This window comes from Anser cygnoides, chromosome 31 (genome assembly GCF_040182565.1).
Source record: "Anser cygnoides isolate HZ-2024a breed goose chromosome 31, Taihu_goose_T2T_genome, whole genome shotgun sequence".
Classification (NCBI taxonomy): Eukaryota; Metazoa; Chordata; class Aves; order Anseriformes; family Anatidae; genus Anser; species Anser cygnoides.
The window spans coordinates 3,177,624-3,386,118 of NC_089903.1; the positions used below are offsets into that span (position 1 = coordinate 3,177,624).

General features: G+C 63.6%; 11 protein-coding genes, 2 long non-coding RNA genes and 1 other non-coding gene across 20 annotated transcripts; 7 read left to right on the forward strand and 7 right to left on the reverse strand.

Moving 5' to 3' along the window:
• Positions 1 to 820: 820 nt before the first annotated feature.
• Positions 821 to 14,476, reverse strand: ZBTB4 (zinc finger and BTB domain containing 4). Its single transcript, XM_066985201.1, is given in 8 exon segments — positions 821 to 3,541; positions 3,543 to 3,685; positions 3,688 to 4,792; positions 4,794 to 5,156; positions 5,159 to 5,404; positions 9,526 to 9,590; positions 10,772 to 10,872; positions 14,341 to 14,476. Coding segments are annotated over 5 exon segments (2,958 nt in total). The 5' UTR covers positions 5,390 to 5,404; positions 9,526 to 9,590; positions 10,772 to 10,872; positions 14,341 to 14,476; the 3' UTR covers positions 821 to 2,425.
• A 2,502-nt stretch (positions 14,477 to 16,978) lies between these two features.
• On the forward strand, positions 16,979 to 58,109 carry POLR2A (RNA polymerase II subunit A). Its single transcript, XM_066985160.1, is given in 30 exon segments — positions 16,979 to 17,271; positions 18,043 to 18,175; positions 19,089 to 19,225; positions 20,799 to 20,972; positions 22,109 to 22,390; positions 23,293 to 23,454; positions 24,029 to 24,249; positions 25,303 to 25,435; positions 26,264 to 26,388; positions 28,103 to 28,313; positions 29,947 to 30,156; positions 31,321 to 31,489; positions 31,742 to 31,836; positions 32,393 to 32,596; positions 33,147 to 33,369; positions 34,129 to 34,312; positions 35,079 to 35,250; positions 36,081 to 36,186; positions 37,304 to 37,509; positions 38,043 to 38,267; positions 38,666 to 38,912; positions 51,527 to 51,627; positions 51,710 to 51,814; positions 52,852 to 53,034; positions 54,019 to 54,222; positions 55,064 to 55,250; positions 56,045 to 56,158; positions 56,560 to 56,709; positions 56,799 to 57,172; positions 57,174 to 58,109. Coding segments are annotated over 30 exon segments (5,910 nt in total). The 5' UTR covers positions 16,979 to 17,181; the 3' UTR covers positions 57,957 to 58,109.
• Positions 58,110 to 58,500: 391 nt separating this feature from the next.
• TRNAL-UAG (transfer RNA leucine (anticodon UAG)) lies at positions 58,501 to 58,582 on the reverse strand. Its single transcript has one exon. It is a non-coding gene; the product is annotated as a tRNA-Leu (tRNA).
• Positions 58,583 to 61,326: 2,744 nt separating this feature from the next.
• WRAP53 (WD repeat containing antisense to TP53) lies at positions 61,327 to 69,047 on the forward strand. The gene is made up of 11 exons (XM_066985154.1): positions 61,327 to 61,384; positions 61,493 to 61,581; positions 62,610 to 62,708; positions 62,806 to 62,914; positions 64,277 to 64,365; positions 64,914 to 65,004; positions 66,017 to 66,149; positions 66,715 to 66,919; positions 67,496 to 67,615; positions 67,718 to 67,858; positions 68,547 to 69,047. Exons 2-11 carry the CDS (start codon positions 61,568 to 61,570, stop codon positions 68,713 to 68,715), a joined length of 1,170 nt encoding a protein of 389 aa, XP_066841255.1. The 5' UTR covers positions 61,327 to 61,384; positions 61,493 to 61,567; the 3' UTR covers positions 68,716 to 69,047.
• EFNB3 (ephrin B3) lies at positions 68,750 to 77,113 on the forward strand. The gene is made up of 7 exons (XM_066985155.1): positions 68,750 to 68,813; positions 69,671 to 69,842; positions 73,628 to 73,908; positions 74,551 to 74,641; positions 74,962 to 75,029; positions 75,346 to 75,495; positions 77,106 to 77,113. The coding sequence occupies exons 1-7, from the start codon at positions 68,750 to 68,752 to the stop codon at positions 77,111 to 77,113; spliced, it is 834 nt and encodes a 277-aa protein (XP_066841256.1).
• Positions 77,114 to 81,659: 4,546 nt separating this feature from the next.
• LOC136787845 (uncharacterized) lies at positions 81,660 to 91,631 on the forward strand. Of its 2 annotated transcripts, none has more exons than XR_010826942.1 (5): positions 81,660 to 81,727; positions 89,120 to 89,211; positions 89,695 to 89,800; positions 90,418 to 90,544; positions 91,500 to 91,631. It is a non-coding gene; the product is annotated as an uncharacterized lncRNA (long non-coding RNA). The 2 variants fall into 2 exon arrangements; XR_010826943.1 differs by lacking the exon at positions 81,660 to 81,727 and adding an exon at positions 87,347 to 87,405.
• A 569-nt stretch (positions 91,632 to 92,200) lies between these two features.
• KDM6B (lysine demethylase 6B) lies at positions 92,201 to 110,902 on the forward strand. The gene is given in 18 exon segments (XM_066985156.1): positions 92,201 to 92,462; positions 92,545 to 92,810; positions 93,970 to 94,025; positions 94,027 to 94,060; positions 97,619 to 98,695; positions 98,737 to 98,897; positions 100,728 to 100,854; positions 101,730 to 101,835; positions 103,120 to 103,325; positions 103,847 to 103,908; positions 104,057 to 104,128; positions 105,596 to 105,744; positions 105,833 to 105,947; positions 106,138 to 106,325; positions 107,184 to 107,325; positions 107,473 to 107,599; positions 109,400 to 109,570; positions 110,444 to 110,902. Coding segments are annotated over 18 exon segments (3,345 nt in total). The 3' UTR covers positions 110,468 to 110,902.
• Positions 110,903 to 112,415: 1,513 nt separating this feature from the next.
• On the reverse strand, positions 112,416 to 115,969 carry NAA38 (N-alpha-acetyltransferase 38, NatC auxiliary subunit). The gene is made up of 3 exons (XM_066985103.1): positions 115,502 to 115,969; positions 113,293 to 113,463; positions 112,416 to 112,700 (listed from the first exon to the last, which is right to left on the reverse strand). The coding sequence occupies exons 1-3, from the start codon at positions 115,827 to 115,829 to the stop codon at positions 112,588 to 112,590; spliced, it is 612 nt and encodes a 203-aa protein (XP_066841204.1). The 5' UTR covers positions 115,830 to 115,969; the 3' UTR covers positions 112,416 to 112,587.
• Positions 115,970 to 121,097: 5,128 nt separating this feature from the next.
• CHD3 (chromodomain helicase DNA binding protein 3) lies at positions 121,098 to 168,111 on the forward strand. Of its 2 annotated transcripts, XM_066985099.1 has the most exons (42): positions 121,098 to 121,225; positions 121,873 to 122,111; positions 127,998 to 128,116; positions 128,243 to 128,416; positions 129,952 to 130,076; positions 130,924 to 131,162; positions 131,938 to 132,068; positions 132,745 to 132,880; positions 133,022 to 133,084; positions 134,087 to 134,265; positions 135,609 to 135,842; positions 136,282 to 136,479; positions 137,075 to 137,289; positions 139,265 to 139,396; positions 139,682 to 139,781; positions 141,589 to 141,780; positions 143,218 to 143,418; positions 144,138 to 144,275; positions 144,559 to 144,680; positions 145,264 to 145,437; positions 147,122 to 147,263; positions 147,685 to 147,816; positions 148,465 to 148,582; positions 149,045 to 149,169; positions 150,064 to 150,295; positions 152,361 to 152,527; positions 154,303 to 154,480; positions 155,230 to 155,295; positions 155,599 to 155,684; positions 156,605 to 156,738; positions 158,459 to 158,603; positions 158,872 to 159,034; positions 160,047 to 160,159; positions 160,574 to 160,709; positions 160,791 to 160,889; positions 161,163 to 161,276; positions 161,377 to 161,485; positions 163,593 to 163,725; positions 164,422 to 164,617; positions 166,487 to 166,650; positions 167,094 to 167,220; positions 167,622 to 168,111. In XM_066985099.1, exons 2-42 carry the CDS (start codon positions 121,880 to 121,882, stop codon positions 167,723 to 167,725), a joined length of 6,087 nt encoding a protein of 2,028 aa, XP_066841200.1. In that variant the 5' UTR covers positions 121,098 to 121,225; positions 121,873 to 121,879; the 3' UTR covers positions 167,726 to 168,111. The 2 variants fall into 2 exon arrangements, with proteins under 2 accessions (XP_066841200.1, XP_066841201.1); XM_066985100.1 differs by lacking the exons at positions 121,098 to 121,225; positions 133,022 to 133,084 and having other exon boundaries at positions 121,835 to 122,111.
• Positions 168,112 to 169,049: 938 nt separating this feature from the next.
• Positions 169,050 to 173,111, reverse strand: LOC136787780 (ADP-ribosylhydrolase ARH1-like). Of its 2 annotated transcripts, XM_066985101.1 has the most exons (7): positions 173,067 to 173,111; positions 172,756 to 172,979; positions 171,861 to 171,959; positions 171,675 to 171,780; positions 170,896 to 170,975; positions 170,625 to 170,808; positions 169,050 to 170,018 (listed from the first exon to the last, which is right to left on the reverse strand). In XM_066985101.1, exons 1-7 carry the CDS (start codon positions 173,075 to 173,077, stop codon positions 169,646 to 169,648), a joined length of 1,077 nt encoding a protein of 358 aa, XP_066841202.1. In that variant the 5' UTR covers positions 173,078 to 173,111; the 3' UTR covers positions 169,050 to 169,645. The 2 variants fall into 2 exon arrangements, with proteins under 2 accessions (XP_066841202.1, XP_066841203.1); XM_066985102.1 differs by lacking the exon at positions 171,861 to 171,959.
• A 686-nt stretch (positions 173,112 to 173,797) lies between these two features.
• Positions 173,798 to 185,271, forward strand: LOC106049689 (titin-like). 3 transcript variants are annotated; one of them, XR_007160370.2, is made up of 9 exons: positions 173,798 to 178,170; positions 178,386 to 178,447; positions 178,726 to 178,879; positions 179,087 to 179,343; positions 179,562 to 179,647; positions 179,927 to 180,033; positions 180,436 to 180,544; positions 180,720 to 181,428; positions 181,849 to 185,271. XR_007160370.2 is itself a non-coding variant. In XM_048056095.2 (8 exons), exons 1-8 carry the CDS (start codon positions 177,876 to 177,878, stop codon positions 181,372 to 181,374), a joined length of 1,728 nt encoding a protein of 575 aa, XP_047912052.2. In that variant the 5' UTR covers positions 173,798 to 177,875; the 3' UTR covers positions 181,375 to 181,504. The 3 variants fall into 3 exon arrangements, 1 of the variants encoding a protein (XP_047912052.2); XR_007160369.2 differs by having other exon boundaries at positions 173,799 to 178,170; positions 180,717 to 181,428; XM_048056095.2 differs by lacking the exon at positions 181,849 to 185,271 and having other exon boundaries at positions 180,717 to 181,504.
• On the reverse strand, positions 176,796 to 185,969 carry LOC136787877 (uncharacterized). The gene is made up of 2 exons (XR_010826956.1): positions 185,242 to 185,969; positions 176,796 to 183,542 (listed from the first exon to the last, which is right to left on the reverse strand). It is a non-coding gene; the product is annotated as an uncharacterized lncRNA (long non-coding RNA).
• Positions 185,970 to 193,303: 7,334 nt separating this feature from the next.
• KCNAB3 (potassium voltage-gated channel subfamily A regulatory beta subunit 3) lies at positions 193,304 to 199,155 on the reverse strand. The gene is made up of 15 exons (XM_066985279.1): positions 199,032 to 199,155; positions 198,398 to 198,441; positions 197,892 to 197,929; positions 197,718 to 197,791; positions 197,542 to 197,586; positions 197,286 to 197,330; positions 196,880 to 196,917; positions 196,671 to 196,757; positions 196,302 to 196,337; positions 196,039 to 196,124; positions 195,321 to 195,414; positions 194,801 to 194,880; positions 194,647 to 194,716; positions 193,864 to 193,952; positions 193,304 to 193,755 (listed from the first exon to the last, which is right to left on the reverse strand). Exons 1-15 carry the CDS (start codon positions 199,040 to 199,042, stop codon positions 193,693 to 193,695), a joined length of 900 nt encoding a protein of 299 aa, XP_066841380.1. The 5' UTR covers positions 199,043 to 199,155; the 3' UTR covers positions 193,304 to 193,692.
• A 1,063-nt stretch (positions 199,156 to 200,218) lies between these two features.
• TRAPPC1 (trafficking protein particle complex subunit 1) lies at positions 200,219 to 206,398 on the reverse strand. 2 transcript variants are annotated; one of them, XM_066985280.1, is made up of 5 exons: positions 206,267 to 206,398; positions 204,802 to 204,900; positions 204,020 to 204,090; positions 203,084 to 203,222; positions 200,219 to 200,500 (listed from the first exon to the last, which is right to left on the reverse strand). In XM_066985280.1, exons 2-5 carry the CDS (start codon positions 204,898 to 204,900, stop codon positions 200,372 to 200,374), a joined length of 438 nt encoding a protein of 145 aa, XP_066841381.1. In that variant the 5' UTR covers positions 206,267 to 206,398; the 3' UTR covers positions 200,219 to 200,371. The 2 variants fall into 2 exon arrangements, with proteins under 2 accessions (XP_066841381.1, XP_066841382.1); XM_066985281.1 differs by lacking the exon at positions 206,267 to 206,398 and adding an exon at positions 206,193 to 206,216.
• Positions 206,399 to 208,495: the final 2,097 nt, after the last annotated feature.

Here is a 208,495-nt window from a genome sequence, read left to right on the forward strand (position 1 = left end):
TGTCCCCCCGTGTCCCCATGACCACGTCCCCAAATGTCCCCATGTCCCCAACATCCCCCAAATACCCCCTTGTCCCCCGATGTCCCCCGTGTCCCCAATGTCCTCGGAGTCCCCCCCGTCCCCCAATGCCCCCATGTCCCTCAATGTCCCCATGCCCCCAGTGTCCCCATGACCCCCATGTCCCCTTGTCACCCCATGTCCCCCCATGTCCCCCCCCGTGCCCCCCGACGTCCCCGCGGCTCAGCTCTAGGTGTTTATTGGCGTCTAACACTCACTGATGCAGATAAATAGTGGACATTTGTCACCGCCGCCACCGACCGCCGCCGCGGGGACCCCGCCACGGGGCCCCCCCCCGGGACCCCCCCCCTTGGGGACCCCCCCTCGGGGACCCCCCGGGGACCCCCTGCTGGGGAGGGGGGGGAAGGGGGCGCGGGACACCCCACTGGGGACACCCGGGGGGGGGGCACCCATGGGTGGCGGCCCCCCCGGGCCCCCCCCCCTTGTCCCCACGCCCCCCCTCTCCTCCCCCCCCTTATTTTTGCCTCTTTTTTTTAATATTTTTTTTTTAACATTTTTTTTCCCGCTCTTCCCCTTTTTTTGCTTTGTTTCGCTTTTTTTTTTTTTTCCTTTTTTTTTTTTTTTCGGGCGGGTCCCCCCTAAAGTGCGGTCGGGTGGGGACGGGGACGGGGGGGGGGGGGGCGGGGGGGGGGGGGCACGGGGGGGGGGAGGGGCGGGGGGGGGGCAGTCAGTAGCAAATGCGGCCACGAAAGTGCAAACGGGGGGGGGGGGGGGGGGCCGCGGCCGGGGGTGCACGGGGGGGGGGCGGGCTCGCACGAGGAGGTGCCTTGCACGAGGGTGGGCCTTGCACGAGGAGGCGCCGTGCATGAGGATGAGCCTTGCACGAGGACGTTCCTTGCACGAGGATGAGCCTTGCACGAGGACATTCCTTGCACGAGGATGCACCTTGCACAAGGACACACACGTTGCATAAGGAATCCCCTTGCACAAGAGTGCACCTTGCACGAGGATGCACCTCGCACGAGGACACACCTTGCACAAGGACACACCTCGCACGAGGATTCACCTTGCACAACGATGGACCTTGCACGAGGACACACCTCGCACGAGGACACACCTCACACAAGGACACACCTTGCACGAGGCCCACCTCCGCCCACTGCGCCTTGCACAAGCGCCACCCTCGTGCACGGCCGCCCCTTGCGTGAGGCCGGGGGCGGTGTGAGAGGAGCCGGGCGCGGGCGTGCGCTGCACGAGCGGGGCCTTGCACGAGGGCGCATTGCATAAAGTGGGGCCGGGCGCGGGGCGTGGCGTGGCAGGAGGGCGGTGCTTGCACGGGCCTTGCACGAGGACACCTCGCACGGGGGCGGGAGGGGGGCGGGGGCACAGCCGTGCCTTGCACGAGGAAGCACTTTGCACGGCCACGCGTTGCACAAGGCCTGGCCGGGCCTTGCACAAGGACACGCCACCTGGCCATGCCTTGCACGAGGATGTGCCTTGCACGTGCATTGCACGAGGGCGCTGCACGAGGGCGCCCCTTGCACGCGTCACATGAAGACACGGGTGTGCGTTGCACAAGGCCGCCCCTTGCACGCCCGCGTGTCGCACGAGGCCGCCCCCCCCCCCGGCCCCTGGAATGTGGCTGCGATGCCGTTAAGGTGCAAAGGGTTTTGGGGGGGCCGGGGGGGCCCTGAATTATTGGGGGGGGGGCCCCGATCGGGGGGGGGGGCCGTGGGGGGGAGGGTGCAAAATCCTGCGGGGGGGGGGGGTGTCTACAAACGAGTGGGGTCCCTAAAATTCGGGGGGGGGGGGGGCCATATTGGAGGAGCCCCTTGTTGGGGGGGAAGACTGGGGGGGGGGGCATTACATTGGGGGGGGTCCCCAGAATGGGGGCTGATGGACTGGGGGGGTCCCCAGTGCCCCCCCCATTCCCAAACTGGTCCCTGTGGCACCCCCAGCTCCTGCCCCCCCCCCCCCCCCATATCGGGGTCCACCCTGGGGGGGGGTTGGGGGGGGCTTGTCCTGTGTCCTTGCGGGGGGGGGTCCCCACTATCCCCGGGGGGGGGGCTCCCATTGTCAGCCCCACATTGTCCCTATGGGCCCCCCATCTCCTATGCCCCTCCCCCCAATTTCCTAGGGGGCTGGAACCCCCCTCTTTGGGTGCCCCCCCCCAAAAAAATGCCCCCCCAAATGTCCTGTGCCCCCCCCCCCTCCGTGCGGGGCAGGACCCGCCCATCTTTAGCTCCAACCCCCCCATCCTTAGGGCCCCCCGTCTTCCTTGGGCCCCCCCACCATCTACAGGACCCCCCCCCCTACAGAGACCCCCCCCAGTCTCTCTGGGGGGTTCCCCCCCCCCCCATGGTGCCAGCTCCCCCCCACTTCCACCCCCTGACCCCCCCCCACCCCCTCAGGTCCCCCCCCCTTTACGGGGCCGCTCCCCAGCCCCCTCCCCACCAGGGAAACCAAAAGCCGGGGCGGGGGGGGGGGGGGCGCCCCCCCGGCCCCCCCCCCCAAGCCCGGCGCCCCCCCCGCCCCCCAAAAAGGCCTCGGCCTCGGGGAGCACCACGCTGAGCGCCAGGGGCAGGGGGAAGGGGTAGGGGTAGGTGGCCACCAGCCGGGGGGGGGCCCGTAGGGCAGGGAGAAGGCGGCAGGGGGCCGGGGGGGGGGCGGCGGTGGTGGTGGTGGCGGCCCCCCCCCGCTTGCCCCCCCCCAGCAGGGCCAGGGGGTGCTCCTGCGGCGGGACCTCCGGCTCCTGCCCCCCGCTGGGGCCCGGCGGCGGCGGCGTGGGGGGCTCGGGGGGGGGCGGCGGTGGGGGGCGCGGGGGGCTCGGGGGGGGCCGGGGTGGGGGGCGGCGGGGCCGGGGGGGGCGCGAGGCTCGGCCTCCTCCTTGATGGCGGCGGTGGCGGCGGTGGTGTAGGCGATGACGGTGGGCGGCGGCGGGGGCGACGGCGGTGCCGGGGGGGCCTGGTGGCGCTTGGCGTGCCGGCTCAGCGCCGCCGCCGTCTTGCACACCTTGGCGCAGTGCCCGCAGGCGAAGCGCAGCGAGGGCCGGCGGCCCACCCGGGGGGGCGCCGGTACCCGCCGCCGCCGCTGCCGGTACCGCCGCCGGCACCGCCGCCACCACCGGCACCGCCGGGCCCTCGTGGCTCCGCTCGTGCTTGCGCAGCTTCCGCAGGGCCGAGAAGGGCTTCCCGCACACCCCGCAGGCGTGCTTCCACTCCCCGCTGCCCGCCCGCGCCCGCGCCCCCGCCGCGGCCCCCGCCTCGGCCTCCTCGGCCTCGCCGCGCGGCGCCCAGCGCAGGGCCCGCAGCTTGCGGCGCCACCGCGCCTTCTTGGCCTTGGGCACGGCGCCGCCCGCCCCGCCGGCCTTGCGCTTGGGCTTGTAGGTGTAGTAGGGCCGCCAGAGCCGGTCCTCGGCGTCGCTCGCCTCGTCCTCGCCGCTGTCCCGCGGGCGGGCGGCGGGGCCGGGCCGGGGCCGCGCGGCGGGGGCCGGCGGCGGTTGGGTGACGGCGGCGGCGGCGGGGGGGCTGCAGCCGCAGGTCGGTCTCGGAGATGCGGCGCTTGACGATGGCCTCCTCGCCGATGCGCACGGTGATCTGGCAGAGCGGCGCCGCGCGGCCCTCGCTCGCCGTGCCCACGTAGGCCGGCTTGGCCACGTACGTCATGGTGCGGCCGCCGCTGGTACCGCTGCTGCCGCTGCCGCCGCTGCCGCCGCGTGCGGCGGGGGTCGGCGCTGGGTGCTGCTGCCTCCCCGGCGGCCCGCTGGGCCTCGATGTAATCCCGCAGCACCTGCTTCTTCATCGGCTTGGCCGGCGGCGTCGGCGGCGTCGGCATCGGGGGCCGGCGGGGCGGCCACCGCGCTGCCGTTGTAGGCGATGACGGAGGCGGCGGTGGCGGCGGGGCCGCTGTGCACGATGACGGACGCCGAGGGCCGCCCATAGGCGATGACCGACGCCGGCTCCGGCCGCGGCACGGGGAAGTCGGCGGCGGCGGGCGGCGGCGGCGGGGGCTCGGCGGGCGCCGGGGCGGGCAGGAGGAGGCCGTCGGGCACCAGCCCCTGGCTGTAGGTCTTGTAGGGCCGCTTGTGCGAGCGCATGGGCAGCAGGCGGTAGAGCTTGAGGGCGTTGAGCTTGGGCTTGTAGCCGCCGTTGGGCGTCTTCTCGGAGGAGATGAGGCCGGGGCTGATGCCGTGGAAGGCCTTCTGGTGCGTCTTGAGGTTGTAGTAGGTGACGAAGGTCTCCCAGCAGAAGATGCACTGGTAGCGGCGCTCGCCGGTGTGCCACACCTCGTGCTTGGTGCGGTACTCGGCCAGCGCGAAGACCTTGTCGCAGTAGCGGCACGGGTACTTGCGGCGCCACGAGTGGACGTTGGCGTGCCGCTTGAGGCTGGACAGCGTCATGTAGGAGCGCTGGCACACGGCGCACAGGTACACCACGTGCCCGTCCACCACCTTCACCACGTGCTCCTGCTCCGGCGACAGCTCCAGCGCCCGGTGCCGCAGCAGCAGCGCCTTCTTGCCGGGCGGCCGCGGCGCCACCGGTGGCGGCGGCGGCGGCGGCGGCGTGGCGGCGGCGGCGGCGGCGGCGCCATCGGTGCCGTCCTTGCAGAGCACCTCGTGGGTCTGCAGGCGCTTGATGTGGATGAAGCTCTTGCCGCAGTGGCGGCAGGCGAGGCCGCGGCGGCCGCGGTGCAGCTTGCTGTGCAGCCCCAGCGCCGCCGCCGTGCCGAAGGCCCGGCCGCACAGCCCGCAGCACAGCGCCGGCGACTGCGGCGGCGCCGGCGGCGGCGGCGGAGGAGGAGGAGGAGGAGGCGGAGGCGCCGCCACCACCGCCGTGGGTTCGAGCGAGGCCGCTTCGGCCGCCGCCGCCTCTCCCGGCCTCCCGGGGCACGTGAGATCCACCGGCGCCACCGGCGCCACCCGCGCCTCCGTGGCCTCGCCGGAGGCCGGGGGGCTCCAGGAGCCGTTCATGTCGCGGGGAGGGGGGCGGTGCGGGCGGCGGGGGGCCCCCGGCCTCCAGGCCCTGCAGGCAGGGGATGCCGAGGCGGCGCCCCACGGCGCCCAGCTCGCGGGCGGCGGCGGGCGAGGGCACGGCGAGGCGGGCGTTGTAGATGAAGTTGAGGACGTCGGCCAGGACCCCCCCGCCTGCACCCCCGGCAGCTCCAGCACCTGGGCGGGCGCCCGGGGGGCCTCGGCCAGCGCCTGCCTGAAGAAGGGGCTGGAGGCGGCCAGGACGTTCTGGTGGGCGCGGAACTTGGCGTCGCCGGCGATGATGGTCACGTCACAGAACTGCCCCCGCAGCCGCTGCTCGTTCAGCTCCAGCAGCAGCGCCCGGCTGTGCCCCGCGTCCGACACCTCCACGACCGGAGCCATCCCCGCGGCGCGCACCTGGGGGGGGGGGACACACGTCAGGGACCCCCCTGCTGGGGGGGGTCAGGTGTTGGGGAACACCTAAAAGGGGCTCAGAGGTTGGGGTCCCCCCTAAAAGGGCTCAGAGGTTGGGGAACCCCTAAAAGGGGCTCAGATGTTGGGGTCCCCCTTAAAAGGGAGCTCAGATGTTGGGGAACTCCTAAAAGGGGCTCAGAGGTTGGGGTCCCCCCTAAAAGGGGGCTCAGAGGTTGGGGAACCCCTAAAAGGGGCTCAGATGTTGGGGTTCCTTCTATTGGGGGCTCAGAGGTGGGGGTCCCCCCTAAAAGGGAGCTCAGATGTTGGGGAACCTCTCCACAGTTTAGGGGCCCATTAGCCCCCAAATGGGGGTCCCCAGCCCCACAGATCGGGGTTCCCCAGCCCCACAGTTTGGGGGATGCTCAGCCCCACAGATTGGGGTCCCCAGCGCCAGAATTTAGGCCCCCCCCCCCCCCCAGCCCCACAGACCTGGGTCCCTCAGCCCTACGGGTCGGGGTCCCTAGCCCCACACATCGGGCTCTCCCAGCCCCACATCCTGGGGTCCCCCAGCCCCCACACCTTGGGGTCCCCCAGCCCCACGGATCAGCCCCCCCCTTACCCCCGCTCACCCCCCGCCCCCCATCCCCGCCCCCCCCATGCCGTGGGTCAGGGTCTCCCCACGCCACGAGGTTGGGGGTCCCCGTGCCGTGGGGCAGGATCCCATCCTCCCCCCCCCCCGATGTGGGGCTGGCAGGCCCGGCCCCATAGCGCGTCCCGGCCCCACGGCGCGTCCCGGCCCCCCCGCTCCCCCCTCCCCTGCGGCACCAAGGAGCCATTTTGCGTCCGGGCCTTCCCCGGCCGGCGGCTAAAATGGCTGCGGAGCCGCCGCGCCTGCGACCCACGGCGCGCCCCACGGCGTCACCCCCGGCCCGACCCACGGCGCTGGGGCTGCCCCACGGCGCGCCCCACGGCGTCACCCACGGCCCGAGCGACGCTGCGACCCACAGCCTCGCTCGCGGCACCGGGGCTGCCCCACGGCCTGCCACATAGCCTGCCCCATGGCCTGCCCCATAGCCTGTCCCACGGCCTGCCCCACAGCTCGATCCACGGCGCGCCCCCCACGACGCAGCCGTCCCTGGGGCTGCCCCACGGTGCCCCCCACAGCACCTCCGTCCCCAGGGCTGCCCCCCAACGTGCCCCCCCCCCAGCCCCGCGTGCCCCCCCGCCTCCTGCCCCACACCCCGCAGAGCCTCCCGGGCCCCCCAGCTCTGCCCCCCCACTCCCGGCACGACCCCCGTCCTGCCCCCCAACCCGCCCCGCACCCCCCGGGGCCCCCGTCCCGCCCCCACCCCCCTGAGCCCCCCCCCTTCCTGCCCCACATCCACCCAGGACCCCCCCCACAGCCCCCCCAACCTGACCCCTACAGGCCCTGACCGCCCCCACCCCCCCGTGCCCCCCATCCGGCCCCCAACCTGCCCCACACCCCCCCCCCCCGGCTGCCCCCCCCTATCATCCCCTGCTCTGCCCCACGGCACAGCTGGGACCTGCTGGGCCCTGGGATCCCCCCGAGATCCCCCAAGATCCCCTGGGTTCCCCCCCAGGGTCGATGGGATCCCCAGCATCCCCCCCCAGCCCCGTGATCCCCACCCCCCCCCCCAAGTCCCGGACCCCAAAGCCACAGGGGTCCCTCCCCCCAGATCCCTGGATCCCAGTGGATCCCAAAGCACCAGCTGGGATCCGGCCCCGCTGCCCCTCCAGGATCCTGGCTGTGCTGCGGCCAGGGGCAGCCCCGCAGATCCCCGCAGATCCCCGCAGATCCCCCCAGATCCCTGCAGATCCCGACTCCCCTGAGTAGATCTCCAGCCCGAGGCAATCCCTCACGCATCCCCACAGACCCCAAGCCCCGGGGATCCCAGGAGATCCAGGATCCGCTCCCACCAAGGTCCAGCCCCACAGACCCCAGGAGATCCCAGATCCGCACCGGCAGCGAGCCAGCCCCACAGATCCCAGGGGATCCAGCACCTGCCCCACGCCAAAGCCCAAGCCCCATAGATCCCAGGAGATCCCCTCCCTGCTACGGGAAGGATCCAGCCCCATGGATCCCAGGAGATCCCAGAGGTGGGATCCAGCCCCACAGATCCCAGGGGATCCAGCACCCACCCCAGGCTAATGCCCCAGCCCCACAGAACCCAGGAGATCCCCACTTCGCTGTGGCAAGGATCCAGCCCCACGGATCCCCGTAGATCCCATACCTCAGATCCAGCCCCACAGATCCCAGGGGATCCAGCACCTGCCCCACACCAACGTCCGAGCCCCACAGATCCCGGGAGATCCCCTCTCTGCTGCCCCATGGATCCCAGCAGATCCTGTAGGTGGGATCCAGCCCTGCAGATCCCAGGGGATCCAGCACCCGCCCCACACCAATGCCCCAGCCCCACAGATCCCGGGAGATCCCCTCCCTGCAGCGGGGAGGATCCGGCCCCATGGGTCCCAGCACATCCCAGCGGTGGGATCCAGCCCTGCAGATCCCAGGGGATCCAGCACCCGCCCCACACCAACACCTGAGCCCCACGGATCCTGGGAGATCCCCTCCCGCTGCCCCACAGATCCCAGCAGATCCCAGCGGTGGGATCCAGCCCCGCAGATCCCAGGGGATCCCAGCTCCATCCCAGCTCTGCCCCAGCCCCGTGGATCCTGGGATCCACCCACCCCCAATCCCACCCCCGCCGCGATCTTTCCCTGGCCCAAGGGATCCCCGGGGATCCGGTGGGGGGAGGGGGAAGGGCGGAGGGCGGCCCTACCTGGTGCGGGGTGCGGCCCCCCCCGATCCCGGGAGATCCCGGACGTGCGCAGCGGCTGGATCCCGCCCCCCCCCCCCCCATGCCGACAGAGCCGGAGCCGCCTTGGCCGCTCACCCGCCTGGGCCTGGGGCCAGCGCCCGCCCGGGGCAGGATCCGGCCCCGCGCCCCCACGGCCCCGCGGGATCCGGGTCTGTGCCCCACAGAGCTGTGGGATCCAGTTCTGTGCCCTATAGCACCGCGGGATCCAGTTCCGTGCCCCATAGCGCTGTGGGATCCAGCCCCACGGCTTTATGGGATCTGGTCCCTGTGCCCCATAGTGCTGTGGGATCCAGGTCTGTGCCCCATGGAGCTGTGCGATATGGTCCCCATGCCCTATACTGCTATAGGATCCAGTTCTGTGCCCTATAGCACTATGGGATCCAGTTCCGTGCCCTATAGTAACGTGGGATCCGGTTCTGTGCCCCACAGAGCTGTGGGATCTGGTCCCCATACCCCATAGCGCTGCAGGATCCAGCCCTACAGGGTAGGCGTTACAGGCCTTGGTCCCTGTGCTCCGTAGCACTGTGGGATCTGCTCCCTGTGCCCCATGGCATTATGGGACCTGGTCCCCATACCCCATAGTGTTATGGGATCTGCTCCCTGTGCCCCATGGCGCTGTGGGATCTGGTCCCTATGCCCCATGGCGTTATGGGATCCGCTCCCTGTGCCCCATGGCGCTGTGGGATCTGGTCCCTATGCCCCATGGCGTTATGGGATCCGCTCCCTGTGCCCCATGGCGCTGTGGGATCTGGTCCCTATGCCCCACAGCGTTATGGGATCTGCTCCCCATCCCGCACAGCATTATGGGATCTTCTCCCCATGCCCCATAGCGCTGTGGGATCTGCTCCCTGTGCCCCATAGCGTTATGGGACCCGCTCCCCGTGCCCCATGGCGCTGTGGGGCTCCATCTCCCCGCCCCACATCCCCGCGGGACCCGCCCTCCCCGCCCCACAGCCCCCCAGGACCAGGTCCCTGCACCCCACGGTGCCGTGGGGCAGGATCGGGCCCTGCACACGTTGCCATGGAAACAGGACCATGGCATGTTGCCATGGCAACAGGGAGGTGTAGGTGCGGGTGTCATGGAGACGGGGGGGGCTGTCGCCGTGGTGATGGGGAACAGCTGGAGGGCAGGTTGCCATGGGGACGGGTTGCCATGGAAACGGGGGGCGACGTTGCCATGGGGATGGGGTTGCTATGGAGACGGGTTGCCATGGAGACGAGGGTGATGTTGCCATGGTGACGGGGGTGCGGTTGCCATGGTGATGGCCGGAAGGGGGGCCCTACCTGTGAGCGGAGGCCTCATGGACCGGGCGCTGCTGCTCCGGGGGGGTCACGGCCGGCACGGCGTGCTGCGGGGACACCGGGCGTCAGGGGGGGCGGCATTGGGGACACTGGGGGGGGGACATGGGGGGGCAGGGGGGGGGTGGGGACATGGGGGGGGGATGGGGGGACATGGGGGGGACATGGGGGGGGTGCATGCTGTCACCTGTAGGGGGAGGAGGGATGGGATTTGGAGGCCACCACTCAGGACCTGGTGGCCACCGGTTGTGCTCCAGCAGCCACCGGCCGGGACCCAGCAGCCCCAGTCCCGATTTGGTGGCCACTGGTCCTGATCTGGTGGCCACTGACCGCAAATCTGGCGGCCACCGCGCCGAGCACAACCGGCGGTGGCACGACCGGGGTGACGTCATAACCGGGGGTGACGTCACGACCGGGGGTGACATCACGACTGCAAGTGATGTCACGACCAAGAGTGACGTCACGACCAGGGGTGACGTCACAACTGGGGTGACATCATGACTGGGGGGTGACGTCACAACTGCAGGTGACATCACAACCAGGGTGACGTCACGACTGCAAGTGATGTCACGACCAGGAGTGACGTCACGACCAGGGGTGACGTCACGAGCAGGGGGTGACATCATGACCGGGAGTGATGTCACGACTGGGGGGGGGGGGGGTGACGTCATGCCCACAAGTGACGTCACGCTCAATGGTGACGTCATAACCCGCAGCGACGTCACAGCCCCAGCTGACACCACGGTCACCTGTGACGTCACAACTGTGGCCAACTGGAAGACCCGGGGAAGGGGGCGTGGCCGTGACGCAGTGACGTCACCAAATCAGAATGACGTCACACGGGGGGGAGGGGACATCGGGGGGGGGGACACGGGGGGGGAGGAGACAAGGGGGGGGGTGAGGAGGACCCGGCGCCCCCCGCCCCCCCCCAACCGGAAGCCGGAAGAGCCCCGCACGGAACCCACGGGGGGGGGAGGGGGGAGCAGCGGGGTTGCCATGGCGACCGCCCCCCTCCCCTCTCCCCCCCCCCGCCCCCCCCCACCTCCATCCGCGGCCGGGGGTCCCCGCGCGTCACCGCGGCAACGGCGCCTCCGGGGGGGCGGGGCCCTCCGTCACCATGGCGACGGCCCCGCCGCCAATCGGCGAGCGCGCGGCGGGCCCGGTCCCGCCCCCCCCCCGCCCCGCCCCGCCGCCCAATGAGGGAGCGCGAAGCGGGGCGCGGCGGGCTCACCTGGCTGCTCATTGGCCGGGCTGGGCGTGACGTCACGGGGCCCTTCCGAAGCTCCGCCCCCTCGGGCCGGTGGGGGGGGTCTTAAAGGGGCAGGCGGCGACCTGTGGAGGGGGAGGGGGCGTCACGGGGGGGGCACGCGCGGGCACGAGGACGCGCGGGCACGCGCGCGGGCACGCGCACGGGGACGCGGGCACGCGGAGAGCGGCGCGGGCCCGGCCCCGCCCCCGCCCCGCAGGCCTGGTGACGCAGCAGCGGCCGGGGGCACGCGCGTGTGCAAGGGGCGGGTGTGCGACACGCGGGGGGGCGGGGCGGGGCACGCGCGTGTGTGCGAGTGAGTGTGGGTGTGGGTGGGTGTGCACGGAGCGGGGGCACGCGCAGCACAACGGCCGGGGCACACCCACAGGGTGCACGCGCGCGTGCAACAGCCGCTGGTGCGCGTGCGTCGCACACCCACACCCACAGTGCACATATGCGGTGTGCACACCCACTGTGCACACGCACAGTGCACACACACCCGTAGTGCACACCCGTCGGGCACGCACACCCGCAGTGCACACCCACACAGTGCACACGCACCTACAGTGCACACTCACAGTGTGTGCACACCCGCAGGGCGCACCCGTAGTGCACACCCACCCGTAGGGCACACCCACAGTGCACACCCACAGTGCACGCACACCCATGTTGCACGCACACGCAACACCCCGAGCACACACAGTGTGCACACTCAGCACGCGCACACCCAACACCTGCAGCGCGCACACAGTGCACGCACACCCACGGTGCACACGCACCCGACACCCGAAGCACAGGCACAGTGCACACGCAGCACGTGCACGCACAACACCCACAGCGCACGCACGTTGCGCACGCTCATGAAGCACCCGCAGGACACACGCAGCGTGCACACGCAGCCCGGGCATGTGCAGCACCCCGAGTGTGCACACAGCACGTGCACGTACAGCACCCGGGGCGTGCACGCACAGTGCACACACGCTACACCAGCAGCACACACACACAGCGCGAGTGTGCACACAGTGCGTGTACATACGACACCCCCAGTGCATGCACACGGTGCTCACGCCCCCCCCCGTGCATACGGGCAGTGCACACCCACAGTGCACACGCATGTACACGCGCACACCACCCACAGCAGGCACAGCATGCCCAGACACAGGCACACACAGCGCACGCTCACGTGCAATGCACGCACACACACACACACCACCCGCAGCACACCCACAGCACACGGGGGTTGCACGGGGTGCGTACACACACACACACACCAGCCATTGCACACCCAAACACACGCTGCACACCCACACACGTGCACACGCCATGCACATGCACACGCAGTGCTCACGCACAGGTGCACAACCCCTGCACACACTCGTGCACGCTCACGGCTGCACGCTCACGCCCCTCCGACCAGCGTGCACAACCCCTGACCCCGAGCACCCACGGGTGCCCACGTGGCCACAGCTGGTTGTGGGCGTGCAAGCAAAGTCACGCTCACGCACAAGCGTGTGCACACGGGCTTAGGGCCTCGTGCAGAGTCACACAGGGGCACAACCACACGCAAATGTGTGCGCTGCCACACGCGTGTGCAGCAGATGCATACACGGGCACAATGCACACAAGCACACGTGACACACCCACACGCGGACGCACACCCACACACAGATGCACAACCACGAGACACACTTGCACGTGGGTGTACAAATGTACATGGATGCACAACTGCACCTAGGCATGGATATGCGACAATCGCACGTGGATGCACGCCCACACGGGACACAACCACATGTGGATGCACAACCACGCACAACTGCGTGCACACAGGATCACGCACAGCAGCTCGTTTGCACGCACACCTGCACGTGCAACTGCACGTAGGACCGCACACGACTGCCACACACAGATGCACGACTGCACACAGATGCACGGCACAAGCACCCGTGGGATTGCACGTAGGCGTGTGACAACCACACGTGGATGCACAACCACACCCAGACGTGCAACACAACCACGTGGGTGCACAACCGCACGGAGACGTGCACACTCAGCACAGTTGCACGTGAATGCACAAGCACGTGAGGATGCACAATCGCGTATGGACGTGTGACACACCCACACGCGGATGCACACCTGCACACACAGCCGCACACGGACGCACAACCACGAGGATGCACACCTGCACGCGGGTGCACACCTGCACGCAGACACACGCCAACAGCACACGGACGCGTGCCACAACCACGCACGGATGCACACCAAAGCTGCACACGGGCACACACCCACACAACCGCACCCTCCTCACACACACACACACGAATGCACAACCACACGGACACGCTACAACCGCACACGGACACACAACCGCACACGGACGCACACTTGCACACAGATTCACAACCACACGGACACACAACACAACCGCACGGACGCACACCCTTGCACACTCACACCCACACGGACACACAACACAACCGCACACAGATAGCTACACCCGGCCGCACACCTGCCCACACACCCGCACACGGATACACAACCACGGACACGCGACAACCACACACAGACATGCACACACCCCTTGCGCACAGCCACACAGACGCACAACCGCACGGACACGCGACACAACCGCACCCGGGCACACAACTACACCCGGACGCACACCTGCACACAAACCCGCACACAGACTCACAACACACCCGCACACAGACACACACCCACACCCCCCTGCACACAACCACACGGACGCACAACCGCATGGCCACACACCCGTGCATGGACACGCGACACAACCGCGCACGGACGCACAACCACACGGCCCCCCTTGCACACACACCCCCCCCACGGACACACACACACACAGAGCCCCTTGCACACACAGCCACACGGACGCACAACCGCGCGGACGTACGACACAACCGCACACGGACGCACAACTACACACGGACGCACACCTGCACGCACACCCCCACGGACGCACACCCCCGCACCCCCTTGCACACCCACCCACCTGCACGCACACCCCTTAAACACCTGCACACCTCTTGCACACCCCCACAGCCCCCTTGCACACCCCCACCCACCCCTGCACGCACCCCCCCCAGGGACGCACGCTCACCCCCTGCACACCCACACACCTGCACACCCCCCCTTGCACACCCGCACCCCCCCTTGCACACCCGCACCCCCCTTGCACGCACAACCACAGACGGACGCACACCTGCACGCACCCCCCCCCCACGGGCGCACGCCCACCCCTTGCACGCCCCCCCTTGCACACCCGCACCCCCCCTTGCACGCCCACCCCTTGCACGCCCCCCCCCAACGCCCCCCATCCACCCCCCCCCGCCCCGCCCCCTCCCCCTCCCCCCCCCCACCGGGGGGGTCCCGGGGGTCGCTGGGGGGGTCCCGGGGGGGGTCCCGGGCTCCCCGTGGGGGGGGGGGGGGGGAGGAGGGGGACGGGCGCGGAGGGGGGGGGGGGGCCGGGGCCGCGAGTCCCGGGGTCGGGGGGCGCGGGGGGAGGGGGTCCCGGGGTCGGGGGGCGGCGGCGCCGTTACCGTGGGTGGCGGCGGGGGGGTCCCGGAGGCCGGGGGGGCGCGGGGGGGGCCCGGGGCCGGTCCCCGTGGCGGCGGCGGCGGCGGCGCAAGATGGAGGCGGCGGCGCTGGGCCCGGGCGGGCGCCAGGACCCCCCCGCCCCGCTACGGGGGGGGCACGGGGGGACGGGGCCGGGGGCGGGGGCGGGACGGGAGGGGGGAGCCGAGCCCCGGTAACAGCGGGGGGGGCGGGGGGGGGCAGCTGGGAAAAACTGGGGGGGGACTGGGGGAACTGGGGGGGGGAACTGGGGAGAACTGGGGATAACTGGGGGGGAGAACTGGGAATAACTGGGGGGGGACAGCTGGGGATAACTGGGAATAATTGGGGGGGACAACTGGGGAAACCGGGAGCATAACTGGGGGGGAGAACTGGGAACAACTGGGGAGAACTGGGAATAATTGGGGGGGGACAACTGGGGGGGACAGCTGGGGATAACTGGGGTAACTGGGGGGGCACAACTGGGGATAACTGGGGACAACTGGGGGGGGACAGCTGGGGATAACTGGGAATAATTGGGGGGGTGCAACTGGGGATAATTGGGGTAACGGGATAATTGGGGGGGGTAACTAGGAACAACTGGAGACAACTGGGAATAATTGGGGGGGGACAACTGGGGATAACTGGGGGGGGCAACTGAGGATAACTGGGGACAACTGGGGGGGGCACAACTGGGAACACTGGGATAACTGGGAGCACAACTGGGAAGAACTGGGGGGGCGAGGGACAACTGGAGGCAACTGGGGATAACTGGGGGTGACAACTGGGGGGCGCAATTGAGTTTAACTGGGGACAACCGGGGGGGGGCAGCTGGGAACAACTGGGAAAACTGGGCAGGAGAGACACAGCTGGGGGCACAACTGGGGGGGGGCAACTGGGGCCAACTGGGGATAACTGGGGGCATAACTGGGGGGGCGAGGGACACAACTGGGGGCACAACTGGCCGGGCCAACTGGGGATAACTGGGGATAACTGGGGGCATGACTGGGGGGGACATCTGTGGATAACTGGGGGCAACTGGGGGGGACAGTTGGGAACAACTGGGGATAACTGGGAAGATAACTGGGGGTATAACTGGGGGGGACAAGGGGCACAACTGGGGACAACTGGGGGAGCGAGGGACACAACTGGGGGGGCCAGCAGGGGTGTGAGGGGACGCCACGGGAATGTCACCGTGGGCACAGGGGGCACAAACGGGGACACGAGGGGCCAGAAATGGGGACACGGGGGGGGGACGAGGGGACAGAACTGGGGGGGGGAGAACTGGGGACACCTTGGGGACACCGTGAGGGGCGCGCGGCCCCGCGGGGCCATGGCAGGACGGTGTCCCCGTGCTCGTCCCCGTGTGGTGTCCCCGTGTCCCACCGGGGACAGGGGGGTCGGGGCACGGACAGGCGGCGACAGAAACCCCACTGGGAACGGGGCAGGACGCCCCTAAATCCCCCCCAGCCCCCCCTCATCTCCCCCTAAATACCCCTGCTCTTCCCCTAAACACCCATTTCTCCCCAAATTCCTCCCATTTCTCCCAAAATCCTCCCCATTTCTCCCCAAATACCCCCTCTCTTCCTCTAAATCCCCCATTTCTCCTCAAATCCCCCCTGCTTCCCCTACCCCCCTCAGCCCTTCTGCCCTCCCCAACCCCGCTTCCTGCCCCAAAACCTTCCTGCTCCCCCTACCCCCTCCAACTGTCCCCCAAACCCTCCTGACACAAACCCCTCCTCCTGACCCCAAATCCCACCTCCTGACCCTAAAACCCTCCTCCTGGCCCTAAAACCCGCTCTCCCTGCCCCCAGCCCCTCCTGCTCTCCTCATAACCCTGCAATTACTCCTTGTTCCCCTAAACTGCCCCACTGCTCCCCTAAATCCCCCTCCTGACCCTAAATCCCCCTCCTGACCCTAAACACTCCTGTTCCCCTCGTAACCCTACAACTGCCCCCATTTTCCCCTAAACTGTACCCCTGTTCCCGTAACCCCCCCTCCTGCCCCTAAAATCACCCCTCCTGACCCTAAATTCCCCCTCTCCCTGCCCCTAAAACCCCCTTCCTGCTCCTAAACCCCCCCGACCCTAAATCCCTCTTCCTGCCCCCAAACCCCTCCTCCTGCCCCTAAATTCCCCTTTCTGACCCCAAATCCCCCCTCCCCCTCAAACACCCCCTACCCCCCCGAACACAACCCCCCCGGACTCCCCCCGCCGCCCCGTGTCCCCACCCCCCCGGGGCCGCTCCGGCCTAGGCCCGAAGCCGGGGCCTTTCCTGGCGGCGGCACCGGGCGGGGCGGGCCGGGGCCGGGCGGCGGCGCCACGCGAGGCCGGGGCTGCGCAGGCCCGGGGCGCGGAGCGCGGCTTCGGCAGTTTCCGGCAACTTCCGGCAGCCTTCGGCGTAAGGGGGCGGGGCCAAGCCCGTTCGGGCGCCTCCTGAATTATTCATCAGCCGCCCCCACCGCCGGGGAGAGGGGGGCCGCGCGCCCTCCCGCCGCCCTCCCAGCGCTCCTTTCGCCGCTGCCCCCCCCGCGCCGCGCCGCCGAGTGGAACGCGCCGGCCACGCCCCGTTCCCCCCAAGCCCCGCCCCGAGCGCGGGGCGAGGCTATATAAGACCGCGCTGCGCGTACCGACGTTCTGTCGCGCCGGGGAGCGCGGAGCGGCCGGAGCGGAGGCGGGGGGGTCCCGCTGGGGCGCTCGGGGCCGTGCGGGGGCGCCGCGGGGCCGGTGGCCTCGCCCCCATCCGCATCCCCGTGTCGGGGGTCGCGGCCGGCTCTCGGTGCGTAGCGGGGGCGGCTCGGGGCCGCGTCCCCCCCCCGAGGCCGGCGCCATGCACGGGGGGCCGCCGTCGGGCGACAGCGCCTGCCCGCTGCGCACCATCAAGCGCGTCCAGTTCGGGATCCTGAGCCCGGACGAGATGGTACCGGGGGGCCGGGGGCGGGGGGGGGGGCGCCGGGGGCACCGGGCCGGGAGCGGGGCAGGCCCCGGGGCACCGAGAGCGGAGGAGAGAGGGGCCCCGGCCGCGCGCAGGGCCCGGCGCCGGGCAGCGCCCCCAGGAGGCCGGGGGGGGAGCGGCGACGGGAAGGGGCGGGGGGGGCCTGGGGGGGTCCCGGCGGGGCCTAGAACCGCTCCGGGGTCCCTGGGGGGCCTTGGGGGGGGTCTTAAAGGGACGTTGGGGGGTCCCTGGGGGTCTGCGGAGGGGCCTGGGGGGTTCTGGAGCCTGGCTGGGGTCGCTGAGGGCAGTTTGGGGGCGACCTGGGGGTTATGGGGCCATGGGAGCACCTTGGGGTGCTCTGGGGGTGCCCGGGGGGGGTCCGAGAGGGGCTTGGGGTGCTTGGGGTCCCTTTGGGGGTCCCCAGCGGTGCTTTAGGGACACTTTGGGTTGCCCTGGGTGGTTTTGGGGTGCCGTGGGGGTTCCTTGGGGTCCCCGGGGTGCCCGCCCAGGGGCATTGGGGTCCCTGGGGGCCTTTTGGGGTGCCCCGGAGCTGTGTCAGGGTCCTGGGGTCCCCAGGGAGTTATTGGGGTGCTCGGGGGTCTTTGGGGGGGCTGGGGGCCCCCTTGGGGGCATTTTGGGGTGCCCAGGGGGGTCCCACAGGGTTTTGGGGGCATGGAGGAGGGTCCCACAGGGTTTTGGGGGGGATTTGGGGTTTTTGGGGCGTTTTGGGGTCTCTGACGCTCTCTCCCCCCACAGAAGCGGATGTCGGTGACCGAGGGGGGCATCCGGTACCCCGAGACCACCGAGGGGGGGCGGCCCAAGCTGGGGGGGCTGATGGACCCCCGGCAGGGCGTCATCGAGCGCACCGGGCGCTGCCAGACCTGCGCCGGTGAGGGGGGGGCCACGGGGCGGGGGGGGGCACCCCATTTTGGGGGAGGGAAACCCATTTGTTTGGGGGGGTTAACCCCATTTTTGGGGGGGAAGGGAACCCCATTTTGGGGGGGGAACCCTACTGGCGGGGGGGTTAACCCCATTTTTTGGGAGGGGACCCCATTTTTTGAGGGGGGAGCCCCATTATTTTGGGGGAGGGAACTCCATTTTTGGGGGGGGTGGGGAACACCTCTTCAGAGTTAACATTTTTGGCTGGAAAAGCTGCAAATCCCCAGTTTTCCCCCCAGAGTTGCATGATCCCCCACGGACCTGCCCTGCCTCCAATTTTAGGTTGGGAACCTAAAAGGGGGGGGGCCCCCACAGCCCCCCCAAACCCCATTTTTTGGGGAGGGGGGGGGACACTTTTGGAGTGAACATTTTTGGCAGGAAAAGCTGTAAATCCCCAGTGTTCCCCCCAAAGTTGCTTAATCCCCCCCAGATCTGCCGTGTGTCAAATTTTAGGCTGGGAACCTAAAAGGGGGGGCCCCCTGACCCCGTTCTTCCCCTCCCCAAAACCCCATTTTTTGGGGGGGAGGACACTTTTGGAGTGAACATTTTTGGCTGGAAAAGCTGCAAATCCCCAGTTTTCCCCCCAGAGTTGCCTGATCCCCCCCCAGAACTGCCCTGCCTCCAATTTTAGGCCGGGAACCTAAAAGGAGGGGCCCCCCAACCCCATTTTTCCCCTCCCCCAAACCCCATTTTTTGGGGGGACGGGACACTTTTGGAGTTAACATTTTTGGCTGGAAAAGCTGTAAATCCCCAGTTTTCCCCCCAAAGTTGCCTGATCCGCCCCAGAACTGCCCTGCCTCCAATTTTAGGCTGGGAACCTAAAAGGGGGGGGCCCCCCTGACCCCATTTTTGCCCCCCCCCAGGTAACATGACGGAGTGCCCGGGGCACTTCGGGCACATCGAGCTGGCCAAGCCCGTGTTCCACGTGGGCTTCCTGGGCAAGACGATGAAGATCCTGCGCTGCGTCTGCTTCTTCTGCTCCAAGCTGCTGGTGGACGCGGTGAGGGGGGGCGGGGGGTTTTGGGGCCAAATCCCGGGATTCGGGGAGTCGCGTCTGGGGATTGGGGGGGGCGAATCCTGGGGGGTTGGGGGCGAATCCTGGGGGGTTGGGGGGGGAAATCTTGGGATTCAGGGAGGGGAATCCTGGAACTAGGAGGGGAATCCTGGGTTTTGGGGGTGATATCTGCGAATTTTAGGGGCAAATCCTGGAGTTTTGGGGGAAAATCCTCGGGGTTTGGGGGGGGGGGGAATCTTGGGATTCGGGGAGGCGAATCCTGGAACTGGGAGGGGAATCCTGGGTTTTGGGGGTGATATATTGGAGTTTTGGGGGCAAATCCTGGAGTTTTGGGTGGGATCCTGGGATTTTGGGGGGAATCCTGGAATATTGGGGACAAAATCCTGAGTTTTGGGGATGATATCCTGGAGTTTTGGGGGGCAGATCCTGGGATTTTGGGGGTGCTATCCTGGGATTTGGGGGGCAAAATCTTGGGACTTGAGGGTGATACAGGGGAGTTTTGGGGGGATTCCTGAAGTTTTGGGGGGGGAATCTTGGGATTTGGGGAAGCAAATCCTGGAACTGGGAGGGGAATCCTGGATTTTGGGGGTGATATCTTGGAGTTATGGGGAAAAATTCTGGAGTTTTGGGTGGGATCCTGTGATTTTGGGGGGAATCCTGGAATATTGGGGACAAAATCCTGAGTTTTGGGGATGATATCCTGGAGTTTTGGGGGCAGATCTTGGGATTTTGGGGGTGATATCTTTGAATTTTAAGGGCAAATCCTGGAGTATTTGGGGGGGAAAATGCTGAAATTTTGGGAGCGAAATCCTGGGGTTTTGGGGATGATCTGGAGTTTGGGGGGGGGGGGGGGGAATCCTGGATTGTGGGGGTGAGATCCTGGGATTTTGGGGGCGAGTCCTGGAGACTTGGGGGGAAATCTTGGGATCTGGGGAGGCAAACCCTGAAACTGGGAGGGGAATCTTGGATTTGGAAACCTGGGATTTGGAGGTGATATCTTGGGATTTTAGGGGCAAACTCGGGAGTTTTGGGGGGGGGGGATCCTGGACTTTTGGGAGTGACATCCTGGATTTTGGGGGTGAGATCCTGGGATTTTGGGGGTGACATCTTGGAATTCTGGGGGCAAATTCTGGAGTTTTGGGGGTGATACCCTTGAATTTGGAGCAAATCCTGGAGTTTTGGGGGTAAATCCTGAAATTTTGGGGGCGATCCTGGGATTTGGGGGGGGAAATCCTGGAATTTGGGAGTGATACCTTGAAATTTTAGGGGCAGATCTGGAGTTTTTTGGGGGAAATCCTGGGATTTTGAGGGCAAAATTCTGGCATTTTGGGGGAAATGCTGGAATATTGGGGGCAAAATCCGGGATTTTGGGGGCAATCTTGGGAGTTTTGGGGTGAAATCCTGCAATTTGGGAGGGAATCCCGGTATTTGGGGACTCCATGGGGCTGAGCCGTTGCCTGGGCTCCACCTCCTCTTCGTCCCCAAACCTGTCCCCACGGAAGGGAGGCAGCAGGGGCGTTTGGGATCCCCCTGTGACCCCAGGGCTGTTCTCTGGCAGAACAACCCCAAAATCAAGGACATCCTGGGCAAGTCGAAGGGGCAGCCCAAGAAGCGGCTGACACACGTCTACGACCTGTGCAAGGGGAAGAACATCTGCGAGGGCGGCGAGGAGATGGACCACAAGTTCGGGGTCGAGCAGCCCGAGGGTGACGAGGACCTGACCAAGGAGAAGGTGCGGACCCCCCCCTTTTATCCCCCATTAACCCACCTGTACCCCCTTTATCCCCCCATTAGCCTCCTTGTATCCCCTTCATCCCTCCTGTACCCCTTTTAGCCCTCATTACCCCACCCCATTAACCCCCTTATCCCCCCATTAAGCCCTGTGCCCACTTTATCCCCTCCACGTGCCCCTTTATTGCTCCCGTTTCCCCCCCACTTCCTCTGTTAACCCCCACGTGCCCCCATTCTCTCCACTGACCCCTCTGTACCCCCTTTATCCCCCCATTAACCCCCTTAACGCTCCCATTAAACCCCCCGTACTCCCTTCATCCCCCATTAACCCCACGCACCCCCAGTTTCCCTCCATTAGCCTCTCTGCTCCCCCCATGTGCCCCCATTCCCCCCCACTTCCCCCTGTACCTCCTTTAACTCCCTTTTGCCCCCCATTCCCACTCATTAGCCCCTTTGTACCCATTTTATCCCCCATTAACCCCCCATACCCCTTTTATCCCCACATTTCCCCCATTAATGCCCCTGTACCCTTTTTACACCCCCATTAACCTCCCCATAACCCCCGTACCCCGTTATCCCCCCATCCCCCTCTGTACCTCATTCCCCCCCATTCCCCGCTGTACCCCATTATCCCCCCTTCCCCTCCCTGTACCCCCTTCCCCTCCCTGTACCCCCTTCCCCTCCCTGTACCCCATTATCCTCCCCTTCCCCCCGTTATCCCCCCCATTATCCCCCCTGTACCCCTTTAACTCCCCGTTATCCCCCCCTTCCCCCCATACCCCATTAACTCCCCATTATCCCTCCTGTACCCCTTTAACTCCCCATTGTCCCCCCTGTACCCCATTAACTCCCCATTATCCCCCCATTGTCCCCCCTGTACCCCTTTAACTCCCCGTTATCCCTCCCTTCCCCCACTGTCCCCCATTATCCCCCCCTTTCCCCCCCATACCCCATTAACTCCCCATTACCCCCCCTTCCCCTCTGTACCCCATTATCCCCCCCTGTACCCCATTATCTCTGTTTCTCCCCCTGTACCCCATTATCCCCTCATTCCCCTGTACCCCATTAACTCCCCATTATCCCCCTGTTCCCCCCGCCCTGTTACGCCCCCCCTAACCCCCCCGTGTCCCCCCCCAGGGCCACGGGGGCTGCGGGCGGTACCAGCCGCGCATCCGGCGCTCGGGGCTGGAGCTGTACGCCGAGTGGAAGCACGTCAACGAGGACTCGCAGGAGAAGAAGATCCTGCTGAGCCCCGAGCGCGTGCACGAGGTGCTGAAGCGCGTGTCGGACGAGGAGTGCTTCGTGCTGGGCATGGACCCCAAGTTCGCGCGCCCCGAGTGGATGGTGTGCACCGTGCTGCCCGTGCCGCCCCTCGCCGTGCGCCCCGCCGTCGTCATGCAGGGCTCGGCCCGCAACCAGGTGGGCTTGGGGTCGGGGGGTTTTGGGATCAGGAGCTTGGGGGTTTGGGGGTTTTGGGGTTTGGGATGTTCAGGGCCAGTTTGGGGGTGGGGGAGGGCTTCTGTGCCGCCCCTCGCCGTGCGCCCCGCAGCCGTCACGCAGGGCTCGGCCCGCAACCAGGTAGGGTTTGGGGGTCGGGGGTTTTGGGGTCAGGGGTTTTGGGGTTAGAGGGTTTGGGGCTTTGGGGTTTTGGGCTTTGGGGGTTAGAGGGGGGTGGGGTTTGGGGGTTAGAGGGGGGTGGGGTCTTTGGGGGGCTTTAGGGGGTTGGGGGGGCTTTGGGGGGCTTTAGGGGGTTGGGGGGGCTTTGGGGGGCTTTAGGGGGTTGGGGGGGCTTTAGGGGGTTGGGGGGCTTTGGGGGGCTTTAGGGGGTTGGGGGGGCTTTGGGGGGCTTTAGGGGGATTTGGGGTCAGGGACTGTGGGGCTGGGAGTTTCTGGGTTAGGGACTGTGGGGTGGAGGGCTTGGTTTTGGGGGGCACTTTGGGGCTTGGGGGAGCTTTGGGGTCAGGGGATGCCAGTCTTTGTGTTTTGGTTAGGGCACGCTTCATTTGGGGCTTTTTGGGGTTGGGGGGGGCATTTGGTGTGAGGTTTGGTTGGGGGAATGCCAGTGTTTGGGGTTTGGTTGGGGTTCAGTTGGGGGAGCACTTGGTTTGGGGTTCAGTTGGGGGGCCGCTTGGTTTGGGGTTCGGTTTGGGGGACGCCAGGTTTGGGGTTCGGCTGGAGGAACGCCAGCGTTTGGGGTTTGGGGGCCCCCTGGGTTTTGGGGCTGGGGGAGCACCCTGCTTTTGGGGCACCGTGGGGGAGCACCCCGGGCCCTTTTGGGGTCCCTTTTGGGGCGCTGACCCCCCCCCGCGTCCCCCCCCCAGGACGACCTGACGCACAAGCTGGCCGACATCGTGAAGATCAACAACCAGCTGCGGCGCAACGAGCAGAACGGGGCGGCCGCGCACGTCATCGCCGAGGACGTCAAGCTGCTGCAGTTCCACGTCGCCACCATGGTGGACAACGAGCTGCCCGGGCTGCCCCGCGTGAGCACGGGGGGGGCCCGGGGGGGGGACGCGGGGTGTGGGGCAGCTCCCTGAGCCCCCCACGTGGCCACCGACCCCCCCCAAGTGGCTACCGTGGTGGACAAGGAGCTGACGGGGGGCTCCTGGGGGTTTGGGGTAGGTCCCTGACCCCCTATATGGCCACCATAGTGGACAAGGAGCCACTGGGGTGGGCACGGGGTGTAGGGCAGCTCCCTGAGCCCCCCACGTGGCCACCGACCCCCCCCAAGTGGCTACCGTGGTGGACAATGAGCTGCCAAGGGGGTCCCAGGGGTGTGGGGCAGCTCCCTGACCCCCCTCATGTGGCCACTGACCCCTCCATGTGGCCACCATGTTGGACAAGGAGCTGATGGGGGGGTCCCGGGGGTGTGGGGCAGGTCCCTGACCCCCCCATGTGGCCACCGACCCACCCCACATGGCCACCAACCCCCCTGTGTGGCCACCGTGGCGGACAAGGAGCCGCCGGGGCTGCCCTGCGCGACCACGGGGTCCTTGGAGGAGGGTGCTCCGGGCCCCCCCTCATGCCCCTGACCCCCCCTCGTGCCCCCCCCCCCAGGCGATGCAGAAGTCGGGGCGCCCACTGAAGTCGCTGAAGCAGCGGCTGAAGGGCAAGGAGGGCCGCGTGCGGGGCAACCTGATGGGCAAGCGCGTGGACTTCTCGGCGCGCACCGTCATCACGCCCGACCCCAACCTGGCCATCGACCAGGTGGGCGTCCCCCGCTCCATCGCCGCCAACATGACCTTCGCCGAGATCGTCACCCCCTTCAACATCGACCGGTGCGCGGGGGGGGGGCACGGGGGGGCTGGGGGATGCAGGGGGGGGGTGTGGGGGACGTGCGGGGTGTGGGGGACGCGGGGGGGGACGGGGACATGGGGGTGGCGCGGGGGGGACGTGGGTGGGAGGCGTGTGGGGGACAGGGATGTGGGGGGGGCACAGGGGACATGGGGGGGCACGTGGGGGGGATGATGGGGGACGTGGGGGATGGGGGACATGGGGGGGACAGGGGCAGGACACGGTGGGGGACAGGGGGTGTGGGGGAGGACGGGATATGGGGGACAGGGATGGGGGGGACAGGACATGGGGGACATGGGATGGGGGACAGGGGGGGATGATGGGGACATGGGGGGGTGGGATTTGGGCTGGACAGGGGGATTGTGGGGGGGACGGAGGGGACATGGGGGGGATGGGGGATGCGTATGGGGGACCAGGAACATGGGGGACAGGGCACATATGGAGGGATGCGTATGGGGGAGGGGTATGGGGACAGGGATGTGGGGAGGACAGGGGGGTGCTTATGGGGACAGGGACGTGGGGGGACACGGGGAGGACGTGGGGGAGACGGGGAACGTGGGGAGGTGTGTGGGGGACGGGGGACAAGAGGGGACGGGGACAGGGTTGTGTATGGGGGACAGGGGCACGTATGGGGACAGGGACATGGGGGAGGATGGGGGGCGCGTATGGGGGATGGGACATGGGGTGACGTGGGGGAAGATGGGGTTGGGGGATGGGGGGGCATGGGGTGACACGTGTGGGACACGTGGATAGTGGGGGGGCACAAGTGGGACACGGGAGCACGGAGGGACATGGAGGGAGCGTTGGGGACACGGGGACGTCTGTGGGGTGTGCGGGGACAGGGATGGAGCGGGGGGGACATGGGGGGCGTTTATGGGACGTGGGGGGACACAGGAGGGTGGGGGGGGCGTGGGACGCGTACGAACGACGCGGGGACACGGGGGGACGTGCGGGGACACGGGACACACGGTGACAAGGGGACACGGGGCCGAGGAAGGGCCCTGGGGACATTTGGGGACCCCCCCGTGCCCCCCCAGGCTGCAGGAGCTGGTGCGCCGGGGGAACAGCCAGTACCCGGGGGCCAAGTACATCATCAGGGACAACGGGGACCGCATCGACCTGCGCTTCCACCCCAAGCCCAGCGACCTGCACCTGCAGACCGGCTACAAGGTGCCGCGGCCCTAAATCCCGCTGTGGGGTCGCCTGTGGGGTTTGGGGGGAGCCCCGGGGGCTTTTGGGGTCTGGGAGCCAGTTGTGGGGGGTTTTAAAGGTGGTGGGGTTTGGAGGGGAGCGTTGGGTTTGGGGTGTGGGGAGAGCTTCGCGTGGTTGGGGCCGCTCCTTGTGTTGTAGGGCCAGTCCCTTTGCTTTGCGGTTTTTAAAGGATTATGAGGATTTGGGGAGAAATGTTGGGTTTTAGGGTTTGCAAAGAGCTCTGGGTTCTAGGGCTCGATCTTTGGGTTTGGGAGGTCCCTGCTTTGGGGCTTCCTGAGAAGCAGTGAGCATTTGGGGTGTAATGGGGTTTGGGCTGTTGAAAAGCAGTGGTTTTTAGGGGGAAGCCACCCCAGTTTGGGGCCCCCTTTGGGGTTTGCAGAGAGCCCCCAGGGGCTTTTGGGGTCCGGGAGCCAGTTTTGGGGGGTTTTAAAGGTGGTGGCGGTTGGAGGGGAGCGTTGGGTTTGGGGCGTGGGGAGAGCTTCGTGTGGTTGGGGTCACTCATTCCCTTTGGGGTTTTTAAAGGGTTACAGGGATTTGGGGTGTAACATTGGGTTTTAGGGTCCCCAAAGAGCTCTGGGTTTTAGGGCTCGATCCTTGGGTTTGAGGGGGGAGCTTTGGGTTTGGGGCGTCCCTGGTTTGGGGCTCCTCGAGGAGCTGTGAGCATTTGGGGTGTAATGACGGGGTTTGGGGTGTCGAAAAGCAGCGGTTTCAGGGGGGAGCCTGCAGTTTTTAGGGGGACCCGCCCCGGGTTTGGGGTTTTTGGGGTGACGCGGGCTGTGTCCCCAGGTGGAGCGGCACATGTGTGACGGGGACATCGTCATCTTCAACCGGCAGCCCACGCTGCACAAGATGTCCATGATGGGGCACCGCGTGCGCATCCTGCCCTGGTCCACCTTCCGCCTCAACCTCAGGTACCTGCGCCGCCCCAAAACGGCCCCAAATGGCCCCAAAATGGCCCTGCGATCCCCAAAACGGCCCCAAACCCCCCAAAAAACATCCCCGTGACCCCCAAATGGCCCCACGGCCCCCCCCAAAACATCCCTGCAACCGCAAAATGGTCCCATAACCCCAAAACCAGCCCCAAAATGTCCCCACAATCCCCAAAATGGCCCCCAAACATCCCCATAACCCCGAAATGGCGCTGCGACCCACAAATGGCCCCACTGCGGTGCCCCAGGACCCCAAACCTGCTGCACGGTGGGTATGCGGTGTCCCTAAATTGTCACCGTGTCCCCAAACCTGCCCCGTGACGGGCTCCTGGTGTCCCCAAACCTGTCTTGGTGTCCCCAAACCTGCTATATGGCCAGTGTCCTATCCCTGTCCCCAAACTTGTTCCTAGACAAGTTGTAATTGTCCCTAAACCCTTTCCAGTGTCCCCAGACCCGCCCCCTGACGGGTACCATGCATACTGAAGCTGTCACAGCGTCCCCAAACCTGCCTCAGTGTCCCCAAACTGGCCCCACAGCAGGTTCCCAGTGTCCCCAAAGCTGCTCCAATGTCCCCAGACTTGTCCCTGTGCCCCAAACCCTCCCTGTGGCAGCTCCCCAGTGTCCCTAAAACTGCTCCAATGTCCTCAGACCCACCCTGTGACAGATCCCCGATGTCCCCAAAGTTTTCCCTGTGCCCCAAACCCTCCCTGTGACAGGTCCCCAATGTCCCCAAACATGTCCTAGGGCACCCAAACCCACCCCATGACAGGTCCCCAGTGTCCCCAAAGCTGCCCCAACATCCCCAAACTTGTCCCTGTGCCCCAAACCCACCCCTTGACAGGTCCCCAGTGTCCCTAAAACTGCTCCAACGTCCCCAAACTTGTCCCAGAGCCCCCAAACCCCCCTTGTGACAGGTCCCCAGTGTCCCTAAAGCTGCCCCAATGTATCCAAATTCATCCTAGGGCCCCAAACCCACCCCGTGACAGGTCCCCAGTGTCCCTAAATCTGCTCCAATGTCCCCAGAATTGTCCCAGAGCCCCCAAACCCCCCTTGTGACAGGTCCCCAGTGTCCCTAAAACTGCCCCAATGTCCCCAGAGTCGTCCCTGTGCCCCAGACCCACCTTGTGACAGGTCCCCAGTGTCCCTGAAGCTGCCCCCACGTCCCCAAATTTGTCTTTGTGCCCCCAAATCTGCCCCATGACAGGTCCCCAGTGTCCCTAAAACTGCTCCAATGTCCTCAGACCCACCCTGTGACAGATCTCCGATGTCCCCAAAGTTGTCCCTGTGCCCCAAACCCTCCCTGTGACAGGTCCCCAATGTCCCCAAACATGTCCTAGGGCCCCCAAACCCACCCCATGACAGGTCCCCAGTGTCCCTAAAACTGCTCCAACGTCCCCCAAACTTGTCCCAGAGCCCCCAAACCCACCCCGTGACAGGTCCCCAGTGTCCCTAAAACTGCTCCAATGTCCCCAGAATTGTCCCAGAGCCCCCAAACCCCCCTTGTGACAGGTCCCCAGTGTCCCCGTAGCTGCCCCCACCTCCCCAAATTTGTCTTTGTGCCCCCAAACCCACCCCGTGACAGGTCCCCAGTGTCCCTGAAGCTGCCCCCACATCCCCAAATTTGTCTTTGTGCCCCCAAACCCACCCCGTGACAGGTCCCCAGTGTCCCTAAAACTACCCCAATGCCCCCCCGCAGCGTCACCACCCCGTACAACGCGGACTTTGACGGGGACGAGATGAACCTGCACCTGCCGCAGTCGCTGGAGACGCGGGCGGAGATCCAGGAGCTGGCCATGGTGCCGCGCATGATCGTCACCCCGCAGTCCAACCGTCCCGTCATGGGCATCGTGCAGGACACGCTCACCGCCGTCCGCAAGTTCACCAAGCGCGACGTCTTCCTCGAGCGCGTGAGCACCCTCGGGGGCTTTGGGGTGGCCCCCAGGGGATTTGGGGTGGCCCTCGGTACCCCCTGAGGCTTTAGGGTGGCCCTCGAGGGGCTTTGGGGTGGCCCCTAGGGGCTTTAGGATGTCCACTGAGGATATAGGGTGGACCTCAGGGGATTTGGGGTAGCTGCCAGGGGGTTTGGGGTGGCCCTCAGGGGTTTTGGGGTGGACTCTGAGGTTTTGGGGTGCCCCCTGAGACTATAGAGGGGCCCTCAGGGGTTTTAGGGTGGCCCCTGAGGCTTGTAGGGTGGCCCTCGGGGGTTTTGGGGTGGACTCTGAGGTTTTGGGGTGCCCCCTGAGACTATAGAGTAGCCCTCGGGGGTTTTAAGGTGGCCCCTGAGGCTTGTAGGGTGGCCCTCGGGGCCTTTGGGGTGGACTCTGAGGTTTTGGGGTGCCCCCTGAGACTATAGAGGGGCCCTCAGGGGTTTTAGAGTGGCCCCTGAGGCTTATAGGGTGGCCCTTGGGGGTTTTGGGGTGGTTCTCAGAGGGTTTGGGGTGACTCTTGAGGCTATAGGGCAGCCCCCAGGGGCTTTTTGGTGGCCCTCAGGGGTTTTGGGATGGCTGCTGGGGGGTTCAGGGTGGCCTCTGAGTCTATAGGGTGGCCCTCAGGGGGCTTTGGGGTGGCCCTTGAGGCTTTAGGGTGGCCCTCAGGGGGCCTTGGGGTGGCTCTTGGAGTGTTTGGGGTGGCCTCTGAGGCTTTAGGGTGGCCACAGGGGGGCTTTGGGTTAACCCTTAAGGCTAAACAGTGGCCCTCAGAGGCTTTGGGGTGGCCCCTCAGGCTATAGGGTGGTCCTCAGAGGGTTTGGGGTGGCCCTTGGAGGCTATAGGGCAGCCCCCAGGGGCTTTGGGGTGGCTCCTGAGGCTATAGGGTGGCCCTCAGGGTTTTTGGGATGGCTGCTGGGGGGTTCGGGGTTGCCTGTGAGGCTTTGGGGTGGCCCCCGGGGGCTTCAGGGAGCATCTTTGTGGTGTGGCAGGTAGGATTTGGGGTTGTTGTGGGGCATCCCTGACCTGTAGGGTGAATTTAGGGCGTTTTGGGACCTCATTTGGCTATGGCAGGTAAGATTTGGAGTGCTTTTGGGGCATCCCTGACCTATAGGATATATTTAGGGCATTTGGGGAGCACCTTTGTGTTGTGGCAGGTAGGATTTGGGGTGGTTTGGGGGCATCCCTGACCTACAGGATTAATTTAGGACGTTTTGGGAGCATCCCTGATTTATAGGATGTATTTAGGGTATTTGGGGAATGCGGTTGTGTTGCGGCAGAAAGGATTTGGGGTTGTTGGGGAGCATCCCTGACCTATAGGCTGAATTTAGGGCATTTGGGGAGCACCTTTGTGTTGTGGCAGGTAGGATTTGGGGTGGTCTGGGGACATCCCTGATCTGTAGGACGAATTTAGGGCATTTTGGGAGCACACTTGGTTATGGCGGGTAGGATTTGGGGTGCTTTTGGGGCATCCCTGCCCCGTAAGAACGCTTCGGGACATCGCGGGCCTACCTGGGAGCTCCAGAGCGACCCCGTTAGGACCCTGGCGGGGCGTCGCCGCCCCTCGGGGGTTTTGGGGTGCCTTTTGGGGCCGCTGAGGGTGCCGTCCCTGCAGGGCGAGGTGATGAACCTGCTGATGTTCCTGTCGACGTGGGACGGGAAGGTGCCGCAGCCCGCCATCCTCAAGCCCCGGCCGCTGTGGACGGGGAAACAAATCTTCTCCCTCATCATCCCCGGGCACATCAACTGCATCCGCACCCACAGCACCCACCCCGACGACGAGGACAGCGGGCCCTACAAGCACATCTCCCCCGGGGACACCAAGGTGGGGGCTTGGGGGCACCCTTGGGTGCTCCGGGGGGGGTTGAGGGGGAGCTGCGAGGGGCTGGAGAGGCCCCGGGGGGGTTTTGGGGTGGGTGAAAGGAACCAGGGGGTTCTGGGGGGTTTTGGGGTGGGTGAAAGGAGCAGGGAGCTTCTGGGGACACCAAGGTGGGGGCTTGGGGGCACCCTTGGGTGCTCTGGGGCAGGTTGGGGGGGAGCTGCGGGGGGTTGGAGAGGCCCCCGGGTGGGGGTTGGGGTGGGTGAAAGGAACCAGGCGGTTTTGGGGTGGTTTTGGGGTGGTTTTGGGGTGGGTGAAAGGAGCAGGGAGCTTCTGGGGACACCAAGGTGGGGGCTTGGGGGCACCCTTGGGTGCTCTGGGGCAGGTTGAGGGGGGGCTGCAGGGGTTCCGAGAGCCCCTGGGGAGCTTTTGGTGTGGTTTTGGGATGGGTGAAAGGAGCAGGGGGCTTCTGTGGGGTTGTGGGTACGAAACTTGGGTGGGCGATGGGTGCTGTGGGGGGGCTGGGTGGGAGGTGGGGACAGTCTGGGGGGCTTTGGGGTGGTTGGGGGGATGTTCTGGGGGGACCTGGGGGTGGTCTGGGCGGATTGGGGGGATGTGGGGGTGGTCTGGGGAGCTTTGGGGTGATTCTGGGGTGGTTGAGGGGCATAGGAATGGTCTGGGGGGCTTTTGGGGCAGCTTTAGGGTGGCTGTGGGGACAGTCTGGGGGCTTTGGGGAGGCTATGGGGTTGTTGCAGGGACGTGGGGATGGTCTTGGGGGGCTTGGGGGTGGCTCTGGGGTGCTTTAGGGTGGTTGTGGGGACAGTATAGAGGGTTTGGGGTAGTTGGGGGGACGTGGGGAAGGTCTGGGGGGCTTTTGGGGTGGCTCTGGGGAGAGGTTGGGATTTGGGGTGGCTCTGGGGGGTTTTGGGGTTGTTGGGGGAACATGGGGAAGATCTGGAGGGCTTTTGGGGTGGCTCTGGGGGGAGGTTGTGGGCATTTGGGGTGGCTCTGGGGGGCTCCAGGTTTTCAGTAGGGAAGCGCTGGCCGGGCAAAGGGATCCGGAGGGGTTTGGGGGAAACGCAGAAGCACCTTTGGGTGGGTGCCAGGTGCCGGGTGCTGGGGGGAGGGGTCGTGTGCCCCCCCCCCTGAAGCCCCCCGCCCTCTTTGCAGGTGATCGTGGAGAACGGGGAGCTGATCATGGGCATCCTGTGCAAGAAGTCGCTGGGCACGTCGGCGGGCTCGCTGGTGCACATCTCCTACCTGGAGATGGGCCACGACACCACGCGCCTCTTCTACAGCAACATCCAGACCGTCATCAACAACTGGCTGCTCATCGAGGGTGCGTGGGGCGGGGGGCGCGGGGGGGTCACGTCCCCGTTTGGGGGGCAAAACGGGGTCCTGGGGGCACAGGGACCTCGTGGGAGCCGCGTTTCGCGGTGAAATTGGGGAGCTGGGGGGCTTCGGGGGCTGCTGGGTGCATTTCTGGGCATTGGGGGCTTTGTTTTTGCACCCTTATGGGGTCAGGAGTTAGGGGGGGTGCACTCCGGGGTGGGGAGCGCCCCCCCCGACCCCCTCTCGTTCCCACCGCCAGGCCACACCATCGGCATCGGGGACTCGATCGCGGACGCGAAGACGTACCAGGACATCCAGAACACCATCAAGAAGGCCAAGCAGGATGTCATCGAGGTGGGGGGCGTTTTTGGGGGGCTTCTGGGGCTGTAGGGTGGCCCTCAGGGGATTTGGGGTTGCCTCTGAGGCTATAGGGTGGCCCCCAGAGGGTTTTGGGGTGGCCCCTGAGGCTTTAGGATGGCCACGGGGGGGCTCTGGGGTGGCCCCTGCTACTTTTGGGGGGCTCCTAGGGCTTTTGGGAGGCTTTTAGGGAAGCTCCCGGGGCTTTTGGGGGCTGCTCCCCTGGGGTTTTGGGGGTGTTTTGGGGCTGCTCCCTAGGCATTTAGGGGGCCGCTCCCTGGGGCTTTGGGTGCAATTTTGGGGCTGCTCCCTGGGCATTTTGGGGGGCCGCGTCCTGGGGCTTTAGGGGTGTTTTGGGGGGCTGCTCCCTGGGGTTTTGGGGGCCACTCCCTGGGGTTTTGGGGGCGTTTTAGGGGTTGCTCTGTGGGGATTTAGGGATATTTTGGGGCCGCTCCCTGGGGGTTTTGGGGGTCGCTTCTTCGGGATTTGGGGGTGTTTTGGGGGCTGCTCCCCGGGGTTTTTGGGGTGCCCTGCTGACATTGTGGGGTCGCAGGTGATCGAGAAGGCGCACAACAATGAGCTGGAGCCCACGCCGGGCAACACGCTGCGGCAGACCTTCGAGAACCAGGTGAACCGCATCCTCAACGACGCCCGTGACAAGACGGGCTCCTCCGCCCAGAAATCCCTCTCCGAGTACAACAACTTCAAGTCCATGGTGGTGTCGGGCGCCAAGGGCTCCAAGATCAACATCTCCCAGGTACGGGGGGGGTGCTTCCGGGGGCTTTTATGGGGTCTGGAGGTGGGCAGGAGGATCTCAGTGGGGTTTGGGATGGTTCCTGGGGGCTTTTGTATGCCTCTTTGGGGTCTTTATGGGAGGTTGTGGTGGTGGTGGGCTCCAAGATCAACATTTCCCAGGTATGTGGGGGCTCTGTGGGGTCTCAGGGGGCTTCTGTGGCGTCTGGAGGTGGTCAGGAGGATCTCAGTGGGGTTTGTTGAGGGTTCCTGGGGGATTTGGGGCACCTCTGTGGGGTCTTTATGGGAGGTGGTGGTGGTGTTGGGTGCCAAAGGCTCCAAGATCAACATCTCCCAGGTACGGGGGCTTCTGTGGGGTCTCGAGGTGGGCAGGAGGACCTCTGTGGGGTTTTGCGGACCTCTGTGGGGTCTTTATGGGAAGCTTTATGGCGGTGGGCACCAGGAGCTTGTACAAAAGCACCTCCCAGGTACCTTTGGGACCCCTCCAGGCATCTCGGGGGTCTGGGAGCTCTTGTTTTGGACCCCCCTGACCGATCCCACCCTCCCCCCCGCAGGTCATCGCGGTGGTGGGGCAGCAGAACGTGGAGGGCAAGCGCATCCCCTTCGGCTTCAAGCACCGCACGCTGCCCCACTTCATCAAGGACGACTACGGCCCCGAGAGCCGCGGCTTCGTGGAGAACTCCTACCTGGCCGGCCTCACCCCAACCGAGTTCTTCTTCCACGCCATGGGCGGCCGCGAGGGGCTCATCGACACCGCCGTCAAGACGGCCGAGACCGGTCAGCGCCCCCCCGGGACACCCCTGAGCCCTCCCCAGGGGACCCCAGTGTCCTTCAGGGCCACCCAACTATCCCCAGATGTCCTGCAGAACCCTCAAACAATCCCCAAAATCCTTCGGGACCACCCAAACTATCCCCAGATATCCCCCAGGGGACCCCAGAGTCCTTCAGGCCCCCCAAACTATCCCCAGATGTCCCCCAGGACCCTCAAACAATCCCCAAAATCCTTCAGGACCACCCAAACAATCCCCAGATATCCCCCAGGGGACCCCAGAGTCCGTCAGGGCCCCCCAAACTATCCCCAGATGTCCTCCAGGACCCTCAAACCATCCCCAGATGTCCTCCAGGGACTGTCAGAGTAGCCCATTACCCCCAAATCCTCCCCAGATGTCCTTTAGGGACTCCTGAAGTCCCTTAAAGACCCCCAAGCCCTCCCCAGATCTTCATGGACCCCCAAAGTCCCCCAAGACCCCCACCAAACCTTCCCCATATACCCCTCAAGGGACCCCGAGCCCTCCTCAGATGTTCTCCAGAGACCCCCCAGGACCCCCAAACCCTCCCCAGATGCCCCTCAAGGACCCCCAAGCCCTCCACAAGTGTTCTTAGGGACCCTTAGAGTCCCTCAGGGACCCCCAAACTCTCCTCAGATGTCCTCTAGGAACCCCCAAACCCTCCCCAAACGCCCCTCAGGGACCCCCAAGCCCTCCCCCTGCCCCCCCCATCCCCCCCCAGGCCTGACGGTGCTCCGGCCCCCCGCAGGGTACATCCAGCGGCGCCTGATCAAGTCGATGGAGTCGGTGATGGTGAAGTACGACGCCACCGTGCGCAACTCCATCAACCAGGTGGTGCAGCTGCGCTACGGCGAGGACGGGCTGGCCGGGGAGAGCGTCGAGTTCCAGAACCTCGCCACCCTCAAGCCCTCCAACAAGGCCTTCGAGAAAAAGTGAGCTCTCACCCCAACTTCTGGGGTCTCAAATCTCCTCCTCTGTGCAGTTTTGGGTCCGTTTTGGGTCCCTAAGATGCTTCTCCCTTGAACCGGACGCATTTTGGGGTCCCAAAGATGTTCTTTTCTTGAGTTTGGCCCATTTTTGGGTTCCCAAGCTGCCCCTCTCTAGAGAAGAGCATGTTTTGGGGTCCAAAATCTCTTCTTCCCTGCAGTTGGGTCCGTTTTGGGGTCCCCGAGATGCTCTTCCACTGAGTTTGGCCCATTTTTGGGTTCCCAAGCTGCCCCTCCCCAGAGAAGGGCATGCTATGGGGTCCCAAATCTCTGCTTCCTTGCCACTGGGTCTGTTTTAGGGTCCCCAAGATGCTCCTCCCTGGAACTGGGCACATTTTGGGGTCCCAAATCTCCTGTTCCCCACAGTTGGGTCCATTTTGGGGTCCCCAAGATTCTCTTCCCTGGAACAGGGCACATTTTTGGGGTCCCAAAGCTGCCCTTCCCTAGAGTTGGGCACATTTTTGGGTTCCCAAGCTGCCCCTCCCCAGAGAAGGGCACGTTTTGGGGTCTCAAATCTCCTCCTCCTTGGAGTTGGGCCCATTTTGGGGTTCCCAAGCCATTCTTCCTCAGAGCAGGGCCAATTTTGGGGTTCCCAAGCCATTTTTCCTCAGAGCAGGGCACGTTTTGGGGTCCCCAAGCCTCTCCTTCCCCGGCTCAGGACCCCGGGGCGGGGGTGACCCCGCACCCTGAGGGCTCCCCGTCCCCGCACCAGGTTCAAGTTCGACTACACCAACGAGCGGGCGCTGCGGCGGACGCTGCAGGAGGAGCTGGTCAAGGACATCCTCAGCAACGCGCACATCCAGAACGAGCTCGAGCGCGAGTTCGAGAAGATGCGGGAGGACCGCGAGGTGCTGCGCGTCATCTTCCCCACGGGGGACAGCAAGGTCGGCACCCCATAACGCCCCATTGCACCCCACAGTGCCCCACGGCACCCCGTTATGCCCCACAGCACCCCACACGGCCCCCCAGCCCCGTGGTCCTGTCCTCACCCCTGCCACTGCCCCTTTTTGGGGCCGCTGCCTGCCTCTCAGGTTTTGGGGTGCTGCCCCTGCTCCTCGTCCCCTTTTTGGGGTTCAGCCGCAGGCCACAAGCTCTTTGTGCACTTTAAGCACCTGTTTCAGGGTGCTTGCCTCTTTCTGGGCACAGTCTGTGTGTTTTAGGGGCACCGGGGAGCCAGCACCTCTTATTTTGGGGTAAGGTGGAGCCTGACCCTCTCTGTGCCCCCCTGATTTGGGGTTACTGTTCCACCCCTGCTCCTCGTCCCCTTTTTGGGGTGCAGCCACAGTCCACGAACCCTTCATGCACTTTAAGCGCCCGTTTTAGGGTGCTCACCCCTTTTTGGGCACAATCTGCGTCTTTTAGGGGCACGGAGGAGCCAGCACCCCTTATTTTGGGGTAAGGGGAAGCCCCTGGTGGTGCTGACCCTCTCCATGCCCCCCAGATTTGGGGTTACTGTTCCAAAATTCCCCCAAACTGGGGGCATTGAGCTGCCAGTACCCAGATTTTGGGGTGCTCCTGCAGGGGGGAGCTTCGATGGAGCTGTCCCCTGGAATTGGGCTCCCCATTTCAGGGGGCTGGGCCCCACTTCTTGGGGTTCAGGCATCCCTGTGGCCCTGTTCTTCGGGAGGGGGAGCTGATACCTGGTTTTGGGGGGCACTGATACGGTTTTTGGGGTGCTGATGTCTGTTTTTGGGGGGCTGCCCCCCCATTTCAGGTGGTGCTCCCCTGTAACCTCCTGCGCATGATCTGGAACGCCCAGAAGATTTTCCACATCAACTCCCGCCTGCCCTCGGACCTGCACCCGGTCAAGGTGGTGGAGGGTGAGTGGGGGGGCCCTGAGCCCCCACGGGTGTGCTGGGGGGGTCTTGGGACCCCCACGGTCCCCAGGGAGGTGCTGGGGGATTCGGGGACCATCACAGGGAGCTTGGGGACCCCCAGGAGGAGGGTTTGGGGGCGCTTGAGGACACTCAGAAGGTGCTTGGGGACTCAGAGACTGCTAGGAAGCAGCTTGGAGACCCCTCAGGAAGTTTTTGGGGCACTTGGGGACCCCCAGGAAGTTGTCGGGGCATTTAGGGACACTGAGAAGGAGCTTGAGGACCCCCAGGAAGGTTTTTGGTTACTTGGAGACCCTGAGGAAACAGCCTGGGGACCCCTAGGGAGGTTTTGGGGCACCTGGGGACACAGAAGGAGCTTGAGGACCCCCAGGAAGGTTTGGGGGCATTTGGAGACCCCCAGGAATCGGCTTGGGGACACTCAGGAAGGTTTTGGGGGAATTTTGGGGCACACAGAAGGAGCTTGAGGACCCCCAGGAAGGTTTTTGGGAACTGAGGTGACCCCCAGGGAGGTTTTGGGGCACTTGGGGACCCCCAGGGAGGTTTTGGGGCACTTGGAGACCCCCAGGAATCAGCTTGGGGACGCTCAGGAAGGTTTTGGGGGAATTTTGGGACACACAGAAGGAGCTTGTGGGACCCCCAGGAAGGTTTTGGGACACTTTGGGATGCACATAAAGACCTTGAGGACCCCCAGAAAGATTTTGGGGTACTCAGAGACTACCAGGAAACAGCCTGGGGACCCCCAGGGAGGTCTTGGGGCACTTGGGGACACACAGAAAAGGCTTGAGGACCCCCAGGAAGGTTTTTGGGAACTGAGGTGACTCCCAGGAAACAGTCTGGGGACCCCCAGGAAGGTTTTGGGACACTTGGGGGACCCCCAGGAAGGTTGGGGGGCCTCAGGCCCCCACCAAAAAACAGCCTGGGGCCCTCCCAGCCCAGACACGGGGCACTTGAACCCCAACAACCCCCGGGAAGCTGCCAAGGGGAAGCCCCCAGCAGCTCTCCGGGCACCTGGGGACCCCCAAAAGGGTGCTGAGGACCTCGTGGCGGGGGGGTGGGTCCCCGGGCGGTGCCTCACACCCCGCTGCCCCCCGCTTTATGGCAGGGGTGAAGGAGCTGAGCCGCAAGCTGGTGATCGTGAACGGGGAGGACCCGCTGAGCCGGCAGGCGCAGGAGAACGCCACGCTGCTCTTCAACATCCACCTGCGCTCCACGCTCTGCAGCCGCCGCATGGTGGAGGAGTTCCGCCTGAGCGGGGAGGCCTTCGACTGGCTGCTGGGCGAGATCGAGTCCAAGTTCAACCAGGCCATCGTGAGTGGGGGGGTTTGGGGGGGGGGGTTTGGAGAGGTTTGGGGGTCTTTGGGGTGAGGACAGGGAGTTCTGGGAGGTCTTTGGGGAGTTCTGGCTCAGCGGGGAGGCCTTGGACTGGCTGCTGGGCAAAATCGAGTCCAAGTTCAACCAGGTTGGGGACCACACTGGGGACAGGACAGTCAGGGTGGTTTTGGGGTCCCCTGGTCCCCCACATGTCCCCAGGTGCGCCCCAAGAAGATTCTGGGGTTGGATCTTGGGGTTTCGGGACCAGACTGGGGAACAGATCAGGGACAGAGTGATTTTGGGGCCCCCTGTATTTCCCCAGGTGCACCTCAGGGAGATGGTGGGGTCAGATCAGGGGATTTGGGACCAGACTGGGGACAATCGGGGTGGTTTTGGGGTCCCGTGGTCGCCCGTATCTCCCCAGGGACATGTTGGGGTCAGACTGAGGGGTTTCGGGACCAGACTGGGGATGGGATCAGGGACCACGGGGGCGGCTTCGGGGTCCCCTGACGTGTGTGTCCCCCCTGCAGGCGCACCCCGGGGAGATGGTGGGGGCGCTGGCGGCGCAGTCTCTGGGCGAGCCGGCCACGCAGATGACCCTCAACACCTTCCACTACGCCGGCGTGTCGGCCAAGAACGTGACGCTGGGCGTGCCGCGCCTCAAGGAGCTCATCAACATCTCCAAGAAGCCCAAGACGCCCTCGCTCACTGTCTTCCTGCTGGGCCAGAGCGCCCGCGACGCCGAGCGCGCCAAGGTGGGGGTCCCACGGGGGGGCTGCACGGCCTCCTGGTGGCCCTGGGGCTTCGTGTCCTTGCGGTCCTGTGGTGGCCCCGGGGCTTCATGTCCCCGCTGTGTCCCTACAGCCTGTGGTGGCCCCGCAGTCCCACATCCTCCTCTCTTTGTACCGACCCGAGTCCTCGTGCTGTCCCTGTGTTCCCATCTTGTGCCATCCCTCGTGTCCCCCGGGCCGTCCCCATACCGTCCCTGTGCCATCCCTGTATCCCCGTACTGTCTTTGTGTCCCCATACCAGCCCCCCCAGGACATCCTGTGCCATCCCCATGTCCCCATCCTGTCCCCACGTCCCCATCCTGTCCCCGCACTGTCCCCGCGTCCCCGCACCGCCCCCCCACTGACTCCGTGTCCCCCCCCAGGACATCCTGTGCCGCCTGGAGCACACGACGCTGCGCAAGGTGACGGCCAACACGGCCATCTACTATGACCCCAACCCGCAGAGCACGGTGGTGGCCGAGGACCAGGAGTGGGTCAACGTCTACTACGAGATGCCCGACTTCGACGTCAGCCGCATCTCGCCCTGGCTGCTGCGCGTCGAGCTCGACCGCAAGCACATGACGGACCGCAAGCTCACCATGGAGCAGATTGCCGAGAAGATCAACGCCGGTGGGTGGGGGGCGGGGGGCGCGGGGGGGGGCTCTGAAGGGTCTGGGATCAGATTTTGGGGGGGGGTGGCGTCGGGGGGTCAGATTTTGGGGGGGCGACATCGGGGGGTCAGATTTTGGGGGGGGACGTATTTTGGAGGGGGCGCGTCGGGGAGGCGGATTTTGGGGGGGCGGATTTTGGGGGGAGCGTCGGGGAGGCAGATTTTGGGGGGGTGCGTTGGGGGGATGTATTTTGTGGCGGCAGATTCTGAGGGGCCGCGTCGGGGGGCGGATTTTGGGAGGGCGCGCGTCGCGGGGGCAGATTTCACAGGTCTTGGAACGGATTGGGGGAGGATTTGGGGGCGTGGGGGGTGTTGGGGATTTGGGGTAGCATTGGGGGGAACATGGGGGAGATTTTATAATTAGTGTGGGGGGAGATAGATGGTAATTAGTACGGGGGGAGATAATTAGCATGCGGTAGATAGATGATAATTAGTATGCGGGAACATACATGATAATTAGTATGGGGGGAGATGGGAGATAATTAGCATGGGGGGGAGATGGGAGATAATTAGCATGGGGGGAAGATGGGAGATAATTAGCCTGGGGGGAGATAGATGGTAATTAGCCTGGGGGGAGATAGATGGTAATTAGCCTGGGGGGAGATAGATGGTAATTAGCCTGGGGGGAGATAATTAGCCTGGGGGGAGATAATTAGCCTGGGGGGAGATAATTAGCCTGGGGGGAGATAATTAGCCTGGGGGGAGATAATTAGCCTGGGGGGAGATAATTAGCCTGGGGGGAGATAATTAGCCTGGGGGGAGATAGATGATAATTAGTATGGGGGGAGATAGATGATAATTAGTATGGGGGGAGATAGATGATAATTAGTATGGGGGGAGATAGATGATAATTAGTATGGGGGGAGATAATTAGTATGGGGGGAGATGGGAGATAATTAGTACGGGGGGAGATAATTAGTATGGGGGGAGATGGGAGATAATTAGTGTGGGGGGAGATGGGAGATAATTAGTAGGGGGGGAGATAGATGGTAATTAGTGGGGGGGGAGATAGATGGTAATTAGTAGGGGGGAGATAGATGGTAATTAGTCTGGGGGGAGATGGGAGATAATTAGTCTGGGGGGAGATAATTAGTCTGGGGGGAGATAGGAGATAATTAGCATGGGGGGAGATAATTAGTGTGGGGGGAGATGGGAGATAATTAGTGTGGGGGGAGATGGGAGATAATTAGTGTGGGGGGAGATAATTAGTATGGGGGGAGATAGATGGTAATTAGTACGGGGGGAGATAGATGATAATTAGTACGGGGGGAGATAGATGATAATTAGTACGGGGGGAGATAGATGATAATTAGTCTGGGGGGAGATAATTAGTCTGGGGGGAGATGGGAGATAATTAGTCTGGGGGGAGATGGGAGATAATTAGTCTGGGGGGAGATGGGAGATAATTAGTCCGAGGGGAGATGGGAGATAATTAGTATGGGGGGAGATAATTAGTATGGGGGGAGATGGGAGATAATTAGTATGGGGGGAGATGGGAGATAATTAGTATGGGGGGAGATGGGAGATAATTAGTATGGGGGGAGATGGGAGATAATTAGTATGGGGGGAGATGGGAGATAATTAGTGTGGGGGGAGATGGGAGATAATTAGTGTGGGGGGAGATAGATGGTAATTAGTACGGGGGGAGATAGATGATAATTAGTGTGGGGGGAGATAATTAGTACGGGGGGAGATAGATGGTAATTAGTACGGGGGGAGATAGATGGTAATTAGTACGGGGGGAGATAGATGGTAATTAGTACGGGGGGAGATAGATGGTAATTAGTACGGGGGGAGATAGATGGTAATTAGTACGGGGGGAGATAGATGGTAATTAGTACGGGGGGAGATAGATGGTAATTAGTACGGGGGGAGATAGATGGTAATTAGTACGGGGGGAGATAGATGGTAATTAGTACGGGGGGAGATAGATGGTAATTAGTACGGGGGGAGATAGATGGTAATTAGTACGGGGGGAGATAGATGGTAATTAGTACGGGGGGAGATAGATGGTAATTAGTACGGGGGGAGATAGATGGTAATTAGTACGGGGGGAGATAGATGGTAATTAGTACGGGGGGAGATAGATGGTAATTAGTACGGGGGGAGATAGATGGTAATTAGTACGGGGGGAGATAGATGGTAATTAGTACGGGGGGAGATAGATGGTAATTAGTACGGGGGGAGATAGATGGTAATTAGTACGGGGGGAGATAGATGGTAATTAGTACGGGGGGAGATAGATGGTAATTAGTACGGGGGGAGATAGATGGTAATTAGTACGGGGGGAGATAGATGGTAATTAGTACGGGGGGAGATAGATGGTAATTAGTACGGGGGGAGATAGATGGTAATTAGTACGGGGGGAGATAGATGGTAATTAGTACGGGGGGAGATAGATGGTAATTAGTACGGGGGGAGATAGATGGTAATTAGTACGGGGGGAGATAGATGGTAATTAGTACGGGGGGAGATAGATGGTAATTAGTACGGGGGGAGATAGATGGTAATTAGTACGGGGGGAGACAGATGGTAATTAGTACGGGGGGAGACAGATGGTAATTAGTACGGGGGGAGACAGATGGTAATTAGTACGGGGGGAGATAGATGGTAATTAGTACGGGGGGGGATGGGAGATAATTAGTCTGGGGGGAGATAATTAGCATGCGGTAGATAGATGATAATTAGTATGCGGGAACATACATGATAATTAGTATGCGGGAACATACATGATAATTAGTATGGGGGGAGATGGGAGATAATTAGTATGGGGGGAGATGGGAGATAATTAGCATGGGGGGGAGATGGGAGATAATTAGCATGGGGGGGAGATGGGAGATAATTAGCATGGGGGGAGATAGATGGTAATTAGCCTGGGGGGAGATAATTAGCCTGGGGGGAGATAATTAGCCTGGGGGGAGATAATTAGCCTGGGGGGAGATAATTAGCCTGGGGGGAGATAGATGATAATTAGTATGGGGGGAGATAGATGATAATTAGTGGGGGGAGATAGATGATAATTAGTATGGGGGGAGATAGATGATAATTAGTATGGGGGGAGATAGATGATAATTAGTATGGGGGGAGATAGATGATAATTAGTATGGGGGGAGATAGATGATAATTAGTATGGGGGGAGATAATTAGTATGGGGGGAGATGGGAGATAATTAGTACGGGGGGAGATAATTAGTATGGGGGGAGATGGGAGATAATTAGTATGGGGGGAGATAATTAGTGTGGGGGGAGATGGGAGATAATTAGTGTGGGGGGAGATGGGAGATAATTAGTAGGGGGAGATAGATGGTAATTAGTAGGGGGGGAGATAGATGGTAATTAGTAGGGGGGGAGATAGATGGTAATTAGTGGGGGGGGAGATAGATGGTAATTAGTAGGGGGGAGATAGATGGTAATTAGTAGGGGGGAGATAGATGGTAATTAGTAGGGGGGAGATAGATGGTAATTAGTAGGGGGGGAGATGGGAGGTAATTAGTCTGGGGGGAGATAATTAGTCTGGGGGGAGATAGGAGATAATTAGCATGGGGGGAGATAATTAGTGTGGGGGGAGATGGGAGATAATTAGTGTGGGGGGAGATGGGAGATAATTAGTGTGGGGGGAGATAATTAGTATGGGGGGAGCTAGATGGTAATTAGTACGGGGGGAGATAGATGATAATTAGTACGGGGGGAGATAGATGATAATTAGTACGGGGGGAGATAGATGATAATTAGTCTGGGGGGAGATAATTAGTCTGGGGGGAGATGGGAGATAATTAGTCTGGGGGGAGATGGGAGATAATTAGTCTGGGGGGAGATGGGAGATAATTAGTCTGGGGGGAGATGGGAGATAATTAGTATGGGGGGAGATAATTAGTATGGGGGGAGATAATTAGTATGGGGGGAGATGGGAGATAATTAGTATGGGGGGAGATGGGAGATAATTAGTATGGGGGGAGATGGGAGATAATTAGTGTGGGGGGAGATGGGAGATAATTAGTGTGGGGGGAGATAGATGGTAATTAGTACGGGGGGAGATAGATGATAATTAGTGTGGGGGGAGAGAATTAGTAGGGGGGGAGATGGGAGATAATTAGTGTGGGGGGAGATAGATGGTAATTAGTACGGGGGGAGATAGATGGTAATTAGTACGGGGGGAGATAGATGGTAATTAGTCTGGGGGGAGATGGGAGATAATTAGTCTGGGGGGAGATGGGAGATAATTAGCATGGGGGGAGATAATTAGCATGCGGGAGATAGATGATAATTAGTATGCGGGAACATACATGATAATTAGTATGGGGGGAGATAGATGATAATTAGTATGGGGGGAGATAGATGATAATTAGTCTGGGGGGAGATAATTAGTCTGGGGGGAGATGGGAGATAATTAGTCTGGGGGGAGATGGGAGATAATTAGTCTGGGGGGAGATGGGAGATAATTAGTCTGGGGGGAGATGGGAGATAATTAGTACGGGGGGAGATAATTAGTATGGGGGGAGATGGGAGATAATTAGTGTGGGGGGAGATGGGAGATAATTAGTATGGGGGGAGATAATTAGTGTGGGGGGAGATGGGAGATAATTAGTATGGGGGGAGATAATTAGTCTGGGGGGAGATGGGAGATAATTAGTATGGGGGGAGATAATATAGTCTGGGGGGAGATAGGAGATAATTAGCATGGGGGGAGATAATTAGCATGGGGGAGATGGGAGATAATTAGTGTGGGGGGAGATGCGAGATAATTAGTGTGGGGGGAGATAATTAGTACGGGGGGAGATAGATGGTAATTAGTACGGGGGGAGATAGATGGTAATTAGTACGGGGGGAGATAGATGATAATTAGTCTGGGGGGAGATAATTAGTCTGGGGGGAGATGGGAGATAATTAGTCTGGGGGGAGATGGGAGATAATTAGTCTGGGGGGAGATGGGAGATAATTAGTCTGGGGGGAGATGGGAGATAATTAGTCTGGGGGGAGATGGGAGATAATTAGTACGGGGGGAGATAATTAGTATGGGGGGAGATGGGAGATAATTAGTATGGGGGGAGATGGGAGATAATTAGTATGGGGGGAGATGGGAGATAATTAGTATGGGGGGAGATGGGAGATAATTAGTATGGGGGGAGATGGGAGATAATTAGTATGGGGGGAGATGGGAGATAATTAGTGTGGGGGGAGATGGGAGATAATTAGTGTGGGGGGAGATGGGAGATAATTAGTGTGGGGGGAGATAGATGGTAATTAGTGTGGGGGGAGATAGATGGTAATTAGTACGGGGGGAGATAGATGGTAATTAGTCTGGGGGGAGATGGGAGATAATTAGTCTGGGGGGAGATGGGAGATAATTAGCATGGGGGGAGATAATTAGCATGCGGGAGATAGATGATAATTAGTATGCGGGAACATACATGATAATTAGTATGGGGGGAGATAGATGATAATTAGTATGGGGGGAGATAGATGATAATTAGTATGCGGGAACATACATGATAATTAGTATGGGGGGAGATAGATGGTAATTAGTACGGGGGGAGATAGATGGTAATTAGTACGGGGGGAGATAGATGGTAATTAATACGGGGGGAGATAGATGGTAATTAGTACGGGGGGAGATGGGAGATACTTAGTCTGGGGGGAGATGGGAGATAATTAGCATTGGGGGAGATAATTAGCATGCGGGAGATAGATGATAATTAGTATGCGGGAACATACATGATAATTAGTATGGGGGGAGATAGATGATAATTAGTATGGGGGGAGATAGATGATAATTAGTATGGGGGGAGATAGATGATAATTAGTATTGGGGGGAGATGGGAGATAATTAGTATTGGGGGGAGATGGGAGATAATTAGTATTGGGGGGAGATGGGAGATAATTAGTATTCGGGGGGGATGGGAGATAATTAGCCTGGGGGGGAGATGGGAGATAATTAGCCTGGGGGGGAGATGGGAGATAATTAGCCTGGGGGGAGATAGATGGTAATTAGCCTGGGGGGAGATAATTAGCCTGGGGGGAGATAATTAGCCTGGGGGGAGATAATTAGCCTGGGGGGAGATAATTAGCCTGGGGGGAGATAATTAGCCTGGGGGGAGATAGATGATAATTAGTATGCGGGAACATACATGATAATTAGTATGGGGGGGAGATAGATGATAATTAGTATGGGGGGAGATAGATGATAATTAGTATGGGGGGAGATAGATGATAATTAGTATGGGGGGAGATAGATGATAATTAGTATGGGGGGAGATAGATGATAATTAGTGGGGGGAGATAGATGATAATTAGTGGGGGGAGATAGATGATAATTAGTAGGGGGAGATAGATGATAATTAGTAGGGGGAGATAGATGATAATTAGTAGGGGGAGATAGATGATAATTACTATGGGGAGAGATAGATGATAATTAGTATGGGGGGAGATAGATGATAATTAGTATGGGGGGAGATAGATGGTAATTAGTGGGGGGAGATAGATGGTAATTAGTAGGGGGAGATAGATGGTAATTAGTGGGGGGAGATAGATGATAATTAGTATGGGGGTAGATAGATGATAATTAGTATGGGGGGAGATAATTAGTATGGGGGGAGATAATTAGTATGGGGGGAGATGGGAGATAATTAGTACGGGGGGAGAGAATTAGTATGGGGGGAGATGGGAGATAATTAGTGTGGGGGGAGATAATTAGTGTGGGGGGAGATGGGAGATAATTAGTGTGGGGGGAGATGGGAGATAATTAGTGTGGGGGGAGATAGATGGTAATTAGTAGGGGGGAGATAGATGGTAATTAGTAGGGGGGGAGATGGGAGATAATTAGTCTGTGGGGAGATGGGAGATAATTAGTCTGGGGGGAGATGGGAGATAATTAGTCTGGGGGGAGATAATTAGTCTGGGGGGAGATAGGAGATAATTAGCATGGGGGGAGATAATTATTCTGGGGGGAGATAGGAGATAATTAGCATGGGGGGAGATAATTAGCATGGGGGAGATGGGAGATAATTAGTGTGGGGGGAGATGGGAGATAATTAGTGTGGGGGGAGATAATTAGTATGGGGGTAGATAGATGGTAATTAGTACGGGGGAGATAGATGATAATTAGTCTGGGGGGAGATAATTAGTCTGGGGGGAGATGGGAGATAATTAGTCTGGGGGGAGATAGATGATAATTAGTATGGGGGGAGATAGATGATAATTAGTATGGGGGGAGATAGATGGTAATTAGTGGGGGGAGATAGATGGTAATTAGTAGGGGGAGATAGCTGATAATTAGTACGGGGGGAGATAGATGATAATTAGTACAGGGGGAGATAGATGATAATTAGTCTGGGGGGAGATAATTAGTCTGGGGGGAGATGGGAGATAATTAGTCTGGGGGGAGATGGGAGATAATTAGTCTGGGGGGAGATGGGAGATAATTAGTACGGGGGGAGATAATTAGTATGGGGGGAGATGGGAGATAATTAGTATGGGGGGAGATGGGAGATAATTAGTCTGGGGGGAGATGGGAGATAATTAGTCTGGGGGGAGATGGCAGATAATTAGTATGGGGGGAGATGGGAGATAATTAGTGTGGGGGGAGATGGGAGATAATTAGTGTGGGGGGAGATGGGAGATAATTAGTGTGGGGGGAGATAGATGGTAATTAGTACGGGGGGAGATAGATGATAATTAGTGTGGGGGGAGAGAATTAGTGTGGGGGGAGATGGGAGATAATTAGTGTGGGGGGAGATAGATGGTAATTAGTACGGGGGGAGATAGATGGTAATTAGTACGGGGGGAGATAGATGGTAATTAGTACGGGGGGAGATAGATGGTAATTAGTACGGGGGGAGATAGATGGTAATTAGTACGGGGGGAGATAGATGGTAATTAGTACGGGGGGAGATAGATGGTAATTAGTACGGGGGGAGATAGATGGTAATTAGTAGGGGGGGAGATGGGAGATAATTAGTCTGGGGGGAGATGGGAGATAATTAGTCTGGGGGGAGATGGGAGATAATTAGTCTGGGGGGAGATGGGAGATAATTAGTCTGGGGGGAGATGGGAGATAATTAGCATTGGGGGAGATAATTAGCATGCGGGAGATAGATGATAATTAGTATGCAGGAACATACATGATAATTAGTATGGGGGGAGATAGATGGTAATTAGTATGGGGGGAGATAGATGATAATTAGTATTGGGGGGAGATGGGAGATAATTAGTATTGGGGGGAGATGGTAGATAATTAGTATTGGGGGGAGATGGGAGATAATTAGCATGGGGGGAGATAGATGGTAATTAGCCTGGGGGGAGATAATTAGCCTGGGGGGAGATAATTAGCCTGGGGGGAGATAATTAGCCTGGGGGGAGATAATTAGCCTGGGGGGAGATAATTAGCCTGGGGGGAGATAATTAGCCTGGGGGGAGATAATTAGCCTGGGGGGAGATAGATGATAATTAGTATGCGGGAACATACATGATAATTAGTATGGGGGGGAGATAGATGATAATTAGTATGGGGGGAGATAGATGATAATTAGTATGGGGGGAGATAGATGATAATTAGTATGGGGGGAGATAGATGATAATTAGTGGGGGGAGATAGATGATAATTAGTATGGGGGGAGATAGATGATAATTAGTATGGGGGGAGATAGATGATAATTAGCATGGGGGGAGATAGATGATAATTAGTATGGGGGGAGATAGATGATAATTAGCATGGGGGGAGATAATTAGCATGGGGGGAGATAATTAGCATGGGGGGAGATAATTAGCATGGGGGGAGATGGGAGGTAATTAGTACGGGGGGAGATGGGAGATGATTAGTACGGGGGGAGAGAATTAGTATGGGGGGAGATGGGAGATAATTAGTATGGGGGGAGATAATTAGTGTGGGGGGAGATGGGAGATAATTAGTGTGGGGGGAGATGGGAGATAATTAGTGTGGGGGGAGATGGGAGATAATTAGTGTGGGGGGAGATGGGAGATAATTAATGTGGGGGGAGATGGGAGATAATTAGTGTGGGGGGAGATAATTAGTATGGGGGAGATGGGAGATAATTAGTGTGGGGGGAGATGGGAGATAATTAGTATGGGGGGAGATGGGAGATAATTAGTATGGGGGGAGATGGGAGATAATTAGTCTGGGGGGAGATGGGAGATAATTAGTATGGGGGGAGATGGGAGATAATTAGTATGGGGGGAGATGGGAGATAATTAGTATGGGGGGAGATGGGAGATAATTAGTATTGGGGGGAGATGGGAGATAATTAGCATGGGGGGAGATAGATGGTAATTAGCCTGGGGGGAGATAATTAGCCTGGGGGGAGATAATTAGCCTGGGGGGAGATAATTAGCCTGGGGGGAGATAATTAGCCTGGGGGGAGATAATTAGCCTGGGGGGAGATAATTAGCCTGGGGGGAGATAATTAGCCTGGGGGGAGATAGATGATAATTAGTATGCGGGAACATACATGATAATTAGTATGGGGGGGAGATAGATGATAATTAGTATGGGGGGAGATAGATGATAATTAGTATGGGGGGAGATAGATGATAATTAGTATGGGGGGAGATAGATGATAATTAGTATGGGGGGAGATAGATGATAATTAGCATGGGAGGAGATAGATGATAATTAGTATGGGGGGAGATAGATGATAATTAGCATGGGGGGAGATAATTAGCATGGGGGGAGATAATTAGCATGGGGGGAGATAATTAGCATGGGGGGAGATAATTAGCATGGGGGGAGATGGGAGGTAATTAGTACGGGGGGAGATGGGAGATGATTAGTACGGGGGGAGAGAATTAGTGTGGGGGGAGATGGGAGATAATTAGTATGGGGGGAGATAATTAGTGTGGGGGGAGATGGGAGATAATTAGTGTGGGGGGAGATGGGAGATAATTAGTGTGGGGGGAGATGGGAGATAATTAGTGTGGGGGGAGATGGGAGATAATTAATGTGGGGGGAGATGGGAGATAATTAGTGTGGGGGGAGATAATTAGTATGGGGGAGATGGGAGATAATTAGTGTGGGGGGAGATGGGAGATAATTAGTATGGGGGGAGATGGGAGATAATTAGTATGGGGGGAGATGGGAGATAATTAGTCTGGGGGGAGATGGGAGATAATTAGTATGGGGGGAGATGGGAGATAATTAGTATGGGGGGAGATGGGAGATAATTAGTATGGGGGGAGATAATTAGTATGGGGGAGATGGGAGATAATTAGTATGGGGGGAGATGGGAGATAATTAGTACGGGGGGAGATGGGAGATAATTAGTATGGGGGGAGATGGGAGATAATTAGTACGGGGGGAGATAGATGGTAATTAGTACGGGGGGAGATAGATGGTAATTAGTACGGGGGGAGATAGATGGTAATTAGTACGGGGGGAGATAGATGGTAATTAGTACGGGGGGAGATAGATGGTAATTAGTACGGGGGGAGATAGATGGTAATTAGTACGGGGGGAGATAGATGGTAATTAGTACGGGGGGAGATAGATGGTAATTAGTCTGGGGGGAGATAGATGGTAATTAGTCTGGGGGGAGATGGGAGATAATTAGTCTGGGGGGAGATGGGAGATAATTAGTCTGGGGGGAGATGGGAGATAATTAGTTTGGGGGGAGATAATTAGTCTGGGGGGAGATGGGAGATAATTAGTTTGGGGGGAGATGGGAGATAATTAGTCTGGGGGGAGATAATTAGTTTGGGGGGAGATAGGAGATAATTAGCATGGGGGGAGATAATTAGCATCGAGGAGATGGGAGATAATTAGTGTGGGGGGAGATGGGAGATAATTAGTGTGGGGGGAGATAATTAGTATGGGGGGAGATGGGAGATAATTAGTATGGGGGGAGATAGATGGTAATTAGTACGGGGGAGATAGATGATAATTAGTACGGGGGAGATAGATGATAATTAGTACGGGGGGAGATAGATGATAATTAGTACGGGGGGAGATAGATGATAATTAGTCTGGGGGGAGATAATTAGTCTGGGGGAGATAATTAGTCTGGGGGGAGATGGGAGATAATTAGTCTGGGGGGAGATAATTAGTCTGGGGGGAGATAGGAGATAATTAGCATGGGGGGAGATAATTAGCATGGGGGGAGATAATTAGCATGGGGGGAGATAATTAGCATGGGGGGAGATAATTAGCATGGGGGAGATAGATGATAATTAGTATGCGGGAACATACATGATAATTAGTATGGGGGGAGATAGATGATAATTAGTATGGGGGGAGATAGATGGTAATTAGTATGGGGGGAGATGGGAGATAATTAGTATTGGGGGGAGATGGGAGATAATTAACATGGGGGGAGATAGATGGTAATTAGCATGGGGGGAGGTAATTAGCATGGGGGGAGGTAATTAGCATGGGGGAGGTAATTAGCATGGGGGAGGTAATTAGCATGGGGGGAGGTAATTAGCATGGGGGAGATAATTAGCATGGGGGAGATAATTAGCATGGGGGGAGGTAATTAGCATGGGGGGAGGTAATTAGCATGGGGGGAGGTAATTAGTCTGGGGGGAGGTAATTAGTCTGGGGGGAGATAATTAGTATGGGGGGAGATGGGAGATAATTAATATGGGGGGAGATAATTAGTATGGGGGGAGATGGGAGATAATTAGTCTGGGGGGAGATAATTAGTATGGGGGGAGATGGGAGATAATTAGTCTGGGGGGAGATAATTAGTATGGGGGGAGATGGGAGATAATTAGTATGGGGGGAGATAATTAGTAGGGGGGAGGTAGATGATAATTAGTAGGGGGGACATGGGGGTAGCGTTCGGGGAACGCTGGTGGAGGTTTGGGGCAGATGTGGGGGGCGTTGGGGGGGGTGGGTTCGCTTTGGGGTGCATTGGGGGAGGTTTGGGGAGGATTTGGGGGCGTGGGGGCGATGTGGGGGCCCTGGGGTGTTGTGGGTTTGGGGTAGCGTTGGGGGGACCTTTGGGGGAATTTAGGGGAGATTTGGGGGCATCGAGGAATATTAGGGAGGTTTGGGGGTCTTGGGGGTGACTTGGGGGAGGTTTGCGGTTGGTGGTGGTCATTGGGAGAGGTTTTGGGGGCATCAGGGCATATTTGGGGGAGATTTGGGGGTTTTGGGATTTGGGGGGGCGTTGGGAGGGAGTTGGGAGGCTTTGGGGGGGAGCCGAGGGGTGTTGGGGTGTTTGGGGGTGTTGGGAGAATTTTGGGGAGCTTTTGGGGGCCTTTGGGGGACTATTGGGGGGGGCTTGGGAGGCACGGAGGGCGTTGGGGTCCCGGGGGGAACACTCGGGGCACCTGGGGATGTTGGGGGGGCAGGGGGGGTGTCCAGAGGGTCTCGAGGGGCGTTGGGGGGTGTCCTGGATGCGCTCCGTGGGTGCTGGGGGGGATTTTGGGGGTCCGAGAGGTGCTGGGGCGGGGTCCTGCAGTGACCGCGGGGGGCACCAGGGAGTCCCAGGGGACACGAAGAGCACCACAGGGACCTCAGGGGCACCCAGGGGTGAGCCTGGAGGGCGCTGGGGGTACCCCGGAGGTCCTGTATGGGTGCTGGGGGGAACACCCTGGTGACCCCCCCCCCCCTATTTTTTAAGGTTTCGGGGACGACCTGAACTGCATCTTCAACGACGACAACGCCGAGAAGCTGGTGCTGCGCATCCGCATCATGAACAGCGACGAGAACAAGATGCAGGAGGTCAGGGCGGGGGTGGGGGCAGCACCCTTGGGTGCCGGGGGGGGGTTGCCGGGCAGGGCGTCACCCCCCCGCGTGTCCCCAGGAGGAGGAGGTGGTGGACAAGATGGACGACGACGTCTTCCTGCGCTGCATCGAGTCCAACATGCTGACCGACATGACGCTGCAGGGCATCGAGCAGATCAGCAAGGTGCGGGGCCGGGCAGCACCCATGGGTGCACCCCTCGTGTCCCTGGGGAGCCCCTGGGTGTCCCTCATGTCCCTGGGGGCGCCCCTGGGTGCCCCTCGTGTCCCTGGGGGTGCACGGAGGACCCCACGGGGTGGGTCCGGGAGGTTCAGGACATGCACCCGAGGGGGTGTGGGGGCGCAGGGTGCTGCTGCGGGTGGCTGGGGAGCACCCGTGGGCGCACAAAGCCTCTGTGGGTGTCTGGGGGTGCATAGGGGTCTCAAATGGAACCTTTAGGAGGTCGAGGGTGCTTGTGGGGGTGCCTGTGGGAACCCCACAGGGTGCTTGGGTGCCTGGGATGTTCCTCCAGGTACCAGGGAGCACCCATGGGTGCTTGTGGCGGTGCCTATAGGAACCCCACAGGGTGCTTGGGTGCCTGGGATGTTCTTCTGGGTACCTGGGAGCACCCATGGGTGCTTGTGGTGGTGCCTATAGGAACCCCACAAGGTTCTTGGGGGTCTGGGGTATTCCCTGGGTCCCCAGCAGCACCCATGGGTGCTCATGGTGGTGCTTATAGGAACCCTGTGAGGTGCTTGTGCACCTGGGGTGTTCCCTGGGTCCCCAGCAGCACCCATGGGTGCTTGTGGTGGTGCTTATAGGAACCCCAAAAGGTTCTTGGGTTCCTGGGGTGTTCCCTGGGTCCCCTGCAGCACCCATGGGTGCTCGTGGTGGTGCTTATAGGAACCCCAAAAGGTTCTTGGGTGCCTGGGATGTTCTGGGTTCCTGGGAGCACCCATGGGTGCTTGTGGCGGTGCCTATGGGAACCCAGTGAGGTGCTTTTGCACCTGGGGTGTTCCCCGGGTCCCCAGTAGCACCCATGGGTGCTCAGTGCATCCCGCTGCCCTTCCTGGATCCCAAGGAGCACCTGAAGGTCTCCACGCAGCAGCCCCAGCTCAGCCCCCCTGTATCCATCCACGAAGTCCCTGGGGTGCCCGGGGTGCCCCCCAACCCCCCCCAGAGGGCACCCATGGGTGCCGCTGACCCCCCTTTCCCCCCCCCAGGTGTACATGCACCTGCCGCAGACGGACAACAAGAAGAAGATCATCATCACGGAGGACGGCGAGTTCAAGGCGCTGCAGGAGTGGATCCTGGAGACCGACGGCGTCAGCCTCATGCGGGTGCTGAGCGAGAAGGACGTGGACCCCGTGCGCACCACCTCCAACGACATCGTGGAGATCTTCACCGTGAGTGGGGCGGCACCCATGGGTGCCCCCGCGGGCTCCGGGAGTTGGGGTGACACGAGCCTTTGGGGTGATTCAAGGCACCCATGGGTGCCCCGGTGGGGTCCTGGAGGGTGGGTGCCCCGCTGGTGCTGGGCACGGAGCTGGGAGCAGGGGGGGGGCTTTGGGGGTGACTGAGGGCACCCATGGGTGCCCCCGCAGGCTTCAGGAGTGGGGGTACTCCGAGCCTTTGGGGTGATTCGGGGCACCCATGGGTGCCCCAGTGGGCTCCTGGATTCGGGGTGCCCCCCTGGTGCTGGGCACGGAGCTAGGAGCGGGAGGGGGCTTTGGGGGTGACTCAGGGCACCCATGGGTGCCCCGGTGAGCTCCTGGAGTGTGGGTGGCCTGAGCCTTTGGGGTGGCTCAGCACCCATGGGTGTGGCAGGTGCTGGGCACTGAGGCGGTGCACGGGGGGGGGGGGGGGGTGCAGAGCCTTTGGAGTGACTCAGAGCACCCGTGGGTGCCCTGGAGGGCTCCTGGAGCATGGGTGCCCCGAGCCCTTGGGTAGCTCAGCACCCATCGGTGCCCTGCAGGTGCTGAGCATCGAGGCGGTGCACTGGGGAGTATAGGGCCTTTGGGGTGACTTGGAGCACCCATGGGTGCCCTGGTGGTGCACAGGGAGCTGTGAGCATGGGCACATAGAGCCTTGGGGGTGGCTCAGCACCCATGGGTGCCCTCAGGTGCTGGGTGGGAGCTGTGAGCGGGGGGATGCAGAGCCTTGGGGTGACTCAGAGCACCCATGGGTGGTGCCCTGGTGGGCTCCTGGAGCATGGGTGGCTGAGCACCCTTGGGTGCAGCGGGTGGTGGGCATCGAGGCAGTACACAGGGGGACTGTGGAGCCTTTGGGGTGACTTGGAACACCCATGGGTGCCCGAGGCGGTGTCTGGGAGCTGTGAGCAGGGGGATGCGGAGCCTCGGGGTGACTCGGAGCACCCCTGGGTGCCGCAGGTGCTGGGCATCGAGGCGGTGCGCAAGGCGCTGGAGCGCGAGCTGTACCACGTCATCTCCTTCGACGGCTCCTACGTCAACTACCGGCACCTGGCGCTGCTGTGCGACACCATGACGTCCCGCGGGCACCTCATGGCCATCACGCGCCACGGCGTCAACCGCCAGGACACCGGGCCCCTCATGAAGTGCTCCTTCGAGGAGACGGTGCGCGGGGCGGGCTGGGGGTCCTGCGGGGGGGGGTTGGGGGTCCTGCGGGGTGGGAGCGGGGCTGGGAATGGGATTGGGGAGGGTTCAGGGGTCCTACGGGGTGGGGATGGGGCTGGAGGGGAGGGATTTCGGGGTCCTACGGGGTGGGGAAGGGGCTGGAGGGGGGGGTTCGGGGGTCCTATGGAATGGGGAGGGGACTGGGAATGGGGCTGGGGAGAGGTTCAGGGTCCTAAGGTGTGGGGATGGGGCTGAGGGGGGGGGGGGTTGGGGGTCCTACGGGGTGAGAGCAGGGCTAGGGGCAGGATTTGGGGGGTCCTAGTGGGATGGGGATGGGGATGGGGGGGGATTCAGGGGTCCTACGGGGTGGGGATGGGGCTGGGGATGGGGGCTGCATTTGGGGGGCTGCAAGGTGGGAATGGGTCTGCAGGGGACTGGGAATGGGACTGGGGGGGCAAATGGGGCAGGAGGAGGGGCAGGGGTCCTATGGGGTGGGGATGGGGCTGGAGGGGGGGGTTCAGGGGTCTTGGAGCACCCCGGCCCCTTTGGGGCTGGATTTAAGGACCCCACCCCTTTCACCCCCCCGTTCCCTATGGGGGGGTTAGTTGAACTTGGGGGGCTCCTGGGCTGGATGTGGGGGCGCTGGGCTCGTTTTGGGGTCTCACCTTTACGTAACGGGATTTCAAACACCGCGGTGGTTTTGGGGCCGCCCCACTGGGAGCACCCCGGCCCCTTTGGGGCTGGATTTAAGGACCCCACCCCCTTCACCCCCCCGTTCCCTATATGAGGGTGCCCCCCGGGGTCTGATTTTCGGGGTCCCCCCCCCCCCCCCCCGTTTCAGGTGGACGTGCTGATGGAGGCGGCGGCGCACGGCGAGAGCGACCCCATGAAGGGGGTGTCGGAGAACATCATGCTGGGGCAGCTGGCGCCCGCCGGCACCGGCTGCTTCGACCTGCTGCTGGACGCCGAGAAGTGCAAGCACGGCATGGAGATCCCCAGCGCCATCCCCGGCCTCGGCGTGGGCGGCTGTGAGTGACCCCCCCGGGCGGGGTGGGGGTCCCCAAAAGGGTCCCCAAGGGGTCCCCCAAAGGGTCCCGGGGGGCTTTGGGGGATGGGGATGGGGCAGAGGGAGCGGGTGAGGGGGGCTTTGAGGTCGGTTTGGGTGGGGTCTGGGGTGCTTGGGGGTGGGGGGGCTGAAGCTGGGGTTGTGGGGGGGCAGATACTGGGGTCCCCAAGGGACCTGGACGGTGGGGTCCCCGTGTTTGGGAATGGGGTGACCTGGACATTGGGGTCCCAAGGGATCTGGATATCAAGGTCCCCTTTGTTGGGGTTGGAGGGGGCCTGGACATTGGGGTCCACAAGGGACCTGGATGTTGGGGTCCCCTTGGCAGGGATTGGGGTGGCCTGGACACCAGGGTCCCCAAGGGACCTGGACGTTGTGGACCCCTCGGTTGGGACTGGGGGAGCTGGACATTGGGGTCCCCAAGGGACCTGGATGTTGGGGTCCCCTTGGTTGGGATCAGGGTGACCTGGACACCAGGGTCTCCAAGGGGCCTGGATGTGGGGGGTCCTGGGGTTGGGGGGTCCTGGACAGGGGGGTCCCCAGGGTCAGGATTGGGGTGGCCTGGACATGGGGGTCCCCAAGGAACACGGACGTTGGGGTCCCCATGGTTGGGATGGGGGTGGCCCGGACATCTGGGTCCTTGCAGTGGGGTTGGGGTTGGCCCGAACGCTGGGGCCCCCCCAAACTCCGGGGTCCACGGGGTGTCCCCGTGCCCCCAAGGGGGGCGACACCCCCGTGCTGACGGCGCTCCCCCCGCAGCCACCGGCATGTTCTTCGGCTCGGCGCCCAGCCCCATGGGGGCCATGTCCCCCGCCATGACCCCGTGGAACCAGGGAGCCACCCCCGCCTACGGGGCCTGGTCCCCCAGTGTCGGTGGGTGCCCGGGACCCCGGGGGGGGGGGGGGGGGCTGGGGGGTGTTGGGGGGGGGCTGGGGGGCTTGGGCACAGCCCTTGGTGGCCATGGGGGTGGACTTGGGGGGCTCTTGGGGTCCCTGGGGCAGCTCTGGGGGGCTGCGAGGGGGCTTTGGGGTGGGTTCAGGGTCTGGGGGGGGGGGGGGTTATTGGGGGTCTCCAGGCCCTGCTGGGGGGCACTGGGGGTTAATGGGGGGGGAATTAACGGGTGGGGGCTCCATGGGCAGACAGGGTGCAAGGGGAGCGGGGCGCTTCAGGAACTCGTTGTGAGTCCCTGGGGTGTCTTGGGAGGGGGCACGGGGCTCTGCGCCCCCCCCCCCGGGTGCTCCCCCCGCGCTCACCCCTCTCTGTGCCCCCCCCAGGAAGCGGCATGACCCCCGGGGGGGCCGGCTTCTCCCCCAGCGCCGCCTCGGACGCCAGCGGCTTCAGCCCCGGCTACTCGCCCGCCTGGTCGCCCACCCCCGGCTCCCCGGGCTCCCCGGGGCCCTCCAGCCCCTACATCCCCTCCCCAGGTGAGTGCCCCCTGCCCCGGGGGGGCCATGGGACCCCCCCGTCCCCCCCGGGGTCTCCTCTTCTTCATCCTCTTCCTCCTCCTCCGCAGGCGGCGCCATGTCCCCCAGCTACAGCCCCACCTCGCCCGCCTACGAGCCCCGCTCGCCCGGGGGCTACACCCCGCAGAGCCCCAGCTACAGCCCCACCTCGCCCAGTTACAGCCCCACGTCCCCCAGCTACAGCCCCACCAGCCCCAACTACAGCCCGACTTCTCCCAGTTACAGCCCGACTTCTCCTAGCTACAGCCCCACCTCGCCCAGCTACAGCCCGACTTCTCCCAGTTACAGCCCCACTTCTCCCAGTTACAGCCCCACTTCTCCCAGTTACAGCCCGACCTCGCCCAGCTACAGCCCCACATCCCCCAGCTACAGCCCGACTTCTCCCAGCTACAGCCCGACATCCCCCAGCTACAGCCCGACATCCTCCCAGCTACAGCCCGACATCCCCCAGCTACAGCCCCACTTCTCCCAGTTACAGCCCAACCTCTCCCAGCTACAGCCCCACCTCGCCCAGCTACAGCCCAACCAGCCCCAACTACAGTCCCACCTCGCCCAACTACACCCCGACCAGCCCCAGTTACAGCCCCACCTCGCCCAGTTACAGCCCGACCAGCCCCAACTACACCCCGACTTCGCCCAACTACAGCCCCACGTCCCCCAGCTACAGCCCCACCTCTCCCAGTTACAGCCCCACCAGCCCCAGTTACTCCCCATCCAGCCCCCGCTACACCCCGCAGTCGCCCACCTACACCCCCAGCAGCCCCAGCTACAGCCCCAGCAGCCCCAGTTACAGCCCCACCAGCCCCAAGTACACCCCGACCAGCCCCAGCTACAGCCCCAGCTCCCCCGAGTACACCCCGACCAGCCCCAAGTACAGCCCCACCAGCCCCAAATACAGCCCCACCAGCCCCAAATACAGCCCCACGTCCCCCACCTACAGCCCCACCACCCCCAAGTACAGCCCCACCTCGCCCACCTACAGCCCCACCTCGCCCGTCTACACCCCCACCAGCCCCAAGTACAGCCCCACGTCCCCCACCTACAGCCCCACCAGCCCCAAGTACAGCCCCACCTCGCCCACCTACAGCCCCACCAGCCCCAAGGGCTCCACCTACAGCCCCACGTCCCCCGGCTACAGCCCCACGTCGCCCACCTACAGCCTCACCAGCCCCGCCATCAGCCCCGACGACAGCGACGAGGACAACTGAGCCGGGGGCCGCGGGCTGGGGGGCTGCCCCCCAAGTGGGGGGCGCGGGCAGGGGAGGCTTCCCCTGTCCCTGGGGGCCAGGGCTGTGGCCCCCCGTCCCCGTGGGGCCGCTGGTTCTGGGCCAGGTGTAATTTATGGGTGTTGGTAGTTAATTAGGGGGAATTAAGGGGGGGGGGAGGGATGTGGGAACCCCACGGTGGTGGCTTTGGGGGCAGGGGGGGTCCTTTACCCCCTCGCCCCCCTTCACTTCGGTTCTTTGATGTACTTGGGGAAAACGATTGTAACTTCACTTTTGGGAAAAATAAAGGTTTTACTAATTTTCAGCTTCGTCTGTGCCTGTTTTGGGGGGATCAGTGGGCTCGGGGTCCCCCCAGTCCTATTTCTCCCTGGCGTCCCACTGCCCCTTTTCCTCCTGGGCACCCCTGCCCCCCTTCCTCCCCGGGGTCCCCCCCTTTAGGGCAGCCCCATGCCCCCCCCAGGCCCCCTTCGTGCTTTGGGGGTCCCCTGGCCTCGGTGGGGGCCACAAAATGGGGGCGGCGCCCCGCTGGCAGCGGTGGGATTCGAACCCACGTCCCCGCGGGGACTGGAGCCTAAATCCAGCGCCTTGGACCGCTCGGCCACGCTACCGCGCGCCGGCCCAGCCCCGCCCGCGGGGGGTCGCCTCTGGGGGGGCGGGGCCAGCAGGGGGCGGGGCCGGAGGGGGCGGGGCCAGCGGGCGGGGAGGGGCGCCCGGGGCCGCGGGTTCGAGTCCCGCCGCCGCCCAAAGCGCCCCGGCCCCGCTGCTTTGCACACTCGGGTTGGCTTTGCACGCTGCCTTGCACGCTCCTGTTGGCTTTGTGCGAGAAAAATCTCAAATAATTTTCTTCAGACGGGATCTTCTGTGAAGCTATTTTATTCGCGATTGCAATGGCGGGCGCCCTGCCCATTGGGAGTGCGTTACAGTAAATATACCACAACCTTTTATTCCCTATTACCCGACACCTGATCTCCTCCCCTGTTTCCTCATTGGCTGAGTACTACAGGTTCACAAGCTACTCCACGCTCCTCTATACCATATTTGTACAATTCTTCTGGTTTTCAACCCTTTAATTTCTCCCTTTTCCCTTTTTTTTCCTCCTTTCTTATGTTTTGAGAACCTGTGAGCTTTGTTTTACTGTTCCCACACGGCTCATCCTGTTTTTCTCAAGCTTCTGCCTTATTTTGGAACAGCGAGGCCTTCTCCTGTCCACTTATCTACGTAGCATTTGTCCTTGTTATGACTACACAGCTACCTTAGAATACAGAATAGTTCTCTACTGCAAAAACACAACTTAGTTTCTCACATTTTGCACACTCGTGCTGGCTTCATTCACATGTTCCTTCGCTCCGTTGCCCACTCATGCTGGCATCACGCTCCGTGGCTGGCTTTGCACACTCCTCTACTCCCTTGCACGCTCCCCTGTTCTGTTGCATGCTCTCCTGCCTGCCCCCTTGCACACTCCCCTGCCCCCTTGCACACTCCCCTGTTCCATCGCACGCTCCCCTGCAGCTGCAGGGCCCGTGCAGCATCGCACTGCAAAGGGTGCACGGAATCCACCCGGAGGTCTTTTAATTAAAAAATTAATTATAGAGCTCTGCAGAGTCAGGTACTCAGCGATCTTTTTGCAAAGCCAGCACCCCTCTGACCCAAACCCGCGTCATTTACACCCAGCAAACTGGTGAAAAGTCTTTTGGGGCACTTTTGGTCGGCTGTTCCAGCTCACCTAACTCATCTCTACTGAGCTGGGGGGCGGGACACACAGATCCCACATTAGCATTTTGACGGGTGTGATTTTTAATACGTTAATGACCCTTAATGAGCAAAAGGCTCAGCCTGGAGCTGTTTTTCTCCTTGTTTTTTACTTTTTATCCCTTATTTTCCTTGCTTCTGCCAGCTCAAGGCTGCCCATCTCTTACTTTCAGCTAAAACCCCTCCAAGTTCTGTGCCACCAGTGAATTTACTCAAAACCCCTCTTAGTCCTGTGTCTAAATCACTTATTGAGGAGAACTGGCCCCAAAATGGGGCCCTGGGGGACCCCACTGATGACGGGCTCTGATGCGGCCCCGTTCACCACGACCCTTCGAGCCCTGCCCCTCAGCCAATTATTTACACATCAAATTATGATTTTTTAGCTCTATACTGGGCATTTTCTCCAGTAGGATCCTACAAGAAACTGTGTCGAAAGCTTTACTGAAATCCCCAAAAACAACATCGCCTGGTTTCCCTCGGTTCAAGGGCGCATCCTGTCCCCAACTTGTTTGGAGGGGTTTGGGGTGGTTTGGGGGTGTTTTCTGTGGGGTTTTGGGGTGTTTTTGTGTGGTTTGGGGGTGTCGGGGTACATTTCTGGGGTGGTTTTGTGTGTTTTTGGGATGTTTCTGTGTGATTTGGGATATGGTTTGGGGATTTGTCTGTGTTTTGGGGGTATTTTTGTGTGTTTGGGGTGTTGAGTTGTAGTTTAGGGGTGTTGGGTGTTTCAGAGGTGTTTTGGGAGTGTTTCTGTGTGTTTTGGCTGCATTGCGGTCCATTTTTGGGGTATATTTGTGTGTTTTTGGAACGTTTCTGTGTGATTTGGGATATGATTTTGGGATTTTTGTTTTGGGGCTCTTTTGTGTGTCTTTGGGATGCTGAGTTGTAGTTTGGGGGTGTTGGGCTATGTTTTGGAGGTGTTTTTGGGGTGTTTGGTTTGGCTGTGTTGGGGTACATTTTTGGGGTGTTTTTGCTTGTTTTGGTGGTTTCTGTGTGATTTGGGATACGGTTTTGGAGGGATTTGTGTGTGGTTTGGGGGTGTTTTATGTGTTTTTGCGGTGTTGAGATCTGGTTTGGGGGTGTTGGGCTATGTTCTAGAGGTGTTTTGGGGGCGTTTCTGTGTGATTTGGCTGCATTTGGGTACATTTTGGGGTGTTCTTGCGTGTTTTGGGGATGTTCATGATTTGGGATACGGTTTCGGGGGATTTGTGTGTGGTTTGGGGGTGATTTGTTTAGGGGTGTTTGGTTTTGGGGTGTTGTGGTCTGGGGGTGTTGGGCTATGTTTTGGAGGTGTTTTTGGGGTGTTTCTGTGTGGTTCTGGGGTGTTAGTGCTTTGGGGGTCTGGTTTTGAGGTACTTTTGTGGCGTTTGGGGTGTTTTTGGCGCTGCTCCCGGCCGGTTCCGCACTGATAATGCTGGGGGGGGGGGGGCTGTAATTAATTAGTAATTAAACACCGGTAACAAGCTGACGGAGCTGCAGCCGCCAGCGCAGCGCCCAGGCCTAAAATGGCGGCTGGGCTTCCTCGGAGCCAAGTCTCGCGAGAGCAGCGCGGAGGGTTGGGGCCGGGGTGGGGAGGGCTGGCGAAATCTCGCGCGAGTTGGGCGCCGCGGCGGAGCTCTCGCGAGATCTGCGCGGCGGTGTCATGGCGGCGCCCATGGGGGAAGGTGCTGGGGGGGCCCCGCCGGGATCCCCGGGGCTGGGGAGGGCGCGGGGGGGGGGGCCGGTGCTGACCCCCTCCCCCCTCCCCCCTCCCCCCCCCATGGCGACCCCAGTGCTCGGCCCCCTCCCTGCGGGCCCGGATCCCCCCCAGGAGGAGGGGGGGGGACAGGAGGAGGCCCCCCCCGGAGATGGAGGAGTTGTGGTGAGGGGGAGGGCGGGGCCGGGGGGGCACCGGGACCTGGGGAGGGGCTCCGGGACCTCCTGGGGGGGCTCCGGGACCCCTTGGGGGGCATCTGGGTGCGGGGGGGGGGCATAAGGCTGTAGGGGGGGGCACCAGGGTCCCGGGGGGAGGGGGCAAGGGTGTGTGGGGGGCCCTTGGACTTATGGGGGGGGGGGCACAAGGATGCGGGGGGGGCACCGGGACCCCCTAGGGAGGCACCTGGGTCCCGTGGGGGGGCATCCGGGTCCAGAGAGGGGGGGCACCTGGACACGGGGGGGGGGTGCTGGGTCCTGTGGGGGGCACTGGGAACTCCTGGGGGGGCTCCAGGATCCTTTGGGGGGCATTTGAGTGCTGGGGGGGGGGCACCTGGATGTGGGGGGGACCAGGGTCCCGGGGGGGGGAAACAAGGATGTGGGGGGGGAGTCCCTTGGACACATGGGGGGCACAAGGACACGGGGGGGGGGGGTCGGGACCCCCTGGGGGGGCACCTGGGTCCTGTGGGGGGTATCCAGGTCCAGCGGGGGGGGGCACCTGGATAGGTGGGAGGGCGCATTGGGAACCCCCTGGGGGGGCACCTGGGTGCGGGGGGGGGCACCTGGGTCCCGTGGAGGGGGCCCAAGGATGTGGGAGGGGGCACTTGGATGCATGGGGGGGCACTGGGACCCTCTGGGGGGGCACCTGGATGCAGGGGGGGGCACCTGGGTCCTGTGGGGGGGGTACCAGGACCCCTTGGGGGGGCTCCAGGACCCCTTGGGGGGCATCTGGGTGCTGGGGGGGGGGGGGGGCACAAAGATGTGGGGGGGTCCCTCGGATGCGTGGGGGGGGCACTGGGACATGGGGGGGGGGCACCTGGGTCTCAAGGTTGGGGGGCATCGGGACCCCCTGGGGGGGCACAAGGACATGGGGGGGGGCACTGGGACCCCCTGGGTGGGGTTCCAGGCACTTGGGTCCCCTACTTTTTTTTGGGGGGGGGGGCACCCGTGTCCCTGATTTTCTGACCCCCCCCCCAGGTTCCCCCCTTACGACCTGCAGCGCCCCCCCCTCCTGGTGGGGGGGGCCCAGGAGGAGTTCAGCCGCCGGCCCGAAAACTTCCTCAAGGGCTGCAAGTGGTGAGCCGTGGGGGGGGGGCACGGGGGGGGCAGGGGGGGGGGCTCTGGGTGGCCTCGACCCCCCCCAAAATAAATTTTGGGGTTTCCCCCCCCCCAGGGCCCCCGACGGGTCGTGCGTGCTGACGTGCAGCGACGACAACACGCTGCGCATCTTCAACCTGCCGCCCCCCCTCTGCGGCCCCCCCGCGGGGCCCCTGCCCGAAATGGTGAGGGGGGGGTTTGGGGGGGGGCTGGGGGGGATTTGGGGGTGTGGGGGGGATTGGGGGGGTTAGGGGGGATTTGGGGGGCTCTGGGGGAGTACAGGGGGGGTCTGGGGGGGATTTGGGGGTCTTGGGGGGGGAATTTGGGGGGGGTTACGGGGGGATTTGGGGGGGTCTGGGGGAGTTTAGGGGGGAATTTGGGGGCTTTGGGGGGGTTGGGAGGGTTTTGGGGGGGGGTTGGAGGGGTCTGGGGGGGTCTGGGGGTGTTTAGGGGGGAATTTTTTTGGGGGGGGATTTAGGGGGGTTTTGGGGGGTCCCAGCCCCTCCCTGACGTGGTGGGGGGGGATTTGGGGGGGTCTGGGGGGGGTTGGGGGGATTTAAGGGGTCCCACACCCTGCCCAAAAGGGTGAGGGGGGGGATTTGGGGTCCCACCGGGGGGATTTGGGGGGTGCTGGGGAGCCTGTGGGGGTCCCAAGGGGCATTTGGGGGTGCCGGGGGCATTTATTGGGGTCCGGGGGGTGTTTGGGGTCCCAGGGGGCGTTTGGGGGTCCCATGGGGTATTTGGGGGTGCTGGGGTTCATTATGGGGGTCCCTGGGGAGCTTTTGGGGGCTGCTGGAGGCGTTTATTGGGGTCCCGGGGGGTGTTTGGGGTTTCAGGGGGGCATTTGGGGTCCTGCATGGGTGTTTGGGGGTGCTGGGGGTGTTTATTGGGGTCCGAGGAGGGTATTTGGGGTCTCATGGGGCATTTATTGGGGTCCCAGGGGGATATTTAGGGGGGTCCCAAGGGGTATTTAAAGGGTCCCAGGGGGCATTTGGGGTCCCAGGGGGTATTTAGGGGCGCTAGGAATGGTTCTGGGGGTCCCCCGGGGTCAGTTTTGGGGTCCACCGGGGGAGGGTTGGGGTCCCTGGGGGCAGTTTTGGGGTTCCCAGGGGGCGGTTTTGGGGTTCCCAGGCATGGTTTTGGGGTTCCTGGGAGTGGTTTTGGGGTTCCCGAGGTCAGTTTTGGGGTCCCGGGGGGTTTGGGGGTTCCTGGGGGTGGTTTTGGGGTCCCCGGGGGGGTTTTGGGGTCCCTGGTGTCAGTTTTGGGGTCTGGGGGAGTTTTGTGTTCCCGGGGTGGTTTTGGGGTCCCTGGGGGGGGGGGGGGTCCTGGTGTCAGTTTTGGGGTCCCAGGGTCAGTTTTAGGGTCCCGGGGGGTTTTGGGGTCCTGCGGTCAGTTTTGGGGTCCCTGGGGTGGTTTTGGGGTCCCTGGGGGCAGTTTTGGGGTCCTGGTGTCAGTTTTGGGGTCCCTGGGGTGGTTTTGGGGTCCTGGGGTCCGTTTTGGGGTCCTGGTGTCAGTTTTGGGGTCCCGGGGGGTTTTGGGGTGCACAGGAGGCGGCGCTGCGGGTCCCCGAGGGTGACGCGGTGTACGACTACGCCTGGTTCCCGCTCCTGGACTCCAGCCTGCCCCACACCTGCCTGTGAGCCCGACTGGGGCAACTGGGAGCGGCTGGGGGGGGCTGGGGGGTTACTGGGAGGGGCTGGGGGGTTACTGGGGGAGGCTGGGGGGTACTGGGAGGCACTGGGAATGTAACAGAGGTCATTGGGAGGCGCTGGGGGGTTACTGGGAGGTGCTGGCGGTTACTGGGAGGCACTGGGAAGGGGCTGGGGGGTTACTGGGGGAGGCTGGGGGGGGTCTGGGGGGTTACTGGGAGGCACTGGGAACATAACAGAGGTCATTGGGAAGAACTGGGGGGTTACTGGGAGGCGCTATTGGGTTACTGGTCAGCACTGGGGGATAACTGGGAGGCGCTGGATGTTACTGGGAGGCGATGTTGGGTTACTGGGAGGCGCTGGATGTTACTGGGAGGTGCTGTTGGGTTACTGGGAGGCACTGGGGGATAACTGGCAGGCGCTGTTGTGTTGCTGGGAGGTGCTGGGGGATAACTGGGAGGCCACTGGGGGTTACTGGGAGGCCACTGGGGGTTACTGGGAGGCACTGGGCGTTACTGGGCGGTACTGGGCGCAGGGTGGCCAGCAGCAGCCGGGACAACCCCGTGCACCTCTGGGACGCCTTCGACGGGAGCCTGCGGGGCTCCTTCCGCGCCCACAACCACCTGGTGGGCACTGGGGGGCAACTGGGAGGCACTGGGAGGGAGTGGGGGGCACTGGGAGGGGCACTAGGGGGGGGCATTGGCAGGGGCTGGGGGCATTGGGAGGCACTGGGAGGGACTGGGGGCTCTGGGAGGGGCACTGGGAGGGACTGGGAGGCTCTGGGAGGGACTGGGGGGCACTGGGAGAGGCACTGGCGGTCACTGGGAGGGATTGGGGGCCACTGGGAGGGACTGGAGGGCATTGGGAGGGGTATTGGGGGGCATTGGGAGGCACTGGGAGGGCTACTGGGGGTGACTGGGGCTTACTGGTTTGTGACTGGGGGTGACTGGGGGTTACTGGTTGGTGCCTGGGGTTGACTGAGGGTTACTGGTCAGTGACTGGGACTTACTGTTGCATACTGGTGGGTGACTGGGGGTCACTGGGGGTTACTGGTTGGTGACCAGGGGTTATTGGTCAGTGATTGGGGGTGACTGGGAGTTACTGGTCAGTGACTGGTTGGTGACTGGGAATTACTGGTTGGTGACAGAAGGTTACTGGGGGTTACTGGGAGTTACCGGTCAGTGACCGGGAGTTACTGGGGACTACCGGTTGGTGACCAGGGGTGGCTGGGGATTAATGGGGGTTACTGGTCGGTGACCGGGGGTTACTGGGAGTTACTGGTTGGTGACCTGGGTTGGTTGGGGGTTACCAGTCAGTGACTGGTCAGTGACTGGGGGTATCCGGGAGTTACTGGTTGGTGACTGGGGGCCACTGGGGGTGACTGGTCGGTGACCAGGGGTGACTGGTCGGTGACCGGGGGTGACTGGTTGGTGACTGGGAGTTACTGGTTGGTGACTGGGAGTTACTGGGGGTTACTGGTCGGTGACCAGGGGTGACTGGGGGTTACTGGTCGGTGACTGGTCAGTGACGGGGGGTTACTGGTCGGTGACTGGGGGTTACTGGTCGGTGACCGGTCGGTGACTGGGGTTACTGGTGGGTGACTGGGGTTACTGGTGGGTGACCGGTGCGGTGCGGCAGGACGAGCCGGTGGCGCCGCACTCGCTGTGCTTCTCCCCCGACGGCTCGCGGCTGCTGGGCGGCTTCGAGGGCTCCGTGCGGCTCTTCCCCACCGCCCGCCCCGGGCGCCTGCACGACATCCGGCCCCTGCGCCGTGAGGGCGGGGCCGAGGGGGGCGGGGCCTGGGGGGAGGGCGGGGCCTGGGGGAGGGCGGGGCCTGGGGGAGGGCGGGGCCTAAGGGGGGTGAGGGGTGAGGCAATGGGAGCGGCCCTGGGGGGAGTCCCAAGGGGCTGGGGGCGGGGCTTGCGGGAAGGGGGCGGGGCATGTGGGAGGGGGTGTGGCCTACACGGAGGGGGCGGGGTCTATGTGGGAGGGGAGGGGTCATGGGGGTGTGGCCCGGGCTGGAGGGGCGGGGCTAGAGGGGGCAATGGGAGGGGCCCTGGGGGGGGTGTCCAAGGGATGGGGGCGGGGCTTGTGGGATGGGGGCGGGGCCTGTGGGAGGGGCGGGGCTTAGTGGAAGGGGAGGGGCTATGCAAAGGGGCGGGGCTTGGTGAGCAAGGGGAGGAGCTAGCAGAGTGGCTGTGAAGGGGGCGTGGCCTGTGGGCCCCGGGGGTGGGGGCGGAGCTGTCTGCTGGTGGGCGGGGCTCTGTGAGCCTGTGGGCGGGGCTAGGGGCAGAGGGGGCGGGGCCTGACCGCTGTGCTCTCCCCCGCCTACAGAGGGGGGCGTGGCCAGGGGGGCCTGATTGGCTGCCTGGCCTGTAGCCCCGCCCAGCCGGTGTTCGCCTGCGGCTCCTATGGGCGGAGCCTGGGGCTGTACGCGATGGAGGGGGGCGGGGCCCTGGCGCTGTGGCCCCGCCTCCCGGCCGCCCCCACCCACCTGCGCTTCAGCCCCGACGGCACCCTGCTCTTCGCGGGGGGCGCAAGGTGGGCGGGGCCTCGGGGGCGGGGCCAGGGTGTGGTGGGCGGGGCCAGGGTCGGCTGGGGCGGGGCTTATGGGGGGTGGGGGTTGATGGGGGCGGGGCCTCTTAGAGGTGGGGCTTTTAGGGTTGCGGATGGGATGTAGGAAGGGGTGGGGCTTTGGGGTGGGCGGGGCTTAAAGGATGGGGTGGGGTCATAGAGAGGATGAGTGGTGGGATGGGGCGGGGCTTTGGGTAGGGGCGGGGCTGGCAAAATTGAGGTGGGGTTTAAGGGGCGGGGCTATATGGACTGGGCGGGGCTTTGGGGTTGGGCAGGGGTTATGGTTGGGGCTGGTGGGATGGGGCGGGGCTTTTAGGAATGGGGCGGGGCTATAGACAGGGCAAGGGGCTATTGGGCGGGGCTTTGGGACAGGAGCCGTGCTCTTAGGTTTGGGGCGGGGCTGTGGGCAGGGGGCGGGGCCTGCAGCTGGGCAGAGACCTCCGTTACAGGTGGGCTCTGCTGGGGCACCGGGCGGGGCTGAGGGGTGGGGCCCGAGAGGGCGGGGCCGGAGGGGGGCGTGGCCTGATGTGGGCGTGTCCCGAGCCGGCCCCGCCCCCAGGCCCGCCACATCCTGTGCTGGGACCTGCGGCGCCCGGACCGCCTGCTGCTGGGGCTGGAGCGGCACGTGGGCACCAACCAGCGCGTCACCTTCGACCTCGACCCGTGAGTGGGGGGGGCCGGGGGGGGCACCCCGACACCCAGGGGACACCCGGGGGGGGCGCCCCAGCACCCACCTCCCGGTTACCCCTTCCCCCTCCCCCACAGCACGGGGCAGTTCCTGGTGAGCGGCGACACCGACGGCTTCGTCACCGTCTGGGACACGCTGCGGCCCCCCAGCCCGGGGACCCCCCTGGTGCCCCCCCAGCTGCGCTTCCAGGCCCTGCGCAACTGCGTCAACGGCACCAGGTGCGGCCCCCCCGCGGCCCCCCCCCGTCACCCGTCTCATCCCTTGTGCCCCCCCCCCCCCCACCCCCCCCCGACCCCCCCCAAACCTTCTCCCCCCCATCCCATGTCCCCCCCTTTCCTCCCGTCCCTTTCTCACCCTGTGTCCCCCCCCATGACCCCCCCCATCCCCTGCATCCCCCCCCAGTCCTCTGCATCCCCCCACCCCTCCCCCATCCCGTCCCCCCCCATTCCTTGTCCCCCCCATTCTTTATGCCCCCCATGACCCCCCCATCCTCTGTGTCCCCTCCACCCCCCAATCCCCTGCATCCCCCAACCCCACCCCCCCATCCTTTGTGGCCCCCCCATTCTCTGTGTCCCCCATCCCGTATGTCCCCCCTGGAATCCCCCCATCCCTCCCCCATCCCTCGTCCCCCCCACCCCCACAGTTCCTTGCATCCCCCCTGTGACCCCCCATCCCATGTCCCCCCCACCCAATTGCCTTCATACCAACCCCATCCCTCCTCCATCCCATGTCCCCTCAATGCCCCCCATTCCTTGTGTCCCCCCCAGTCACATATCCCCTCCCCCACCACGTGTCTCCCCCCAATCACATGCCCCCCTAATCTGTGCCCCCCATTCCCTGTGTCCCCCTCCCATTCCCTGTGCCCCCCCAATCACGTGTCCCCCCCCCCATCTCTGTGCCCCCCAGCCTGCACCCCTCCCTCCCGCTGCTGGCCACCTCCTCGGGGCAGCGGGTGTTCCCCACGCCGTGGGACAGCGACGAGGAGGGGGCGGCCGACAGCGACCCCCCCACGCGGGGTGACAACCGCCTGCAGCTCTGGTGGTGGGGGGGGGAAGCGACCCCCCGGCGACCCTGACCCCCTCGGGGACCCCGAGCCCTCTGACACCCCCATGGACCCCGACCCCCTCGGCGACCCCCCCACGGACTCTGACCCCCCAGGGACCCCGGCCCCCTGTGGACCCCAACGCCGACTCCCCCGAGGACCCCAACTCCGACCCCAATCCCCCCAGGGCTGCAGACACCCCCGGTGTCCCCCAGCCCCCCAGGGATGTGCGGCTGTGATATGGGGGGGGGGGGGGCATTTTAGGGTGGGGAGGGGACTTTTGGGGTGGTTGGGGGGTATTTTGGTGGGGGGGGTATTTTGGGGCCCTCCTTGTGCTGCTCTTTGTAAGAAGCGTTCTGATTGGCTGCTGCCTCCTGCCCCTCTTTGGCTGTGCTGTATTTTGGGGGGAGGGGGGTTTGGGGGGGGCTCTGTGTGCCAGGCGGGCCCCCCTGTGCCATGGTGGCGTTGCCCCTTTAAGATCTGACTCCCAGGGGGGCGGGGCCTGATTCCAGCAGCTTCATCTGTTACCATGGCAACGGTGGTGGTGATGTCATCGCGGGGAGGGGCCTGAAAGGGGGCAGGGGGCGGGGTCCTGGGGCATGGACCACGCCCCTTTGATGGTGACCACGCCCCCATCAATGACCACGCCCACCACGCTCATGCTCCAGGCTCCGCCCACACCCACAAGCCCCGCCCCTTATCCAGCATCACCCTCTAAGCCCCGCCCCCTAAGCCCCGCCCACCTCCCCGTCTCACCCAATCCCTGCTCTCCCTTCCCCCTGGGCCCCGCCCCCGCCTCCCTGAAGCCCCGCCCACCCTGGTAGGCCCCGCCCCTCTCCACCCTTACCCCTCCCAACCCCGCCCCTTGGCACACAAGCCCCGCCCACCACGCGAAGCCCCGCCCACCCTCAGCCACTCCCCACCCGGAGCCCCGCCCCCCGAGCCCCTCTAACCACGCCCACCCCGGAGCCCCCGCCCCCCGCTTAAGCCCCGCCCCCCGCCGTTGCCGGTCGCGGTCGGGTCCGGAGCCGCCGCCGCCGCCCATCCCCCCGTGCCCCCCCCCCCCGCCATGGCCCCCCGGGGCTGCTGCTGCTGGTGCTGGGCGCGGGGGCGGCGGCGCTGAGCCTGGAGCCGGTGGTGTGGCACACCCGGAACCGGCGGTGAGACGGGGGGGGGGTGGGAGTGGGAGTGGGAGGGAGTGGGGGGTGGATATGGGGGGTGGGGGGGGGTGAGTGTGAGAGTGGGGGAGATATTGGGGGGTGAGTGTGAGTGTGAGTGAGGGGAGATATGGGGGGTATGGGGGGGTGAGTGAGAGTGGGGGGAGATATTGGGGGGTGTGAGTGGGGGGAGATATGGGGGGCTGAGTGTGAGTGTGAGTGGGGGAGATATTGGGGGGTGAGTGTGAGAGTGGGGGAGATATTGGGGGGGTGAGTGTGAGTGGGGGTGGGAGATATTGGGGGGTGAGTGTGAGTGTGAGTGGGGGGAGATATGGGGGGCTGAGTGTGAGTGTGAGTGGGGGGAGATATTGGGGGGTGAGTGTGAGTGAGTGTGAGTGTGAGTGGGGGGAGATATTGGGGGTGAGTGTGAGTGTGGGGGGGGAGATATTGGGGGGTGAGTGTGAGTGTGAGTGAGTGGGGGAGATATTGGGGGGTGAGTGTGAGTGAGTGTGAGTGTGAGTGGGGGGAGATATTGGGGGGCTGAGTGTGAGTGTGAATGGGGGGTGGGAGATATTGGGGGGTATTGGGGGGTGAGTGTGAGAGTGAGTGTGAGTGAGTGGGGGGAGATATTGGGGTGAGTGTGAGTGGGGGAGAGATATTGGGGGTGAGTGTGAGTGAGAGTGGGGGGTGGGAGATATTGGGGGTGTGAGTGTGAGTGAGTGTGAGACTGGGACTGGCAGGGGGCTGGGGGTGCAGGGGGAGAGTGTGAGTGTGTGTGTGAGTGTGAGACTGAGTGTGAGACCGTGCATGTGTGAGTGTGAGACTGTGAGTGTGTGTGTGAGTGTGAGACAGCGTATGGGAGTGTGAGACTGTGTGTGAGTGTGACACTGTGTGAGAATGAGTGTGTGTGTGACACCGTGTGAGTGTGACACTGGGGTGTTGGGGGGAGGAGGGAGATGTTGGGGGGGCTGGAGGGGGTGAGTGTGAGTGAGTGTGAGACCGGGACCAGCAGGGGGCTGGGGGGGGAGTGAGTGTGAGACTGTGAGTGTGAGACCGTGCGTGTGAGAGTGTGTGATGCTGTGTGTGAGAATGGGTGTGCGAGTGTGAGTGTGACACCGTGTGAGAAGGGGTGTGCGTGAGTGTGACACCGTGTGTGCGTGACACTGGGATGTCGGGGGGGATGTTAGGGGGAGGCTGGAGGGGGTGAGTGTGAGTAAGTGTGAGACTGGGACCGGCAGGGGGCTGGGGGGGCAGGGGTGAGAGTGTGGGTGTGAGACTGTGAGTGTGTGTAAGTGTGTGACAGCGTGTGAGTGTGACACAGTGTGAGTGTGACACTGAGTGTGAGAATGTGTGAGTGTGACACTGTGTAAGTGTGTGAGACCATGAGTGAGTGTGAGAGAATGGGTGTGAGTGTGTGACACTGTTAGTGACACTGCGAGTGTGAGTCTGGGTGGGTGTGACTGAGTGTGAGACCGAGTGTGAGTCTTTGTGCCTCTGTGAGTGTGACCATGCATGTGTGAGTGTGACACTGTGTGACACTGAGAGCACATAAGTGTGAGACTGCGAGTGTGTGTGTGACATGAGTGTGCCACCGTGTGAGACTGTATGAGTGTGAGTGTGACCCCCCCCAAGGGTGAGTGTGATCCCCCCCCAAGCGTGTGACTGGCGCCGTGTGAGCGTGCGACGCCGGGAGCTGGCAGCGAGCCATGGGCTGGCGGGGGTGGGGCTTGGGTGGGTGTTTGTGAGTGTGACACGGTGCTGTGTGTGCACACGTGTGTGACAAACTGTGTGTGACAGTGCCCGGGGGGGGGGGGCAGGTTGCAGCGGCTGTGGCCTGAGCAACAACCGGGCGTGCAACAGGTGGGGGAGGGCTGTGTGCAAGGGGGGGAGGAGTGTGGGACTGAGTATGACCGTGTGTGTGCCACATGTGCATGAGTGTGACGTGTGTGTGTGTGTCACGAGGTGCGTGTGACATGCTCTGTGCATGTGCCCATTGTCCTTGCACACTTGTGATGCCGTGTGTCACACGCTGGGAGTGAGTGTGAGTGCAGCTGGGTGTGCCACGGGGGGGGGTGTGGTGGGTGCGTGTGACACTGCACACGTGTGTGCATGGGCGTGATGTGGTGAGTGTGACACATGGGGGGGGTCATTGTGTGTGTTTATGTGCAGGTCTTTGTGTGTCTCTGGCCTTACACACGTGTGTGGGCATGTACACATTTGTACCTCTGTGCTTGCATGTGCAGATGCACACCCATGTACGCGTACATCTGTGCGCACGTATCCATGTGTACACATACGTATGTATGCAGTGTGTGTGTGCATGGACATGTGCATATGTGCACACCTGCATGTCTATGCCCATGTACATCTGTGTACATGCATGTGTACATATATGTGCACATCTATGCCCATGTATGTGTACATGTGTGCACCATGTGTGTTTGTCTCTGTGTGTACACGTACACGTGTGCAAGCTGTGTGTGTGTGTGTGTGTACACCCCAAGCAGCACACCCCCCACGTGTGTACTTGTACACATGCAAGGTGCACATGCATGCCTGTGTAAACGTGTGTACACATATGTAAGCGTGCAAGGTGCACATGTACAACCATGCATGTGTATGTACATATGTGGATGTGTGTGCACGTGTACATGTACGTATGTGCAGCATGTGTGTACCTGTGTACAAATACGTATGTGTGCAAGCTGCTTGTGTACGTGCGTACATGTATGTAAGTGTGTAAGGTGCGCAAGTACACCGTGTATGTTTATGTACAAGTACGTATGTGGGTGTGTGTGCACATGTATGCCCATATATGTGTGTACATGTACATGTGTGCAGCACGTGTGTGTACGCATGTGAACACCTAAGTGTGCAAGATGCATGTATACACCCATGTACGTGTGTGTACATGTACTGCTGTGCACACACATGTGGATATACACATGTGTACTTGTGCGTGCATGCATGTATGTGCACACTCACCCCCGCACATGCGTGTGTCACGCGCCCCCCCCCCCCCCCCCGCCAATCTCAGAGCAGGTTCCTGGAGGCAGGGGGCATGTGCTGTATGTATGTGCACATGTATGCCCGTGTGTGTGTGTACACATATGTAATTGTGCAAGCTGTGTGTGTACATGTATGTAAGTGTGCAAGCTGCATGTGTGCACGTATGTGAGTGTGCAAGATGGACGTATCTGCCCATGTGTGTGCATGTATGCGTACGTAAGTGTCCAAGCTGAACGCATACGCCCATGTACACGTACTGCTGTGCACACACACATGTGGATATACACAAGTGTGCATGTGCCCGCTCACGCCCACACACCCGTGTGTCATGCCCCCCCCCCCCCCCCCCCCCCCCCCCCATCTCAGCGCAGGTTCGTGGTGGTGGTGGGGGGCTATGTGCAGTACATATGTGCACGTGCGCCCGTGTGTGTGTGTGTACATGTATGTAAGAGTGCAAGCTGCGTGTGTACACCTGTGTACGTGTGTGCACACGTATGTAAGTGTGCAAGCTGCGTGTGTACACCCATGTATGTGTGTACATGTGTGTAAGTGTGCAAGCTGTGTATGTACACCCATGTGTGTGTACACGTATGTAAGTGTGCAAGCTGCGTGTGTACACCCATGTATGTGTGTACATGTGTGTAAGTGTGCAAGATGCACTTATATGCCCGTGTGTGTATACACGTACTGCTGCGCACACACCTGTGGATTTACACACGCGTGCATGCGTGCACGTGCCCGCACACGCATGTGTCACGCCCCCCCCCCGGTGCCGGCAGGTTCCTGGCGGCGGGGGGCTACGTGCTGTACCCGCAGATCGGCGACCGGCTGGACGTGGTGTGCCCGGGGGCCGGGGGCGCAGGGGGGCTACGAGTACTACAAGCTCTACCTCGTGGGGGGCGCAGGGGGGCGCTGCCGCGCGCCCCCGCCCCCGCCCCCGCCCCACTGCTCACCTGCGACCGCCCCCAGCGCGAGCTGCGCGCCACCATCAAGTTCCAGGAGTTCAGCCCCAGCCTCTGGGGGCACGAGTTCCGCCGCCTGCGCGACTATTACATCATCAGTGAGCGCATGACGTCACGGGGGAGGGTGGGGGGAGGGTGGGAGGGGGAGGGGAGGGTGTGGGGGGAGGTGGGGAAGGGGGAGGGGGCAGGGGGAGGTGGGAGACAGGGAGGGAGGGAGGGGAGGGGGTGATGTCATTGGGGTGTGACATCATCGCGAGGAGGTGTGATGTCATCAGGGAGTGCGTGACATCAGGGGAGGGGTGGGTTTGAGGGGAAGGGGGAGGGGGTGAGGGGAGGTGGTAGACGGGAGGGAGGAGGAGGAGGGAGAGAGGGGGTGATGTCATCAGGGGTGTGACATCATCGCGAGGAGGTGTGATGTCATCAGTGTGTGTGATGTCATCAGGGGAGGGGGAGGGTGTGGGGAGGGAGGAAGGAGGAGGGAGGGAGGGAGGAGAGGGAGTGATGTCATCAGGTGGGGGTGTGTGACAGCATCGAGAGGCGGCTGTGGTGATGACATCATCATAATGGTGGTGATGTCATCACAAGGGCGGCGATGTCATCGATAAGGGACGCGCTGGGGGGCAGCACTGGGGGGGCGGGGTTATGCCGCTGGGGACCTGTGAGGTCAACCAGCCGCCCCCCCCCCCCCGTGACGTCATCATGGCGGCGGTGACGTCACCGGGTGACGTCACACCCCGCAGCCACCTCGGACGGGACCCCGGAGGGGCTGGAGAACCGCCAGGGGGGCCTGCGAGACACGGGCCATGCGGGTGACCCTGCGCGTCGGGCAGCGTGAGGGCGGGGGCGGGGCCACGGTGGGGGGCGGGGCCTCTGGGGGCGTGGTCTCGTGGGGGAGGGGCCGGGGGGGCGGGGTCAGGGAATGGGGTCAGGAGGGGACAGGGGTCAGGTGGGGACAGGGACACGGGGTGGGGTCACTGGGGGTCACGGGGAGGTGGGGCCACGGGGGCGGGGTCACGTGGAGGGAGGGGGCACCCAGGGGTGGGGGCCTGGGTCCCATGGGGGAGGGTTGGGCCCAAGGGGGGGGGGGGGGGAATGGGGGTGCCCATCCCCCACCCCTCCCTCCTCACCCCCCTTTTTTTCCTTCCCCCCAGGACCGGGGGCGGGGCCGGCACCGGAGGAGGAGGGGGAGGGGCAGCGACCGGCCAGGACAGGGGCGCAGGTATGGGGGGGGGGGCAGTGCGGGGAGGGAGAATGGGGGGGGCGGTCGGGATGGTTGCGGGGGAGGGACTGGGCGGGGGGGGAGGCTTCTGGAGAGGGGTCACTGGGTGGAATGGGGGTGTCTGGGGCACTGGGGAGGTCATGGGGGGGGCACTGGGGGGAGGGTTGGGGGGTGGGGTTACCTGGGGGGGGGGGGGTTGGTGTCCGAGGGGGGGCTGGGGAACATGGGGAGGGGTCCCATTGGGTCCTATGTGGTGGGGAGGGGGGGAGGGGTTCCCTACGCCCCCCCCCTTAATCCCCCCTCTTTATCCCCCCAGGGCCCTCGAACGGCACTGCCCCCCCCCCGCCCCCCGCCCCTCCCCCCTTTTTGCCGGGGGGGCCGCGGGGGGGGCGGCGCTGGCAGCGCTGGTGGGGGCGGGGGGGCGGCGCTCTGCTGGTGGCGGCGGCGCCGCCGGGGCCCCCCAAGGGCCCCCCCCCGCCCCCCCCCTGGGGCCGCCCCCCCCGGCCCCGCCGCCGCCGCCCGCCCCCCCCGGCTGCCCCCTGCGGGAGCTGCCCCTCCCCCCCCCCGCCCCTCCCCCGCCCCCCGCCCCCTACTACAAGGTGTGAGGGGGAGGGGTGCAGAGAGCCCCCCCCCCAGCCCCAAAAATGGGGGAAATGAGCCCAAAATGAGCCTCCCCCCCGGGGCCGGGCGGGAAGGAAAGGGTTAACCACGAGGGGCGGGGCCTCAGTGGGGGCGGGGCCTGACGCGGGGGCGTGGCCAGAGGCGAGGGGCGGAGCTTAGCCGAGGGGCGGGGCCTCCCACGGCGCTGAGGCCTGGGCCCGAGGGGGCGGAGCCTCGAGACCGGCGCCTCCTGATTGGCTGTGGGCTCGCCCACGTGACGGGAGACGTACGCCCCGCCCCGCTTGGACGTGACGTCACGCCGCGGATTGGACTTCCGGTTGCGGACTCTTGAACTTCCTGCCGGAGGAGGAAGGAAGGGGCGGGACTTCCTGGTTGAGGCCCGGTGAGGCGGGACTTCCGGAGGGCGGAGGAAGCGGCGTCCAGGACTTCCGGCGCAGGCCGGTGAAGAGGCGGGACTTCCGGTGCGAGCCCAGCTGAGGCCGACGGGCACTTCCGGTGCCTCGCCCCTCGTGTGGGGGCCGGACTTCCGGATGAGGGGGGCGGGGCTCGGTGACGTTTCCGGTGCGCACGAGCGGTGATTACAAAGCTCCTCCGCACCCGGCCCCGCCCCCGAGGTGTCAATCAGCGGGGGGGCTTACGGAGGGGCGGGGCTTGTACAAGGGGCGGGGCTTGAACGGGGCGGGGCCTGTTACCCCGGGGCCGGGCCCGCCGCCCGCCCCTGCCGCCGTTGCCATGGTGACAGCCGACGCGCCGCCGTTGCCATGGCGACCGCCAGCCGGGGCGCTCAGCCGCGCCGTTGCCATGGGGACACCGCCCCCCGCCGCCGTGGGAACGCCGCAGCCGCCGGGCCACGCCCACCCCGCCCCCGCCAGCCAATCGGCGGAGCCCGCCGCGCTCCCCGCGCCCTCATTGGCCGCCGCGGCGTTGCCGAGGGGACGCGCGGAGGGGCGTGGCCAGCGGGCAGCGACGGGGGCCGGGGGGACAAAATGGCGGCGGGGCAACGGAACGCGACGAAGTGCCCCAAAACCGAGGGGTTTTTGCCCAAACCGTTCTCTTTGACCAAATTATGTTTTTTTTTTCCATCACAACTGGTTTTGACCGACGCGTTTCTTTCCTGCCCCGATTCCTTTTCCCCCAAATTCACTTTTTCACTCAAATTAACCAAAACCTTCATTTTTCACCCCAATATTTCTTTTTTTTAACCAAACCGCTCGGTTTTTCACCCTTTGTCCCCAGTTTGGAGCCTTTTCTGGCAATTCGCAAACCAATCCATTTTCCACCAATGTTTTACGTTCCCATGAAGATCGAAAAAGGCGTTTATCACCAAAACCCACCTTTTTCCACTCAAAGCGACATTTTTCACCAAAACAGCTCTTTTTCACCCCAGAATTTCCCCAAAATCCTTGTTTCTCACCCAAATCTCCTTTCCCCCGAACTCCGTTTGTCCTCCCCCAGAATTTTAACTTTTTTCACCAAGTGTTTTTTTTCACTGAAATCTTTTTTATTTATTTTTTTCACCAAAATCGACGTTTTTTCACCCAATCCTCGTTTTTACCAAAACGTGGCTTTTTCACCAAAAAAGCACCGTGGGGGCTGCCCGGGGGCGGGAGGGGCGGGGCAAAGGGGGAGGCAGAAAGGAGAGTGGCAAATTGGGGGGGCAGAAGGGGGGGCTTTAATGGGGAGGAAGGGAAATGGGGGTCAAAGGCGGGGGCTCAAAGTGGGAGCCCCAAAATGGGGGGGGGGCAAAAAATGAGGGGGGGACCCTAAAAATGGGGGGGGGGGACAGAAAATGGGGGAGTCCCAGGTCATGGAGTGGGTCAAAATGGAGGGGGGGGGCAAAATTGGCCAGGGCTCGAAACAGGGGGGGCTCAAAAAGAGGGGGTTCGCCTAAAATTTGGGGGGGGCAAAAAATGGGGGATCCCCCAAAATTGGGGGAGCTCCCCAAGAACCCCCCCCGCCCATTCCCCCACCCACAACCCCTCCCTTTGCCCCCTCCCCATGCCCCCCCCCCCGCCCCTCCCCATCCGGGTGCGTGTAGGGGGTGGGGCCTCGATGAGGCCACGCCCACCCGGGCCCCACCCCCACACCAAGCCCCGCCCCGCCCCCCCCCCCCCCCGCAGCACCCGCAGGCCCTGGCCTCGCATGTCCTCGCGTGACCCCCCCCCCCATGTCCCCGCGTGCCCCCGTGTCCCCCCTGTCCCCAGAGACCCCCCCCGACCCCCCCAACCCCAGGGACCCCCGGGACCCCCAGGGCCCCCCCTACCCCCCCCGGGTCACTGGGGGCCCCCCCATCCCCCCCCCCGTGTCCCCACCTGACCCCCGTGTCCCCTCGTGTCCCTTGTCCCCAGGTGTCCCCCAGTGCCCCCCCCAAGTCCCCCTGTGCCCCCCGTGTCCCCAACACCCCCTGGTGTCCTCCAGTGTCCCCCAAGTGTCCCCAGGTGACCTCCCCATGACCCCCCGACACCAGGGACCCCCCCCAGACACCCAGGGCCCATCCCCACCCCCCCCGAGTCCCCCCTGGGACACCCCCATCCCCCCCCCCGTGTCCCCACCTGACCCCTGTGTCCCCTTGTGTCCCTTGTCCCCAGGTGTCCCCCAGTGCTCCCCACATGTCCCTTTGTGCCCCCCTCCCCATGTCCCCTGTGGCCCCCCCCCGTGTCCCCACCCCATCCCTGGTGCCCCCCCTGTGTGTCCCCCTCCCCAGTGTCCCCTGTCCCCAGGTGTCCCCCTGTGCCCCCCCATGTCCCCCCGGTGTCCCCCCTCCAGTGTCGCCACCCCCCCCATGTCCCTGTGTGCCCCCCCCCCCCCCGTATCGCCACCCAGTGTCCCCCCCCCCAGTGTCCCCCAGCGCCCCCAAGTGTCCCCAGGTGACCCCCGTGACCCCCCCCCATGTCCCCCCTGGTGTCCACCCAAGGTCCCCCCAGGTCCCCAGCTGCCCCCCTGTGTGCCTTGGGGTGGGGACATACATGGGGACAGGGGGACGTGGGGACACAGGGACCCGGGGTCACCCGGGGTCACATGGACACGGGGACAGGGGGACACGGGGACCGGGGGGGGGTCACACGGGGTCACACGGGGACACAGGGATGTGGGACAGGGCCGTGGGGACACACAGAGCTGGGGTCACCTGGGGACACGGGGATGGGGGACACGGGGTCACCTGGGGACATGGGGGAGGGGACATGGGACACACGGAGCTGGGGTCACCCGGGGTCACTTGGGGTCACCTGAGGACACCTGTGGGGGGGGGGTCACCCTGGGGGTCACCCTGGGTTCACTTGGGGTCACCCGGGGACACCCAGAGCTGGGGTCACCTGGGGTCACCCTAGGGGTCACCGGGAGGTCAGGTCCCCATGGGGTGGGGGTGGGGCCTGTGGGGGGGGGCGTGGCCTTTCAAGAGGGCGTGGCTCCGGGTGGGCGGGACTATGCCGACCACGGCTGCTCCAGCTGCACGCAAATGATGTGCGAATATGCAAATTATATATGCAAATTAGGGGTGATTTCGTCACGCGACCCCCTTGTGTGTCCCCCCCCCCGCGCTGCCCCACCGGGGGCGTGGCCTAAGAGGGGGCGGAGCCTCCCCGCTTCCCCGTCGCCATGGCAACAGCCTCCCCGGGCCCCTCCCCTGCCCGGGCCCGGCGGCTGCGTGACGTCACGGCGGCAGCAGCCAATCAGGGCGCGCCTCGCCGCTGTTGTTAGGGCCGGGAGGGGCGGAGGGAGGGAGAGGCGGGAGGGGGGCGGTCACGTGGGGCGGGGTCACGTGAGGCCACGAGCGGGGCGGCCCCGCCCCCTCCTCCTCCCTCCTCCGCCCCTCCCCTCCCGGGGCCGCTCCCGCGCACGTGCGGCCCCCCGGGCTCCGCCCCCTTTGGGCGGGACCTGGCCGCGCCACGCCCCCCGGCGGCGGCCGCGCGCTCCCATTGGCCGGCTCCCAGGCGGGGCGCTGCCATTGGCCGCAGCCCGGGGCGGCCATTGCGGACGTGCGGGGAGGCAGGGGGCGGCCGCGCCCCTCCCCCACCCGGCGCCACCCGGGCCCGGCCCCGCCCCCGCCTGGCGCGGGTCACGTGGGGGCAGCCGGGGGCACCCAGGGGTGGCCGGGGGCACCCAGGGGGCACCCAGGGGCACCCGGTGTCACCCGGTGTCACCCCGGTGTCACCCCCCAGTCCCGGTGGCACCCGGTCCCGGCCTGGTGGCATCCCGGGGACACCCCGGGGACACCTCAGTGGCACCCAAGGGTGTCTGGGGGCACCCAGGAGCACCCATCCCCCTCATGTCACCCCCTCTTGTCCCCGTGTCACCCCCGTGTCACATTGGTGTCACCCCTAATCCTGGTGTCACCCCAGAGTCACCCTGGCCTGGCTTGGTGGCACCCTGGGGACACCCTGGTGGCACCCAAGGGTGTCCGGGGGCACCCATCCCCCTCACTTCACCCCGTCTTGTCCCAGTGTCACCCCGGTGTCACCTCCCCAATCCCAGTGGCACCCCAGTGTCACCCAGTTCCGGCCTGGTGGCACCCTGGGGACACCTCGGTGGCACCCAAGGGTGGCCAGAGGCACCCAGGGGCACCCATCCCCCTCATGTTACCTCACCCTGCCCCCGTGTCACCCCAGTGTCACCCTGGCCTGGCCTGGTGGCAGCCTGGGGACACCCTGGGGACACCCTGGTGGCACCCAAGGGTGTCCGGGGGCACCCATTCCCCTTGTGTCACCCTGTCCGGTCCCGGTGTCACCCCCCTAATCCCGGTGGCACCCTGGTGTCACCCTGCCCTGGCCTGGTGGCACCCTAGGGACACCCCGGGGACACCCCGGGGGCACCCCCTCTTGCCCCAGTGGCACCCTGGTGTCACCTTGTCCCATCCCGATGGCACCCTGGTGGCACCCAGTGGCACCCTGCCCCACTGGTGTCACCCCCATCCTGTCCTGGTGTCACCGTGATGTCCCGTCCCCCCTCCCCCCGCTGTCACCCCATCCCGGTGTCACCCTGGTGTCACCTCCCCCCCCTTATCCCAGTGCCACCCCACCTGGTCCCTGTGTCACCCTGGTGCCACCCCCCCTTGTCCTGGTGTCCCCCCAGTGTCCCCCTGCTGTCACCCCGTCCTGTCCCAGTGTCACCCAACTGCCACCCTAATGTCACCCTGTCCTGTCCTGATATCCCCCCTGATGCGCCCCCCCCCTTGTCCCAGTGTCACCCCAGTGTCACCCCACCTGGTCCCTGTGTCACCCTGGTGCCACCCCTTGTCCTGGTGTCCCCCCGATGCCATCCCCTTGTCCCAGTGTCACCCCAGTGTCCCCCCACTGTCACCCTCTCCTGGTGTCGTCGTCCCCCCTCGTCCCCCCCCCCCAGCCTGGTGTCACCCCAGTGTCACCCAGTCCTGTCCCAGTGTCACCCCAGTGCCACCCCCCTCATCCCAGTGCCACCCAAGTGTACCCCCACTGTCACCCCCCCCTTGTCCCAGTGTCACCCAGTGTCACCCAGTGTCACCCTGTCCTGATGTCGCCTTGTCCTGGTGTCCCCTGATGCCCCAGTGTCCCCCAGTCCCGTCCCAGTGCCACCCCAGTGCTGTCACACCCCCCCCCCCCGGTGCCACCCAGTGTCACCCTGTCCCGGTGTCACCCTGATGTCCCCCAGCCCTGTCCCAGCCCCCCCCAGTGCCCCCCTCCCCTCCAGTGTCCCCCAGCCCTGTCCCAGTGTCCCCCAGTGCCCCCCCCCCCCCCCCCCCCGCACCCACCACCGGGGGCCGTGTCCAACACAAGGGGGCGGAGCCAAACCCCAGGGGCGGAGCCAACCCGTGGGGGGCGTGTCCTAGGGGCTGTGGGCGTGCCTTATATGGCTGTGGGCGTGTCCTAGAGGGCTGTGGGCGTGCCCTAGGGGGCGGTGGGCGTGTCCCGGTGCCGGTGGGCGGGGCCGGGGCGGGCGGGGCGGGGCGCGGCGCTGGGTCCTTTGTTCGAGCGCAGCCCGGAGCCGATCGCAGCCAGCGGCGGGGCCGAGGCCGAGACCCTGCGGGGCGCCCCCCCCCGCCGCCCCCCCCCCCGCCGCCCCCCCCCACCCGGCACCGCCTCCGGCACCGGCACCGCCCGCAGGTACCGGGTGGGGGAGGGGAATTGGGGGGGGGGGGGGGACACGCGATACGAGGGGGGGGGGGGGTGACACGAGGGGGGGCGCCGGACACGCGAGGGGGGGGGGGGGGGGGGGGGGTGGGGGAGGGGGGGCGCAGGACACGCGGTGGGGGCATAGGGGGGCATAGGGGGCAATGGGGGGGGTAGGGGGAGATTGGGGGGGGAAGGGGGAGTTTGGGGGGTAAGGGGGAGTTTGGGGGGACGGGGCAAAGTGGGGCCCGGGACACGCGTGGGGGGGCACGGGGGGGGGTACGGGGAGAGCAGGGCCCAGGACACGCGGGGGGGGGCATAGGGGGGTGTTTGGGGGGGTAAAGGGCAGATTGGGGGGGTAGGGGGGTATTTGAGGGGGGTAGGGGGCAAAGCGGGGCCCCGGACACGCGTGGGGGGGGCAAAGGGGGGGCATGGGGGGTGTAGGGGGGAGACAGGGGCCCAGGACACGCGGGGGGGGGCGTAGCGGGCATTTGGGGGGGCATAGGGGGGAGTTTGGTGGGGGGTTAGAGGGTAAAGGGGAGCTCAGGACACGCGTGGGGGGGCGATAGAGGGGAGTGGGGGGGAGTAGGGAGCAGGGCCCAGGACACGCGGGGGGGGGCTGTGAGGCATTGGGGGGGGGCAGGAGGCGAGTGGGGGGCTCAGGACATGCGGGGGGGGGGGGCCTAGGGGGCAGTATGGGGGGGGTATGGGGGAGTTTGGGGGGTAGGGGGCAAAGCGGGGCCCAGGACACGCGTGGGGGGGGCGTAGGGGGAGCATGGGGTGGGGGCATGGGGGAGAGCAGGGCCCGAGACACGCGTGGGGGGCCTGGGAGGCATTTGGGGGGCATAGGGGGGAGTTTGGGGAGGGTAGGGGAAGTTTGGGGGGTAGGGGGCAACGTGCGGCTCAGGACACGCGTGGGGGGGCCGTAGGGGGCATTTGGGGGGGCCGCGAGGCGAGCGGGGGGCTCAGGACACGCGTGGGGGGGGGCATGGGGGGGTTTAGGGGGTCCTAAGGAGGAGTGTGGGGTCCGGGACACGCGTGGGGGGCACAGGGAGGATTTGGGGGGGGGGTCCTTGGGGCGAGCGAGGGGCTCCGGACACGCGTGGGGGGGCCCCGTGGGAGTGGGGGGGCCCCGTGACACGCCGGGGGGTTTCCCCGGGGGTGGGGGAGGGGGGATTCCCCCGGCACGCGTGGGGGGGGCCGGAAGCCCCGTGACACGCGTGGGGTTTCCCCGTGACGTGCGTGGGGGGGTTCCCGTGACGTGGGGGTCCCGAGACACGAGGGGGGGGGGCACACGCCGGGGGGGGGGCGCAGGCTTTGTCCCCCACCTCCCCCTCCCCAATTTTCCCGTTTCTGACCCAAATTGGGGCTGGGGGAGGGGGGAATGGGGACACCCCCCCCCTTAAAGGGGCCGCACGGGGGGAGGGGCCTGGAGCCCCCCGGCTCCGTGGGGGGGGGGGGCAGCCCCGGGGGCACTTCCGGTGGGGGGAGGGGAGCAGCCAATCAGCGGCCGCCGTCCGCCCCCCCACCGGAAGTGCCCCCCCAGCACCCGTTGGAGGCTGCGGGGTGGGGGGCACTGGGAGCACTGGGAGGGGACTGGGAGCACCGGGACTGGCACTGGGAGCACTGGGGAAGGAACTGGGAGCACTGGGAGGGGTTACTGGGAGCACTGGGAGCACTGAGAAAGGAACTGGGAGCACTGGGAAGGGCACTGGGAGCACTGGGAGGGGTTACTGGGAGCACTGGGACCACTGGGAGCACTGGGAAGGGCACTGGGAGCACTGGGAGTGCCCTGCTGGGGCCTTACTGGGAATACTGGGAGGTGGCAGTGCTATATCCGGGTTGTACTGGGAGAACTGGGAGTGCCCTGTACTGGGAGCACTGGGAGTGCCCTCTCAGGGTCATACTGGGAGCACTGGGAGTGCCCTGTGGGGGTTGTACTGGGAGCACTGGGAGCAGGAGGGGCAGGTACTGGTCGTACTGGGGGATACTGGGAGCACTGGGAGCTAGCAGCAGCGGTCACTGGTGTCACTGGGGCCGGGGGTGATCGTACTGGTCTTACTGGGGGCTGGGGGTGGCAACTGCTGGGGGTGCCCAGTTGGGGCCATACTGGGAATACTGGGAGCACTGGGAGCGCCATATTGGGGCCATACTGGGAGCACTGGGATGTGGGGGCAGCGTGTGGGGGCTGGGGGGAGCACTGGTGGTGGTACTGGTGGTACTGGTGGTATTACTGGTGTTACTGGTGGCGTTAGTGGTGGTGGTACTGGTGGTACTGGTGGTGGTGCTGGTGTTACTGGTGCCAATGGTGGTGTTCGTGGGGGTACTGGTGTCACTGGTGGTGTCACTGGTGGCATTACTGGTTGCACTGGTATCGCTGGTAGTGCTACTGGTGTTACTGGTGGTGTTACTGGTGGCATTCCTGGTGTTACTGGTGTCACTGGTGTCACTGCTGGTGTTTTACTGGTGTTACTGGTGGTATTATTGTTGTTACTGGTGTTACCGGTGCAGTGTTACTGGCGCTACTGGTGTCACTGGTGGCGTTACTGGTGTCACTGGTGGTGTGTTACTGGTGTCACTGGTGGTGTCATGGGTGTTACTGGTGTCACTGGTAACGTGTTACTGATGCTGCTGGTGGTTACTGGTGTTACTGGTGGCGTGTCACTGGTGCCACTGGTGCCATTACCGGTGTTACTGGTGTTCCTGGTGCAGTGTTACTGGTGTCATTGGTGTTACTGGTGCTGCAGGCACGGAAGCGACCCCCTGACCCCGTGACCCTGTGACCCCCCGTGACCCCCCAGCCCCGTGCCCCCTTGCACACACGCGTGTCGCATACGTGCGCCCTCAGAGGCGTGTGCAAGGTGCCCGGGGACATGCGTGGCCGGGCCCCCACGCCTCGCACACGCATTGCATATGCTCACGTGTGCCTTGCACGCCCTCGCACACGCAGCCCGTGTGCTTGTATGTGCCCTACGTGTGTTTGCACACGCGTTCTGTCTGCTTGCGTGTGCCTTACAGGCTTTTGCACACGCATCCGTGTGCTCACACGTGCCTTACACGTGTTTGCACGCACCCCACACACGTTGCACACGCACCCCACACGCTTGCACACACGCCCCACATGCCTGTGTGTGCCCCACACGTGTCCGTGTGCACCCCGTGTGTTCACATGTGCCTTACACGCCTTTGCACGTGTGCCCCGTGTGCTTGTAGTGCCCTACACGTGGTTGCACCCCCCCCCACATGCTTGCACGCACACCCCACACCCTTGAACACGCACCCCCTGGGCTCCTATGGACCATACACACGTTGCACGCACACAGCACACATTGCACACGCACCACACACTCTTGCACACGCACCCCATATGCTCCTATGTGCCCTACACATGCTTACACAAACACCCTACACGTGTTGCCCACGCACCCCGTATGCTCACGTGCCCAACACATGTTGCACACACACCACGCGTGTTGCACACGTGCCCCATGTGCTCATATGTGCCCTACGTGTGTCCGTGTGCACCCCATGTGCTCCTATGTGCCCTACACGTGTTGCACACGCACCCCACACACGTTGCACACGCACCCCACACACTCACATGTGCCTTACACGCGCCTCCACGCGAGCCCTGTGTACTTGTACGTGCCCTACATGTGGCTGCATGCACACACGAGGCGTTGCACACGCGCCCCATGTGCTCGTATGTGCCTTACACACGGTTACGCGTGTGCCCTAGACAGGTTGCACACACCCTACACGTGTTGCACACGCACCGTGTGTGCTTGTGCATGCCTTGCACGTGGCCATATGTGCCCTACCCGTGGCCGTGTGCACCGCGTGTGCTTGTACGTGCCTTACACGTGGGTACACACCCTACACACATTGCACACCCACCCCATGTGCTCATGTGCGCCCTACACACGTTGCACACACCTTACACACGTTGTACACATCCCCTTGTGTGCCCTACACGTGTTGCACATGCCCTACATGTTGCACACACATCCCATGTGCCCACGTGTGCCCTACATGCATTGCACGCTCCCTACACGCATTGCACACGTACCCATGTGTGCCCTACACGTTGCACGCTCCCAACGTGCGTTACACACGCCCTACACACGTTGCAAAAGTGCCCGTGTGCACCCTATGCGTGTTGCACACACGTTGCACACACCCTACATGTGTTACACACACCCTACATGTGTTGCACACACCCCACACGCGTTGCACACGTGCTCATGCCCACGCTACATGCATTGCACATGCCCTGCATGCGTTACACATGTTACACGCTCTCTACACGCGTTGCACAAGCATTGCATGCTGCCCTGCATGCACTGCACGTGCCCACGTGTGTCCTACGCACTTTGCACGCTCCCTACACGTTGCATGCGCCCCACACGTTGCACACATGCCCATGTGTGCCCTACACGTGTTGCACACACATTACACATCACACACACCTTACACGCTCCCGACGTGTTATTTGCTCCCTACATGTGTTGCACACTCATTGCATGCTGCCTACATGTGTTGCACGTTATACTCACATTAGATGTTACACCCAGGTTGCACACACCCTCCACACATGTTACACGCACCTTACACAAACCTTACAGGCATAACATACACCCTACACACGTTACACACATCCTACACACATTACACACACCCTACGCACATTACACATGTTACACACGCCCTACACACACATTGCGTACACATTACACACGCCCTACACACAGGTTACGCACATTCTAAACAGAGGTTATGCGCACCCTACACAAATGTTGCAGCCATTACACACACGTTATGTACACTCTACACACATTACACATTATGCACCCATTGCACACACATTACACACACACTGCACACAGCTTACACGCTTACACGCATGTTACATACACATCACACACCCATTACATACACCCTACACACACGTTACATACAGGATACAGACACCTCCCACACACATTACACACACCCTACACATGGGTTACACACGTTACACACACCCTAAACATGTTACATAACCATTACACACATGTTACACACACACCCACACATTAGTGAACCGTTATACACTTGTTACACACTAGTTACACACACATTACACACAGGTTACACATTACATTATGCACACCCTACACAGATGTTACTCACACATCACACACCAATTACACACACGCTCCACACAAGTTACACACACATTGCACACAGGTTACACAACCGTCACACACCCATCACACAGACGTTACACAGGTTACACACACCTTACACAGGCACTACACACAGGTTACACACCCGTTACACACGTTACACAGGCATTGCACACACCTTACACACCCGTTACACACTCGTTACACAGTCCCCCCCCCCCGCCGTGCTCGCCCCCTTTGCACGCTCCCCTTCCGCCCTCTCCCACGTGACCCCCCACGCCAGCCCCACGTGACCTCACCCCCACGTGACCCCGCCCACGTGACCCACTCCTCCCCCCCACTCGTGCTCCTTCCCCCCGTGGGCGGTTCCGGGGGGCGGGGCCTCGCCGCTGACGTCAGCGCCCCCGGCCGGCGGGGGGAGGGGCGGGGGGGCCCACGCGGGACTGGGGGGGGAGGACACGGGGGGGCACGGACGGAGCCGGGACACGAGGAGGGAGCGGGACGGTGAGGGGGGGCGGGGGGCTGGGGGGGCTGGGGGGGGCTTGGGGGGCCGGGGGGGGTCGGGGGGGGGTGGAGGGGCTGGGGGGGTGTCTGGGGGGTCTGCGCCCACGCGTGTCCGTGGGTGTCCGTGGGGCCCCGTGTCCGTGTGTCGGTGCCCACGCGTGTCCGTGGGTCCCCACGTCCGTGTGTCCGTGCCCACACGTGGCTGCGTGTGTCCCTGTGGCGGTGCCCACGTGTGTCCGTGTGTTACCGTGTCCGTGTGTCCACACATGGCCGTGTCCACGTGCCCACGTGCGTCCGTGTGTCCCCGTGTGTCTGTGCCCACACGTGTCCGTGGGGGGCCACGTGTCTGTGGGTCTGCGTTCCCAGGTGTCCGTGTGTCCTTGTGTCGGTGCCCACGCGTGTCCGTGTGTGTCCGTGGGTCCCCATGTCCGTGCGCCCTGTGGCAGTGTGTCGGTGCCACACGTGTCCGTGTCCACATCCATGTGTGCGCCCGCGTGTCCGTGTGTGGCCGTGTCCCCGTGTGTCCCCATGTCCGTGTGTCCCCATGTCCGTGTCCCCGTGTCCGTGTGTCCCCGTGTCCGTGTCCCCATGTCCGTGTGTCCCCGTGTCTGTGTGACCCCATGTCCATGTGTCCCCATGTCCGTGTCCTCATGTCCGTGTGTCCCCACGTCCGTGTGTTCCCGTGTCCGTGTCCCCATGTCCGTGTGTCCCCGTGTCCGTGTGACCCCACGTCCGTGTGTCCCCATGTCCCCGTGTCCGTGTCCCCGTGTGTCCCCGTGTGGGTGCGGTGGGGCAGTGGTCGTGCACACGTGCGACACGCGTGGGGTGTGCGGCGTGCACTAGTGAGCAGGGCTGGCGTGTAACAGGCGTGTAAATGGTGTGTAATTGGTGTGTAAAGGGCGTGCAAAGGGCACGCACACGCTCGTGCCCCCCCCCCCCCGGCAGTGCACATGCGTGTGCGAGGGGTGGGGACGTGCTCACACACGCGTGTGCTTGGCGTGTGGGGCCGGCGTTGGCATGGAAACTGACCCGGGGGGGGGCTGTGGGGCGGCCGTGGGGTGGTTATGGGGTGCCTGTGGGGTGTCTGTGGGGCAGATCTGGGGTATCTGGGGGGCAGCTGTGGGGTACCCGTGGGACAGCCGTGGGGTGTCTATGGGGCAGCCACGGGGTGTCTGTGGGGTGTCTGTGGGGTGTCTATGGGGCAGCCATGGGGTGCCTGTGGGGCAGCCGTGGGGCAGGCTCCCGTCACTTCCCGCCCGCTGCCGCCTTCCCGCTCGCCGTGGCCTTTGTGGGGTTTCCCTCGGGGCCGCCCCCGCCCCACGGCTGCCCCACGGCTGCTGCCCCCCCCCCCCCCCCCCGGATTTCCTCCGCCCCCCGCTTCCTCCCTGCCCCACGTCACCGAAATTTCCCCGCGGGGGCGGCCGGGACCAGCACGGGGTGGGGGGGGGGGGGGCAGGGGGGTCTGCCCCATAGCGGGGCCTCGGCTGCCCCACGGCTGCCCCACGTTGTCCCATATCTGCCCCATATTGCCCCACGGCTGCCCCATATTGCCCCATGGCTGCCCCACATTGCCCCACATCGCCCCATATTGCCCCACGTCGCCCCACGGCTGCCCCACAAGTGCCCCCCCCCCAGCTCTGTCCCATAGGGGGCGGGGCCCTGCCCTCATTGGCCGCCACCGGCCTGAGCCCCCGCTCCCATTGGTCCCCCGCAGGCTGAGCTAGAAGAAGGACGGCAACGATGATTGGCTGCCAGGCGAGGGGCGCCCTGTGATTGGCCGGATTCCCGGAGAGCAGCGCCGGATAGGTGAGGGGGCGGGGCCTCAGGGGGAGGGGGCGGGGCCACCCGCAAACCCCGCCCACTCCCACGTGACCCCGAGGCACCGCCCATCTCCTCCCTCCCTTGTTCCTGCCCCCCCAGTGCCCCGCAGTGCCCCCAGTGCCCCCCAGTGACCCCAGTGCTCCCCAATTCCCCCCCAGTGCCCCTCTCCTGCCCCACGTCACCCCCCTGCAGCGCTGTGCCCCATGGCTGCCCCACAGCTCCCTGCCCCCACAGCGCCCCACGGCTGCCCCATAACTCCTGAGCCCCCCCATACCCCAATGCGCCCCACAGCTGCCCCATAGATCCTGAGCCCCCTACCCCCACGGCTGCCCCATAGCTCCTGCCCCCTCCTGTGCCCCCACGGCTGCCCCATAGCTCCCAGTCCCCATACCTCCCCAGCGCCCCACGGCTGCCCCATAGCTCCCGCCCCCCGGCTGCCCCCGGCCCCTGACCCCCCCGCGCCCCCAGGTGTATGCGGCACTGAGGGAGGGGCCGCGCCAGCCCAGCACCCGCCCCCGCCTCGCACCCCAAGGGGGGCCCGGGGGGGACCGAGGCCTCCAGCACCGCAGAAGTGGTGAGTGGGGGGCTCGGGGGGTGTATGGGGGCTATGGGGCTTTTAGGGGCTGGGGGGCCTGGGGGTTATGGGGTTGTAGGGGGCTATGGGGCTATAGGACTATGGGGGGCTTTGGGGGGGCTATGGGGCTTTTAGGGGCTGGGGGGGCTATGGGGCTGGGGGGGGCTGTGGGGGTTATGGGGGGCTGGGGGGTTATGGGTTTTTGGGGGCTGGGGGGGCTATTGGGGGCTATGCGGTTATAGGATTATGGGGGGCTATTGGGGGGTTATGGGGGACCCAGGGGCTGTGGGGGACTGTGGGGGTTATGGGGATATTGGGGGGCTATGGGAGGTTATGGGGTTACTGGGGGGCTTTGGGGGGCTATGGGGTTATAGAGCTATGGGGGGCTATGGGGATATTGGGGGCTCTGGGGGGTTATGGGGTTATGGCAGGGCTGGGGGGGGGGGCTGTGGGGTTATGGGGGCTTTATGGGGTTACGGGGGTCTGTGGGGGTCCCAGGGCTTTGGGGAGCTGTAGGGGGGCTACAGGGAAGGCTCTGGGGGGGCTCTGGGGCAGGGGGGTGGCTGTGGGGCTGAGCCATGGGGCTGAGCCGTGGGGCTGAGCGCGCTGTGGGGCAGGCTGGATGCATCGCGCCGTGGAGCCGCTGGGGGGCCGGGCCGGACGGGACCCCTTCGCCGTGGGGAGCCTGGGCTGCGGCGGGGCCTGGGCCCCCTGCCCCCCCCGCCCCTGGCTGCCCGGCACCAGGTACGCGGCCCCACGGGGACCCACGGGGACCCCACGGGGACCCCACAGGGACCCACACTGCCCCACGGGACCCCTTATGGCCCCACACTGACCCCTTGTGGCCCCACACGGCCCCATATTGCCCCATAGGGACCCACACTGACCTATTGGGATCCTATAGCGACCCCTTAGGGCCCCACACTGACCCCGTATTTGCCCACAGGGACCCACAGTGCCCCACGGGACCCCATATAGCCCCACACCGGCCCCATATTGCCCCATAGGCACCCACGCTGGCCTATTGGGATCCTATAGCAACCCCTTATGGCCCCACACTGACCCCTTATGGCCCCACACGGCCCCACACTGCCCCATGGGGATCCTGTAGGGACCCCATATGGCCCCACAGGGACCCCATGTGGCCCCACACTGCCCCATGGGGACCCCTTATGGCCCCATATGGCCCCACATGGCCCCACACTGCCCCATGGGGACCCCGCAGGGACCCCCGCTGACCCCACGCAGCCCCACATCGACCTATGGGGACCCGACAGTACCCCATGGGATCCTAAAGGGACCCTACACAGCCCCACACTGACCCACAGGGACCCCCCTGCCCCACAGGGCCCCCCACCCCCACCCCACACAGCCCCACGACCCCTTGGGCGCCCCACACCGGGGGTCCCCCGCCCCCAAACCTACCCCAGGGTGGGGGGGTCCCCAAATTTTGGGGGTGGATTCCCAGTTCCAAACGGGACCCCATATGTGGGGGGGGGGGGTGTCCCAAATCTGGGGGAGGGGGTCCCCAATTCCGGGGCGGGGTCCCCAAATATGGGGTGGGGTCCCAATTCTGGAGGGATCCCCAAATTGGGGGTGGGTTCCCCAATTCCAAGGGGTTCCCACATGTCGGGGGGGGGTCCCCACACCCGGGGTCCCGCGGGGCCCTGACACCCCCCCCCCCCCCCCCCCCCCCCAGGTGTTCCTCCAGCGTGGGCCAGGCGCAGCTGCCCCCCACCTCGTGCCGCCCCCCGGCAGCAATGGGGCCCACGCTCCCAAGCCCTACTTCACCCCGGGGTGAGTGCGGGCCTGGGGCTGGGACCCCCCCCGCGCCCCCGTGTCCCCCCCGTGTCCCCCCTGTCCCCATGTCCCCCCTGTGCCCCCCCTGCAGTTTGGGGGCTCCGGGTGGTGTTGGAGCTCTCCCTGCCCCATTGGGGTCTCCCCGCCCCATTGGGGTCTCCCCACCCCATAGGGTCCCCCCACCCCGTAGGTCTCCCCCGCCCCATAGGGATCTCCCCATAGACCTTCCCCGTGCCCCATAGACCTCCTCCCACCCTATAGACCTCCCCCCACCCCATAGATTTCCCCTGCCCTATAGATCTCCTCCCACCCCATAGACCTCCTTCTGCCCTATAAGCCTTCTCCCAACCCACAGATTTTGTCTCACCCCATAGACCCCCCATTCCCCCCAGCCCTCTCCCCCACAACCCCCCTAAACCCCCTAACCCCCCAACCCCCTACCCCATAGATCCCCCCAGACCCCCCAACCCCCCCAATGACCTCATATGCCACATATGGCCCATATACCTCAATGACCCCATACACCCCGTACATCCCAATGACCTCATATACGCCAATGACCCCATATGCCCCATACACTCCAAATACCCGAATGACCCCATGCACCCCAATGACCCCATATACCCCAATAACCCTAAATACCCCAATGACCCTGTACACCCCATACACCCCAAACCCCCCATACACATCAATGACCCCAAATACCCCAATGACCCCATGCACCCCAATGACCCCATAGACCCCAATGACCCTATACACGACATATACCCCGATGACCACATGCACCCCAATAACCCCAAATCCCCCCGTGACCCCATACACCCCAATGACCCCATACACCCCAATAACCCCCAAAACCCTAGTGACCCCAATGCCCCGAAGTCCCCAAATACCCCAATGCCCCCATACGCCCCAACGCCCCCTACCCTTATAATATCCCCTAGAAAAGCCCCCATACGTCCCCCCCGACCCCCTAACCCCCCCCCGTCCCCCCCCCCAGCCCCCCCGCGCCCCCCCCGGGCGCCTGGAGTCGCTGCAGGGCTGGGTGCGGGCGCTGCTGCGGGACCCGGGCCAGGCGGGGCCCTGGGAGCAGCTGGGGCAGCTCTACGAGGCCGAGCAGGACCCCGAGGAGGCGCTGCGCTGCTACCACTGCGCCGCCCGCTGCCAGCCCAGCGCCGAGCTGGGGGCGCGCATCGGCCGCCTGCAGCAGGTACAGGGCGGTTATAGGGTCAGGGGGCGTGTGGGGTCATTAGGGTGTATGGGGTCATTGCGGTGTCTGGGGTCATTGGGGTATATGGGTTATATGGGGTCATCGGGTTGTATAGGGGATATGGGGTCATTGGGGTGTATGGGCTCATGGAGTATTGGGGAGTTGGGGGCGCGCATCAGCAGGCTGCTGCAAGTATAGGGGGTGTATAGGGTTATGGTGTCATTGGGGTATATGGGGTCGTTGGGCGTATATGGGGTCATGGGGTATTGGGAGCTGGGGGTGCGCATCGGCCGCCTGCAGCAGGTGGGGGGTATTGAGGTCATGCAGGGTATATGGGGTCATGGGGGTATATGGGGTCTTGGGGTATTGGGGAGCTGGGGGTATGCATCGGGAGGCTGCAGCAGGTATGGGGTATATGGGGTATGGGGGGTATGGGGGTCCTTGGGGTACATGGGGTTTATGGAGTCAGTCGGGGTGTATGGGGTATGTGGGGTGTATGGGGTATATGGTGTCATTGGGGGTATATGGGGTCATGGGGTGTTGGGGAGGTGGGGGCGTGCATCAGCAGGCTGCAGCAGGTGGGGGCGTATGGGATATATGGGGTATAGGGGGCCATTGGGGTGTATGGGGTTATGCGGGTGTGGGTTATGGGGAGGTGGGGGCGAGCATCGGGAAACTGCAGCAGGTGAGGGGCATATGGGGGATATGGGGTCGTTGGGGGTATGGGGGGATATGGGGTCATTGGGGGTACAGGGGGTCATGGGGGTATATAGGGTCATGGGGGTATATGGGGTCATGATATATGGGGTCATGGTATATGGGGTCACGGGGGTATATGGGGTCATGGGGGCATATGGGGTTATGGTATATGGGGTCATGGGGTTATGGGGTCATTGGGGTATATGGGGGTATGTGGGGTCATGGGGCTATATGGGGTCACAGGGGTGTATGAGGTTATGGGGTCGGGGGGGTATTTGGGGTGATGGGGGCCCACATGGGGCTGCTGCAGCAGGTGGCGGCTGGGGGGCGTTGGGGCCGTGGGGCTGCATCGGGGGGGCCCGGTGCCAGCTGGGGGGGGACAGTCCCTGGGGGGCAGTCCACGGGGGGTGCAGTCCGGGGGGGACCTCCCGGCTCTGACCCGTGTTCCCTTCCCCCCCAGGCCCAGCTCTGGAGTTTCCACGGGGGCCCGGCCCCCCCCGGGCCAAGACGCTGCCCCCCTGCAGCAAGTGTGGAACCTGCTGCACCTGGAGGTGAGGGGGGGCACGGGGGGAGGGGGGTTGCCGGGGGGAGGACACCGGGGGGCAAGGGGACACGGGGGGGGGGCATGGGGGCATGGGGGGGGGCATGGGGGGGGGGGCATGGGGGAGGGGGATGGGGGGTTGGGGGGGATATGGGGGGGCGTGGGGGGGGGCATAAAGGGGGCATGGGGGGGCAGGGGGATATGGGGGGGCCATGGGGCCATGGGGGGTCATAAGGGGGACATGGGGGGGGGCATGGGGGGGACATTGCGTCACGGGGGGGCATTGGGGGGCCATAGGGATGGGGGGACCCAGAGGGGGTCACGTGGGGACACGATGGGGCGGGGGGGTCACGGGGGGGCCACGGGGCTGGGGATTCATCCCCGCCCCCCCCCCCCCCCAGAAGCGAACGTTCGCGGCCAAGCGCGGGGCCCAGCTGAAGCGCCCGGCCGCCCCCCGACCCCCCGCCCTGCAGCCGGCCCCCCGCGCTGCCCCCCGGCCCCCCCCGACGAGCGGCCCAGCGCCAAGAGGAGGAGGAGCGGCAGCCCCCAGCAGGTGGGGGGGGGCACTGAAATGGGGGGGCAGTGGGGGGGGGCGTTAATGGGGGGGCATTAATGGGGGCGAAATGGGGGGCATTGATTGGGGGGTGAAATGGGGGGGCATTGATGGGGGGCATTGAGTGGGGGTGAAATGGGGGGCAAAATGGGGGGCATTGATGGGGAGTGAAATGGGGGGCATTGATGGGGGCATTAAGGGGAGGGCATTGAAGGGGGGCATTAAGGGGGGTGAAATGGGGGGGCATTAATGGGAGGGCATTGATGGGGGGCATTAATGGGGGCATTAAGGGAGGGCAATAAAAGGGGGCATTCAATGGGGGGGGTCACTGAATGGGGTCGGGGGCATTAAAAGGGGCTTGGGGGGTGTTAAAGGGGGAGCACAGAAAGGGGGGGCACTGAATGGGGGGGCATTAAAGGGGGGGATCAGCATTGGGCTAGGGGGGCATTAGATGGGGTCAGGGGGCATTAAATGGGGTGGGGGGCACCAACGGGGCTGGGGGGGGCATTAAAGGGGGGCACTAAATGGGGTGGGGGGGCACTGAACGGGGCTGGGGGCGGCTGCCCTGAGCTGTGCCCCCCCCTGCCCCCCCAGCCCCCCCCGGGCCCCCCCACTTCCCCCCGCCCCAGCCGGGGCTGTGGAGCCCCTCGGGGACGCCTGGGCCCAGCGCAGGAGCGGGGCCGCCCCCGACCGGCAGGTAACGGCCCCCCCCAGCCCCCCGTGTCACCCCCCATGTCACCCCCCTGTGTCACTTGGCCCCCATCCCTCCACCCCCACCATGTCCCCATATCCCCCCCACGTCCCCCCGTGTCCCCCCAATGTCCCCATGCCCCCCCATGTGGCCCCCTTGCCCCCCATCCCCCAATGACCCCCCCATGTCCCCCCATGTCCCCCTACCCCCCCATAACCCCGCCATAATCCCCCCATATTCCCCCATGTCCCAATGCCCCCCCCATGTCCCCATACCCCCCCATGTCCCAATGTCCCCCCATGTCCCCCTACCCCCCATAACCCCCCCATGTCTTTCTATGTCCCCACACCCCCCACGTCCCCACATAACCCCCCATGTCCCCCCCATGTCCCCTACTCCCCCGTAACCCCCCGTATCCCCCAAAGCCCCCATATCCCCGTGTCCCCCCCTTACTCACCCCATGCCCCCCCACGTCCCCATGCCCCCATATCCCCCCATATCCCCCCATATCCCCCCCATGCCCCCCATGTCCCCATGCCCCCCTCCACCCCCCCATACCCCCATGTCCCCCTGCCCCCCCCCCCCCCCCCCCCTAACACCCCGTTGTCCCCCCCCTCAGGAGCAGCAGCGCAGCCTGGTGGCCCCCCGTACCCCTACCCCCCGGCCGCCTTCGGGGGGCAGCCGCCCCCCGCGCCCCCCGCGCGCCCCGGCCCCCCGGAAGTGACCTTAGGGACAGCAGAGCTGCCCGGGCGCGCGCCCCCCCCAGCCTGTCACCAGCAGCCACCGCCTGCGTGCCTTACGCCCCCCCGCGCCCCCTGCCGCCACCACCGCCACCAGCAGCACCCTGCCCCGGGGGGGACGGCCCCGGCGGCGTGAGTGGGGGGGGGGGGGGATTATGGGGGCTTGGGGGTTATGGGGGGGGTTATGGGGGGGTTATTGGGGGAATGGGGGGTTATGGGGGGGTTATGGGGTTGGGGGGGTTGTGGGGGGGGGTTATGGGGGGGTTGGGGGGACGGGGGGTTATGGGGGGTTATGGGGGAGTTATGGGGTTGGGGGAGGTTATGGGGGAATTATGGGGAGGTTATGGGGGGGTTATGGGGGGCTGGGGGGGTTGTAGGGGGTTATGGGGTTGGGGGGTTATGGGGGTTATGGGGGGGTTGTAGGGGGGGTTATGGGGGAGTTGGGGGGCTTATGGGAGGGTTATGGGGTTGGGGGGTTTATGGGGGGGGGTTATTGGGGGAATGGGGGGGTTATGGAGCAGGTTATGGGGTTGGGGGGTTATGGGTTTGGGGGGGTTATGGGGAGGTTATTGGGGGAATGGGGGAGTTGTAGGGGGGTTATGGGGGGGTTGGGGGCCTGAGGGGGGTTACAGGGGGTTATGGAGTTGGGGGGGTTGTAGGGGGGTTATGGGGGGGTTACGGGGGGTTGGGGGAGGTTGGGGTGGGGGAGTATATGGGGGAGTTAAGGGGGAGTTATGGGGGGTTATGGGGCTGAGGGGGAGGTTTGGGGAGGGAATGGGGGGGTTAAGGGGGGTTAAGGGGGGTTGTGGGGGGGTTATGGGAAGGTTATGGGGATATGGGGGGGTTAAGGGGGGTTGTGGGGGAGTTTTAGGGGGGTTATGGGGTTGTGGGGGGTTATGGGGGTTATGGGGGGGGTTGGGGGGGTTATGGGGGCATGGGGGGCTTGAGGGGATTATAGGGGCGTTGGGGGGTGGGGTTTTATGGGGGTTTGTGAGGGGCAGTTTTGGGGGTTATGGGGGGCATTTGGGGGGTTACGGAGGGGTTATGGGGTGGTTATGGGGGACTATGGGGTGTGTGGGGACAATGTGGGGAGGCACAAGATGGGGGGGGCCATACCAGACCCTCACCTCCCTGCCCCCCCACCCCCCCCCAAATTCTCCCGCAGGTTCCCGACCGCTACCAACCCCCGGAGCCGCCGGGGCCGGGGGGTCCAAGCGTGCCCCCCCCGCCCCCCCCCGTCCTCCCCTGCTGCCCCCCGGCCCCCGAGCCCCGGCCCCCCTGCCCTGGCTGAAGGACGCCGGGGGGCCGCCCCCCCCCCCCAGCCCCGCTGGACCCCTCCTTTTCGTGGGGGCGCCGCCGACCCCCCCCCCTTCCCCCAGCCCACCACCAGCAGGGGGCCCGGAGCCCCCGGCCGCCCCCCCACGCCCCCTCCCCCCCCCCATTCCTCCTCCTCGCCGCCCCCCCCAGCGTTTTGGCTGAGCACCCCCCCCCCACCTCCCCCCCCCCCCCCCGCCCGCCAGGGCCTCCCCGAAACCTCAGGAACCCCCCCCCCCAGCACTCCCCCGCCCCCCGGCACCCCCCCAGCCTCCCCAGCCCCCCCCGGGGGCCGCCCAGCCAAAGACTGAGCCCCCCCCCCGCGCCCCCCGCCCCCCCCGGGCGCCGCCAGCCCGGCCCCGGCCCCCCCCCCCCCCGGCGCCTGTTCGATTTCGGGGCCCCCTGGACGACCAACCCGAGGAGCCCCCCGAGTTCGCCAAGATCCTCCCCGACGGCCTCGCCACCATCATGCGGATGCTGGATGAGTCCATCCGGCAGGAGGAGGACGAGCGGGGGGGCCCTGCGACGCCCCCCCCTCCCCCGGCCCCCCCTGCCCTCCCCCCTCCCCCTCCTCCTGCCGCCCCCCTCCGCCGCCCCCAAGCCGCTGCCCCCCTCCCGCCCCTTTACCCGGCCCCCCCCGCTCGCCCGCCCCAAGGCGCCTGTTTTCGGGGCCCCCCCGGGCCGGACCCCCCGAACCGCCCCGGCTTTATCCCCTTCGGGCAAGCGGGACGAGCCCCCCCCGCGCCCCCCTTCCTCTTCTTCCTCCTCCTCCTCCTCCTCCTTGTCCTCCGGCCTCCTCCACTCGCTGGCCTCCGCCTTGGGGGGCCGAGCGGGGCCGAGCCGGGGGGGCCAAGGCGGTCACCACCCCCCCCCCCCTTCCCCTCGCCCCCGGCCCCCCAAGTCGCTACCTCACCGCCGGGTTGGGGCCGGGAAGGGGGGCCGCGCCGGGGGGCCTCCGCCACCGAGGTCGGAATCGGAGGCCCTGGAGGAGATCAGCCGGGCCTGCGAGACGCTGGCGGAGCAAGCGGGGCGCTCGGCGGCCTCCCCCGGCCTCCGTCCCCGGCCTCGTCCCCGGCCTCGTCCCCGGCCTCGTCCCCGCCGCCACCGACGCCCCGGCCTCCCCCGGCCTCGCCGGCCACCCCGCGAGCGGGAGGCTCGCCCCCGCCGCCGCCACCACCACCACCACCACCACCACCACCACCAGCACCACCAGCAGCGGCCTCCACGCAAGGTCCTGGCCTCCCTCGACCTCCAGAGCCCCGGCGAGGACGCTCCCGAGGCGGCCTCCACCTCGGCCTCGCCTCCGCCACCGCCTCCGCCGCCGCCACCGCCGCCACCGCCACCGCCGTCCCCGAGCCCGGCCGAGCTGCTGAAGCTGCGGGCGCTGAGCGAGGGCCCCCCGGGAGCTGAAGATCCGCCTGGTGAAGGTGGAGAGCGGCGGGGGCGCCCGCGACACCTTCGTGGCCTCCGAGGTGGAGGAGCCTCCGCGCCTCCCCCTGGCCCAGCTCACCATCAGCCACAGCGCCGCCGAGGTCGTGCGCGCCAGCAAGTCAGTGCGGGGCGGACGGGGGGACGACGGGGGGCTCTGGGGGATTTTGGGGGGCTGGGGAGGCTCTAGGGTGGCTCTAGAGGGCTCTAGGGAGGCTATTTGGGGGCTGGGGAGGTGCTAGGGGGCTTTATGGAGGCTCTGGGGGGCTGGGGAGGCTTTATGGGGGCTCTTTGGGGGCTGGGGAGGCTCTAGGGACGCTCTAGAGGAGTTTATGGAGGCTCTAGGAGGCTGGGGGGCTCTACAGAGGCTTTGTGGAGGCTCTAGAGGGTTCTAGAGGACTTTATGGAGGCTCTGGGGGGCTGGGGAGGCTCTAGGAGCCTTTACAGAGGTTCTTTGGGGGCTGGAGACGCTCTAGGGAGGCTCTTTGGGGGCTGGAGAGGCTCTATAGGGCTCTAGGGGCCTTTATGGAGGCTATTTGGGGGCTGGGGAGACTCTAGAGGGCTTTACGGAGGCTCCAGGGGGCTGGGGAGGCTCCAGGGAGGCTTCAGGGGGCTCTGCAGGGCTTTATGGAGGCTTTATGGGGGATCTGGGGGTCTGGGGAGGCTCTTTGGGGGCTTTGAGGGGCTGGGGAGGCTCTAGGGGGCTCTATGGAGGCTATTTGGGGGTTGGGGAGGCTCTAGGGAGGCTCTAGAGGGCTTTATGGAGGCTCCATGCAGGCTCTAGGAGGCCGAGGAGGCTCTACAGAGGCTTTCTGGAGGCTCTAGAGGGGTCTAGAGGGCTTTATGGAGGTTCTGGGGGGCTGGGGAGGCTCTGGGGAGGCTCCGGAAGGCTTTGTGGAGGCTCTTTGAGGGTTGGGGAGGCTTTAGGGGGCTTTATGGGGGCTCTGGGGGGCTTTATGGAGGCTCTGAAGGCTCTGGAGGCCCTAGGGAGGTTCTGTGGAGGCTCTTTTTGGGGTGGGGAGACTCTGGGGGTCTCTATGGGGTCTCCATGGGGTTTCTATGGAGGTTCTGTGGGGTCTCCGTGGGGACGTGGCCTCGCACATGGTGCGGGCCCCCCCCGCCCCCTGGGCCGTTGGGTGACCCTGTCCTTCTGTCCTTGTGTCCCCCCGTCCCCATCTTTCTGTCCCCGTGTGCCCCTGTCCCCATACCCCTGTCCCTATCCATGTCCCCGTGTCCCCATGTTCCCATCCTTCTGTCCCCATCCCTTTGTCCCTATCCATGTTGCCATGTCCCTATATCCCTGTGTCCCTATGTCCCTGTGTCCCCATCCCCGTGTCCCTACCCATGTCCCCATCCGTGTCCCTATATCCCTGTGTCCCCATGTCCCTCTGTCCCCATCCCCATGTCCCTGTCCCCATACCCCTGTGTCCCCATGTCCCCATCCATGTCCCTTGTCCCCATGTCCCCGTGTCCCTGTGTTCCCATGTTCCCATGTCCCTATGTCCCCATGTCCCTGTCCCGATATCCCTGTGTCCCCGTGTCCCCATTCCCGTGTCCCTATCCCTCTCCCCATGTCCCCATGTCCCTTGTCCCCGTGTCCCCATGTCCCCATCCATGTCCCCGTGTCCCCATCCCCATGTCCCTGTCCCTGTATCCCTGTGTCCCCATGTCCCATGTCCCTTGTCCCCATGTCCCTATCCGTGTCCCTGTGCCCCCATGTCCCCATTCCCATGTCCCTATCCCTGACCCCGTGTCCCGTGTCCTCACATCCCCACCTCCCCATGTCCCTGTGTCCCCGTGTCCCTTGTCCCCATGTCCCCGTGTCCCTGTGTCCCCATGTCCCTATCCATGTCCCGTGTCCCCGTGACCCCACCCATGACCCCACCCCATGACCACACCCACGACTCCCCCGTCCCCGCCCCCTTGGCCCCGCCCCCTGCCCCGCCCGCAGGCAGGCGCGCCTGCCGGGCCCGTTCCGGGAGTCGTACCTGTCCCCGGCGCAGTCGGTGAAGCCGCGCATCGACTCGCAGGAGAAGCTGCCCCGCGACAAGCTCAGCCCGCCCACGCCCAGCATCTACGTGAGTGACGATTGGCCGGCCCCGGGGCGCCCCGCCCTGATTGGGCCGCGGGGGACGATTCCCAGAGCATCCCCATCCTGATTGGTCAATGGGCGGGCGTGTCCCAGGGCATCCCCATCCTCATTGGGCCGCAGGTGTGCGTTGCCCAGGGCATCCTCATCCTGATTGGCTCGTGGGCAGGTGTTTCCAGGGTATTCCTGCCCTGATTGGTCCATGACTGGGTGTTTCCCAGGGCATCCCCGTCCTGATTGGTTAATGGATGTGCGTTTTCCAGACATCCCTGCCCTGATTGGTCCATAGCCAAGTGTTTCCCAGGGCATCCCCCTTTTGATTGGTCCATAGCCAGGTGTTTCCCAGGACATCCTTGCCCTGATTGGTCCATGATTGGGTGTTTCCCTGGGTGTCCCCATCGTGATTGGTCCATAGCCAGGTGTTTCTCAGGCCATCTTTGCCCTGATTGGTTCATAGCTGGGTATTTCCCAGGCATCCCCATCCTGATTGGCCCATGGCCAGGTGTTTCCCAGGGCATCTGTGCCCTGATTGGTCAATGGGTGGGCATTTCCCAGGGCATCCCCATTCTGATTGGTCCATGACTGGGCGTTTCCCAGGGAATCCCCATGCTGATTGGCCCACAGGTGGGCGTTTCCCAGGGAATCCCCGCTCTGATTGGCTCCCGTCTGGGTCCTCTCAGCCATCCCCGTGCCTATTGGCTGGCGGCCGGGCGTGTCCCCGGGCCCCTCCATCTGATCGGCCGCCGAGCGGGCAGGGGCATCGCGGGGCCCCTCCCTGGCGCTTCCCCATTGGCCGATGGTGTGGGCGTGGCAGCGGTGGCGGGCCGTGATTGGCCGCCCGGCGCTGACCGGCCCCGCCCACAGCTGGAGAGCAAGCGCGACGCCTTCTCGCCCGTCCTGCTGCAGTTCTGCACCGACCCCAAGAACCCCATCACCGTCATCCGCGGGCTGGCCGGCTCCCTGCGCCTCAGTGAGTGGCACCGGGGCACCGGGACGGGGACACGGGGACGCGGGGACACCGGCACGGGGACACTTTGCTTGAGGACAGTGGCACAGGGACAATTACGTAGGGACAATTACATGGGGATAGTGGCATGGGGACACGTTGCATGAGGACACTGCCATGGAGGCAGTGGCACGGGGACAGTGGAACGGGGACAGTGGAATGGGGACAGTGGCATGGGGACAATTGCACGGGGACAATTACACAAGGACAGTGACACGTGGACACTTTGCATGGGGACAGTGACACAGGGACACTTTGCACGGGGACACTTTGTCCCCGTGTCCCCATCCTGTCCCTATGTCCCCATCCTGTCCCTGTGTCCCCATCCTGTCCCTGTGTCCCCATGCCCTGCACACACGCTCTCCCATGTCCCTTGTCCTTGTCCTTGTTCTGTCCCCATGTCCCCGTCCCATGCATGTGCTTCCATGTCTCTTGTCCTCATGTCCCCATCCTGTCCCTATGTCCCCATCCCCTGCACGTACGTGCTCCCATGTCTCTTTGTTCCTGTGTCCCCATCCTCTCCCCTTGTTCCCTTGTCCCCGTGTCCCCTTGTCCCTATGTCCCCATGTCCCCACATCTCCATGTCCCCATGTCCCCATCCCATGCACGTACGTGTCTCCATGTCTCTTGTCTCCATGTCCCCATCTTGTCCTCATGTCCTTGTCCCCTGCATGCACATGTCCCAATGTCCCCATGTCCCTGTGTCCCCCTGCCCCTTGTCCCTTTGTCTCCATGTCCCTGTCTCCATGTCCCTGTGTCTCCATGTCCCTGTGTCTCTTATGTCCCCATGTCCCTTGTCCCCACGTCTCTTGTCCTTACGTCCCTGTGTCCCCATGTCACCATGTCCTTCATCCCAATGTCCTCATCTCCCTTGTCCCTCTCCCCCCATGTCCACTTGTCCCCATGTCCCTTGTCCCCATATCCCAATGTTTTCATGTCCTTCATCCCCATGTCCCCATGTCTCTCTCCATGTCCCTTGTCCTCATGTCTCCATGTCCCCATGTCCTTCATCCCAATGTCCCCATGTCCCTGTGTCCCCTTGTCCCTTGTGTCCATGCCCCTCATCCCAACGTCCCCATGTCCCTGTATCCCAATGTTCTCATACCCCCCATGTCCCTGTGTCCCCATGTCCCTCGTGTCCATTGCCTCCACGTCCCCCCAATCCCACCCCTTGCCCCCCATCCCCGCGGGTCCCCCCATTACCCCCGCTGCGGTGCGGGGTCCGAGTGGCAGCTGCTGTCCCTGCAGACCTGGGGCTGTTCAGCACCAAGACGCTGGTGGAGGCGAGCGGGGAGCACGCGGTGGAGGTGCGCACGCAGGTGCAGCAGCCCTCGGACGAGAACTGGGACCTGTCGGGGACGCGCCAGGTGTGGCCCTGCGAGAGCAGCCGCTCGCACACCACCATCGCCAAGTACGCGCAGTACCAGGCCTCCTCCTTCCAGGAGTCCCTGCAGGTCGGTGGGCGCGGGGGGCACGGGGGGGGGATATGGGGACATGGGGGGTGTGGGGGGACGTGGGGATGTGGGGGGATGTGTGGGGTATAGGGGGACATGGGGGGTATGAGGGGACATAGGTGGTACAGGGGGATATGGGGTTACGGGGCGACACGGAGGGTATGAGGGATATGGGGGGACATGGGGACATGGGGGGTACATGGGGACATCGGGGGGCATGGGGACATGGGGGGTACAGGGGGACATGGGGAGTATGGGGATATGGGGGTGCAAGGGGACATGGGGGGGCATGGGGACGGGGGGTACAGGGGGACATGGGGACACATGGCACAGGGGTACGTGGGGACACGAGGGGGGACGTGGGGACATGGGGTACAAGGGGATGTGGGGACACAAGGGGTACAGGGGAACATAGGGACACAGAAGGATGTGCACGGAGGGGGACGTGGGGGCGTGGAGGATGGGGGGGAATGTGTTGTCCCCCTGCCCCGTGTCCCCCCCTAACGAGACGTCCCCGCCAGGAGGACAAGGACAGCGAGGACGAGGAGGCGGAGGAGCCCGACAGCACCACGGAGACCCCCCCAGGTGGGGCCACCCGGGGGTCCCCCGACACCGAGGGCGGGCGCTGGCCCTGAGGCGTCCCCGGGGTGTCCCCAGGGCGTCCCCGGGTCGTCAGTGGGGGGACCCCGGCTCGGGGACATGCCGCGTCCCCCCGTAACCCCTGCGCCCCGCAGCAACCCCGACCAGAAGTCCCACCAGATCATCAAGTTCGGGACCAACATCGACCTCTCGGATGCTAAGAGGTGAGGGGGGCACCCATGGGTGACGGGGGAACCGTGCTGGGGGTGATGGGCACCTGTGGGTGACCGTTCCATGGGGGAGCATCCAATGGTTGATCATCCCAAGGGTGGCCATCCCAAGAGTGACTGTCTCATAGGTGATTGTCCAATGGGTGACCATCCCATGGTTGACTATCCAATAGTTGACCATCCCATGGGTGACCATCCAATAGGTGACCATCCTGTGGGTGACCATCCCATCCAATGGTTGACTGACCTGTGGGATGACCATCCAATAGTTGACCATCCCATGGTTGACCGTCTTATGGATGAACACCTCGTGGCTGACCATCCAATTGTTGACCATCCAATGGTTGACCGACCTGTGGGCTGGCCATGCAATAGTTGACCATCCCATGGTTGACCATCCCATAGGCAACCTTCACATGGCTGATCACCTAATGGTTGACCATCCCATAGTTAACCATCCCGTGGTTGACCGTCCCATAGTTGACCATCCCATAGGCAACCTTCACATGGCTGATCACCTAATGGTTGACCATCCCATAGTTAACCATCCCGTGGTTGACCGTCCCATAGTTGACCATCCCATAGGCAACCATCACATGGCTGATCATCCAATGGTTGACCATCCAATAATTGACCATCCCATGGTTGATCATCCCATGGCCAATCATCCAACAGTTGACCATCCCATCCCATCCCATGGCTGATCATCCAATAGTTGACCATCCCATAGTTAACCATCCCGTGGTTGACCGTCACATGGTTGACCATCCCATAGGCAACCATCCCATGGCTGATCATCCCATGGCTGACCATGCAGTGGTTGACGGTCCAGTGGTTGACCATCCCATGGTTGACCATCCCGTGGGTGACCAACCTGTGGGTGACCATCCCAATGGTTGACCGACCTGTGGGCTGACCATCCAATAGTTGACTACCCCATGGTTGACCACCTAATAGTTGACCCTCCAACGTTTGACTGTCCAATGGTTGACCATCCAATTGTTGACCATCCCACGGGTGACCACCTCATGGCTTATCATCCAGTAGTTGACCATCCAATGGTTGGCTGCCTGCTGATGACCGTCCTGTGGTTGTCCATCCCATGGTTGACCATCCCATATATGCTTTTAGTGGATGAACATCCAATGGCTGGCCATCCAATAGTTGACTGTTCCATGGTTGACCATCCCCTGGTTGACCATCCAATGGTTGACCGTCCAGTGGTTGACCATCCCATGGTTGACCATCCCATGGGCAACCATCTCATGGGTGACTGTCCCATGGCTGATCATCCCATAGTTGACCACCTGATGGTGGACAGGCCCATGGGTGACCACCTTATGGCTTATCATCCAATGGTTGACCATCCAATAGTTGGCCATCCAATGGTTGACTGTCCCATGGTTGACCATCCCAGGGTTGACCACCCCATGGGTGACCGTCCCATGTGTCCCCATCCAGGTGGAAGCCGCAGCTGCAGGAGCTGCTGAAGCTGCCGGCCTTCATGCGGGTCTCCTCCACGGGCAACATGCTGAGCCACGTGGGCCACACCATCCTGGGCATGAACACCGTCCAGCTCTACATGAAGGTGCCGGGCAGCCGCACACCCGGTGAGCAGGGCCGAGGGGCGGGGGGCACACAGGGGCTGTGTGGGCCGCGGTGGGGCTGACGTTGCCGGTGGTCCCGTGTCCTCCCCAGGCCACCAGGAGAACAACAACTTCTGCTCCGTCAACATCAACATCGGCCCCGGGGACTGCGAGTGGTTTGCGGTGCACGAGCACTACTGGGAGACCATCTCCGCCTTCTGCGACAAGTGAGGGCGGGGCTTTGGGGAGGGGGTGTGGCTTTGGGGAGGGGGCGGGGCTTGTGGGAGGGGCGGGGCTTGTGGGAGGGCAGAGCACAGCACTGCTGGTAGGTTGGCGACACCAAGGGGGAAGGTGGAGCGGTGGTGCCAGTGAAAGCAGTGACAGCAGTGGCATCGTGTGACCCTGTCTGTGTTGCAGGCACGGCGTGGACTACCTGACGGGCTCGTGGTGGCCCATCCTGGAGGACCTGTACCGCTCCAACATCCCCGTGTATCGCTTCATCCAGCGCCCCGGCGACCTGGTGTGGATCAACGCTGGCACCGTGCACTGGGTGCAGGCCACCGGCTGGTGCAACAACATCGCCTGGAACGTCGGGCCCCTCACCGGTACGAGGCACTGGGACCGGGGCGCTTCACTGGCACGGGGATGGAGGGGACGCAACGGAGACAGAGCAGGGACAGAATGGGGGAACAACGGGGGAATAATGGGGGAACAATGGGGATGCAATAGAGAAACAACGGTGACAGAGTGGGGACAGAATGGGGACACAACGTGGAAACAATGGGAACACAATGGGATTGCAATGGGGATGGAAGAGGGATGTAACAGAGAAATGTTGGGGACACAACAGGGGTACAATGGGGACACAATGGGGATACAACAGGGACAAAATGGGGGAACAATGGGGATGCAATAGAGAAATAATGGACAGAGCAGGGACAGAATGGGGACACAACAGGGATACAATGGGGATGCAATGGGGGTACAATGGGGACACAATGGGGTAACAATGGGGGTGCAATGACGATGGAAGGGAATGCAACAGAGAAATGATGGGGACAAAATGGGAGTACAATGGGGACACAATGACGGTGGAGTGGGGGACACAACGGGGGTGTGATGGGGACACGATGGGGATGCAATAGGGACACAAGAGGAACACGATGGGGACACAATGGGGGAGCAGTGGGAATGCAATAGAAAAACAATGGGGACAGAGCGGGGACAGAATGGGGACACAACAGGGACGCAATGGGGACGAAATGGGGACTTCACAACGGGGATACAACGAGGACACAATGGGGACACAATGGGGATGCAGCGGGGAAGCAATGGGGACACAGTGAGGGTGCAATGGGGACATGAGTGCCGTACCATGGGGGTGGGATATGGTTGGGAACACAGCCATATAGGTGACACGGTGTGGCCAGGAGACACCCGTGACGTCCTTGCTGTCCCCTTAGCCTACCAGTACCAGCTGGCACTGGAGCGCTATGAGTGGAACGAGGTGAAGAACGTCAAGTCCATCGTGCCCATGATCCATGTCTCCTGGAACGTCGCTCGCACCGTCAAGATCAGCGACCCCGACCTCTACAAGATGATCAAGTGAGCGGAGGGGCGCGGTGGGGCTGGGGCCACCCTGGGGACAAGGACGGGGCCACGCCAGGGCTGACACCGCCGCAGGACAGGGACGTCCCCCTCGCTGCGGGGCGGTGGCTGACGCGTGCGGCCGTGCGGTGCCGGCCGTTGCAGGTACTGCCTGATGCAGTCCATCAAGCACTGCCAGGTGCAGCGTGAGAGCTTGGTCCGCGCCGGCAAGAAGATCGCCTACCAGGGACGGGTGAAGGACGAGCCGGCGTACTACTGCAACGAGTGCGACGTGAGTGCTGGTGGGGGCCGGGGGGGCTGAGGGTGGCCGTGGTCTTGGTGTGGCCTTGGAGTGGTCTTGGTCACGGTCCTGTGCACAGTCGGGCCGTGGACTTGGCCATGGTTTTGGCTTGGTCTTGGCCATGCTTTTGATGTGGTCATGCCCATGGTGTTGGCTTGCACTTGGCCATGGTCTTGGTGTGGTCATGGCTGTGCCTTTGGCTTGGACTTGGCCGTGGTCTTGGCATAATCTTGGCATGGTCTTGGCTATGGTTTTGGCTTGGTCTTGGTCATAGTTTTGACATGGTCATGGTCATGGTATTGGCTTGGACTTGGCCATGGTCTCATTATAGTCATGGCCGTGGCTTTGGCTTGGTCTTGGCCATGGTCTTAGAATGGTCTTCGCATGGTCATGGCCATGGCTTTGGCTTGGTCTTGGTCATGATTTTGACAAGGACATGCCCATGGCATTGGTTTGGACTTGACTATGATCTTGGCATGATCATGGCCATGGCTTTGGCTTAGCCTTGGCCACGGTCTCCATATGGTCTTGGCGTGGTGATGGCTATGGTTTCGGTTTAGTCATGACCATCATCTTTGTCATCATGGCCATGCGATTGGCTTGGTATTAGCCACGGTCTTGGCATGGTGATGGCCATGGCAATGGCTTGGTCTTGGTCCTGGTCTTGGTCCTGGGATTGGCCATGGTCTTTACGTGGTCTTGGCATGGTGATGGCCATGGCGTTCTCTTTGTGTTAACCATGGTCTTGGTGTGGTCATGGCCATGCCACTGACTTAGACTTGACCATGGTCTCTGAGTTGTCTTGGCATGGCCATGGCCACGGTTTTGGTTTGGTCTTGACCATGGTCTTGACGAGGTCATGGCCCTGGCATCGGCTTGTGCTTAGCTGTGATCTTTACGTGGTCTCAGTGTGGGCATGGCCACAGCAACGGCTTGGTCTTGGTCATGGTCTTGGTCATGGTCTTGGCCATGGTCTTGGCCCTGGTCTTGGTCCTCGCCTTGGCCTTGGTCTTGGCCATGGTCTTGGCCAAGATCTTGGTCCTGGTCTTGGCCATGGTCTTGGCCCTGGTCTTGGTCCTCGCCTTGGCCTTGATCTTGGCCATGGTCTTGGCCATGGTCTTGGCCAAGATCTTGGTCCTGGTCTTGGCCATGGTCTTGGTGCTGGTCTTGGTCCTCGTCTTGGCCATGGTCTTGGCCATGGTCTTGGTCCTGTTCTTGGCCATGGTCTTGGTCTTTGTCCTGGCCTTGGTCCTGGCCTTGGTCCTGGCCTTGGTCCTGGTCTTGGTCCTGGTCTTGGCCATGGTCTTGGTCCTGGTCTTGGTCCTGGTCTTGGTCCTGGCCTTGGTCCTGGTCTTGGCCATGGTCTTGGTCCTGGTCTTGGTCCTGGTCTTGGTCCTGGTCTTGGTCCTGGTCTTGGCCATGGTCTTGGTCTTGGTCCTGGTCTTGGTCCTGGTCTTGGCCCTGGTCTTGGTCCTGGTCTTGGTCCTGGTCTTGGTCCTGGTCTTGGTCCTGGTCTTGGCCATGGTCTTGGTCCTGGTCTTGGCCATGGTCTTGGTCTTGGTCCTGGCCTTGGTCCTGGCCTTGGTCCTGGCCTTGGCCCTGGTCTTGGCCATGGTCTTGGCCATGGTCTTGGCCATGGTCTTGACGCGGTCACAGCCGTGGCATTGCCTTGGCCATGGCTTTTGCGTGGTCTCCTCGTGGGTGACGGGGACCGGCCCCGGGTGCAAACCGAAAGGCATCGGCGGGTGGGGGCTGCACCCGGGACCGCCGCCTCTGAGCCATGTGCCGCAGGTGGAGGTGTTCAACATCCTCTTCGTGACGAGTGAGACCGGCGGGCGCAACACCTACCTGGTGCATTGCGAGGGCTGCGCCCGGCGCCGCAGCGGGGCCCTGCACGGCGTCGTCGTCCTCGAGCAGTACAAGACCGAGGAGCTGATGCAGATCTACGACGGCTTCACCCTGGTGAGCGCGCGGGGACGGCCCCCGGGGTTAGGGGCACCTACACGCCCAACGTGGGGACACCCATGGGATCGCCAGCATGGGGACACCCTGCATGGGGACACCCAGCATGGGCATGACCAACTTGGGGACATCCAACTTGGGGACACCCATGGGATCACCCAGAACGGGGACACCCAACTTGGGGTCAGCCATGGGGATGCCCAAGACGGGGACAACCAAGGGATCGCCAGCATGGGGACACCCAACATAGGGATGACCAACCTGGGGACACCCATGGCGACACCAGCATGGGGACACCCTGCATGGGGACACCCAGCATGGGCATGACCAACTTGGGGACATCCAACTTGGGGACACCCATGGGATCACCCAGAACGGGGACACCCAACTTGGGGTCAGCCATGGGGATGCCCAAGACGGGGACAACCAAGGGATCGCCAGCATGGGGACACCCAACACAGGGCTGACCAACGTGGGGTCACCCATGGGGACACCCAACACAGGGGTGACCAACTGGGGGTCACCCATGGGACCACCAGCATGGGGACACCCAATCTGAGGGTCACCCAACATGGGGACACCCAAGGGACCACCAGCATGAGGTCACTCAACGTGGGGACACCCAACAAGGGTCACCCAGCATGGGGCCACCCAACCTAGGGCCACCCAGCAGGGATGAGGCCACCCAACTTGGGGCCACCCATGGGACCACCACTGCGGGGTCACCCAACACAGGGACACCCACGGGACCCCCCGCCCCCGGGACCGCCCCTTTCCCCATGTTCCCCCCCCCCTTTCCTCATGTCCCCAGGGGTGGTGGTGGTGGGGGGGGGTCCCCTTGGGGGTGCCCCCCTGACGCCGGGTCCCTTGCAGGTGGCGTCGCCCAGCTCCAGATGAGCCCTGCCCGGCCCAGGGGGTTCCTGGGCGCCCGTGACGGGGACGGGGACACGGGGACACCCCCCCCCACCCCGAACACTTTTTATTTATTCTGGGGGAAATCGCCCCAAAATTGGCCTCCCGCCCCCCACATCTTCTCGCCCCCCCCTCTGTACTCTGAAGAGCGGCGCCGGGCCGGGGGGGCCCGGACAGACGGACGGACAGACGCAGCAGAGACTCGGGGTGCTGGGGGGGGATTTTTTTGGGGGGGGGGGGACAGGCGCAAAACTTAATGTTTTTTACAGAAATATCGATTTATAAAAATGAACAATTCCCCCTCATAGGCTGGGGGGGTGGGGTGGGGCTTCTTTCACCCCCCTCCTGATTTGGGGGTCCCTGTGGGGTTCCCACTGCACCCCCCACACATTGGGGGGGGGGGTCTCCATGGGCCCCCCCATCTCATAGAAGGGGGGGGTCTCAATGCCCCCCCGTATCTCTCGGGGGGTCCCGGTGCCCCCCATAACCCAGGGGGGCCCTGGGAGGTGGGGCCCGTGCCCCCCCCCCAGCATTAAAGGGGTGCTGGGGGGCGCTTGGGGGGGCTTTGCTGGACCCTTCCCCAAATTTCAACCAAAAACTCGCCCCGGGGGCCCCCCCCAAACCAGCCACCCCCTCACTACGGGTCCGGGCCAGGGGGGGCCCCAAGGGGGGGGGGCATTTGGCCCCCCCCGCCCCCTGGGGGGCTCAGGTCCACAAGGGGGGGTGTCCCCCCCAGGGCTCCCCCAAACCATGGTGCAAAGGGGGGGGGCGCCTGTGCAACCCCTCCCCAAAAGGTGGGGAGGGGCAGCGGGACCCCCCCCGTGGGGGGGGCAACTTGGGGTGCGCCCCTTCCCGAAGCCTCTTTTTTTTTTCCCCCTTTTTTTGTAAATGACCTTTTTCTGTCTCTTTTTTAATTTATACGCGAAGTGTGTGTGTGGGGGGGGCGCTTTATTTATTGGGGGGGGGGGTCGGGCCCGGGGTCCCCGGGGGGAGGGAGGTGTGTGAGTGTGGGGGAGGGGCTGTGTCTTTTTTGGAGGGGACGGACGGGGGGGCTGCAGCGACCCAGTGTCTTGACTGGGGGGGGTCCCATCACATGCGCCCCTCCCTCCCCCCCCCATGACCTGGGTGCCCCCCCCCCACCCCCCCCACCATGGTGCTGGGCCCTGCGGCCACCCCGGACCCCCCCCCCCCACCCCGTGTCCCCCCCCCCCCCATCCTCCCATCCCCCCCCCTTCCCTCCCCTGTCCCCCGTCCCCCCCCCCCCCCCCACGGCCCCGGTGTTTTATTGAGGGTCGGGGGGGGGGGGGGGGGGGGTGCCCCCCGCCTTGCCCCCCCCCGCGGCCACAGAAGCTATTTTGTACCTGAGATTAAATTAACTCGCACAGCCCGGCCGGCTCCGATTTGGGGGGGGGGGGGGGGGGGGGGGGGCTTTTGAGGGGGGTGTCAGGGGCTGGAGGGGGGCACCGGGGGGGGTTGGGAATTTTGGGGGGGTCACAAGGACTTGAGGGCACAACCTCGGGGGCTTTAAGGGGGCTGCGGGACTCCCCCCATGGTCAATTTGGGGGGGGGGGTCACACATGGGGGGAGCTATCAGATTTGGGAGGGGTCTTTCAGATTTGGGGGGTCTGTTTTTTCGGGGGGGGGGGCTGTTAGGTGATGGGGGAGGCGTCCCTGACACATGGGGGGGGTCACTCACACGTGGGGGGGGGGTCCAACAGACGTTGGGGGTCTCCATCATGGTCTGGGGGGTCCATTATATTTTGGGGGGGTCCGTCAGGTGTTGGGGGGGGGTCTGTCATTTGGGGGGTGTCCATGAAGTGCTGGGGGGTCCATCACTCCCGGGGGGGTCCGTCACTCCTGGGCGGGCCATCACTTCTGTGGGGGCGTCGGCACACTCCAGGGGGTCTTTCAATCCGGGGGGGGGGTCCGTCACTCCGGGGGGGGGCGTCGGTCACTCCTGGGGGCGTCCATCACTCTTGGGGGGGTCCAACACACTCTGGCTGGGTCCATCAGTTGCTGGGGGGGTCCGTCACTCTGGGGGGGGGTCCGTCACTCCGGGGGGTCTGTCACGCCGCAGGGGGGTCGCTCACACTCCGGGGGGGCCGCTAGGGGTAGAGGGCGGCGGCGGCCCCCTCGCGCTCCACCTCGATGGACACGATGTGGTGGCCGGGGACCATGGCCAGGCCCAGGACGCGGGGCTCGCTGCCGGGGAACGAGTCTGGGGGGGCACACAGAGCAGGGGGGGTCAGGGTGGGAGCGGTAACAGGACCCCCCCCCCCCCAAAAAAAAAAAAAAAATTAGTTAAAAATTAAAGGGATGGGAGCACAGCAGCAAGGAGACGGGGACCCTGTGGTGTGTGTGTGCCCCCAACCCAAAAAAAAAAAAAAACCCAAATATTTTTTTTGGGGGGGGTGAGGGGACAGGGTGCCAACACTACCACCCCCCCCCCCCCCATTAAAAAAATAATTAAAAAATAAAGATTAAAGGGAAGGGAGCACGGCAGCGAGGAGAAGGGGACCCCATCCCATGTGTGTGGACCCCCCCCCCCCCCCCCCCAGATAAAAACCCCCCAATTTTTTTTTTGGGGGGGGGGGGGTCGTCAGGGGACGGGGTGCCAACACTACCACCCGCCCCCCCCCCCCGAATGAAAAAATTAATTAAAAATTAAAACTTAACAGGAGCGCAGCAGCCAGGAGAGGGCGACCCGTGGCGCATGCACGTGGGACACCCCCCACCCCCCCCCCGATGTAACCCCTCCCCAATATTTTTTTTTTGGGGGGGGGGGGGTGGTGGTGCCCCCTCCCCCTCACCGGAGGCCTTGAGGAACTCCTGCGCGGAGCCGAGGATGACGTTGGCGTCGCGGTCGGTGCAGAGGAAGGCGCCCACCAGCGTGCGCCCGTCCGACATGCGGATGCGCAGGCTGCGGTTCAGCAGCGCCTCCAGGCGCCGCCGCGCCCGCGGGTGGCCCCCCCGGGGGCCTGCTGGGGGGAGCGGGGGGGGGGGGGGGGGTGAGGGCCCTATGGGCACCTATAGGGCCCTATGCGTGCTTATGGGTCCCCTATGGGTGCCTATGGGTCCCTATGGATGCCCTATAGGTCCCTGTGGGTGCCTATGGGTCCCTACAGGTACCTATGGGCCCCTATGGGTGGCTATGGGTCTCCTATGGGCGCCTATGGGTGTCTGTGGGAGTTCTATGGGTGCCCTATAGGTCCCTGTGGGTACCTGTGGGTCTCTGTGGATGCCCTATGGGTCCTTACAGGTACCTATGGGCGCCTATGCATCCCTGTGGGTGCCCTATGGGTCCCTTATGGGTCCCTATGGATCCCTATGCATCCCCTATGGGTGCCCTATGGGCATCTATAGGTCCCTATGGGGGCCCTATGGGTGCCTAAGGGTGCCCTATAGGTCCCTGTGGGTGCCTATGGGCGCCTATGGGTCCCCTATGGGTGCCCTATGCATCCCCTATAGGTCCTTATGGGTCCCCTGTGGGCACCTATGGTGCCCTATAGGTCCCTATGGGTGCCCGGACGGCCCGCAGTCCCCACAGCCCCCCCCCTTAGCCCCCCTATGGATCCCAGAGTTGCCCGTAGCCCCCCAGGATCACCCATAGCCCCCTATAGATCCCACAGACCCCCCCCCATGGATCCCAGGATCGCCCGCAGCCCCCCATGGATCGATCCCACAGCCCCTCCCCCCCCCCCCAAACCCTCCCCTATGGATCCCAGAGATGCCTATAGCCCCCCATGGATCCCAGGACCACCTATAGCCCCCCCCATGGATCCCAGGATCACCCATAGCCCCCCCATGGATCCCACAGCCCCCCACAGCCCCCTTATTGATCCCAGGACCGCCTATAGCACCCCCATACCCCCTGTAGCTCCCAGGACCACCTATAGCCCCCCCATACCACCCCACAGCCCAGCCCCCGCAGCTCCTATGGGCTCTATAGCCCTCCTGTGCCCCCCTGCACCGCCCTGGTCCCCCCGCAGCCCCCCTATAGCCCCCCGGTCCCTTATGGCTCCCTGAGCCCCTATAGCCCCCCTGAGCCCCTTAAGATCCTCAGTCCCCTATAGCCCCCCAAGCCCCTATGGCCCCTCAAGCGCCTATAGCCCCCGGTTCATATAGCCCCCCATGTCCCCTATACCCCCCCAGTCCCCTATAGTTCCCTGGTCCCTGAGAGCTCCCTGAGCCCCCATAATTCCCGGACCCTTACAGCCCCCTCATCCCCTATACCTTCCCCAGTCCCCTATGGCTCCCGCCCCCTATACCCTCCCCCATCCCCTATAGCTCCTCAGTTCCCTATACCTCCCCGCTCCCCTACAGCCTCCCTGTCCCATATAGACTCCATGTCCCCTATAGCCCCCCAAGACCCAATAGATCCCTGGTCCCCTATAGATCCCCTGGACCCCTATAGCCCCCCTGGCCCTCTATAGACCCCTGGTTCCCTATAGCCCCCGGTCCCCTAGAGACCCCATGTCCCCTATAGATCCCCTGGTCCCCTATAGTTCCCCAGCCTCCTATAGACCCCCGGTCCCCTATAAGCTCCCCGGTCCCCCATGGCCCCCCGGCTCCCTATACCCCTGCAGTCCCCTATACCTCCCCAGCCCCCTATAGACCCCCGTCTCTACAGACCCCCAGTCCCCTATAGAGCCCCCGGTCCCCTACAGGTCCCTATAGCACCCATGTCCCCTGTAGCCCCCTGGCCCCCTATAGACGCCATGTCTCCTATACCTCCCCGATCCCCTATAGACACTCGGTCCCTTTAGACCCCATGTCCCCTATGGCCCCCCAGTCCCATATAACTCTTTGCGCCCCTATAGACCCCCAGTTCCCTATACCTCCCCCAGTCCCCTATAAGTCCCGCTGTTCCCTATAGACCCCTGGTCCCCTATAGATCCGTATAGCCCCCATGTCCCCTATAGATTCCCGGTCCCCTATAGGTCCCTATAGCCCCCATGTCCCCCATAGACCCCCCCCCCATGTCCCCTATAGCCCCCCATGCCCCCTCCCCCCGCTCACCGCCGGGCCCCGCCCCCTCCCGCCGCAGCCGTTCTCCCCCGCCGGTTCCGCCATGGCGCCGACGCTTCCCGGCAGCCCCCGCGCGGCGCCGCCGCCGGCGGCTACAGCAGACCCGGGGGGCGGGGACTACAACTCCCAGCATGCCCCGCGCGGCGCGGCTTCCGGCTTCCGCCGCGCCGTCGCCATGGCAGCGCGGCGCTGGGGGCGGGGCTTGGCGTAACGGCAGCGGAGAGGCGCTTTTTGGCGGCGTTGCCACGGAGACAACGCTTTCCGGCGGCGTTGCTACGGAGGGCGGCGGCGTTGCTACGGAGGGCGGCGGCGTTGCCATGGCGGCGGAGCGGCAGCCCCGTTACTTCACGGCGCGGGATGTAGCGCTGGCGGCCCAGGGCGGGCGGCTCTGGGTCAGCGCCCTCGGCCGCGTCTACGACCTGGGGCCGCTGCTGCGGGAGCACCGCGGTACGAGGGGGGCACCGGGACCACCCCCCCGCCATTTTGGGGGGGTTCCCGGGACCCCCCCCCGCCATTTTGGGGGGTTCCGGTAAGGCGGGGGGCAGGGGGGCCGGAGGTGATCGCCCCACCCCCCCAGGTGACATCAGCCTGCGGCCCCTCCTTGAGGCTGCTGGGAGTGACGTCAGCCACTGGTTCGACCCCCAGACCGGTGATGTGAGTGGGGGTCCCGGTATTTGGGGGCGGGGGGTGTCCCCAGTATGGGGGAGGGGGTCCCTAGTATGGGGGGGGGGGGCGTCCCAGTATGGAGGGGGGTCCCCAGGATGAAGGGAGGGGTCCCCAGTATGGGGGAGGGGGTCCCAGTGTGCGTGGGGGGTCCCCAGTATTGGGGGGTCCCATTATGGGGGAGGGGTTCTCAGTATGGGGGGTGTCCCCAGTATGGGGGAGGGGGTCCCCATTATGGGGTAGGAGGTCCTAGTGTGTGTGGGGGGTCCCAGTATGGGATGGGGGGGTCCTACGGGAGGGGATCCCAGTATGGGATTGCGATGGGTTCCAGTATGAGGGAGGGGGATCCCAGTGTGGGATGGGGGCGTCCTGGGTCTGGGGGGGGCATCCCAGTGGGGAGGGGGGGGGCAGTGTGGGATGGGGGGGTCCTGGGGGATGGGGGGGGGATTGTCTTTCTGGAGGGGAGGGGTCCCAGACGCGGGGGGGGTCCCAGGTCTGGGGGATCCCAGTATGGATGGGGGCAATCAGGTTTGGGGGTCCCAGTATATGGGGGGTCCCAGTATGGGGGGGGAGCATCCTGGGGCTGGGGGTTCTGGGGGGAGGATCTCAGTGTGGGGGGGTCCCAGGTCTGGGGGGGGGGTGTCTCAGATCTAGGGGGGTTCCCAGTATGGGGGGTGATCGATTTTGGGGGGTCCCAGTATGGGGGGCGTTCTGGGGCTGGGGGGCCTCCTATACCTGGAGGGGGGTCTCAGTGTGGGATGGGGGGGTCCTGGGGGTTGGGGGGGGATTGTCTCTCGGGGGGGGGCTCCCACTATGGGGGAGGGCTTCTGGTGTGGGTCGGGGGGGGGGTCACATGGTGTGGGGGGGTCGCACGGTGCGGGGGGGCCCCAGTCACCGACATGTCCCCCCCGCAGCCCCTGACCCGCGTGGACCCCCAGACCGGCTGCATCTCCTACCGCCTCCCAGGGGGGCCCTGGCCGGGGTCCCCCCCACAATGCCGCGCTCGGACTGGGCCCCCCTCGCGGGGGGGCGCTGCCGTGGTGGCGGGACCCCCGGCGGGTGGTGGGGCTCCTCTCGGCCGCCCCCGCCTGCTGCGGCTCCACAACACGCTCACAGGGCACCAGCAGCTCCTCGAGGTGGGGGGGGCGCGGGGGGGCCGGGGGGTCCTGCTGTCACGTTTGGGGGGGGGGCACCCCAAGGGTTGGCCCCGGTGTGGTTTTGGGGGGCTGGGGGGTTTGGGGGAGGGGGGCTGGGAGGGGGGTAGTGGGGGGGGTTGGGGGCCCGAAGTTTGTCCCGGACCCTTTTTGGGGGTCCCCAGGGTTGAGGGGGGGGGGTTGGGGGACCCCCAAGTTTGGCCCCAGCCCCTTTTTGGGGTCCCTGCTGCCCCCCGGGGGGGATTGGGGTTTTAGGGCCCCCCCGTATTTGCCCCCTTCCCCTCTCTGTACATCCCTGCCCCTCCCCGGGGGGCTCCGTCCACCTTTGGGGTCCCCCCTTTTATTTTGGGGGGGGTCCCCTCACCCCACGCCCCCCCCAGGTGTGCGGGGAGGAGGCGGTGGAGGCGGCGCAGGAGCGGGCGCTGCCCTGGAACGCGCACGGGGGGGGGGGCTACGCCTGGCGCTGCGGGGGGGGCCCCCCTGCGCCCCCTGACGCTGGAGCAGAACGGGGTCCCCGACGACACCCCCGAGCTGCTCGGCCTCGGCCTCGACCCCGCAGCCTTCGTCCCCAGCGTGCTGCTCCTCTTCAGCGACGACTTGAAAGAGCTCTAGAGCTGGTACGGCACCCCGAAACCGCCCCGGGGAGACCCCGGCCCCAAATCCCACCCCAAAACCGCCCCGGGAGCCCCCCAACCCCAAAACCCCCCGGGGAGCCCCGGACCCAAATCCCACCCCAAAAGCGCCCGGGGAGCCCCCCAACCCCAAACCCCCCCGGGGAGCCCCCGGACCCAAATCCCACCCCAAAAGCGCCCGGGGAGCCCCCCAACCCCGAAACCGCCCCGGGGAGACCCCGGCCCCAAATCCCACCCCGAAACCGCCCCGGGAGCCCCCCCAACCCCGAAACCGCCCGGGGAGCCCCCCAACCCCGAAACCGCCCCGGGGAGACCCCGGCCCCAAATCCCACCCCAAAACCACCCCGGGGAGCCCCCCAACCCCGAAACCGCCCCGGGAGCCCCCCAACCCCGAAACCGCCCCGGGGAGACCCCGGCCCCAAATCCCACCCCAAAAGCGCCCCGGGGAGCCCCCCAACCCCAAAACCGCCCCGGGAGCCCCCAGCCCCAAATCTAACCCCAAAAGTGCCCCAGGGAGCCCCCCAGCCCCAAAAGCACCCCGGGGAGCCCCATCCCCAAATCCCGTCCCAAGAGCGCCCCTGGGAGCCCCCCAGCACCAAAAGCGCCCCTGGGAGCCCCCCAACCCCGAAACCGCCCCGGGGAGCCCCAAGCCCCAAATCCTGCCCCAAAACTGCCCCTGGGAGCTCCCAGCCCCAAATCTCGCCCCCAAAAGTGCCCCTGGGAGCCCCCAACCCCAAAAGTGCCCCTGGGAGACCCCCCAGCCCCAAAACCAACCCGGGGAGCCCCAAATCCCACCCCAAAAGTGCCCCGGGGAGCCCCCGACCCCAAATCCCACCCCAAAACTGCTGGGACACCCCCCCCCCCAACCCCAAAATTGCCATTAGGACCTCCTCCCCCACCCAAATCCCACCCCAAAACTGCCCCTGGGGACCCCTCAACCCCAAAACTGCCACGGGACCCCCCCAACCCCAAATCACATCCCAAAACCACTGCTTGGACCCCCCCAAAATCCCCCCCAAAACTGCTCCTGGGAGCCCCCCAACCCCAAATTCAACCCCAAAACCACTGCTCGGACCCCCCCCCAATCCCAGCCCCCACCCTAAAACTGCCCCTTTTGATCCCCACCCCACCCCAGGACCCTCCCACCCCAAAACCAGCCCCTGGACCCCCGGACCCCCCCACCCCAAAAGCGTCCCCGTTTCTTCTTTTTCCAGCCCCCCAGGGACGCCGGATCCCCCCTGCCTCCCCCCAAGCATTGCCCCGGGAGCTGGGCGCGTTTTGAGGCCAATAAAGGCGATTTTGGTGAAAAACGTCTGCCGCCGAGTCGGGGGTTGGGGGAGCCCCCCCCCCCCAAATCCAGCCCTAAAACGGGGGGGGGGGCAGTGAGGGGGGCCGCCGGCTTCCGCTCCGTCCGTCCCACGGAACGGGGGCAGGAACGTGAAAAATAGTCAAAACGGGCCGAAACTCCCCAAAACGGGTGGGGGGGGGGGCGAAGAAGCCCCGCTGGGCGTTTTTGGGGGGCAAAAAGCAGCAAAACGCCCCAAAAATGGAGCGGCGCTGCCCGGGGTGTTCCGCACCGCGAGGTCAGCGCGGGGGGCCGGCGTTTGGGGCTTTTTGGGGCGTTTTAGGGCGTTTGGGAATTGTGATTTTTCGTTACGCCCTCCCCGCAGGGCAGCGGGGCCGTTGCCTGCCCCCAAACTCGCCAATTTTGGTGTTTTCGGAGGATTTCGGTGGAGGGCTGAGGGAGATGGGCCCTGAGCGCTCACAGGGCAGCGGGGAACTGGATCGTCGCTAACGAGATTTGGGGGAAAAAAGGAGGAAAAAAGGCAAAAGCAAGGCCAGACGCTCCTCAGCCCTGCGCGGCCCCGGTGCTTTGTCAATTCTTTGGGGGAAAAAACAGCGAAAAAAGGAAAATTGAAAGCCGGGGCCGGGCCGCGGTGCAGCGCCTGGCGGACAGGGTCGCAGCACTCTGCAGTTTTGGGGCTTTTTCTCCGTTTTTCACCGTTTTTGGTGGCGTTCCTGGCGGTGCCACCTGGGGCCTGACCCTGCCACCCCGGCTGGCTCCCGGGGCGGCGTTTTGGGGCAAAAAGGCCAAAAAAAAGAATCCTGGGAGAACCGAAGTGCTGCCAACGCCGCGGGCAGCTCAGGCCGGGCCCCGATCCCGCTCGCGGCCCCGCTTTGGGTGGATTTGCTGCTTTTTAGGATGTTTGCGGAGCAGGGGAGCGTTTCGGGCCCCGGGGGCGGATTTTCGTCCCCCGCTGCGACACCAAAGTCGCCGTTTTTCACCCCAATTTCCACACGGGTCTTCCCGGGGTCGGGAGCGTCGCGGAAACAATTTTCGAGGCCGTTTTCGTTTTTTTTTAAAGATTTTTTAAATTTCTTTCGAGGCCGTTTCTTTCCCTTTTTTTTGGATTTTTTTATGTAAGTTTTTTTTTTTTATCCCTTTCCGTGCATTTTTTTCCTCTTTTTTTTTTTTGTTCTTCTGCCCTGCAGCCTAAAGAAAGTAAGAAAAAAAAAACACAAAAAAAACCACCATAAAACCACTCCCTGCCGAAGTATTTAAAAGTAGGGAAGGGAGGGGTGAAAAAAAAAAGCACTATTTTCTTTTTTTATTATTTTTTTTTTGGGCGGGGGGGAGTGTTTTCAGCCCCCCCTCCCCGTTTTGGGTAGCCGAAACGGGGGAAAACGGGCAAAAAAAAGGCGGCTCGACTAGTATGGAACTAGTTAACCTTTAACAATTTATGCTGATGTCACACTGAGCATGAGTACTGATTAATCCGCGCCCCCCCCCGGCCGAAATATTTTTTATTGGGGGGGGGGGAAGTATAGGAGAAAGGAGGGGAAAAAAAAAAAAAAAGGCAATAATTTCCCGCAGCCATCTTTGTTTTCGGCAGAAATCTTCCTCTTTCGGGGCCCCCCTGCCCCCCCCCCCCGGAGCGCCGGGAATCCACGAATATCGCGCGCCGAAAGCCGGGGAGCCGCGGGGCTGAGGGGCACCAAAACCACGCGAACGAGCCCCAAAAAAGAGAGAGAGAAAAAAAAAAAAAAAAAGGCGATTTCTTACGAATCGCTTCGCCCAAAGCGCGGGGGGGGCGGGGGGGGAAGAATCCCCGAAAAGAAAAAAAAAGAGAAAAAAGAACAGGGGGGGGATTTTTTTTTTGCCTCGTTTTTTTTTTTTTTTTTTTTCCTCGAGGCTTTTTAAATTTTTTATTATTGTTTTTTTATATTTTTTCTGAAATTTCCCTTTTTTTTAAGCCTTCAGGAAGGTGTGTGGGGGAGTGTGCGTGTGGGGGGGGACAAAAAAAAACCAACAAAAACCCCAAAATCGAGGCAGTTTTGGGGGGGGTTGCGTTTTTTCCCCCTGGGGAGGGAGGGGGGGCGTTTTTTTTGAGGGGGGGGCTCTTTTTTTTTTTTTTTTTTAATTTTCGCTCTTTTTTCATCGTTTTTTCCTGGTCGTGAGGGGGGGGGGTGTGTGTCGGGGGGGGGGGCCGGTTTTAAAAATAAATTTCGGGGCGGCCATTTTCATTCCGCGCTCCCGTGGAAAATTATTATCGCGGGTGGCCCCCTCCGAGGCGGTCATTTTTGTGATTTTTTAACCTTTTTCGAGCCTTTTTTTGCGCCTTTTCGCCGCTTTCCCTCCCCCCTCCCCTCCCTCACGGCGAGGCCTGAGGAGAGGCAGGGGGGTTAAGCGCGGGGGGGCGCCACTTTTGGGGCAGTTTTCCCTCAGTTTTAACGTTTTTTTTTGTTTTTTTTTGTTTTTTTCTTGGGGGGGGGGGCTCCGCGGGTTTCACCTCAGCGCCGCGCGGGGCGGGGGGAGCGGGGAGCGCGCGGAGGGTCCCCCCCCCCCCCCCCCTCCTCCTCCCGCCTCCCGCCTCCCTCCTCACAGCCTCCCGCTCCCTCCCTGCCCCCCCAGCACCACCATGGCTTCCCCTCTGAGGGAGGACGAGGAAGAGGAGGAGGAGATGGCGGTGTCCGAGGCGGACGGCGACGAGGACGACGACGACGAGGACGACGACGACGACGACGCCGCCGCCGCCGCCGCCGCCCGCGGCCCCGCCGACATCTTCCTGCCGCCCGCCGCCGCCGCCCCGCCGCCCCCCGCGCCCGCCTCGCCCGCGCCCGCCGCCGCTGAGGCGACTGCGGCGCCGCCAGGTAAGCGGCCCCCCCCCGCCCCCCCCCCCGTCCCCATCCCCGTTCCCGCCTCGCCGCTTCCCGCCGAGGCCTTCCCGCCAACGGGGCCGTGAGGGGACGGGGACGGAGGGGGGGGGTAACGGGGGGGGGGGTGGGGGGGGCCGCGCTGTTTGTAAACAAGCCGCCCGACGGCCGCGCTGCCCGCCGCGGGGGGGGCGGTCACTAAGAGCCCCCCCCCCCCGTTAAGGTCCCCCCCACACCCTCCCCTTTCCGGGAGCGGGAGGGGGGCGGTCACCAGGCCGCCCCCTTCGGTGTCACCCCCCCCCTTCAATGCCCCCCCTCAGTGTCGCCCCCCCCCAGTGTCCCCCCCTTCAGTGTCCCCCCCTTCAGTGTCCCCCCTTTTCAATGCCCCCCCCCTTTTGAATGTCCCCCCCTTTCAGTGTCCCCCCTTCAGTGTCCCCCCTCCCTGGAAATTGGGGGGGGGGGCGCTTTCAAGCCCCCTCCCCATCCATTTCCCCCCCCTCCATCCCTGAAGGGGGCGGTCACCAGCCACTTAGGTTCCCCCCCCAACTTGTCTGTGAGGGCTGGGGGCTTTATGCAGCCCCCCCCCGCCAAATTGTGAGGGGGGCACTTTGCAGCCCCCTCCCATCCATTTTTACCCCCCCCTCCCACCGAATCGTGAGGGGGGGGCACTTTGCAGGTCCCTCCCCATCCATTCCCCCCCTTGCCCTGAAGCATGAGGGGGGGGCAGTTTACAGGCCCCCTCCCATCCATTTTTACCTCCCCCCATCCTGCACCGTGAGGGGGGGTCGCTTTGCAGCCCCCTCCCCATCCATTTTTACCCCCCCCCCCACCCTGGACCATGGGGGGGGCAGTTTGACCCCCCCCCACTTAAATTCCCCCCCCTCCAGCCCTAAAGCCTGAGGGGGGGCGGTTTGCAGCCCCCCCCTCAAGTCACCGCCTCATGTCTGTGCCGGGGGGGGGGCACACAGATGCTTGGCCTTCATCCCCTCACACCCCCCCCATCATCCTCAGCCTGAGGGGCCGTAACGCCCCCTCCCGCCCTGTGTGTGTGGGGGGGGGATTTATAACGCCCCCCCCAAATTTAACTCCCCCCCCCCCCCCCGTGGTGGGCTCTGTGTGAGGGGGGGCTCAGCCTTCATCCCCCCACACCCTCCTCCTCCTCCTCCTCCTCAGCATCCCCCGCACTCTGTTCCGTGTCCCCCCCCCTCCAAAACCGTGCCCCCAGCCATGTGCCCCCCCCATTTGGCCTTCATCCCCCCCCTCCTCCTCCTCGTGCCCCTTTGGGAGGGGGCAGTGAGGGGGGGCCGCGACCCCCCCCCCAGACGTGGCCGTGGGGCCGGCGTCGCGCCGGGTTGCGCCGTTGGGCGCCCGTCGCTTTGCCCCGTTTTCTCTCGTTTTTACCTCAGTTTTTCTCCCTTTACCTCATTTTCTCTCGCTTCACCTCACCCCCTGTCGCTCTGCCTCATCTCTTTTCTCGTTTTGACTCATTTTCGCCCGATTTTACCTCATTTTCGCCCACCTCCTCGTCTCGTTTCGCTCCTTCCACGCCACTTCCCGGCCTCCTCGGCCGGGGGGGGCCCTGGCCACCGACCCCCCCCCCCCTCCCCGCGCCCCCTCGCAGCTCCGTCCCCTCCCGCGTGGGCATCCGAAAACGGGCAAAAACACGGAAAAAGCCGATTTTGAGTGGCAAACGCCCCGGTTTCCGCCGCGGGGACGCCCTGCGGGTCCCTCGGGGCCTGAATTTGCCGCCGCGGGGTCAGTTTGGGGCTGGCGGCGCCGTTTCCGACGGTTTTCCCTGAGCCGCTGACCTAAAATCGGGCCGTTTGTGTGGAAATCGCTCGCTTTCCTTCCGCCCGTTTTGGTTTTGGCTTCGCTTTTCTCGGGTTTTACCTCACGCTTGGGGGGGGGGGGGAAGGCATCTTTTAGCCCAAAGCGGCCCAAACGGGTTGGATTAAAAAGAGCCGCTTCGGGGCTCTTTTTCCTCATTTTACAACAAACGCCCCCGTTTCAGAAATGGGTGAATTTGGGGTTTGGTACCTCATCGCCTCCAGAAACGCTCAGAAATGGGCGAGTTAAGATTTAAAAGCCCCTTCTTTTTTTTTTTCCAGAAGCACTCAGAAATGGGTAACCCTGGTTTTCAGAAGCCCTCCGTTGCCCAAAACGCTCGGAAACGGGCAAATTTTCTCGGCCTCCCTGGGAAGGCGCCGCTTCTCCTCCGCGGCCTCCTTTGGGCTCATTTCTCCGCTTTTTGGGCAAACCCCGTCGTTATTCTTTCTCGGCGGACGCCCCACGTGCAGCTGCCCGGGCGCCCCCGGAGCAGCCCCCCGAACGCCCGTTTTTTAACTTTTCTCTCCCCAGGGGACCGTAAAACGCGTTTCTCTTCGTTTTTTGAACTTTTCCTGCCCCGGGGCGGCGGTAACCCGTCATTTTTTGTAACCTTTCTCTCCCCAGAGCAGCAGAATCACACTTTTTTAACGTTTCTCCCCGGAGCGGCGGGAGGCCGGCGTCCGCCTGTCCGGCCCCGACGGGCGCTCGCCTGAGGCTCCGCGGATTTGAGGTGAAACGGGCGCTTTTCACAACTTTCCCGGCAGCCTCGCGGGGACGTCCCAGAGGCTGGTTTTTTTTTTCCTGTTTTTCCCCCATTTTTGCTGTTTCCAACCCATTTCAGCCGAGAACAATGCCTGGGGGGGGGGGGGGGGGGTGGACCGAGCACCGAAAGCGGCTCGGGTGGGGGGGGGGTGAGTGCTTACAAACGGCTCCAAAGAAGCAAAAGCGACGGTTTTCAAAAAAAAATATCAAAATTTGGGCAAAAAGAAGCGAGTCGGCTCTCCCACGAAGTTGGGGGGGGGTCGGTCTGAGGGAGGAAAAGGGTGAACCCCCCCCCCCCCAAAAAAAACAGAGCTTTTCCGCTACGGGAAAACCACGCTTCGCTCATCTCCCCTTCCGGGCCATTGTTCGCCCCTCGCTTTGGGTGGTTTTCTCCCGTTTTGGAGAACCGGCGGCCTCCTCCTTTGTTCACCCCCCCCCCCCCCCCCCCCTGCCTCTTTTGGGCAGCGCCTTCCCTTTTCCCCCAGCCCCGTTTTCGGCCCTTTTTGGGGCTCTTTCACCTCGTGTTTTCTTTTTTTTTTTTTTTTGGCTAAAATCGCCCTTTTTCGCCCCGTTTCCTCCTTGGGGGGGGGGGGCTTTGTGTCTCAAGGTGCCGGGGGGGGGGGGGGGAAGCGTCACGTGTGTGGAAAATTCTCGTTGATCGCCTGCCAACGCGCCCGGCGGGCTGCGCATGCCCGCCCCTATCGCGACCGATGTTTAGGGGGGTGGGGGGGGGGCACAAAAATTTAAAAAAAAAAAAAACACCAAAAAATCCCCCCCCGCCCCCCGAAAATAGAATAAAAAATAAAAATATGGCAGGATGCGGCCCCGGCCTGGCGAGCGGCTGCGCCCCGGGGGCAGCACCCAAAGGTGACGGCGGGGGGGGCAGATGGATGGGGGGGGTGTGACATACGAATGGGGGGGGGGCAGTGGAAAATGGGGAGAAATGGGGAGAAAAAAGGGGAAGCCGGGGGCGTGGATCCCCCAGCCGCGTGGCAAGGGAAAAGAAGCAGAAAAAAAAACACGTTTTTTGGGTGGTTTTTGGTTTATCTTTTTGGCACGCGCCAGGCGGGGGGGGCATTGTTTTGGTTCCCAACCCCCCCGCCCCCCCCCCGGGCTCGCCGGCGGCGCTCTGGCCGCGCGCGGTGCCAGGGGATTAGGCGGGAGCGTGACCCCGGCGGCGGCACCGCGCTGCGGCCAGCGCCCGCGCCAGGACCCCCCCGCGGCCCCCCCACGGCCTCGCCGACCTCCGCCGGCCTCCGGCCTCTGATTTACCCAGGGGGGGTCCCCAATTGACCCCCCCCGGCCCGGCCTCGCTGGCCTCTGGCCTCCTCCAGGCGCTGATTTACCCGGGGGGGTCCCCAGTTGACCCCCCAGCCCAGCCTCTCCAGCCTCCGATTTACCCAGGGGGGGTCCCTAGTTGACCCCCCCCAGCTCGGCCTCGCTGGCCTCTGGCCTCCTCCGGGCACTGATTTACCCGGGGGGGTCCCAAATTGACCTCCCCCGGCACGGCCTCGCCGGCCTCCGGCCTCCAATTTACCCGGGGGGGGGGGTCCCAAATTGACCCCCCCCAGCCTGTCCTCGCTGGCCTCCGCCAGCCTCCAGCCTCCGATTTACCCGGAGGGGTCCCCAGTTGACCCCCCCCCAGCCTCTTTTGGGGTACCCGGAGCCTCGGGGGGGGGGGGGGGTTGAGCTCGGCCGCTGTTTTGGGGACAAAAAGGGGAAAATGCGCCGCGGGACGGAGCGGTTGGGAAACCCGTCGCCGGCGGGAGGTGTTGTGCAAAGCGTTCGTTGCGTTTTGGGGTGAAAGCCGGGGGAAATGGGGCTGGCTGCGGTTGGAAACGGCGGGGTTGGTTTCGCGCCCGTTTTTTGGGGCTGAAACCCGTCATTGGGGCGTTTCCGGGAGGATTTCGGGGTGCGGCTCCCCCCCGAGGCCACATCCCCCCCCATTCCATCCCTTTTTGGGGCCGCTAACGATGCTGGATTCGGGCAAAAATCCCCCAAATCCCCTCTCCCCAAATAGGGAGGCCGTTGCATTTCCCCCTGACCGCCCCCCCCAGAAATCACTCCAGATAACCCCAAATCCTGCAATTTTCACCCCAAAACCGGCCGGGCTCCAGCAAAGCCCCAGAATACCCCATAAATGGTGTTTTTTGTTGTTGTCTGGGACTTGGTGCCCTCCGGTGCCGTAAATAAAAGCGAAAAACCCTCGGAAAGCCGTTTTCCAGGCTTTCCGCAAGCACATGGCCGCACCGCTCTCCAAAAGCCGCTTTTTCGCCCCAATTTACGCAGGGCTGGGATGGAGGCAGGTGACCAGTGTTTGCTGGGCGAAACCCACGGGGTTTCGGCCTCTTTTTGGGGTAAAAAAGCCAAAAAGCCTTCCAGGTTTCCAAGAAATGGGGGAAATGCTCCCAAAATGATGTTTCTGGTGCTTTTTTACCCTTTTTTTGCGTGCCAGCAGCGGAGGAGACCCCGGCTGCGGCCGCTTGGTTTTATTTTTGCGAGTTTTGTCCCCAAAAAGTTGGGGTTTGGTGCTTTTTACTCCCCTCGGCTTCCCTGCCCCAAAGGTGCCGTGTGAGGTGGTTGGTTTTGGGTTAAGAACCGGCATAAAAAGGAAAAGTGGCGCAGCCGAGCCATGCTGCATGGGTGTACAGCCCATTTTTCACCCAAAAAAGGGACAAAGTGGGGAAAAAAAAAGCACCGAAGCTCATTCCTGATGGTGGGTGCTGGCGCATCCCCATCCGTGGGGCTTTTTGGGGTGCACTGGGGGCAACTGGAGGCACCTTAGGGTGCTGTGGGGCCCTGTGGGGTGCTTTGGGGGCTGGTGAGGGCACCTCGGGGTGCTTTTGGGCCCCTCAGGGTGCTGTGGGTGCAACTGATGGCACCTTGGGGTGCTCTGGGGCACCTTGGGGTACCGTGGGGGCAATTCAAGGCACCTTGGGATGCTTTGGGACTTCCCAAGGACCCCTCGGGATGCTCTGGGGCACCTTGGGGTGCTGTGGCGCAATTTAAGGCCCCTCAGGGTGCTTTGGGGGCAATTCAAGGCACCTTGGGGTGCTTTCGGGGCACCTTTGGGTGCTATGGTGGCTTTTTAAGGCCCCTTGGGGTGCTGTGTGACTTCCCAAGGACCCCTTGGGGTTCTTTGGAACCCCTCAGGGTGCTTTGGGGCCCCTCGGGATGCTTTGGGGGCCCTTGGGGTGCTTCAGGTCCCCATAGGGTGCTCTGGGGGCCCCTCGGGGTGCTGCAGGGGCACCTTTGGGTGCCGTCCCCGCCCCTCAGGCAGCCGTGTCCCCGCAGACGGAGACGAGGAGCTGCTGCGGGGCCTCGAGGGGGCCCTGGGGGTGAAGAAGAAGAAGCGGGGCCCCCGCAAGCAGAAGGAGAACAAACCCGGGAAGCCGCGGAAACGGAAAAAATTGGTGAGGCCCGGGCTTTTGGGGGGGGTCCCGGCGTTTTTGGGGGGGGTCCTGGGATTTGGGGGGTTGTTCTGGGATTTGGGGGGGGTCTGGGCGTGACCGGCTCTCGGGGGGGGTCTCGGGGCGCAGGTGAGCGAGGATGAGTTCGAGTCGGAGCGCGACGAGTACCGGGAGAAGTCAGAGAGCGGCGGCAGCGACTACGGCGGCGTGGCCAAGAAGAAGCGGCGGAAGCACCGCGAGAAGAAGGAGAAGAAGACGAAGCGGCGGAAAAAGATGGACGAGGAGGGGGGGCAGAAGGTGAAGGTATGGCCGGGGGGGGGGGCGCGCTGGGGGCCCTGGGGTGCCCCCCAACCCCTTTGGATCCCGTTGGGGTCCCGGTGACCGTTTTGGGGCCCATGGGGTCCCTGCACCCACTGTGGATCCTGTTGGGCCATGGCTTTCCCCCCAACCATTTGGATCCCATTGGGGTCCCCATGACCATTTTGGGGCCCTTGGGGGTCCTGGTGCCCATTTTGGGACCCATGGGGTCCCCCCCAACCCCTTTGGATCCCATTGGGGTCCCGCTGACCATTCTGGGAGCCTATGGGGTCCCTGCACCCATGGTGGATCCCGTTGGGGTCCCCTTGGGCCATGGGTTTCCCCCCACCCGTTTGGATCCCGTTGGGGTCCCGGTGCCCGTTTTGGGGCTCATGGGGGTCCTGGTGCCCATTTTGAGACCCGTCGGGTTCCCCCACCTGTTTGGATTCCATTGGGGTCCTGCTGACCATTTCGGAGTCCATGGGGTCCCTGCACCCATGGTGGATCCCGTTGGGGTCCTGTTGGGCCATGGGTTTCCCCCAGCCCTTTGGATCCTGTTGGGGTCCCACGGACCGTTTTGGGGCCCATGGGGGTCCTGGTGCCCATTTTGGGACCCATCAGGTCCCCCCCAACCTGTTTGGATCCCATTGGGGTCCCGGTGACTATCTTGGGGCCCATGGGTTTCCCCCCACCCATTTGGAACCCATTGGGCTCTCACTGACCATTTTAGGGCCTGTAGGGGTCCTGGTGCCCATGTTGGGGTCCATGGGTCCCTGCACCCATGGTGGATCCCATTGGGGTCCCGGTGACCATTTCATGGCCCATGGGGTCCCCGCACCCATTTGGATCCTGTTGGGGTCCCAAAGACCATTTTGGAGCCCATGGCGTCCTCCCCACCCACTGGGGAACCCACTGGGGTCCTGGGGACCCTTTTGGGACCCATGGGTTTCCCCTCACCCATTTTGGGGCCCATGGGGGTCCTGGTACCCATTTCGGGGCCCTTGGGGGTCCTGGTGACCATTTTGGGGCCCACAGGGTCCCTGCACCCATGGTGGATCCAACTGGGGTCTTGGTGACCGTTTTGGGACCCATGGGTTTCCCCCCACCCATTTGGATCCCGTTGGGTTCCCAATGACCATTTTGGGGCCCATGGGGGTCCCAGCGCCCATTTTGGGGCCCATCGGGGTTCCTGCACCCATGGTGGATCCTGTTGGGTTCCCAGCACCCATGGTGGGTCTCATGGGGTTTCTGGTGCCCCTTTCAGACCCCATGGGGTCCCCCCACCCATGTGGATCCCGTTGGGGTCCCGCTGCCCCTTTCAGACCCCACGGGGTCCCCCACCCTCATTACACCCCATGGGGTCCCGCTGCCCCTGCCCTTCCTGTCCCCACCCCCTGTCCTTGTCCCCGTGCCCGTTTCTGACTCGCTCCCCTTCTCTCGCTCTCGCTCTGTTTGTGCCACCCCCTGTCCCCGTCCCTGTCCCCTTCCCCGTCCCCATCCCCGTCCCCGTCCCGTCCCCGTCCCTTCCCCGCCGGGCGCAGCCGGTGGAGCAGAAGTCGTCGGCGCAGCTGCTGGGCGCCTGGGGGCTGGAGGACGTGGACCACATCTTCACCGAGGAGGACTACCACACGCTCACCAACTACAAGGCCTTCAGCCAGTTCATGAGGTGGGTGCTGGGGGGGCGCCTCGGGGTGCTGGGGGGCGCAGGGGAGGGCTCCTCGGGGGGTTTTGGGGCACCTCGGGGTGCTGCAGGGGGACCTCAGGGGGGTTTGGGGGCAATTGAAGGCACCTCGGGGTGCTGTCGGGCCACCTTGGGGTGCTTTGAGGGTCATTGAAGGCACCTTGGGGTGCTGCTGGGCCACCTTGGGGTGCTTTGGGGGCTGTTGAAGGCATCTTAGGGTGCTGCTGGGATGCCTTGAGGTGCTGGGGGGGCACCTTGGGGTGCTTTGGGGGCAATTGAAGGCACCTCAGGGTGTTTTGGGGCACCTTGAGGTGCTGGGGGCACTTTAGGGTGTTTTAGGGGCAATTGAAGGCACCTTGGGGTGCTGTTGGGCCACCTTGGGGTGCTCTGGGGGCTGTTGAAGGCACCTTGAGGGGCTTTGGGGCACCTTGGGGTACTTTGGGAGCTCCCACGGGCCCTTTGGGGTGCTTTGGGGGCAGTTGAAGTTACCTGGGGTGTTTTGGGGCACCTCGGGGTGGTGTAGGGGCAGTTGAAGGCTTCATGGGGTGCTGCTGGGGCACCTTGGGGTGCTTTGGGGGCCGTTGAAGGCACCTCAGGGTGTTTTGGGGCACCTCGGGGTGCTGTGGGGCTTCTTGAGGACCCCTTGGGGTGTTTTGGGGCGATTTGGGATGCTTTGGGTGCCGCCGCGGTCCCCTTGGGGAGCCGTCGAGCCCTGCGGGGCGCTGCGGGGCCATCCGGGTGCACCCCGGGGTGCTCTTTTGGGGGGGGGGGGAGGGGTTCTCCACTGGCAGCCCCCGGTGGGGTTCCCAGCCCCGCTGCCGCTCGCTCGCAGGCCCCTGATTGCCAAGAAGAACCCCAAAATCCCCATGTCCAAGATGATGACCATCCTGGGGGCCAAGTGGAGGGAGTTCAGCGCCAACAACCCCTTCAAGGGCTCCGCCGCCGCTGTGGCCGCCGCCGCCGCCGCCGCCGCCGCCGCCGTGGCCGAGCAGGTGTCGGCCGCCGTCGCCGCCGTGGCCCCCGAGGCGCCGCTGCCGCCCCTGCGCAAGGCCAAGACCAAGGAGGGGAAAGGTGAGCGGCACCCCCGGGGACCCTCGGCGCTGGGGACAAGGTGTCGGGACCCTCGGGGACCCTTCGTGTTGGGGACAAGGTGCTGGGACCCTTGGGTTCCCTTCTTCTTGGGGACAAGGCGCCAGGACCCTTGGGGACCCTCCGTGTTGGGGACAAGGTGCTGGGACCCCCAGGGACCCTCCCTACTGGGGACGAGGTGTCAGGACCCCAGGGTCACCTCCCATTTGGGGACAAGGTGAAGGGACCACAGGGTCCCCTCCCTTTTGGGGACAAGGTGCTGGGACCCTTGGGGACCCTCCATGCTGGGGACAAGGTGAAGGGACCACAGGGTCACCTCCCTGTTGGGGACAAGGTGTCAGGACCCTCGGGGACCCTTCGTGTTGGGGACGAGGTGCTAGGACCCCTGGGGACCCTCTGCGCTGGGGACAAGGTGCTGGGACCCATTGGTCCCCTACATGTTGGGGACAAGGTGCCGGGACCCCTGGGTCAGCTCCCAGTTGGGGACAAAGATGCCAGGATCCCCAGGGTCCCCTCTGTGTTGGGGACAAGGTGAAGGGACCCCTGGGTCACCTCCATGCTGGGGACAAGGTGCCGGGATCCCCGGGGACCCTCCACGTTGGGGACAAGGCGCCAGGACCCCTGGGTCCCCCTCCCCGTTGGGGACAATGTTCCAAGACCCCAAGGTCCCCTCCCAGCTGGGGACAAGGCTCCAGGTCCACCACCCCCCCCCCCGTTGGGGACCCGAGCCCTCGGGGACAGCCGCGTCCCCCGGCAGGGCCCGGGCACAAGAAGCGCAGCAAGAGCCCGCGGGTGCCGGAGCTGAAGCGGAAGCTGAAGGGCAAGAAGATGGCGCCGCTCAAGATCAAGCTGGGCGTCATCGGCGGCAAGCGCAAGAAGAGCAGCTCGGTACGGCCGCCGCGTGGCCCTGCTGTCCCCTGCTGTCCCCAGGTGGCGGCACCCGGCCCCGTGGGTGGCACCCAGAGGTGTCCCCCAGCCCCTCCTCACCTTCTGGTGTCACCCAGAGGTATCCCCACATCCCCTCCTCACCTTCTGGTGTCACCCAGAGGTGACCCCACATCTCCTCCTCAACCTCTTGGTATCGCCCAAAGGTGTCCCCGCGTCTCCTCCTCACCTTCTGGTGTCACCCGGAGGTGTCCTCATGTCCCCTCCTCACCTTCTGGTGTCCCCACGTGGTGGCACCTAACCCCTTGGGTGTCACCCAGAGGTGTCCCCACGTCCCCTCCTTGCTCTTGGGTGGCACCCAGAAGTGTCCCTGAGCCCCTCCTCATGCTCTTGGTGTCCCCAGGTGGTGGCACCCAGCCCCACGTCTCCTCCTCACCTTCTGGTGTCACCCAGAGGTGTCCTCATGTCCCCTCCTCACCCTCTGGTGTCCCCACGTGGTGGCACCCAGTCCCTCAGGTGTCACCCAGAGGTGTCCCCCACCCCCTGCCATCCCCCCGCGGTGTCCCCCAGCCCCATCTCCCCTCACTACCCGCCTCAGCCCCGTGTCCCCCCATGCCCCCCAGTGCCCCCCAGTGTCCCCCAGTGTCCCCAGCGTCCCCCTGTCCCCGTCCCGTTGCAGAGCGAGGACGCGGGGGAGGCGGAGGAGGAGTCGGACGCCGAGAGCTCGAGCGTGCACAGCGCCTCGGCGCGCTCCGACCCCGCCGCCCGCATCAAGAAGCTCAAGCGGGGCCGCCCCGGCCGCAAGAAGAAGAAGGGTGAGTGGCCTTTGTCCCCGAGCGCCACCGCCCCCCCCCCCAGCCCCGTCCCCTTGTCCCCCCCTTTTGCCCTCCCCCCCTCCCCGTGTCCCCTCCCCACACCGGGGCCGCGGGTGACGCCGCCGCCGTCTCTCCTTGCAGCCCCCTGCACCGTCCTCAACAGGGAGCGCGGCCCCGCGGGGACGGGCGCTGTGCCCGCACACGGTGAGAGCCCCCTCAGCTGTCCCCAGGTTGTCCCCAGGTTGTCCCCCGAGGCCAAGGGGTCACCCCGGAGCACGGGGCGCCCCTCCCCACCTCTCCTGGGTTTGGGGCTGGGGGTCCCCCGGGGGTGTCGCTGTCCCTGGGTGCCCCTCTCCACCATCTGGCCGGCCGGGGGCTCTCCCTCATCCGTGTCCCCGTGTCCCCATCGTCCCCGTGTCCTGACGTCCGATTGTCCCCAGGTGTCCCCAGCATCTGTCCCCGTTGTCCCCATCCCCACTGCCCCTGCCCCCTGCTGTCCCCCTGCCCCCATCCCCACTGCCCCTCGTGTCCTGATGTCCCCATCCCCCTTGTCCCCACTGTCCCCGTGTCCCTCTGTCCTTGTCCCCCCCATCTCTCCCTGGTGTCCCTGTGTCCCCCTGGAGGCGTCCTGGTGTCCCCCTGTCCCTTGTGTCCCAAAATCTGACCTTACCCCTGGATGCTCCTGTCCCCAGGTGTCCCCCAGTGCCCGTGGTGGCCCCACTGACCCCTGTCCCCGTCCCCATCTCCATCCTGTCCCTGTCCCGATCCTGTTCCTGTCCCCATCCTCTCCCCATCCCTGTCCCCATTCCCTGTCCCCGTCCTTGTCCCCATCCCAGTCCCAACCCTGTCCCCACCCTGTCCTTGTCCCCATCCCCATCCTGTCCCTGTCCCCATCCTCTCCCCATCCCTGTCCCCATCCCTGTCCCCTGTCCCCATCCCCATCCCGCCCCCATCCCAACCCCATTCCCCATCCCCAGTGCTCCCACTGCCCCGTCCCCCCGCTGTCCCCAGTGTCCCCATCCCGATGTCCCCACATCCCCATCCCCATCCCCACACCCCCATCCCTGATGTCCCCATCCCGATGTCCCCATCCCGATGTCCCCATCCCCCTGCCCCCATCCCGCCCCCCCCAATCCCCGCTGTCCCCACGTCCCCCCCCCCGTCCCCGAGGGCGCGCGGTGGCAGCGGGCGGTGCTGTCCCCGCAGGCCCGGGGCCGGAGGAGGACGGGGACGGCTACGAGACGGACCACCAGGACTACTGCGAGGTGTGCCAGCAGGGGGGGGAGATCATCCTGTGCGACACCTGCCCCCGCGCCTACCACCTCGTCTGCCTCGACCCCGAGCTCGACCGCGCGCCCGAGGGGCGCTGGAGCTGCCCCCACTGCGTGAGCGGCCACGGCAGGGGGACGGGGGGCACGGGGGGGGGGGGGCCTGTGAGGGGTTGGGGGTGGTCTGGGGGCATCCAGGGGGGCCCTGAGGGAGTTTGAGGGTCCCTGGGGGTGGTTTAGGGGTCCCTGGGGGGGTCTCTGTGTTGGTTTGGGGGCTCTGGGGCTGGTCTGGGGGCATCCAGGGGGGCCTTGAGGGAGTTTGGGGGTCCCCTGGGGGGTTCTGTGTTGGGTTGGGGGTGGTTTGGGGGGGTCCCTGAGGCAGTTTGGGGGTCTCTGGAGGAGTTTCAGGGGCCCTGGGGGAGTCTCTGAGGCAGTTTGGGGGTCCCTGGGAGGGTCTCTGTGTTGGGTTGGGGGTGTCCAGGGGGTCCCTGAGGGAGTTTGAGGGTCCCTGGGGGTGGTTTAGGGGTCCCTGAGGGAGTTTGGAGGGTCCTGGGGGTGGTTTAAGGGTCTCTGAGGGAGTCTGGGGAGCCCTGGGGGTGGTTTAGGGGTCCCTGAGGGAGTCTGGGGGGCCCTGGGGGTGGTTTAAGGGTCTCTGAGGGAGTTTGGGGGGTCCTGGGGGTGGTTTAGGGGTCCCTGAGGGAGTCTGGGGGGCCCTGGGGGTGGTTTAGGGGTCCCTGGGGGTCTCTGTGTTGGGTTGGGGGCGCCTGGGAGTGGTCTGGGGGCATCCGGGGGAGGGGCTGAAGGAGTTTGGGAGGCCCTGGGAGGGTTTCTGTGTTGGGTTGGGGGTGTTCAGGGGGTCCCTGAGGGAGTTTGAGGGTCCCTGGGGGTGGTTTAGGGGTCCCTGGAGGGGTCTCTGTGTTGGGTTGGGGGCGCCTGGCAATGGTCTGGGGTTCCCTGAGGGAATTTGGGGGGCCCTCGGGGGGTCTCTGAGGCAGTTCGGGGGTCCCTGGGGGGGCCTCTGCTTTGGGCTGGTGGCTGTGGGGGTGTCCAGGGGGTCCCTGGGGGAGTTTGGGGGGCCCTGGGGGGTCTCTGCATTGGGTTGGGGGTGTTGGGGGTCTCTGGGGGTGTCCAGGTGACCCTTGGGGGCGTTTGGGGATACTTGGGGGGGTCCCATGGGAAGTTTGAGGATCCCTGGGGGGGGGTCTCTGCATCATCCGATGGGGACTGAGAGACCCTGGGGGGGCTCAGGGGTCCCTGGGGCGGGGAGGTCCCTTGGGGGGGTCACCGAGGGTCCCTGGGGGGTCCCTGGGGGAGCTCAGAGGGGCCGGGGGGGGTCCCCTGGAGGTCGGGTGCCCCTCAGGACGTCCCCAGCGGGCTCGGGGTCTCCGGGAGCGGTCTGGGGGCTGCGGGGGGCGAGGGGGGGGGGGTGTTTCCCTGACGCCCCCCTCGGCGCCCCCCAGGAGAAGGAGGGGGTGCAGTGGGAGGCGAAGGAGGAGGAGGAGGAGTACGAGGAGGAGCTGGAGGAGGAAGGCGAGAAGGAGGAGGAGGACGACCACATGGAGTACTGCCGCGTCTGCAAGGACGGCGGCGAGCTGCTGTGCTGCGACGCCTGCATCTCCTCCTACCACATCCACTGCCTCAACCCCCCCCTGCCCGAGGTCCCCAACGGCGAGTGGCTCTGCCCCCGCTGCACGGTACGGGGGGGGCACGGGGGGGGCAGGGGGACGGGACGGGGACGGGATGGGGACAGGATGGGATGGGATGGGATGGGATGGGGATGGGGCAGGATGGGGATGGGATGGGGACAGGGACATGGATGGGACAAGGATGGGGACAGGGACAGGGAGGGGATGGGACAAGGATGGGGACAGGGACAGGGAGGGGATGGGACAAGGACAGGACAGGATGGGGATGGGGACAGGGACCCGATGGGGACAGGCGAGGGACAGACATGGCGATGGTTTGGGGTTGGGGACAGGGCCAGGGACCTGCTGGGGACAGGATGGGGACAGGGACCGGGACAGGATGGGGACGGGGACCTGGTGGGGACAGGGACGGGGCTGGAGCCAGGATGGGGACGCAGTGGGGACAGGGGGTGACGTCCCCTGCGCCCCAACGCCGCTGTCCCCGCAGTGCCCCGTGCTGAAGGGGCGGGTGCAGAAGATCCTGTACTGGCGGTGGGGGGAGCCGCCCCCCCCCGTGGCCGTGCCCCCCCCCGAGGGGCCCCCCGAGGGCCCCCCCAAGGTGCTGCAGGGCCGCTCCGAGCGCGAGTTCTTCGTCAAGTGGGTCGGGCTGTCCTACTGGCACTGCTCCTGGATCAAGGAGCTGCAGGTACCGGGCGCGGGGTGTCCCGGGGGACGTGGGGACACCCCCGGGGGGGTGCCTGGGGGACATGGGGACACCCCCCAAGTGACCTGGGGGACATGGGGACACCCCCGGGGGGGGCCTGGGGGACATGGGGACACCCCTGGGAGTGGCTGAGGGGGACAAGGACACCCCCTGAGTGGCCTGGGGGGGCACGGTGACACTCCTGGGGGTGGCCTGGGGGGACAGGGACACCCCCCACGTGGTCTGGGGGACACCCCTGGGAGTGGCGGAGGGGGACAGGGACACCCCCTGAGTGGCCTGGGGCACATGGGGACACCCCTGGGGGTGTCCTGGGGGACACGGGGACACCCCTGTGCCCACCGTAGGGGATAAGGACCACCCCTGTGCCCACCCTGGGGGGCGACACGGGACAGGGCCCTCCCCGGGGACACACTGGGACCGAGGACACCCCCAGCACCCACCCCGTAAACCCCTCGGGAGCGATCAGGGACGCCCAGAGGGGCCACCCACCTTGCGGGGTGCCACCGGCGTGCCCCGGGGGGTGTCCCCCCGCGCCCCCAAAACTAACCGGGGGGTGTCCCCGTGTCCCCCCCCCCAGCTGGAGATCTTCCACCTGGTGATGTACCGCAACTACCAGCGCAAGAACGACATGGACGAGCCGCCCCCCCTGGACTACGGCTCCGGGGACGACGACGCCAAGAGCGACAAGCGGGGCCGCAGCCAGGACCCGCTCTACGGCGGCATGGAGGAGCGCTTCTACCGCTACGGCATCAAGCCCGAGTGGATGACGGTGCACCGCATCATCAACCACAGGTGGGGGGGTCTCGGGGGGGGGGGGGTTGGGGGGGAGTTTGGGGGGTTTTAGGGGGGTTTAGGGGGGTTTAGGGGGTTTTAGGGGGGTTGGGGGCTATAGCGGGGTTGGGGATAAGGGGACACTTTGGGGACTGGTGGATGCTGATGGAGGTTTGGGGGATAACTTCAGGGGCTGCTGGGCAGCCCTAGTGCCTGGGGGTGATTCCCAGCACCCTTGGGTGCCCTCCTACACCCGTGGGTGCTCCCACCCCAAATTGGAGGCTTGGGGTGACATCAGGGGATACGGGGGATTTGGGGACACATCTGGAGGCTTTGGGGACAAGGGGAAACTTCAGGGCCTACTGGACACCCTTGGTGCCTGGGGGTGACCCCCAGCACCCGTGGGGGCTCCCCTGCATCTATTGGTGCTCCCACCCCAAAAGGGGGGCCTGGGGACACTGCTGGAGGCTTTGGGGACAAGGGGGAACTTTGGGGGCTGCTGGATGTTGATGGAGGTTTTGGGGATAACGGGGAAGTTTGGGGGTTGCTGGGCACCTTTAGTGCCTGGCGGTGATCCCCAGCACCCATGGGTGCCCCCCTAAACCCGCAGGTGCCCCCCTACGCCTGTGGGTGCTCCCACCCCAAAAGGGGGGCTTGGGGTGACATCGGCATGGGGCTTCTGGGGTTTGGGGACGCTGCTGGTGCCTTTGGGGACAATGGGCAACTTCGGGGGCTCCTGGACACCCTCAGCACCCATGGGTGACCCCCAGCACCTGGGGGTGCCCCCTCCCCAAATCCGAACAGGGTTTGGGGACACCCCTGGGGACACCCCTGGGGACACCTCTGGCACCCTTGGGTGCCCCCCAGCTGTCCCTGGGCAGCCCCAAAATCCTGAGTGTCCCCGTCCCCGGTGTCCCGGACCCCAGTTCCCCTCTGGGTGTCCCCTCTGGGTGCCCCCCCATGTCCCCATGTCCCCTCGGGGTGTCCCCGTGTCCCCCCTGGGTGTCCCAGCCCGCTGGCCGCGTGTCCTCAGGTGACCCCGTGTCCCCAGATGCCCTCTGCTGCCTGCCTGTGGCCTTGTCCCCGTGGCCTTGTCCCCGTGTGACCCCTCTGTCACCGCCTGTCCCCGGGCGACCCCGGCGCTGGGTGTCACCCGGCTGTCACCCGGCGTGTCCCCGCTGGCAGCGGTGGCAGCAGGTGACCCCTGGTGGCCCTGCGGCGCCCGCCACCTGTCCCCGGGGCCTGGCTGACGCCCGCGTCACAGTGGCACGGGGGGATCCCCGCTGTCCCCCGTGGGTGCCCAGGCCCCCGTGGGTGCCTCGTGTCCCCCGTGGGTGCCCACTGTCCCCATGGGTGCCTGCTGTCACTTGTGGTGCGTCATTCTCCCCATGGGTGCCCCATTGTCCCTGTAGGTGCTTGCTGTCACCCATGGGTGCTCATTGTCCCCTTGGGTACCTGCTGTCACCTGTGGTACCTTCTTGTCCCCATGGCTGCCCCATTGTCCCCACAGGTGCTTTGTTGTCCCTATGGGTGCCCCATTGTCCCCGTGGGTACCCCATTGTCCTTATGGTTGCCTACTGTCACCCATGGGTGCTCATTGTCCCCTTGGGTACCTGCTGTCACCTGCAGTACCTTCTTGTCACCGTGGCTGCCCTGTTGTCCCCACAGTTGTCCCATTGTCCCCACAGGTGCCTTATTGTCCCTGTAGGTGCCCGTTGTCCCCGTGGGTGCTCGCTGTCACCCCCAGGTGCTCACCATCCCCGTGGCTACCTGCTGCCACCTGTGCTGTCCCCATGGGTGCCCGTTGTCCCCAAGGGTCCCTCCTGTCACCCCTGGTGCCTGACACCACCCTGGTGCCCGATCCGCCCCCCTGGGTGCCCGCTGTCCCCTGGGTGCCCGGGGTCCCCCGGGTGCTCGCTGTCCCCCATGGGAGCCCAGTGCCCCCCCCGGGTGCCCGGTGTCCCCCGGGTGCCCGTGGTGACGGCGTGCCGCGCAGCGTGGACCGGAAGGGGCAGTACCACTACCTGGTGAAGTGGCGCGACCTGCCCTACGACCAGGCCACCTGGGAGGAGGACGAGATGCCCATCCCCGACTACGACCTCCACAAGCTGGCCTACTGGAAGCACCGGTGAGCCTGGGGACACCGGGGGGGGGGGGCACACCGGGAGGGGGGGACACCGGGATGGGGGGACACCGAGGAGGTGGGGGGGGACACCAGGGGACGTGCCACAGGGGGACACACGGCAGGGGGACGCGACACGGCGTCGGGAACGGGGGACGCGGGCGAGCCCCTGGGGGGACCAGAGCCACCGGGCCACGGTGTCACCGTGTCCCCCCCCCTCTGACATGTCCCCTGTTGTCCCCCCCCTTTTGTTCCCCCCCCTCCCCACTGTCCCCTCCCCGATGTCCCCAGGGAGGTGTTCATGGGGGAGGACCCGGCGCAGCCCCGGCGCTACAAGAAGAAGAAGAAGGAGACGCCGGGGGAGGGCCCCCCCGACTCCCCCACCAACGACGTGAGTGTGGGGCACCTCGTGTCCCCCCCGTTGTCACCTGCGTGTCCCCCCCGTTGTCACCTGCACGTGTGCCCCCCCAGTCATCTGCATGTCCCCCCCGTTGTCACCTGGATGTCCCCTGTCACCTAGGTCCCCCCCGGGTTGCCTGGGTCCCCCCACTCCCTTGGGTTCCTTCCCTGTCCCCCGTGTCCCCCTCCAAGTCCCCTGTGTCCCCCCCATGTCCCCCAAAGTCCCCCGTGTGTCCCCCCAAGTGTTTTGTGCCCCCCATGTCCCCCAAAGTCCCCTGTGTCCCCTCCAACCCCATGTCCCCCCAGCTCCCACTCCCCACACCCCCTTCCACCCCCTCCCCAGTGGTGGTGTCCCCCCATGGTGACGTCCCCACAGTGACATGCCACCAGGGTGACGTGTCCCCAAGGTGAGGTGCCCCACTGTGATGTGCCCCATGGGGACATGTCCCCCACATTGAGGTATCCCTGCGGTGGCACCTCCCCATGTTGAGGTGCCCCACAGTGACACGTCCCCACGTGGAGGTGCCCCACATTGACCTGTCCCCACGTTGACCCATCCCCACGTCAACATGCACCACATTGACGTGTCCCCACGTCACCATGCTCCACGGTGACGCGCCCCCACATTGACCCATCCCCACGTTGATGTTCTCCGCGTTGACGTGTCCTCGTGGTGACGTTCCCCACGGTGATGTTCTCCGTGTTGACCCATCCCCACACTGACATTCCTCGTGGTGACGCGTCCCCACGTTGAGTTGCCCCTCATTGATCTATCCCCACGTTGACCCATCCCCACATTGACCCATCCCCACGTTGACGTGTACCCACGTTGACATTTCCCACGTTGACCCATCCCCACGTTGACTCATCGCCGCGTTGACGTTCCTCACATTGACCCATCTCCATGTTGACCCATACTCATGTTGATGTTCCCTACGTCGACGTGTCCCCATATTGACCCATCCCTACTTTGATGTTCCCCACGTTGATGTTCCCCATGTTGTCGTTCCCCACATTGACATGCCCCATGTTGACGTGCCCCGCGGTGACGTGCCCCATGTTGATGTATCTCCATGTTGACGTTCCCCACATTGACGCATCCCCACGTTGACCCATCCCCACATTAACCCATCCCCATGTTGACATTCCCCACGTTGACGTGTCCCCACGGTGACATTCCCCACGTTGACCTGTCCCCACACTGACGTGTCCCCATGTTGACACGTCCCCACGCTGATGTGCCCCACGTTGACCCATCCACACATTGACGTTCCCCACGGTGACGTGTCACCACATTGAGCTGCCCCTCATTGAGATGCCCCACGTTGATCCATCCCCACATTGACACGTCCCCACATTGATGTTCCCCACGCTGATGTTCCCCACGTTGACCCATCCTCACGTTCACATTCCCCATGGTGACCCATCCCCACGTTGACGTTACCCACGTTGATCCATCCCCACATTGACACATCCCCACCATGATGTTCCCCACGTTGACATTCCCCACGTCGATGTCCCCCGCACTGACGTTCTCCATGTTGACCCATCCCCACCTTGACGTTCCCCATGTTGACCCGTCCCCATGTTGACATTCCCCACATTGACATTCCCCACGTTGACCCATCCCCATGTTGACGTTCCCCACGTTGACGTTCCCCATGTTGACCCATCCCCACATTGACGCGTCCGCACCGTGATGTTCCCCACGGTGACAAGTCCCCACGTTGACGTTCCTCATGTTGACCCATCCCCCCGTTGACGTTCCCCACGGTGACGCGTCCCCGTCCCGTCCCCAGCCGACGGTGAAGTACGAGTCGCAGCCGCGCTTCATCTCGGCCACCGGCGGCACGCTGCACCTCTACCAGCTGGAGGGCCTCAACTGGCTGCGCTTCTCCTGGGCGCAGAGCACCGACACCATCCTGGCCGACGAGATGGGGCTGGGCAAGACCATCCAGACCATCGTCTTCCTCTACTCGCTCTACAAGGAGGTGGGTGGGCGCCACCACGGGGTGTCCTCGCGCTCCCGTCTGCGGCCCCGTGGCCCTGCCTGTGGCCATACGGCCCCCATAGGGTGGCCCCGTGGTCCTACTGGTGGTCCCATGGTCCTGCTGGTGGTCCCATGGTCCTGCTGGTAGTCCCATGATCCTAAGGGTGACCCCATAGTCCTGCCTATGGTCCCATGGCCACCATGGGGTGTCCTCATGGCCCTGTTTGTGTCCCCATGGCCCTGCCTGTGTCTATATGGTCCCCATAGGGTGACACCAAGGTTCTGTTGGTGACCCCAAGGTCCTACTGCTGGCCCCATGGCCCTTCCTGTGTTTATATGGCCTCCATAGGGTGACACCAAGGTCCTGCTGGTGGCCCCATAGTCCTACCGGTGGTCCCATGACCACCATGGGGTGTCCTCATGGTCCTATCTGCGTCCCCATGGCCCTGCCTGTGTCCATATGGCCCCCATAGGGTGACACCAGGGTCCTACTGGTGGTCCCAGGGTCCTGATGGTGTCCCCAAGTCCCTGCCAGTGTCCCCATGGCCACCATGGGGTGTCCTCACGGCCCTGTTCGTGTCCCTGTGGCCCTCCTTGTGTCCCCACGGCCACCTTCAGGTGGCCACAGGGTCCTGCTGGTGTCCCCATGGCCACCCCAGTACTCTCACAGCCACCCCACGGCGTCCCCACGTCCCTGCCGGTGTCCCCACGGCCACCCTGGGGTGACCCCGTGTCCTCCCGTGATCCCGCCGCCGCTCTGGGCTGTCCCCAGGGCCCTTGGCTGTGTCCCTGCTGCCACCCTGTGGTGACACTTGCCAATGTCCCCGGGATGTCCCCGTGTCACTTCATTCGCTCTTGCTGTCTCCATGTGCCTCCCCGTGTCCACATGGCCACCCTGGGGTGTCACCAGGGTCCCGCCGGTGTCCCCATGCTGTGCCAGTGGCTCCGTGGGTGCCCCACGGCCACCCCGGGGCGTCCCTGCCAGTGTCCCCATGGCCCTGCCTGTGTCCCCACTGCCACACGAGGTGTCCCCATGGCCACCCTGGGGTGTGCCCATGTCCCTGTGGCCACCCTGGGGTGTCACAGTGTCCCCATGGCCACCCTGGGGTGTCCCTGTGGCCACAGTGGGATGTCACAGTGTCCCCGTAGCCACCCTGGGGTGTCTCCATGGCCACCCTGGGATGTCACCATGTCCCTATGGCCACCCTGGGGTGTCACCGTGTCCCTGCCTGCGTCCCCCTGGGGGCATTTTCGTGTCCCTGTGGCCACACCAAGCCACCCCCTGCTCCGTGTGTCACACTGTCCCCATGTCCCCACGGCCCCACGGCCCCGTCCCGCCGCACCCCGCCCCCTGTGTCACACTGTCCCCACGTCCCCAAGGGCCCGTCCCGCGCCGCCGCCCCGTCCCCGTGTCCCCGTGTGACGCGCTGTCCCCCAGGGCCACACCAAGGGCCCGTTCCTCGTCAGCGCCCCGCTCTCCACCATCATCAACTGGGAGCGCGAGTTCCAGATGTGGGCGCCCGCCTTCTACGTCGTCACCTACACCGGGGACAAGGACAGCCGCGCCATCATCCGCGAGAACGAGTTCTCCTTCGACGACAACGCCATGAAGGGTGGCAAGAAGGCCTTCAAGATGAAGGTGAGGGGCGCGGGGGGCATTGGGGACGGGGTGATGGGGTTCCTTGGGGTGCTGGGGGCCTTCAGGGTGCTGGGTGACCTGGTGGCCAAGTCCTTGGGGTGCTGGGTGACCTGGTGGTGGGCTCCCAGGGGTGATGGGTGACCTGGTGGCCAAGTCCTTGGGGTGCTGGGCGACCTGGTGGCCGGGTGCTTGGGGTGCTGGGGGTCCTTAGGGTGCTGGGTGACCTGGTGGCTGGGTCCTTGGGGTGCTGGGTGACCTGGTGGTGGGGTCCCTGGGGTGATGGGTGACCTGGTGGCCAGGTCCTTGGGGTGCTGGGGGTCCTTGGGATGATGGGGTGACCTGGTGGCCAGGTCCTTGGGGTGCTGGGCGACCTGGTGGCCGGGTGCTTGGGGTGCTGGGGGTCCTTAGGGTGCTGGGTGACCTGGTGGACGGGTCCTTGGGGTGCTGGGGTCTTCAGGGTGCTGGGTGACCTGCCTGGGGGCTGGGTCCTTGGGGTGCTGGGTGCCCTGGTGGCCATATCCTTTGGGGCTGGGTCCTTGGGGTGCTGGGGATCCCTGGGGTGCTGGGTGCCCTGGTGGCCATATCCTTGGGGGGCCGGGTCCTTCGGGCGCTGGGTGCCCAGGTGGCAGGGTCCTCGGGGCGATGGGGTCCCTGGGGGGCTTTGGGGGTCCCCGGGGTGCCAGGTCGTCCCGGCGGCCGGGCGCTGACGGCCGCGGCAGCGGGAGGCGCAGGTGAAGTTCCACGTGCTGCTCACCTCCTACGAGCTGATCACCATCGACCAGGCGGCGCTGGGCTCCATCCGCTGGGCCTGCCTGGTGGTGGACGAGGCCCACCGCCTCAAGAACAACCAGAGCAAGGTGGGCATGGCCGGGGGGGGGCAGCCGGGACCCCCGGGGGGGCGCCCGGGCCCTTGGGGGGGCACCCGGACCCCTGGGGAGCCCCCCCGGGGTGCCTCGGGGGGACGTTTGGGCGCCTCGGCCCCTTGAGTCGGGGACGCCTCTGGTGTCTGCGCCCCTTGGGGAGGGGACACGGGGGCACCACGGGGGTCCCGTGGGGAGGGGGTGTCCCCTTCCGTAGGGTGACGTGGGTGATGTGACCCCCCCCCATTGTCGCCCCCCCCCCCCCCCCCCCCCCCCGCAGTTCTTTCGGGTGCTCAACGGGTACAAGATTGAGCACAAGCTGCTGCTGACGGGGACCCCGCTGCAGAACAACCTGGAGGAGCTCTTCCACCTCCTCAACTTCCTCACGCCCGAGCGCTTCAAGTACGGCCCCCGGCGTCCCCCCCGGCCCCACTGTCCCCTCCTGGCCCCACTGTCCCCTCCTGGCCCCCCACATCCCCGGGTCCACCCTCACGTCCTCCCACATCCCCCTGTGTCACCGCTGTTCCCAAATCCCCGTGTGACAGATGTCCCCTTGCGATGGCTGTCCCCACGTCCTGGCCGTCCCCGTGTCCCCATGTCTTCGCTGTCCCCGTGTCCCCACATCCTGGCCGTCCCCCGTGTCCCCACGTCCCTGTGTGTCCACGTGTCCCCGTGTCCCCATGTCCTGTCCATCCCCGTGTCCCCACGTCCTGGCCGTCCCCGTGTCCCCACATCCCCTTGTCCCCACCTCCTGGCTGTCCCCATGTGTCCCCACGTGTCCCCGTGTCCCCATGTCCTGTCCATCCCCACGTCTCCACCTCGTGGCCGTCCCCACATCCCCCCCACCTCCCCCAGCCCCTCATGTCCCCACGTCCCCTCGCGTCCCCGCGTCCCCCCCTTGTCACAGCTGTCCCCGCGCCCCCCCCCCCAGTCCCGGCCGCCCCCTGGCCCCCTCCTCACGCCCCCCTCCCCCCCCCCCCCGCAGCAACCTGGAGGGCTTCCTGGAGGAGTTCGCCGACATCTCCAAGGAGGACCAGATCAAGAAGCTCCACGACCTGCTGGGCCCCCACATGCTGCGGCGCCTCAAGGCCGACGTCTTCAAGAACATGCCGGCCAAGACCGAGCTCATCGTGCGCGTCGAGCTCAGCCCCATGCAGAAGTACGGGCACAGCGCCGCGGGCAGGATGGGGCCCCGCGAGGCCCGGCAGTCCCAGGGGGTACCCACGGCCCGCCCGCACGCAGCGGGGGGGGGGGGTCTCAGCGCCCCGCTGCCAGGTCCCAGGAGCCTTGGGGGTCCCAGAACCCCAATATCTGATCCCTGCTGGCCTTGGGGAGGGTCTCAGCACCCCAATACCGGGTTCTACCCACCTTGGGGGTCCCAGCACCCCAATACCAGGTCTCAGCACCCCAATACCAGGTCCCATCCACCTTGGGGGGGTCTCAGCACCCCAATTCCCAGATCGCACCGACCTTGGGGGTCTCAGCACCCCACCACCAGATCCCAGCTGCCCTGGGGGGTCTCAGCACCCCAATACCAGGTCCCAAGAGCCTTGGGGGGGGGTCTCAGCACCCCAGTTCCAGGTCCTATCCACCCTGGGGGTTCCAGCACCCCAATACCTGATCCCACTAGCATTGGGGAGGGTCTCAGCACCCCAATTGCAGGTCCCACCTACTTTGGGGGTCTCAGAACCCCAATACCAGGTCCCAGCACCCCAATACCAGGTCCCAGCACCCCAATACCAGGTCCCACACACCCACAAAGGGTCTCAGCACCCCAATTCCAGGTCCCATCCACCTTAGGAGGGGTCTCAGCGCCCTGCTGCCAGGTCTCAGGAGCCTTGGGGGTCCCAGAACCCCAATATCTGATCCCACTGGCCTTGGGGAGGGTCTCAGCACCCCAATACCATGTCCCACCCACTTTAGGGGGGGGCCTCAGCACCCCGACACCCAGAGCCCAGTGGCTTTGGGGGTCTTGGCACCCCAATACCAGGTCCCACCCACCTTAGGGGGGGTGCTCAGCACCCCAATTCCCACCAACCTTGGGGGTCTCAGCACCCCAATACCTGATCCCACTAGTCTTGGGGAGGGTCTCAGCACCGCAGTTCCAGGTCTCAGCACCCCAATACCAGGTCCCACCCGCTTTAGGGGGTCTCAGCACCCCCACACCAGATCCCACCAGCTTTGGGGGTCTCAGCACCCCAATACCAGGTCCCATCCACCTTAGGGGGGGTCTCAGCACCCCAGTTCCCAGATTCCACCCACCTTGGGGGTCCCAACACCCCAATTACCTGATCCCACTAGCCTTGGGGGAGGGTCTCAGCACCCCAATACCAGCTCCCAGCACCCCACAAGGGGTCTCAGCACCCCAATGCCAGGTCCCATCCACCTTGGGGGTCCCAGAACCCCAGTACCAGACCCCAGCAGTCTTGGGGGGGTGGCAGCACCCAAATTCCCAGATCCCACCACCTTTGGGGGTCCCAGCACCCCAACACCAGATCCCACCCACCTTGGGGGGGATTCCTGATGCTCCAGACCCCTGTGCCCTCTGTGCCCGTGGGGTCCCAGCCCCTCAGTGCTGGGGTCCCTGCTGCCCTCAGGGGGTCCCAGCCCCCCCTCCCTAAATCCCCCCACCCTGGGGGGGGTCCCAGCTCCCCAAACACCCAGACCCCAAAGACCTTGGGGTGCGCGGGGGGGGTCCCAGTGCCCCGATCCCTTGCCTCCCACCGACGTGGGGAGATCCCAGCCCCCAAACCGGGGTTCCTGCGGGGTGAGGGGGGGTCCCACCAGCCGGGGGGGGGGTCTGCCCCCCCCCCCGAGCCGGGTCCCAGCCCCCCGCCCCGCAGGAAGTACTACAAGTACATCCTGACGCGCAACTTCGAGGCGCTGAACTCGCGGGGCGGAGGGAACCAGGTGTCGCTGCTCAACATCATGATGGACCTGAAGAAGTGCTGCAACCACCCCTACCTCTTCCCCGTGGCCGCCATGGTGAGTGTGGGGGGGGTCTTGGGGGTCGGGGGGGGCTGGGGGGGCACGGGGGGGGTGGGGGGAGATGGGGAGATACGGGGGGATGTGGGGGGACAAGGACGTGGGGTGGGGGGAGATGGGGAGATACGGGGGGACATGGGGGGGACACGGAGGGCATGGGGGGGACAAGAGGGATGTGGGGTGGTGGGACATGAGCTTCAGAGGGACATGGGGGCATGGGGGGGACATGGGATGGGACAGAGGGACACGGCGAGGGGACATGGGCGCTACAGGGGGACACGGGAGGGACAGAAGGACAGGGAGGGGACAAGAGGACCGTGGGGGGACACGGGGGGAGCTCCACGGGGACACCTGGGGGGGACGCGGAGCTGTGGGGACACGCCCCCGTCCCTGTCCCCAACCTGTCCCCAACCCGTCCCAGGAGTCCCCGAAGCTGCCGAGCGGCGCCTACGAGGGGGGGGCCCTGATCAAGGCCTCGGGGAAGCTGCTGCTGCTGCAGAAGATGCTGCGCAAGCTGAAGGAGCAGAACCACCGCGTGCTCATCTTCTCCCAGGTCGGTGGGGGGGGGACTGACCCCCCCGGGCACCCCCTGGGCCCCCAGCACCCCACCCAGCACCCTTAGGTGCCCCCATTGTAACCGGTGCAAGTCCCAGCACTTCTGAGTGCTCCCAGTCTAACCAGTGCCCATCCCAGCATCCTCTGTGCCCCCAGTCTAACCAGCACCTAGCAACCTGCGTGCTCCCAATCTAACCAGTACACGTCCCCGCACCCCTGGGTGCCCCCAGCACCCCTGTGGGTATCCCCAGTCTAACCAGTGCCCATCCCAGCACCCCTGGGTGCTACCAGTCTACCCTAGCACCAGCACCAGGTGCACCTGTGGGTGCCCCCAGTGTAACGAGTGCCCATCCCAGTACCTCTCAGTGCTCCCAGTCTAACCAGTGCCTGTCCCAGCACTCTGGCTGCTCCCAGTCTAACCAGCACCAGGTGCCCCCCAGCCCCCTGAGTGCTCCCAGTGTAACCAGTGCCCATCCCAGCAGCCCTGGGTGCCTCCAGTCTAACCAGTGCCCATCCCAGCACCCCTGGGTGCTCCCAGTGCCTCTGGGTGCCCCCAGTCTAACCAGTGCCCGTCCCAGCCCCCCCATTGTAACCAGTGACACCCCCCAGCCCCCCCAGTGCTCCCAGTCTAACCAGTGCCCCGCAGATGACGAAGATGCTGGACCTGCTGGAGGACTTCCTGGACTACGAGGGCTACAAGTACGAGCGCATCGACGGGGGCATCACGGGGGCGCTGCGCCAGGAGGCCATCGACCGCTTCAACGGTAGGCCCGGGGGGGGCTGGGGGGGGTCACAGGGGACTAGGGGGGACCCAGGGGACGTGGAGGGGCCCAGGGGACTGGGGGGGGGCAGAGGGGACTGGGGGGGGACCAAGGAACTGAGCAGGGGGGCACCAAGGGACCAAGGGGATGCAGGCATTTGGGGTGACACCCAGGCAGGATGGGGCCCCCCAGGAAGGATGGAGTCCCCCCAGGTAGTTTGGAGGGGGGGGGGACAGGGACTTTTAGGGTCTTTTATTTGGGGTGGGGGGCCTGACCCCATCCATGATGGGTTCCTGGGGGGGGTTCAGGGTGCCTGTGTGCCCACCGCTGGGTGCTGGAGGGCGAGAGGATTTTTAGGGGGGGTTCTGGCAGCCCTGGGGTCCCTGATGATGCTGGGGGGGGTGTGGGGGGGCTGTGGGCTTTGCCGGGGGGCCGTCACCCCCCGTGCTGATGCCGGGGGGGCAGCGCCGGGGGCACAGCAGTTCTGCTTCCTGCTGTCAACGCGGGCCGGGGGCCTCGGCATCAACCTGGCGACCGCCGACACCGTCGTCATCTTCGACTCCGACTGGAACCCCCACAACGACATCCAGGTGCGTGCCCCCCCCACGTCCTCTGCGGCCCCCTCCCCACCTCCTCTGCCCTGTCCCCTTGGCCTTTCCACCTCCCTGTCCCCAGCTGTCACCTCATGCCACCACGGCCCCCTCCCCGGCCGCTGCTACGCCGCGATGGGTCCCACCACGGCCCCGGCCACACTCGGGTTCCTCAACGCGTCCCCATCACCACGTCCCCGCCACCGTGTCCTCCGTGACCATGACCTCCACAGCCATGTCCCCACCACCATGTCCTCCATCACCGTGTCCTCCGTGACCATGTCTCCACTGCGTCCTCCACCACCACGTCCCCACCACCGCGTCTCTATCACCGTGTCCTCCATGACCACGTCACCACCACCATGTTCTCCACCACCGCGTCCCCACCGCCACGTCCCTACCACCGTGTCCTCCGCTACTGTGTTCTTCATGACCATGTCCCCACCACCGTGTCCTCCACCACCACATCTCCACCACATCATCCACGACCATGCCTCCACCACCGTGTCCTCCACAACTGCATCCTCCACCACCACGTCCCCACCACCGTGTCCCCACCACCACATCCTCCAGCACCACATCCTCCACCACCACGTCCCCACCACCAAGTCCTTCACAACCACATCCCCACCAACACGTCTTCCACCACTACGTCTTCCACCACCGTGTCCCCACCACCATGTCCTCCACGACCGCGTCCCCACCACCGCATCCTCCACCACTGCATCCTCACCACCACGTCCCTGCTCCAACACTCCCCTCACCTCCCCCCTTACCACGATGTCCTTACTGACATCCCCAATCTGTCCCCTTCCCCCATGGCACTGCTCGACGCGTCCTCCACCTCCGTGTCCCTGCTCCGACACGTCCCCTGCTGCGTCCCCGTCCCTGCAGGCCTTCAGCCGGGCGCACCGCATCGGCCAGGCCAACAAGGTGATGATCTACCGGTTCGTGACACGGGCGTCGGTGGAGGAACGCATCACGCAGGTGGCCAAGCGCAAGATGATGCTGACGCACCTGGTGGTGCGCCCAGGGCTGGGCTCCAAGGCCGGCTCCATGTCCAAGCAGGAGCTTGATGACATCCTCAAGTTTGGCACTGAGGAGCTCTTCAAGGACGAGAACGAGGGTCAGCGCCCGCCGGGGCTGGGGTGTGACGGGCCATGGGGGGGATACAGGGGGATGTGGGGGGATGTGGTGGGATGTAGGAGGCTGTGGTGGGATGTGGGAGGTCATGGTAGGACATGGGAGGCCGTGGTGGGATGTAGGAGGCCATGGTAGGATATAGGAGGTCATGGTGGGACATGGGAGGCTGTGGTTGGATGTAGGAGGCCATGGTAGGATGTAGGAGGCCATGGTAGGATGTAGGAGGCCATGGTAGGATGTAGGAGGCCACAGTGGGACATGGGAAGCTGTGGTTGGATGTAGGAGGCCATGGAAGGACATAGGAGGCCGTGGTGGGACACAACAGCTGATGCAAAGCTGCGGTGGGATGTGCTAGGCCTTGGCGGGATGTTTGAGGCAAGGCAGTGACAGGACACGTAAGGCCATGCTAGGGCCATGTTGGGACATGCAAAGGCACGGTGGGACGTGTGAGGCCGTGGTGGGACGTGTGAGGCCATGATGAGAAGTGCAAGGCCGCGATGGGTCATGCAAAGTGAGAACGGAACATGCAAAGCCACGGTAAGGCCGTGGTGGGATGTGCAGATCCATGACGGGATGCATGAAGTCATGGTCGGGCTGTAAGAGGGCACACAAGGACGTGAGGGGGCCATGATGGGACCCGTGAGGCCATGATGGGACATGGGAGGCTGTGAACTGGGTCACAGCAGGTCATGCAAGGCCATGGTGGGGCGTCATGTTGGGTTGTTCAAGGCCGGGTGGAGGCATGCCAGGCTGTGTTGGACCATACTGGGCTGTACTGGGCCATGTTGGGCTGTGTTGGACTGTACTGGGCCATGTTGGGCTGTGTTGGACCATGTTGGACCATATTAGACCATCATGAACTGTGTTGGACCATAGCGGGCCGTGTTGGGCTGTGTCAGGCCATGTTGGGCTATGTCGGGCCATACCTGGACATACTGAGCTATGTTGGACCATACTGGACCATACTGGGCTGTGTTGGACCATAGCGGGTCATGCTGAGCTGTATCAGGCCACGTTGGGCTGTATTGGACCATATTGGGCCATACTGGGACATGCTGAGCTATGTTGGACCATCCTGGGCCATACTGGGCTGTGTTGGACGGTGTCAGGCCATATTGAGCTGTGTTGGGCCATGTTGAGCTGTGACAGGCTATACTGGGCTGTGTTGGAACATACTGGTCCATGCTGGGCTGTGTCAGGCCATGTTGGGCTATACCTTGACATGCTGAGCTATGTTGGACCATATTGGGTCATACTGGGCTGTGTTGGACCTTACTGGGTCATGATGCGTTGTGTCAGGTCATACTGGGCCATACTGGGCCGTGTTGAGCTGTGACAGGCCACGTTGTGCTGTGACAGGCCTTATTGGGCTGTGTTGGAGCATACTGGGTCATGTTGAGTTGTGTTGGGGTGCGTTGGGCCATGTAGACCTGTATCGGGCCATGTTGGGCTGTGTCAGGCCATGTTGGACCATGCTGAGTTGTGTCAGGCCATGTTGAGTTGTATCGGGCCATGCTGGGCCCTGCTGAGCTGCGTCGGGCCATGTTGAGTTGTGCTGGGCCATGTTGAGTTGTGTCAGGCCACGTTGGGCCACGCTGGGCTGTGTTGGGCCACACTGGGCTGTGTCAGGCCATGTTGGGCTGTGTTGGGCCATGTTGGGCTGTGTTGAGCTGTGTCAGGTTATTTGGGGCCTTGTTGAGTTGTGTCAGGCCACGATGGTCCATGTTGGGCTATATTGGGCCATGTTGGGCTGTGTTGAGCTGTGTCAGGCCACGCTGGGCTGTGTTGGGCCATGTTGGACTATGTTAGGCCATGTTGAGCTGTGTCAGGCCACGTTGGATCATGTTGGGCTGTACTGGGCCATGTTGGGCCGTGTCGGGCCACGCTGAACCGTGTTGGGCTGTATCAGAGCATGCTGGGCTGTGTTCGACCGTGCTGGGCCACGCTGGACCGTGTTGGGCCACGCTGGGCCGCGCTGGGCCACGCTGGGCCGTCCTGGACCAAGTCAGGCCACGCCAGGCCGTGTCAGCGGCGTGTCACCGGCGCAGGGGAGAACAAGGAGGAGGACAGCAGCGTCATCCACTACGACAACGAGGCCATCGCCCGGCTGCTCGATCGCAACCAGGACGCCACCGACGACGCCGACGTGCAGAACATGAACGAGTACCTCAGCTCCTTCAAGGTGGCGCAGTACGTCGTGCGCGAGGAGGACAAGGTGCGCCCGGGGACGGGGACGGGGGGGGCACAAGGCGGGGACGAGGGAGGTGACGGAGGTGATGGGGATGATGGGGACATTGGAGATGGTGGGGTGAGATGTGGTGGGGATGATGGAGGTGGGGACGATGGAGGTGGGAACAGTGGAGATGACGGAGATAAAGATGATGAGGATGGTAGGGATGATGGGGGTAGGTGTGATGGGGATGATGGAGGTGGGGACAATGGAGATGATGGAGATAAAGACAATGGGGATGGGGACAATGGGGATGATGGGGACATTGGAGATGGTGGGGTGAGATGTGGCGGGGATGATGGAGGTGGGAACGGTGGAGATGATGGAGATGAAGATGATGGGGGTGGGGACAGTGGGGACGGTGGAGATGGTGGGGACAATGGGAGCGGGGGCGATGGAGATGATGTGGGTAGAGATGATGGAGGCAGGGATGATGACAATGGGGATGGAGACGATGGAGATGGAGACAATGGAAATGGGGATGACGGAGATGTAGGTGATGAAGACGTTGGGGATGTGAGTGGGGGAGATGGGGACGATGAAGATGGAGATGATGGGGGTGATGGAATGGGAATGGTGGAAATGGGAACGAGTGGAACGGAGTCGGAGATGATGGGGGTGATGGAGACATGGAGATGGGGACGGGATGAAGGAGGTGGAGGTGAGGATGGGGATGATGGAGGAGGAAAAAATGGGGACCATGGGAATGGGAACCATGGAAACAGTGGAGATGGGGACAGTGGGGATGATGAAGCTGGGGACAATGGGGACGGAGATGATGGAGGTGATGGGGACAGTAGAGGTGGAGGTGATGGAGATGATGGGAATGGAGATGGAGATGATGGAGATCGTGGGGATGGAGAGGACGGGGACAGTAGGGATAAAGATAATGGAGATGATGGGGATGAAGATGATGGAGATGGTGAGGACAGTGGAGGTGGAGGTGATGGAGATGGGGATGCAGAAGATGGGGACAATGGAGATGAAGAGGATGGAGATCATGGGGATGAAGGTGATGGAGATCATGGGGAAGGAGATGATGAGGACAGTGAAGGTAGGGGTGATGGCGACAACGGAGATGGAGATGATGGAAATCATGGGTGGGGTGGAGATCTTTGGGGCGGTGGGGACAATGCAGATGAAGGTAATGGAGATGCTGGGGACAACGGAGGTGTTGGAGTTGATAAGGATGATGGGGATGGGGACGGTGGAGATGATGGAGGTGGGGACAACAAGGGTGGGGATGACAGAGGTGATGGGAACAGTGGAGGTGGGGGTGGTGGAAATGATGGGGATGGAGATGAGGACAGTGGAGGTGGATGGGGATGATGAGGACAGTGGAGGTGGAGGTGATAGGGACAGGGGAGGTGATGGGGATGATGGGGATGGAGATGAAGACAGTAGAGATGGAGGTGATGGGGACAGTGGAGATGATGGAGGTGATGGAGATGATGGGGATGGAGATGATGGGGATGGAGATGATGGGGGATGATGGAGATGATGAGGGCAGTGGAGGTGGAGATGTTGGGATGATGGGGACAGGGATGATAGGGATAAAGAAGATGGAGATGATGATGGGGATGGAGATGATGGGGAGCAGACAACGGAGGTGGAGGTGATGGGAACAGTGGAGATGGAGATAATGGAGACCATGGGGATGGAGGTGATGGGGACCATGGGGACAGAGAAGGTGGGGACCATGGGGACGGAGATGATGGGGACCATGGGGACGATCCAACCCACGGCGCCTCCTCTGGCAGATCGAGGAGATCGAGCGGGAGATCATCAAGCAGGAGGAGAACGTCGACCCTGACTACTGGGAGAAGCTGCTGCGGCACCACTACGAGCAGCAGCAGGAGGACCTGGCGCGCAACCTGGGCAAGGGCAAGCGGGTGCGCAAGCAGGTCAACTACAACGACGCTGCCCAGGAGGACCAAGGTGGGCACTGGGAGGGAACTGGGAGGGAACTGGGAAGCATTGGGAGGGAACTGGGAGGCACTGGGAAGCAGCAGGAGGACCTGGCGCACAACCTGGGCAAGGGCAGGTGAGTGCACAAGCAGGTCAGCTATGATGATGCTGCCCAGGAGGACCAAGGTGGGCACTGGGAGGGAACTGGGAGGCACTGGGAGGGAACTGGGAGGGACTGGAAGGCACTGGAAGGGAACTGGGAGGCACTGGGAAGCACTGGGGAGGAGCTGATGCACAAGCTGCTCAAGGACAAGCAGGTCAGCTACAACAACGGTGCCCAGGTGGGCACGGGGAAGCACTGGGAGGAAACTGGGAGGCACTGGGAGGGTGCTGGAACATACTGGGAGCTACTGGGAGGAGTCCAGGTATGCTGGGCACACCCAAGCTTAGAGAACCAAGGTGGGTGCAGGGCAACTGGGAGCACTGGGAGGCATTGGTGTGTGCCTTAGGAAGCACCAGAAAGGACTGGGAGGATACTGGGAAGCACTGGGACAGACTGGGAGGCACTGGGAGGGCTCTGAGCCAGGCTGCGGAACATGCGGGGGGCATTTGGGGTAGGGGGGCTTTTAGGGGACATTTGGGTGGGCATCTGGGGGGCCCGGGGGGGCACCTGGGTACTGGGGGTCCTGGGGGGCGATTTGGGGTCCTGGGGGGTGGGGGAGGCAATATTGGGGTGCACAGGGGGGGTCCTGGGGGTGCTGATCCCCGCCCCCCCCCAGACAACCAGTCCGAGTACTCGGTGGGCTCTGAGGAGGAGGACGAGGACTTCGATGAGAGGCCGGAGGGTGAGTGCCCCCCCTGCCCCCCTGTGTCCCCCCCACGTCCCTCTTCCCCCCCCCATGTCACTCTGCCCCGCCCATGTCCCTCTGTTCCCCCCCCCCCCCCCCCGTAATGTCCCCAACTGTCCTCGGTGTCCTCCCCAGGCCCCCCCTTTCTGGGGTGGGCTCCTGCCTTCCCCTGGGGGGGGGGGGGGGGGACACCTTGGGGAGTCCCGGGGGGCACAGGGGGCGTCCGGGGGGGCCTCCTGGGTGGCCTGGGGGGGTCATGGGGGGTGTCACAGGGGGGGTGACAGCGATGTCCCCGTCCAGGCCGGCGCCAGTCCAAGCGGCAGCTCCGGAACGAGAAGGACAAACCGCTGCCCCCGCTGCTGGCCCGGGTGGGGGGCAACATCGAGGTGAGGACCCCCGGGGGGGCACCTCGGGGTGGGGGGGTCCCCTGGGTCCTCCCTGCGTCCCCCCTGGGTCCTCCCTGGGTCCCCCTTGTGTCCCCTTGTGTCACCCGGGGGGGCATCGGGTCCCTTTTTGTCACCCGGGGGGGCATCGGGTCCCCTTGTGTCACCCGGGGGGGCATCGGGTCCCCTTGTGTCCCTTATCCCACCCTGGGTGCCTGGGGGTGCCCCCCTGAGACCTGAGGGGTCCCTCTGACCCCTGGGGGGGTCACCTGGGTGTCCCCCTCCCCAGCCACCAGCGTCCCCCCTCCTCCTGTCACCTTTCTGGTCCCCTGGGTCCCCCCCCAGTGTCCCCAGCACCACCCCCCCCTCGTATCTTCCCTTCCTGTGCAAGCCTCGGGGTGTCCCCGTCCCCTCGGGGTGTCCCCGTCCCCCTGGGTGTCGCCCCAGGTGTCCCCCTGGGTGTCCCCATCCCTTGGGGTGTCCCTGTCCCTTGGGGTGTCCCCGTCCCTTGGGGTGTCCCCCTCCCCCCAGATGTCCCCATCCCCTCGGGGTGTCCCCATCCCTTGGGGTGTCCCTGTCCCTTGGGGTCTCCCCACCCCCCCAGATGTCCCCATCCCCTGGTGTCCTTGTCCCTCAGGGTGTCTCTGTCCCCACGGGGTGTCCCTGTCCCTTGGGGTGTCTCTATCCCCTAGATGTCCCCATCCCTTGGGGTGTCCCCCCGCCCCTGGTGTCCCCATCCCTTGGGGCATCCCTGTCCCTCGGGGTGCCCCCACCCCCCTGGGGGTACCCGTCCCCTCCACGTATCCCCACCCCCCAGATGTCCCCCTCCCCCGGATGTCCCCCTCCCCCGGGTGTCCCCATCCCCCCGGGGTGTCCCCCCGCCCCCCCGGTGTCCCCGTGACCCCCCCCCCCCCATGCCGCAGGTGCTGGGCTTCAACACGCGGCAGCGCAAGGCGTTCCTCAACGCCGTCATGCGCTGGGGGATGCCCCCCCAGGACGCCTTCACCTCCCAGTGGCTCGTGCGCGACCTCCGCGGCAAGAGCGAGAAGGAGTTCAAGTAGGTGGCACCGCGGGGACGCCTCGGGGACGCCTCGGGGACACCGTGGGGACACCGCGAGGACAGCGGGTGGTGGCCGCGGGCGTCCCCAGGGCTGTCCCTGGGGTGGGGGTGAAGGGACGGGGGGGGAGGCTGAGGTGGGGTCGTGTGTCCCCGTCTCTCTGTCCCTGGGGGGCTGCTGGTGTCCCCACGGTGTCCCCATGGTGTCCCAATGGTGTCCCCATGTGTCCCCATGGCCCCGTGTTCCCATGTGTCCCCATATCCCCATACGTGTCCCTGTGTCCCCATGTGTATCCCTGTGTTCCTGCGTGTCCCCATGTCCCCACTGTGTCCCCATGTGTCCCCATGTCCCTGCGTGTCCCCATGTGTCCCCACATCCACATCTCCATTGTCCCATGTCCCTGTGCCATGTCCCCATATGTTCCCATGTCTGTGTCCCCTCCGTGTCCCTCTGTGTCCCCCATGTCCCTGTCCCTGATGTCCCTGCATGTCCCCATGTCCCCTCCTTGCCCCTGTGTCCCCGCCATGTCCCTGTACTCCTCTATTGTCCTGTGTCCCTATGTCCCAGCATGTCCCCGTGTCCTTGTCCCCTCCATGTCCCTCATGTCCCTGTCCCCTGGTGTCCATGCATGTCCCCATCTCCGTGTCCCCATCCGTGTCCCCATCTGTCCCTCTCTGTCCTCCATGTCCCCTCACGTCCCTGCATGTCCCCACCTTCCCATGTCCATGTCCCGATACGTCTCCATGTCCCGACATGTCCCTGCATGTCCCCAAGTCTTCCCACGTGCCCCGTGTCCCCAAGTGTCCCCGAGTGTCCCCAGGTGTCCCCGTGCCGCGTGATGAGCCCTTACTCAGCCGAGCGCCGCCGCCGTCAGCTTTCCTGGGGAGCGGGCGAGCGCCGTGTCCCCCTCGCACCGACGCACAGCCACCCCCGTGGGGACCGGGGTGTCCCCCATGTCCCTGTGTCCCCAAGGGGGGCCGGGCAGGGCCCAGGGGATGCCAGAGAGGTGGCAGGACCCGGCCACGGCCGGCACAGGCCTGGGACGGGCGCTGTGACGAGGGGACGGCTGATGGCGCGGGGACGTCCGGGACACTGGGGACATCTGGGACATTAGGGACGTTGGGGACATCGGGGATGCTGGGGACATTGGGGATGTTGGGGACATCAGGGACACTGGGGGCACTGGGGACATTGGGGACCTCAGGGACATCGGGGACGTTGGGGACATCGGGGACGTTGGCGGGGGGATCCTGGGAGAGGGGACAAGGACCCTGGGGACAAGGACAATGGGACATGGGGGGACATGGGGACGTTGGGGACATCAGGGACAGTGGGTTGGGGATCCCGGGAGTGGGGACAAGGACAATGGTGACGAGGACCCCACGACGTGAGGGGACACTGGTGGAAGGGACCTTGGGGACAGGGATGGGGACGGAGCCCTGGGGACTATGGAGACAGGGACACGGGATGGGGACATCCCCACAGATGAGGAGAGGGGACCCTGGGGACAGGGACCCTGGGGATGGGGACAACAGGGACGGGGTCTGTAGGGACAAAGCACCTCGGGGACAGGGACAATCGGGACGGGAGCCCCTCGGGACGGGGACGCAGGGGACGGTGATGCCGGGGATGGGGCTGTGGGGACGAGGGGACCCTGGGGATGAGGGGCCACCGGGGGGGTGGCGGTGGCGGTGTCCCCAAGGGCTGGCGTGTCCCCAGGGCCTACGTGTCCCTCTTCATGCGCCACCTCTGCGAGCCGGGCGCCGACGGCTCCGAGACCTTCGCCGACGGGGTCCCGCGGGAGGGGCTCTCGCGGCAGCAGGTGCTGACCCGCATCGGTGTCATGTCCCTCGTCAAGAAGAAGGTACGCGGGTCCCCCCGTCACCTCTGTCACCCCTGTCCCCTCCCTGTCACCCCGTCCCCTCCCTGTCACCCCCGTCCCCTCCCTGTCACCTCCGTCCCCTCCGTGTCCCCTGGGCCCCCACCTGAACCCCGGGGTCTCCTCGGTCCCCTGCCTCCCTCCATGTCCCCTGGGTGTCCCCCCTGGCTCCCCCCCATCCCCTAGGTTTGCCCGTGTCCCCTGGTGTCCCCCTCCCGTCCCCAGCATCTCCAGTGTCCCCGCCGCCCCCCAGGTGCAGGAATTCGAGCACATCAACGGGCGCTGGAGCCTCCCCGAGCTGGTCCCGGAGCCCAGCGCTGACTCCAAGCGTTCGTCGCGCGCCTCGTCCCCCGCCAAGACCTGCAGCACCGACCCCGAGCAGAGCCGCACGCCCACCCCCTGCACCTCCAAACCCGGTACGGGCACGGGGACGGGGGCACGGGGACACGGGGGCGGGGGCATGGGGGTGTGGGGACACGGGGATGGGGACACGGGGACATGGGGACACAGGGATGGGGACACGGGGACGTGGGGACACGGGGACGGGGACACGGGGGTGTGGGACGGGGGATGGGGATATGGGGGTGTGGGGACACGGGGATGGGGATATGGGGACACAGGGACATGGGGACACGGGGATGGGGACACGGGGACGTGGGGACAGGGGGATGGGGACACGGGGACGTGGGGACACGAATATAGGGACAGAGACACTGGGACATGGGGACACAGGGACGCAGGGATGGGGACATGGGGACACAGGGATGTGCAGACAGGGATATGGGGACAAGGGGACATGGGGACACGGGGACAAGGGGACACGGGGACATGGGGACACGGGGACACAGGGATATAGGGACAGGGACATGGGGACACAGGGACAGGGAGACAGGGGTGTGGGGACATGGGGATGTGAGGACATGGATATAGGGACAGGGACATGGGGACACAGGGACATGGAGATGGGGACGCAGGGATGTGGGGACAGGGGATGAGGATCGGGACGTGGGGACATGGGGGACAGGGAGTGGGGACGTAGGGACATAGGGATATGGGGACAGGGGATGGGGACACAGTAACGTGGTGGCAGGTTGGGGACAGGGACACCAGGGACGGGATGAGGGCACGGGAACAGGATGTGGGAACTGTGACGTGGGGCACAGGGGGGACAGAGGATGGGGACAGGGACACCAGGGTCGGGATGAGGGCACGGGAACAGGATGTCGGAACTGTGACGTGGGGGACAGGGGGGACAGAGGATGGTGACAGGGCCACCAGGGACATGGGGGACAAGGGATGGGGACAGGGACACGGGACAGCGGCCACGGGGGACAGGGGATGGGGACATGGGGGACACAGGAGCGTCACCGGGGTGCTCAGGGCCCCCGCGTCCCCGTGTCCCCACGGCTCAATGTCCCCTGTCCCCAGCCACGCCAGCACCCAGCGAGCGCGGGGACGGGATGGGGCCGCCCCCGGACAGGGACGACGGTGACACCCGGGACGAGAAGGAGCCCAAAGGTCCCGAGAAGATGGAGACGGAGGTGGGTGACGGCGCTGTCCCCGCCCCTGTCCCCAACCCTGTCCTTGTCCCCAAGGCTGTCCTCACCTTCCTGTCCTCATCCCTGTCCCCAACCCTGTCCTTGTCCCTGTCCCCAACCCCATCCCTGTCCCCAACCCTGTCCCTGTCCCCAACGCTGTCCTCACCTTGTCCCTGTCCCAGCTGTGTGTCCTCTGTCCCTGTCACCACCTCTGTCCCTGTTCCTGTCCCATGTCCCCATCCCTGCCCTCCTCCCTGTCGCTGTCCCCTTCGTCCTCATCCTCATCTTCATCCCCTCCATCCCCTCCCTGCTGTTGTCCCCACGTCCCCCGTTCCCCCCCAGCCCCCCCCCTCACCCCCTGGGCTGTGTGGGGACACCGGGGGTGACGCCACCTCCATGTCCCCGTTGTCCCCGCAGGCTCCCGTCCCCGAGGCGCCGCCGTCCCCGGGCGATGGCAGCGAGACCGAGGGGCCGAGGAAGGGCGAGGAGGAGGAGGGCCCCGGCGGCGAGCGGGAGCCCGAGGCCGAAGGGCCCCTGGCCCGCGACGAGCGTGGTGAGCGCCCGGTGTCCCCGTGTCCCCCCCTAATGTCCCCAAGGACCCAGGTCCCTGAGTCCCCCCTGCCCCCCCCCGCAGGCACCGAGGTCGAGAAGCCCCCCAGGGGGGAGAAGGGCGACGAGAAACCCCCCGAGGAGGAGCCCAAGGAGCGGCCGGGAGACCCGGACCCCAAACGAGGTACCTGGGGGCGGGGCTTGGCTGTGGGGGCGGGGCCTGGAAGGGTGATAACCCACCCGGGGGTGTGGCCAAGCCAAATAGGGGGTGAGGCTTAACCCAAAAGCCCCGCCTGCAGCGTTCCGTTGGTACTTGTGCTGCGTTCACTCTGAAGCCTACTGATGGCCGGGAGCCGCTCCCTGCTTGCCGGGGGGGGCTGCGGGTGGGCTGGGGAAGCCGGATGGGGGGCACGATGTGGTGCTGAGCCCCTCCCCCTCCCCGCGCCCCCCCTCGCAGAGGAGGTGAAGGCCGAGAAGGAGCCCAAGCTGGAGCCGCGTGCCAACGGCCGGCGGGAAGACAAAGCCGAGAAGCCGCGGTTCATGTTCAACATCGCCGACGGCGGCTTCACGGGTGAGCCACGGGGGGGTCCCCGGGGTTTTTGGGGTGCGGGTTGGGGGGCATGCGGCGGGGTCCCCACGCTACTGACGCCCCCCCCCCCCCGGCCCCGCAGAGCTGCACACGCTGTGGCAGAACGAGGAGCGCGCTGCCGTCTCCTCGGGGAAGCTCAACGAGATCTGGCACCGGCGCCACGACTACTGGCTGCTGGCCGGCATCGTCCTGTATCCTTCCAACGCCCGCAGCACCCTGGGGTGTCCCCAGCACCCCCAGGTCCCGCCCACAGCACCCTGGGGTGCCCCCAGCATGCCCAGGTCCCTCCAGCAGCACCCTTGGGTGCTCCTGATACCCCCAGCACACCTAGGTCCCCACCCCCCAGCACCCTGGAGTGCCCCCAGCACACCCAGGTTCGTCCTGCAGCACCCTGGGGTGCCCCCAGCAGCACCCCAAGTCCCCAGCAGCACCCTAGGGTGCCCCTGATACCCCCCAGCATGACCAGGTCCCATCCCCCCTACCCCCATCACTCCTTAAACTCTCCCAGCACCCTTGGGTGCCCCCCAGTACCTCTCAGGTCCCCCCCAGCACCCACACGTGCTCCCCAGTACTTTGTGGGTGCCCCCAGCACCCCCGGGTGCCCCCCAGGTGCCACCATTCTCCACGGGGATGGTGGCAGTGGGACAGTGGCAGCAGGGTGACACCTTGGGGGGGGCGGTGCAGGGGCAGGTAATGTGGGGACAGCGGTGACACGGAGACAGTGGTGATGTGGGGACAGTGGTGGCAGTGATGGTGACACTGGGGACAGCCCTTAGGGCACAGCCTGGGGGGTGACGTGGGAGCAGAAGGAGGTGTTGGGGACAGAATGACACCGTGACAGGGTGACATGGTGACATGGTGACACAGTGACTTGGTGACACGGTGACACAGTGACTTGGTGACATAGTGACATAGTGATTTGGTGACATGGTGACACTGTGACAGTGAGTTGGGGCACAGTGGCATGGTGACACCGTGACTTGGTGACATGGTGACACAGTGACTTGGTGACATAGTGAAATGGTGACACCATGACATGGTGACTTGGTGACACAGTGACTCGGTGACATGGTGGCACCATGACATGGTGACTTGGTGACATGGTGACACAGTGACTTGGTGACGTACTAACATGGTGACACCATGACATGGTGAGTTGGTGACACAGTGACTTAGTGACATGGCGACACCATGACATGGTGACAAGGTGACTTGGTGACATGGTGACACCATGAGACAGTGACTTGGTGACATAGTGACATTGTGACTTGGTGACATGGTGACACACTGCCTTGGTGACACAGTGACACAGTGACACGGTGACACGGTGGCTGTCCTTACCACACAGCTCTGGCTCCACGTGCTGGACGTGGGATGGTCGGGGGGTACGAGGGGGATGTTGGGGACACGGTGACAGTGACAGGGTTGTGGTGACACGGTGGTAGTGATGCAGTGACAGTGACATGGTGACGCGGTGATGCAGGGACGTGGTGATGCGGTGACACGGTGTTGCAGTGACAGTGACCTGGTGATGTGGTGATCTGGTGACATGGTGATGCGGTGACATGGTGACACTGTGACACAGTGACATTGTGACAGGGTGACATGGTAACACAGCGACACAGTGACATGGCGACACGGTGACACAGTGATGTCGTGGTGCTGTGATCTGGTGACATGGTGACATTGTGACACAGTGACATTGTGACACAGTGACATGGTGACACAGCGACACAGTGACGCAGTGACACAGTGATGTGGTGGTGCTGTGATCTGGTGACATGGTGACACAGTGACATGGTGACACAGTGACATGGTGACACGGTAGCACCTTGACATGGTGACATGGTGATGTGGTGACATGGTGATGCGGTGACATGGTGACACGGTGACATAGTGACGTATTGATCTGGTGACACGGTGATCTGGTGACGTGATCTGGTGATCATGGTGACATGGTGACATGGTGACACAGCAATATGGTGATGCGGTGACACAATGATGTGACACAGCGATGTGGTGGTGCGGTGATTGGTGACATGGTGACGCGGTGACACAGTGACATGGTGAAGCGGTGACATGGTGACAAAGTGACAAGGTGACAGTGACAGTCCCTAGCATGCAGCCACTGCTCCGTGCGCCAGATGGGGAACAACCCGGGGGGGGGAAGAGGTTGACATGGTGACGCAGTGACATGGTGACATAGTGACACAGTGACGCAGTGACACGGTGACACGGTGACATAGTGACATGGTGACGCGGTGACACGGTGACGCGGTGACAGTCCTTAGCGCGCAGCCACGGCTACGCGCGCTGGACGGACATCCAGAACGACGGCGCCTTCGGGGTCATCAACGAGCCCTTCAAGGGCGAAGCCTCGAAGGGAAACTTCCTGGAGATGAAGAACAAGTTCCTCGCACGCCGCTTCAAGGTGAGCGCACGGGGGCCTTGCACGAGGGCCTTGCACGAGGGCTTTGCACGGGGGCCTTGCACCCGCACAGGGGTCTTGAACGAAGGTTGGCCTTGCACGGGGGCTGCTCTGGGGACACGGCTTGTGGGGCTGGCGCACAGGGGCCATGTTTGCACGCTTGTGCGAGCTTTTTGCACGAGGGCCTCCCTGCACAAGTGCCAGGCTCGCACGAGGGGCTGGGCACAGCGAGCGTGCACCCAGGCGGTGCTCACATGTGGGCCACACACGAGTGCAGAGAGGGCTTGCACGGGAACAGGGCACAAGAGGCAGAGCCCCCACGGGGGGACACGGAGGCCACCATGGGTGCATGGAGACCACCGGGCGGATGCAGAGGCCACCGGGGTGGTGAGGCCAGTGACGAGGCCACCAGGGGGCCACGGAGGCCACCAGGGGGTCGCAGAGGACACCGGGGTGGCATGGAGGCCACTGGAGGTGCCTGGAGGCCACCGGGGGGACATGGAGGCCACCAGGGATGCGCGGAAGCCACTGGGGGTGCCCGGAGGCCACCAGGGATGCGCAGAGGCCACTGGGGGTGCCCAGAGGCCACCAGGGATGCGTGAAGGCCACCGGGGTGGCGAGGCCGGTGGCGAGGCCGCCTCCCCCCTCCCCCTTTTTTCCCCTTTTCCCCCCCTTTTTTCCTCCCCCCGCCTCCCGCAGCTCCTGGAGCAGGCGCTGGTGATCGAGGAGCAGCTGCGCCGCGCCGCCTACCTGAACATGACGCAGGACCCCAGCCACCCCGCCATGGCCCTCAACACCCGCTTCGCCGAGGTCGAGTGCCTGGCCGAGAGCCACCAGCACTTGTCCAAGGAGTCGCTGGCGGGCAACAAGCCCGCGAACGCCGTCCTGCACAAGGGTAAGAGGCGGGCGGGCCGGCGCGCCCGGCGCGGACGCCCCGTGTAGCGCCTCGCACCTCTCTGTACCCGCGCTCTCAATCATTAAAGTGGGGTTCTCCTCCCAACCGGCTCCCGGTGTATCCTTGCTCTGCGCGTGCTTTCTGGCGGCCGGGGAGGGCGCGGGGGGGCGGCGGGGCAGCTGCTGGAAGGCCCCCGAGGGGTTTCCGGGGTGTGAGTAAACCTTGAGTAAGCTCGGAGTAAGGCGGGGCGCGGACGCAGGGCGGCCCGAGGGGCTCTGGGGTGCGCGAGGAGGAGCAGCCGGGTGCTTCTGTTGCATACCGCGGGGCTTTGCGCTAAGATGTATCTGCTTAGTAACTGTAGTGTAAGTCTGGAGGATGCAAGTAGTATGTGCCGTGTACTTCGGGAGTATGTAATGCATTTACCCAGTGTATCGCTTGCTGGGGTATGGAATGAGTATATTCTGAGTAACCCTTGCAGTGGCCAAAGTATCCCTGGTGCATGTAACGAGTAAGTCCAGAGTAATTCTGGTGTATAGAGTGGGAGTACCCAGACGGTTCCTGCTTGCATGTAATGCGTAAGCCCAGAGTATCTCTGCAGCATGTACAGGCTTCACCCAGAGTGCCCCTGGTGCATTTAGTGAGTAAGCGTGGAGTACTCTTGGGGCATGTGCTGAGTATGCCCAGAGCATCTCTGGTGTATTTAAGGTCTTTGCCAGCAGTATCACTGGAGTAAGCCATGAGTATCATTGGTGTAGGCTGCTGTAGCTATGGAGAGGTTCTTAGGGGGATCTGATGAGTATTCCCTGAGTATTCCTTCCCTAAGGGTCCATTAGCAATGTGCCCTGAGGATCTCGTGGCTGAGTCATGAGTATCGGTGATGTAGCTGCAGGCCATCCCGTGAGCCCCTTGGCCTTAGGAGTATGCAAGGAGGATGCCCAGAGTATCTCTGGTAGAAGTAGAATGTATCTGGAGTATCTCTGGTCTATCTTAGGAGTATACCTGGAGTATCTTTGGTGTGCCTAAGCCATTAACCCAGAGTATCTCTGCAGCATTTAAAGAGAATATCCAGAGTGGCTAAGGAGTATACCCTGAGTATCTGTGGTGTATCTAAGGAATATGCCCAGAGTGACAAAGTAGCATACGCTACCTCAGGTGTCGCTAAACATTATACCTGGAGTAGCTCTGGTGTGTCTAGGGAGGATACCTGCAGTGTCTGAAGAGTATGTATGGAGTATCTCCAGTGTAGCTAGAGCATGTGCCCCCAGGTGCCTGAGCAGTGTGCCTGGAGTATCTCTGGTGTCTCTAAAAAGTTTACACAGAGTATCTCCAGTGTGTCTAAGGTGTATGCCTGGAGTATGCAAGGAGCACAGCCAGAGCAACTCTGGTGTATTTAGAGTAAACCCAGAGTGGCTAAAGAGTAAACCTGGCGTGTCCCAGTGTGTCTAGAGAGTATATCCAGAGTAAGTAGCATAATTAGAGCATCTCCAGTGTGACTAAGGAGCATACCTGGAGTATGTACACCCAGAGTACCTCTGGCGTACCCATACCCAGTGTACCTCTGAGTCCTCCCACCCTGGAGCACGCCCCCACTTCCCGCTGGTGCATCCCCCGAGTATCCCTTGAGTAGCTCCCCACCTTCCCCTCCCTCTCCCCACCCCCCTCCTTGCTCTCACGTGAGTATCTCCACCCCCGCTCCCCAAAATAACCTGTGACTATGCTGTGATTAACCTATGAGTAATCTGCAAGTAACCTACGAGTAACCTATGAGTAAGCTGTGAGTAGGCGTGGGGTGGCCCCCCGGCGCTGACGGGCCGCCCCCCGCCCCTCTTTCTCTCTCTCTCCCGCCCCGTTTCGCCCCCCCGGCGCCAGTGCTGAACCAGCTGGAGGAGCTGCTGAGCGACATGAAGGCGGACGTCACCCGCCTCCCCGCCACCCTCTCCCGCATCCCCCCCATCGCCGCCCGCCTCCAGATGTCGGAGCGCAGCATCCTCAGCCGCCTCGCCAGCAAGGGCACCGAGAGCCACCCCCCGCCCGTAAGTCACCGCGCGTCCCCCCCCCCCCCGGGGATGTCTCCCCCTCCCCCTCTCCGCTCCCCCCGTGGGGGTGTCCTCCCTTCCTCGGGGTTGTTCCCCCCTTCCCTGGGGTCGTTCCCCTACACACACCCTGACCTCGGGGCCTTGGGGACATCCCTTGGGTGCTGACACCCCCTGCCTTGGGGGGCACCCTGGGGACACTCCCTCGCCTTGGGGATATCACTGGCATGGGGACACCCTGATCCCTTGGGGACCCCCTCACCCCTTGGATCCCTTGGGGACACCCTGACCCCCCCTCTTGGGGACACCCACCCCACCCCACCCCCGGGACACCTTCATCCCCTGGGGACACCCTGGGGTGCCCATCCCATGGGGACACCCACCTCGGGGATCCCCAGAGGCAGCAGGGTGGGGGGGTGACAGCGTTGTCCCCGTGTCCCCAGACCTTCCCGCCGGGGCCCTACGCCACCCCCCAGAGCTATGGGGGCACCTTTGGGACCCCCCCGGCCGGAGCTCTCCCCCCTGGGGGGGCCAACTACAGTCAGATGCCGCCCGGCTCCTTCATCACTGGTGAGCACCCGGACCCCTGGGGTCCTTTTTTCTGGGGGGGGGGCACCCACATACCTGGGGGGGGCACCCACATACCTGGGTCCTTTTAGGGGGGGGGATCTGGAGCCCTGGGTCCTTTTTTTTTTTGGGGGGGAGGCATCTGGACCCCTGGGTCCTCCTGGGGGGAGCACACAGACCTCTGGGTCCTTTCTTTTTGGGAGGGGGGGGGGGCACCCACATACCTGGGTTCTCCAGGGGGGGCACCCAGGCCCCTGGGAAGGGGGATGGGACCCCTTGGTCCTTCTGGGGGGGCACCTAGATGCTTGGGTCTGGGAGAGCGGGGAGAGAAGGGGGTATTATTGGGGGGGGGCAGTGTGTGGGGCCCCTCCTTGAATTATGTCCCACCCCCCAACTCCGTGCAGCCGCTGCCAACGGCCCCCCGGTGCTGGTGAAACGGGAGCGCGAGGCCGAAGGGCCGGAGAAGAAGGAGCCGCGCGGGGGCGAAGTCATCTGCATCGACGACTGAGGGGGGGGCTGGTGGGGCCCCCCCTCCCCCCCCAGCCCTCCCCCCCCCCCACCCGGGCCGCCCCCTCCCCCCCCTTGGCGACGGCGGGGGCGGGAGGGGGAGGGGGGGAGAGACACTGCCGGAATCGCCTCGTTTCACCCCAAAAGCTGGGGCAGGGCAGCACCCGGCGTGGGGGCGTTTTGGGGGGGGGGGGGTGACAAGGACCACTGCAACTATAAATATGAATATATATATATATCCCCGGTGGCGGGGGGGGCCCCGGCGTCCGGGTTGGCCCCAGTGTCCCCCCCGAGGTTCCCCGGTGTCCCCAGGGCCCCCCCCCCCCCCCGGGGCTTGGGCACTTGTTTAACCGCAGCAGAATAAAACCCGGTTCCTTGGCTACGGCACCCGGCTCCGCTCGCTGCTCGGGACCGCACCGCGGGGCCACCGGCGTGGCCGTGGGGATGGCCACGGTCATGGTCATGGGGATGGGCCACCAGCGTGGTCATGGGGCTGGCCATGGCCATCGTCATGGGGACAGCCGTGGGGGTGGCCACCAGTATGGTCATGGGGATGGCCATGGTTATGGCTACAGGGACGGCCACCAACATGGTCATGGGGACAGCCATGGTCATGGTCATGGGGACAGCAATGGAGACGGCCACTGGCATGGTCATGGGGCTGGCCACCAGTAGGGTCATGGGTACAGGCCACCGGCGTGGTCATGGGGATGGCCATGGCCATAGTCATGGTCATGGGGATGGCCACCAGTACAGTTATGGGGACAGCCACCAGTACGGTCACGGGGTGGCTACCAGTAATGGTCATGGGGATGGCCACAGTCATGGGGACAGCCACGGGGATGACCACCAGCATGGTCGTGGGGATGGCCACCAGTACAGTCATGGGGACAGCCACCAACATGGTCATGGGGATGGCCACCAGGATGGTCAGAGAGATGGCCACCAGCATGGTCAAGGTCAGTGGCCATGGCCACCAACATGGTCATGTTGGTGGGAACAACATGGGAACAGCCACCAGCGTGGTCATGGGGATGGCCACAGTCATGGTCAGGGCCACTGGCCATGGCCACCAACATGGTCTTGGGGACAGCCACCAGCCGTGGCCACCAGTGCTAGCAGGGGGCTGGCCACCAGCCACGCCCACCCGTGCTGCCATGGAAGCGCCGCGTGGTGGCCACAGCCACCGGTGTCACCCTGGGGGCCCAACGCCCTCTGCATGGGGGGGGCGGTGGCCACCGAAGTGACCGGGCCATGGCCACGGTGGCCTCGCGTGGCCCCAGCCCTGTGGTGGCCGCAGTGACACAAAACAAGACACGGGGGGGTGGCAGGGGACACGTTTTTACTGGGGGGGGGTGGGGGGGGGGGGGGGGTAGGGGGGACCAAGGCTTTGCAGGGAGCTTTGGGGTGGGGGAGGGGTGTCTCCATCCTTGGAGGGAGTGAAGGCCACTGGGACGTGGCTCTGGTGGCCCCCCGGGGACCCTCCTCAGCCTCCCCTGGACCCCAGGCAGGTCCTTGCAGTCCCAATGGACCCTCCTCAGCCCCCCGGGGACCCTCCTCAGCCCCCCCCTGGACCCCAGGAAGGTCCCTGCAGTCCCCAGAGACCCTCCTGAGCCCCCCCAGGACCCTCCAAATCCCCCCCCCAGGACCCTCCTGAGACCCCCAGGACCCCATGCAGGTCCCTGCTGACCCCCACGACCCTCCTGAGCCCCTCCTCCCCCAGACCCCATCCAGGTCCCTGCTCTCCCCAGGGACCTTCCTGAGCCCCCCCAGGACCCTCGAGGACGCTCGAGAGCCCACCAGGACCCCACGCAGGTTCCCAGTACCCCCCAGGTCTGCCCCCCCCCCGATATTTCCTGCTGGGACAAGTGGGTGACACCGAGGACCCAGGGTTTTGGGGGGGTGGGGGGGTCAGGGGGGTTCAGGCCCCCCCCCAGGCCAACTCGTGGAGGCGCCGGGCGGCGGCGCTCAGGCGCCCGCGGTACTCGAGGCCGCGGTGCAGCCCAGGGGGCACCGCCGCCAGCCCCCCCAGCAGCCCCCAGCAGCCAGCGGCGATGGTGCCGGTGGAGTCGTTGTCCCCCCCGTGCAGCACCCCGCGGTGACACAGGGTGGCCCAGCACCCACCGGCCGCCAGCAGCGCCTCCAGGGCCACCATGGGGGCATCGTGGCCGCTGCGCCCCGGCCACCCCCCCAGCGCCCAGCCCAGGTACTCGGCGTCCCGCTCGGCCGGGGACGGCAGCGCCGGCAGCCGCGGGGGGCCCGAGCCCTCCAGAAGCCCCCGGGACTCCAGGTACCTGCGGGGACAGCGGGGGCAGAGGGGACAGCGGGGGTCAGAAGGGACACTGGGGTCAGTGGGGACACTGGGGTCAGTGGGGTCACAAGGACGCTGGGGTCAGTGGGGACATTGGGGTCAGTGGGGTCAGGGTGGTCAGGGGGGTCACAGGGACACTGGGGTCGGTGGGGACATTGGGGTCAGTGAGGTCACAAGGACACTGGGGTCAGTGGGGACATTGGGGTCAGTGGGGTCGGGGGGGTTTGTTGGGTCACAGGGACACCGGGGTCATTGGGGACATTGGGGTCAGTGGGCTCATGGGGACACTGGGGTCACTGGGGACACGAGGGACATTGGGGTCACCAGGCCATGGATGTCCCTAAGCACTCCCAGTATCCCCAGTAACATCTCCCAACACTCCCAGTGCCCCCTTACTAGTGCCACGTGTCCCTGAAGAAGGACCAGTCCACACCATCATCCCCCATGGCCACCCCAGTGCCCTCCCAGTGCTCCCAGTAACCCCTCCCAATGCTCCCAGTGCCCCCTCCCAGTGCTCCCAGTTTTCCCCCTCAGCGCTCCCAGTGCCCCCTCCCAGTTTCCCCTCCCAGTGCTCCCAGTGCCCCCTCACCGGCGCCAGGCGTCCCCGAAGAAGGGCCAGGCGGCGGCGTTGTCCCCGACGGCCACCCCGGTGCTCTCCACGTAGTCCCATGCCTGGGGCAGGACCCGCAGCAGCTCGGCCCCCCACTTCTCGGGAGGCTCCCCCCGTGCCCCTAGCGCCCCAAAAAGGGCCACAGCCAGCGCCCCCAGGTACCCTGCGGGGATGGGGGGGGCGGGTCAGGGGGTGGGAGAGGTCCCTGGGGGGTCCCTGGGGGGCCCCCGCGCCCCGGGGTGGCACCCACCGGTGGGGTGGTGGTGTGTCATGCGCCCGCTCTCCACGCTCACCCGGATCAGCGTCGGCAGCTCCCGGGCATGGGGGTACCTGCGGTGGCCCCGGCCCTGTCCTTGTCCCTATCCCCCATGTCCCCAACCCTGTCACCTCCCCTCCCCATGTCCCTGTCTTTGTCACCCCCCCCCCACCATGTCCTGTCACCCCCTTCCCCAAATCCCACATCCTCATCCCCATCCCTGTCCCCCCACGTCCCTTTCCCTCACCCCCCCCATGTTCCCATCCTTAATGTCCCATGTCCCCATCCTTGTCACCCCATGTCCACATCCCTGTCACCCCCCCATGTTCATGTCCCTGTCCCCCCTCCCATAACCCATGTCCCTGAACCCCCCCCCCATGTCCCTTTTCTTCTGTCACCCCCATGGCCCTGTCCCAGACCCTTCCCCATGTCCCATGTCCCTGACCCCCCCCCCCCCATGTCCCCATCCCTGTCACCCCCATGGCCCTGTCCCTGACCCCCCCGCCCCCGCATGGCCCCACCCCTGTCCCCATGCCCCCCACCATGCCCCTCATGTCCCCATCTCTGACCCCCCCCCTCCCCAATATCCCCATCCCTGTCCCATGTCCTCATCCCTGTCACCCCATGTCCCATGTCCCTGACCCCACCCCCCCCATATCCCCCCCATGTTCCTCCCCGTCCCCATCCCTGTCCTCCCATGTCCCAGACCCGCCCCCCCATGCCCCCCGTCACCCCCACGTCCCATGTCCCTGCCCCCCCCCATGCCCCCCCACCTGAGGCCAATGGCCAGGCTGCGCATGGCGGCCCCGCAGCCGGTGCCGGTGGGGTTGAAGGGGATGCGATACCCCTGGGGCTCCCCAGGCCGCAGCTGCGAGGTGCCTGGGGAGGGGGGGATTTGGGGTGAGCCCCCCCCCCCCCCCAACACCTCCCCCCCCACTCCAATAACCCCCCCCACACACCCAGGATGCTGGTGGGCCCCGGCTTGCGCCCCTCCATGTCCCCCATGGCGGCCACGTAGCGGCGAGCCAGCTCCTGCAGGAGGGGCTCCCCCTCCAGTCCTATGGGGGGGGGACAGTGGGGACCACCCCCCCCCCCCAAAATGGGGGAACGGAGATCACCCCCTAAAGACACCCCCCCCCCCCCAAAATGGGGGAAGGGAGATCACCCCCAAAGACCCCCCCCCCCAAAAAAAAAAATTGGAGGGGAAGGTGGATACCCCCCCCCCAGCAACCCCAAAATGAGAGGGGACTCGCCTGGGCACCCCAAATTGGAGGGGGGGGGGGAATTGAGGATGCCCCTAAAATAAAGGGAAAAGGATTGCCCCCCCCACCCCCCCCGCCATGAGTATATTAGGGAACCTCCCCCCCCCCCCCCCCCACCCTTACACCCCTCCCAAGGACCTCCCCGCACCAGATGGGTCTGGGGTACACAGGGGACATTCCCCCCACCCCCCCCCCCCCCCACCCCCCCAGGAACCCCCCCAGTGTGGGTCTGGGGTACAAAAGAGACCCCTCTGCCCCCAAAATGGGTCTGGGGTAAAATGGGGAGCCCCACAACCCCCCCACTCCCCACCCCCCCCATGAGGCTCTGGGGTACAGAAGGGACCACACTTACCCACCCCCCCCTCTGTTACTCCCCCCAAAATGGGTCTGGGGGGTACACAGTGACCCCCCCTTATCCCCAGCCCCCCCCCAAATGTTTCTGGGGTACAAAAAGGACCCCCTTACCCCCTAGACACCCCCCCAAAAATGGCTCTGGGTTACAAAGGGACCCCCCCCTTCACCCCCCCAAAATGAGTCTGGGGGTCCCCACGCCCCCTCCCCCCCCCCCCCCCCCCCCCCCCCCCCCCGTTACCGGTGGCCAGCCCCTCGGCCGTGGCGAGGTGCAGGACGGTGTCGTCGCTGACAGGCCACTCGGGGGGCTCGAGGACGATGGCGCCGAGCCCCCCCAGCTGGGCCAGCTCGGCGTGGATCTGGGGCCCTGAGGTGCAGTACTCCCAGCGGGACCCCCGGTACCCCAGCGCGTCCCCCACCCCGCTCAGCACCAGGGCGGCCTCGTACGCCTCCACCGAGGGCACCCTAAGGGGTTTTTTTTTGGGGGGGGGGGCATGGGTGTTGTCACAAAGGGACTTTGGGACCCCCCCAAGCCCCCCGGGGGACACTCACGTCTCCGCCATGGTGGTGGCAGCTGGGGACGCCTGTCACGGGGGGGGGACGGGGACAGAGCTGGCTGGGGGCCCTTAAGGGGGACGGGGATTTTGGGGGAGGGGGGGGTCTGGGGGGGGCATAATGTGGGGGTGACTGAATGGGGAAAGGGTCCAGGGAGTCCTGAAGGGGGGGGGGATATGGGGGGGGGGGGGGTTGTCATTCAAAGGGGCCTGAAAATGGGGAAGGGGGGGTTAATGGGGGCTGGGGGGGGGGCAGCTGGGGGAGGCAGAGAGGGAAATGGGGGGGGGGGGGGTTCCAGAGGGCACTGGGGGTACCCAAAGGGATTTGGGGGCACTCAAAGGAACCCAGGGGGCACCCAAAGGGATATTAAGGGACTTGGGGGGGCCCCCAAAGGGACACGGGGGCCCCCCGAAGGGATTTGGGGGACACCCAAAGGGATTTGGGGGGGGCCCCCAGAGGGATTTGGGGGGGGGGGGGCACCCAGAGGGATTTGGGGGGCACCCAAAGGGATTTGGGGGGGGGGGGGGGGGGGGGGCACCCAAAGGGACATGAAGGCAGCAACACAGAGGGGGGGAAAAAGAAAATTAAAAAAAAAGGCATTTCCAAGAAAAAAACAAAAACAACTATTTCTGCCAAATATTTTTTTTTCCCACTGGGATAGGGCAAAAAAAATAATTCCCCCCCCCCCCCCCCCCCCCCCCTCCACAGACCCCGAGCCACATTTTGGGGCAAGATCACCATTTCTCACCCAAGTGGGTCCCACCAGGATGGGGCTGATAACCAGGGTCTCAGCCGACCTAAAAATGCTATTTTTTGAATTAAAAAATTAGTAATAATAAATACAATTAGTGGTTGGTGGCGGCCAGCAAGGAGTTAAAAGCTCGTCCCTAATTTTCAGCAGCTTAATTAAAAGTCCATTGGTGAAACCCAAGTGCTGGACCCCTGCCACGCTCTGGGTTTTTGTCTTTTTCTTATTTTTTTTTTTTGGCCAAAATTGCACCAAATGGCCACAATTCTTTGGTTTTTATTCAGTGTAAACTTGGAAAAATAAATTTAAAAAAAAAGGAAAAATTGAAATTAAGTAATTAAATTATTAAAAAAGAACCCCCCAAAAACCTTAAACTGAGTCTTTGGAGCCTGAAATAAGGACTTGAATCCTAAAAATGCACCTTTGGGCAGTAAAAATGAGGCTTTGGACCATAAAAAATAAAGGTGTGGACCTCAAAAGGAGGTTTAGGATTGTAAAAAGAAGTTTTGGGGACCTAAAAATGAGGGTTTAGCCTCTCAAAATGATGGGTTTTGTCCCCAGAGAGGAAGCTTTGGATCCCAAAATGAGGCTTTGGGCCCTAAAAACGATGCTTTGGACCCTGTAAGTACAATTTGGACACACAAAAATAGGATTTGGACACTGAAAATCTGACCCCGAGACTCAGAAATGACTGTTTGAAACCCAGAAATGGGGGAATTGGACCCTAAAAGACTTTGGACCTTAAAAATAAAGCTTTGGGCCCAAAAAGGGGGAGTTAGACACCTCAAAATGAGGATCTGAGCCCTAAAAATGGGCGCTTGGATCTTAGGAGAAGGCTTTGGGATCTAAAAATGAGGTTTTGGGCAATAAAAAGAAGAGTTAGGATTCTAAAAATGGGATCTTTGGACCCTAAAATGAGGCTTTAGTTCCTAAAACTGTGGGTGTGGAACCTAAAAAGAGGGTTTCATCCCTAAAAGGAAAGTTGGGATGCCAGAAATGAGGCTCCAGGTCCTGAACGTGACTTAGGAACCCAAAAACGAGCTGTTGGCACTCAAAATGAGGGTTTGAGGCCTAAAGAGGTCGCGTTGGACACAAAACCTCTGCCCATGGCATGCTGGGAGTTGTAGTCCTGCACTACATTGCATGCTGGGAGCTGCAGGCCTGCACCCCACAGCATGATGGGAGTTGTAGTCCCCCCTCCCCACCATGCTGGCAACTGAAGTACTGCACCCCATGGCATGCTGGGAGCTGTAGGCCTCTGCCCCTATGGCATGATGGGAATTGTAGTCACAGTCCTTCACCCCATGGCATGCTGGGAGCTGCAGTCCTTCGCCAGGTGTGTGCTGGGAGCTGCAGGCCTCCCCCCACATGGGATGATGGGAGTTGTAGTCACAACCATTTGCCCCATGGCATTCTGGGAGCTGTAGTCCTGTATCCTGCTGAGAGCTATTGGCCTCTGCCCCCATGGCACCTTGGGAGTTGTAGTCACAGTCCTTTGCCCTGCAGCATGCTGGGAGTTGTAGTCCCTGACCCCAAGGCATGCTGGGAGCTGTAGTCCCTCACTACACAGCATGCTGGGAGCTGCAGTCCCTCACCCCTAGGCATGCTGGGAGCTGTAGTCCCTCACCTCACAGCACACTGGGAGCTGCAGTCCCTCACCCCAAGGCATGCTGGCAGCTGTAGTCCCTCACCCCCAAGGTGTGCTGGGAGCTGTAGTCCCTCACCCCCAAGGCATGCTGGGAGCTGTAGTCCCTCACCCCACAGCGCACTGGGAGCTGCAGTCCCTCACCCCACAGCACACTGGGAGCTGTAGTCCCTCACCCCACAGCACGCTGGGAGCTGCAGTCCCTCCCCCCACAGCTGGTTGCCGTGACCCAACCCCTGGCCCCCTCCTGAGCCCCCAGGGACGGGCAACGCTGTGTCAGGACGCACACCGAGAAATCGCTGTCCATGTGCCAGAGGGCTGGGGCAGGAAGAAATGGGGAAGAGATGAACCCCACCGACCTGAAGAGAGCCCCCTGGCCTGGGGCAGAGTGAAGAGCAAAGGACGTGCGGACCTGCAGGGCTGTGGACCCCAAGGTGACATGCAATTGCCAGCACCCCTTCCTCCTGAGGCCCCAGGTGTCAGCTCACACTTCCCTGCATCACTGGTCAGGGGCCAAACCTCTACCTCGGCCATGCTCTGGGTCTGGTTGTGCATTAGAATTAGATTAAAATGGAAGACAAAGACAACGAAAATGGAAGACAAAGACAACGAAGATGGAAGATGAAGACGACGAAGATGAAGAAGATGAAAGAAGAAGACGAATATGACAAAGACAGAAGATGACGAAGGAAGAATATGAAGACAAAGATGGAAGACAAAGAAGATGATGACGACAAAGGAAGAAGTAGTGTAAGAAGAAGATGAAGTATGCACAGCCAGGCATGGGGCATCAACCACCTCTCCTGGAAGCGTGTTCCGGCATCCGACCCCCCTCACGATGAAGAAATTTGTCCTCGTGTCCCATCTGAACCTCCCCTGGTGTTGCTTTGTGCCATTCCCATGTCCTACCATTGGTTCCTGTGAAAGGCCAGCAGAAACAGGGACCTCCAGGCTTTCTTCTTCATCTCATTCATTCATCTTCTTCATCTCCCGCGGTACCACACCGTGATCCCTACCGCACACGGACAACTCTGTGGTGCAAAGGGAGATGCTCCAGAGCTGGCCTCCTTCCTCTTCGTACAAGCCATTGCAAGGAGGGCCTTCATCCTGAAGGCTGTGTCGCCATCCTGCTGGGCCTCCACAACCACATTCTTCTCACCTGTACGATACATCAAACGGCCGTTTGGTGGAGGACCACCACAGCCAAAACACGGGGAGCTCCAGGGGGCTCTGGTTGCTCTGGAGGCTGTGCAGAGGCTGTGCACAGCCGATGTCGGCTCCTGCCCCCTCTTCAAAACCTCCCTCTTCCCCCCAGGAAGAACGACAGTGGAAATGCTAATTACAAGTTTATTGAGACAAGAGTTAGAGCAGATTGTACTGCACGTAGATATTCATGGGATTACTGGCTCCAAATGCATCCAACACATCCCAGAAGGGAAAAGGAAGCAGGGAGAAAGAGGGGCGGTGATGTTGAGGAAACGACCTCCAAATGAAAACCAACCACCAAATGCGTCAAAAAACGTTAACAAAAGAAAACCAACCATCAAACGGGTCCAAAAACATTACCAAAAGAAAAACGACCACTGAACAGGTCCAAAAACATCAACAGAAAGAAAACCAATGACTAAATAGGTCCAAAAACATTACTGAAAGACATTCCAGAGCCCCAATCTCAGTTTGGGCCAGTTGTCCCAGCAGAGTCCTCTCCCAGCTTCTCGCCCCAAGGCCTCGACGCAGTTCAAGCCCCGTTGTGCCATGGCCAAACCAAGAGCAGTGAGCATTTCTCTCACTTCTACGATGCTACGATTCTGTGACTTCTACGATTTCTACAATTCTGGGATTCTATGATGCTACAGTTCTAATATTTCTTTTCTGATTTCTACAATTCTATAATTTCTGCAATTCTAAGATTTTCTGATTTCTACATTTCTGTGATTCTATTTCTACGATTTCTATCGGTTCTCTAACTATTACTCTATTTCTGATTCTATGATTTCTACTATTCTATGATTCTATTTCTATGATTTCTACAAGTTGATTCTACGATTTCGATGATTTGATTATCCAGTTCTGCGATTTCTACGATTCTTTTCTGGTTTCTGTGTTACAATGATTCTAATTTCTACGATCCCTACGGTACCACGGTCCTTTCGGTTCCATCGCTGATTTCTGTAACTCTACTATTCTGCGATTTCTACTATTCTGTGATTCTTTTCTGATCTCTGCAATTCTGCGATTCCGTTTCTACGATTCCTGCAATTTGGTTCTATGATCTCCACGATCCCTATGATGCCATTTCCACGATTCTTTTCTGATTTCTACAATTCTATGATTCTAATTTCTACAATTCTACGATTCCAGTTTCTACAGTTCTTACAATTCTACAGTTTCTACGATTACCCACAACTCTTTGATGTCCTCCTCCCAGCACAGAGGCGCTTGGGCTGTCGGTGCCGGCGTCGCCGCGGGCAGCAGCCAGCGCTGGCCGTGTCATCGTGATGTCACAGATGTCACTGTGACACGAGCATATAAAAGAGGCTGCGCGATGGGTCCTGCGACAGAGGTACGGAGACGTTGGGGCAGGATGAGCTCCCAGGTGGCTGCTGCCAGCAAGGAGCAACCTGCTCGCACGAGGCGTACCACGTTAGGCTTCCCGGAGAGCAGTGCGATGGAGCACATCTCCGCCATGCCAGGCGTCACTGACCAAGGTACGGGAACCACCAGCACCGCAGGAGTGTGGCTGACCCACATTTGGGGCTTTCCGTGGGGGGGACCCGGCTCTGCGGTCACCACCGGGGGGTCTCCGTTTGGGGCCGGAGGTGTGATGGCTCTCTTCATCTGCCACCAAAACGCAGGGCTGGGGGCGCTGGGAGGGTGGCAGCCACCAGAAGCAGCACGTAACCTGATTTTCTTTGCCTTACAGAGCGATCATCTGTCTGGGATGCAGTGTCAGCCTACATCCAAGAGCACCTCCGGCTGCGCCAGGTGGGTTGGCACCCACATCACCCTTGTTCCCCTCAAAAGCAGGAAACTCACCCCAAAAGGCCCCACCCAGGAACCAATAGGTATCACAAGTGCGGTGTTGCTTGTGGTGGGCGGTGTGGTATCTCAGGGCTGATCCCAGTCGCTTGAAGCCCCTGGATCCCCTCAGCTGGGCTCCCAACAGCGGGAAGGGCACAGCAGGACCTGAAGCACCGTCTCTGGATGAGGCCACCTCCAGCTGATCCTTAACCTTCGGCCCTTCCGTTCTCTTCCACATGCAGGGTGTCCGAGTTCCCACTCTTGGCTGCTTTGATGTTGTTCCCAAACGGGTTGAGGATGGGAACAAGTCCCTGACGGTGCAGTGGCCCACGTTTCGTCTGGCCAGGAACCTCGTCGTTGCACACAACCTCACGAACGACAAGGAGTACCTGCCAGGTAAGAGGGTGCTTGAATCCCTTGCTGCATGGCTGATCCCCTCCCTGGATCTCAGATGCTTCCCAAAAAAAAAGCAAAGCGTCCCCTGCACGGAGCAGGTCCCAAACCGAAGCCTTTCTGGGTGATCACTGCAATGAGCAGCACCTGGGGAACACGCGGGGAAGGGCCGCGGGTGACCGACTCCATCCCTCTCGTTTGGTTTTCCAGGCCACAAGGAGCTGGAACCCCTCAAATTTGCTGAGGTGGCTGCTGCTGCCTCCGTGTCCTGGAAGAAGGTGGAGGGCTGCATCCGAGGCACCACGTCCCTCATCTCTCGCTGCCTGGGGAAGGGGGAGAACATCGCCCTCGTCCTGAAGAACATGGGGGTGCTCCTCATTGAAGGCACGACGGTGGAGATCAGGTTCTATTATGACTTCCTGGAGAGCCTGTCACCAAAGGAGAACCTTCAGAAGGCTGTTTTCAAGGTGAGGGTTTTGTTTTCCCCACGGCCTGGGCAGCCTCACAAGGGGGCAGCAATGCCTGCCCTTGGCCCAACAAGACCTCTGGGGTTGGAGCTCTTGGTCAGCCTCTTGGGGTGGCCAAGAGCTGCAGTCCTGCCGGCTCCCGCTGCCCTGGGCTCCTCCAGGACTGAGTGGAGGCCAGGCAGAGGACATTTGCCATCTGCATGCTCCTTCCATTGCAGGTCCCCCAGCTGATGGAGATGGTGGTGTCCCCGGTGTCAGCCGTGGCCTCCCTGACCTTCTCGGGCCGTGTCATCGTCTTTCCCGAGTGAGTATGTTTGCAGCTGTGGCCGCTGCTCCTGTTCGGTAGCGTTTGCTCCTTGCACCCATGGGTGCCCAGCCAGTGAGGTGGATGTGACCGGACAGATGGAGGAACTGAGGCAACGTCTGCTTCCCATCGAGGCCTGGGCTTCTTTGCGGGGCGACCCCACTTCCCAGCACAGTCCTGGGGGATGGGGCCTTTACGGCAACGCGAAAATGTCTCCGTGAGCGGGTGATCGTGGGGAGTGGTGGTGCCCTGGGTCACGCCGATCTCTTCTTTTGCCAGCTTTAAAATGGACAAAGCGCCCCAACTGTCACCCAGGGAGCGTCTCAAGGCCCGCAGGGACGACAGGCAGGAGAAGGAACGGGCTGTGTCGTCGTCTCCCAGCCAAGGTAAGAGATGCAAAGCGGCTGCTGCCTCCTCTTGTGCCACAGCTTCACGCCAGCTCAGCACAGCCTCTTGTCTCCGCGCCTCCAGAATGGAGCCCCCGCGTGCGATGTGCCCAAGGTGCTCGGCCCTGGGTGCTGCAGGAGGTCGGGGATCTGAAACACCCCCTAACATTGGCTGTACCCAGCTCCTCTGTCCCAGAACTTGGCCCCAAAACCCCATCATGGCCTAAAAATGAGCCGCGTGAGGCTGGTGCCAAAGAGGGCCGAGGCCCCTGGAGATGGAGGCTGTGAGGGGAGCGCAGCGGCCTCCTGGACGCCACAGGAGGAGGCCTCAGCACCCGGTGTGTCCCGGGTACAGCAGAATCGTGGAAATGTTCTTCTGACAGCTCTCCTTCCCGATTCCAGGGAAACTTCCAGAACTGCCACCCTTCCCGGGCACCTTGAGCATCATTTTTAAAGAAACAGCGCAACCCTGGAAGAGGAGGGCCGAGCAGAAGAAGAAGCCTTTGTTCAGGTGAGGCCGGAGGCTCCGGGAGGGGGGGATGAGGCCACCGGGAGCCCCCCACTTCTCAGGGCTGGCCCCTCTGTTTGGGGTCTGCAGCCACGGGCGCTGCATGGGGGGGTACGGGATGGGGCCCCAAAGATGTGGTGCAGGCGGGTGAATTCTTTTCTCTTTGTCCTTTCAGCAGGCTGCCAGTGATCCCCGAGCTGCCTGATGCCGAAAACGAGCCTTCGAGCAACCAACTGCAGGAAGACACAGCGCCCAAAAGAGAGCCCAAAACAACACCCAAGAAGGAGCCCAGAACACCCAAAAAAGAGCCTAAAAAAGAGCGCAAAACAACACCCAAAGACCAGGCGCAAGACCGGGACCGGGCAAAGGCTGTGAAATCTGCAAAAGCTCAGAAGAGCAAAGGCCAAAAAACAGCAAAAGCCCCTCCTGAAGTCAGGAAGCTCTCCATCCTGGAAGCCCTGCCAGAGACGGAGCGAGTGAAGCGCCCTGAACCTCAGAAAGCCCCAGGCCCGCTAACAACACCCATCATTTCCATGCTGTCCGTGTCCAACTCAGAGGGCAGCAGGGTTCAGGAGCGCAGCGACGACAGAGGCGGATTCCAGCCGGGGAGGTCCAGCTCCCAAAGACTGGCGAAGTTACGGGCTGAGAAGTTCTGGTCCGTGCTTCCAGACCGTCCGAAGATGGAAGCATCTAATTCCAAGGCCAGCCCGCCCAAGGAGCCCAGCTCCCCCTCTGGTTTTGGGCCACTGACGCACAGGGGGGCCAGCTCTATGCAGCTTCAACCGCCAAAGCTCGTTCCCAGGCGCCCTACGCCATGGCCCAGTCCATGGTGACCCGAGCTTTGATTGCCCGGAGTTGCAAGAACGCCGTCAGAGGTGGCAAAACAGGTGCGTGATCCACATCCGTGTTCTTTGGGGGGCTCAAGCCTTGGAGGAAAGTAGTTACGGGGACAGCGGGGCCTCTCCAAAGAGATCTCAGTTTTGAGCTGTGCGTTGGCTCAATCCAGCCCAAACCTTGGCTCCTCCATCGCTAGACTCAAGTCCCTCAATTTCTCCAGAGAGGAGAGGGTGTGTTTGCAGCTGGGTGCTGGTTTCCAGGCCTGCTGGGAAGAGAGGGGCTTTTTGGGTGGGCCTGGCAGAGCTGAACCCTGCTGCTGGCCGGGGTCTGGCGATGGGGTAAACAGAGGGAGGGAAATGGCGGCGTTGCCCTCGGTGTCGGGACCTGAAGCCATCCACGGGGTCCGCACGTGGGCAAAGAGCCCCAAAAACCTGTAGCATTTTTTGCTCAGAGTCTCGCTTGTTTTACAGAAATCCATCTGACAGCGGAGCGCGAGATATTGGAGAAAAACATAAACTCTTGCCAAAGACAACCAATCAGCCCAAACTTCTGCTGGGAGCGGGACCATCACGGGGATGTTTCCAGCTGAAGGACCTTCCTCGTGGCCTCCGTGGCAAGGAACCGCCCCTTGCTGGGACAAGAGATGGGAAGCGGGCCCTCAGAGCAACGTGGAGAAAACCTGCACATCCCTGGAGGGGAAAGGAGAGGACGCGCCGGCAGCCGGGGAGAAAGGAGAGCACCATTTCCATCCTGCTGGATTACGTTTTCACAATGGAACCTGCAAATTAAAATGATTTTTAAAATGTTTCTTCTTGTAAAGTAAAATTCTGTACAGAAATTGCACCACTTAGGACTGATTTTGGTTTTGAGGGTGATTCTATTGATCAAGAATTTCAACTTTGGATGGTTAGCATTGTTTGGATCAATGCTCATCGGTGGCTTTTGATGGCAAATTGCACGTTCTGATGGTCAGCTTAGTCCAAGTACTGAATGCTTCTGCCCCGGAGCCCCGCATCTGAAACACCCAGCAAAGAATCAGATAAAGTTTGCCAGTAACACTCTAACCTTGCTTACGTCTTCCCTCGAGATTTCGCTCTGTGTTTTTTTTTCCTGGACGTTCTCGTTTTTCTTTTTGCTCTTTCTCTTTCTTGACTGTGTTTTCGCAGGCCTCTTCACCCTTTCTGTGTGGTTTTTACTCATCAACCACGACAGAACGGGCAGAGTTGAGGGCACAAATTTTTTCTGCGCCTATTTCCAGGGTGCTGCCAACCCACGGCACCAGTCTGCTCGGTGGTCGCTCACGCCACGCGCCCCAGTGGCTTTATTAACGATCCCCCTGAGGCCTACTGCCATCGTTTTGCCTCGACTCCCCCAAAATCCTCATCCCAGTGCTGGAAGGCTCTCTCAGCCACCTCTTGTTGCAGGGGAGGAGGAGTAGCGGCTGTTGGAGGAGCTCTGTTTCTCCCACCTCAGTTCTCCTAGCAAAGCTCTCTCTCTGTGCTGGTTTCTCCCCTTCTGCCGTGGCAGTGCCCACTCCTGCCTCGTCCTGGTGTTCTCTGCTCTGAGAGATGGAGCAAGGATGTTCTCCCGAGCTGCTGCCACTGCCGTTTCCCTTGCGGTGGCGAGGGCTCTTTGTTCTTCAGCGTCTCCTACTCCTCACTGTCCAAGCAAGCTCCCTTCCTGCTGTAGTGCTGAGGGGAGAGTTCGGAGAGCCGCGTGGTTTATGATGTCTCCCCTGCATCTTTTCTTCACATCCTCAATCTCTCAGTCCCTGGATGCCTCCAGAAAACGGACTCCTCAGCACTACGCACAGCTTCGTCACTGGAAAGCTCTCTGTGTCCTGGGATTCAGCACCTTCACGAGGCCAAACCACCGTGCCTGGAGAAACAACGGTCAGAGTGGAGTTCCTGCAACCTCCTCCTGGCGTCAGTCCCCTTCTGGCACTTTCTAGGAGCACTTTGCAGGACGAGCGGAAGACTCTACCAGCGCTACACGCTGGAAATGAGATCCCGGTCCTCCTGCCCTGGCCGCTCCTGTTGGAGCAGAAGCTCAGCTTTACACCCTCTCAGACCTCCGTAACTCCTCTTCTCACTGCTGGCCAGGTCGGGAGAGCAGACCGGGAGCAATTTACTCAGACACCACGCGACGGGAGAGAATAAAGGACCTGCAAATCACAGAGAGGACAGGATTAATTAATTAGATAAGCAGTCACTTTCTCCCAGGACAGAAAGCAAAACACTGCAGAGACCAAGGTCAGCAGCAGGAGAGGGGCGTATGCTGCACACCACCTACTCCTTGTTACCTGACCCAGAAGAGGAAACAGGCTCTGTCTATAGGAAAGAGGAAATGGGTGTTTAGAGCTGGGTTACCTGAGACATTGCTGAAGGACCAGAGCCCGGCCTCTTGCCCTCCACATGCTGCTGCATCAGCATTCCAATTCTCCAATATTTAAAGGACAATTTCTCTTTATTATTAAGATCTTTTAACAGGACCAGATTGATAACATTAGAGTGAATCCTCTCTTCTTTGCCAACGAACCACCTCGGTGCAAGGCTTGCTATGACCACCAGGAGCACAAACCACCTCCTGATCGCACTCACCCTACATCCAACGAGACAGCATTCCAAGACCACTCCTCACTATGGCAGTGGGAATTTATCATTTATTATTAATTTATTATTTATTCTTTAACCCGCTATTTCCCATTTACGTCCCGTTAAGTATGGGAACAGAGGCGTACTTTGAGGCAAAAGCAGCACACACAGCTCCTGGGGCTTTCCACGAGGCACCTGACTTTACCAATCGGCAATACCCTGCCATGATGCAGACCCGTCAGTGAGCAGGGCACGATGCTTCTCGTTTTCTGCTAATTTCTTGTATATTGGGGCCCCTTCAGCGTGCGTCACCTCCTCCTCTGGTGAGGATATTCCCAAATCTTGGTCTTTTGGTCGCTCCACGATCACTTCCAAGATTCCTAGGAGGACTGGTGTTTCTTATTTGAGCCTGCTGTGCTATCAGTGTGACCCATTTACTCCACCCAACACCACTGCATGTGCAGGGGGGACCTTTCCCTCGAACATCCAGCTCAGCACCTGCAGCCGGGGTGCCAGGAGGAGCTGTGCTGCAGCACCAACCGCTCCCGAAGCAGCTCGGGCCCCTTCATAGGCTGCCAATATCTTTTTTTTGGTTGGTTGGTTTCAGATCCTCTTCATCCCAGACTCCAAAATCCTTGGGGTTGACCTCAAATCTCCCCCGGTGCTTTCTGCCAGAGGCTCCAGGTGGGGCCATTCTCCCTGCCCCTGGTGTGAAGCACATTTTTGATTTTTTTTAAACCTTCTGTCCTACCTGAACTAGCCCAAGGGCTACTGCACGAACGATCTCCTGCTTAACTCGCTCAAAGGCTTCTCATTGCTCGGGTTCCTGATTGGAATTGTTCTTCTGGGTCACTTGGTAGAGAGGGCTACGAATCGCACCACAATTTAGATTAGAGGTGAGGAAGAAATTCTTCACTCAGAGGGTGGTGAGGCACTGGGACAGGTTGCCCAGAGAGGCTGTGGATGCCCCATCCCTGGAGGTGTTCAGGGCCACGCTGGACGAGGCCCTGGGCAGCCTGATCTTGGTGGCGGCATCCCTGCCTACGGCAGGGGTTGGAAATCTTTGAGGTCCCTTCCAACCCAAGCCATTCTATGATTCTGTGATTGACTCAGTACGGAGAAACAAGAGCCCCGCCTGTCCTGTCTGATAACGGGGCAGAAAAGCGATTCTCGTGCCCAGCTCTTTTGTTCTTCTCTGAAAGAAGAAACCACGCCGCTGGGAAGAAGCATGTCTCCCCAGCCGAGGGAGGCTGTTGCACCGGGGATTACCTGTTTGTTGTCGGCTTGTTTCCCTGCAGGCTCCTTCTGGAGCCCCACGGACATCTCGAGGGGCAGAGAAAGCAATCCCGAGCCAGAGGGAAGCCGCAGCGCTGCACAGATGAGCGGCTCCTCCGCATGCCGGGGCTGGGGGCTCTGCCTGCAGGGGACACAGGCAGAGGAGATAAAAGAGAGGGGTTAAGGGAAGAGGAGACGTTGCATCTCTCGACGTGGTAGGTCTGTGGCAGCAGAGCAGGGCACGAGTATCCCGCAGCGCAGACGGGAAAAGTTTTGTGTTTCTTTGTGGTGGAGAAGGGCACGGTCCAGAGCAGCATCGGAGGGGTCGGCTGAAAAGCGAGATTTTTCAGAGTCTCCTAAAAAAGCCAGGCAGCTCTCCTCGCACCTTTGCCTCTCAGGACCCACAGAATTTCACGCGGAGTGCGCAATGCCAGGATTTCTGCCTGAAAATCCTCCCCAGCTGAGGTGGGGGGCAACCAGAAGAGAACACTACAGAAAACAACAACAAAAAACAACGCAGGGCTGCTCTGCAGTCGGCTGGAGTGGGAGCAACCACGCTGGGAAGCAATTTGGTGCCAGGATCTAACCCAAGAGCACCCCGCCTTCCTATTCACCCATGGCTCTAGGGCAGGGCCAGCTCCTCCACCACCGCGTCCCCCGGTCTAAGTGGGATTCCTGGAAGGAACCATCCAGAAATCATGAAAGGGACCTGCTGGAGGTCTTCTGAAACGGGGAGAGGTAGCCCGGGCTGGTTCTTCTAGTGGGTTTTGCTCCCAGAGGTGTTTTCTACCTTTCTGCTGTCGTTCTGTCTTTGGGCAGGTTGCCGTGCCCAGAAGCAGATGGCAGTTCTTCTGCAGTTCTTCTGGCAGTTCTTCTGCCAGATCCCCCAGATCCTCCAGCTCTCCTGCTCCAACTCCTACCTCAGGGAGGTCGGGCTTCTCGGGGTCGGGCTCTCTTTTGCCTTTGGTGTTGTATTTTTCCTTCTAGTGAGGAACGGGGCTGCTCTCTCCTGAAACCCCTCTAAGTGGACACGTCCCCCGGGTCTGCGCGGGCTCTCAGAGCTTTCTGGAACAAAACAATCTCCCCATTTTACCTGCAGTGCCCGAAGACTCTCCTGTTCTTTGAAAGGTGATAACACAGGCGCAAGCAGCTTTTCCAGGAGCAAAGCGCTCTACTACGGCACCTTGGGACCTGCTGGAGACCCAGGGATGCATTTGGGACTGACCACCAGGCTCCAATGCCCCTGGAGATGGAGAATGGTCCCTGCATTACGGACCCGGGCTGCCCCCACGGACGGAATCCTTAGACAGGGGCCGCAGACCCTCGCAGCGCCCGCAGGAGCCCCGGGACGCGGGCTCTCAGCCCTCCCTCGCAGGCAGGATTCTCGTGCACCTCCACAGAATCCCAGAAGCGCTGGAAGGGAGCTCTGGAAATCATCCGGACCGCCACCACCAAGCGGGGTCGCCCAGAGCACGCTGCGCAGGATCGCACCCAGCTGGGTTTATGAGGATCTCCAGAGAAGGAGACACCACAGCCTCTCTGGGCAGTGCGTGCCAGCGCCCCGTCACCCTCACGGTACAGAAATGTTCCCTCATATCCTGCTAGAGCTCCCGCTAAAGGGCTTCCCTGTCCCTTCAGTGAGGTGGTGGATGAAGGAGTTGAACAAAAGGGGGACACCACCACCGAACCAGCCCTCGATCCACCCCGCTGCCCGCTCCTCCATCCCCAAGCTTCATCGCAAGGATTTTATGGGAGGCAGAAGGCTTTCAGGCTCGTTAGCCACGATTTCCCCTCGCTGGAGCCACGCTGAGCACTCCTGATCGCCTCCATGCGCTGTGAGAGGACACCCAAGACGAGCTGCCCCCAAAACCTTCCCAGGGATGGAGGCGAGGCTCCTGGGTCCTGCTTCTTGCCCCTTTTTTGGAGGCTGGGCTGATGCTGCCTTTATTCCAGTCCTCTCCCTTTCTCCGCGATGATGGAGAGTGGCCAACAAAACTCCTCCTGGTTTCCTACTGCCCCCAACCTCCTCAGGATGCCCTCGGTGCCACCATCCAGGAAGCGTTCAACACAGAGGCCAATTTTCCTACTCGTGTTTCGGGCTGTGCCCCCAGAGGTTGCCATCCACGTCCCTTGCTTCACCTCCCGCTTTCTTTGCCCTCCTTCCTCACTCCCAAATCCCCCCGATCTCCCGCAGACGCCCCACCTCTCGAGGTGGTTTGGTTAGAGGACTGGAACACCTGGTAAACGAGGACAGGCTGAGGGAACTGGGCCTGTTGAGCCTGGAAAAGAGAAGACAGAGAGAAGAGACTGAGAAGGTCTCACCGGTGTGTATAAATATCTGAGGGAAGGCGTCAAGAGAACGGAGCAGGTTTCTTTTCAGTTGTGCCCAGTGACAGGACGGGAGGCACTGGGCACAAACTGAAGCCCAGGGGGTTCTGGCTCAATGTGAGGGGGCACTTCTGTACTGGGAGGGTGACAGAGCACCGGGACAGGCTGCCCAGAGGGGTTGTGGAGTCTCCTTCTCCGGCAATCTTCAAAACCCGCCCGGGTGCCATCCCGTGAAATGTGCTCTAGGTGATCCTGCTGGGCAGGGGGGTTGGACTGGGTGATCCTCAGAGCTCCCTTCCAACCTCGGACAATTCTGTGACACGCAGAGGAAGAAAGAGCCCTGAAAGGGCAGCACCGCGGTGAAACTGGTCAGCTGTGGTGCGAGGGGCCTCGAGCGGAGGCCGGGATCTCACCCCCAAGGCACAGGATTGCTCTGTAACACCCAGCAAGGCTTCAGCCAGCACCAGAGCCCCCTGCGCTTCGCTTACCTATGGTCACAGCTGGCAATTACCTGCACTAACGAGACCACGGGGAATCGGTCCCAGTGCTGGGCCTCATTAAGCCTTCAGTAACATTCAGAGCCACTTCTGACTTCTCTGTGCAGCCTCCTCTCGGCACCAAACACACCACGGGGATCGTTACAGCGCAGAACGCTCGCGTCTGCCTTGTCCCTCCACATAATTTTCTTTAAGACCAGGTAATTAATCCCAGTAAAGCAAAACTACTACGAGGGGAGAGGATTAACTCGGTACGTGGCACCAGTCCAGGCTTTTCCTGCGGGCGGTTTGCTCAGTTTCCGTCGTTGACCAGTCTCCTTGTTACTTGATAGTCACAGGAGAATATCTTAATCTGATTTGTTTCTACCTGCAGACGCCAGTTCTGCATTCTCCAACTCTGCGCAAGCACTCGGATTTACCATCTGCACCCAACATGCCCCAAACCGGAGCAAAGTGACTACACCACCTTCATTGCTCAAGCCTGCAGCTCCCACGCCGACGGGTGTTTCGCATCCTGCCTGTGTTTAACTTCGGTTTGCAGCAAGAGCAGAGGCTCCTCTGCACCCTCGCCTCTCCGCTGCTCACCCCTTGCCTGTTCCTCGTGGGAGCGTCAAGGCGGAGCAGGCCCCTGGGGGTCAAACTCTGACATTTGGTGCTGCAGCCACGCCAGTTCGCACCCAGCAAGCTCTTGTAGAGAAAGCTCCGCTTGGAGACGCGCAGGAAGGTTCAAGAAGGCGTCGTGGTTTCACTCCAAAGCTCTGCAGAAGGAGAAGGGATTCCCAAAACTCAACACATTTCCAGTTGCGGAGATCCTCAAGCAGTATCGAATCCCCATTTTAAACTCCATCAGCAGACAACACATAGCGAGTCGCTGCCTACTGGCAGCCGAACCAAACCACCTGTTAGCGTGTACATGTGGAACGTGAAGATGCTCCCAAAGAACAAGATTCTAATTAAAGACGTGTTAATTGTAACAAGAAGAAGAGAAATGGAGCAGATGCTGTACATTCCTCGTGGGTAGTTATGTTTTTGTGTGATGGTAGTGGAGATGAGTATCTGTGAGCAGAATCAGTGCGTAATTTAGGTTGGAAAGGCTTTTTGGGGTCCTCTCTTGACTCTAAACCAAAGCCCTTCAAAGCCCCTTAGCCGGGGCTGGCTACAGTCAGCTCACGTTGGTGAAGACAAGGAACACTTTAGGTTAATGAAAAGTTACCTGAAATAAAAGATGAAAAAGTATTGCCACGTATATTTTGCTGTAACCGGAATAAGTAATATTCATTGCTTTGATCAAACGGAACAAATTTAACGTTATTTTTACAGAACCCATGTTTTATGGCACCTCCATAAACACAAAGGAAGGAGCAGGTTGGACCCGATGATCCTTGTGGGTCCCTTCCAATCCAGAATATTCTGTGATTCTATGAAGGGGCTCCAGTGGCTGAAAAATGGACGTCTGAGCCCTTGGGTGGCTTTATGGCCAAGAGCACAAATGACCCTGCCAGGAGAACATCCCCTGTCCTCATGCGAGGCTCACGCAGCCCTTGATTTCTTATTCCCAAACCCTGCAAATAATCCAGCAACCTCCTGTCTGCCTTTTATGATACCGACAAAGTCAGGACCGGGAAAACAAGAGCGTTTCCCAGCCAGACGCAAGGACCCGACAAAAGGCTCCAAAAAGCAATTCTGTGGTGCACTGGAGCAGCCACGGACAAACCCAGGCGCTGCAGGGCGGTTTCGTTCTGTGAGAGGTGTAGGTTCATAAATATGGGAAGGGACTGGGCGAGGCAGAACTACTCCAAGGCATCGTGGTGTGAGAAATACCCCATCCACAGCCGGCATAGCTTGGCAAGGCTTGAGACAACAGAGAAATAGCTGATAGAGCTCAGGAGACCTGAAGCGTGGTTTCTCTGACCCCAGAGTCTGACCTGCGTGAGGAACCAGCACCCACACGGTGAGCAGGATGAGCACCCATCTGTCCCAGCTGTCCTGTGATAAGCAGATTTCTTTTTTCTCTTTGTCCTTCTGATGCTGTTACCGGGGTAATCTCAGCCTGAAATATTACAGACGTGGCTCCATGCCTGCTGTTGGCCTTCTGAAGCTGGTTTGGTTAGAGAGAGTGTTAAAGTTTGGGTTGGAGTTTCAGGAGCTCATCCCCCTCCTCCAAGTCTTGCTTTAATACATAATACTATAATACATCAGGTTTTTCGCCACTCAATTCCCCGTTCGTTAAGGATCTACTCGGTCAGACCCCGTTTCTGTGCTGTACCAATTTAGCAGTGATTCTCTTCAAACCAGCGCTCACAAATCTCTCCCCCCTTCATCAGACCCTCTTGTCCTCGGATTTCAATCTTCTCTACACGTGTATGGGAAAACACTGGGGCCAGCAGAACACGAGATGCCGCAAGGAATTCGGCCACTGTCCTCACTCATTGCCCCCCTTGCACGTTTCAAGCAGCCAAACCGATTCTTGCTTGGCCGAAGGTGAAGCTCACGCCATGCCCTCCATTTTCTGTTCCTTATATGAGCTCACCCCTCATATTTCGTTATTAACTGTCACAGTCCCTACCTTTCCTCAACCCTACCTGCTAACCCAAACCCCAAACTGAAAGTAACAACCCCAAATCCAAACCACATCCCTAAACCCAAACCATAAACCTTAACCACCAACAGTAAACCCTATCTATAATCTCAACCAAAAACCCAATCCTACACCCTCTAACCCCTAGCCCTAATGATATCTCCCACCCCTAAATGCCAAAACATAACTCTAGCCTTTAACCCTAACCCTAAACCTTAACCCTGTGCATAAACCCCAAACTTAACCAGTATTCTTAAACTAGAACTCTAAATCCTAAAGTAATAATCACAAACCACAATACCCAACCCATAACTTTGGCCCTCAACCCCCTTTCCCAAACCACTATCCCTAGCACTAACCTCTTACCCTAACCCTAAACCCTAACCCTAACCCAGGGACCACCAGGCTGGGAGGTGTCTGGGAGCACAGCTGAGGTGGGACCAGCGCCTGGTGACACTGGTGATGCTGTCACCCTGCCTGGCCACAGCAGAGCTGTGTCACCCACCCCAACGGCTCCATCAACCACAGCTTCCCCCAGCACCTCCCACTTGGGTGACCCCAAACTGGCGACACAGGAGGGCAGTGCAGCCATCAAGGGACCCAGGTGGGCTGGGACACAAGGGACAGGGACCTCAGGACACTCACCGATGGTCTGGGGCAGGAACGGACCCAGAATTAGGGGCAGACACCGTGTCTGGAGGTGCCAGCCTGCCACAAACACCCAGGGGTCCTGCTGTCCCCAGGGACCCCCAGGACCCAGAGGAGGTCCCCACTGCCAGCAGGGAGCCGATCAGCATCACTGAAGCCGGACCCAGCCACATGCTGGGCTTTCTGTAATTTTTTCCCCCTAACTTACACAACACAGCGCAAATCTGTCACCTGCTCCGGTTCTTCAACATTATTTTTAAACCCCAGCGTCACTGCACCAACCCAGGCACAAAGACACCGACGTCACCAGCAGCACATTGAAATCTCCCCCCCCCCCCCATCCCTCTTAGGTAAAACGTTTGCACATCCTAACATTTCTCTACGTATTCCTATTGCCAAGCAAAGCCCTGTTCAGCAGAAGCAAAATGGGTCAATAAAGGGCTTTTCCACTCATTGCTGACTTGGAAAACCTACAGAATAGTTGGTGCTGGGTATAGACATGGAGAGCTGCAAATGGCAGAGCCAGTTTGTGTGTTGGTTTTTTTTTTCCCTCCCCCAAAATCACAACTTTTGGCTCCCCAAGGCTGGCTCTGCCCTGCATGGGGAGGAGCAGCTGGGGCAGCCGGCAAACGCAGCCAGAAATAACCCAGAACAAGCAAAAGGGAAGAAAACCACCCTAAGCAGAAGGTGACCTCCTTTCTCATCCTCTCCCTCTTTGCCTTTCTCAGCATTTCACTCACAAAAATGACAAATGTGGCTCAGCTAGGCGCCACAGCCTGGGGGTCAGGACCAAACCCAGCACATTTGGGTCTTCAAAGGGTTTTAATTCCCCAGGTGGTGGCTTTTTCACACATTTTAGCGCGGTGATTGGCTGAGAGCTGCCGCCTCAGCGAGGGCAAGAAGCGTGAGGCGCCTCCAGTGTGTGGGGACCCCAAAAAGGTACCCCCCAAACACCCCCAGGGGCCCCCAAAACTCCCCAAGGGACCCCCCAAAAATACAGGCACTCCCTCCAAAAACCCCTCAGGGTCCCCCCCAGACACCCCCCAGGCCTCCCCCCCAAAAAAGAGGGTTCTCCCAAACACCTCTCAGAAGCCCACCAGGGCCCCCACAAACACCGTCCTGGTCCCCGCCCGGCTCTCCTCAAACACCCTCAGGACCCCCCTAAAATCCCCTTCATGCCCCCCCAAATCCCCCCCCAGCCCCCCCCCCAAGGACTTCCCCCAAAAAGCAGGGTCCCCCCAAGCCCCTCAGGGCCCCACAAAGCCCCTCAGGGTCCCCCCCCAAATCTACCGGGGCTACCCCAAAACCCTCCAGGGCTCCCCCCAAACACTCCCCCCCACCCCCACCCAAACATCCCCAGGGTCCGCCCCCAAAACCCTCAGGGCCCCCACCCAAACACTCCAAGGGTCCCCCAAAACACCCCCCGGCTACCCTCAAACACCCCCAGTCCCCCCCAACCCTCCCCCAGGGCCTCCAACCCCCCCCATACGCCCCTGAACACCCCCCAGAGTCCCTCACTCCCCCCAAACTCCCCCCAGAAGCCCCCCAGGGCCCCCTCAGCCCCTCCCAAAACATCCAGCTGCCCCCCCAAACCTCTCAGGGACCCCCAAGCATCCTCAGGACCCCTCCCCAAAGCCCCCACAGCCCCTCCAAACCCCCCCCCATAGACCCCTAGACCCCCCCCCCCCAAATACCCCCAGGACTCACCCAGTCCCCTCCCCCAGCCCCCCCCCCCAGAGCCCCCTCAGCACCCCTAAAACACGTAGCCCCCCCCCCAACCTCTCAGGGACTCCTGAACACCCTCAGGACCCCCCCAAACATCCTCAGGACCCCTCCAAACTCCCGAAGAGCCCCCAGATACCCCCCGAACACCCCCAGGGCCCCCCCAACCCCACCCCCCAGAACACCCAAAACCCCTCCCAACCTCTCAGGACCCCCCCCCCCAACATCATCAGGACCCCCCAGATGCCCCCCCCCTCCCCCCAACAACATGGCCACCCCCCCCTTGGGAAAAGCCACTTTATTGCCACCCCCCTTCTCGGGGGCCAAGAGGGAGGAGCCAACCGGGGCCCCTCCCCTGACTGGAAGCGCTGCGATTGGTGGGGAGTGGGGAGAAGGGGCGGGGCTTGTGCTTCGAGGCCCGCCCCCCACGCGCCGTGCAGGGGCGGGGCTGGATTATTGCTATGGTCACCATGGCTCCCGGAAGTGGGCGGGGCTACGCCCGGTGGCTCCGCCCCCCACGCGTCACTCCGGGGCTGGGATTGGTTGCGGCGCTGAGCCACGCCCCCCTCCAGCTGAGGGGGGGGAGCCCCGCGGCGGGGGGCGTGGCCCAGCCCCACGAGGAGGGGCGGGGCTCATGCAGGATTGGACCAATCAGGTGAGAGGGGGCGTGGCCTACGCGGCCCCTAGGAGGCCCTGCAGCTCCTGCAGGAGGGAGGGGGAGAGCAGGGGCAGCACCTGGGGGGGGGAGGATAATGAAGGGGGGTTAATTAGGAGGGGGTAATGAGGAGGGCGTTAATGAGGGGGGGGATAATGAGAGGGGGGCCGCCCCCCCCCCAGCCTCACCTGCAGGGCCCGCAGCTGCTCGCGGAGGAGCTCGGGGCTGGCGGCCCCCAGCAGCACCGCGCTGACCCCCTCGGCGCGCAGGCACCAGGCTGGGGGGGACATCGTGAGAAACCCCCAGTGTCCCCGTGTGACGTCATGAGCCCCCCATGTTCCCCCCCCGTGTCCCCATGTGACATTTTGACTCCCCTGTGTCCCCGTGTGACATCGTGACCCCCCCCGTGTCCCCCCCCACTGTCCCCGTGTAACATCATGAGCCCCCCATGTCCCCCCCGGTGTCCTCATGTGTCCCTCCCAGTGTCCCCATGTGACATTTTGACCCATCCGTGTCCCCATGTGACATCATGACTCCCCCCATGTCCCCCAATCCCCCTGTTCCATGTCCCCCCCATGTCCCCAATGTCTCCCCCACGTCTCCAGTGTCCCATTGTGGCCCCCCCATGTCCCCAATGTCCCCCCAGTGCCCCATCATGACCCTCCCCATGTCCCCAGTGTTCCCATTTTTCCACCCAGTGTCCCCCCATGTCACTGCATCCCCTCCCATATCCCCACATCCCCTTGTGGCACCACATCTCCATGTCCCCCCCATGTCCCCATGTCCCCTCATGTCCCCAGCGCGTCCCCATGTCGCCCCCCACACCCCCATGTCCCCCCCCATGTCTCCCCCATGTCCCCCCACAGCCCCCTGTGTCCCCAGTGTCCCCATATCCCTACATCCCCCCTACACCCCTCCCATGTCCCCCCCATGTCCCCAGTGTCCCCATGTCCCCCCCCGTGCCCCCCCACCTATGGCCAGCTGTGGCACAGAGCACCCCAGGCGCTGGGCCAGCGGCTGCAGCTCCTCCACCTGGCGGCCCTGGGGACACGGGGGTGACACTGGGGACACGGGGGGGACACTGGGGACATGGGGGGGACATGGGGGACACGGGGGGGCCCTTACCTTGCCTGGGGGGGTGCCGTGGGGCAGCAGCTCCTCATCCGGGCTGGGGGCCACTGGGGACCAGGTCACGGCTCCCAGGCCTGGGGCACACGGGATGAGCCCGGACCCCAAACCCACGGCCCCAAACCCCCAGACCCCCACCCAGGAACCCCCATGTGCCCCCACCCCATAGAACTCCTCCCCATGGACCCCCCCGTGCGCCCCCACCCCATAGAGTTCCCTATGCACCCCCACCCCACAGAAACCCCCTCCCCAACCCCCCCATATACCGCTGACCCCATAGACCTCCCACCCCATAGGCCTCCCTGTGCACCCCCCACCCCATAGAACCCCCCCCCGGGTGTCCCCCACCCCACAGACCCCCCATGTGCCCCTGACCCCACAGACCCCCCACCCTATAGACCCCCTATGGGTGCCCCCACCCCATAGAACCCCCTCATCCCACAGACCCCCCACCCCATAGACCCCGCCACGGGTGCCCCCCCCACGGGTGCCCCCCCTATGGGTGCCCCCCCCCCACCGATCTGCCGGAAGAGGCGGGGCTCCGGCGGTAGCTCCGCCCACTGGCACACCGGGGCCACCAGGTTGCACTGCCGGGCCACTGCGTACGCCTCCTGGGGGGGCAGTCACCGCCTGACCCCCCCCGCACCCAGAGACCCCCCCCATGGCCTCCCCATGGCCCCATATGGCCCCAGGGCCCCCCATCCCATATGGCCCCAGGGCCCCCTATGTCCCACGTCCCCCCCAATGGCCTCCCATGCACCCCCCAGTCCCATGTGTCCCCATGTCCCCCCCATCCCAATGTCCCCCCTTGTCCCCCCCAGTGTTCCCCCATGCTCTCCAGTCCCGTGTCCCCGTGTCCCCCCCATGTTCCCCCTGTCCCATACGTCCCCATAATGCCCCCCATGTCCCCCCGTGTCCCCCAAGTCCCATATGTCCCCATAGTGTTCCCTGTCCCCCCCAGTGTCCCCATGTCCCCCCATGTCCCCATTCCCCCCCCACCCTCCTGTGTCCCTGTCCCCTCCGTGTCCCCATCTCCCCCCCCAAGTCTCCCTACCCCACCACGTCCCCGTGTCCCCACACCCCCCCATGTCCCCATGTCCCCCCAGTCCCATATGTCCCCCACGTCCCCGCATCCCCCCCCACCCCCATGTCCCCCTCATGTCCCCCATCTCCCACGCCCCCCCAAATGTCCCCATGTCCCCCCCCATGTCCCCGTGCCCCCCCCCGCGGCCCACCATGACGTCGGCGGGCCCCCAGCCCGCGGTGCCCCAGTAGAGGGCCAGCCCCTGCTCCACGGTGTCGCTCAGCGCCCGCACGGCCTCTGGGGGGACACGGCCCCGGGGCGTTCACTCTGGAGCCTACTGAGGGCTGCGCCCCGTCGGGGGGGGGTTGGGGGGGGGCTGGGGGGGGGCCCTGGGTGCTACGGGGTCAGGAGGGGGCCTGTGGGTGCTAACGGGGCCCGGGGGGGCTATGGGGGTCCCAGTCCTCCCCCCGGTACCTTCCAGCCGCAGGAGGCGCAGGGTCGGGTCGGGCCCTGTGGGGCGAAGAGAGAGAGGTGAGGGGCGGGGCCCGAGGGGGTGGGGCTTAAAGGGGTGGGGCCTAAAGGGGGTGGGGCCTAAATGGGTGGGGCCTAAAGGGGGTGGGGCCTAAAGGGGGGCTAAAGGGGTGGGGCCTAAAGGGGTGGGGCCTAAAGGGGGGCCTAAAGGGGGGACTTGGGGGGCGGGGCCTGAGCTTTGGGAACCCGTGGGGACAGGGGAGGGGTGAGGGAGGGTCCTGGGGGTGGGGCCTATGGGTGGGTGAGGGGCGGGGCTGAACGAAGTGGGAGGAGCCTAAGCGGGTGTGGCCCGCAGGTGGGGGCGTGGCCTACCTTCAGTGTGGGCGGGGCCCGGGCGGGGCCCGGCGAAGACGACGTCGACGTAGTCGAGCTGCAGCCGCTGGAGGGAGCCCCGGAGGCCTGGGGGGTCGGGCGGACGGACAGGGGGACAGGGGGACAGGTGGACAGGCTGCCCCACGGCGCTGCCCCACGGCGCCGCCCCACGGCGCCGCCCCACGGCGCCATCCTGCCCCACAGCTCACCCTCCAGGACGTGTTTCCGTGAGAGCCCGCGGTTGGCCCTGGGAGATACGGGGGGGAGACGGCGTCACCCCACGGCTGCCCCACACCGACCCCTCCTGCCCCATAGCCCCCCTCCTGCCCCATAGCCACTCACACCTGCCCCGTAAACACCCACTTGTGCCCCACAGGCCCCCCACCCCACCCCATAGCCAACCTCCTGCCCCATAGCCCCCCCCGTGCCCCATAGACGCTCCCACCTGCCCCATATGCCCCCCCTCGTGCCCCATAGGCCCCCCTCCTGCCCCACAGCCCCGCCTTAAGCCCCATCCTCCCTCCCTACACCCCACCCCCTGCCCCATAACTACCCCCACAGCCCCCCCCCCATGCCCCATATCCCCCCCCCCCCCAGTGCATTATGGGTACTCACTGCCCCCCCCAGCAGATCCTGGTGGTGATGACGTAGCTGGAGCGCCTGGGGGGGGGGGGAGATAAGTGTATGGGGGGGTCAGCACCCACAGACCCCCCCCAGCCCCATAGCAACCCCCCTGGACCCTAAACCTTGCCCCACAGCACCCTGGGGACACCCCCCCTCACCCCCAGCGCCCCCCCAGCAGCCCCCCCAAGCCGAACCCCTGTTGCCAACTGCAGCCCCCCCCCCCAAATAAACTGTGCTCCCCCCTCACCTCCACCCTTTGCTCTTGAGGACGGTGCCCAGCATCTGCTCTGCCCTGGGGGGGGGAGAAAATTGGGGGGTTGGGTCCTGTGGTCCCCCCCCAAAATTGGGTCCTGGGGGGGGCTCCCCAACGGGGGGGTCCCCAATATGGGGGGGGGACCCAATATGGGGGGGTCCCGGCCGTACCTGCCCGAGGCGCCAGTGGTGTCAAACAAATTCACGCCGGCCTCGAAGGCGGCGCTCAGCACCTGCTCTGCTGCCTGGGGGGGGGGGGGGGCGATAATTTGGGGAGAGGGCGTAATTTGGGGAGGGGGCGTAATTTGGGGAGGGGGTACAATTTAGGGAGGGGGGGGGGCTCACCTCATCACAGATCTGGGCCCCAAACGTGCCCCGGGTACCTTGGGGGGCAGAAGGGGGGGGTCAGAGCTGGGAATACCCCCCCCAAAAAAACCTGCCCCTCCCCCAAAAAACTGCCCCCCCATTGCCCCCCCCCCCGCAGTTGCCCCCATTGGCCTCAGCCCCATTTTCCAGACCCCCCCCCACTGCCCCTTGTCCCCCCCCTTGCCCTTGTCCCCCCCCTTGTCCCACCCCGTCCTTGTCCCCCCCCTTGTCCTTGTCCCCCCCCGTCCTTGTCCCCCTCCCCTTGACCCTGTCCTGCCCCATATTTCCTTGCCCCCCCCTTGTCCCTTGTCCCTCCCTTGTCCCTTGTCCCCCCCCCATTCTTGTCCCCCTCCCCTTGACCCTGTCCCCCCCCATATTTCCTTGCCCCCCCCTTGTCCCTTCTTCCCTCCCTTGTCCTTGTCCCCCTCCCCTTGACCCTGTCCCCCTCCATTTTCCTTGCCCCCCCCTCCGGTGTCCCCCCTCACCCAGGCCGAGGCAGGATACCCGCAGCCCTGACTTCCCCAGGTTCCTGCAGGGGATGGGGGGGGGACATGGGGGGGGGGGGACATGGGGGGGGGTCACCTGGGCCCCCCCCTTCACCCCCCAGCTTGGTGGGGGGAGGGGGCAGACCTGGGTGTCCCCATTGACCCCCCCAGGGAACTGAGCCCCCCTCCCCAGGGGACCTGGACCCCCCAGGCCCCCCCCAGACCCAGTGTCCCCATTGTTGCCCCCAGGGCCCTGAACCCCCCCCATTAACCCCCCTATTACCCCCCCATGCCCCCCTCGGGCCCTAAGCCCCCCCATTACACCCCCATTGCCCCCCCAGGGCTCTGAGCCCCCCCATTACCCCCCCCCGTGCCCCAACCCCCCCCAATCACCCCCCCATTGCCCCCCCAGGGTCCTGCCACCCCCCCCATTACCCCCCCGTGCCCCCAACCCCACCAATTACCCCCCCAAGGCCCCAAACCCCCCCAGTCATCCCCCCCATGCCCCCGCCATGCCCCCCCCCGGCCCTGACCCCCCCCAATTACCCCCTCATTGCCACCCCCCCCGTGCCCCAAACCCCCCCCAATCACCCCCCCTCCCCCAATTGCCCACCCCCAGTTGCCCCCCCCGTACCGATATTTCATTCCAGCCCCTCCGGGGGGGTGTCCCGGCCCCCCCCTTCGCGGCTCCGCCGCCGCCCCCCCCCCGGCGGGTCCCTTCGCTCCTCCCCCCTTCCCCCCCCCCCTCCCTCCCGGCCCCCCCCCCCGGGCCGGGGCCGGTGCCCCCCCCTCCCCCCCCCCCAATTCGGGGTGCCCCCCCCCCGGCCCCCCCCGCTCCTCCTCCCTCGGCGCTGCGGCTCCGCAGGCTCTGCTCGGTGCAGGCGATGGAGACCTGCATGGGGGGGGGGGGGGGGGGCACAATTTGGGGGGGGGGTCCCCGAATTAAAGGGGGGGGCTCCGGGGTGGGAGGGGGGGGCCGGAGGGCGAGGGGAGGGGGGGGGTCGCGGAGGAGGGGGGGTGCGGAGAGGCAGCGGCGGTGCGCGGGGATCCCTGCGGGGCGATTTGCATACAGGCCACGCCCCCTGCGGCTGGCCACGCCCCCTGGGGGTGGGCGGGGCCGCCTGGTGCTGACGTCACGGGGGGGCCCCCCTTCCCCAGGGAGCTGGGGGGGGGCACCGGGGGGGGGGGGCGGGGATCCCCCGGGTTCCCTCCATGTCCCTGTGTCCCCACGGCCCCCCCGATGTCCCCATGTCCCCCCCGATGTCCCCATGTCCCCCCCCCAGTGTCCCCCCCATGTCCCCCCATTCTTGCCCCGTGGCCACCGCCCCACTGCCACCGCCGTGCCCCCACGTCCCCGCCCCCCCCCATCTTGGTCCCCGTGTCCCTGTCCCCCCAGCACCGTCCCCCCCCGCTGCCGCCCCCCTCCCTGTCCCCATGTGTCCCCCCCCCGGCCCATGTCCCCCTGCCACCCCCCAGTCCCCCTGTCCCCCTGTGTCCCCCCCACTGCCACCCCCCTTTCCCCGTGTGTCCCCCCCGTCCCCCCATCCCCCCCCACTGTCCCCACGTGTCCCCCTGCCACCCCCTGTCCCCCCCCATGCACCCCCCCCACTGTCCCCATGTCACCTCCCTGTCCCCATGCGCCCCCCCCACTGCCACCCCCCATATTCCCAACGCCCCCCCACTGTCCCCCTCCCTGTCCCCATGTGTCCCCCCCACTATCCCCATGCGTCCCCCTCCCAACCCCCTCCCTGTCCCCACGTGTCCCCCCCCCCCGTCCCCAAGTGTCCCCCCCGCCCCCCCAATCACACCCGACTCAGCCAAGAGCCCCAAACCCTCCTTTATTCCCCCCAAACCCCACCACGCAGGGCTGCGCCCCCCCAAAACCCCCACCGGGGGGGGCGACGACACCTCCCCGTCCCTTCGGGGGGGGGTCCCAGTGTCCCTTAAAGTGGGGGGGCCCCGGGGGGGGGCCCCTCAGGCGGGGCGGGGGGCGAAGAAGGGCAGGCTGCGCACGAAGGCGTCGAGGCGGCTGCGGAAGAGCTCGCTCTGCACCGGCTGCCGGGGGGGGCACAGGGGGTTCTTCACCACCAGCTCCACGAAGAGCTGCGGGGGGGGATATATTTTATGGGGGGGGGGGGGCAAGTGGGGACCCCCCCCCTCAAAGAGCGGGGAGCCCCTGAGCCGCCTCTGCCACCCCGCAGCCCCAAAGGGATGCGGGGATTGGGAGCCCCAACGCCCCCCCACCCAACCCCCCCCCCATGGGACCCCCAACATCTCCCTGAGACCCCAAAACACCCCCGGGACTTCCACCCCAAGCTCCCCCCCCAGGACCCCTACTCCCCCCCAGGACCCTTAAATGCCCCCCCCGCCCCCTCCAGACCCCCAACCCACCCCCCAGGACCCTTAAATGCCCCCCCCGCCCCCCCTCCCCCCCCAGACCCCCAACCCACCCCCCAGGACCCCTAAACCCCCCCCAACACCCCAAAACCTCCCCCAGGATCCCCCAACCCCCCAGGGACCCCCCAACCCCCAAGAAAACCCAAATCCCCCTGGGACCCCCCCCATTCCCCCAGGTATTTGGGGGGGGATTTCGGGGGGTTATTTGGGGGGGGGCATTTGGGGGTAACTTTGGAGGGGTATTTGGGGGGGGAGTATTTTGGGGTATTTGGGGGGGACTTGGGGTGGTATTTTAGGGGGGGTATTTGGGGGGGATTTTTTTGGGGGTGTATTTTGGGAACGGTGTGTTTTGGGGGGGTATTCTTGGGGTATTTGGGGGAAATATGGGGGGGTATTTTGGGGGTGATATTTTGGGGGGTATTTTTGGGGAGGAGTATTTGGGGGGGTATTTTTGGGGGGCGCATACAGGGCGGTGAATTGGGGATATTTTGAGGGGTATTTTTGGGGAGGATTATTTGTGGGGGTGTTTTGGGGGATATATTTTTTGGGGGGTATTTGTAGAAGAGTATTTGGGGGGGGGATTTCAGGGGATGTGTTTTGGAGGAATATTTGGGGGGGTAGTTTTAGGAGGGTATTTTGGGGGCAGGGTAGTTTTAAGGGTATTTTATGGGAGGATTATTTGGGGGGGTGTTTTGGGGGGGTTATTTTGGGGGAGTATTTGGGGGGCTGTATTTGGGGGGGGCTGTATTTCGTGGGGTATTTTGGGGGGGGTATTTTTAAGAGGGTATTTGGTGGGGGGGTATTTTTAGGAGGGTATTTCAGGGGGCTGTATTTTGGGGGTAGTTTTAAGACAGTATTTTGGCGGGATATTCCTAGAAGGGTATTTTAGGGGGTTGTATTTGGGGGGTCTATTTGGGGGAGTATTTTTAGGAGGGTATTTTTTGGGGCTGTATTTGGGGGGTATTTTTTTGGAGGGTATTTGGGGTATTTTGGGGGGGGAGTATATTTAGAAGGGTATTTGGGGGGGCTGTATTTGGGGGGTATTTTTTTAGGGTATTTTTTGGGAGGTGTAATTGGGGGCTATATTTTGGGGGGATGTATTTTGGGGGGTATATTTTGGGGCGTATATTTAGGAGGGTATTTTGTGGGATATTTTTAGGAGGGTATTTTGGGGGGGGCTGCATTTTGGGGGATATTTTTAGAAGGGGATTTTGGGGTGCTGTTTTTTGGGGGGGTATATTTTTGGGGGGGTGTCCTGGTTCCAGTTAGGACAGAGTTAAGTAGCTCATAGTAGCTGGTAGGGTGCTATGTTTTGGATTAGGATGAGAAGAGCGCTGATAACATGCTGATGTTTTAATTGTTGCAGAGCAGTGTTTACACCAGGCCAAGGACTTTCCAGCTTCTCTTTCTGTCCTGCCAGTGGGCAGGCTGGGGGTGCAGCAGGAGCTGGGAGGGGACAGACCCAGGACAGCTGACCCAAACTGGCCAAAGGGGTATTCCATACCATCTGACGTCATGCTAAACAATATATAGGGGTGGCTGGTCGGGGTGGGGGGGCCGGCTGCTCGGGGATAGGCTGGGCATCGGTCAGCGGGTGGTGAGCAATTGCATTGTGCATCACTTGTTTTCTTACACATTATTATTGTTAATACTATTACCATTATCACTATTATTATTATTATTGTTATTATTATTTTCCTGTCTTAATAAACTGTCTTTATCTCAACTCACAGGCTTCACTTTCCCGTTTCTCTCCCCCATCCCAGAGAGGGAGGGGGGAGGGTGAGCGAACGGCTGTGTGGTGTTTAGCTGCCAGCCGGGTTAAACCACAACAGGGGGTATTCTGGGGGGCTGAATTTGGGGTTATATTTTGGGGGCTGTATTTAGGCGGTATATTTGGGGGGGTATTTTTGGGGCGGTCTATTGAAGGTATATTTGGGGGAGTATTTTTTAAAGGGTATTTAAGGGGCTATGTTTTGGGAGCTGTATTTTGGGGGGCTATATTTTGGGGGGGTATTTTTAGGAGGTATATTTGGGGGGGTATTTTGGGGGGCTGTATTTTGGGGGGTATTTTTAGGAGGAGTATATTTGGGGGGGTATTTTAAGGCGGGTATTTTGGGGGGGTTATTTTCAGAAGGGTATTTTGGGGGTATTTTTAAAAGGGTATTTTACCGGGCTGTATTCGGGGGGTATATTTCGGGGGCTGTATTTGGGAGAGGTATTTTTCGGAAGGTATTTCAGGAGGATATCTTTTTTGGGGGGGTATTTTGGGGGCCCCCCCCGGCTCACGTTGCTGTAGATGTGGTGCAGCGCCTCGCGGGCGCTGGCCACGCTCAGGTCGGTGTTGAGCACCAGCCGCAGCCCCGTGGGGGTCTCGTAGTAGTGCAGCCGGTACTTGCTGGTGTGGAACGACAGGAAGCCGTCCCGCCTGCGCGCTAAGGACCCCCGTGCCGTACAGGGGCCCCCCACAGCCCTAAAGGTACCCCCCAAGTCCCTAAAAGCCCCCCCCCCAAACCCCAAAGGTTCCACCCAAAACCCCAAAGGTTCCCCCAAAAGTCCCCCATGTCCCCAAAATTTCCCCTTCCCATCCCCAGCTGTCTCCCTACGTTATTTTGGGGGGATCCCCTATATTTCTGGGGTCCCCCACCCCATGTTGGGGTCCCCCATCCCTGAAGGTCCCCCCATATCCTTAAAGGTCCCCCCATATCCCCAAAGGTTCCCCTTCCCATCCCCAGCTGTTATCCTATGCTTTTTGGGGGGGCTCCCCTATATTTTTGGGGTCCCCCACCCCATTTTGGGGTCCCCCCATACTCCTAAAGGTTTCCTCATCCTTGTTGGAGTCCCTCTCACCCTTTTGGGGTCCCCCTCACCCTTTTTGGGGTCTTCTCACCCTTTTTGGGGTCCCCCCACCTCTTTTGGGGTCCTCTCACCCTTTCGGGGTCTCCCTCACCCTTATGGGGTCTTCTCACCCTTTTTGGGGTCCCCCCCACCTCTTTTGGAGTCCCCCCACCCTTTCGGGGTCCCCCATGCCCCACCCCACCCCGGGGGGCTTCCCCAACACCCTCTTTCCCCTCTCTACCCCTTAACCCCCCCCCCCCCCCCCATTTAGGGCCCCCCACGGGAGTTTGGCGACCCCTCCCCCCAAAACACCCAAGCCCCCAGACCCACGGGGCCCCCCCAGATGACCGGGGGCCCCCCCAAATTTTGGGGGCCCCCCCAGGATACATGTCGGTGGGGCTCATCTTGCCCACGAAGGAGCGCAGGGAGAAGAGCATCCCGAACATCAGCTTGAACTCCTGGGGGGGGGGGACACGAAATATGGGGGGGGGGGGGACATGGGGGGGGAGCGCGCTGGCACCCCACTGCTGCCCACACAGCCCCCATCCAGCCCCAGGACCCCCCCAAAGCCCCCCGTTTCCAGCCCCAGGACCCCCATTTCCAGTCCTGGACCCCCCCCAGCCCCCCACTTCCAGCCCTAGGACCCTCATCCCCCCTCCCAGCCCCCCAATTCCCCCACCAAACCCCATTTCCAGCCCCAAGACCCCCCCCAGGACCCCCACTTCCAGCTCGTGAACCCCCCCCCCCCAACACCTCCAGCCCCTCGTTTCCAGCCCCAGGACCCCCGCCCCAGCCCCCCAATTCCCCCCCGACCCCCATTTCTAACCCCCAGCTACCACATTAACCCCCCGCCATCCCCAGTGCCCCCCTCAGCCCCCCAGTTCCAGCCCCAGGACCCCCCCCATCCCCAATCCCCCCCCAGCCCCCCAATTCCCGCTCCAGGACCCCGCCCCCATCCCCAATTCCCCCCCCCAGCCCCCCAATTCCAGCCCCAGGACCCCATTCCCCCACAGATCCCCCCCAACCCCCCACTTCCAGCCCCAAGACCCCCTCCCAGCCCCCCGTTCCCCCCGATCCCCCCCCCCAGCCCCCCAATTCCAGCCCCAAGACCCCCATTTCCCATCCCGGCCCCCCCCCCCCCCCCCACAAAATCCCCCCCCCGCCCCCACCTCCTCCTTGGGGATGCCGGCCTGGCGCCGCCGGTGCCACTCGCTGTAGTGCAGGCAGGCGCCCGAGCGGTCGAAGATGTACAGGTTGTGCACCGTCATCTGGGGGGGGGGCGCGGGGTCAGGGCCCCCCCGGCACGGGGAGGGGGCGAGGGACCCCCCCACTACGAGGGGAGGGGGCAAGGGGCCCCCCCCTCAGCATGGGGAGGGGGCGAGGGGCCCAGGGACACCCCCCCCCCTCCCCCCCAGCACCACGGGGGGGCCTCGATGCCACCGGGGGGTCGCAGCCCAAATCCGGGGGGGGGGAGGGGGGGGGGAAATCCCCCCCCCAGAGCTCCCAGTAACTCCCAGTGACCCCCCAGTAACTCCCAGTGACCCCCAGTGCCCCCCCCAGTAACTCCCAGTGACCCCCCAGTAACTCCCAGTGCCCCCCCCAGTGCCCCCCCCAGTAACTCCCAGTGACCCCCAGTGCCCCCTCCAGTAACTCCCAGTGACCCCCCAGTGCCCCCCTCAGTGACCTCCACTGACCCCCTGTGCCCCCCCAGTAACGCCCAGTGCCCCCCAGTGGCACCCCCAGTAACTCCCACTGATCTCCAGTGCCCCCCCAGTAACTCCCAGTGCCCCCCCCAGTAACTCCCACTGACACCCAGTGCCTCCCCCAGTAACTCCCAGTGCCCCACCCAGTAACTCCCACTGACCCCCAGTGCCCCCCAGTGCCCTCCCCAGTAACTCCCAGTGTCCCCCAGTAACTCCCACTGACCCCACATCCCATGTTACGTTCAGCATGCCCCAGTGCTCCCAGTAACACCCAGTATCCCCCAGTCCCGTTACTCTCAGTATCCCCCAGAACCTCCCAGCATCCTCAATGCTCCCAGTATCCCCCAGTCCCCCCAGTCCTGTTGCTCCCAGTATCCCCCAGTATCCCCCAGTACCATTACCCTCAGTATTCTCCAGCGCTCCCAGTAACTCCCAGTGCTACCCAGCTCCATTACTCCCAGTAACTCCCAGTATCCCCAGTGCCCCCAGTGCTTTCCAGTCCCTTACCCCACTACCTCTCAGAGCTCCCAGTACATCCCAGTACCTCCCATTGCTTCCAGTATGCCCCAGTACCTCCCAGTATCCCCCAGTGCCACCACTATCCCCAGTGTCTCCCAGACCCGTTACTCCCACTATGCCCCAGTGCCACCAGTATCCCCCAGTGCTCCCAGTAACCCTAATGCTCCCCAGTCCCATCACCTCCAGTAACCCCCAGTGCCACCAGTATCCTCCAGTGCCTCACAGTCCCGTTACTCCCAGAAACTCCCAGTAACTCCCAGTACCCCCAGTGCTCCCAGTCCCAGCATTCTCCGCATTTCCCAGCACCTCCCAGTGCTCCCAGTCCCTCCCGCCGACACCTTGCAGCCTCCCAGTGCTCCCAGTGCTCCCAGTGCCCGCTCCCAGTGCTCCCAGTGCTCCCAGTCCCGCTCACCCCGGCGCCGCCCGGCCTCGGCTTGGAGCCGCTTCCGCCCTCACTCCTGCCCGGCCCCTGCGGCGCCACCTCCAACTTCCGCTTCCGCCCTCACCCAAAATGGCGGCGCGGAGGACCGAGAGAGGGGCGGGGCCTAACCAAGCAGTGGGCGGGATGGGGGCGTGGCTAGGACGTGATTGGCAGCTCGCCGCCTGCTTGCGGCTGAATCGAGGCGGGGGGGGGGGGGGGGCAGCGTGCGCGACTGCGTTTTGGGTTGAAAACCGGCGGGTTTGGGTCCGGGGAGCGCTTCTGGGGGGCAGCGCCACCCCAGGGCCGCCCCCCGGCTCCGCCCTGCCCAGCCCGGAGCCGTGCTGCCTGTGGGGGGGTGGGGGGGGACACACGGGATGGGGCCAATTTTGGGGCAAAACCCACCACTTTTGGGGCCCCACGACCCCCTCCCCCCCCGTTTGCACCCCCTCGCGGCCCCCCCTTCCCCGTGCCCCCCCCCCCGTCTCCACGCCGTCACCCCCCCGGATTTCCCAGCACGCACCGGACCCCCCCGCCCCCCCCCCCCCATTAAGCCGCTTACACCCAGGAGCCGGGGGGGGGGCGGGGGGGGGGCAGAGGAGGCGGGGGGCGGATTAGGGCCCCCCCCCCCCACCGCGGCCGCACACGGGCACCCTGGGGGCAGCCGCCGCACGGGCACCCAGGCGCCTGGGGGGGCATTGGCCCCCCCCCCACCCGGCAGCACCCACCCAGGGGGGGCCTGGGAACAGGTAGGGACCCCCCCGCCCAGACCCCGCTCACCGATGACCCCCCCCCAGCAACTGGGACCCCCCCCAATAACACCTAGAACCCCCCCACATAACACCTAGAACCCCCCCCCCATAACACCTGGGACCCCCCCCATAATACCTGGGACCCCCCCCCAAACACCCTGGACCCACCCCCCAACACCTGAGACCCCTCCCAAATATTTTGCCGACCCCCCCCAATATTCCCCCCTCAGTTGGACTCCCCCAATATTTTGACCCCCCCCAGACATGTGGGACTGGCCCCCTCTGGACATCTGGGTCCTCCCCCCCTTCACTTGCCCCCCCCCCCCCAACACCCAATTCCCCCCCAGCACCTGCCCCCCCCCCGGACACCCGGCTTCCTCCTCCCACCCCCCCCCCAAAACCTGGGACCTCCCCCTTAAACCTGGCCCCCCCCTCAAAATCTGTGACCCCCCCCTTCAAAACCTGGGACCCCCCCAAAACCTGGGACCCACCCCCTAAAATCTGTGACCCCCCCCAAAATCTGGGACCCTACCTAAAACCTGTGACCCTCCCTCCAAAACCTGACCCCCCCCCAAGAGCTGTGACCCCCCCCGATAACCTGGAAACCCCAATACCTGCCCCCTGCCCCCCTTGGGTGCCCCGACATGCCCCCCCAGTCCCCTGGGTGCCCTCTTTGGGTGCCCCCCCCCGATCCTAAATTAGGGGGGCTGGGACCCCCCCAATGACCCCCTCCGGGACCTGGGACCCCCCCCCCCCCAGGGGTCCCTGCAAGGCTGGGGGGGAGGCACACGTTTTGGGGGGGGGGGGGGGGCACACGTGTGGGGGGCACACGCGTGTTGGGGGGGGCACACGCGTGGGGGGGGGGGCACCCGTGGGGGGGTGACCCGGCCGCAGGGGATGAAGGGGCCAGAAATAACCGGGGGGGGGGGGATTAGGGCCATGTGGGTGGCACACGGGTGTGGGTGACACATGGGTGTGGGTGACACGCGGGTGTCACACGGCTGTGAGGGTGTCACACGAATGTCACACGGGTGTGGGTGACACGCGGGTGTCACCGGGGTGTGAGGGTGTCACACGGGTGTGACACGTGAGTATGGGTGACACCTGGGTGTCACACGGGTGTGGGTGACACGCGGGTGTCACACGGGTGTGAGGGTGTCACACGGGTGTGGGTGGCACACGGGTGTGGGTGACATACGGGTGTCCTACGGGTGTGACACGCGAGTGTGGGTGACACATGGGTGACACACGGGTGTCACACGAGTGTGCGGGTGTCACACGGGTGTCACACGGCTGTGGGTGGCACATGGGTGTCATTATGGGTGTGAGCGTGTCCCACGGCTGTGGGTGACACGGAAGTGTGGGTGTCACGCAGCTGCAGGTGACACAGGTGTCACACAGGTGTGCGGATGTGCAGGTGGCACGTGGCCGTGGGTGACACACGGCTGTGGGTGACACACGGGTGTCACAC

Coding starts and splice junctions, on each gene's coding strand:
- WRAP53 (XM_066985154.1), top strand. Junction 62,915..64,276: donor CGGGGCCCCTGCCCGAAATG/GTGAGGGGGGGG, acceptor TGGGGTGCACAG/GAGGCGGCGCTGCGGGTCCC. Junction 67,616..67,717: donor GTCACCTTCGACCTCGACCC/GTGAGTGGGGGG, acceptor CCTCCCCCACAG/CACGGGGCAGTTCCTGGTGA.
- EFNB3 (XM_066985155.1), top strand. CDS start 68,750: ATGGACCCCGACCCCCTCGGCGACCCCCCCACGGACTCTGACCCCCCA. Junction 69,843..73,627: donor TGGCACACCCGGAACCGGCG/GTGAGACGGGGG, acceptor CGGTGCCGGCAG/GTTCCTGGCGGCGGGGGGCT. Junction 74,642..74,961: donor GACCCTGCGCGTCGGGCAGC/GTGAGGGCGGGG, acceptor CCTTCCCCCCAG/GACCGGGGGCGGGGCCGGCA.
- NAA38 (XM_066985103.1), bottom strand. CDS start 115,829: ATGGCAACGCCGCCGCCCTCCGTAGCAACGCCGCCGCCCTCCGTAGCA. Junction 113,464..115,501: donor GGAGGGGGCGGGGCCCGGCG/GTGAGCGGGGGG, acceptor CGCTCCCCCCAG/CAGGCCCCCGGGGGGGCCAC. Junction 112,701..113,292: donor GGAGTTCCTCAAGGCCTCCG/GTGAGGGGGAGG, acceptor GTGCCCCCCCAG/ACTCGTTCCCCGGCAGCGAG.
- CHD3 (XM_066985099.1), top strand. CDS start 121,880: ATGGCTTCCCCTCTGAGGGAGGACGAGGAAGAGGAGGAGGAGATGGCG. Junction 152,528..154,302: donor TCGTGCGCGAGGAGGACAAG/GTGCGCCCGGGG, acceptor CTCCTCTGGCAG/ATCGAGGAGATCGAGCGGGA. Junction 160,160..160,573: donor CCGAGAAGATGGAGACGGAG/GTGGGTGACGGC, acceptor TTGTCCCCGCAG/GCTCCCGTCCCCGAGGCGCC.
- LOC136787780 (XM_066985101.1), bottom strand. Junction 170,976..171,674: donor AGCCTGGCCATTGGCCTCAG/GTGGGGGGGCAT, acceptor GGGCCACCGCAG/GTACCCCCATGCCCGGGAGC. Junction 170,809..170,895: donor GACACACCACCACCCCACCG/GTGGGTGCCACC, acceptor CCATCCCCGCAG/GGTACCTGGGGGCGCTGGCT.
- LOC106049689 (XM_048056095.2), top strand. CDS start 177,876: ATGTCCTCCTCCCAGCACAGAGGCGCTTGGGCTGTCGGTGCCGGCGTC. Junction 178,171..178,385: donor GCCAGGCGTCACTGACCAAG/GTACGGGAACCA, acceptor TTTGCCTTACAG/AGCGATCATCTGTCTGGGAT. Junction 179,648..179,926: donor CGTGTCATCGTCTTTCCCGA/GTGAGTATGTTT, acceptor TTCTTTTGCCAG/CTTTAAAATGGACAAAGCGC.
- KCNAB3 (XM_066985279.1), bottom strand. Junction 196,918..197,285: donor AGGATCTGCTGGGGGGGGCA/GTGAGTACCCAT, acceptor CGTATCTCCCAG/GGCCAACCGCGGGCTCTCAC. Junction 196,125..196,301: donor GCGCCTCCTGCGGCTGGAAG/GTACCGGGGGGA, acceptor GTGTCCCCCCAG/AGGCCGTGCGGGCGCTGAGC.
- TRAPPC1 (XM_066985280.1), bottom strand. CDS start 204,900: ATGACGGTGCACAACCTGTACATCTTCGACCGCTCGGGCGCCTGCCTG. Junction 204,091..204,801: donor CCGGCATCCCCAAGGAGGAG/GTGGGGGCGGGG, acceptor CCCCCCCCCCAG/GAGTTCAAGCTGATGTTCGG. Junction 200,501..203,083: donor TGCACCACATCTACAGCAAC/GTGAGCCGGGGG, acceptor CCCCCCCCGCAG/CTCTTCGTGGAGCTGGTGGT.